Source organism: Solanum verrucosum, unplaced genomic scaffold (assembly GCF_900185275.1).
Source record: "Solanum verrucosum unplaced genomic scaffold, falcon-dt-bn FXZP01000261.1, whole genome shotgun sequence".
NCBI classification, from domain to species: Eukaryota; Viridiplantae; Streptophyta; class Magnoliopsida; order Solanales; family Solanaceae; genus Solanum; species Solanum verrucosum.
The window spans coordinates 16,077,620-16,323,730 of NW_026019969.1; the positions used below are offsets into that span (position 1 = coordinate 16,077,620).

The following is a 246,111-nucleotide window of genomic DNA, read 5'->3' on the forward strand; positions in this document are numbered from 1 at the left end:
GTAGATTTGTAGTATTCCAATTTAGGCAATAATCCACTACAACAACCAATGGACAATTAAAAAAATAAAAATAAAAATAAATAAGGAGTTGCTAGAATGTCAAACTGAAATGATTTTTAAGTCAAAAAATAAAAAGTAGGGGGAGATCTACTTTTGGTTTCTGTCTTATTTTAAGTCATTTTTTACCTTGTCAAACACTTCATAACTCATTTTAAGTTATTTTTTATATTTGTCAAACATTTCAGAAGTCAAAAACTGACTTAAAAGTAAGTTTGATCAACTTTTAAGCCTATCCAAAACAGGCTATGTATGTTCAAGCTAGCTATCAAGGGATAAAAAAGGCTTAGCAGCTCAGGGGAGGAAATAAAAAAGATAAAAATACAAGTGTGGAAAGGTAAATTCTCCATGCCCAATCTTGTGATTGTGTTTGTCATTTTGGGATTCGCCTCGGGGCGAGACAGCCTACACTATGAATGTCGATAAACACGCTAACAAATAAAAGGGATAACAAAATGGATCTGCAGAACATTGTTAATTTTATTTTGGAGGTTTCTATTGCTTTGAGAATTGACTATGAGAAAGAAGAGCACGGAAAAGTATTGAGTTATATGATCTGGTTCTTCTATGAAAATATAATTAGAGTTCCACCTCTTCTTTTCTATTCTTATTTGATGTATATATCTTCTTCTTTTTTATAGAATTATATATTATGAGTATATAATTATTTAATCATCTAATCTAAAAGCTTATAGATTTAATTATATTGTTAATAAAATAGATATTCCGACTATTTTTTTCAAAATATTTACTAAAGGTTTCATTTTAATTTGGCTTATGGTTTAGTTTTCGAAAATAACTTAATTGTTGGGAAAGTTCTCAAGCAGTACTATAAAAAAGAAAAGGAGGGAGAGGCCTAAAGAACATATGACACGTGTCGTAAAGGGTTTGGATATATATGGTAGAAATAAAGATTCAACAATTGTTTGTATTTTGATAGATAAATTACTACTCCATGTTAAATGTTGAAGCTCCGAATTGGAGTTGGATGGACCCGACTATCTTCGCTCTGAATCCATTCAAGAACCGGTATCTTCTTAATTCCTTTTTTCTTTAATTACTTCTTATCATCATCTTCCAACTTGCTTAATTTCTATTCCAGGCGATATTTCCCCCCACCCTAACTGAGGCTGTAGGTGCCTGCCATTATTGAATACGTCAGTTTCTCTTCATTCCCTACGTTCATTTTTACACCCACCCATGACTGCAAATTTACGAATTCTTCTGCATACAATTGCCCGCCCTTATTGTTTGAGAAACTTTACATATACCCATTTGCTTGCTTTCTCATACCGTGTCAATTATGTAACCAATGTGACTGATAAATAAATTGCCAATTCTTTTATTACCCTTTGGATTTTGTCATTCTGGAGCTTGCTCTTTCAGTTTGAACGTATATATATCCCTTCTCATTTTTTCTTGCAGACCCGATGCTTCAAGTCGAATCCGCCAGAACCTTGGAACTGCAACATTTACTTGTTTCCTTTATGGATATGGGATTCTTTTCCCCCATAAGGTTTACTCTCTTTTATTTTTCTCATTTGTTAGTTACCCAGATAATTCCATAGTTGTTCACCACCCCCATTGAAAGCTCACTTTCTTTCTAATGCAATTGCAAGAGTTCTTGTCTTGACAATAGGATGGATAATATATATTTCACTCTTGCTATATCCCGGTGCATAAAGTTCAGGAAAAAACTAAACTGTCTGATTTTCTTTCTTTGTACTGACCTTTTTTCCTTTTCCTTAGTATCCGGTTAACACTTAAAACAAAACAGAATGTGACAGAGAATCTCTATCCCTATTTAGAAACTAATTCTCGGTATCCATGTATTATGGGATACTATCCCTAAAATTTTAGCAATCATGATGGACCAACCAGTACTCTTATATATAATCAAAAGACGTAGTATTCAAATCAAAACAAGAATATTCTATACAATGTTCAAATTAGTGTTCAACAGATATTCAAAACAACTTGAGAGTCAGCACCCGATAGTGTCTTGACCCCCATCCAATTTGGGGCCCACCTGAGTAAGATAAATTGGCACTATTGTTTGGAAATTCTCTATTATGATTTAAGAGGTCTAGACTTGCTTATGTTGCACTTTTGTTGTTCTCTTGAAGAGTATCTATACATACTAAGGTTTCTGGCATCCTTGCTTTGATTAATTTTCTTACAGGAGTGGAGCTGATATGCAGTTTCTTTGTTGCATCTTGGACTGGGGTTGTCAAATACCACGGCCCACGACCTAAGCAGGTACATCTTCTGCCATAATTGAGATCTTACATGTGAACTGTGTCTTCTCTAAACATCTAAAGTTGCCTTGTGCATTTTATCCACAGGTTTTTGTCGCAAATCACACGTCAATGATTGATTTTGTTATCTTAGAGCAGATGACTGCATTTGCAGTGATCATGCAGAAGCATCCTGGATGGGTTGGTAAGTGGTCTAAAGCATTTGGCATTGTTTGCTCGTTCACTTTGTCTCTGTCAAAAGTTGCCAAGCTTTGATATGAAGATGTGTATATTAACCACTAAGAAAAAGGGCCAAATTGCCCCTCAACTATCATAAATGGAGCAATTTTACCCTCCATTTGCAAATAATCCCAAATATATCCCTTCTGTTAATAACATTGGCCATATATACCCTTAAAAACTAACAGACCTCCATGTCATTCTTCGACACATTTTAAATTTATTTAACTGATCTTATGGACGGCAATCTATGAATAAAACCCACCCCACCAAACTCACTGATTTTGGTAGCAAAAGATAGTTCTGGTTATGATAAAGTGGTTATTTCTGTAAACTTAGAATAATGTATGCATCCAGTCTTATTAAATCACCATGCCAATTATAAAAACAAGTTACCCTGCTGATACAGTCTAGGCCAAAGGTTGTCTAATCACTTCTGATTTCTAGCATTCCATTTGCTTATGTTCAAACCTTAAGGAGTATAGGGCGCTATACCATCTCTGTTGAAGTGGGTCGACAGGGGCGACACAAGTATGACTTCTTGTACTGTCCTTCACCTTGTCATTAATGATGGGGTGTCATTCGATTGTTTCAAAGTATTTAAATTATGTGGCTCAACTTCATTTGCATTATCAGTTGCCACCTTGAAGGGTGTCAAGTGCACTTGAGAAGAGAAATGGCACACATACTTAGGAACTTCGGGCTGCAAGCTTGTTTTTGTATAACTGCAAGATTACTGCAAAGCACCATTTTAGAAGGTGTTGGATGTATCTGGTTTAACCACTCAGAAGCCAAGGATCATGAAATTGTAGCACGGAAGTGCGTAATGTCAGAAGAATCATTATAGACATCTCACTCTGCAGTGTTTTTCTTACATATTTTAATTTTCAGGTTGAGGCAACATGTTGAAGGGGCCGACAACAACCCTCTTCTTATATTCCCTGAGGGAACTTGTGTAAATAACCACTACACTGTCATGTTCAAAAAGGTAGGGCCAATGAATTCATTCATTTATACAATTTTCAATTGTTGAGCTTAGCTTGACCCAAATTTTAGGTCTTTCGAATATTCCCCTCTCAACTATGAGGAATTCTTTATTGTGAGTCGTTGGTTAAAGAGGAAACTGAAAAGTACATTTTATGGTATTTCTGATCTTCAATATATTTGAGTATCTTTAGGGTGTGGCGGTATGAAGAAAATGTTTTCTTGGAAAATATTTTCTAGGAAAATAAGTGGGGATCTTACTTATTTTCTAGTGTTACATAAGCAAAAAATCTTATCATAAAGTATTTGTATATAATCTAGACAAATACTATGGAAGGTGGGGGTAGGGGTGGTGAGGATTGAGGCTACGGAGGTGGGGGTGAAGATGAGGTGTGTTGGAGGGTGGGGAGGACACAATCAAAGTAGAATGCCACTAGTGAAACTTGTTTTTCCTACTTCTACTAGAGAAGTCATTTTCCTTATTTTTAAGAAACTTGTTTTTCTAAAGTAAATGTTTTCCAAAATTTTTGACCAGTGAACATAGAAAAATTGGAAAAAAAATTCCTCCATACTGAACACATGCAAAAAGGGTGCTACTACAAGTCGGTTTTTTTATGTGGATTTCCAAGTGTTTAAGTAATGGTTTTGATGCCTCTATCCTTTTTCATGCATGATGAATAGGGAGCATTTGAACTCGGCTGCACTGTTTGTCCTGTTGCAATCAAGTACAACAAAATTTTTGTTGACGCCTTTTGGAATAGTAGAAAGTAAGGATTTCTTCATGTCAAATTGCTTATTTGGTTTATTTGTTGGTATTCATCTCGTTATAGTCTTTCTTCTTTCCAGTTTGAAGTTTGTCTTTCTTCTATTAATTGCAGACAATCCTTCACAATGCACCTTTTGCAGCTCATGACATCTTGGGCTGTAGTCTGTGATGTTTGGTACCTGGAGCCTCAGAACATAAGACCTGGGGAGACTCCAATCGAGTTTGCAGAGAGGTTAAATTTCCATTGTGAAAGCAGTAACTACTGGTTCTAACAGGGCATTTATCTTATCAGATGTGAGATATTAATTTTTGGACAGTACTCGTATTGAAGGTAATCGTTGCCAATTTTCTCTTTTCAGGGTGAGGGACATCATTTCTGTTAGAGCAGGTCTTAAAATGGTTCCTTGGGATGGATATTTGAAATACTCTCATCCTAGCCCCAAGCATCGAGAGAGGAAGTATGTTTCCTATATCCGCCTCCCCACATGCTCACGCACAAAAAAGTATTAGACTTAATACTTTGTGCCGTTTACAATTACTTTGATTTTTTGTAGTAACAGAGCTGATCCTTTACCTGCCTTTTATTGATTTCTTGATTGTTTTGTATTTTTTAATTTAAAATATGTTGCATGTGTATTCTTTTTCTTTCAAGCTAAAATCTAATTTAATGTCTCTCTCTGTCTCATATGATGTCCCCTGAACTTTTATGTTGATGGTGTTACTGACTACTATTGTTTTTGTAGAATGAAGTTGTGTAGTTCTCCTGCCACTATGACATTGTTGTCTTTGTTTGAATTTTCGATAGTAATACTAAAATTGCATCTATGTTTGAAGTGAACAGTTTGTTTGCTTTGTATGTCCAGGCAGCAGAGTTTTGCAGAATCAGTGTTGCGTCGACTGGAGGAGTAGTAGATAATTGGATGTATGTTTTTGTCTCCATTTTCACTTTTGGCTTGAGAGCCGTTCAATTTGGAATAGTTGTCATATTATTCTTCCTTGTCAGCTTGACGTTTTGTGTTTCATCACTTTCTCTAACCATAGTTAAAAGAGTATATAAGTAGAAAGTTGACAGCAATTGTGTGTGAAGCTCATTGCTTAGTCTTTATGGTTTTGGATGTCCACGCAATCTTAAACTTTGTGACTGTTACTTTGTGGTTACTCTTCCATGATGAAGAAGATACTCTGTGTGTGTGTGAAAAAGAGAGATGATTGCTCTCTCCAATGGTGGACAGATGGGTTCAAATTCCATCTTTGGGTAATTTTTTTTTTATGACAAGGAAATCCGCAGTCGCTACCCTTTGGGTGCGCACAGGGTAAAATCTCCGCTCCTATGCAATAGCTCGCAAACCACATAGGAGAAGTAAGCCGGTGCGACGAGCTCGACCCAAAAGCAAACCCCTTGCTTTCGCTGGCAAGGGATTTCGAACTTGAGACCTCCAATATGGAAGTTCCAAGCCCAAACCACTGGACCATCTTTGGGTAATTTTTAGAGGGCAGAATGCTGAATAAACTAAATAATGTTGGCTGTTGTTTTCTTGTGCACGTGGTTTTCCCAGTCATTGTCGTTTGTGAAATTAATTGTTGGCTAGGGAATCCCAGAAGAAATTAAGACAGAGTTACCAACTCAAGTGTTTGTTTGTTTTTCCAAAGTTTAATGATTCTTTTTGGTGGGAATATTTATTTGCCCAAAGTTTGAAATCAAAGGCCTGGAGTAACAATCGCTGCAGCCTTTACGTTAGAAAGGAATTTCTTACAAATTCCAAAGACCTAAAAGAATCATTTTAATTCCCATGATATGAATTACAAGACAACAACAACCTGAACAGAGATTGTCAGCTGGTCAATTTTTTCACACATGTTTGGCCTCTAATTATTATGATAATAATTCCAACCCTTTTTCTCTATTTACATATTTGATGTTGATCTGTTTTAATGTGTGTTTTTCCTTTTTCTCCTCCAAAAGTTGTTGCATATGAAGTTAAAGATAAATATTTGATACCATATAGTACACTTTTTGGCTGAGGGAAAATTTTGAACTTTGGGGACCCTATCTATACTATACTAGGACTATTCATCTTTTAGAATTTCATTTTCACGTGAAGTTGGGATCCGTGTCACTATTGAAGATGTATTTATTATTATTATTATCTTCTTTTTGAGTCACTTACGTTACTTTTATAATATATATGTTCAACGGTTTTGGGCTGTTTGAATTTTGATAATTAATTCCCTCCTCCATTTTAGTTGACTTAGTCTACGGGTGATGCTTATACTAGAGACTAATTGAGATGGAAAATAAATAAATTTCAAATCAAGTATAGAAAATTAAATGATGAACCATTAATTTTGAATATGCAAAGTAAAATGAAATGTACAACAAAAGCGTATTTAATGTTGTGAGACTATTCAACTTTCACTTTTCAAAATGCATCTCTTGAGAGAATAACTTTAAATAATGTAAAGATTAAGATGTGGAATATTTTGAAGATTTTAGTATTAGGAAACTGCCTCTGGATTTTCCACATCAGAACTATCCAACAAGGTTTTAAAGTCAAATGAATGAATTGAATATTACTTATATATCTTCTAAACTGACCCGTAACAAAGAATGTGAATTTCTGCAATTTAAATACATCAACATCTCTGTTGACCCAAAAGTAGAAACAAATATCGTAGAAACAACCTCATACAATCTTAAATATATTTTTATCTTGATTTATGTGTTATTGTTTAAATTTTAATTTTGATCATATATTTACAAATGATTTAAAAATAATTATAATTAAAAAAAGCTTATTTAATAAACTGAGACGAAGGAGGGAGTATTTTGTCTAAAGTGAAGTGTTCCATTTTCGTTAAACTGTTTTCCTTTTTCCGTTTTCTCATATACAAAATTATTTTTTAAAATTATAATTTTTTTTAAAAAACTTATTTTAATAGATGCCAAATAAATTGAGACGTATTTGGAGTATATGGCAAATAAAGGCGGAGACAAGAGAAAGACTAAACTGTTTTCGTTTTTCCGTTTTCTCATATTCAGACCATCTTCTTACTACCCACTAATTAATTCGCCCCACTACTTATAATATCCCCCCTCTCTCTCCCCACTACTCAAATCATGTGTAACGCCATTAGTATTACTATTTTGTAACATCCATTCTCCATTTTTTCCACACACAGAGAGAAAAAAATGGTTTCTTTTTCGAGGCTGACTACTACTACTCTAACTCTTGTTTCCCTCTTATGGCTGCTCACCATTTCATCTCCGGCTGAAGCTTCCTTCAGTTGCACCTCCGCTGGAACTTGTGACGCCATTATTGACTATACCTTACCCAACGCCACTACCTTTAATGCCGTCAAGAAACTCTTCAACGTAAAGAACCTCCGTTCCCTTCTCGGCGTCAACAATCTCCCTGTCAATACCCCTGCTGATAACAAATTACCCGCCAATCAAACCATCAAAATCCCCTTTCCTTGTCTCTGTAGAAACGGTACCGGAATAGCCAACAAACGCCCCATTTACACCGTCGTCTCCGGCGACTTCCTATCCCACATAATTACCGACATCTTCGCTGGTTTATTCACTGTTGAGGAACTTCAGACGGTTAACAATATATCTAACCCCAATTTGATACAACCCGGGGATAAATTGTGGATCCCACTTCCTTGCAGCTGCGACGACGTTGACGGTGAAAAGGTTGTTCATTATGGTCGATTGGTGAGCAGTGGCAACAGCATTGAGGCTATTGCTCAGCAGTACAATGTCTCTCAGGAAACCCTTTTGAGGTTGAATGGTTTAGCAAGTCCTAAAGAACTTTTAGCTGGCGCTGTTCTTGACGTTCCCCTTAAAGGTACTCACTCATTCCTATCCTATTGCCTTTTCATTTCTCAAAAGTGCACTATCCTAAATTTATGAATAGACAATCAATTGGCGATTGCCTAACTGCGAGGACTCAAAACTCTGAATTGACATAGGCAGTGCAGTGGCCACACGTCACCCCCCAGGCTGTAGATGCTCATGGACTCTAAAGTTAAAGAGGCCTGTGGAGCATATATCAATTAAATGTTTTCATCTGTTTAGCCCCTTTAAAACATAAAAGGGAAAAAGGACAAATATACCCTAAACTATCGTAAATGGTATATCCATCATACTTGGTGCCGCTGCCGTCTAAAACTAGAACATATATGCGTGGAACAATCTTATCTGTCCATCCGATATTTAATAAATGTCGGATCGGTGGATAAGATTATGACACGTGTATGTCCGTTAATATAAATGGTATATGTGCTCTAATTTTTGGACGACAGGGGCATCAATGTCCCAAAAGTATGACGGAGGGTATCTGCATATCATTTACGATAGTTCGAGGTATATTTGTACTTTTTCCCAACATAAAAATTATGTGTAGCCCTATTGGACATCCAAGGGTGTGGCTATTAGGTCAATGAAGTGGGACTGATCTAGGCAATCAGGGTTCAAGACAAAATAATGAGCTGATTTTTTCCATCTACCTTGGCCGTAGTGGGAAGTCCCGGTATCTGTTATGTTGGGAGGTAGCCAGGTATTATGTGCGTACGCTGGAGGACACCACTGTTATAAAAGAAAAAAGATGTGTTGCCTTATTGGCTTGTTAAAACGTAAAAGCCTATGTTCATTAGAAATTTCTTTACCTTTTCCCGCAACTTCGTACTTGCTGAATTGATTCTTGTATGCGTAGTTGTTCCTACAATAGTTAAAAGCTTCTGGTAGAAGAAGGTTTTTTAACATGTTATCATGTTTCATTCAATGAACTATGGCTTGATGAGATCAAATCTACAAAAAATCTAGATTACCTTCTAATTGTGATATTTGAGTGGCTGACCTCAATGGCCTTAGGGCATGCTAAACATTGGTGTCCTAAGAATGCATGGATTGGAATTTGGAACACACTTCCCTTATGGAATGGAACACCTTGTAGTTTCTCTTTTCAGATTTTCAAATTAAAATAAAAATGATAAGAGAAGGTTGATTATTAAATCTAGTTGTGCAAATCATCATTAACCATATTTTTGGAATTTTCCCATGATTCAAAAGTGTTTGATTTGCAGCTTGCCAATCAACGGTGAGCAATGCCTCACTGGACTATCCTTTGCTAGTGCCAAATGACACATATGTCTTCACTGCTGCCAATTGTGTAACGTGCAAGTGTGATTCTGCGAGCAACTGGACGTAAGTAGCTGAACCAATGATGTTTGTGTTACAACTGGAGTACTCTTGATCAATATAATCTAACGTTGTTGCATCACATCATAAATCCCTTTTCTACTGCAGGTTGCAATGCCAACCATCCCAGATAAAGTCATCTCTTTGGAAGACATGCCCGTCAATGCAGTGCCAAGGTTTAGATAACTTGTACATTGGGAATGTGACCACGTCTTCAGAGTGTAATTCCACATCTTGTGCTTATGCTGGTTACAGCAACCAGACCATTTTTACCACAAGCACTCAGTTAACTTGCCCTGGTAATTAATTAGTTTACACACTTAAAATTGGTTGATAAGACTAATTATGCACTAAACTAAGACATGTTTTGTTGTTGGTACAGCCTCTGACAATAGCGCTTTCGGAATGAGGCCAGGGACATGGAGATGGAGATGGAATGTCATCCTGGTTGCTGCTATCTCTATGTACTCCATGGTTATAGGAAATCTGTAAAAGGGTGTAGGCTTTTTAGCTTTATTTCAGTTCATCCACGAACATGATCTCTTCTTTTCCCACTTTACACACCGCTACTTGTTTCTAAACTGTTCAATTTGATAAGTATTTCTTTTGCTGAATGCAATGCCGGTTTGATTGTCCAAATTAATGATTCTACTTCAAACAAGAGTAGATTTTCACATTCTTAGTACACCTTTTGCATGGTGGTCTTTCGAAAAGCTATTAAATTTGGTCAATACTCAGGAAATGAAGAAAAAACAATAAATTAATTTCTCTCTAAACGAAATGCTACTCTTTTTACATTTCCGTCTTATGTTATCTTTCATTTTGTTCCATTCCATGTATACACTATCAATTAATTAAACACCCTTTTTATATCCAACCAATTTTATATATATACACTAATAATATATACAAGTGAACAAAAATGACAATTCTGAAATTTCAGAAGAACTTCCAAGTACAAATTATTACTCTAAAAGTGATACGATATTTGATTCATTAGTATTTGCCTATTGGGATAATGATTTTCAATAGATTAATGTCTAATGAATAGAATTTACATATAAGATAATTTTTTTGAATATTCAAAATTTGAAGTACCAAATTCAATATTAACTTGAGAAATCCAAAATTTGAATTTTGAACTTGGTCAAATTAGGCTAACCCTACAAATTGTTATTCTTTGAAAGATAAAAAAGACTTGTGATAAAAATTAGTACTCATATGATGAGTATATTTATTTTTTGAAAAGACATATGATTTAAAATAAACGGATTTTAGAAAGGCGACATGCTACATACCTTTAACTAACAAAAAAAAAGAAAAGAAAGAAAAAGAGAGAAGGTTTGAGTAAGGAAAGGAAGTAGTAATATAATAGGTGAAAAGGGAATGCTATGGCAAAAATTGGTTTAATCGACTCTGTTTCTTCCTTTGTATAATTCTGGTTTGGCCCTTCCCTTCCCTTCTCTACCGGCGGCAGCCTCTTCACTAGGTATCATACTCAATTTCCTTTGTTCAATTACTGAATTCCCCTTTTATTTCTATTCCATCTGCGCTTAACTCTTTCTTCAAATCACCGCCTACCTTTATTAACCATTGCTGCGAGAAAGCGGTTGACAAATACGAGGGTTTCTTTCTCCCTCTATTCCTTTCATTACAGATTTTTAGGTTAACATGATGTTAAAAGACAAAGAACCTTACATTTATCAAAACATACCATCCTAGTCTACAATTCATCCAACAACAAAAAAAAAAAGTTGCCATCTTGCCTAGAGTTTTACACCGTATAGCTTCAACTGTACAATCAGTCCTGTTCTAGGAAATCACTTTATCACTCCTTTGGATGGTTGTTACTTGTTACCCATTATATTGTATTGTATCGTTAGTTTTTATACCATGTTTGTTTTGATTGTTCCATAAATTTTATTGTATCAATATAGTTAATTCATTATTAGGTAACGACGAAAAGGCCTATTATTTTGTGTAACGATCTATTTAGTATGGTGGCGTTGTTACCTTAATATTTTCTTTTTATATATTTTTACTTATTATTTAATAATCTTATTTTATCATTTACCCTACATTTCATAGTTGTTTTACCTCGTACCCTAGTTTTTTTAAGGTTATCATTTAAATTATGGATGTGGACATAGAACGATATAATCTGTCCAAATTTCTATTCATTAAAATAATACAATACAATACAATATAACACACTACAATAGTTACATTATGACTCAATATGTAACAACCATTCAAACAAAGTGTAAACAAAAAAGTAGTACCAATTTTAGGATTAAACAGTTGTGGGAGCGTTTCTTGTTTTTCTGAAATTTTTTCCCTCTTCTTTATGTTTTTTACTCTCTACAGTTGATGTATTCCAATATATTTGTTCTTAAGTTTTTGTATGACTATCAGGTCTTTCTACTTTGATTATGAAGTGAGGGACACCAGCTTATAAAAATGGCAGCTGCACAATTGACCAGTAAGGCGATGTATAATGGGTTTACTGAATTGGAAGTGAAAGAGGAGATTTCCAAAAGCTGCTCGTTAAGATTCTCAAATCGCCGTTGTAGTTCCTTTTCAAGAATCAATCAGAATAGCTTGAAACATGTTTATGGTAGCAACAATTGTTCTTTATCGATTGGAAAAAGCAAAAGATTTTCATATTCACCTGTTCTTTTCCCAAGGAAGCGGAAATCTTTAAGGTTCCGTAATAAGTTCAGTTCAGAGAGTGGTGCGGAAGCTTCTGATTTGCAGGATACCACTGCTGTAAAGGGAATAGATTATCTCTCAAGCTCAAGTGGAGAAGTAGAGTAAGACCCTGATCTTACTTAAGTTTTCTGGATAGTAGCTTTTTCTGATGCTAGGCAGACATGATTAGGGGCCTACTAGCAGTCATTCCCCATCGTTATGTGCATACGTTGTTTTCACTAAATCCCTTGTCAGGGTCACTTCTTCAATCTCTGTGTCTAACTTGGAGTGTTTTTCCTGTGACTATGAAGTGTTATCGAAGTAAGATCTTATTAGAATTGGCAGAACAAAAAAAATAATCTCACTAGATATTTTCCGGAGGTAGATTGTTACACTGGGTATGTTGTTGTTGTTGTAGATTGTCCCTCACCCCCCCAAAAAAAAGTCGATGCTTCCCTTGATGATGGTCACAACCAACAAGTGCACTTTCCCACACCTTATTAAGCTTTCCTGTTTCCATTGTATCTAGCGCGGAGCTTTTACTTCCTTCCTGCATCAGAATATTTACAGTAACATTGTTGTAACAGTGTTATTACCTGTCCACGATCTTGGTACTTCTAGCTTTGGTATCTCAATTAAAGGCCCTCCTAGAATGGGCAAGGACAGTCAGTTGTTGGCTTAATTGTCTGGGCTTGGGAACTTTAGCATCTATGAAAAAATTGAAGTTATAAAGCCTTCACACTTGTTGTCTCTGCATTACACATTTTCAAAGTAATTATTGCAGAGGTTAGGTTCATTGATGAAACTTAGAGATCTTAACTGAGCCTAATATATATTCTACGCTACATACTGATGTTTACATGTTTATTCTTTTTATGGATATTCCGGCTGGCTACAATATGAATTGCGTTTATGTGGTTAAATCTTGACAAAGTGGCATTACTGATTTGTCTTTTTGATGGTTTTCAAGTCAGCTTATGTTGCTGGTCCACATCCCTCCTTTGCTGATCTAGTTTTCTTCTTTTCAAATCCTTTTGTTGGTTTCAGTGAGTTGAATGAGACTGTTCCCATTATAACAAATGTCAAAAGTGAATCAATAGAAGAGGCTCCTACAAGTTCATCTCAATCTGAGGATGTCAGGCGTGAGCTTGTGATGCTGTCTTTGCCAGCAATTGCTGGACAGGCCATTGACCCTTTGGCACAGTTAATGGAGACTGCTTATATTGGGCGCCTGGGTAAGGTGGAACTTTTGCACATTCAGCATTTTTATGCAACTCTTTAATTGAATTTTAGAATCTCCTGAGATCACAGATGAACTGGTACAACAATTTCTATTCGGGGGGGTGGTGCGAAAACTTATGTCAATGACTAGCATCAATTTGTCGTTAAGGAAGAGACTTTAGGATCTTATATTAACGGTGGTGCGAAAACTTGTGTCAATGACTAGCATCAATTTGTTGTCAAGGAAGAGAATTTAGGATCTTATATTAACGACGACCCTTAACGGTTATGCTTGTATCGATTTAGCATATATAACTTAACTAATTTTGTTGTGGCTACCAGATGTACTTTAGTTTCTATACTATTTAAAGTGTGTGCTATCCTTCAGCTCATGAGACTAGAAAAACATAATGTTCCCTATCTGTATTCTTTAAAAGAATTTGATTTTCTTGATCGTGTCCAGTGAAGCTGGAAATGGGTTTTTTGAGTTTTTCCCATTTTCCTTTATGAGGGTACCATGAAGGGGTGGAGGGAGTGTTGGCTTTATATGCCTTCTTCTTTCCTGTTACTGTTTGAAGCTTGGGAGTTATTTCTGCCTTACAGGTTCTGTGGAATTAGCTTCAGCTGGTGTCTCAATATCAATTTTTAACATTATATCAAAGCTTTTTAATATTCCTCTACTTAGTGTTGCTACATCTTTCGTCGCTGAAGATATCGCCAAGAATGCAACCAAAGTTTACATGTCAGGTAAATGGAGTGTTAACTTTTTCTCATTCATTGTTATAATTGCTTAGGTATTCAACTTACCTAGAGTTGGTGTTCCTACTAAAAGTCTTAGGACTCATGCTCCGACTTTTATAACGCTCATTTGTCGATACGTTGTGCAGAGGGGGTAAAAGGCACCAATGGTAGACTTCCCACTGGGGTAGCAGAAAGGCATCAGTTCTCTTCTGTGTCTACCGCATTATTTTTAGCAGTTGGCATCGGCATAATTGAAGCTTTGGCTTTGGCGTTGGGATCTGAACTACTTCTTGGTTTAATGGGCATATCATCCGTACGATGGCATATATATTTTCTCACTTCCCAGTCTTTCATTTGAGTTCCTTCTTTTTGTGCTTGCTTTAATTTGTGTGAAGTATGTATTCAGCACGTGAGTGCACATAATATCCTTGAAGAAGTAAAAGTTTTAAATAAGGGTCACAAGAGACCATTTTTGTCCTGGCTAATTTATAACTCATACAATTTTTATGTTTATTTTTGCCTGACAAAGTTTGTTTGGTTTTACTGACTCCTTTTTAATTCTACTTTTTCCGTTTTTTCCTGGAGTGATGGGCCTGTTAATAGGGAAAACAGAAGTGAATGGAGAGAGACCTTTATGAAATTGGTAGCCACACCACTTTGGTGCGGAGTGAAGTTGCAATCATTACGCTAGGCTGCAACTTCAATATCAACCTGTGTAATTTGATGATGTCTACTAATAATCTGATAGTGTGAAATAATATAGTGAATTCCATCTTAAGGAACATAAAACCTATTTAGTTTGACTAAGTTGTGTCGTCTCAGCTTTTCATTTTGGTAATTCATGTTTGCAACCTGAGTTGTTTGAGTTTTTTTTTGTTGTTTAGCTAATTTTATTTAGTAATTCGTATACTAGATTCTCATATGGTTATTGGGAGGAGAAAAATCTTGATGACTTATAAGACGATGTTTGGTTAGAAAAATAGCAAAGTTATTTGTGGCTTCCTAAAATATTTTATCACAATTTTCTTCTCGTTATGCTGGCCCTTCAAACACACATTGTTGTGTACATGCATAAAGATTTTCTTATGAGTTCTTACTAAAAATATTGTTTTGTTTGTAGACTTCACCTATGAGAGTTCCAGCAAAACAATTTCTTGCTGTGCGTGCTCTTGGTGCTCCTGCATTTGTAGTTTCCTTGGCCCTTCAAGGCATATTCCGTGGATTTAAGGATACAAAGACTCCAGTCTTCTGTTTAGGCAAGTTTTGGATTCTTGGCTATTTAAGTGATAATAGTTCTTGCCCAATATTCTTTCTGCTGATTCCATTTATGCAGTTTTGACATAGAAATTCCAACTTTTGGGTATCCTAAATTTGTGGCAGGCAATGTTCCCTTCAATAACGTTCTAATTAACCTGGAACACCTTTGTCATCTAAGTCATATATATCTTCTCCTCTAAATCACTGTATTCTTAACTTAATTGCTTATTTGCATTTGAGTTTGTTTAGTATGTATGATGAAGGTGGAAAATGGAAATATTTCCTTTATCACCCCCAGTTTTGGACCAAAATTCTTACAGAATAATATTTATATATTACATAAAAATATGTTTGTATGCTTAATGTACTCATAAACTTACAGTCATGTAAACTTTGTTTGATCCCTAAAATAATAATATTGTGATAAAAAAGTTAAATCGGAGGGAATAAAATCTAAAGCTTTTTTGATAATGAAATACTATCTGATCAATGTTTATTGTTAAATAAATAATTGGATAGTGTAAAAGATTCTTGTGCAAGTGTTATACGGGAAAAATGCCCAAAAAGATAAGTTTTTCCTCATCTTCTTAAGGATGTCTGTAAATGCAATTTGCTGTAATTACAAATGCAATTCTTTATCATTCTTAGATATGTTAATGGAGCTAAAGTTGTACCTTTGTAATGATATAGCATATTATTTGTGCAGGCATTGGAAACTTTGCAGCTATATTTTTGTTTCCCTTACTTATGTACTATTTCGGCTTGGGTGTGTCCGGAGCTGCCATATCCACTGTCATTTCACAGTTTGTGCTTCTCTACTGTCTTAAACTTTTATTCTTTTTATCTTTATATGATGAAATACTTATAAGCTTCAATTTTCTAGATACCTAGTGGCCTTTTCTATGATGTGGTATTTAAATCAGAGAGTAATGATATTACCTCCACGATTTGAAGAGCTGCAATTTGGTGGCTATTTAAAATCTGGTGAGTGGTTATTCTTGAGATGTGTATTCCAAGATTCCTTCTATTTGATAAACAAGCTCACCTCTATGCTTGTGCCACAACAATCTCTTGATGTTTGTTGCATTTCATATCTGTATACTTTTCATGATAGTTAAAGGGTTCTTCTAATTTTGTATTTGTGCTGCCGTAGGTGGATTTCTCATTGGAAGAACTCTTTCTGTCCTTTTCACAATGACACTTGCTACATCAATGGCTGCCCGTCAAGGTGCTGTAGCAATGGCGGCTCACCAAATATGCTTACAAGTTTGGCTAGCTGTCTCCCTCCTCACAGATGCACTGGCTGCATCTGCACAAGTAAATTGATATAAATGAAATCCTCTTTATCCCTATGGGTCTAATTCTACTCGTAACTTCTCTTTTTCTCCTGTACCTCCTACATCAGAACCTATCTGTCTTTTTGTGCATGTATATTTATCCCATATGCTTATGTCTATACTTTTTCTTGTTTATGGTGTGTGCTTCATGTTTGAATCGGCAACTACTTCTGGTGCTTCAAAGCTTTCAAATACCATATGTCAGATGATATATTATAGGATTCAACCAGTAATAGTTGATATCTTGCATCTTATCACAATTTTTCAGTTTGAGACAACTTCTCTTTACTTTGTTTCCAGGCGTTGATTGCTAGTTATTTATCAAAAGGCGATTACGTGGTGGCAACTGAAATTACACACTATGTTCTAAAGGTTTGTGCTTCCCTTCTTTTTTGTGCCGTTGAGCTCTGCAAGTTTGTGAGACACTCTACACTAATAATGAATTTGGACCTATAATTTGCAGATAGGGCTAGTTGCAGGTGTGTTTTTGGCGGCTGCATTAGGTGTTTCTTTTGGCTCTTTATCTACTTTATTTACCAAGGACACAGAGGTGCTAGCTGTGGTTAGTACAGGTTTATTGGTATGTCTTTAAACCTTTGGGAGTATTTGGTTAAATTTAATTTGTCAGTGATTTACCTATGAGTAAGATGTTCTTATCTTCGAATGGTTCTCTGAAGAGTTCGGTTAATGCTCAGAAACTAAGTTTTAAATTGTAAAATTGTAAAATTGTAAAATTGCTGCAGTTTGTCAGTGCCAGTCAACCAATAAATGCTCTTGCGTTTATCTTTGATGGCCTCCATTATGGTGTTTCAGACTTCGCTTATGCAGCTCGTTCCATGGTAAGCTTGTAGTGCATTATGATTCAATACTTACCAAGTATAAATATTTATATTCAGAAGTCGTGTTCTTTCTTTGGCATACAGATGTTGGTGGGGGCAATATCATCTGCATTTCTGCTTTGTGCTGCTAGACTTCTTGGTCTTCCTGGTGTTTGGTTGGGATTGACCCTTTTCATGGGCTTACGCATGATGGCTGGGTTTATCAGGTAATGGTACCCGTCATCTTCCTCCTTTTTGCATGCCAATTAGAAATGTGCTTTTGCGGGATTACATTTGTGGTTCCATTTTTTTCCTGGACTAGATTCTTCTGGTGCTATCTGTACTGTTCTTTGTCTGTGTTCTGGGAGGTATTTTCCATTGATTCAGCAATAAACATTGTCGTTATCAATTGGAGGTTTTTAACGAGTTAATGTTAGATATGCATAATGTTTCAGGAATTCTAGATGAGCACTGCTTGTGTTAGTAGTTTGGATAACAGAAATTTTCAAATTTCCAGTTATATTACATGCTTTATCACAGAGCATTTTTACGTTCAGGTTATTGTCAAAGAAAAGTCCTTGGTGGTTTCTGCATTGTGACACAAATGAAGCTAAGGTTAGTAGAATTCTCATTTCGAAGGAACAGCAACAAAATTTTGATGAAACTTCTTTTTCCCCCGCATAACAAATTCCTACATTGTTGTCTCTGCATGACAGTCGCTGTATGTACTGTATTACAGTAGTTGCATAACTAATTAATTAGGACAAACCTGAAAATATAGGGATGTCAGCCAATAGTCTTATCTGATGCAGTTTTGAAATGATGGTCTGCTATCTTAGTACTAAAGAAATGAATATCCTGCTTCTGTCATTCCTGGAAAGATGATGTAATAATTACCCACGCACAATGACCAAATTTTAACCGAGTACTTGGTATATTCAAGTAAAGTAATAAGATGCTTTTAATTAACTGGGACAAACCTATTTTGTCATTTTTAAACTACACAATGCCATTATAATCCATTGACCTATTCTTTCTTTATTTTTCGTTTGCCTTGTCTCCAATATTATTCATCTGAAAATTTTAAGATAGTCCAGTGCTGCTAATCAGCTGATAAATGTTATTTCTGTTTATTAACTTTATCTTATTCTGCGTTCTCTTTCAGGTTATTAGTTGAGTGGATTAGATTTCAGACCTTTGAAACTTATGAAACCTCCTTTCATAATCCTGATTAACTTAGCTTTCTTGGATGTTGTCTTTTTCTCTGAAAGTAGGATTACTGAGTCTCTATCCTCCATGGGTACTTGCTTTCTTAGTTATTGTTTTTCCTTTATTCCCTCCTCTGAAGTTATTTTCTGGGGGGTGGTGGATGTTCGAAGATTCATCATGACTGCAATAATGCCTTGTGGCTTGGTCTGTCCTATGTACATAAGTTGGAACATCTGTATATATATACTTATCGGCATTACTTCCTTACGTACATATGTACCATGTAACTTGTTGCTCTTAGAGGAAAATGTTGGGCATCTTGGCTTAAGAAGTCAGCTTTGCTAGAACGAAAGGAAATAAAAAAGGTTAATTAGAGCATCCCTTGAATTTCTTGAGGTCAATCAATCCCTAATGATCCTGCAAACTTGCTGTACACAAAATACATGTTGAATCGCCTTTCAATGACTATCTATGGGAAAAATAATTGGGATGTGTTCAATGAGTTTTGTAGTGTTTGGTTCTCTGTGTTAACCTACCTGTGGATTTTTATATCCAGCTTATCATATTGAAGCATGCGAGAACAACACTGTTGTATTGTCATTCTACCTTAAGTTTGTTGAAGTGTAGCGCAGATTAAAAGGAACACAGCATGAATGAATGTCAAGCTGGCTTTGGTGGGTGGAATTATTAACCTTTTATTTTCAATGAGAAATGACAAATTACACTTTTTAGACGGTAAAACAACGGTGAGGAAGAAGTAAAAACACAAAAGAGAAAGCCCAGGAATGGGAGGTTGGGTGCTGATCTTATATTGGGCCTGTGTAATCCATTGGTCCGTAAGGTTCAAACCACTCAGCCCAAAGACCCTTTTTCCTTTTAGGATTCCAGCCCATGTCCTTGCAGAGTTGGTCGTTGTGCCAAATATGCAATGCACCGATGCATGATTTCCTGTAGTACTTCTTTGAGTATCTCTTCTTGTATTTATCCCATTCCGCTATGTCTTTCTCCATCATGTTTACGCTAGGCAGCTTGAATTTTCCATCAAGAAGCTCTGCCAGCCATCGGCACCTTATTTCTGAGGTGTAAAGATTTGCTATGCTTTCTGAGAATCCAATAATTGCCATTTGTGGAATTTGGGGATGAATGCATTCCCTGATAATAAGTCAGAAGTATAAATATTTATTATTTTCACAGCAAGGGTTGTTTTATGTATTACTCACCTATAGAGGGGAACTGCAGCAGAATCGTCTGAGCCTGCTATGAGTTGCTGATATTTTGGTGATTCAAAAATGTGTTTGAGCTTATCAATTCCGTTGAAGCCTGTGGCGAGTATAACTAAGTCAGATTTAATGGGTTGGGCCTGACCTTCAAGCACAATGCCTTGTTTAGTAAATCCAAAACTCTTAGCTTTCTTGAGTTTGAGACGTCCTTCCTCAACTCTGTCGTAGAAGCCGTGAGGCACTGTAGAAATTAAACAGGCACTCAATTCGTTTAAGAAACTATGATCTGGCACCATCCCGTGCTTTGAAAGCCCGAGCTTGTGTTTTATATAGCTTTCCACAAACTTTGAGAAGCCCCACCTCTGTAAAATGGATGAATTAATATTTGTAGATGAGTTTTATTATTAATTAATTAGATAATAATAATAATAATAAGAGGAATTACCAGAGGTGAGAGAATTGTAGCTATAAGATATAAAAGAAGGCCTTCACCGGGTTTATGCACTGTAAGTTCTGAGAATCTATTCAAATAGAGTTTTGCCATTGGGAATCCCCAGGGGAAATAATCAGGAACGTTCCAATGTGGTGTCCTGATTATTACGGTGCACGGACGTTCAACCCCTGCAAAATTGATTGTTACGTTGATGGAAGAAAACAAAAGCTGAATTGAATTCATGTCTTACTACCATTTACTGTGGAGGACTCCATGGCAATGTCCAGTCCTGATTTTTGGAATCCAACAACGGCTACATGTTTTCCTTTGACAAAGTCGGTTGCAGTTGTGGAGTCCATCTTTGAATAATCCATTGAATGGATTACTTTGCCTTCAAAAGCTTCAGGACCTTTGTTTTGAGGGAATTCAGGTATGTTTGGGACTTGACTGAACTTTCCCACACAAACTACTACATAATCAACTTGGTATACCTGCTGCATACATTGAGTAATCAGAGGGATGTGTATTAATTATGTTTTGAAATTTATGTTTGATTAGTAGTGGTTACCTTTATGGATAGGGTTGGAGTGTGCTGTACAGTAACGTTCCATTTGCCATTAGACATCCATTCTCGGCTGGTTCCATTGCCACCATCATCTTCATAGCTAAGGCTCAATACTTTGTTATTGAACTGAATGTGTCTCACCAAATCAAAGTGACGTGCGTATGATTCAATGTACTCCAACACCGTGTGTTGATCGGGAAACACTTCAGTTACAGAATCAGGCCATGGAAAATCAGAGAATTGGTAAAGGGGTTTTGGTGTCTGCAGTTTAGTGCTCTCAATAGTCTTACTCCAAACACCTCCAATGCTACTTTCTGACTCGAAAACAATTGGATCAAATCCTTTGGAAATTGCATATTTGCAGGCCAAGAGACCGCTGATTCCACCTCCAATTATTGCTATCACCTCCTTCCTTCTCCCATCACAATTTGCCATTTCTCTCTCACTAATATAAATGTGCCGATTGAATGTTCATTTTTAGGAATACCATTTACACTATTTATAACACTACTGGCCCCATCCCCATCATGATTTCATTAACTTCTTAGCTAATAATTAATCTTATATTGATTTGACACAGTTCTTAAGAAAACTTTTATTAGAAATATAGATACCCAGTAATATGAGACGGAAGTAATATTTATTTATTTTGGCTAACCATGAATAAATAATATATACGACTCCAAAAACTAGTGCTTGGCCAGGTCGATTTAGACAAAACTTGATACTTTACCATATATTTTAGGTAGAATGACATGAGAGATTCTTATACTTGGCTCCGTTTGTCAGTTGGACCCTTATACTCATGACTTTGTCAACTGAACCCTTAAACACATTAAAATGCAATACTTTAAACCCCTTTCTTATTCTATGTGTATGAGTGTAGCACAACCGATTACACATGAAATTTCACGTCATTTTGTAGAATTTCATGTCATTTTTAATGTCACATAAGAAATTAAATGTTAAAAATAAAAAATAAGTTTGCACATTGAAATTTTCTAAAAATAAAAAATAAGTTTGCACATTAAAATTTTCAATATCATGTTCTTCATATTTGTTCATAATTGAGCACTAAATTCATGTCAAATTGGTCTAATTCTTCCTATTTTACATGAAATTTTTTTACGGTTAAAGCTTCCCAACACAAACCCAATAATTTTCCATCATAATTTTGAATTAATTTCATAAATTCACAAAACCCATTTGTTATTCTTCAAGCTTTTTCATGAAGTTTATCACTTTCAGTATACACCATTACTCTTCAAAATTTCGAAATTATCTAAACTTCAACCTTTCACAAACAAGATTTGAAAACCCAGATTTTTAAAAGTGTGTAAATCAACCAAGATTCATAGAGAAGAAATTTGAATCTCAAAATTAAAGAAACTAAAATGATTTAGATAGAGATTTGGTTGGGTGGGGTGAGGGGTAGGGGGCGGGTGTTAAGAAGAAGAAGAAGGGGGTGGGGTGCGGGGGTGGGTGGTTTCAAGGAAGAAGGAGAGGGTGGGGGTGGGGGTGGGGGTGGGGGGCTGAAGGAAGAAGAAAGTTAAATTATTTTTGTAATGATTTTTAATATAAAAAATATATATTCACTTCCTTTAAGGCACGTCAAAAACTAGTGCTTGGCCAGGTCGATTTAGACAAAACTTGATATTTTACTAGCCCTCGATTTCCTCATTGTTTTATTATACTTGATTCGAATTATAAATTAAAAAAAAACAGTAAGAACGTGATTGTGAATGATGTCATTTTCTACATTATTGAACAATTAATTGGTGAAAATCGTACCATCATGGTCCATTTTTAGGTGGCGTTTTTCCATGGTATGATTCGATTGTTATTTTATACCCTCTCAAATTTTGCTTTAAAACTCTTCAAACTTTAAACAATATAATTAAACTTCTCATTAGTTCCATTGACTTTTAACCAATAATTAATTTATAAAATTATTCTCTCGTTTCATATAATTTGATCCATGTTAAGTGACACAATTCTTAAGAAATTTTTTATTAGGGTGTATTTTTACTAAATTAAATACTTAAGAAATTTAAATTTGACTATTACTATTTTATATAGTTATTTAATATAAAAGTAAAAAAGGAAAAATATACAATACAACACTTTTGATTTTTTAAATTAGACAAGTCAAATAAAATATTATTTTTTGATATAGAAGCCAAGTAATATTTGAAGTTAAGAGGCCTAATGTAACTACACTAACTACTTTTGTGTGTCATTAAGGTTTTTCACAGTTAAATCAAAATGTTTATTGATTGTAAGATCCGTATGTTGTATAAAGTAGAAGATTTTTTCAATGCACCACTAGCTTAATTATCCACAAGTGACCTCCATTATTACAGATTTCATTAAATGAAAAGAAGTATTAGGTTTAAAGGGAGAGATAAATTGATTCAGTCTTTTATTTCTGATGAATCTTTTAATTGAGTCTAAGTACAGAAATGTGGATATGAATTGGGTGGATTGAAGAAAATTTGAAGGATTGAAATTTAAATTTATCCCGTAGAAAGATGCTATATAATAATTAATAATAATAGTAATTACAAAAAAAATTGTATTAGTTTTAAGGGTAAAAATGAATTTTAAAAAAATGGATTGAGAGGTTTCTTAATTCAATAGGTGAATAAGAGATATATTTATATTTTTTTGAATAATCAGGAGTATTTTTAATTCTTTTCTATAGTTTTATTAGCCTCGGTTCCCCAGTGTTTTTATTATACTTGGATTCCCAATTACAAACATTGCTAGAACGTGGTTGTGAATGATTTTCGTAACATCATGGTCCATTCCAGCTTGATTCCCCATTGTTTTAGTTATTTTATTTTTTATAATAAAAAATAATACTTCTGAAATCGTCCGATTATCTCGATTTCTCTTCAAATGGTACTGTCCGATTAATTTATGATATTATTTTTGAAAATAAATATAGAAGTTAGAATACCTACCATGTATATTGTGTAGGACTTTGACAAAATTGTTTAAGCATTTTATTGTTTAAAAGGTGATGAATCAAGAAAAAACATGAAAGCAAACGAGAATAAAGATTTATTGATTATTTTATGGTAGTATAAAATAATATAAAAAAAATACCAATAACAATTATAATTTAAATCACACTAGCGAAAAGAAATCAATAATTAAGATGAAAAATTTAAGAATTGAGTCTACTTAATTTAAGTGTCCGATAAAAAAAACTAGAAAAAAAGAGAACGAGGGGAAAAATATCTACTGACTTGTAGCTTGTTACCCTAAGATCGTTGGAATACCTTGTAGCATACTAGTTACTAATTGAGAGTAGAGTAGCTAAAATTAATTTAGTTTTAATCGGAACATATCATATCATATATATATAAAGCTAAATAAAAAAGAAGTGATGTGGCACCTCTCAATTGCCAAGGATCTTATTTATCTTTTTTGTGGTTTTTTTGACATTTTCTCTAATTTTCTTCAATTATTTATTTTGTAAAACCATCTCCTTAATTCATACCTATTCAATTAAATAAATTCAAATCTTAATTAATTTAGTAATATATATAACTCCTAACCTTTCATATTCATAACCTTCAAATTATTAAATATACAAATTTATAACTCCTAAATAATACACTTATAAAAATCTATTTTGAGACATGTATGATGATTATTTTATTTTCATTTCTCGTATTCTTCATCTTTTGTCTCTTTGATTGGTTAATTTTTTTGGCTTTTTTGATCTGATTTTGCAGGAGAGAGATGTATAATGAAGAATGTTAGATATTTTTGCATAGTTTGATTTTACGAGGTAAAAGATTTGACATATCTAATACTTATAATTATCACTTTTTTCTATTGTAATTATACATTTAATATATATTTTTTGGATTCTTGATGATACAATTCATGAATTTTTTGTAGAAAAAATAATTTGTTTGTTTTTCTCTTTGTAGTTTGTTGAGACTTCTTCTTTGCTTATTTTTGTAGTTTCTAAAGACTCTAATTGTTTATACTCTCTTCGTCTCTTTGTAGATTTTGGAGAATTGAATTATGTTATTTGAGAACATGATCTTTCTTTCCTCTTCAAACCATAACTAAATATTCTTTAATATTTTTGCTTGATTAGTTAACTATATTTTTATGTTTTTTTTGTTGTTGTTATTATAAGGATTGTTTATAGTTCTCCAGCCAAATCTCCATGCTTTTGTTTCAAATAAAAGCATCTGCTCTTTCGGCATCTCTTTCGCTTGTCCAGAAACCTCTTCTTTCTCAAAAAGAAAAAGTTGGAACCCGATCTTGACGCCCCTAAACAATAGCAATTGGTTCCTTATAAACCTAGTTAATTGAAAAGGCGTCAGTATATCTCTAAAAAAAAAGTAATATTTCAAATCTCAATATAAAGTATAATAAATACTAAATATTGCACACGAACATGTTATATATATAGAGAGAGAGAGAGTATAAAAAAAATCATACAATTCAACTAAAAAAATTAATTCATTAACCATATGAGTCATTAAAACCAACACAATATTATATATTAATTTATGAAAAAAAATATCATCAAACTAATTAATTTTCTTATATAGCTAAGAATCAAATAAATCGATTCCTCTTACAATTTCATGTGTCACAATTGCATAACAATGATATGGTAAAAATACATAATTTTAACCCTAGATTCTTAATTATATTATTTAGATATAAAAATTATTTATAAGTCAAAAAGTTGTTTCACAATTTTGACAATTCAATTAACAAAAAATCAACTATTTTTTTTATAACATCCGCAACTCACTTTTTTTGACAAATTTAATTTTTTTCTATTCCTTTAGAGTAACTTTTTGATTCTCTGCCCCTTTTTAATTAATTTTTTCCTTAATAAATTTCTCTCCTATAATATAAAATAAGAGAAAAAGTGTGTGTATATATATATATATATATATATATATATTAGGTAATGCAAAATATATTGTTCAAAATAATAGTAATTATCAAAAGTAATGTTTATTAGTAGAAGCATATTTAGAGACTTTTAATTAATTTGAAATTTCTTAAATAAGATAAAGAGAAAAAATGTCATATAATAAAATTAAACCATAAAAAACGGTGGAGGAGTTTACTTAAAAGTTATTTTGTTTACTAAAAAATATGTTTTTTTTTTTACTTTTTTTGTTATTTTTATCTATTTATTTAGTTTTATCATAAACTCAGACCTCTTCATCTTTCATAACCTCTATACTTAATTAGTACTTATTAGTAATATCTATAGCTTCCAACTTTATACCTTCATAACCCCCAATTACTTAATGTTCAAGCTTGTGACATCTTAAAATCACATCAAAATAATAATAAGAGCAAGATCATTAATAAAAGTTAACATAAAAAATAATTCTTGAAAAACATTAAAATGTGTTTGTGCATACACTTAGCGGTTAGAGATAATCAAAATTATTATGAAGTTTCAATAAAATATGAATCATGAAAAATATAAAAAAAATTAATTAAGAGAATTCATTTTTGACATTTTGTATAAATTAGTAAAAAAGTTAACGACAAGCTACCTTGATTCTTTTAAGATACGATGCTCATTGTTACTGTTTTCTTAGTGAAATTAAATAAGCAAAGATGAAAAAACTGAAAAAGAAAATAAGAAAAAAGGGAGAATCGAAAAATAGTGTTGGAATAAATTCAAAAAAACGTAAAATTATAGGAGAGAATTTATTAAGGAAAAAATTAATAGAGATAACTATTCCAAATATACTTATTACTTAACCATTCATCCTCCATTTTAATTATTCTAAATATTTACTTAACTTTTTTCTTACACTTTAATTATATGAAATATTATTTATCGTTAATAATTATAAATATTCCTATTATTTGTAAACAATTTTTTTTTATATATATTTACCTTATTTAAAAAAAAAACCAAGAGTCTAATTATAAGCTTTTATGAGATATTATAACAATTATTTTTTTTAATCTTTATTACATAAAACCTTTTATCATTCTTTTATAATTACTCATTTATTACTTATTTTATTATGTATTTTAACCACAATATATAACAACAATATATATATTTTTTTGCTAATCCAATATCACCAAAAATTATTTTGCAGAACTAAAATCATGTATCACCCATTTCCTTTCCAAAGAATCAACATATAGAGAAAAAACTTTAAATTTTAATATACAATTGAAGTACTCTTTTAAGTTTTCAAACTATAGGTAGCTTATCTATTACAAATAATTTTTCATATTAAAAGCGTGTTTTGATGTGTTACTATTTTAATTCTTTTAACATTTTTTTAAAAAAAAATTAAAAGATTAAAAGTCCCACTTTAAAATTTTTACAAAATATCAAAAGTGACTATATTTAATTTTGAGAACTCATTCAAATGGATAATAAAGTCATAAATTCTTATTATTATATTATAACTAACATAAAAGAATGGGTACTATTCAACCAAAAAAAAAAGTATAGGTATTAGACAATGTTAATTTAAGAATTTATTTATTTATTTGATAAAGTCAATTCATAAATCAAGTTAAAATTACAAATCTAAATGTTAAAATTTGTTATCTAATCTATTTGAATTTGAAAATTAAAAAAAAAATCTTTAAAACTTTTATACACCACACGTGGCACGGCTAGGTTTACTAGTAGTATAACAAAGTTCAATGAAAGGACTTTGAATGTTAATTATAATGCCGCTTGTAGTTGCTAATCCCTCCGAATATTTTTTGCTTAAGCTCAATATATATATATATATATATATATATATATATTTTCTTTGATACACTTCAATATTTTTTGTTATATTTTATAAAATAAAAAAATATAAAATTATTCAGCACTATTATAAATTTATATATATTTTTTTTCTTTGATACACTTCAATAATTTTTGTTATATTTTATAAAATAAAAAAATATAAAATTATTCAGCACTATTCTAAATTTATATATAATTATTAATAATATTATATAAAAATGAGTTCAATTAGAAATGAAATGGACTAAATCGATTTTTTAAAAGCGGATAGGCGCTGACACCATTAATTTCATGTGTGACCAAATGTGGATAAGACTAAGTAGGATGCCACTAACAATATTTAAAGCATATCTCATTGCCTCTTGTGTTCATCACTTTTTAATTTATTTATGAATTGAAGGATCAAAAATACACTCTTTGCAAAATGTTGATAACACTACGGATGGCGGGATGATATCATTAATCCCAATTCCCATTCACTATTAAACCAATAACGTTCACTATTTTAAAAATTAATTTTATTTTTATATACTTACTTCATCTGTTTAATATTATTTGATTCATATTAACTTGACACAATCCTTTAAAAAAATTTTACTAAGAAGCATTTTGCTAAATTAGTTTTAGTTTTATTATTTATACTTTATAACTTTAAATTTGATTATTACTACTTTATTTTATCAATAATAATAAGGATAATATATGAATTTTATATTATTTTGAACTTCTCTTTTTTCAATTTTGAAGTATTTTGCTAAACTAGTTTCATCCTAATAATTTTTCATCCCAATCTTCAATTTCAGCTAGAAAAAAGAAGTTTTGGGGAAGAAAAGACAAAGTTATTCGTCTCAATTGAAAATTGATGAGATGATGATTGTTGCTTTAAAGTTGATTAAAAAAATAGTACACCCACATTTGAAGAATATATGGAAAAATTAGATGGACTTAAATGTGAAGAGTCATTATACAATACATGTGTTGTGGAAAAGTGACAGCTACAAAAAAGTATGAATGACGTTAGAGGTTCACAAGTTAGAGAATTGGATTAAGGTTATTGGAAAAAAATATTGGAATTCTTTAGTTTTTCTAACTAGCTAAAATATATGTTAGGCTGATAATGTGATACCTTATTTATTATTTTTCAACTAGTATTCTATCATACTTATTGAGTTGTTTGATATTATATTGTGCTTATAAAATATTTTTTATTCGTGATTTTTTTTATGTTATGTTGGATGATTATGATGTTTTTTTAATTAAAAAGTAAGTAATATTTTTTGTTGAAATGAAATTTTTATAACATTTTATTAATATAATATTTGATTTCATATGCACATTCAGATATTGAAAGCAGTCTTAATCATTTAGAGTTCAGATTTAAAGATCACATCTTAATATTCAGATGTTTATTCAGATCTAGACACTTAGATCTTTATGCAAATCTTAATATTTAGATGTGTATTCAGATTGAGGCCTCTTAATCTTAACGAAAACAAATGAAGCCTAAATAAACTCTTAGATCTTTATGCAAATCTTAATATTTAGATGTGTATTCAGATTCAGGCCTCTTAATCTTAACGAAAACAAATGAAGCCTAAATAAACTCAACGATGGATCTATATTTGTGTTTAGTAGGTGCAAAGTCACACTCAAGACTTCAACTCAAACTTTCCATTTACGTATTTGTTGAAATTTGAGAAAATGATCCTCAATATATAGGTAATATTTGATTATTACTACTTTATTTTATCAATAATAATAAGGATAATATATGAATTTTATATTATTTTGAACTTCTCTTTTTTCAATTTTGAAGTATTTTGCTAAACTAGTTTCATCCTAATATTTTTTCATCCCAATCTTCAATTTCAGCTAGAAAAAAGAAGTTTTGGGGAAGAAAAGACAAAGTTATTCGTCTCAATTGAAAATTGATGAGATGATGATTACTGCTTTAAAGTTGATCAAAAAAATAGTACACCCACATTTGAAGAATATATGGAAAAATTAGATGGACTTAGATGTGAAGAGTCATTATACAATATATGTGTTGTGGAAAAGTGACAGCTACAAAAAAACATGAATGACGTTAGAGATTCACAAGTTAGAGAATTGGATTAAGGTTATTGGAAAAAAATATTGGAATTCTTTAGTTTTTCTAACTAGCTAAAATATATGTTAGGCGCTGATAATGTGATACCTTATTTATTATTTTTCAACTAGTATTCTATCATACTTATTGAGTTGTTTGATATTATATTGTGCTTATAAAATATTTTTTATTCGTGATTTTTTTTTATGTTATGTTGGATGATTATGATGTTTTTTTAATTAAATAGTAAGTAATATTTTTTGTTGAAATGAAATTTTTATAACATTTTATTAATATAATATTTGATTTCATATGCACATTCAGATATTGAAAGCAATCTTAATCATTTCGAGTTCAGATTTAAAGACCACATCTTAATATTCAGATGTTTATTTAGATCTAGACACTTAGATCTTTATGCAAATCTTAATATTTAGATGTGTATTCAGATTCAGACGTCTTAATCTTTATAATGAAAACAAATGAGGCCTAAATAAACTCAACGATGGATCTATATTTGTGTTTAGTAGGTGCAAAGTCACACTCAAGACTTCAACTCAAACTTTCCATTTACGTATTTGTTGAAAATTTGAGAAAATGATCCTCAATATATAGGTAATATTTTATTTGGTCTTTAATTTATTTTAATTAATTGAAATGGTTCTTAATATATAACAAAGATATTCATTTTGATTTTTAAATATATTTCACTTGATTAAAATGATCCTTAAAATATGATAAAAGGTGTTCATTTTAATCGTTTACTCTAAACCTAAAAAAAATGTTAAAATTTTATTATAAACCTACGTGGCTAACAAATTTTAGCATTATTGTCCTTTTTGTTAGCTCCAAAGAAAGAACTTCATAAAATCTAACACCATATTTTTTAGTTTCTCAACAATTACTATTGTTTCTTTTTTAAAATATTATTCTACTGACGTAATACTCATTTCTATTTTAAGCAAGAGAAAATAATATTTTTTGTTAGAAAAAGTAGAAAAAAAATAGTGTTAAATTTCATGGAGTTTTTTTTGGAGCTAACAAAGAAGACATCAATGGTAAATTTTGTTAGCTACGTGGGGTCACAATTAAATTTAACATTTCTTTTGATAAATCTGATAAGTTTAGGATAAATGACCAAAATGAATATCTTTTGTTATAGACAAGGATCATTTCAATCAAATGAAATATATTAACGATCAAAATGAACATATTTATTATACATTAAGGACCATTTCAATCAAATGAAATAATAACAAAATAAAGTATTATCATACATAGGGTCATTTTGCTTATTTTTTTCTCGAAAATTTAGCCATTGCGTTGAAAAAAGAAGCCAAACATCTTTTCTGTCCCACAAAAAGTAATGATAAGATTTATATTTTTTTTTTCTTCTAATTTTACTTGTGAAAAAATGTATGGAAATATCTTTTCAATTAAAAGTATATTTTACTAAATTAATATAATGTATTAACAATACCTTGAAATTTAAAATTTTATTATAAGAAAAAAATAATTAATTTTTTTTTTAATTTCATAAATTAAAATAACTATTTATAATAGGAGAATAGTTTTGTTGCCAGATAGGGATGAAAAAATATATACGACTCCAAAAGTAGTACGTAGTTGAGGCAGGTCGATCGAGAGAAGTTGATATTAGCCTATATATTTATGAGGCCTCGATTTCCTCACTGTTTCCTTTATTATAGTGATTGAGAATGAATGGGTGGGTGGTAATTGTAACATGATGATAATGGTCCAGCTATCACCAAATCTGGAAAACAACTCTTTTATTACATCACTCCAATATTTAAACATTGCCTTGTGTTCGTTCCACAATTTTTAATTTATGAATTGAAGGGTTGACCCTTTACTTTTTAATAAGGTTGTTTATCCTTTAATTTATGAATTGAAGGGTATCATTCATGCTTTAGAAATTAGAAAAGAAGAGAGAAAAAAAAAAAAAACAATGTCAGAGGGGCCGGCCTTGCAATTGAATAACACGTGTCCTATACCAATTACCATATGAGCAAGTAATTGATCCAGGTAACCAAATACTACATACATTATTACTTATTGTAGAAAGGAAAACTACAAACTTCAAATCACAGGGGTTTGCCTTTGACATTAAAAAAAAATAGGATTTTATATTAGCCCCTGTAATCCATTGGTCCATAAGGTTGGAACCACTCAGCCCAAAACCCCTTTTTTCTCTTTGGGTTCCATCCCATGTCCTTGCAAAGTTGGTCATTGTGCCAAACGTGCAATGCAGCGATGCACGAATTCCTATAGTACTTGTTATATGAATATCTCTTCTTGTACTTATCCCACTCCGCTATGTCTTTTTCCATAACTTTGATGCTAGGTACCTTGAATTTTCCATCAAGAAGCTCTGCCAGCCATCGACACCTTATTTCCGATGTGTATAGATTGGTTATGCTTTCTGAGAATCCAATTATTGCCAATTGTGGAATTCTGGGATGGATGCATTCCCTGATCCATATATAGTTTTTCACATGTACTGAAAAAGAAATTAAAAGAGAATATATATATACTATACTCATAATTAACTCACCTGTATAGGGGAACTGCAGCAGAATCATCTAAGCCTGCAATGAATTCCTGATACTTTTTTGATTCAAAGATGTGTTTGAGCTTATCAATTCCCTTAAACCCAGTAGCTAGTATGACTAAGTCCGATTTAATTGGTTCGATCTGACCCTTGAGCATCATACCTTCTTTAGAGAATCCAACACACTCTGCTCGCTTGACCAGCTTGATACTTCCTTCCTCAACTCTGTCGTAGAAGCCCTCTGGCACTATAGAAAGTGAACATGAACTGAATTCGTTTAAGAAGCTATGATCCGGCACCATTCCATGTTTTGCAAGCCTGTGTTTGCGTCTTACATAAATTTCTACAAATTTTGACAAGGCCCACCTCTGTAGTGAAATTATAATTATTAGTTTGGGATGGTGATAAAGGATAGCATAGTAGTACTAGTTATACTTCATTACCAATGGTGAAAGTGTTGTGGCGAGGAGACTTAGAACAAGGCCTTCACCAGGTTTATGCACCGTTAGTTCAGAGGATCGAGTTAGGTAGAGATATCCCAAATTGAGTCCCCATGGGAAAAAATCGGGAAGGTTCCAATGCGGTGTCCTGATTACTACCGTGCATGGACGTTCAGTCCCTGCTGCAACTTTAATGCATGAGTGCAAACACTAAAGAGGAAGCAGTAGAATTAATTATGGAAGTTACCATTAATGGTAGAGCACTCCATGGCGATGTCCATTCCTGATTTCTGAAATCCAACTATGGCTACATGTTTTCCTTTAACAAAATTGGCTGCTGTTTCGGGGTCCATATTGGAATATTCCATTGAATGGATAACTTGGCCTTCAAAAGCTTCCGCCCCTTTCTTCGGAGGAAATTCAGGTATGTTTGGAACCTGGCTGAACCTTCCCACACAAACTATTACGAAATCAACTTGGTATACCTGCACGCACTAATTTCAATTTCAGTTTTCAACCAACCATGACATATATTCTATTCATACTTGACCAATATTGATAAAAAAAAAAAGTACTCTTTGAAATGGCACTGATCTATGTTACAGGGGAATATTATTTAATTCATTTTTACCCTAACTCGGATCGGAGAGTAAAAAAAAGTCAGGAACGTTCCTGTGTAGATAAGGTTGGAGTGTCCTGCACATTGATGTTCCACTTCCCTTTACTGCAGTTAGTGTTAAATGCCTCGCCCCAAACGACATCTCCACTAAGTTTGCCATCTTCATAGCTGAGGCTCAACACTTTGCTATTGAACTGAATGCAGCGGACCAAATCAAAGTGACGTGCATATGATTCAATGTACTCCAGCACCGTTTGATGGTCAGGGAACATTTCGGTTACAGAATTGGGCCAGGGGAAATCAGAGAACTGGTAAAACGGTTTTGGTGTCTGCAGCTTAGTGCTCCCAATGGTCTTAGTCCAAACACCTCCGATGCTACTCTCTGACTCGAACACAATTGGATCAAATCCTTTGGAAAGGCAGTATTTGCAAGCCAAGAGGCCACTGATTCCAGCTCCAATTATTGCTACCACCTCCTTCTTTCTGTTCTCTCTCTCATTAAAATCTGCCATTGCAACGTACTGCGGTTTTTTATTTATTTATTTAGATGTGAGGATGATGGATCGGAGTGTATATAGAAAGTTGCGAGGGGACATGCAAGTCCTATCACAATCAAGTAAAGCAATTTCATGTAGTTAATTGAAAGATAGAATTTGAATGGTTGGTGTACGATAGTACTCTCGCTCAACTGGACTTTTTGTTAGCTACTGTTGCTTCCAAGGACTATTTGTTAGTTACTGTTGCGCAAGTGGTCCTAAAAGATCTGCCGGATTACTGTTGCGCAAGTGGTCCTAAAAGATCTGCCGGATTACTGTTGCGCAAGTGGTCTTAAAAGATCAGAGAATTTATCCATTACTTATTTTTACTAAATTATATTAGTCTAATTATTTATTTAAGAGTGTCAAAAGAAATTACTTTATTAGAATGCGTAATAATAATAGGTGTATACTAGTGATTGGGGAAATTCCAGGGTTGCAACTTATGTAGAATTCATGCATAGTATTTCATCTAATAAAAATCAATTGGTTATCAAATCACTCATTACAAGGTTAAATGTATGATCATGGTCTCCCAAACTCTAATTGCATATTGTAATTGACAACCTAACTACATTGTTGAGCGGGGATAGACTGAACAAATTACCAAGCATTACGTTTTAACTCTGTCTATTAACCAAGCAAGGTTTCTAGCTATATTAACCCTAATTTCTAGAGAAGATCATGCTCCTTTTGTCTCACGTTCTACTGGACAATGAATTTATTTCAATGGAGGTCAATCATAAAATACTAAAATCAGAGACGGAGCTAGGTGGGGGTTTATGGGTTCAGACGAACCTACTAGCTTTTTCGTAGACTCTATATTTGTATTAGAAAATTAATTTTTTTTATGTATATTAACTTGTGAACCTCAAACAAATTGATTTAGAACCCCAAACTTCTAATTTTGACTCCGCCACTAGTCTAAAATAAGAACATAAGAGTGATTGATCATATGATAACCAAAATTAATCTATCAAAATTAATAATATACAATATTTATTTCTATGGTGGTCAATCACAAAATACTAAAATAAGAATATAAGAGCGATTCATACAATAACTAAAATTAATCTATCAAAATTAATAATATACAATTATCCAGTAGCCACAACCCTAGAACAAGGATTTTTAGCTACTAATAGCATAAGAATATTTTATATTTATTCTAGTGATATTTATTCATATGTCTTATGCATAATAAGAATATTTTTCATAAAATAAAACAAAATGGTGTTAAGGAGAAGGTGTATTGATAGCATTTGGAAGAAAAAGGAAATTAGAAATTAAAGAGAATAAAAGGGTTAAGTAGAGGACCCACCTTTGATAATGTTGAGTTTCTGAAATGTGTTGTTTCCTTGCAATGACGATCGGTTTTGCCTTTTTGTATACAAAGTAAAAGTCTTCATACTTACGAAACACAATTCTAAATTAGGAAACGGATTCTGAGGCGGTCCATTTTTGGCATTTTCACATTTAATACAAATCAGATTAGCTTATAGGAAAAAAGTTTGAAATATATCTAAACTTTGATCGAAATTAATATAACAATTTAAAACTTTGAACAAGACCTATTAATCATCTCCATTATTTAATAGTGAATTTTAAAGATATATATGTGATCCACGTGGACACGTTACTATTTATAATAATGTAATATTTATGATGTTCACGTGGACACATATATTCTTTTAAAATACACTATTAAATAATGCAGAGAGATAAAATGTCTTTTCCAAAATTTACAATTATTACAATAATTTCAGCCACAAATATATTTCAAACATTTTTCCCTTTAAATTATCAATAAAATTGATGTAAGTTTCATTATAAAATGGTTAAGAATGGATAATATGCTAATCAAGCGGTGGAACGTTGCAGTTACCTGTGTGGATAATGTTGTCTCCTACCCAATGCTTATTATTCTTCTCCGGTCTATTCAATTTTCGTTAAAAGCAACCTATGAAATTGTTATAAAAAAGTGAAATTAAATAAAAATGTCCATAGTTAATAGTTTGATCTAAAAATATTTTTACCATCAATAATTTTTATTCAATTTCACAAAGTAATTTTAAATAATATTTATTTAAAGTATTGAATTGAATTATAAAAGTAATTTTTTGTCACGATCCAAAAATGGACGTGATGGCACTCGTCTTATTCTACCAAGACAAGTCAGCCTAACACTCACCCATTACAAAAAAAATGCGGAAATTTCATAATTTACTCAAAAATACCCTCAAAATCTGGTTGTCACATGTATAAGCCTCTAAAGTATTACAATTGATTCAAAAGAAAAACACAAGTCTCAAATGACCTTGTTTCTAGAATAGAACAAGATCATAAATAAGAGTAAGAAGGTCTGTTGAGATCACAAACAACTACCTCACAAATCTCCAAGAAGCCTCGGAAAATAAGATAATGGAAAATACCACAAAATTCAGGCTCGTAACCTACAAAAAAATTGTAGAACCAAGGGGTAAGTACCAAACCACACGGTACCCAGCAAGTAAACTTCTAAACACAAGCTAAAGGGATAGAATACGGGTACTCCTTACACCCTAACCGAACCTCCACAACTACAACCTGCATAAAACTAGCTCAACCTAACAGTTCACAGTTTACATAGCACCTAGCTCAACAACAATCACTTTAACAAATTACATATCCTCAACAACAAACTCAATATTCATCAATCACAACTTCCACAAAAAGGCACTCACAACTATCAGCAACACACAAGATCAAGTTCATCGAATAGAGGTAATCAAATATCAAGTACTTTCCAACCACCAATAAAACACATAATCATCAAGAATGAAGGATGTCATGAGATGCAATGCAATATGACACCATGAAATGATATGCCTCAGAATACCAAGTACTCTCTCAACCGTATATACATGATACTCCTCGAAAATACATCGAGAGTTCATGACCCATAGGGGACTCGCGAGGTCCATATACCGACATGGACGATCTCCACGTGTTTGTGCGGACGATCTCAACGCACTATCATAAATCAAACAAATTCCGCACGGACAATCTCCACGTGCCCAAATTATAATCTTAACATCTCACCATCCCCAGCACGGACGATCTCCACGTGCCCAACTTATACTCAATCTCATGTCAATGCATGTGCACAATATAATTTCAAATAAATGGGATGGTGATCTCAATCAAATATCAATATGAAATGTAATCACCTCAGCTATCACAAGTATACGGGTTCAATAAAGAACACAATCACACATAAATAATTAATTACATTGCCTTTTATTACCCCTTTTTCATCATTAGACTTAATCAATGTTGGACAAGTCAACCCATCACCAAGTCTCATTATTTCCAAACACATATTACAAGGAAATACACGAATTCCATATACTTAACAAGGGTTTAGAAATCCACTTACCTCAAACAGTCAAACAATCACTCTGGGACTTGAGCCTTCCATTTTTGCTGAGCTTCCAAATAAATACAATCTATTCAAGTAAATAATCATAGTAAGGTTTTGAAACTACCAACACTCGTATCACTATATGTCTAACATAGACCCAAAAATCATAGTGCACGAATCTATGATCAAGTTCTTAACTTTTGGTGCCAACTCTTTCAACTTTTTTTCCAAATTTTTAAGCCTAGGATTAAGTTCCCAATCCTTCAAATATCAATCTAATGATATTCATATATATAATATAAAACACACATAATATTTAATTACTTATCTCAATATATCAAAAAGTTATTTTGTAATCTGATAATAAAACAAGAACTACTAACTACGATAATCTAACTGTTTACGAAAATCAATGGCGAGACCATATGAGGCAAAAATCACGAAATTCCTAAAACTTACCAATTCAGAGCAATGATTACATTATGCCATTAGAATAAACACCTCAATCTTATCCATCATTAGCCAATAATAGCCTAACTCTTGTCTCCTCAAATTGTCAAAAGAACGTACTGTCAAATTCTAAATTCCAATTTCTAATTCAATTAAATTATATTTTAATAATTTGCATTCTATATTCTAACAATATGGTTACAATAAATATGAAAGTTTGAGATTTCCTTACCGGCACTGTATTAGCTAAGTCGGTTCCACGCCTCTGACTCCACGCCTCCAGGTGAGTTTCTATTCTGTTCTTCTTTTCTTAATACTTGAGTATTAAAAACTGACAAGCCCTACTACTTATTCTAAGATATATATATATATAGAGGCCAAGATACATAAGCTATTAAATAAATAATGGATTTAGCTCATAAATTTCAAAACCAACTTCACCGACTAATTCTAAATGACTTGAGACAACTATTGAGAGGGGTAAAACGGTAATTTTATGAAAATTTTCAAAAATAACTTTACGGGTCGTTACATTTTTAAAGAAGAAAAATCAAAGGGAATGGCCCATTTAACATCCCTATATGAGAATTTACGTCTCTGTCTCAGATTTTCTTTGAGTAGAATGAAATATCAGTGTCGAATGATATGTGCCGGTCTATAGAGTCGTCAACTGAAATGAGATTTTATTTTTAAAAAAAATAAAAAAAATGCTAATCTAACGTGGAAAAAAAGGACACATGAATCGAATAATGAATTTTAACGTAAATGATTTTATACCTAGCTTAACCTCATAAATTAGTTCAAAAGACTACTTAATAGAAGAAGCTACAAGCAGGCAGAGGACTTCGTCAACATGTCTGCTTGTAGCCGGGGTAGATTGGTAATTTTATTATTTTTTAAAAATGTTTTGTCTTCTATCACATTATATATATTCAAAAATTGATTTTGCTGGACACTTTCACTGTTCACTGTTTCTATATATAATAAGCCGCAAAAGATTTTTATAGTATTTAATTACATTGTAACTATCTTGTTAGCTTTTAGCCAAAAGGAATACTTCTTTTAAATAATAAATATGTCATTGTATGAGTTATTTATTACTCATTCCTTTTGAATTTGTTAATCTTATTTTGATCTAACACATAGTTTACGAAAGTAAATTAGATTTTGAGAAAAAAACATTAAGTGATACTTGAAGTTGTCCCAAATTTTCAAAAAGACATCTTAACTTTGCGTGCGTCCTATTACCCCACAAAACATTCAAAATCACAATTAATACACATTTTTTACACAATATTTCCACTTTGGACAAAAATAATAAGCCAAAATGCAAAGATTTTTATAGTATTTAGTTACATTGTAACTATCTTGTTAGCTTTCAACCAAAATGAGTACTTCTTTTGAAAAATAAATATGTCATTGTATGAGCTATTTATTACTCATTCCTTTTGAATTTGTTAATCTTATTTTGATCTAACACATAGTTTACGAAAGTAAATTAGATTTTGAGAAAAAACATTAAGTGATACTTGAAGTTGTCCCAAATTTTCAAAAAGACATCTTAACTTTGCGTGCGTCCTATTACCCCACAAAACATTCAAAATCACAATAAATACGCATTTTTTACACAATATTTCCACGTTGGACAAAAATATCCTTCAAATGTGCAATTTCTTAAAAACAAAAAGTCGGACCCATTATTGATGTATTGAAGGATGCTTTGGTAATTTCCTATGATGAATTCGTTTTGTTTGTTTCTTTTAAATTTATTTTACCATACTAAATAATTGTATAAAATATTATGAATCACGATAATTAATTACTTAAATATTTAAAAGATATAAAAATATATAAAAGATCTGATTGACTCTTCAAATTTTACCGGTGACACATAAATTGGGACAAAATATATATTATTTGAAAATTTCTTAGAAAGTACTATAAATTACAGTAATTAAGAGCTAGAAATATTTCAAAGACAAAAAAAATTGATTGAATCTCAAAAATTTTTTAGTACTACATAAATTGAGAAAGAAGAAATGACCTCTATTATTTGAAAATGGCGTAAAAGTATTACAAATCATACAATAAGAATTAACAATTTAAAATTTTAAAAGACTTTAATGCTTTATACTTATTCTATTTCCACTTTGGACAAAAATATCCTCCCAATATGCATATTTTTTTAAACAAAAAGTGGGACCCATTATTGATGTATTCAAGGATGCTTTGATAATTTTCCTATGATGAATTCATTTTGTTTGTTGTTTAATTTTTTTTAAATAATTGTATAAAATATTATAAATCACAATAATTATTTACTTAAATATTCAAAAGATATAAAAATATGTAAAAGATCTGATTAACTCTTCAAATTTTATCGGTGACACATAAATTGGACAAATGAAATAATATATATTATTTGAAAATTACTTAGAAAGTACAATAATTTACAGTAATTAACAATAGAATATTTTAAAGACAAAAAAAATTGATTGAATCTCGAAATTTTATTAGTACCACATAAATTGAGAAAGAAGAAATAACTTTTATTATTTCAAAATTGCGTAAAAGATATTACAAATCATACAACAATAATTAGCAATTTAGAATGTTAAAAGACATAAAAATTTTTTTACCATAGTTAACAATAATTAAAAATTTAAACTATTTTAAATTAATATTAAAGTTTGATTAACTCTTTAATTTTGTCTTTGTCACATAAATTGAAACAAAAAATGATACATACTGGGCCCGTGCTAGCACGGGCTCCAATGTCTAGTATATATATATATTCAAAAATTATGTAAAAAATATTATAAATCATAATAATTAATAGCTTAAAATATTTGAAAATATAAAAAAAGTTTTCGTTAACTCTCAAAATTTCATCTATAGGACATAAATCTATCTATATCTATATATAACAGGAGAGGAAAAATCGTCACATGTCAGCGCCACAATTAATCTCAAAATTTCAGTATTTTAAAAGTCAATTTTTTTTTAAAAAAGAAGAAAAATATGAAAAGGAAAATGAAAAAAAGGAATCTCCCACGTTTGCAATTTATAAAAACAAATAATCTACAATTCTTTTAAGAAAAATATGCAAAATTTATGAATTATTAAAATTAATTTAAAATTTAAAAATAAAATAAAACTTGTTAACACTAAAAAAGATACGGCTTTACAAAAAAAATACAATATAAAATAAAATTTTACGTAACTCAATACGGGTAAGGTTTTGAAATTTGATTAATTAATTTAAAATTTAAATTTTAAACTATAAATAACTAATTTTATTCCTAGAAAATAATTAACTGCATAACACAATCATTTAAATAACATAATTCATTCTTTAACTCTTTGCTTTGGCTTCTTATTTAATTATTCTATTTTATTATATAGCCTATCTTACTTTTCTTTATAATATATTGTAAGTTTATCATTCAAATTTGTTGATGTGCTAACATTTGTAAGAACAAAAAATGATAAGAGTACAATTTATCCAAATATTATATTTATCAAATTAAAAGTATAGAGTACATACAATACAATATGAAAGAAGCATTCAAACAAGTAGTGAAGGAAAAGAAGCTATATTATTGTTGAAACAGGTATTAGGCGATGTAATCCATTGGGCCGTAAGGTTGGAACCACTCAGCCCAAAAGCCGTTTTTCCTCTTTGGGTTCCATCCCATGTCCTTGCAGAGTTGGTCATTGTACCAAATGTGCAATGCACCGATGCATGATCTCTTATAGTACTTGTTATAAGAGTATCTCTTCTTGTATTTATCCCATTCTGCTATCTCTTCCTCCATCACCTTAATGTTTGGTAGCTTAAATCTTCCATCAAGAAATTCTGCAAGCCATCGGCACCTTATTTCTGATGTGAATACATTAGCTATGCTTTCTGAGAATCCAATTATTGCCAATTGTGGAATTCGGGGATGAATGCATTCCCTGATAAGTAAATATATATACATACATACATGAGATATATACTCGTGTTAATTAATTTGGTGCAGAAATTATTACTAACCTGTAGAGGGGAACTGAAGAATCATCTGTGCCCGCAATGAATTCCTGATATTTTGGTGATTCAAAAATGTGTTTGAGCTTATCAATTCCCTTGAAGCCTGTGGCTAGTATGACTAAGTCCGATTTTATTAGTTCAGCCTGACCCTCAACCACGATGCCTTGTTTAGTAAATCCAAAACTCTTTGCTTTCTTCACCAGCTTGATACTTCCTTCCTCAACTCTGTCGTAGAAGCCCTCTGGCACTGTAGAAATTAAACAGGTACTCAATTCGTTTAAGAAACTATGCTCTGGCACCATCCCATGTTTTGAAAGCTTGAGCTTGTGTTTTATATGGCTTTCCACAAATTTTGAGAATCCCCACCTCTGTACGTACGTACAAATTGATTAATAGTAGTACCCCCAACAGCCATATTCATTAGAGTAGTCTTTAGTCAGAGGAATTACCAGAGGTGAGAGAATCGTAGCAATGAGATATAAAAGAAGGCCTTCACCGGGTTTATGCACCGTAAGTTCTGAGAATCTATTCAAATAGAGTTTTGCCATTGGGAATCCCCACGGGAAATAATCAGGAACATTCCAATGCGGTGTCCTGATTACTACTGTGCACGGACGTTCAATCCCTGCAAAATTTATTAGTCTAAATTAACAATAAAGAGTTAATGGAAGATCACAAAATGAGTCCTCTTACCATTGACTGTGGAGGACTCCATGGCAATGTCCATTCCTGATTTTTGGAACCCAACAACGGCTACTTGTTTTCCTTTAACAAAGTTGGTTGCAGTTGTGGAGTCCATTTTGGAATAATCGATTGAATGGATTACTTGGCCTTCAAAAGCTTCAGGGCCTTTGTTTGGAGGGAATTCAGGGATGTTGGGAACTTGGCTGAATCTTCCCACGCAAACTACTACAAAATCAACTTGGTATACCTGCGATTTCAATTTTCAACCAACCATGAGTGATTGAGTATGAGAGTTCAACTGGAGGAAGAGAATGAAAAGTACTGAAAGATCTTTGATTAGTGGCCTGGGAAATATTTTTCAAGTCAAGTCACCAAGAAATGGAGTTACCAACACAAGATGAAAAGATAGAGGCAGTACAAAAGAACAAGAGGGAAATTTTATAAGTTGAAAGAGAAGAGAAGCAAGTCAAATAAAAGGAAATTGTATGTGTTTCATTTAAAGCGAAAATTAGGGAGAAAATACGTTGTCTGATGAAAGTTAAGAACATTTTTCGTGCAAATCTACATTAGTTCCTTTTAGATCTAAGATACTAACAACTTGTACTCCCTAAATTTGAGGTCATACAAGTGAACATGGTTACTTACCTGTGTAGAGAGGGTTAGAGTGTCCTGTACATTGACGTTCCACTTCCCTTTACTGCTAAATGCGTCATTCCAATCTTCACTAAGAGAGGGTTCGCCATCTTCATAGCTGAGGCTCAACACTTTGCTATTGAAGTGAATGTGGCGAAGCAAATCAAAGTGACGTGCGTACGATTCAATGTACTCCAGCACCGTTTGATGGTCAGGGAACATTTCAGTTACAGAATCGGGCCAGGGAAAATCAGAGAATTGGTAAAGGGGTTTTGGTGTCTGCAACTTAGTACTCTCAATAGTCTTACTCCAAACACCTCCAATGCTACTCTCCCACTCGAACACAATTGGATCAAATCCTTTGCTGATTGCATATTTGCATGCCAACAGGCCGCTTATCCCACCACCAATTATTGCTATCACCTCCTTTTTTCTGCTCTCTCTCTCATTGAAATTTTCCATTTCGTACAAGCAACAATACACTCTCTACATTTCCACTACTATACTTTACCCTTATTTAGAAATGGGAGTTTGAGAGGGACAAAAACGTAATTTTAAGTTGACTTCATTTATATCACAAAGACATCTATAACACGTGTTAGGCCTTCAATTACCATATGTCGATCATTCCAGAAACTGATAAGCCAACAAGCATGGACGAACATGAGCAATTGGAAAGAAATATTTTCTCTTTCTTGGAGCGTTGTATCCTGCACATTCATACTACTAGATACACGACACGGGCCCAATATAATTATTTTTTCGTTTTAATTTATATGGCACAAATAAAATTTTGAAAATCAATCAAATTTATATATATATTCTTAAAAATATTTTAAGTTGTTAATTATTGTAATTTATAATATTTTACGTTATTTTAAATAATATGTGTTATTTTCTATGTGCCAATTTATGTGGCATACGTAAAATTTTGAGAGCCCAACAAATTTTATATATGTTTTAAAAATATTTAAATTATTAATCATTGTAATTCATAGTACTTTTTACATAATTTTGAGTTTATTTTCTACTCGACTCCTTTTCATTTCATTGATTGGGAAAAAGGCTCCTTTTCCTACTGTCCGTTAAAAATAATATAATTTATTCAAATATTATATTCATTAATACAATATAATATGATATTCCTTATGTTTTTATTTATATGTCACTATTTTTTTATTTTATATGCATTAATAAATTAAGTAAGTTTACTATTCTACCCTTATTTAATATTTTTTGAAGTCAACTTTTCAATCAATTAATATGAACTTTATTTTGATTAGTTAATTTGATCAATGAACATGAATTATTCACTTAGTTTTTCTAGGTTGATCAAATATATATTTTCAAGGCTATTAACTCACAAGAGTAAAATAGGAAGAATATTGTAATTTATACATTATTTTTATAAAATGACAAGTATTATGGACCAACTATTTATAGTAAGAATGACTTATAAAAAGAAACAGAGGGAGTAAATCTTAATTCTCTATTTGTATGATACAAATAGAGCTTAATTCTCTATTTGTATGATACAAGTAGAGAATTACGATATACTCCCTCCGTTTCTATTTATATGTCACTATTTTAGATTTCACGCATATTAAGAAACTAAGTAAGTTTACTATTCTATCATTATTTACTTTTTTTTTAAGTCAAGTATTCAATCAATGAATATAGATTTATTTGTTTTTATTATTTAACTTGACCAATGAACATGAAATATTTACTTAATTTTTCTATGTTAATCAAATATATATTTTCAAGACCAATGACTCACAAGGGTAAAATAGGAGTAATAGTGTTATTTATGTATTGATTTTGTGAAATTACAAATATTAAATATTATTTTTTTTTAGTAAGAATGACATATAAATAAAACGGAGGGAATATATGTATCTAGGTCGATCCCGCATAAAAATGACTTGTCTCAAGAAGATGTCTTTAATTTCACCACGTAACACGTGGTTGATAAGATAAGCATAGCCGCATAGGGGCAGTTCTGACAAGGGAGTACAAATATTTATATTTTAGCTACACTGAAGTTCCTTTTCAGCCAATTGCAATGCTCTATAATAATAATAATAACATAACATATAACAATTGAGTTAAATGATATTGAGTTTTTGGTCATTTGATGTCCATATAAAACAACCTTGCATTTTGTACAAGTAAAAGAAGCATTGAGTATTATTTAAAATGACTTAATTGACCTCATTCAAATTAAATTTACTTCGAGCACACATGATGACCACCTTGTGTGTTGTAGACTCTTATTAATAAGTAGTAAAGTAAAGTAATACTAGATGAGTGAGTTTTAGTCGCAATATCAACATAGTCAATATAATTGATATGAAGGGCATCTTACAGAGTGTCTATATCCATTAGCTACTTTTGTGTGCTTATTAGTATTCATTTTTTCTATCACATCCTATAAAGTAAAGTAATATTAGATGAGTGAGTTTAGATGCAATATCAACATAAAGTCAATATAATTGATATTTTGCAGATTTACAGCAATAATAATAATTAAAAAAAATAATATGCATCCACATTGGCTACTGTACACAATTGAACTCCAAACGTATCACTCTATCCCCATTTAATTACCGGCATCCATTAATTAAGATTTTTTTTTTCAAAGGAGTGTCGATTCTTCTTTAATCAGTTCAGTACCATGACATTTGAACAATTACTATTCCCATTTTAGGTTCAAATTTGGGAGCAAATGAAAATATTACGTTGAATTAGCATGACTAACAAGGAAAACTAGTAGTATTATTTTATTCAAAGCTTTATTTTATTAGTATTGATATTATTTTACAATATCATGACTTGCATATAGTTTAGGCAAACAAAACACAAAATCAAACATAGATGGTTATTCTTGAAAGAGGGATGGGAGAGGCTGGAGTGAGTATTATTTATAGCTAGTAATCCATTGGTCCATAAGGTTGGAACCATTCAGCCCAAAACCCCTTTTTCCTCTTTGGGTTCCATCCCATGTCCTTGCAAAGTTGGTCATTGTGCCAAACGTGCAGTGGAGCGATGCACGATTTCCTATAGTACTTGTTATATGAATATCTCTTCTTGTACTTATCCCACTCCGCTATGTCTTTTTCCATAACTTTGATGCTAGGTACCTTGAATTTTCCATCAAGAAGCTCTGCCAGCCACCGACACCTTATTTCCGATGTGTATAGAGTAGCTATGCTTTCTGAGAAACCAATTATTGCAACTTGTGGAATCCGGGGATGAATGCATTCCCTAATTATTTACACATGACATGATGAATGAGAGAGATGACATGCTGTATATGTATATGTATATGCTTGCAAATGTAATTGTTTTTTCTTACTCACCTATAAAGGGGAACTGTAACTGTAGCAGAATCATCTGAGCCTGCTATGAATTCTTGATATTTTGTTGATTCAAATATGTGTTTGAGCTTATCAATTCCCTTGAACCCAGTAGCTAGTATGACTAACTCCGATTTTATTGTTTTGGCCTGACCCTCGAGCACGATACCTTCTTTAGAAAATCCCAAACACTCTGCTTTCTTGATAAGCTTTATACTTCCCTCCTCAACTCTGTCGTAGAAGCCTTCTGGAACTACAGCAACTGAACATGAACTCAAGAAGCTATGCTCCGGCACCATTCCATATTTTGCAAGCCTGTTCTTGTGTTTTATATAACTTTCTACATATTTTGATAAGGCCCACCTCTGTGAAATGGATTTATGTTAATTTTGTTTTGTGAGAGGAAAACAGAGATGTGTATGGACAGTTAGTTACCAATGGTGAAAGAGTTGTGGCGAGGAGACTTAAAAGAAGGCCTTCACCAGGTTTATGCACCATAAGTTCGGAGAATCGACTTGAGTACAGATATCCCAAATTAAGTCCCCATGAGGAAAAATCAGCTGGAAGGTTCCAATTCGGGGTCCTGATTAGTACCGTGCATGGACGTTCAACCCCTGCAATTATATAGTCCTAAGAATCAATCTGAAGAGATACAATATGATGAAAGATGACAACTAATATGTTCAAAATAATAAAAGTCACACACTTGAACAACTAACAGCTTGAGTGTGCTGCACTACTTACCATTAACGGTAGAGCACTCCATTGCAATGTCCATTCCTGATCTTTGAAATCCAACAACGGCTACTTGTTTTCCTTTGACAAAGTTGGTTGCAGTTTTGGAGTCCATCTTGGAATAGTCCATTGAATGGATTACTTGGCCCTCAAAAGCTTCAGGGCCACTGTTTGGACGAAATTCAGGCATGTTTGCAACCTGGCTGAACCTTCCCACGCAAACTACTACAAAATCAACTTGGTATACCTGCACGCACTTTCAATTTTCAACCAACCACGGGACATTATACTACAAAATCATTATGCTCCTTCCTAGATCTGCGTGCTTAGCTTACGAGCAATCCTTACACACTCTCCGAGAGGAATTTTTTTCAATATTTCTTTGTATACATCTCATTTTCATAAGTTGTTGTCACTGAAGAAAACAATTATTGATATAGGTAATATATTTGAATAATAAGTGAAAAGTAAAAATGAACGGAGGAGACAGATTTGAAGAAATCTTCTACTATCTTTTCTTAAATTTATAGTACTCATTTGGTAATTAAGCGTTCTACTTGCCTGTGTAGAAAGGGTTGGAGTGTCCTGTACGGTGACGTTCCACTTGCCTTCACACAAATTCCATTCTCCAGCTCCATTAATTGATGAACTGCTGTCATCTTCATAGCTTAGGCTCAACACTTTGGAATTGAACTTAATGTGTCGTACCAAATCAAAGTGAGTTGCGTATGATTCAATGTACTCCAGCACCGTTTTATGGTCAGGGCACATTTCGGTTACGGAATCAGGCCAGGGGAAATCAGAGAACTGGTAAACCGGTTTTGGTGTCTGCAGCTTAGTGCTCTCAATGGTCTTAGTCCAAACACCTCCAATGCTACTCTCTGACTCAAACACAATTGGATCAAATCCTTTAGAAATGCAGTATTTGCAGGCCAACAGTCCGCTGATTCCAGCACCAATTATGGCTATCACCTCTTTCTTTCTGTCATTAAAATTTGCCATTTGGTACTGTCTCCTCTTTTTGATTGATAGCTTGAATCGCTCTGCCCTTTATAGCTAATATGTGTATTGGCAAGAATACGTGGCTCACCTCCGGAGATATCTGCATTATTAATCTTTGTATTCCAATTTCCATGGTCCAATTAATTTCAATACCAACTACTTTTAGTAAATATCTGGAGTGGCTACTTAATCAGAACACGCAATCCTCAGAAGTTTTGTTTGGGTAGAATCCACAATCCCGTCTCAAAATTTACATTTGAAAATCGTGTTATATAGATATGGTGCCCGCATTTGAAAATTTTTGCCTATACATTTGACTTTATACTAATTATAAATATTGTTTTTATGTGATAAACAGAAATATCTTTATCAGATCATTTGTTGTAATCAAATTGTACTTGGATCTTATTTTAACATCCCCCAATGGGCAATGGCCAATACCAACTAACCATATAATTACTCAATTGAGCTTCCAAATGCATCATGTAACTGTAAGATATAAGCCTGCCTAACTGCAACTCCCTTAGAATTAGAAAAACAAAATCAAGTCAATATGTTGTGTCATTAGATACAAATAATAAGCATATCTGAGGCCAAACAATATAATGGAGCAAGTTGAGGAGGAATTTTTCCAAGTAATTTCCACCTTCCTAATTTTATTGCTACTTGGAGGCTTTGTTCCGCTAGGGGTGTTCTCGAGTTAGAAATGTGAACTGTAAAACATTTGTCATCGTACTAATTAGGTTATGGAGGAGAATACAAATTTAAACAAGCTAAGGTTCTTTTTAGAAATTAACTTTGTCCTCATTGAGGAAAAGTTTTGTGCATAGTAGTATATATATATATATATCAAAGCACTTTTTGTAACTCTCAGAAGACATTCCTTTTGAACTGGAAAGTACTAGCATGCTATCCTTATTGTTCAAAGGTTCAGTAAAAGAAACCATATTTAGAAAAAGAAATTTCATTCTTGAAAGTGAGATGGGAGGTTTTGGAACTCTTCAACATACATTAGCCGATGTAATCCATTGGTCCATAAGGTTCGAACCACTCAGCCCAAAGACACTTTTTCCTTTTAGGGTTCCATCCCATGTCCTTGCATAGTTGGTCATTGTACCAAATGTGCAATGCTCCGATGCATGATCTCCTGTAGTACTTCCTGTAAGAGTATCTCTTCTTGTATTTATCCCATTCTGCTATGTCTTTCTCCATCACCTTAATGCTTGGTAGCATAAATTTTCCATCAAGAAGCTCTCCCAGCCATCGACACCTTATTTCCGAGGTGTGTAGATTAGATACGCTTTCTGAGAATCCAATTATTGCCAGTTGTGGAATCCGGGGATGAATGCATTCCCTGATAAATATAATTATTTCCATATGATATATATATATATATATGTATAATTTTGGAGCATGCATGCTTCCAAAAGTATGCTTTTACTCACCTATAGAGAGGAACTGCAGCAGAATCATCTGAGCCTGCAATGAATTCCTGATATTTTTTCGATTGAAAAATATGCTTGAGATTATCAAGTCCGTTGAAGCCAGTAGCTAGTATGACTAAGTCGGATTTAATGGGTTCAGTAGCATAACCCTCGAGCACAATACCTTCTTTTGAGAATCCAAAACTCTCTGCTTTCTTGATGAGCTTGATACTTCCTTCCTCTACTCTCTCATAGAAGCCCTCTGGCACTAAAGAAACTGAACAGGAACTCAATTCGTTTAAGAAACTATGCTCGGGCACCATTCCATGTTTTGCAAGCTGGTGTTTGTGTTTTATGTAACTTTCTATATATTTTGAGAAGGCCCACCTCTGTCAAAATAAATAAATATATATATATATGCATGCATATTAGTTTTGTGAGAGGAAGAGAATTCAAATTAATGAGTGAGGAAATTAAAGAAAAATGCTCCTTACTAATGGTGAAAGAATTGTGGCGAGGAGACTTAGAAGAAAGCCTTCACCGGGTTTATGAACCATAAGTTCAGAGAATCGATTTAGGAATAGATATCCCAAATTGAGTCCCCATGGGAAATAATCGGGAAGGTTCCAATGTGGTGTCCTGATTAGTACTGTGCATGGACGTTCAACCCCTGCATTACATAACTTTAATACATTACTAGTGCAAAAAGCAGCAGCACATTACATAACTTTAATACATTACTAGTGCAAAAAGCAGCAGCACATTACATAACTTTAATACATTACTAGTGCAAAAAGCAGCAGCCCAAGAGAAAGAGGTAGAATTAACGTACCATTAACTGTGGAGCACTCCATGGCAATGTCCATTCCTGATTTTTGGAATCCTACAACGGCAACTTGTTTTCCTTTGGCAAAGTTGGTTGCAGTTGAGGAGTCCATCTTTGAATAATCCATCGAATGGATTACTTCACCCTCAAAAGCTTCAGGGCCTTTGTTTTGAGGGAATTCAGGCATGTTTGGGACTTGACTGAACCTTCCCACACAAACTACTACGAAATCAACTTGGTATATCTGCATGCAAAATTAATACCAAGGGGTTCTCAAGCAATTTTTTTTAATCTATGGTTTGGTTTTGTGTTCACCATAAAAATTTGGGGAGAATTTTCTTTTGATCCCGTTGATTAACTATCCTTTAAATAAAAAGACATTGAGAAATGCCAAATGGATAAGTAAGACTATTGTATATTAACCATTTTCTTTTGTTTGATCAGAGAAATGTGGGCAGGAAGAAAGAATATTTAAGCGGGCATTGGTGTACAAAATATCACTTTTTTTTTGGGTCAGATTCAAAATATAAGTTGACAGAGAGGAAGTTGTATGCGATGCGAAAGAAGAGTCAAAATTGGGAGAATTTTTTCTTGCCTTTTGCTAACACTAATAATTTTTTTTTCTTAAACTCAATATTTTTTGGCAGAGATTATTAAATAGGTGAAAGTTGAAATTACATTTTTTTTTCTTCCATAAAACACAAAATTTTGTTTTTTACAAAAGCTTATATTAGAGACACATATTAGATTGAGAGATGTAATTACCTGTATCTGTGGGGATATGGTTCGAGTGTCCTGTACAGTAACGTTCCACTTCCCTTTTCCGCTCCACAAATTCCATTCTCCGTCTCCACTGCCGCCATCTTCAAAGTTGAGGCTCAACACTTTGCTATTGAAGTGAATGTGGGTGAACAAATCAAAGTGACGTGCGTACGATTCAATGTATTCAAGCACCATTTGTTGGTCAGGAAACACTTGGGTTACTGAATCGGGCCATGGAAAATCAGAAAACTGGAATACGGGTTTTGGTGTCTGCAGCTTACAGCTCCCAATTGTATTTGTCCAAACACCCCCAATGCTACTCTCCGACTCGAACACAATTGGATCAAATCCTTTGGAAATGCAGTATTTGCACGCTAAGAGGCCGCTGATTCCACCTCCAATTATTGCTATCACCTCCTTCTTTCTGCCCTCAAAATGTGCCATTGTCTCCTTTGTTCTTTTCTGTAATAATAATGATTGATAGATAGATAGTATACAGCTAGAGAGCTTTAATATATAAATTCTGTCCCCCTCTATTATTTAATTATATGAGATTTCTTTATAATTAATACTAGTGACGAAGAGCCCGTGCGCCAAATATCTATTTTTTTTGTTCTAATATATGTGATACAGATAAAATATAGTGAGTTATTTAAATTTATCTATATTACTGGTCACTTTGTCCTAATTTATGTAATATGGATAAAATTACAAAATTAACCATTTTAAAATGTCTTTCAGATATTTTAAGTTGTTAATTATTATTATTTATAATACTTTTTTGAAAATTTTAAAATGATATATGTTATTTTTTTTGTCCCAATATATGTGACCCTGATAGAATTCTGAGAGTCAACCCATTTTATTATATATCTTTTAAATATTTGAAGTCATTTGTAAATGATTTATCTTTTTAAGTCATTTCTAAATAGATCAGTCCATTTATTTTTTTGTGTTTTTTTAATAAATATTTTAAGTTGTCAATTATCACGATTTATTATATTTTATACATAATTTTTAACGATAGATTAATTTCAAGAATCAATCGAATTTTTTTATATGTATTTATTTTTGAAATATTTTATGTTGTTAATTATCATGATTTATAATATTTTTACGATAGATTAACTTCAAGAATCAGTGGAATTTTTTGTATCTTTTTCAAAACATATTTTATGTTGTCATTTATCATGATTTATGACAAATAAATTAAAATGGACCCAATATATGCTATTTTTGTTGTCTAAATTTATGTGACACAAATGAAATTTGGAGAGTCATCCAAATTTTCATATTTTAAAAAAAATGTTTTAAATTATTAATTATTGTGATTTATAATATTTTTATGTAACTTTCAAATAACCTACATTACTGGTCACTTTGTCCTGATTTATGTGATATGGATAAAATTACAAAATTAACCCTTTTAAAATGTTTTTCAGATATTTTAAGTTGTTAATTATTATTATTATTTATAATACTTTTTTGGTAATTTTAAAATGATATATGTTATTTTTTCTGTCCCGATATATGTGACCATGATAGAATTCTGAGAATCAACCCATTTTATTATATATCTTTTAAATATTTGAAGTCATTTGTAAATGATTTATCTTTTTAAGTCATTTCTAAATAGATCAGTCCATTTATTTTTTTATCTTTTTTTAATAAATATTTTAAGTTGTCCAATTATCACGATTTATTGTATTTTATACATAATTTTTAACGATAGATTAATTTCAAGAATCAATTGAATTTTTTTATATGTATTTATTTTTGAAATATTTTATGTTGTTAATTATCATGATTTATAATATTTTTACGATAGATTAACTTCAAGAATTAGTGGAATTTTTTGTATCTTTTTCAAAACATATTTTATGTTGTCAATTATCATGATTTATGACAAATAAATTAAAATGGATCCAATATATGCTATTTTTGTTGTCTGAATTTATGTGACACAAATGAAATTTGGAGAGTCATCCAAATTTTCATATTTTTTAAAAAATGTTTTAAGTTATTAATTATTGTGATTTATAATATTTTTACGTAACTTTCAAATAACCTACATTACTGATCACTTTGTCCTGATTTATGTGATATGGATAAAATTACAAAATTAACCCTTTTAAAATGTTTTTCAGATATTTTAAGTTGTTAATTATTATTATTTATAATACTTTTTTGGTAATTTTAAAATGATATATGTTATTTTTTCTGTCCTGATATATGTGCCCCTGATAGAATTCTGAGAGTCAACCTATTTTATTATATATCTTTTAAATATTTTAAGTAATTTGTAAATGATTTATTAAGATAATTTTAAGTCATTTGTAAATAGTAGAATGTCCCATCCTAAACTCCCTTTTATTATATAGTAAAAATACATAAGTATTATTCTCCATTATGAACTAAATGTTTGCATTACAATATTTTTCTATATTGTTAACTAGTACTAGTATATTACTGTCTCTGTATTACAATCTCACTTAACGTTATTATTAAATGATTGTAGCAGGTTAACATGGTAGAGTAGGTTCCAATTGTGTATATATATATTGCCACCAAATTTCTAAATTAATACTTCATTACTTAACGTGGTTCATGCCAACTATCTCTCCGTGTCCAAGTTGATTGATTTTTTATTTCGGTAGAATGAAATATCAGTAAAACTCAAAATCATAGAGTCGCATCTGAAGAGATTTGACTTTATACTAACTGCAAATACGGAGATAAAAAAAAATTAACCCATGATATCAGACAGTAAATAATAAAATACGACAGAGGTTGGGACTGCTATCTCTGGGTCGGGATGGGGAAAAGGATGGAGTGGTGTTTTGAGGATAGATATTATTACTGTATTTACGCACCGGTCTCATAAACCAGTGCAAAAGAAGCAGCTACTAATAATGAAAAAATATTATCGCTAATTGAATACTTATGAATGCATATTTTACTATGAAAACAAACTGCCTTCTTTTGTTCACCCAAAACAAACAGAAAGCAGGCATCTATTCTCTAATGGGGCTCAAGTGACTGCATTTTAAGCTGTTCCTCGACAATTGTGGCTCTTCCAGAATACTGATTTTGAAAAGCCAGCAGTGCATGCATATTTAAGTTTTGAAGTCAAACTGTGCCAATCATCCAGCTTTACAAAGAAAAAAATAAAACATATTTTTACTGCAAGTGTGTCTAAGCAAATAAGATAGACAATAACAGGAACGAGAAAAACTACTTAAACTACCACAAAACTGTAGGAATACAAAGAAACCACCTTGGACAGTGAGGGATGGTATGCAAACAGTTCCAAGTACATCAACTAAAGAACAACGGTATAAACCAACTCCACACAAGTTTGAACTTATATATGAATTCTTCTATATTTTAACGATCACTCTGCATCAGGGTCAAATATCACAATGTTAAGAATAGGGTCAACAAACTCTTCTTCGAGAACTCAACATACTATTACGTGCAAGTGTATGATTTGCTCATGTAGCCTGATGAAGTCCACACAGTCAATACTGAACAACAAAGGGTTCCTTAAGGGATTGTACACAAATCGCAACTGCATTAATGGGCTGGTGTTGCGACACTAGTTCCCAATCCCATCTTCTGCCCCAGCAGTGCAAGCTGCTCGATGAACTCACCTCCTGTAAGAATTTCTGTCGTCCCATATATAACATGCTTAACTGGCTGTAGACGATTGGCTAGCTCTTGCAAGCTTCCATACTCCACATAGTTACCACCACCTATCATAAAGACAATAGCTTCTTTAAATGGTCCTTTCAGGTGACTGCTGCTCATCCCGGAGCTTGACTTGGGTGCACGAGGATCAAAAATAATATAAGAATCAATTTCTGGATTGGGTTTCCCCTCCATTAATGCTTCTACTGTTCTTGACAAAGCCAACTGATGATCACTGGATAATAGATTTTTGACACCTGCAGTTACAGCACTGATTGACTGCCCATAGAGCTTTTCAGCCCAATCAACAATGTTGCTCCTACTCGCAGAATTTGCTGATGCTAAAGAGACATTCAATGATTTTATCTTCTTTACATACTGAAATGCTGTGGTATCAACCTCAGACTCCCTAAGTGCTGTTTCAATCATTTCAACATCTGATTGATGTAAGCTTTCAGTCGAGATAAGATACATGATAGCAAACCGCAGCTTATCCACCTTAGTCCCTTTTCCCTTGAGAGCTCCGATGAGCTCACTGCGATCAATGACACCTCTTACCATCATATCATTCTCCTTTTTGGCATACGAATCAAGGGACCTCTCCTTGATCTCCCCTAACAATGCTGTAGCAATATTGGTGTGCTTATCAATGACTTGTTTTCTCTCTGTCAACTCAGGCAGGGAATTTACTGCATTCATCAAATGCTTGGTATTGCCAACCAAGTCTGTCCCATCAAACTCAGCCCCTGAGTTCCCACCAGTTTGTTTATTTACCTCCTCCACATCCTTCTTATACTTGTTCAACTGAGCTTCTATCTCCAAAGCAACCTCTGGAAACTCCAACGACCAATTTGCAACCCAGAATGGATCAGATCTGTCCAACTCAAATGATTTCATCCCACCTTTCTCTCCCTGCACACTCAACCTGTTCAATCTCAAACCAAGCACATCATGAACAAGTGGTCTATACCTAAAATCATGTTGTATAGCTACTGACAACTCAAAGTTTCTATCGAATAAACACAAAATTGGCCTCTGAAATGAGCTAGTGAAATTCCCAGCCTCAGAGAATAAATTGTTTTTAGCTAACAGATGGTCTCTGAAACGCTGATCCAACAGGGATGCCACCATCTCAGCAGGCCCACCACGGGGACACCTGATGATAGGGACAACAGCAAGAGTAGCCAACACACAAAATAAGCCACTGACAATCTTTTCAATGATCTCTTCAATTTCTTTATCCCCAGCAGAGGGATCATTCAGTTGAAGATAACAGTTCTTGTAGGCAAGTGAGAACAAATTATCCTCAAGCGTGACAAACTCCAAGTACTGATCATGCACTTTAGAGATCCTTTCAATCGAGTCAGAATTAATCGTGCCTGGAGCAGAAACAAGTCATGCAGTGGTTAATATTTCGAATATCCACCCAGCACCACCCAGAGAATTGCATTAACTATTAATTGTTTCAAATTTAAATCAATCAATTGTCAGATCTAAGCACCACTTTATGCAGTAGGATAAAAATTTATCTTTTTTTGAAAATGGATTGAAGTAGTAGATCGTTTTAGCCCTTACCCCCTTCGAGGAAAAATTGGACAAGCTAGGGTGAGTAAAACAGTATTCAATATTGCTCATCCCTCTATTTGGGTACATTTCATTCCAGTATCAGCTATCATTTCAACCATAAAGTTTTGACAGACACCAAAAAAAAATTAAAAAAAATGAAAATAGTGATGAAAGGAGAAGGCATATAGTGCACCTGAAGCGAGATCTTCGAGCAAGGGCCTGGGAATAGAAGAGGAGAAGTTCAAATGGAAGGAATCGTAAAGAGACTTGGAGGCATCAGCAACGATACGCTGTACATTAAGATGGGTGGGTTGGACGAAGTAGACAGCAGGAACATCATGGACGGGTTTGCGATCCTTATCGATAAGGAAGTAGAGGGTAACGCCGTGTTTACGGAGGTCCTTGACGTGAATCAAAGGGGATAAAATGTCTTGGCAGAATCGATCGTAAATCAGGATCTTGTATACCTCCTCATTGGCAGTGGCACCGGCGTTCACCGGCTGGTTCAGATTTAACATCCGCGTAATACACTCTGCAATTCAACAAATTATTAGAAGATTCCTTCATAAAGTATAAGTGCAGAGATAGATCTAAAGAGAATTACCAGTTTGCTTTTGACGAAGATTTAGCGCCATTGTTGTCACAATTAATTACTCTTTAGGAGGAAATGGGTGAGGGGTTTGTAGTTTGAAGATCTCATCATAGCTTGTTCCTTGCGCCACACATATTGTACTGCCTAATTTTTCCGGGTCGAAAGAATGATTGACCCGGATCCGCTTACGTTCATTGTGCATAGTTTATTGTACATTGAGAGAAGAGAACGACGTCGTGGGGATGGCTTATTACTATAACATAACTAACTACCACTCAATAGTAGGCAAGGCAAGCCTAGGTTGTGACGAATGGCGGGGGAAGGTGGCGTTACGTTTGTGCAGAACAGATATTGGGTGGTGAGGCATGGCAAAAGCATTCCCAATGAAATGGGTCTCATCGTTTCCTCCATGGTTTCCTTCTTTTCTCTTAATCATCATTTCGTTTTTCATATAAATATGCATTCTACACACTATCATCTATGCTTCTTTTATACTCCGTGTTGCGAGTTGCTTTAATATTATTCCACTGCCTTCACTCAGCATGATTAGGGCATACTTATTAGGGCATTTGTATGTTTCTATCTCACTATACTGGCCTTAGAGAATGAATATACCTTAACTTCACCTTCTCATTGTTCAGAGATTTGAAGCTCAGCTTGATAGATGGAAGCCTCTTTTTCAAAATTGAATTCTTCCTTTACCTATCATAAAAGGAAGCTTAATCTTCTTGATAAGTTACCTGTTTGTTGACTGACTACTCATTCTAGAGAGATATAGTAAGTATGATAAGCTAATACTTCCTATTTCCTATGTTACTTGACCCACTTTTCTTCCAGTTTACTCCACTCACTCTTCTTTTTGTTCTAAAATTACCTTTTATGTTATCTTTGAATATGATGTACTATCTCTTCCCCACTTTGCATACATCTAACTAGAACTCCATATGTAAGTACTTCATAACAAGTCCCATTTAAGAACAAATATAAACATTCTTCTATTTGTTCTACTGTTTAATCTGGTAATGTTAGTATTAACAGATGGTTTACCTAGCAGAGGAAATGCTCTAAAATAGGAATAATAGGATATCATTGAAGTCTGCATTTCTTCTTCTAGGAAAACTAGCTAGCTGTAAGAGAATCTAATCCTTGGGGAGGTTTCAGAGTTGGCTGAAATTATTCTTCCACTTGTTAAATCTAAATTACTGAAAGGAGCTGTGACCTTTACAGGAAAATGGAAAACTTGAACAATATAAGTTGACTCCCGAAGGAATCAAACAAGCAGAATTGGCTGGAGAGTCATTCCTAAAGGTTGGTATTCACATTGAACTCAGCTTTTTGTTTCCCGACATGGTCCTCAGCAGACATTTCATCGTTCAGATATTCCACCTATCTTATGTGTGGAGTTAAATAAACCATAATTGTCGTCGACTATGTCTTTCAGTCTTTCAGAAGTTATCTATTAACATTTGACTATATATGGTATTGTATGTCCTGGAATCCTATGGCAGGTCTCTTTTTTATGGAACCTGCCAATGTAACTTTTTGGGATTTGAATGCCTCTATAGTAAGAAGCTTTGATGCTAGATCCATGTCAATTGTTCTTTTATGAGAACTATCATTTGATTTCTTGGTCTTTAAGTTAGCAATAAAGATAGCTAGCAGGAGATGATGACAGTATTGTGAGAAATACATGAGAAAAATATTATTGAATTGTCTATCTACATTATTACGCAAAGACCCTATTTATAGACACTACAATACAATCATTTACCAAGTAAGATACTATTTACTATTCTTATTCCTATTCCTATTCTAAAGTAGGATTATATATACCTATTCCTATTCTAACACTCCATGTGTTTAGTCTTCTCATGAAATACTGGATTTGATGCATAATGTCAGTCAATCTCAATGTGCTTTGTCTTCTCATAAAATACTGAATTTAATGCATAATGTCGATAAAACACAAAGGGATAAAATTACAGTATTGAACTTCCCAAACAAGATTGTTAAGACTGTTTCAGACCATAGAGTGACTTACGTAATCGATATACCATGCTACTAAACTCTCCCTGTGCAACGAAATTAGGTGGTTGCTCCATTTAGACTTCTTCACAATGCAGCGGTCGTTGAAAAGTGCTCAAAATCTAGTATAAAGTATATGGATGAGTCAATATTAAACAAAAAAGTCAGTGCAAAACTGATCGGAACATACTCATACGCCGGAGTATTAGATTTGATTGCTAAAAGTGGTCACAATCTAAGAAATAACATTATATGAGTAGGGTCGAAATGAGGGCACGACCCAACTGGAAAATAGAAATTATATAGAAAAGGTCGGATTGACGGCACGACCCTATTGAGAAAGAGATCGGAATGATGACACGACCTTACTGAAAAAGAGAAATTATATGGGTAGGGTCGGAATAATGACACGATCCTACTAGAAAATAGAAATTTTATGGATAGGGTTGGAATGATGGCACAACCCTATACAAATAAGAAAGTAGACACTAAAAAGAATGGTGCTATGCAAATCAGAAATGAAAAAGTAGTCACCGAAAAATGGCACGGTGAGATATGAGAAAGTAGTCACTAGAATGATGCACGGTGCTACACAAATATAGTCCAAAAAATGCACAGTACTATGCAAATTAAATGTGAGAAAGTAGTCACCGGAAAGATGCATGGTGCTACGCAAATTAGATATGAGAAATTGATCACCGAAAAGATACACAGTGACTCAACTTTTGCTAACATAATCATTGGTCATTTGGGCGGCATATATGGGTAATAGCCATCTGCCGATAGCGGAAGCTCTTTGATTCTCTTGCAAGATCGTAGAGGCTTTTTGATACAATGTGAGAAAAATATTATTGAATTGTCTATCTACATTATTACGCAAAGACCCTATTTATAGACTCTACAGTACAATCCTTTACCAAGTAAGATACTATTTACTATTCCTATTCCTATTCCAATTCTAAGTAAGATTATATATACCTATTCCTATTCTAACAAGTATAAACTACTAAAAACTCATATCACATTTGAACAGTCATTTCCTTTTCACCTCAGTGTCAATTGTGGATCAAGTTGGAGTAACTATAGTGCTTGAAAGAAAACCTGCACATCACGGAGAAAGTGAACTAGTACACCGAGAGAGTGTTCATTGCTAATGAACTAATGAGTTCTATCTTCAGCGTAATGTGAATCTTAAGCAGAAAAAACAAGGCCTAAGCAAAAATATCTAAGTAGCACAGGGGGAAGAGTGAAGCGCTTTCTGAAAGGACCATGCATGTGCTTCTATTCCCTTGAAATAATATCATGTGGAAGCTCAACTTTTTGTCAAAATAAATACTTTTTTCAGTTGCGAAATCAAATATCCTTGGAGGCTAGTGCCAGTAACAGAGTCTTCTGATGATTAGCACCTTGATGTATATGTTTCTGTCATCTGCCCTTCATTTAGAGAAGGTAAAGAGAGACTACCCTATGGTTCCTGATTCAGAGTAATTACGTATATGTTATTCTCTTTGGGCCAAAAAGAGTTCTATCTCTTCTTTATAAGCTTAAGTTGTTGATGGTGTTTACAGGCAATATATTTTCTGATAACAGGTACTCAAAGAAGATAACATACCACTTGAAAATGTTCGAATTTGCTACTCTCCCTTCTCGAGAACCACTCATACAGCACAAGTGGTTGCATCAGTTCTAGATATTTCTTTTGAAGGACCACAGTGCATGGTAAGCCTATCTACCATCACCTAGGACATATAAGCCATCTTGTATCCTCCTTTTTTGTACTTTATTAGTTTATTTGGTTGCTAGGTTGTATATAAGTGATTTTTAGCTTATCAAAAGAACAAAAAAAACCGTGTTTAAGTTTTATCATAGTACTTTGTTTCCAGACATTCTTAAAATGATCAATTCATGAAGCCCTCTCAGATCACAATTATTGGAACATACATGACATGAATTGAGGTCAAAAGCAGCAAGGATCTATAGAAACAAGTAAAAGCTGAAATCTAGTTTTTCTCTATTGATATAAGTCATTCACTTGAGATATGGTCATTTAAATGAACTGTTTGGGCTATTTCTCTTTTTTCACCCTGTATCATTGCTTCCTTAAATGGAGTATCTCTAAATTTATATGGTTAAGCTGAACTGCTATGCACTTTTTCTTCTGAAGATGAATTTGATTTAGCTGTTATAAACTTTTCATGTTTTATATCATTCTTTGCCTGATGGACTCAAGCCAATCACCAATAAGCTTATAAAGGTTTTTTAGTATTATGTAAGGATTCTTGGGGGCTCCATGTCCTTTTTCTCCCTGTCTTTTCTGTCTTGATGAGATGTTTTGTGTTATGATTTTGGCTTTAAGCCGTGTAGATTCTGTTGATAAGCTCTGAGTTAAGATAGCTTTGTTATAACAGGTTCTAGATGATCTTCGGGAGCGCTTCTTTGGTCCTTCTTATGAACTTAAGTCTCATGATAAAGTAAGTTGTTTGTCTTCTGCATTTCAAAATCAAGTGGATGTAGCACAATCTTAAACACCTTCAACTTGGCTTGTGGCTCTTGAATTGATTAATTATTTCTGATTTCAGTATCCTGATATATGGGCTCTAGATGAGAAGGATCCATTCATGCAGCCTGAAGGTGGAGAAAGTGTTGCAGATGTTGTGTCTAGACTCACGAATGCATTGATTAACATGGAGACACAATTTCGAGGGTATTTATTATGCTTTTTACCTCCAAAATTTATCATGTCAAGTAGGAGTATTTTAGTGTAAAGGAAGTCTCTATGTAAAGTGATAATGGGGTTTACCTATTCACTTTTACATAGTTAAGCTTTTAATTGTATTGTCATTATATCTGATGGCCATATAAATTATTATTGTGATTTGGACACTTCAATTGCAGATGCACAGTATTGGTGGTCAGCCATGGTGACCCTCTGCAAATTTTCCAGACAATTCTGAATGCAGCTAAGGATAACAATGGATCCTGTGAAAATGACTTGGCCTTAAGAATACAGGCAGTCAAAATCCCTTCCGTTCTCTCACAGCACCGAAAGTTTGCTCTACAAACAGGAGAATTGCGTTCAGTAGTTTAATCCACAGCTTGAACTGCGCATTCTGAAACATTCTTTCATCTCATGCTGTTATTCTTCTGTATACAATCTGAATCGCCCCTTACTGGTTTATCTGTCTCTAGGGAGAATAATTTGGTCTTACAAACAATATTAAACAGTAGTGTTCAATTTGTCATCTCCTTTGTCAGGGGAGGTAAGCTGCTGTACTTGAGTACATTCTTAATAATTGGAGAGCTTTAATATGCTTCCGGAATTTTATTTTTTTTCTGATCTCCTTACCAAAGAGTCCTCAGTCAATGTGACGGGAAATTTATATTTTTAGCCTCATACTTCTCTGCTTCCCTATCTATCATGAACTAGGTCTGCTTTCAAGATGTATCTTCCCACCCTCGTGTAAAGGTTAGGGAAGCTAAGATGGAGATGATGCTAACGATCAGGTTATTGTTAAAAGATCCTTGAAGTAGAAGGCATTTTGTGTCCAAAATAACAATGGTTAGGCGTTTAACTTACTTTGTACTTGGTGCTGTTGGAATTTGTCTACTTGAAATGCCATTTTTTGATACCAAAGAATCACTTGATACTAATGTTTGTAGTATTGACTCTATAATTATATTAACAACAAAATGTGATAACAAGAGATGTATCAACAGTAATGTATTAGATTATTACAAGGCCGTCCTTAAAACTATGTAATTTGTTAGTTAATCATATTCATTATGTTTCATTCGCCTTTTAATACTAATGTTTGTCTTATTGATTCTATAATTATAATTATAATAATAAAGGAGAACTGCAAGATTTCTTCATTATTTATCTCATACTATAGTATAACTTACTGAAATTTTCCTCATTTAACGTAATTAAAATTTGATAATTCTAAGTTTTATTTTATCAACCTAGTAATACAAAGTTGAATAAAGCATTAATACAAGCAAATGAGTTCCAAATAATGAATCCTTTGAAAGACTAGATTCAGGTTATAAATGTACATCATTTATCAATATTTTAATGTGACCAACTGAATGTCTAAACAAATACAATAATTTAGTGATACTACATGCACCGTTTCATTCCTGATATAACTTGTACACACAACCAAATGACTCCTTAGTGCTCCCTCCAACCATTCACCGCTAACGCCTCTTTTCAAATCATTGCATTTTACAGAAATCGTACAAAGCATCTTACTCAATGCTATTATAGCAGCAATTGGAAACTGGATAGTGAGACAACGACCTCAGATTCGACAATTGGCAGCTGCGAATAAGAAACAAAAAAGAAAAGAAGTGTCATTAGAAAACGAGGCCTGCTACATTGTATCATTAACATAAAGCAGAAAAACATCTTGCCTAAGAATGGATGACAACCCCTGACGCTGTCGGGAGAGATGCAAACAGATGGCTGTATCTTTAATTGAAAACTTATACTCACCCCATCACGAGAGGTGAATGTTTAATATTTCCTACATTCCCATAGGAATCATTTCCTTTCTATTGTTTCTTCTCTTGGCACACTAACGGCAAAGGAGCATCATACATATCTGTCAAGGACAGGGATGATGAAAAACTCCATTGGCATGTGAGACAATCCTATATTTTGGAAGGCCAACCTATTGAACCACTATGGTCATTTGCATGAATATCACAACCTTCAACTAACTAGTGAACCTTTTTCATGGTTTCAAGCAGATGGTACATTTACAACACACACACACACACACAAAAAAAAAAAAAATGGGAAGACTTCTGGCATAGCCAATCAGTGGGGCTTGTGGGTTCACCACTCAGATTGGATGAGTAAATGCTACCAAAAGCCACCTCTTCAAAAGAACCCTGAACGGGCTAATTGATGGAAGTCACCCATCTCTACTACAGATAACAATTAGTGAAATGCAAAATGAAATGAGGCATCACAAAGATTAGAAGATAGTGAAAGGTAGTGTGTCCTCTAAATACTCACTGCAGTAGATAAATTGGTTAATATCAAGAGTCACTCGCCCTTGCTTGGCTGTGTCAAATGAATCAAAAAGGTTCCTGCAAAGATTGAGAAGATCATTAAAGATTTTTCTAAGAAATTCAACAATGAACTAACATCTGAGAACAATTACATGTGCAGCTCTACTGAATCACATTTTAGTCTCATCAAGAACTACAAATGTATTGAAATGAATGTCTTAACTCAAACGCTAAATTGATGTGTTAACCAAGAATCCTTCTTAGTTGCAAGACAGATGACAGTGACTCAATGTGAAAGCGCCAGATATAAATCATGAGGCCCTCTCAACATATTGATCATGAATATTATAAATGCAAGAAGAGACAACCATTTCATGTAAATCAACATCTACTCACCGTGCAGACTGTACAAAGATACAAAGAGATATGAAGTCATCAAGCCTGAATTTTCCATTCTTATTCCTATCAAAACTCTGCACAATTTACCCAGAAAAGAATAATATCAGTTCAAACCAAGAGGACTAGAAAGAATTTCCACCCTCAGACCAATTGACATAGGTTGTTTCACGTAACATTCCACAGGCACATCTTAGTTACAAGTTTCAATATGTCATCCTGCGAGTAACCCTCCATCTGGAGTTCTGGACAACCAAATGGGTTGTCCCTGTCCCTAATAGAAAGGTGGAGTAATGAAATCATTAAGCTGTGTTCTTTTTTTAATCAGTAAAAGCAGAGAATCAAGCATTTTTTTACCATGAAATTCTATCATCCTGCTCTCATGAACCTCAAAAGAGAAAAACCAGAATAACTATTACAATGAATTTCATGAATTTTTACTATTTCATTTTAACCATCTGCCAGACTGCCACAACCCACCAATTACCCACAACGTAACCAACAGGATTAGCATTGTATATGAGTATGGTTTGCTAGCTATAGCAAGCCATTAATTAACACCTTTATCTTGTCTTTTTTTTTTCTTTGTTAACATGCTTATAGTACCACCAAGTCATTATAAATGCGAAAAGAACCACACAATAAAAAAAGAAGAAGATAAAGATCCTTGAGCTTTAAATAAAATGTGAGAAGCAAACACATTTGCATTTCAATTTCTTATATTCATTACTGCTTTTCTTATATTCCATACTGCTAGTTTCGATTAAAATATTGTTTAAACCAAATACATGTCACTAGGAACTCAATGCCAAATCTTTCACATTTTATTTACAATTTTCTTCTCTTGTATGAATACAGTTTAAACAACTAAAACAAATGAACCAGAAGTAGTTGAATAAATCTAATGTTTTCTTCTTATATATGTCATTTGGCTGTTCGGTACTTTTGTTTACAATTTCTTCTTCTCTTCTATGAAAAACGGTTTAAAACAACTAAAGTGAATAACAAAAAGGAACATCGAATAAGTCTAAAAAAATTTTCTTATATTTGTCATTTGGTTGTCGAATTATGTTGTAAAACTAACAAATTCATTAGACATTGTTTTACCCAATGACAAAAGGTGATGGTTTACAAGAAAAGTGTGCAATGGATAAAAGGAGCATCCGTTTCAGTTTGATGGTGCTTTGAGAAAAAGATGCAACATCTGTAGGCCTCAAAAGGAAGTACAATGCAGAAGTATATTTATGTATCCCACTTCACAAAGAATCTCATAATGAATTTTATAATAATTACAATACCTCGCAGACAGTGTATAGTGCTGGAGAGTCGAGGCGGAATCCAATTTTTATCAAGGCCTGCAAATTATGCAACATATTCATTGATAGATTATTGTCTACTGCAAATAGGCGGCTGTTAAAGGCCATTTGGCAGTCCAAGTGTTCCTTCTTCATTTTCCTAGTCAGAAGGTCTGAAATGTACTATAAGCAAATGCAAGAAAGCAGGAGTTTGAGATTAAGGAGTTTCTTGCCTCGTAAACATCATCTGGGACAAGGAATCCACGACCCCTAATTCAGTGACCAAAATAATACAAGAATTAATTTCCTCAAAACATATTTTCCAACCAATGACATGAGAAGTACTCGAAAAGTACTAAATGATTCGTTTTACCAAGAAAAAGAAATTCACCTCTCCAAGTCTGAGAACACATGTTGCACCTACAAATGATAGATTGATGGTTCATAAAAATCAAACAATTGAAAAATCTTTGAAGGAACGCATCTTATAAACACGTTTAATGAAGTATCTACAGTAAAATAAGAAAAAAATGTCATTGAATTCATGCAGCACTAAAGTTTTCATTCTAGTGCTGCCAAGATGAGGTAGTACAACTATTGTGAAATTCAGTGTATGAGAAGAACACCACAAAGCGACACCTCAAGTCACATGCAAATTGCATATAGAGAAGACCAATTAATGACTTAATGTATTTGAAGAAAAACTAGAACACAAAAATTTAACTAGAGAAGAAAGCTGACCTTCAGCAGAAATTTGTTAAGTTCAACAAACTCTGGGAAACAAAAATAAGATTAACATCAGTATGAGATTCTCAATGGAACAATTAGTAAATATGAACTCAATTGCACCAAAATAAAGTAAAGAAGGGCATGCAGTAGATTGCACTGATGATGTAAACAATGACTATAAAAGTAAGAAAAAGGGAAATCTATGTTAAGGTTAAGTTTAAGATATGCTGATTATGTTTTTTGTTATATATTTTCCTTGTTGAAGTTCCAGTTTGATATGACAGTAATAAATAGGCAAGCTAATGGATTAATTAGAGTGGAAAGATGAACCTCACCTTCAAAACTCATGGTTCCATTCTGATCAAAATCGCACATCCTGGTGGTAATTGACAAAGAATAAAATCAAATAAAAATGATAGGAGTATTTGATAATTTAATATAGAGAGGTTGAAAACCTGATCATTTGCTGGACAACAGTGATAGGAAATTGTAAATTTCCAATTGCAAAAGCACTCTGAGACAGTAGAGAGCATGGGAATAAGGACCAAATCGAGAGAGTAAGTAAGGAAGAAGGATTAATATTAAAGCAAAAAATAAAGACCTTCAGTTGGATTGCAGTGATACTACCGATTTTTTCGGTGTCAACCCGCTCGAACCACTCTCTCAAAATCGCCGAGTTCTCCATCTTCTCTTCTACAATCGGACGGACCCGTCAACACAATGTTCTCTCTCTCCTCATATATTTATTTATTTTATTACTTCTTCCTTGCCAACTTTTCTGAAATGTATTACTGTCCTAACCCCTATATTCCTAATTTCTGAAAAATTTCCAGATTTAGGTTTAAGCCTTGAAAATGAAAATTTTGAATTTGGAGTCATACTTTTTTTGTATATGAACTATATTTTAATTTTGATTTTTAAATAAGTAAAATGACTTAATTTAAGTAATTGATCTGAAATACACCGTTAAATTTGTTCTAAACAAATAATATCTCAAAATAGATAGTTATATAATAACATATTTAAATCTTATAAGAGCTACCACATACTATTACAATATTTTTTTCACTTTATTTAAAAATTTTGAAGTTGAAATTAAATATGGGATTATGTTTAGTTATAATTTTTATAACTACTATTTGATTGTTATTCTAAAAACATGAAATATAGTTGAAACAAGGTCATTTTATAAAAATAAATTTTAGGGGAAATTTTGAAAAAAAAAATTATAGTCAAAGTGCAAAAGAAAAAGAGGGAAATTATAGGTTCTTGAATGTTTTTTCAAATTTCAATATAACTTGGAGTTGTATTTAGAATTTTCATGGCCAAAATTGATTTTCAAATAAAGTAAAAAAATTGAAAAAATGAAAAATTAATATTGATCAAACGGGTCTTAAAGTGTTCTAATTTAACATTTAAATTTATTTTTCTTGGTTTTCATTATGTTTTGATTTTTATTAGTATTATATCTATTTCTTTAGCCTTGATATTTTATATTCTTGTTATTGTTGCTTACTTGTTTATGTTTGATATATTTATCACTTTTTAATCTTGTTCATCCGAGTCGAAGGACTATCAAAAAGAATTAGAGATAATGGTAAAAAGTACATTTGAATTTTTTTAGTTTTTTGAGTTTCATATCTAAACTATTGAAAGTCTAAGTTTTCCACGGAAACTATCACCCAATAGTTAGCGAAACACATCTCGATTAATTTTTTATGATGTGTGTACTATAGTCTCTCTTTTATTTAAACAAATTTCACGTGGAAAAATAATTTCACATGGAAAATCTAAACAAGTTAATATTAAGTTAAAAATTACGTAAAAGGTTAAAACTATCACCATATAAATTAATTTAAGGAAAAAGGACAAATATACCTCCGAACTATTGTAAATGGTATGCAGATACCCTTTGTCATACTTTTGGGACATTGGTGCCCCCGCCGTCTAAACACTAGAGCATATATACCCTTTATACTAACGGACATACACGTGTCGTAATCTTATCCACTGACCCAACATTTTTTAAATATCGGATCGACGGATGAGATTGTGCCACGTGTCCCTATTTAGTCTTCCGTTAGAGTGAAGGGCATATATGCTCTAGTTTTTGGACGGCATGGACACCAATGTCCCAAAAGTATGACGGATGGTATTTGCATACCATTTACGATAGTTCGGGCGTATATTTGTCCTTTTTCCCATTAATTTATCCCAATAATAACATTCACCATCTTCTTCTCCACCTTCTTATTTGTGGTTTCATCTTTGTCACGACGTCGATATCTATAGCTTGGAAGAGGAGAGTATAGGATTTTAAAGAAACCAATTAAAAATATATTTAAAAATAATGTGTCAACTAATAGAGTCATTTTATATGTCAGGTGGATGAAATTTTTATGGACAAACGCGCCTAGAAACATTTCTCAACAAACATTTGGTCTATTCAATGTGTCAACTAATAGAGTCATTTTATATGTCAGGTGGATGAAGTTTTTATGGACAAACGCGCCTAGAAACATTTCTCAACAAATATTTGGTCTATTCAATGTTAAGGTATGGTTTGCAAACTATTAAGCAATAGTTGAGTTAGAAAACTTGCACTCTCAATAGATTAGATACGAAACTCAGTAATATAAAATCTCCTTCTGTCCAACAATAACTGTCCACTATTGACTTGAAACAGGATTAAGAAGTAGCGAATGATAGAGATAATTTTATCAAATCACCGTTACTAAATATAAGCTAAACATTGAAAAATGAATAATATTTAACAATAAAATTATAATAGACACAAAATGGTAGCTGAACAAATATTATTGGACATGTTAAAATAGTACAATGGACAAGTAAAGATGAATGTAGAGACTAGTTGAGATGTATTTTGACGCTAAGGCTTAACTCAAACAATTATCCCATTTGTTACTTTAGAATAACAGATGGGTCCAAACGGGCCACAACCCGAATAGCCCACAAAAGAATCGGGTCGTAACGGGTTACAACAGCCGATAACCAATAACTCCCCTCTTTGCACGCACCAGACAGGCACGATCAACAATCCGAGGGCCATTGCTCCCACTCTCTCTCAATCAAATCAATCTTCTTTCTCCTCATACTGGACCGGTTGTTTGTTACCACAATTCCTCCCTCGTTGAGAAGAATTTGGAAGCATAGACATATTAATGTAAGTTTTCATTGCTTTTCTCATTTAGTCACGCAATTCAATTCTCGAATTGATGTTTTGATACTTATGCATTTGTAGAGCGCATGAGTGCTGTTTTATTTATTCATGGTATAAATCTTCTGCTAAGTTGTATTTTAGATATTCAAAACAATATTCTGCTGGTAGAGGGATTATACCTACTATTGTGGACAAGGGGGATTCCTTGGTTTCATAATTTGGTTTCAGAATCTTAAAAGAAACGTGATTCCTTCAGTTTATTGATATTGTAATTCAAAGATGATTCCATTGTTCAGGAAAGACTACACTAATTCGTCATCCATCCTGACCTAACTCCCACCCCCAGAAAAGAAAAAAGAACACTGGCCAGATTAACCCATTCTAAACTGCCTCATTCGTAATCGCTAAAAGAATACAATGAGAGAAAGAGAGAGAACTACATCTATTAGCTTACAAATGTTAAAACTATAGCTTACAAACTTCCTTAGCTGTATCAGATAACTTGGCTATTTCCTAAATGATTTTTTTGCAAGATAAATCATACTATTGCAATCACAAGTTCCAATTACCTTAGGTGAAATGATATGAAAAAGTAGTTCTTTGCTTATGTTCACTACGGGATAAGAAGTAGAGTACAGTACTACAAAAAACCAGAACCAAAAAGGAAACAAAATAGTGAAGGGAATTTAGCTACATAATTGGAATGCTAGGTTTCTTTCCATTTTAAGAATTATAAAACATGTTATTTTCCAGTTTTAAGGTTTTCATCTTTTCAAACTTTAGCTGAATATGTTTTTGGGATAAATTATCAAAAGAATGTTTAGGGGATCAAATCTTATTTATTTTATCAATAGAATTAACTCACCAAATGCAAAATTGTTTACTTGGATTAATTGTCTTTCTCGTGGATTATACCATAATTTCTTGATCCAGTGGATAATGTAACTTAACTTTTGTGACTATCAATGCAACTCAGTAATTGGCGGTATTTCTTGCTATTGAGATCAGGCAGTAGGGCGTTTAAAAAGATGGAAAAAGGACTTGGCACATTGAGAACTGCATTTACAACATTTTAGATGTATTACTTGCAAAATTACTTCTCTAAACCATGCGGATTAAGTTGACAGATTCAAACCAACTTAGCAGAACTTATATTATTTATATATGTTTTAGCAAAAAAAAATCGTTGGATCCTCTTCCATTTTTGTTTTTGGTTGTTGAAAGCGGCTGAACTAGAATATGTTCTCACGTGAGTTGCTGCTTCTCTTCAGAGCTGCAGATCATTTTCATTATGTATTGGAATGGAACCACTTTGAATGGAACATATTCTTCTCATGTCATGCTCCATCATCTTGATGTTGTGAGCCTATGAGGTGAGAGTAATATTCTCGACTCCGTCCTGGATGGTATACAGTTAGTCCATTTTATTCATATTTCATTATATAGACGTTTGCTTGGACATATATATTCTTGACATGCAAATGTAGGCATATATTGCTGATGTTCTACATTCATCACTCACAGTGTTCCCAAAACACTGAAATTCAAGTTTCTTTGTCATCTATTCAATTGTTTTATGTAAATCATGTTCTAATTTCTTTTTCCCTCCACCACTCCTTGCCGTGAAGTTTAAAGTAAAATCCTTGCTGTGATATTGTGGTGGGTTCTGACTCTGTTGCTACACTAATCCCGAATAGGTCTAGATCACAATAACCTATGACGAATTAACACCATTGAGTATCTTTCTTTAACCTCTCTTTAAAGCTATGTTTCTCGGACTCTTCAAAAATGTCAAGGGGTGCATGTCGGATTCGCCAAAAGTAGTGCATTTTTGGAGAATCTGACACGGGTGCGGCATCGAAAGTAAAGAGTCTGCACAACTTAGCTTAAAATTGTAAAACTAGAATTATCCCCCAAGTTACCGTAATTACTTTCAACAAATGCGGGGATAAATTGGTCTCTCTTCAACACTGCAGCTCTGAATGGTTAGCTTGTTGTCTTCTGTTTTTTAAACTTTTCGACTTTTCCTTAATATATATTCTGGAAAAAATGATTTGATTTATGGCAAGTAAATGGCGAGTAAATGATTTCAGGCCGGGGCTTCTTTATTAAAACCAATGCTGTTAAAAGTGAAAAGCACAAAGAAGCAACACGGTGCATAGGCATGAAGTGAAAAGCAAGAAGTGAAGAACACAATTTTCAGAAAATTACAAAATTCCAAACACATTGGTTTGGAGTGGTTGTTGTTATAGTATAAGAAGGTGTTCGACATCAATGTATTGCAAGGATAAATATTTTGGTGATTGTTGCAAGGATCATTTTGTTACAATCTTTGAAGTATGAATGATCTATATATCTCTCCATTTTGTTGTCCATGATGGAAAGCTGAAAAGGGTTCTTTGACATGAAGAACTTGTCCCAAATAAAAAAAATTAGACCAGAAGAAAAATTCTTTGATAAGACTAGTGTACCTGTTTGTATGAATGTTGAGAAGGTTATGAAAGAGAAAGGAAGAGGAAGAGTATGCTTCTGGAGGCAACAATCCTCCTAAGAGACTATCTTACAGAACCGATGATTCTGAAGTTGCCGAGCACGTCACAGTCTGTGAGGTTTTTAAGAATGGGAAAGTGTCAGTTAGGAACTTTGAATGGAAGATAATGATGGATTCGAGAGTATTATTTCTGTTTGCATGTGCAGATATGTTGAGAAGGTTAAGAGAAAGGAAGAGGGTGAGTATGCTTCTGGAGGCCACAATTCTCCTAAGAGACTATCCTCCAGAACCTATGATTCTGAAGTTGCCGATCACATCGTAGTTTGTTAGATTTCTAAGAATTGGAAAGTGCCAGTTAGGAACTTCAGAGGGAAGAGTATGATGGACATTTGAGAGTGTTATTTTGAGATGGAGCAAATGCGAGTAATAAAGGCATCTCATTGAGTATGCATTTGTGGAATGTTCTCAGAGATCATGCAGATGAAATTGATAAGGTTGTTTCTGAGAACAATTTAATGGTGGAGCTGTAGCATATGCTGGGTTGGTGGAATAATGTTTTTATGTGTAAAGATAAGTTGAATTGGAACTAGTAGATGCTTTTCCATGGGAATGTTCTAGATTAGGAATAAAGCAAACTCTGCTTAAGTTGGTAACTAAATGGCTTAATGGAATAAACACTTTCTGAATGGATTTCTGCATTCATTCCTGTTGCTTATCCTTTAAACAGAAAGAGAGGGGAAGGAGGAGGAATACATATTTTTTGTTACACCTCGAAATTTGTCTAGTTTGAGCCTTTATATCTTGGCTTTAAGAAAAAAATTATAACTTTGTTTGTACTAAAATGTTTGTGGAGTACTTGACTAGATCATAATAGTTATTTGGTTAAATAGTAGCTTTTATCATGATCTGGTTTTTGCTTGTTGCTAGACGTATAAGATTCAACTATCTTTTATGATGAATTTTTAGTTTAAAATGTCACACCATCTAACATTTGACCCTCAAGTTTAGGATCATAGGATGTTAGGAGCATGCATTTACCTATAAACTATCTGATGGAGAATCAAGATCCATAACTTTTCACAAAATTAACTGCAGCTTATGGACACATTGGTAGTTATATATTCCCTTCATTTCACTTCATATGATAGTATTTTACTTGGCACAGAGTTTATTGTTTATGAAAGAAAGGACTTCTGCACAGTAACTAAATATATATTATTAATGTACCAAATGTACCCATAAGGTATTCTGGTTTGCAACATGACATGTCGATTCTATAAGGAAAAGCGAGAAAACTGAAATTAAAGATTTTCCTTGTATAAGGTGTCACTCTTTTTTGGGACAGACTAAAGAGAAAAGAGTGTAGTATAAAATGGAATAGAGGGTATCGGACTTGTGAATTTCTCTTTCTGATTTAACTCTTTTGAACCTTCTCTTCTTAAAAATCAAACTACTAACTTTTGTACTTAAGTAACACAAGATTTGTTCATAATTACTTGAAAAGGCAAGATCTATGTAATCATCTAACATACACCTTCTCTTAGATGGGTCAACAAACTGTAGATTCAAAATCAAGTGACCAGACTAATGCTAAATCTGGTTTACCCAAGCATGATAAACAGCTGTTGGTGCCAGTAGCCATAGTGGGACCTGCACTACAAGATTCACAGAGTGAAAGTATAGTTGCTGCCTCCAAATCTGCTGAAAGCCCACTATTTCCTGAAGCGCATACTATGGCGAATAAAGTTTCTAATATAACTGGCTCCAAAAGACCTACCCCGGAATGCCTAGTGAACCCACTCAACCGATGCTCGACAAACAATTCTGGTAGTGGGCATCTTGTCTATGTTCGTAGAAGACCTGAAGGAGAGTTAAGCAAAACAGCTGCTAATAACAACCAAAGCGGTGTTACTGATTATCCACAACTAAAAAAGCATAGTCAACGTGATGAGAAAACTCAGACTGAAGTCCAGATGAAGGAAGGATATTACATTCCAGAAGTTTCATCAATCTCATGGACTCCTTCAAGGTGCTCCTTGTCCACAAAACCTTCAGTTCCTCCCTCTACAGGAGAGTCCAACAACAATTTAGCTTCAGTTAATGTTAGCAACCATCAAGTCACGTCTACTAGACTATTGTTGGATAATCCCAAGAAGGTTAATTTTAAGCATTGGGAAGAGCGGTATTTCCAATTGCAGAACTTGCTGCACAGACTGGAGCAATCAAAGCAAGAGGATTATGTACAGAGTATGTAGTCTAATTTCTTGATGCCTGCTCACTTAATTGTCTGTCTGTTGTAACTCATCTTCTTACTCATTTTATCAATATAATGTCATTGAGCAGTGCTTCGTTCTCTCTCCTCTGTTGACCTAAGCAATCATGCTGTTGAACTGGAGAAGAGGTCCATACGGCTTGCCTTGGAGGAAGGTACTTTATGATATTTGCTTTTATTGTTGCTTTATTATGGTCCTAGAGATGTGATTTGAATGAAAAAGTAAGTAAACCTGCTGCCTTTATTGTTGTACTCTCAGATTTGCCTTGACACATCTTTTTCCGTTTCAATGATGTGTTGGATTTATTTATTTATTTGGCTGATGATGCAAGATGCATTTTGCTTCAAGAATTAATTTCTGATCTTTTTGGATATTTACTTGGTTAGAAACGACAATGGTGTTTGATATCTCCTAAAGTCTTGTGTGTGCGCGGCTTGGTTCTAATGAAAGGGTTGACCCTAAAGATAGTTATGAGTTGGGTTTATTTTCTGTATTGAGGTTTTTTCGGTAAGCCATTCTCACAATCCCTGGGAATGACCTCTGACTAAGTTTTGGTAAGTTTGAATCCTCAAAAGAGTATGAATTGTACATTGTATGGATTAACATTTTGTTATTTCCTCTCTGATAGAATGGTTCTTCGTTGGGGCATCAGAAAGAGAATTGCTGCTATATTTGATACTGAACCTATTATTAATTGTTGAAAATGATTGGGCTTTTGACTCTGCCTATTTCCTTTCTGCCCTCTTTGTTCCAGTGAAATGGTGAAAAGCTTGTGCCATTTTCTCAGTTCTCTGCTTCATTTAACATTACCTATTTTATAGATTTTTAGCACAATTAGTTCAAAGGACCTTTTCTGGTGCTGGTATTGTTTCTAAATTTCACTTTTTTTTGGTTTTCTCCCGAAATTTCTCAGCGAAAGAGGCGCAGCGAGTAAGAGTCTTGGATATTTTGGGGAAATATCCGAAGAACCCCAGAGCTTCTCTAGCTTGATGTCCTGAACAGCCTCAGAAAGAAGGAAATGTAATTGTATTCTTAAACAGACTTTGTACATGTTGTAGCCTGATATTCACATTGTAGTTAGAGTATCTGTCTGGTCTTAGCTAGTTAATGTGTTGTAGCTATCGTTTGTTAACTCTTAACTTATAGCGCGTTTTATTGAGGAAATGGAAATGGCTTTCCTCAGGTCCATCAGCAACAGTTGAGATTGAATGTTTGTGCCCATAAATCATTTAATCCTCTTCTGTTTCTATCTATACTCAGTCGTAGAACTTATCAAAAAGAATCTGTTACTGAGTTGTGGAACCAGATTTTGGCAGAAATTTTTGCGGGATGACAATTTGTATTCATGCAGATATTGTGAATTAGAGGTGATGTGGTCAACCCAAACCAGTTTTGGATTGAGACGTAGTTGATTTGTTTTAGTTATTGTAAATTGGTATTGATGGAATAACGAGTTATGATTATACCCCTGTCCCATATAGGGTAAAAAGAGAGATTGTTTCCCTGTCCTAGTAGTTGATGTTGGGTTGTGGTCTTGTTTTCCCCCTTTATCATCAGTGAGAGTATATTGTATAGTTCATATTTAATCTTTTTGGGCCGTGTTATTTACAGATATTTGTTAGCTTAGACAGTTGTGATGCTAAAATGTGTATAGTGATGAGAATTGGAGGTAGAAGAAGAGAGAGTGTTATTGGACATTTGTTATTAAAAAAATGGAAGGTCAGCTTATTACATCAATGATGCTTGCTTGTCCCACGATAGTACGGGGCAACTCCGACAGTTTTAGGAGTAATTTGTCAATAAAATCACAAGCACAAAAAAGTCTTTGATATGGACTTGGAATATGGTATAGATGCATAAAAAGAGAATATGCAATATTCACATTCTTTTCTTTTCTCTTATATGTGGGGGAGTGAGATGCAATGAATCTTTCACATCTACCACCTTATCTCCAACTTGTAAATAATACAAAATTAATTATTAGCAAAATATGTGTCATCTTCTCACCCCATCGTCACTTGTACATGGTATGTGTTGTCCACATACCTATCTAGATATATAAAAAAAATTAGAGTTGATTATGTCGTAATAATGGAAATTAAAGAAAGAAGAATCTTGTTTGAATCTTGGGTTTGATCCAATAATCGTGTTGGCCTGGAATCTTCTCTCTTATCTCTTACAGCCTGAAGCCAGAGAATATGATACTATATTATTTCTATCAACATACACATAATTAATTATTTTCTGCTTCAATAATACAACATATAATAATACTCCTACTTAGACAACAGAATACGACTTTTTCTTTTGCTATCTACTAGAAAAAATAAAATAAAAACTTTTTGACTTTTATTATTTTATAGTAGTAGATGTTTCTTGCCTTGCTTGCGTATGTTTCAAATTTTGAATATACCATTAGCTAATTTTATTTGAGTTTACCATTACTTGCATTAGTAGTAACACGTCATGAACACATCCACTACAAGTTTCTGTTACTCATGGAATCGAACCTCCTAGTCCTACCTCAGCTGACACATAATTTTATGAGATATTTGTGTGTTATATCCAATCAAATGTCAAAACTTAATTCACTTTTGAATGTTTTATCATATATTTCTCATAGTTGATGATCGAGAGTGGTGTATGGATCTATGGATTAAGATAAATGGTATATAGGGTATAGAACATGTGCTTATAAAACAATATTGGAGGTGGATATATACATAGATAATTAATCACACAGTCGGCTGCCGTGCTCAACAGATAATTATATATAGTGGTAATATACTAAGTAATTGTCAACCCACAACATAAAGAAAAAGTGAAAAAAGAAAATGAAATTAATGAAGATGGTCACTTTCAAGGCCGCCCATTAACAAAAATTGGTACAACTGTTCCATTTGACAAAGGATGAGCTAGATATATAGATAGGGCTCATTCAAGATATATATATATAGATTAATTATTAGCTACAAGATATTAAGTGGAATTAATAATTAATCATTTTATAAGTACGTGTCTACAATACGATTTGTTATTCCCTTAACTCATGTTTGACCTGACACACTCCTTAAAAAATGATATTTTATTGCAATTCTAAATTTACATAGTTATTTAATATAAAAAAATAAAATAGTATGAAGAGAAAATAATAACTCTCTCTTAATTAATTTGCAAAAATGAAATGGGAGGGAGTATATACTAGGTAGGCACCAAACCAATTCACGTCTCTGGCTATTCTTAGATTACGTCTTCTCATTAAGATATATATGTTGTCAAAATATGTCTCCTTATTTTATTTTGGATATCTTCGTAATATTTACCATGGAATTGATTAACTTTTCTCCTGTTCTTGTGTTGTCGCAATTGCTCATCAATCTCTATAATTGAAATACTCCAACATGCATAACTTAATTTTGCTCCTTTATTCAGTAACAGTAGTTTGCATCAAAATAAGCTTCAATCCCAAATTTAAGTTATGATCGGCTATTTCAAGTCTAGGGTGTATTAGGCACATAGTAAATTATCTTTCAATCTTCTCTAGTATTTATATTCTTTTAGGAAAATAAGTTTCTTAAAAATGACTTCTTTAGTTGAACTATAAGTAATTAGTAACACTTCAATTTCATTGTCTTCCTCTCACTTACCCACCGACGCTTCCAACCCCCAATCCACCCCAAGTCCCCATCCTACCCAACATTGTTTTGTTAAAATACATATAAATATTGTTAAGATAATATATTTTACTTATTTATCAAATATTAAAAAATAAAATAAAAAATCCATTAATATTTTTCATCAGAACATTTTCGTTCCTACTAAACACATCCATAATGTAGCATATCTATCACTCTCTTAAAAAAAATATATTAAATGTATCACACTTGGAAATTAAAGGCTTTGCCTTATTACAACTTGCCAGTAAATTAACAAGATAAACGATAAAGTAATGCTGGCGTAAGCGGCATAGAGATTCTAAGTAGCAAGTAATTTTATACAAATTTATACGAAAAAGGTGAAAGAGGCATATATGAGAGAGGGGGATACCATCCGTACGCAACTTAATATTTTAAAGTTTATAAGAGAAAATACATTATTACCTCATTAAACTTGTACCCTTTTTTTTATGTAGATACTTAAAGTTTACGGGGTCCTATTACCCCGTCCAACCATTTCCAACAATTTTAAATACACTACATGTACAATATTTGCAATCTCATGACCAGTGCGTGTGTTTCACCTCAAATAAAATAATATTCTTTTTATTTTTCTTACTTGTTTAATAGTGGGTCGGGTAAAACCATGACCCACTCACATTTTAACCCTTAAACCTTTTTACAAAATTCATTGTTCATCTTTCCCAATTTCTTTTCCCAGTTCTTTCGATTTACTTCACTTCAAAAGATTATTATTTTTGTCTGAATTTCTTTGTAAATATATATTTATGTAAGTTTTGTGTGTTATTTTTCAGTATTTTTGGTGTTTGATTTCAAAAAAAAAATTCTTCAAAAATTAGTTTAATCCTTTTTAGCTTTGTGGGTATTCTGAAATCAAGACTAGCTTTGAGTTCTATAAGTAAATTTCACATTTTTTAAAAATTTGTTCGAGTAGATTCTTTGATACTTTTGATCTAGGGAAACTATATGAACGAAAATGGGTTCAAATTTCTTTGCTGAAAGGTAAATTAGGTGTTAAATTGATCAAGTATAATGTCGTTGTTAAGTAGATTTTTCTAATAAAAGGCCTTAAGATGGATTGCTAGAACTTGATGATAAAGTATACAATATAAAAAATCGCTTCGCATAGTAAAGAACCAACTTTTGTTGTTGAGAAAAGCTCTCAACAGCCATTAATGGTGGTTTGGGGAAGAAGAAACATGGGCCTCTTTTCACTTTGGTTTAACAATGCAATGGGCCTCTTTTCACTTTGGTTTAACAATGCTATGTGTCAGTTTTCCATTGGTTTGGGGCCGTAATTTTACTATTTCACACACTTTTCTAGTGTGAAATTACAATTGCCGTGAAAATGGATCAAAATGGCATATTTATTGTCGATTTAAATGGTTTCGTGGGGTACGTAATAGGACCTCCACAAACTTAAGGTGTCTTCTTCAAAAAAGGATCTAAGTTTGATGGGGTAATTATGTATTTTCTTTTTTTTATAACTATATATCTTATATATTATATATAGTAAATTTTTAAGCAAATGAATTTACAAATGTTTTAGTGCGGAGGTATATGAGTTTCGCTATATCTGGTTTCAATAAAGGTGGAGGTAGATCGAAGAAGTATTGGAGAGGAGTGATTAGACATGACATGACATAAGTTTAGCTTATCAAGGACATGACCTTAGATAGGAGGTTGTGAATGACATAAATTAGGATAGAAGATTAATAGGTAGCAATGTGTTGTCTTGTTGTCGGTCCATATTAATAGTCGCAGTATTACTTATGTAGTTCTTTATCCTCTATATGTTGCTCTTTGTACCTCGTATTGTTTTGTTGTAGTTTTGTTTGTTACTATATGTTGTTTCTTGTACTTCTATTACTTTTATTTTGGAACTACTTTGAACTATATTTCCTTGAGTCAAAGGTTTATCGAAAATAGTATCTCTACTTCTAAGGTAAAAATAAGATCTACATACAATCTACCTTCCTCACGCCCCACGCTATGAAACTACACTAAATGTGTTGTTGTTCATGAATTCGCTATTAAATATAGGGAAAAAGGTCTGATATACCCCTTAGCTTTATCATTTAGAGCTGATATACCCCTCATTATGAAAGTGACTCATATATGCCCCTATTGCTATACAAATGGCTCACATATACCCTTTTCCTCTAACGGAAGTGAAAAAAATAATTTTAATTTAATATTTTAATTATTATTATTTTATAAAAAATATAATCCCATATGGGTATATTTAATCCTCCTCACACATAATTTTTTTTGACTTTTTTTGTTTCAACGACTAATTTAAAGTTATTATTTTGATGGTCAAATTTATTTATGTTTCACCAATTTTCTTGTAAACTTTATTATAGATGACCCTTTTTTTTTTCAATAAAAAAAACTAGATAACAATATAGTCGAAAAAAATAGTTTTAGATTATAATATAGCCACAAAAAAAATTAGTTTTAAAATTTTCTCTTTACACTAACGAACGAAAGAAAAAAATAAAATAAGAATAAGAAACTCAAAAAATGATAATCAAAGACGTCAAAAAATAATTTATGTATAAAAAAGATTAAAATATACCTTGAAATTCGCTAGAAGGATCATATATACCCCTACATGATTTTTTAAAAATTTAAAAGTCAAAAACATAAATTTAAAACTATTTTGTTCACTTCCATTAAATTAAGGGTATATGTGAGCTCATTTTGTAACGGTAGGGGTATATGTGAGCCGTTTGTATAACGGTAAGGGTATATATGAGCCACTTTCATAACGAGAGGCATATCAGCTCCAAATGACAAAGTTGAGGGGTATATTAGACCCTTTTCCCTTAAATATATATAAATATTATTAAATCAATTTATTAGCATATATAGAAAATCTAAACAAAAGCTATTAAATTTGTATGAACTCATAAATTTGGAGTTTGATAGTAATATTCTAAAGAAGAGTGTGGAGAAGCTAATATTAGATCCACCAACTAGCATCAAACTCTTTTAATCATAACCAATATAGTAATCATCGTGAAACAATAAACTTAAGAGTTGGTGTGGAATGCACGCAAGTTAAAAAAAGATTAGTTAATAGATAATGAGACCTAAAAATATGACATAAGCAAATGAAAAGAGGGAATGAAAGAGACGTATAATGATAATAAACATATTAATTTGGAACAACAACCATGTGCTGTTGTCATTACTCATATGTGGATTAATGTGCTTTAACATCCTTTTCGATGACACATCAACCTTATTTTATGCATCTATTATCTTATTTTAATTCAATCTTTTGCTACTTTCAATGTTGTCTATATTATATAATATGTCCTTGCGCCACCATTATTAGTGTAACTTTCGCATATGTAATAAGTGTGTGTATGTAGTACGAATAATAAATGGTTAAGCATGTGAATTTTCATAGAAATAAAAAAATTAGCTTAACAAAAAGAGATCATCCATTATATTATACTAGTGAAATGACCAGCGCTTCGAGCGGGAATTTAAAATCATGAAATTTATTAAATAATATTTAAAATCTATCCGTCAGTAAAACTAAAACATTATATTATCTTACATACAAGATTACATAATAACAAACATTAATAATGTAAATGAAAATGAAAATTATAACATCTTATCATTTATCCTTAATAACATAAGCATAAATTAATGAATGTAAAATACATACCAGGATTTGTAACATAAACAATGGTGTCAGTGAGCCACTCAACAGGAGCAAAGTACACGAATATTTAATTGTGTAGAAGAAAAGAAGAAGAAGAAGAAAAGGAGGAGGTTCACAATTTTTATTATTTTAAAATGAGAGGAAATCCCTCTATTTATAGACAACAAAGAGTAGTGTGAACAAATATTTATTGTGTCTTATCGGAAATGTTACAATTATTGGAAAAGTTGCAACCCTTGGGAGAGGTCACAACCTTTCATAAAAGTCGCAACTTTTCATAAAAGTCGCAACTCTTCATTAAAGTCGCAACTTTTCATAGAAGTCACAATTTTTCATAAAAATCACAATTTTTCATGATAGGGAAAGGCTAATTTTGAAAATAAATAAATAAAAACGAAATCATGATTTGTGATGGCGCTACATAGGCAGGCCTAGAGTTCTCTTTTATATATTTTTATATATATGATATGAAATTCTTAGCGGGACCCTTTAATTTGACTGTGTCTTCATTTCCAAATAATTTTCTGTAAGAAAACGCAAAATCAGGAAGCTCATGAAATTCTCAACATGGATCTATTATCAGACACGGTATTTATTAGGAAAATGATATATACGAGGTTAAAAACATGCGTCTTGATTCAATTCATAGATTAATTATTATATCAACTGATCTAAGTAAAACAGAAGAAGAAAAAAGTGAAGCAAATCAGAGGAAGCAATGGAGCTTTAGTGCTAGATCTTAGCACAGCATTTGAGTGTAGCTGGTCTCAAATCCGAAGATATATTAGAATGGAAATGCTTGAGAGCTAAGATTTAGTAGGCGTTTGGCCATGCGATACCATATCACGATATGGTATCGTGAGATGGAATCAACGTTTGGACATGCGATTTTACGCTGATTCCATCTCATGATTCCATATCATGAGAGGTGATACCATATTCTCCAAAAACCATTACATGGAATTATATGGTGATTTCATATCATGATTTGAGATATTTTAATACAATAATTGATCCATGAGTTTATATTTTGTTAAAACAGCCCCACATTTATATCTACTAACCATTTGTTTCATATGTAAATAAAATTTATAATCACATCATTACTTTTTAAAATTTATTATTCTCACCAACATATAGTCACTTTAACTCACACCTCACGATTGTGAAACTTTTCAACATTCACTTGAAACAATTAACCGGCATGTTAAAATAGTTGCCGAGGCAATTAGCAAGATGACACCAACATTTAGACAACCAAAAAATATGTCTGGTGTACATTCCAAAATTTGACATAATACTCGATTTTGGCCTTGGTTTAAGGTAAAATTTCAATCACATTAATAAATTCATTTTATGGCCTTAATAAGTGAACATTTATATTTTATGTGTAAGTTATTAATATTTAGTTAGATATTTCCTATCAACTTTGTTTAAAGAGATAATATTTATTTTATGACTTTGCATTGTCTTGGAAGCACTATTTTTATTACTCTTACAAACATTATTTTTATGAAGTGCATTCTATAATGCTTCCAATTTATTTTATGTTCACTAAACTAATATTGATGTATTTTTTATTTGGTAGGATTGTGTTGGTGCGATTGATGGAACATATATAGAAGGGGAGGTTCCTAAAGCGGTGCAACAAGCATATCGTAATCGCAAAGGAAGAACATCACAAAATGTCTTATGTGCTTGTGATTTTGATATGCGATTTACCTTTGTTGCTGCTAGTTGGGAAGGTACTGCACATGATAGTAAAGTACTTGAGAATGCACTTGTTGAACCAACGTCACAATTTCCATTTTCGCCACATGGTAACTTTAAATTACATCCTTAGAATAAATATTATTTATTTACACAAAGCTGTCTCATTTACGTCACATATGCTTTTAGTAATTATATTCTTTATAAAATGTTTTTTGGTAGATAAATATTATGTTGTTGATGCTGGTTTCCGAAACACAAAATGATTTTTAGCTCCATACAAAGGACTACACTATCATTTGCAAGATTACTGAGGAAGTGAAAGAGAGCCTCAAAATGCCAAAGAACTATTTAATTATAGGCATTAATCTCTGCGCAATGTGATTGAACGGACTTTTGGAGCTTGGAAAGATAGATTTAGAATACCGAAACAAGGCATGAACCATTATGATATTGATACACAAGTGAAAATTGTCATAGCTTGTGCAGTGTTACATAATTATTTGCGAGAATACCAAAGTAGTGATGAAATATTTATGGTCTATGAACATGAAGATATAGTTGCGGAGGATATTGACCAACAAATGACTCAAAGTAACAATATTGGTTCGTCTTCTCGGTCACATGATCGAGAAATGCAAGTTCAACGTGAGGAAATTGTCCGTACTATGTGGGAGGATTATATTAAAGACTAGTACACTATAATTTATGTTCAATTTTTTTATTAAATTAAAGTTAGATGAAACAATTACTTAAGTGGAGAACAAATAACTTTGTAATAATTTATTATGCGATTTTATAATTTTTTGTTTATTTGATAAGATTGAATAAACAATTGGGGCTATTTTAATAGTTTTACAACTTATGAGATTTTTATGTTTATGAGAAAATATACAACACAAAAATTTCATATCGCATGTCCAAACAAACCTTCAATTTCATCTCATGATTCCATATCATGATACCATATCGCATGGCCAAACAGGTCCTTAGTAAAAATAAAAAAGTTTGGAGCTCAAAAATATTACTTAGAATCCATCCTTTTACATGTATATTTAGATTACGCAAAGACAACAAATGTAATATATCAATCAATAGAAAATTCGAGCCCCAAAATATTAGGGTTTTACCCTGATTTTCTTACCTTATTTGAAGTTTATTTTTTCCTAAAAGAAAAGACAAAATACTAACATAAATGTTTTTATTTTTTTTTGAAAGAAAAATATAATTTTCTTCCATATTTGGTTTATTCTTTCTTTAGAGGAATAATTTGGAGATCTATAAATTGAAGATTAATATTCTCATAACATACAATGTAGTCATTTAAGAGTCTTGTTTATGGAGAGATTTTCTCTTAAAAATATTTATAATTTTTTAACATTAGTTTTCAATATGTAGGTCGCTTGACCAAACCATCGTCTGATTTGTCAACCGTATGATTTGCAACTGTAAGCTTCCGCATGACGCCCTAATCACTTTCGAACCCAACACAAAATACTATGTATAAATTTAATACTCCTCGTGGAAATACTGCTACCAATGCTTGTTAATATTCCTCTGGCAGAATCTCCTACAAATATATATATCTAGGCTCTAGCTTATGTATCCTTTTAATATGTGTTTGATAGAAATTTGGAATTTCTTTTAGTTTTATTTAGGAGAATACATATATAGTTTATGGGTTTAACCCCTGATCTTGAGGTCAAATTATGTGACATACCTTTCCAACAAGGCCAATCTTTCTAATTCACTACAAGAAAAATTAAGGAATTATCGATGAATAAAATTTCATAGTTAAATAATAAAAATGTCATGCTAATCGTTTAACTGGAATATATGAAAATTCAATTAGCTAAGAGCTATTTGGCAGTGAATTAGCTAAGAATTATGGATAAATTCCGTAGGTAATTTCTAGTATAAAGTGTCTAAGATGCACCATTTATACAATGTGACACAACAAACATATGTTTACACATAAAATCGATATGGTTATGTATGAAAAATTCATGAGAAACCATATTTTGTCTCCCGGCCTCCTCCATATATAATTCGTCGATACAAAAATTGAGTATTTTATTGTTGGTATGCTATGGAAAGCAACAATTTCTGTTAGATGTAAAAGCAGCTTTAACAAGGATTTTGGAAGGTCGGGTGAATTTTCATTTTTAGAAATTCACCATTATTGAGAAAACTTGAAAACGTATGTTGGTCTTGTTGTTTGTTGAACTCATGAATTTGTTGTTGAGTTCTGCTTGGCTACTTGTTTAGATAATAAATGTTGTTGGAAATTTTCTCACCAAAAACCATGATAGTGGCAGCCATGCTAGGAAAGATACAAGCGGCCAGTGGGATGGATTATAATGATAATTTCAATAGTAGTATATAAGTTTATTTTTACAAAAATGGTGATGACACGTATCACAATCCTATTATAGGGTGACATGCACATGTTTTAAAGTATTGGTCAAGCATAAACAAGTGAATCATTTATTAGCAAAAATAATGTATGCATTAGATATTAGTAATATCTTGTTTGATGCATTTTTTCATGCTATGTATAGCTAACACATTCTATTGTATATTGGGGAGTGTATTATTAAAACCATAAATAATTTCTAGGTATTAGTAATACAAAGAGATTTAATGCATGCATTAACATGGTTACAAACTCAATTACCCTTCAAAACTCTTTTTACATCTTTTTTCACCATAATTATAGAGGATATTTTTGTAAATAATTTTTTTGTCACAATGCATTCTATTTTTAATACTGTTTGCAACAAATTTTAAATATATGGAAAATAAATAAACCACACGAATAAAATCTAAAGAAACATAATTTTATTGATAAATATGCGGGTACAATTTTGCTCCTCCCTTGATTCTACTCTCCTAAGATTTATCCATGATTCTAGGGCCGTTAGTGGTGTATTTCTCAAACTAGGATGATTTAAATTTGAGCTCTATATGAATATTCCATGACTTTTGTGGAATATTTGAGATCTTTATTGTTAAAAATACCCAAGAGTTTATGGGATATTTTGAGATGCCTTTTAAGAGAATTTAGACCCTTTATATAGGCATAAATTAGGGTTCTGAACACACCTTCTGGAGTCCCAATTCAAATTGAACACGTCTTGTAGAGTCCGCAAAATTTCAAACCAAACACTGCATGTAGAATAATCTATGTATATTTAATGTAAAAATAACTAACACAAACATTACTAATGTAAACATTATTAATACACTCTATTTAACATTATCAGTACTCTACCAAACGAACCCTAAAAGATACCTTTAAAAGGTTGAATGCGTGTGTAAGAGATTGCCTCTCATCACAAGAATTTGAGCTAAAAGGGTAAATTATGCATTTTAACTATAATTTTCTCGACATTCAAAAGGATAAATATGTCATTTTATTATTTTATAACCTAGCTATTATTCCTTATCTTGATAATCAATCAAACCCTAATGTGTTGGTATTGAAAAAGAAAGAAAGAAAAAAGTGAACGAGGAAGAGGATTTTAAATATGAGAAAATATATTACAATTATTCTTGTTTCGATTTTTGTTTTTTAATAATAATAATAATAATAATATATTTTAAGCATCTTTAATAATTATTTTTTGACAAATAAATTAAATATTACCGCACCAATGCAAGAAAAAGTCAACGACCCTCAAGAAAGGGTTCTTGTCTCTCCTGGCTTGAAAGTTGAAACAAATTAAAATAGTATTAGATTAAAATTTTCATTTAGAAGATATTATTCTCACAGTAAATTTTATGATTTTTGCTTAATTTATTAATATGAAGCTCACTTTCTTATTATCGTCATAATTTATAATTATTACTCCTTTCGTCCCATTTTATGTGGCAACATTTGATCGGGCATGGAGTTTAAGAAATAAATGAAGACTTTGAAATATTTACTAAATTACCCTTTAAAAAGTAAATTCACTTTTCTCTCTCCTCATAAATGTATTGGAATATTATTTTAAGATTAAGTGGGACCATCAAGGATAAAAGAAGAATTGTACCTTTAAATACTTATCATATAAGGAAATGTGACATTCTTTTTGGGACTGACCAAAAAGGAAATGGTGCCACATAAAATGGGACGGAGGGAGTACTAACTTTTTGCGTGTATTATTTCAATCAATCCCAATAATATAGAGTAGTAATTCAAGGGCGGCTCTACGCTTTGTAAAATAATTTGGGGACCTCAAATTTTTATCAAGAATAAATTATATGTGTTAAATTTTTATAGAAAAAAATGATTATTTATGATAAAAAGTATAATATTTTTAAAAATATATTATTTCACCCACTTTAACATATTTTGTATTTTGTTAAAAATAAGAATTAATAGTGAAAAATGTTGAACAAAGTGAATTATAAATTATTTTTATTTGTTTTTTAATTTTAGTTTCAAGCATTACAACAAGCATATTAAAATGGGGGTATATCTAGTCATCAACTTCTTGAGATTCTATGTTTCTACTCTTAACTTTATTCAATATTTGTCAACTTATTACTTATAGAATTATGTTAACAATTCATATAATAATTGCCTCATTGAAATGATGTTTTTCAATGTTGAGCTGATAAAATTTTACCTAATATTAATAACTGAAAAAACAATATTAAATACTAATAATTCTCATCTAAATAGTGTAAGAAAAATAAAAATTAAATAAATATATATACAAACTTTATTTATATTTTAGATCTCAAATTGAAATTTAATTTTAGACATCCAATTACGTTGAGCCGTATATTTGAGGTTCATAATGATTGGTTAGGTCGCAAAGACCAAATATGAATAAATTGAGATGAGATGAGCGAAATAGTAGTAATAGTTGTTGCTTCCTCATTAGCGGCAGGTTGTGGGGCCCTCTTTGTATAACGTCAGCACCCATTTATACTTTATACTCCCATTCCATTATTATTAAATATTAATTAATGACAACCTAAAAAAGATCAACCACATATATTATTATTATTATGTTAAAAAAAGAGCACTAGCTGCGATGACGAAAGCATTCCGAATCCACAAACGAGACTACCACCCAAACATCTCTCTAATTTTATTGTTTGTAGGAGATTATAAAATTAATATTTAATTTAAAATATTAAAAAGAAAAAAAGAAATAAACAAGTTAAGATTAAAATAGAGAGGAAAAGTTTGAAATAAGAAAAGAATAGTGGGGACCATTGGAAGCAGGAAAATTGTAAGGGCAATTCCAAATAAAGTTGGTGCGATGCGGCGAACTGGGCGGGTGCCCTTTTACTGATTAGAGAGTCATGTGGGAAATATGACTCTTTTTCCAATTAAAATTATATGAGTAGTATCGTATCGTCAGCATTCTGGATTCAGATTTTAAGGTTGACCCATCTTACTTTTTTCATATCGAGGATGATAATAGTTGTATGTTGAAGGACGATAAATATTTTGATTAGTAGAGCAGCTTGATGTTGTGGTTGAATGAGAAAAAAAAAAAAACAGAGAGTATATATGTTGAAATTAGGTAGCTGTGGGGGTGAGTTTGATTGGTATAGTGGAAATTGGAGGTTTAAAAGAGGCAATTGACGGGATGCCGCATATATATACGTGAGAGATCGATGTGATACTTTTTCTGTTTTCAAAACCTGAGCTTCTTCTTCATTTAATATGAATGAATATCAGAAATTACCTACAAGTTTAAGAGGAGTAAGGTCTGATTGTTTCCTATATATACCCTTGATGTACATTCCCCGTTATATATATATATATATATATATATATATATATATATATATATATATAGCTGGCTTTAATATAAGACGTGATCGAGATGCACCACCAAACTCAATCTTCCATATATATCACCAAATCAAACCCCAATACTTACATTTCATTTAAACATTTTAACTAAAGCCATGTTCCAATTGAATACTTCAACTCTTAATAAGCTGTTCTATTTACATACCTTCGCTTCTAATTTCATAACATCTGTTTTTATTCATTTATTATGTAATTAAATTAATCACATAAAATATGTCAACTCAATCTTGATTTTCATCAGAATCCGTTTGGTCAATAGAATGATATTCTGAAGAATCTTTTTCCAGAAAATGAAGACTCGTTCCCATTCTTTCCTATTTAATTTATACATTTTTCACTGCTATTTTTTTTGTCCTTTTACGGCGAATAGTTTCATTCAATAAACATAAACACATGCTTATAAATCCGTCATTTTTATCGAGAAATGTTTCTCACATCACCGTTTTACCAAACACACATATTGCTTATATATTATCAAAAGTTTAATTTATATTTCGTTGGTGTAAACAATATTAGACCATCCAATGAATATTTATAATTAGGATGTCTTAAAATGTGAAATTAAAAATAAATACTTAGTGGACATTTGGGCATAGATTCCAATTTATTTATTTTTACTTAATTTGAAATTTATGAATTTAAAGTTCAAGTAGTTAAAAATGAAATTATGCTTAGTTATACGAGTATTTGAAATAATGTTCACATTTAAATCATACTTAAGTACAACTTTAATAGTGAAAAAGTAAGTTAAAATACATGTTATAAATTGTATTTGAAAATTTCATAAACAAACACTAATTATCAAAGATTTTTATGGGTGAGGTATATATATATATATATATATGTTAAAAAAATAGTGATAATTTGGGGAGAGAAAAATAAAAATAAAAATAAAAATAAAAATAAAAATAGGAGATGACGTTTAATAGTTTAGGTAAAGGAGGGAAGAATAGAAAATAGATACTAGTAATTGTTGTTTGAGAATCTTTAAATAGAATCAAGAGGGCAGGTAAGCAGAGCATTAGAATATGGATGGTGGGGACCAATCCATAGAGCAGCAAGTGTGCATCTTATTCTATTCTCTCTTCTAATAAAAGTTGGCTTCCGTCAGCAACAAATTTGTACTTTTTTTTATATATACAGGGCTGCTCAACCCCACCCTTTTATTCATGGCTTTCTCCATTCCAACTCTTTCCTTTTCTTTTCATTCTTTCTTTCTTTCTTTCTTGTTGAGGATATGATGACTTTGTTTTTTTTTGTAGACATTAGAGTTTTGGATTTGGACCGTTCCTCAATTTAATTTAATTCTTTTGGGATGGAAAATTATTAATGTATGTGTGGCTAGTTTTTGTGGTCTGCAATGCATTTGTGATTGCAGTTGCGAAACAAAAACTTTAACTGATGATGTTTGTGGAACCTGGGCTGATTGGGTTTTGGAAGACCAAGGAATGGAAGTTCCTCTTCTTGTTTTTCATATTTAGGCTGCTTTTGTGTTCGTGAGTGATATATCATTTCTTTTATATATATATATATATATATTCCACAGCTCTCAGCTTCTTCTTTATGGTGGGATGGGAGATTGATTGATTTATCATCATTAATATGGAAGATGCTGCCTTTACGCTCCATGACAACAACAATACTACTAGTGATTTTACTGAATTCCTCTCCGACGGATTCTGGCTAGAGACAACAACAACTACTGCTACTGATCAAGCTGGATCCAATTATTTCTCTCCTCACCCCCTTTTATTAGATACTACCACTACTGATCAAATGGATCAACCTACAACCCAATTGCCTCCTCCTAGGAGGTTATGGATTGGACCAAACACTCTCACTAACCCAAATCCTACTATACCAGTAAACACCAGATTGGTCCAGGCCATTGAATACCTCAAGAATTCCCCAACCCATAAAGATGTCCTCATTCAGATATGGGTCCCTGTCAACAGAGGAGGTAAACATGTACTTATTACTAATAATCAACCATACTTTCTCAACCCAAACTCCCACAGTCTATTAGAGTACAGAAATGTCTCTGAAAATTACGAATTTGCTGCTGAGAAAGATTCAAAGGAGTTGGTTGGCTTGCCTGGACGTGTCTTCTTGAAGAAGCTGCCCGAATGGACTCCTGATGTTCGTTTTTTCAAACGGGAGGAGTATCCACGAGTTAGTTATGCTCATCAGCATAATGTTAGGGGCTCCATTGCTGTTCCTGTTTTTGAAAGTGGCAGTGGAACTTGCTTGGGTGTTGTTGAGATTGTAACAACTATTCAAAAAACTCCGGAGCTTGATGATGTCTGCAAAGCTCTTGAGGTATTTCTTAATTGTATCCACTCGCGTCTTAAACTTAATTTCCTTTCTCTCAATACTTAGATTAGCATTATAAATTCATGGGTTAGTCGGTACGTGAGTTTTTTTTTTGGGGGAGGGGGATACTTCAACATGCTAAATGTTCAATTTCCTGAATGTCTGCAATCATCTTCCAACTGTTTCTCATTTCTCCCTTGAACAAATTAAATGGTCATATGGTTCTAGTTCCCACAAATTTTACCTGGACTTTGAGGATTATTTTCTTGAACTATCATTGAGGTTTCATCTGACACTTGTGCTTGTAAAGGAACTTATCATTAAATACTTCTTCACTACTTTGTCCCGTAATCGTCCATTCTACTGATTAAGAGGAGAAAATTAATCTTCTTTTTGAGTTCCAAATGGAATTGGTGATTTTACTCGTCTTTGGTTGAACTATTATTCCTTAAGTTACCAACAAAAAAGACTCTAGCATCTCCTACTAATTTTGGGCACCTGTGATTCTCTGCTATGAGAATGAAGTGATCTAAAGAAGCTTTTTGGTCCTTGTAGGCTGTTAATCTAAGAAGTTCTGGTATCTCATCAAATCCTTCCAAAATCAAGGTAGATCAATAAATTAATCTTTCACTTTCTCATTAGGAGCTCCATATTCAGCTTCTGATATTGTAGTTATGATTCTATATCAGGATTGCAATGAGTCTTACCTAGCTGCATTGGCCGAGATTCAATATATTTTGACATGTGTGTGTGATACACACAAGTTGCCATTGGCTCAGACTTGGGCCCCATGCATACAACAAGGTAAAGGTGGGTGCCTGCAATCTGATGAGAACTTTGCTTCCTGTGTTTCGACAGTCGACTCAGCTTGCTATGTGCGCGATCAACATGTGGTGCCTTTTCATTTAGCATGTTCTGAGCATCACTTGCTTAAAGGTGAAGGAGTTGCAGGTGGAGCATTCAATACAAACCAGCCATGTTTTGCTATGGATATTACGGCCTTTAGTAAGGCAGATTATCCATTGTCACACCACGCCAGGATGTTTGGATTATGTTCTGCTGTAGCAATACGCCTTCGAAGTATATGTACAGGGTCGGCTGACTTTGTCTTGGAGTTTTTCTTGCCACTTGATTGCAAGAATACTGAAGATCAAAAAATAATGCTAAGTTCACTGTCTTCTGTGATACAACAAAGTTGCCGAAGCTTACGTGTTGTCACGGATCAAGAATTACAGGAGGAAAAAGAACTCATGCAACGTGAAAAGGTCAGCCTTTCCATTGGTGGATACCATGAAGAAGAATCAAGAAAACCAGTCTCTTCATCTTACAGGGATCAAGACGCTTCTTCCTGGCTTTTGGAAATGTTGGATGCCCAAAGAAAGGGTAAAGGAGCTGCTGCTGTTTCAGAAAATCACAATGATGAGCAAGAAGAAAACTTTAAGGTCACAGCAACCCCTTGGTATTACACTCAGAGGGAATCCATTCATGCATCTACATTCTCAGAGCCAAACCAAAATTTTGAACCCAAAGGAGGGTCTGGGGGTTCCTTTGATTTTTCTTCTGGTACAAGATCTCATTCCTCAGGTGCCAAGAGAGCAGGTGAAAGAAGACGGTCAAAAACCGAGAAGAGTATCAGTTTACAGGTACTCAGGCAGTACTTTGCTGGAAGCCTCAAAGATGCTGCCAAAAGTATTGGAGGTAGGATATGTTGCCTAAAACTAGGGGTGGCAAAATGGGTAAATAATATGGATATCCTCTCATATTACCCATTTTAAATGAGTTGGGTATCCAACTCATTTAAAAATGGGTAAAAACTGAGTAATACCCACATTACCCATTTAAAAGTGAGTAGTTAAATGGATAAAATGGGTAAAAGCAAACAAAAAAAAAGTGATAAAGGTATGAAATTAAAAATTAAAATTTTTAATGGGGTGTGGAGGGGGGGGAGGGTCTGGTACAGGGGTGTGGGGGGAGGGGAGGTGGTATGGGGTGGCGTGGTAATTTTTTCAAAAAAAAATTTAAAATTTTAATGAAAAAATTTAAAATTTTGTTAATTTTATTTTGGGATGGGGTGTTGAGGGGGGGGAGTGGTAGGGGGTAGGGGGCTGGTAGGGGGTGGGGTGGTAATTTTTTTAAAAAAAAATTAATGAAAAATTTTAAAATTTTGTTAATTTTTTTTGGGATGAAGTGGGGGGGGGGGGTGGTAGGGGCTGGTAGGGGTGGGGTGGAATTTTTTTTTTTTTTTTACATTTTTTTGGGATAGGGGGGCTGGTAGGGGGTGGAGTGAAGTAATAAAAAAAATTAATTTTATTTTAATTTTTAAAGCTTTTAACAAGATTTCTATTATAATATGGGTAAATATGGTTATTCATATTATCCATTGGGTAACTCGTTTTTACTCATTTAAAATGTGAGTCGAGTCAAGTAACTTACCCATTTTTATTTAACTCGTTTTTTGATCGACTCATATTTGGCTTGACTCGCTCGTTTGCCACTCCTACCTAAAACTATATAAGTCCATTCATTTTGTCTACAATGACTACTGTGAATTTGGAACTTTAGAAATATGCAATATCAGCCTTTCATGGCATGATGGACCGTTGGGTAACTATTAAAATGATGCATTGGAAATGCATGGACATTTTCAGTTCTCAGGAAAACTCCTGGAACTGCTCTTTTAGCTAAAATGACTCCATGCTCTAGAGTTTCAACTATTCTTTTAGACCAATTTTTGTATGATCATTCTTGATTAATCTCTTCTATTTTCTAGTTTGGAATCTTTCGGACATGCTCATACGATCCTTCCAGTTTTTCATCTTTTGCAGAGTTATTATCTTGAAATTTTAGATTATTTCTATATTTGTCTTTCTTACATTGTGGTGCACTGGTGGGAGAGGTCTCGGGTTCGAGCCCTGGGTATGGAGAAAATTGCCACCCCCGAATGGGCCCTGCAGTGCGCTGTCCAGATTTAGTCGGAGCTCCAATGTGGGCTCCGGACACCGGGTGGGAAACCAAAAAAATTTGAAGTCTCTTCTTTGTTTATACAGTCCTCTACTTTACCTTGAGGTCTCAAATTTGGTGTCTCGAGCACTATCATCTGATCTCATCATTGATTACTTATCAATTTCTTGAAACTTGCAGTTTGCCCTACAACTTTGAAAAGAATATGCAGGCAACATGGAATTACCAGGTGGCCTTCTCGTAAGATCAAGAAAGTTGGCCACTCGTTACAGAAACTTCAACTTGTGATCGATTCAGTCCATGGTGCTGAAGGTGCAATTAAACTCAGTTCTTTCTACACCAACTTCCCTGAACTTAGCTCTCCAAATAATCCCAGGACCAGCAACTTCTCTGCTTCTAAAAACAATGATCATCTGCAGCAAGTAAATACTCAACCTGATGGCAGCCCTGTGACCACCACATCCAAGTCAACTTCTTCGTCTGGCAGTCATAACTCTAGCTCAAGTTTATTCTGTTCCACTGGTTCAAAGAATTTATTTCCTTGTACAAATGTCTTTTCCACAACGGAGGAAAATCCTGGAGGAATGCTAAAGAGAGCACATACAGAAACAGAATTGCATGATATGGGTCAAGAAGAAACCAAGCTTCTGGTCAGATCACAGAGTCAAAAGATCCAAAGCAATCACAATTCTGTGGAACCTCTGTGTCCTTTGCCAACGAGTAGCAATCAGGTTTTACGGGATTCAGGTACATTTAAAGTAAAAGCCATTTTTGGGAAGGATAAAATCCGTTTCAGCCTGCAATCACACTGGGGTTTTGGAGATGTTAAGCACGAGGTGATGAGGCGTTTCAATGTAGAAGATGTTGGTAAAATCGACCTAAAGTATTTGGATGATGATGACGAATGGGTGCTTCTGACATGTGATGCTGATCTTGAGGAATGTGTTGATATACATAAATTCTCTAAAAGGAGAACAATTAAAGTTTCCCTCCACCATACTTACCGTACCAATCTTGGAAGTTCATTTGGTAGCAGCGGTCCAGCCTAAGTGTTTCCAGATTTGGGGTATATGGAGTATTATTGGCAGTTGCATGCATGTAAGTAGAAAGAAGGGCTTATTTCACTTTCTTTCTTAGTGTTAATAGTTGATGCGGGAAGATGGCAGATCCATGGTCAATCCGCCACCCTAGCTACATGCAGTTATTTGACATTCTTGCTGATTGCACACTGCATACCCATTGTATCGTCTTTTTTTTTTTTTTTTTTAAAATCAATCAATGGGAATGTAATATAGAACATACAATTAAGAACCAGGTGAGATGGACGTTCAGTCATGCTGATTGGGGCACTTTGGCATGGTTCGAGGTGGAATAGTCTTCCATTTCACATTCAATGGGCTGCAGACGTTTTGGATGATGTTTTTCAGTGTCTAATTATCTACTTTTTCTAAGTTCCAACCTTGTGTATTTAGTAGCTCCAGGAGACTAGACAAACTGATTTAATAGATAGATAGGTATTCAGTTTGTGTATCTTTCTGATTTAACGAAGAAGGAAATTCTGAGGGATGAGTTTTTTTAATAGTAATTTGGCAAAACATCCCAATTTTTTCATTTTTAACGTGATGGCTCGGTTTAGTTGAATTTTGATAAGATAATTTACTACGTTAAAATGAATAGCTTCTACTTACACCTAAGACATGAGGTAACATCTAATGACGGTGATAAATATTGCAACCGCAACTATACTAGTATTGTCTTGGTAACACAATTGGGGCCAGGCTAGCTACCAATTCCCGAATCTCAGTCGCCCCTGTCCACCTTTTTTTTCCAAGTATATATATTTCAAAAGAAAGATTGCTCTTTAGCCATCTACTTAAAAACAAAAATGAATCCCCTATCCGCAGGTAATGTCCATTTTCATGCTCGAGTGCAGTTGCTGAATAGCAAACTGCAATTCATCAGACAAACAATGGTGGTTTTCTCCCGCAAGAAACCTGCAAGCCTTACCATTTACATACACTAAGCTATAGCCAGCTGTAACTTTGACCCCTCCTTCCTTAGCCAGCATTCTCATTTTAGTGGCATCAACCCATGAACGACCTGATGCATACATGTTTGATGCAAGCAGATAGCCAGCTGAGCTTGACGGCTCAAGTTCAACTACTTGAGGGAGGGCAATGGCACCAAACTCATAGCTTTCATAGTTCCTACAAGCACTCAAGAGTGCCCCCCATGCACTTGCACCAGGCTTTAGTCCAACACCTAGCTTTCCTATCAAATTCATTGCACTATCAACCTTTCCAGCCCGAGCTAACAAATCTACAAGGCAAGAGTAATGTTCTATGCCAGGTTCAACCTCATGATCCCAAATCAACTCCTCAAAAAGAGAGAGCCCTTCTTCTACCAATCCCCCATGACTACAAGCCGATAAAAGAGATAATGCAGTAACTTGGTTTGGCCTCAGACCACAAACTTTCATCTCAGCAAGTAGGGATAGAGCTTCATTTGGGAGGCCAATCATACCATATGCTGCAATAATGGCACTCCAGGTCACAACATTCTTGTATGGAATCCGGTCAAACACTTTTCTTGAGGATCCAATAGAACCACATTTTGAGTACATATCTAAGATCGCAGTTCCCACTACCACATTAGATGCCAACCCTCCTCGAATAGCAATGCCATGAGCCCACCTTGATCTTTTCATATCTGCAGAAAGAGCGCAAGCTTCAAGAAGATTTAACATGGTAACGGCATTGGGCCGTTCAGAGGTGTGGCTCATCTCTCGGAAAACAGCAATTGCTTCGTCAGGCATTCCACAGTGGGTGAAGCCAGCAATCATGGTGCTCCAAGTTACTGCATCTCGTGTTGTCATATTATTAAATTGACTCCATGCATAAGTTATGAGATTGCAACTTGCATATGCATCGATCAAAGAGTTTGTAACCAACTCATTCAACTCAAAACCTTGTCGAAGTATTCTGGAATGTATCAACTTGCACTGGCAAGGGTCAAGGAAGAACTTACATAACTGCAGCAGATTGACCAGAGTCACCTCATCAGATTTAATTCCAGCCTTGCGCATCGAATCAAATAAAGTAAGGGCCTCAGAATGCATCTCATTCTGCACAAGTCCAGACAACAAAGAGTTCCAGGACACGACATTCTTCTCAGGAATTCCCCGGAAAACTCTCAATGAAGAATCAATGTCATTGCATTTAGAATACAAGTCGATCAGAGAGTTGTATACGAACAAATCATAACCCAGACCTCTAGAGATAACTAATCCGTGAATTGACTCTCCCATTCTAATGGCCTTCAATTTGGTGCAGGCTTTGAGTACACTTACCACAGATTGTCCGTCTGGTGGTTTCCCAAAGTCAATCATCCGTTGAAAAAACTCCAGGGAAAGCACTGTTTCGTTCTCACTTTGGGCATAGGCAGCAATCATGGCACTCCAAGAAATAACGTCTCTTTCAGTCATTTCATCAAAAAGGTTGTGCGCAAGGTGCATTCCGAATTGAGCATAGAAACTGAGGAGCGAGTTGTGGATGGAAGTAATACTTGAATACCCAGCACGAAGGGTAGAAGCATGGATCGTCCGGCCAGCCTCAAAAGCTGTAAGATTGCGACAAGCCTGAATGACAAGTACAAAAGTGGAGATGTTGGGTTCAAAACCTGCAGCCCAAGCCTGAGTGAAGAAGCATAATCCTTGGGGAGAAGCAGCTCGCTCTAATAAGTGGCCATGAATGATTACATTCCAGGAAACTGAATCTTTGTTGCCCATGCAGTTAAAAACAACAAGCGCAGAACCCAAGTCCCCAGATTTAGCATAGAAGTCCATCATAGAATTACCGACGGAAGTGAAAGCTAAGAATCCCTGCTTAACCAGAGAGGCGTGGATAGAGTTGCCGCCGTGGCCGTGTGTAGCGGAGAGATTTAAACATGCTTTGAAAAGGATAGGGAAAACGGAATGGTCCGGCAACTCAACCCCGGTCTTGTTCAATTCACGGTAGTGGAGAAGAACGTCTTGAGATTTGCCATGACATAGTAATTCTCTTAACTTACTACACCAGTTAGAGTTCCAACGGACACGCATTTAGTTTAGTTTAGACAGAGATGGGCTAATCTCTTTCACCTTCAATGCAATATTATTATTATCACAACTCACTACACTACTCTACTCTACTCTTGTTATCTTTTATATATATACTAGATGATTTTTGCCCGTGCTCCCAACATTTTTAATTCTGATGTTATTTCAGTTGTGCTTGATCTACCAGAAATGTGTCTGAAATCCAAAGTAGCAATAAATACTTTTCATTAACCTAATTTTAGAAACATAACACCCCATCATTTAGTAACAGATCATATTCCTAGGCTTACATACATAATAATAATAATAATAAAAAATAAAAAAATAAAAACAATCCACACAATAAGAAACTATTAAGGTGCATTGTCGTTTCTCTTAAGTTTCAACGATCAATTCAATATTAAGTTGGTCAGATTCAGAATCTACGATCAATTCAATATTGAGTTGGTCAGATTTAGAATCTATTGATAAAGAACTCAATATGGAAATTTACAATGTGTTTACAAGTGTTTCCTTTTCGTTTTGTAAAGAAAAAATTAGCATTTTATCATCAAACACCCTACTCAAAAATCAGAACATGGCAATAGGTGTCGAATTTAGTTAATTCATTCAAAGTACAAAAGATAAGGGTGCCTAACTACAGCTCGTGAACAAAAAATGTATAGGAGACTCGCATCCATTTTAAAATCATGAAAGAAGCGATCTGATTTAAGAGTTGTTATCCTCTAAGATGTTCATAAAACATTCCCTTTAAGAGTCGTCATCAAGAAACTTGTGCTAGCTCCTTCCAAATTGTTGCACTATAAGTTGTTATCAGTAATACGAAAGCTTGAGACAAGTAACTCGGAGGTTGTTGGGACCATTGCTATAAGTTACACTTTCATCTAAATTCATCTCGCACAATACTTTCCATATCAGTAGCCAATGTTTGCTATTCCACAAACCAAATTTTTTGAGGAGGAGTTTTGAAGTACCTTCAAAGATCCAAAAAATAATAATTCAATCAACTAAAAATATAAAATAAACAGAGTGCAAAAATAGATATTAGAGAGTTATAAAGTAAAAAGAGACATTTGTTTTCTCTATTGCACATACATTTTGCAGAAGAAAATTCAATGAATAGATCCTCGTACTATAGTTGATGACAAATTGACAGCATTTTTTTCTTGAAAAAAAACAATCAGTAAAAGAATTTGATGTTTACAATGACCTTTTCAAACCATACAAGCCTACAAGGTGTGGGACATAAGAAAAGCTGAAGAATAGGATGGCAATTTTTTTACCTGGATGTAGCTTGAAGATACACTCCTCTTTACATGGAGCATCTCGTGGAAGATATCCTTGTTACCATGCTACACCTCTAACTCATGCCACTTGTTCTAGAAATCAGGGTTAGATCTAGGGTATGTGAATTGAGATGAGTGCTTGTATAGTGCACGGGCTTGATCAATATCTTCTAGGCACTTCTCAAGTTCAGCATACTTTAAGCACATAACTTTTGTGTCCTTGTCTGGAAGCCCAGACTCAATTACATGTTAATATATCTTATGTGTTCTTGGAACACTAAATATCTCAGCATAGAGCAGAGTGATAGTTGCAAATGCCACACCAAATGAAAAAAATAAGTACATCAGATTGTATTGATACCAACATATATATTCAATTTCAAAAAGTAATAACTCGAGTTGTAGAAATATAATATTAGTTAGCAATAGAATTTACTGCCGACATATTAAATCCTCTTATCTATATAGTTGCTTATATGTGAATCTTGCAGTAATGTTTTGGGTCATGTTGCTTGAAATCTCTCAAAATATTGCCACTCTCATGTTGGATTCTCCAAAATGTATTATTTTTGAAGTATCCACGATAATTTTTAAAAGTCTCAGTAATATAGATTTCAAGATATCTCAATTTCAGTCAATCAATTACAACTTCAAGTTTTAGAAATAGCATATCCAACACAACATGATAAAACTATACAAATGCAACTACATCCATCTATATAACTTCAACTGCAGGAAATTCACCATGAAACTACTTCTTTTACCTACTTATCATGTGAATGCCTCAGAAAATTCGTTGACTTATTTAATTTTTTCATTATGCAGTCATATCTCTTGGACCAACTTCTACTATCTTTACGCTTGGATAGATCTAGGAAGCTACACAAAATTAGCATAAAGTTGAGCAATTTAATGAAGTACATTAAGTCCATCATCCACAAGTTAGATCATTATTTTTTTTAACTACAAGTAGAAAAAGCAGCATATCTATATCACCAATATCGATAAATACCAACAAATAACAGAAGAATGTGTTTCTAACATTCTTAATACGTTCATGGATGCTAGTAGAAGATAGTTGGTCCATTCTTAATACGTTCATGGATGCTAGTAGAAGATAGTTGGCCCCTCATGGAATTAGTTGCGGTGTGCACAAGATGACTGGAACACCATAGTAATCAAAAGAAAATACCCTAACGTCAGCTCCAAGCCTCCCACCACACTTCTATTCCAAAAATTACAAGTTCTGCTGGTGCATCTAAAATATACAGAGATAACGATAGAAGTTATCCTGAAAATAGCAATGGTTTCTTTACATGGATACTGAGTGGAAGACATCATATTCTACAAAAAAAAATGTCTTTTAATTTGTTTTGTTGACACTCTATAGCAATTTTTTAATAAAACAAAATTAACAGTGTAACAGTAACTACAAAGAAATAAATTTCTACTTTTCTCATCAGATAATATTTTTGAAGATAAAGAATCTTTAAAAAACATTCATAGTTGAAGCTTGTTTCCAAAATGGAACAAATAATGTGAAGTGATTAATAAGTCTAGACCAACATCTTCATAAAAAACAAATAATTATCACAACAATCAAAATATAGTTTTGATCACTTAACATGTCATGTTTAATACTGAGGAAAAACAATTCATATCAAGAAGGATGCAAAAAAATTACACCACTTTTAGATAGACATGTTAGTATCTTTAGATCGAGTAAATCATGATCTAATTAAGTTTCTCATATCAACAAATATTTCTTTATTAAACTTCTTCTAAGGTTACATTTTAAGCATACACCAAATTTTATTTTTTTTCTCTATACAAATAAAGAAGGTACTCATACTATAATTATGGTGATAAAATGATATAATAGCGAAAAAGGGGACATCGAAGAGTAGTACTTACTTTTGCAATTGTCTCTTTTCACAACAAACCAAAAAAAAAAAAAAGCAGAACAAAGCATAAGCAACTTATCTGCGGTCAATTTTGTATAACCCAGAAGAAAAGAAAACTTACTATTTTTAAGCAAATATCATTGTGAGACCACAAAACTACTAAAGCATGTTGAGAGGCATATGAAATGTAAAATCAGTTAATAAGATCCTTGAGATGTAGGCAACATATCATCTGGAAAAAAAAATTCTAAAACAATAGGGAGAGAATTTAGAAAGACAACCCTATTTTCTTGTTATACATGACATGCTTTCAAAGTACCCTTTTTAAGGCAACCCTTTGTTCAAACTTGCACAAAGGGTAGTGATTTTAACTATTAAGAGAAAGTTTTAATGATCTCAAAGTAACTGAAAAATACAACACTTTAACTTGGTGATAATAATTTAAGATAAAATTTGTCAATATGCAGCTAACAACGGTGATAACTGCTCAAGTCTCCATTGATTGAGGAGGTACTCTTTTGAGAAACTTCAAGTCTGAAATTTTTTGTTGATAAAGTCGAGTGGGATCAAAAATGCAAAAAAAAATAAAATCAAACAAAGGTGAATCGAAAATTGAAAAAATGGAAGGAAACAGATAAAACTTCAACCAAATATTAAAAGGAAACCATACCTGGCTATTGGTGACTCACTGATTTGAAGAAGATGAAGAGAAGAGTTGCTTATGCAAGCTGCGTCGCTGTGACTTTTTTGCTTTTTTTTTTGGGGAGTTTGAAATAGAGAGAACCGGATTCTTCTAGACTAACAACACAATTACTATTTTGCCCTTATATGAACCTAATATTACAAAACTATCCTTGGTCGTCATTGTTCTTCACTCTTCAATATAATAGAAATATATATATACACTCCCTCCGTCCCATTTTATGTGGCACTTTTCGAATTTCGAGATTCAAACAAGTCTATCTTTGACCATAAATTGTTCATAGATCCTTTAAGCATTTTGAATTATCAATTATTGTGACTTATAGTTCTTTTTACGTAGTTTACAAATATATAAATTTCATTTCAAAAAATTGAAGATTCGATGCGCAAGTGCCACATAAATTGGGACAGAGGGAGTGTGTGTGTGTATATATATATATATTGTATTTTATATTGTTTAATAGGCATGGGTGGACCAGCTGTTATGGTTCAATCATAATTTTAATCCAAACTTTGAGGTCTGTTTAGCTTTCCACACAGGAATGTCTATCAAGTGAAGGTAAGCACAAAGGATCTACAAGTTATTTCTGATGGTCAATATGAAACAGCCAAAACAGTCTAAAATGGACAAACAACCATATGCATCATCCTTCTCAAGTTATAGCCACTAATTTGTTAGATGTCGAAAAACAAGTACACCCATACAACATCATTAGGGTACTCTGTTGCTTGCCTATGCTCTCCCAAAATTTCTTGATACCAGAAACTTCAAGATTGACTATAGTAAGATTTTTTCCCCCTTTTCCGATAGCGCAAGGGGTAAGAGAAACTGATTATAAGCAAAACTAACTTGCAAAAACATGAATTTACTATTCCCTGATGTTACAAAGTTGAAGGTATGAATTATTGAACATTACATATCTAGACCAATAAGCTTTGTACTTGGCAATTGCAAGATCCAACCATGGTTTGTAATTTCCATTGTAGTGAACAACTGCCCCATTTTGTATTTCTGATTTGTTCAAGGCGGGATCATAGCCAAGACCCAAGACATGCCAGCTCCGATCCAAAGGATGAGTCAAGTTATAGAAAGTTATTAACCCTGGAGGTAAGGTGCCAAGTTTCCAAAGTGTTCTATCCTCATTCTGCAACGGAAAACATAGTCAGCTGAAAGACCACACAAGGATGAAGATTTTCTTAAAATAGCAAATGACTTTTCTCCTCTAACAGAAGTACTCCTGAACATCAAATGCATTACTACTCTTTGCAAGAGCGAAGCTTGCTATGGAAGACTGACTTTTTAAGGCTAGCCCTTTCCAGTTCAGGAGCAATTTTTGGAAGAAAATCAACTGAATTTCCTCACTTCTCAAATCAAGAGGTCAAGGGAGTAGATAGATGCATTCTAGACATGGTAGATCATAGAAAGAGTTGCAAAAAGCCTGTTAAGTAGGCAATCATTCATTTTTCTAGAAGATTGCGATAAAGCTCAACGGAAAATGAGCAATCATGCATAGGGTATGCAACTTTTCCTTTTATGGGGTGAGGAGGCACTGAGAATAACAAGAGCTGCAACCTAATACAACTATACAATACGATGTTTCTCCAAAACTAGAAATAGGGGTCGCAATTGATATAGCTCTTATCATCAATGTACCATTTCATCACCTCTACTCAAAACCTAAACAAGTCATTGTAATGTCCACGGACATCATTGATGTCATACAGCCTTCTTGTCTTCCATTTTATATTATTATCCGCCTTCTAATTTCCCATTATTCTATTATCTGGGATCCACCCATCATTTTGAAGACTAAACAATGCCCAAATTTGAAAAAAGTCAAATTCTATCTCCACTTATGAACCCATTTACTCAAACGTAATTAAACTTCAACTAGTACCTTAAAAATCATGCCTGAGACACCAATACCAGGAGGTAGGAAGTACATTTCCTGGCAAATTTTGGCACTTCAGTTTGATTCCATAACATCTATCTACACTCAAGCAAACGATGGTACTTACAGCAATAACTCAAGGTTTCAGTCCCATCAGTCTTCTAAAAATACTTCCATTTAATTCTTTGTTTTTCATGATCATGGATCGTTTGGTACACGGGAAGGGATAATCAAGGATATCCCATGGGATTATTTTATCCCACCTTCTATATGGGATATTAATCACACCATTTTAGTACAAATAATGGGATTAAATTATCCCGGGATTAGCTAATACTTCAAACCAAATATGGAATAAAGTAAATCCCAAATTTTAGCCTGGGTTTATTATCATTACCCCACATACCAAACAACCCCTAAGCACATTTATTTTCAATAGTAGTTCCATAGTTCAGATTTTTTATCTGCAGCCTTTTCACCTTATTTGACCATCCAAAGCAGCAACATCTTTATTTATATAAAATATAGTTTAGTGCACTGTCTTAATTTTCAGTAAAATCATATAAACTTAATTAATCAAAACTAAAATGGACATCAAGGCAATGTCTTTCCTGCCTTATAGCCACCCCCGTAGCAGGACCTCTTAAACTCGTGAAAACCTATATGAAATTGGGGGAGATGTGTTTGATGGCCCATTGCAAATGTTCTTTTTTATAGCTATATGGCCCTTTTATAACATAAGAGATCGGTAAATAAAATGCATAATATCTTTGTAGGGTCATTATCTTCTATACAACTGTAATTGGCCATAGGAGATCATTTCCTCGTAAAATTGTGCTGAGTTCATGTCATGGAAAACAAATGAATAAGAAGTTGTGAAAGATTCATGATGATAATATAAAAGAATTCAGATAATTATGATTAGAAGCACCAACTTAAGAATATGTAATATTAACTTACCCTTTCTTGCCAATAATGATATATTCCTGTAATGTTGCGCCTCCTCCACTCCTTCAAATCAAAGACATTCATGCCAAAAGCCCATCCACAGGCATTTGGATCAAAGTTTTCAGATATCTTCGGGTTAGAAAAGTTAAGATATTTATCAAATCTATGGAAGCTTTCTTTGCATGTCTCCACGGCACCATTGACCATCCCTTGTAGGTTGACAGACCAAAGAGGTGTCAGATCCTTCTGAACTACAATATCATCATCCAGAAATAAGATTTTCTCCAGCTTTGGATATACTTTAGGAAGGTAAAACCTAAGATGATTCAGCATTGACAAATACTTTGGGTTCCTATATTTAAGATTGTCGGTGCCAGATGTAAGGGAGTTCGACTGATGTGCCTTGAAATAATACTCTATCATTCTAGCAGATTCAAGCTGACGTAGTACAGGGCAGTAAGTAGAATTTAGCCATGTAAAGTCATCGACATTCTCAACGTGAATTGTTGCAGCAGAAGGAGGATTGACAAGGAACCACATTTTCATAGCTGGGAAGTTCAATTTATCTGTCACTATATGGAAAACGTGCTTTTCAGGCTCCTTCGCATGCAGTATAGTAGAGTTTACAACAACAGATGTGGCAAGTACATTATCAGAAAATATTGCATAATGGAACAGAGAAGGATCTTCAAGCTTTTCCTTGTTCGGAAATTCTCTCTCTTCATATCGACGTATAAAGAAGTCTGTCGTGAGAAGCAAAGGAAGACAATGCAAAGGCCTGGGAACAGTTTTAGCAGCCAGCTGTATCAAGAATGCACTCCTTTTCTTCAGCATATTTAGACCATTTTCGGCCGACTGAAGCATGACTCTTAGTTTCCTTGCTAGTGTCATGCAATCGTATAGTTGATCCTTTGCAGCAGCTAAAACATGGCCCATATCCTTTGCTCGGTCAAGTGCACTGTAGATAAACCCAATATTAGAGACAAAACCTAACATCTAAACTTCAATAACAAAAACTGGAAAGCACCAACCTTGGTTGAAGTTCAGAATCAGAAGTGGCTTCTCCAATTGCAAGCTGGCTTTCTCTAGAATGATTTATCAAAGAATCATACAGAGAATCTTCATTCTTAGCTTTTGCAATGGTAGCATACGCTCTTGCCATGATGATTTGGTCACGCATAAGTTTAAGGGTAGAGTCAGCATTAGGGTTTTCATATTCTTTCCTCCATATATTGTATTTACCCTTGCTAGTTGTGTCAAGCTCTTTAGCTCGCTCAACAGCAGCGTCTTGAATTTGGTTTTCAATTTCCTTATCTTGTTCGATCAGCTCTGCAGTCCGCCGTTCCCTTCTTTCGTTTCTTAGCCTCTGAAGAACCAGGAAGTATCTATGAATTCAAATGACTGAAAAAGCACATGCATGACAACTGTGGAGATATAAGATTAGCCACCTGGCGCTTCAGTTTGATTGGATGCAGCTCAGATGCTGATTTATGCTCCACAACAACTCCATACTGATTTTTGTTTCCATTAGAGTGATCAATAGTGCCCTCAAGTTTATCCGGTTTCTGAGACTTCCCTTCCACTTCCTGTGAACAAGCAGTAAACAGAAGTTGCAGTCTACATCAACAAATTCAAAACTACTATATCCTCATCATTTCAAAGTGTTTTGTCCATTTAATATCACCAAGTAGAGGAATTGTGGAAGTTTGAGAACTGGTCGGTAAACACAGACCTTGGAACTCTTCTTGTGATCACCATCCTCATCACTAGGATACCTCCATATCCATGAAGTTGACAAGTCCTTGGAGTTTATGCTCCTAGTTCTAACAGCACCATTAGCATCAGTATATGTTACAAGGATGCCAATATTCTGCATTAAGGGCAGAAGATCATCATAATATGGTATATATAGATTAAAAGTAAATAAATCTAAAGCAGAAAAGAATTTTCTAGTCATTATATACTGTTTCTATGAAATCAAAACCAGTTGATTACTTTCTCATCAGGACGAGCAGCACTAATTCGACCATGTTCCTGCAAAGAAATTTCAGAGTTAATGTCATATAAGGCAAATGGGATGCAAAAATAAAAGACAGTGTTTCATAGAGGCAAAAATCTTATGAGATATAGATAATGGCTTTCAAATCAACTAAATAAACTCTCATTATTCAACATTCAAGTAATCATACTGAGAGCCAAGTGCACAATTTTCTGGTCCCTTTTCCTAGCATTATATCAACATTTCTACAAATGCAATGTTAGGAAATTTAAGCTGTGTCAAAAGAGAAAGAAAAAGACAACTCCAATTAAAAGCTAGGTTAACAAAAAAACACTTTCCTAATTTACGTTTAAGAAATAAAAGATCATCCAAGTATATCATCAGATAGTGATGTTTGAATTCTTTCTCTGAGAAAGGGATAATTACTGCACAGCTAATAAAGTACTGGTTGTAACACAACCAGATTTTCAATATAACAAAAACAAGATAGGTGATGCAGATCTCCAGGATCAGCATAGCTTGAACTGGCACCAAAAAAGTTGCCTAAACAATTACCAGATTTCAGAGGATGAACTTAATATAGGAACTCTAGTTTTGTGCTATAAGAGCAGATGGTGTAACAATATTCTGCAGTTTTATTGGGACATTTTCATGGATTTGAGGCGGATAAAGATGTTCAATATATAGGAATATCACATGGTAGAAGCATGACTGACACATAGAAACAAAGAGAAGTATTATTAACCTTTCTATTAATGCATTGCGGACAATCATATGAGGGGAAAAGACCTTTCAGCTCTCCCCGACTGAAAATAGGAGGAAGAGAAGTCAGGTAACATTGATTAGTTGCAGCAGCAAAATTTACAAAGTATAGAGAAGGAGTGATCTTACAGTGATGATACATTTGACAATTCTACTGGGGAAGGTGCAACCTGAATAAAAATGAGAACAAAGAGCTAAGTGAAGCTCCAATAATATAATTTTGAATAAAAAACAAGACAACAACAATATCGGTAAACCTCTTTCAAAATTACGAGATCCAGGGCGACACTAACACGATTAATGAATAGAGATTCAGGAAGAAAGAGAAGGCCAATTAGATGCGCAACGATATTACTCAGAGAGAAAGATTTACCAGGAAGAAGAAGAAGAAGATTAGCAAGGTAGGGGATATGAACGATCCTTTAAAACGAGCCTCCATGGCCAACCAAAATTAGAAAGAAGAGACCTCTGACAGTGGGATCAATTATATTAGTATTGCGCCATTTTTCTGCATTCAACCTCAACTCAGCTTGGGCCTTGGCAGATGAACAACTTTCTCTTCTTTTTTTGTCAATTTTTTAAGAGAGGGACAAATTTCTGCATTTTAGCATAAGAGGGAACCAATTTTTACATTTTACCATAATATTCCACTTTCGGCAACAATATTCTATTCTCGTCCTTCACGTAATTCAACTCTCCTATTGCTCAGTAAGAGTACTAATACAAATTAGTTTAAAATTAGTTAGTTTGAAGCAGAATGTAGCTCAAACATGGTCTCAGATATGGTCAAAATCAAATGGCAACCCTAATTACTATTTTTAAAGGGAAAAGCGCTTGATATACCTTCAACTTTGTCATTTGGAGCTGATATGTCCTCGTTATGAAAGTGGCTCATATATATCCTTACCATTATACGGCTCACATATACCCCTACCTTACAAAATGAGCTCACATATACCCTTCATTTAACGAAAGTGAAAAAATTAGTTTTAAATTTATATTTTTGACTTTTAATTTTCTTAAAAATTATTTAGGGGTATATATGATTCTTCTAACAAAGTTCAAGGTATATTTTAATATTTTTCATACATAAATTATTTTTTGACTTCTTTTATTATAATTTTGAGTTTTTTATTCTTGTTTTATTTTTTTCTTTCATTCCTTGGTGTAAAGAAAAAAATTTAAAACTATTTTTTTGTGGCTATATTATAATTTAAAGCTTTTTTTTTTGTCTATATTGTAATTTAATTTTTGTATTTGAAGAAAAAAATGTGATCATCTATAATAAGTTTTACAAGAATATTAGTGAAACATAAATAAATTTGACCATCAAAATATAAGTCTAAATTAGTCAATGAAACAAAAAAAAAGTCAAAAAAATATATATGTTTGAGGAGGATTAAATATACTCATATGGGATTACATTTTAAAAAATAATAATAATAAAAAACTAAACTAATTTTTTTTTTCATTTCCATTAAAGGGAAAGGGTATATGTGAGTCATTTGTATATAAATAGGAAGTATATATGAGCCACTTTCATAACGAGAGGTATATCAGTTCTAAATGACAAAGTTGAGGGGTATATCAGACCATTTTTCCTTTTTAAAATAATAATAGTATTTTTTAAAAATTTGTTGAGATGCAAAATTGCATATAATTTTTTTATAATTGATTTCTTTATTCATTAGATTTGACAAGCTTCTTTTAATATTTTTTTTCTTTCATGCGAAAAGTTTACTTTTTCTAACAAGAGTATTCAATATATTTTTTTAAAAAAAAAAAAAATCATAATCTATTATTGCTAAAAAAATAAAAAATAATAATAATAAATCCCCTCAAATTTAAGTGTAAGAGCCTTGCAGTTTTTTCTAACCTTGTAGTTGTAGAGAGCCGGCATTGAATACACTAATCACGTTATTGCTAAAATAATGCTACTTAAAAAAATCTTTGTGTATCCTTTAGTTGGTTAAGGTTAATTTATTTGTAGTGCTTTTCATGTTATTGCTAAAATAGTGCTACTTATTAATTCTCTCTTATATTCTTTAGTAGGTTAAGGTAGACTTATCAGTTATTTGTAGCGTTTTTCATGTTATTACTACTTGTTATTTTCAAATTGTAATAAATTATTTGTAGGTTAACATCTTTATTGTAATGACCGAAGAATATGAAATCTAGATTTGTTTTGGTATACATAAATAATTTGAATTTAGTCAAACATCAAACATGAGTAATGTATTGAAGTGCTGATATTGTACATATGAATTAAACATTTAGAAAGTTCTTTGACAAATAATAATATGAACTGTCCATCTAAGTTATCTCAAATGCATACACTCGGATAATTTTGTATAGCATAACGCCACAAAAAGAATATGCAAGTCCTGATTACTTCACTACAACACCCCCTTTAGGATTCTGTTGGATGCCTAAATTCTTCCACAATATTTTATCTAAAAGTTAATTGTATGTTAAAATAAATAAATTACTTTTTGCGAAAGAGGTAGCTTGGAATGCCACCTAAATTGAGAAAAATAAAAAAAGAACATATCAAAGAGAAACCAGAAATGGATCCATGAAGCAGAGATTAGAATAGAGATGGTGATTCTAGGAATACATATATCTCAAAATTAGAGATACATCAACTCTGTGTGCAGTGCAGGTGTTGATTATCTGCTTCCAGTTTCTAACTTCTCATCACCAGGCACACTATCATGCATACTCAACCATATCCATAACACAGGGGACTGGAAGTCTTGAATCTCCTTCAATGTACAAAATAATGAACTCTTTACATATATCACTGAAACAAGCACAACCCAATGCCATACAGAGCCTTGACACTTCATCTCACAAGCTCAGACGTCAGGCAACCAAAAAAAAAAAAAAAAGACAACATTTGTATTTGGACAACTAAGTTAACATAGCTATATAGTAGTATCATATTCATGATGCTCTTCTTGGGAGTGGATAGGCTCGATTTACATCGTTCCTTGGATGAAGTGGAGAACGATGGTGCAAAGGTGGCTGACCGTATCTATAAGCAGTCTGATGTCTGGATGTTATTCTAGGCTCCTTGGGTCTTTCATTGGCTGCCTCAATCTGTTCTAGTTTCTCCACTACTTCTTTCATTCCTGGTCTGGTTTTAGGTTCAGGTCCAAGACATGACAGTGCCAGTTGTGCTATTTGAACTGCAGCTCTGGATGGATATCTTCCTTCCAGCCGCGAATCCATCTTGTCCTTCAACTTCCTTCTATCAGATAAATGTGGCTTAATCCATTCAACCAGATTATGCTGATTGCTTGGGCGGTTTGTGTCTAGTGTCCGTAGACCTGTTAGCATTTCCACTAACACAACACCAAAACCATAGACATCGCTTTTCACATACAAGTGTCCTGCCAAAAAATGACGATACAAGTATGAACATACATTTACTCGGATTTGACTGTATATATGTTTGAACATGTAAGCACAAGATGTGATTCCAGAGAAGTATAACTACCAAGTATAGAAGCCTAACGGACACTAAGTTTACCTGTTTGAACATACTCAGGAGCAGCATAACCATACGTTCCCATCACCCGTGTTGTCACATGTGATTGACTAGCCGAAGGACCGAGTTTGGCCAAGCCAAAATCTGATATCTTTGCATTGTAAGACTGAAATCAAAAGGAATTAAAGAATGTCATGTAACAGTTATATCAGCTAGTAAGGTTTTGTCACTCTGAGATCAAGAGCTCAAAACTTAAGGCAAAACATTAAGTCAACCACAAAGGTGCTCAGGGTTTGTGGTGAATGAAATAATCAATGGGATCAATTTGTGATCTCTATATTACTTGTGATAAGAACCTACACGACAATGTTCCAGGGGAAAAGAAAAAGAAACATACGCCATCAAGTAATATATTTGAGGCCTTGAAGTCTCTGTAAATGACTTGCTTCTCTGATGCATGTAGGAATGCCAAGCCTCGGGCTGCACCGATCACTATTTGAAGCCTTATATTCCATGGAAGTGGCTGAACAGCAGAGCCCCCTGAGCAAACCGAAGAGAACAAATATGTTTAGGTGGAGAATAAAATAGGCACATTCCTAACTGATTTATTCTAGAAAATCCTATATATCATTGAGAGTATATAGCTCATCTCTTACTTCCAAAAAGATGGTTCTCCAAGCTGCCCTTTTGCATAAACTCATAGACAAGCAATAGTTCTTTATCTTCCCAGCAGTATCCCAAGAGTTTGACCAGGTTAGGATGTGAAAGTGTTCCAAGAAAATTAACCTCACACTGCATAAACAAATGAAATGAAATACACAAAGAGCCTTGGGAAAAAAAAATGAGCATCTATACCAGCAATAAAACTAATTTTAACTTGTAATAGTTCCTAGTCTAGTCAATGACGAACAAAAACTGAGTGAAATTTAGTAGAAAGCAATAGCTTGTGCTCAAAAGTTGTTGATAGTAATCAATCAACTAAAGTTAGCAGAAGACCCACGTTCCAATATATATGGATAAAAAAGCTGTCTGGGCAAATGAGAAAGTAGAAAGGTGTTTTAGAAACACATCCTCTGCATAACAAAAGCAAGACTCTGACAATCCATCCAACTCAAACTTAATCTATTTGTGGAGAAGGAGAATATATTTGAAGGAAATTTACCTGCCACTCTTCAAGTCCTTGTAAACTTTCAGAATTCAATTTCTTAACAGCAATGACAGTGCCAGTGCCACTAGCAGTCCTGGATGAAGCCCTGTCATCAAGCCAACCCTTGTAAACTTTGCCAAAACCGCCTTCTCCCAGGACGGTATCACTTCTAAAATTTCTTGTAGCGGTCTTGAGTTCGGTAAAAGAAAATGTCCTTAAATTAGGATGCGGTAATATCTGTCCCCCATTTCGATACACCTCATCAACTCCTCCGCCGCTGGCTGCTGAGAATTGGCTATTCCCGGAGACGTTGCTTACAGTTGAGGATGTCGTGTTGCTCGTCGTCTGTGATATGCCTACAAGATATAATAATTTCGATGCAGAAGCACAAGTTAAGAAAGTTATTCGGAATCCGAATAAATAAATAAATCAAGTTGGTACCTGAGCTGAAATGGGCAGTGGTAGATGGGCTCTGATTATTAGAACTGAAACAAACTCCCATATCTCTGATCTCTCATACGTTTTTCTCCAGCACAAAGAAAGAAAGAAAGAAAGAAAGAAAGAAAGATGGGTTGGGAAGAGATTGAGATCTCTTCTATTCTATTCTATTCTATTTGCAGCTTCTGCCTCCTCATCAATCGATCACCCAACCTTGTTTGACTTGACTCAAATTTCATTTTTACTTTTCTATTCAATCAACACTCCTAGTCGTAGTTGGTTGTTGTAAATTTTCAACTATGACTTAGTCTTTTCCGCCTCATTCATATCTTACCATTCCATCCCTACTACTTTCCCTTTTATTTATAACAAAAAACAAACATATTCTACTTACTAATTGGTTTAACTATCTAAACTCTTCTTGTAATTCTTTCCCATAATTCTCATATAGTATTAAATAAAATTTCCTTGGCGTTAAAATTCTATTATTATTTTAATATGACAAAAATAGCATAGTAATTTTACAGTTAAAGTTGGTAATATGATAAAGATAGTTGTGTAACCTCGTAGATTTAATATTTGGGAAAGTGTATAGTCCGTCACACAAAGCAAAATCTGTGAGATTGGAGTCCAATTATTCTCTACATAATTTTAGCCTACCCTGAAATTGAATGTCTACCTTTCTTTATTAATCATCTTTCACAAAAGAAAAAAATATAGGAATAATGTTTTATGTTTATGTTGTCTGAAAGGAGAACATTATGCCATATTTAATTGCATAAGTTCAATGTGACCAATTTTCCTACACCTTCAACCCTGACGCGGATTTGGCCTATTTTGATGCCAAGTCAAACATATACATTATTTAAATTTGGACAAAAAGAATTCTTTAAAGTTAATTTCCACTATGTATATTCTGAGAAAATTTTATCAATGTCATTTTTTATTCCCTTCCAACTATAATTTTTATGTCTTACAAAATAATATTCATAACAAAAACCTTTTTCTTTAAGTAGATTTTTTAGTTGACAACTTGATATTATTTTAAATTTTTATTTTTAATGTTATGTAAGATAAAACCTAAGCTAACTTTAGATACACAAAAAAAATAAAACTTAGTCATTTAGTTTTAAGTATATCAACCAAAGATGCTATCTCGATCCAAATTTTAAAGTACTGCAAAGAGGTAATTTGTATTTATGTGTGTTATATGAATTAGTTTAAGTTCTCTTGTCAATTAATTATTCCAGAAAAAAAAACATAATTTCATTTGCAATATTGTTTATCCAAGCATCTAATAGTTGAATCATTTGATTAGTAGGAATATAAAAGTCCATCCTCAAAATTAACAATAATCTATATTTTCTATACTCAAATTAATTAATCATCCTCATTAGATAATAAGACTTCATTAATTCAATATGATTGAAGACTTAGATTGATATAAAACTAAATGGCTAGATTCATTAATATTTTTATGTCCAAAATTAGTCTACATGAGATGAAAAAAAAAAGTTAGTATGTCATGAGATGCTAATTTAAATTTAAAAGATAATAAAAGATTCCTTATAGAAAATGTCATAAATGAAAGGAGTATAATTTGGCACCTCATTTGTATTTATATATTAAAAAATATAAGAAGCAAATGTGTAATAGAGAAATGGCAAGTCGAGTCAAAGGACGAGGGCGGAGATCGTCAAAAATCAAAATAGAGAAGCTAGCTAGCCAACTCCCATCAATAGACAATAAAATACTATTAAATGCGATAGATGTCTCACTTGTTTTCAAGGAAATTTAGTCAAAGTCTACCATGCCCGGTCTCTTCCTTTTATACCATTTTAATTATTTAACTTTACGTCTATAATGCTAATTTGACTTGGGCCTCATTTTGTTATGTGCATTTACACTGTTAACAACTTTAGGACCTTCAAATTCCAACCTTTCATAGCGTATAATCAAAATTTTAACTTAAATTATTGCATCACATAAATTGAGACAAAGAATATATATTGGTGTTAAATTTTTTTAAAAAAAATTTTATATTGATTGAAACTTGAAGTTGTATTTGAAATAAAAATTAGTATTTAAAGTTTTGTAAATGAGAATATGAAAAAGAAAAGAAGTCGTAGTTTTTTCAAAAGTTAAAATTACAAATATAGTATTCAAGTATGAAATTGAAATAGGAAGAGGAAAGAAAGGCGACCGTTGAATTTTTATTTTCTTACGGAAAGATGGAAGACGAAACACTTGTTTGGTGTGAAAAGTTTTCTGGTGATACAAAAGAACGTCAGGTAAACTCAATCTTTTTTTTTCCTTTTATGTGTGTGAAATAATAATAATTAAATAAAAAAAAGGTAGATGTGTATTTTGAGCATGCATGCATGTTAATTTACCCAATGTGAATTAATATACATATTTTGCTCATGGGTAAGCTTAGACTTGTATATCATCATCATCATGCATACGCTTTCTAGCAAATTCAACAATCAAAACTATCTACTTTTCCTTTACTAACCATCTCTATTTCTCTAAAATAGTTTTTTCAATATATAATATATGATCAAATTAATTATTTTTATTCCATTCATTTCTCCAAAATTCAAATTCACTTTTGATTTTTCATTTCAGAAATTTATTTGTTCTACATATACATCAGATTAAAAGATTCATTTTTTGAGGGGGAAAAACAAAACAAAGAGAGAGATTGATAATCTAAAAAGTAAAATAGAGATAACACATAAAAATTAATTAAAATAGGAAGTAGAAAATCATGTCTATTAATTAATAAAAAAAAATTAAGTAATTGGTTTTTTTGGTCGAACAAGGATACATATATTAAGTAATTGTTTTATATATACTAGTACTAGTCTACAAGGGTGGTTCAATGCCTTTAAAGATGAGGCTAGAGCCGTCAAAAAGGGCTAAGCTCATGGGTCTGGTCTGATCCAACCCGTTATTGGGATAGGGTTGAGATAGTATTTTAGAAGCCCGTTTAAAATTGGGGTCGAACCGGGGTCGGCCCATGGGCCAAATTATTTAATTTTAATTAAAATAAATATTAAAAAAATAAGAATAAAAAACTAGAAAACTTAAGTAAGTGTTTGTGGAGATTTTCTAAGGAGTTTACCTCATGAATTTCTTTATTATTTAGTTTTGAATATAAGACTTGGATAGTAGACACTATTTAGATTATATGTGATAGAATGTTTTATGGCTTTAACAATTAATTAGTTTCTTGATTTCATTTAACAAATTACTTTAAGTAATTATGTATTGCTAACTAAAGTTTTAGTCAGAAGTGTTCTTTAGTTTACTAGTTTGTTTTTCAGTTATTATTTACTTAAGAAATTATAATTTTTTACTTTAAATATTTATTGCTAGATTTTATATAAAATTATTGAAACAATGTTACTGTTTGTGACATTGATTTGACATATAAAAAAAAAGGGCCGGCCCGCCCCAGCCCTTGACCCTTCTGGGGTTGGGCCGGGTTGACCATTTTACAGCCCTCTGAAATGAAGGGCCGGCCCGCCCCAGCCCATCAAATTCTTTGGCCCACGAGGTTTGGGCGGGGTAGGGCTGGGCTGACCCGTTTTAACAGTTCTAGATGAGGCATATGCCTTAGGCCCCCAAAATCGAAGGGCCTAATTTTTTAGTAATAATAAAATTATCTTAAACTTTTTTTAACCAAAAAAAATAAGAATGTTTTAATTTGTTTCGAAACATTAAAGAATGTTTCTTTTTTATGGATCAGTTTTTAAATTTAACTTCCACATGATATGTTTAAGATCACAAGATTAAAAAATATTTTAGTATATATATATCTTTAATTTAAGATCATAAAAAATAAGACTTTTTTATTAAAAAGAAAAGAAATAACTTGAATCTCAGATATAAAAAATAATTAAAATTTAGGCCTCCAATTTTTTTTTTACTTTAGGCCACTAATTAACTTGAGCCGCCACTGCTAGTCTAGTGTAAATGATTTTCACAAAATTTCAGTGTTATACAACAATGATCCATCTGTCCTACTCCAACGTGAAACATAACATAACTCGACAGACGGACAACACTATAAAAGTAGTCTCTATAATATAATACCATCGACTTCACACAAATATATTAACTCCTAACTATGCTTGGTTGGTTTTATTTGAGCACGAGCCCAGTTTTTGTGCATTCTGATGTCAATAAAATAATAGTAGTATTAGACTGGTAAATTTATGATCAATTGTACAATCACAAATATTACTTCCTTGCTAGAGGGATGTAATTGATGTGTGCTAGCAAAATCACTCTTGACTGCAACAAAGGAACAACAAGAAAGAAACAATATTATGTTAGATAAAGCATAGTAAACATTCCTCAACGAATAAATACAATAGTTTGATTGGGAAACAATACTATGATCATAACTTCTTTTCTTGGGCAAATGTAAGCACACAATTCCATTGTGGGACTGCTGGCAATGCAAGAATCAAAATGTAATAGTGTGTTTCCATCTATGATTAAGAACACTATTATTTTCTTAAATCTTGACCAAAACTTAATATATTAAAAATTAAATCTGATTTAAATTTATACTATTTTTGTTATTGTACGATACTCAGACATGTCACTCGTTTCTAACCATTTTTTTCAACTACTCTGCACAAAGGTAATCTGGAAGGACTCCTTCCTTTCTTGGATTTTAATGGAAATGAGTGAATCTATAGGCTAGAGGAAGACTTATGATGAAAGGTAGTTGTATATGTGATGACATTTTCATCAAGTAAATTCATTTAAAATCTCTGAAATCTCATCAATCTCATCCCGAACAAATTTGCAGTAACCGAGATCATTAATCATTTAAAATGTCTGAGATCTCATCCCGAACGAATTTTGCAATGTCAAAACACTCTATAAATTAATAAATATTAATTTATCAATTAAATAATTAATCTACAAAATAATAAGATTTTATATTCCCTATGAATTTAGGGAGTGAGGTTTTAATGTGTATATATTATGAGTTTGATGACCCACCTTAGTAGATGGTTAATGATAAAATGAACTAATTTGGAAATACATACATAATAATTTCTTAACTCTGTAGCATCTCATAATTATTACTCAATAATTTGGAGAAAAGAGAGTTTTGAGCTCAATTTGCTGTCCCAGCGAGTGTAGGGTTGACCGGACGATTTTCCATCAAGTTATGTTGCATGGTTTTGTCTACGACTCTACGTGCAAATATAATCTAATATATATATAGAGAGAGAGAGAGAGAGTCTTGTTGCATCTCCAAAGTCTAAATTATGTACCAACAACTTCAATTTTGCCATGAATGGCTTATTACTTATTGCATATTCATTCATAATAAATTGGCAATCGATGGAACTTCATATCTACATACATGAACATGATAAAAAAAAAACGATACTGATTTATTTAAAATGGATAAGAGAGAGGATATAGTCCTAATAATTAATTTAGGAAAGGTAAACATATATATACATATAGACGTATATGATGCATGCAGGTACGTAATAGCTAGGGAGTAATTAGTAATTAAGTTTAAGCGGCACAGGTGGGACAGGCGCAGCCAGGACCGCACTTGCAGTTGGCCTTTCCAGTAGCGGCTTCACTCTTTGGACATGTGCAAGGATTGCACCCACAGTGCTCTCCACATGAGCATCTCTTGTGCTCCATGCTTGCATCCGACGATGCGCACCTGCATAAATCATATATATACTTACTAATTAATTAATTATATTGATTGCACTCTCAAATTTTAGCATCAACCATACGTACCTGCACGAGATTCCACCGGGGCATGGAGAAGGACAACCACACATTTCATTGCATGTACCACAACTTCCTCTTACATCAGCCATACCTGCAATGGATCCGTTGTCAAAATTAATTAAACGGAAACAATAAAACTGCAACAAATTAAGGGCAACATCCCACCTACACAATATTAGTTAGCTGATGAGATAAAGAGAGCAGAGCGTCTTTCTCTTATATATTGAGTGAAGCAGCTCCACCTGCACGACACCTGCCTATTACGTGTCAACCTGCCCGCCCACTTCTCTTTCTCTTTTGCCACCTTCAACTAATACCTACTTACTATAAAAATATAACACTTTTGAGTACCTAGCTTCTTATAACTCATCATCAAAATAAACTAGTGCTCCCTCTTTCATAACCTACTTAATTTGATGAACTTTTTATTATTAAAATAAACCATTATTAAAATCTATTTATCAAAAATAATATATATTTTTAAATTTTTACATAGTATAAATGTATTTTTCAATAATGTTTTGGGTTATATTTATTTAAATAAAATCAATAACAAAAAAATGACGGAGTAAACAGACATAAAATGTTACTATCAGTAACGTTTTATAATTTGTTACTCTGAGACACGTTTTATAGCTAAAACATTACTCACAGTAACGTTTCTCTGGAATAGCTGAAAACAATGGATATATATATTTTGTTCATCTATTTACTTAAAATACATATGATTTTCTCGTTTCTTCTCTTTCATACATAAATAATACTCCCTCCGTTTTAAAAAAAGTAGTTTAGTTTGACTTGACACGGGATTTCAGAAAATAAAGAAGACTTTTAAATCTTGTGGTTCTAAATTAAAATTATGTCAAATGTACTAAATTGTCCTTTAATCTTGTGGTCTTAAACATGTCACGTTAAAAAACTGAAATTAAAATATTACCAAAAAAAGAAAAAAGATCATCTTCTTTAAACGAATTAAAAAAAAATCATTCTTTTTTTAACAGAGGAAAAAAGTACTTCTTACCACAAAAGGAAAACGAGAGTAAATTTGAATTATTTCTTACGAAGTTTTTGTTGTATCGATTTCAATGCACAAACATTTATTCAATAGAGTTATGTTTCTAGGCACTTGTTATGATTGATTTTAGGCACTTGTTATGCCTTGATTTTACATTTCGATTAGGCTGATCTTATTAATTGAGGCTTATTAAAATAGAATGTTGACTGTGTTGTGAATAATTTTTGTTGAGAAGAACAAAAATTGCCATTGGTAAAAAGCCCTCTTCACTTTCTTTTTTCCTATTGTTGAAAAAAGCGTTGTGAAAAGTGAAAGAAAAAAGAAAGCTTATATATTTCAAGTAAACGTATACGCGATATATATATATATATATCCATTTTAGTAGTGAAAAGTTGCATAAAGTTGAATGAGGTAGGTGTAATATTGAATTTCAATTTTCAGCCATTCCAGAGAACATTATTAAGAGTGACCTTTTAGCTGTAAAACGTGTTTCACAACGTTATTGAGACTGACCTTTTAGCTGTAAAACATGCTTCACAGTAACGAATTATAGAACTTTACTGACAGTAACGTTTTATGTCTATTTACTCCGTCAAATTTTTGTCTTTTTTCCATTAAATTTTTTGAATAAAATATAACCTAAAACATTACTAAGAAATACGTTTATACTAATTTTGTAAAATTTCAAAAAAAAAAGTATTATTTTGGTGAATTGATTTTAATAATGACTTATTTTAGTCAAAAATTCGTTAAAAAATAATTCTAAAGCCAAAGTTATTTGTAATTATAGAAAAGTAATACCTTTTTTTTTAAGAAAAAAAAACATATTATCACATAGATTAAGACAATGGGAGTATAAATTTGATAAGGTACTGCGAAATAAAGTGAATACACTTCTTATAATAAAAAGTTGTGTGAGTTCTCTGTTAATTTATTTCAGGGAAAATAAAGTTGATTGAGCCCAGTCTCATCTCTTTTGAGTCCAGTCCACAAATAATTTGTTCTTACTGTCACGCCTGCTATAAAACACGATTATCTATATTGAATCATTTCGAGCATGTTTCACCCACTCTTCAATCATAATGTAGAAAGGGTGCCTCGGACATATATAAATCACGTTTGAGTACTTATAATGTGATTTTAAGGTTAAATCTCAAAACTAAAACGTCAGTGCTCACATTTCTTCAAAGTTGCTCATAATCGTAACGTTCCTTCTTAGAAACAAAAAACATTGTGTTTATAGGGCTACATTTCCTCTTTATGTTTGTAAAACTTGAATAATAGGCTGTGGTGATTGATTCATCCATTCCAACAGTAGGCAGTGAGTTCCTTCCATTAATTAACATTAAAATGTTGCATGTAGCTACTGGTAGTCATGCTTTTCGTGTCAGCTCTTTCAAATGTATCCTACCAAATAAGTCTAAAGTGTTGCTCAGGCTCCTGTTGAATTGAGTAGAAAGAAAAATACACATCAGTGAGTGACAGACTTAATCACTATTTTCACAATAATATATCATCCATTTATGTGACTTATTATTTTACAACAAGAGCTACTATGCCCTATTCCAACCAGGTGTGCCTCAAAACATTTGAGGCTATTTGTTACATAAGTGGTTTTTACTAAGGTTTGCAAATACATTCTTACATTATTCTCATTTGAGGGAATTTGAAAGTTCCAGAGCAGAGCTTTTCTGATATCCAAAATATTGAGTTCAAAAAATCCACCAAGACATGTATGCTTTAATCCACAAAAAGAAGTTTGGTTAAACAAAATGGGAGTTAAGGAGATACCAGGAACTTGAATCCATTTAATTTTATCAAATAGATGTTTTCAAAATGATGTTAATATTTTCTTTTGCAGTAGCTAACTATAAACTCAAATGGACTGGAGGGAGTAAAGCGGAACCCTGTTGTAGCCTACTATGCCTTAACTCAGCATATGAAAAGGTGAGATATCTGCTAAGGTGCCTTCAAGTTATGATACATACAACTCATGTAAAGTGATGCATGTTGCTTATATGCTAAACTGTTCCTATACTCCACCTTACAGTGGACGAAACATCTGTTCACTCTAAGGTGGAGCCTATGTAGAGAGGGTCAGACACACAAGTACAGACATGGAAAAGGATTGTGCGGGTCATGAGAGCAAAGAAAAAAAGAAGAAAAGAATGCATGTGTTTACCTTGTAAACGGAACTGGTCATAGGAAGTGAATGCATTAGGTCATCGGTTTGTTTACATAACAGTTATGCAAGTCTGTTTTTCTCTTTTTTATTTTCATGAGCCTTCTAAAATGAGTATTTTCCTTAATGATGTTGAATAAAAAAAATTCTATGCAAAAACTACTAAAGTGGTGCATATACAATACTCAATAGTTTTGCTTATTAAGGCATAAACTTACCAATCATATCTTCGCTAAGTATCTTCAACTCCAAGTTGTCGAAGAGAATCAGGGGCAACAAGGAACACACGTCTAGATGTTTGAAACCGGAAAACTACTATCCCTTTATATGCTGCCCGTGGTACACCATCCTGATGAAATGAACAGTTAATGCAAGTTTTACAGAAAGCATAAGAGCCATGAGTCCATGACAGAGGACAAATCCATCACAGGCTCACAGCTAGAGTGAGTAGATCTGTCCATGGTCCGGGGTAAGAACCGACATGGGGCCAGTCAATAATCCATATTAAATACAGATTACCCTAACCCGTGTTTCACTTGCATGTTGCATCCCATCATGGCCTAATTTCAATTCCATGAGCACCCTTTCCCCAGAGTAGGACTGACCACCACCAACAACAACAACATACCTAGGGGTCTGGGGAGGGTAGAGTGTACACAAACCTTACCACTACCACTCCGAGGTAGAGAGGCTGTTTTCAAAAGACCTTCAGCTCATGCAAATCAAAGCAGTAACAAAACGGAAAAAAATGGTTGGGGAGAGAAACATGACAACTAATAGCAGAGTAGGACTGACCATGAGCAACAACTGGGCCTTACAAGAATTGATCTTTAAAATTTATAAACATAACATTAAATATAATCTAACTTTATTTATCAAAAAGCAAGTTAGTTTGCATTTCTTTAAGAATTAAGTAATCAAATTGACCAAGTAACCAAAGCCACAAATAAAACAAGTAAATGGCTATAAATTCATCTACTTTTTTGATAAATCACCTCCTATTTCATTTCTGCTAATTCTATACATGTAGGTATTTATTCCAGTACAAATATATTACAATATAATTTCAATATAAAAAAATATGAATATTAATAATAAATATATGAGGCCAGAACGGCCAGTCCACAGGCAATTAATACTATTCAAGTCTTGCCCATTGGCAAGCTCAGTTTTTGTTCAAGCCCAGACGCACAAAGTTGACTGGGCCCCAAGCCCATAGATGCCTACAAGTGAAAGGGGAGAAGGAAAGCATGCATTTCAATTTCACCTCCCTTTGCACCTCAATCCTAGAAGGGGATGAGTTGTGGAATTGGATTCTGATTGCTCACTCTAACCCTAAGGCACCTGCCTTTTTCTTTTGTGTTGCAAAACTATACCAGCAAACAGCAACTGTTCACATTCATGCTATATCCAAATAAATTATTAAAAAATCATGACAGTGAAAGAGTAAATCTCCAAGAGCTAAAAGTATAAAATCAGGCATGAATTTTGCACTCCTCAACAGTCTATTTCAAAGTTAAGTAAAATAGATGCCCAATATGCAATGCACAGTCAATAGTCATACCCAACATATGCAATAACTGCATCAAAAGAACCCACTCAAACAAATATGATCAAATCTCAGGTCATAATCAATTTTATATGAAATAGAAAGGGTCATATATGCATTACCTTCCATTCTTCAAAAATGCCAAACTGCCGAGCGATATCTTCAAAGTCTAGTTGGTCTCTGTACTGAATACGCACATCACCATCTATGTTAAATGCTTTCAAAACAGCATCAGCTCCGTGGATGGGCTTAGCCTTTTTAACCAAGTCGCCAAAGTGTTTCACATAGTTGTCCTGAGAACATGAAACTACAAGTTACATACGTTCCTAAGTTCTTTAATCTTCAGCACATAATAATCCTCAAGTCATTACCTCCAAAAGGTAACTTAGGTCCATTGACTTCCAATCAACCTTCAAACAAAATTCCAGGTAGAATACATGTCGTACAAATGGAAAGAATTGAGTAGACAAGAAAAAATGGGTGATGGCAACAAATACACAAGGGAGTTAGTAACATGCCTGGACATCATTTAGTTTAATTGGCTCAAGATACTGCTTAAAAAACTGCCCCAAACTAGAACCCTGTAAATAATAAAAGATTGTTGACAAAGTTCAAGGAAAAGTTTTTTCGATGAAGTAAGGATTAAAATTAAAAGCATCAAAAAGATGCACAAAAGCACTGTACAGGTGCAATTACAAGAGTAGATTACAAAAGTCCTATGCTATAGACAGATAACAAAATCCAACAAAGACTCAAAAGAGCTAATAGGGGAAAAAAATGCTCCAACTACTTAAAGATATTAAACATTTAGGTTTCAGTAGAGCTGTCAATATAGGCTGGCTCACCCCATCCGGGCTAAGCCTGTAAAATTTGACAGGTCAGGCCGGGCTAGCCCATTTTTTGTGTGGGTCAGAAAATGGTTGGCCCAGCCCACAAGTATGTGGGCTACGAGCTTTGACAGGTCAGCCCTCTTTTCTTAAAAGTATATTTTTTTTTTATAATTTCTTAAATTAAATTATAATTTAAAAATATTATCATAAATATCGACAAGACAATATTACATGGTGTTAGTGTTACTAGTTGTTAATCAAGTACACAAATAAATTTATCTTTATAATATTTATTAAGTTTGATTCAAGTAAAAGCATAAATAGCTAAATAAAATAGTAACCTAATTGTTTTCCAATGATCATAATAAAACACAAAAACTATGACAATATTCCATAGGCTATGACCTATTTAGTGATTCCCTAGAAATTTTAGGGAATTTAATGTAGTACATATTTTATAAACATAATTTGTATTTAAATTGTAATATTTCAAACTTTAAACAGATTTTGAGTTTTAGACTCTTGTTATTTTTAATAATCTATTTTATTTTTATTTTTTAATTAATTTTTATTTGGCCCACGGGCCGGCCCTATCCATATTTCCCAAGCCCCACAAATTGGCAGGCTTATTCAGGCTGGGCTAAAAAGCCCTTTTCTTAAACGGGCTCCAAAAATCGTAGCCCAGCCCTATCAAATCACAGGTTAAGCCAGGCCCGCCCAACAGGCCTAGCCCATATTGACGGCTCTACCTTTCAGGGAGTAGTTTGGAGTTGCTAAACCATCAAAACACCTTCTGTTCCTCTGTCCTAAATGTCCAAAAAAATGCACCCAGTAATCAGTCTCCTGATTTTCCTGATACCAATTTTTCATTAACTCCAGCTGCTGCAGGCATCTTTGATGATTTCTGGTAACACCCAGCTGAGTCCAAAAATAGAAAAGAAAAAAAACATCCTCCAGATGCCTGAAGCAACTGCACAATGGAGGAAAAGGTGTTTATTTGTTTCAATGTGCTGATGGCACAAATAGCATTTGTGAACTATGTCAAAGGACCTTCTGCACAAGTTATCTTGAGTGAGGCAGGCTTCATTTAGAGTAGTCCAACTGTTGCAGATGACTTTAGGGGGCAGTTTTGACTGATGTTGTGTAGGTCATCTGTCTTGAGTCTTGACAGTATAAACTCCCAATGGACTTGTTCCCTAGATGAACATGTCTGAAAGTTGCTCACTGACCATACAGTTTCCCAATCTGCCTAGGAAGCCAAGCATTTCACCCATTTCCCAGTCATTCACATTCCCCCTGAAGATTGGATTTCAAGAATTGGCTTTTATATTCTGAGAGACGGTGGCGTCAGGTCTTCTAACAATTTGATAAATGTTAGGGAAGTCAGATAGCAAGGTTGAAGAGCCTAACCATCTATCTTTCCACAAATTAACTTTTGCCCCATTCCTAACTTGAAATCTGTTGTTCTGGCTGAACTTGCCCCAAAGGTTGATAATGTTCTTCCAAAATCCAAGGACCTATCCTATGCGGAGCCTTGGAGACCTTTGTGCACCAGTTACTGTGTATCCCATGTTTGGCATTCACCACTCTTTTCCAGGTTAGCTGATTCTCCTCTTCATACCTCCATAGCCATTTCAAGAGTAAACACCTGTTATGAAGCGTAAGGTTCCTGATGCCCAAGCCTCCCACTGATTTAGGTAGAGTTACTTTCTCCCATTTTACCAGATGAAACTTATGAGCAGTGATGTTACCTTCCCACAGGAAGCTCCTTCTAATTCTGTCCAGCTTCCTTTGAATCCTTGAGGGGATAGGGAATAGTGACATTTATGTCTATAGGAATCAATCAAGGGTGTTATTGATGAGAGTGAGCCTACCACCCGACCCTTCGGAGTGGCCCAGTGGTTTGGGCTTGGGACTTCCATGCTAGAGGTCTCAAGTTCAAAACCCCTTGCCAGCGAAAGTAAGGCAAACAAGTAAGGGGTTTGCCTTCTGGTCGAGCTCGTTGCACCAGGCTTGCTTAGTGCGGGTTACCTCTCCTGTGTGGTAGCTATTGCATAGGAGCAGGGTAAAACACACAAGGGTAGCGGTTGCGGGTTTCCCTTGTCATAAAAAAATATGAGAGTGAGCCTACCACCCATTGATAAATACTGCATTTGCCATGTGGCTAACTTATTTTCAAATTTCTCCACCATTCCATTCCAAATTTTGACAGATCTGTGTTTAGCAACTAAAGGTAATACGAGACGGGTAATCCTTTTCATTTTTTCGTCTTCCAATTCTATCCTCCTTTTCATATATGAAAATTTAAGAAAATATATCAAACCCAGTTAATGCACCGTCGTAATTCCCATTAAGCTTCAACTCGTGCACCTGGCTACATGAGTAAGAAGTAATATTTTTAGCTTTGTATAGGCTAGAGAATTCTCCTGGGTTTCAATTGATGTGATAAAGGGCCATCAACTTCCATTTTTCCATACTTATTAATGTATTCCAGCCAACAAATCCAGATTTTGCACTTCATTGACAAGGTAGATAATGCTCTTTAACATGTTGATGTGGAGGCCAGAAAGAGCTTCAAAAATTTGAAGTGCCAAATTCAAATGTAACACTTTTGCTCCACAGAAGATCAAAGTGCCAAATTCAAATATATCGGTTTGGATTCCTAAGGCAACTGAATAGAATTTTAGCTACGAGAGGAGTGATTTTGATGGTGTAGAATCTTAGGAGATGAAAGGTTGTCTGCTTGAGCTAGCGTTTCCGTTGTAAGGAGGTGGGCGAGGACTTGGACCATATTTTATTACATTGCAAATTAGCTACGAAGTTATGGGAGGATATCTTAGATGGTTTGGAGTTTCTTGGGTAATGCCAATATCTGTAAAGGAGTTTGATGTTCAGCTGGAAGAGTGGAGCTAGGAGAAGAATGCACAAGGCTTGGAATGTTACCCTCTTGCTTTAATGTGTGGGTCATTTGGAAAGAGAGAAATAGAAGAGCCTTTGAAGGGGTGGAGATGAGGTTTGCTCAACTGAGAAGTAGTCGCCGATCATTTATTTTCTTTTGATGCACCCATGTAGTTCCGGTTTGTATAGAGGATTGGGAGCCTTTTGGAGAAAACCATATTTTGTACGTTTCTCCTTTTTTTGGTATCGCACTTGTATATGGCCAAGTTGGCCTTGTTATTATTAATGAAAACTTTTATTGGATAAAAAAAAATCCAACTCGTCTACATATAGCAGGTCTGCAGGTGAGACTTGAGAGATAGTCAATGTATTCCCTGTAGTGGTGCCAATTTCAAAACCTTGAATCCATTGCAACTCCCTGGCTTTATCTAAATCTTGCTCAAGCCTTCCAAACAAGTTGGGGCTTGCTATAGGAATACCCACTTCTTTGTTAAGATGGTGGAAATTGATTTTCCATAGTTATCACTTATCAGTATCTGTTTCAGAAGGTAAAACAGCTCTAGAAGGAATGAGAAACATTTTTTCTCTTGAGAGGTATCTAAATGAGTAAAAACAGCAATATCACTCCATTGAGGACAAAGATTCAAGTTCAACTACATTTAATGAGCCAAAGCCATCTAGCACTGATTTAAAGGAGGATTTTTATACACATACATGCTCACCAAAATTGTATGTTCTGCAAACTTCTGGGCGAATAAATTGTCGACCTCTGTGATTTTCTTTGAGCCTTAGCCAGTCATCCCAGTAAGTAAAAGTAAGGTCAAAGAAAAATTTTGAAGGTTCCAAAGGCAGTTAATTTATGCAAGAAATAAGCACATCAATTGGAAAGGATATGCCTTTGGCCACTTTGGAGATAGTTCGGACCAAGTTGATTTTGAAAGCATCCATCCAAGACCAGGAAAAAAGTCTGAGCGGTAAAGAGCATCTGCAGTGTAAGATACAAAGCATTTCAGTGAGATTAGAAAAGTGAACCGCTGTTTACTTTGCTAAAAAACCACCTAAATAATATCAATATATTCCACAACATCGAGCAGAACAATGGGATTAACCTCCATGGACGATACACTTTTGATCAGCTCAACAATGACATGAATGGGTAAAAAGATTGTTCTTTCTTTCGTCTTTGACAGTCCAAAATATTCAATTGAAGCTAGCACTCCTAGAAAGGACTATGGAGTCACGAAAAGAGAAACATAGATTTCTCTTATGACAATCTTAGACATAATCATTTGGGGTACATCTAAAAAGGGGGAATACACAGTCAAGGAAAGGTATGATCTAATGTGTTGACAGGGGAAATTCTGGAGGATTGGCCTTGGAAGCATGATTGGAGGACCAGGCTACCACTCAAAGTTACATGTCTAGCCTGGACAGCTCTTAATAATGCTTGCTTGACATACCCTTTGGGGTGGCCCAGTGGTTTGGGCTTGGGACTTCCATGTTGGAGGTCTCAAGTTCGAAACCCCTTGCCAGCGAAAGCAAGGGGTTTGCCTTTTGGGTCGAGCTCGTCGCACCGGGCTTGCCTAGTGCGGGTTACCTCTCCTATGTGGTCTGCGAGCTATTGCATAGGAGCGAGGGTTTTACCCTGTGCGCACCCAAAGGTTAGCGGCTGCAGGTTTCCCTTGTCATCAAAAAAAAAAAAAAAAAAAATGCTTGCTTGACACTAGATAATCTTAGCAGAAAGAAAATTACTCTAGTAAATAAATGTTACTTATGCAAACAGCATCTTGAGAGTGTTAGCCATCTGTTTTTGCACTGCCCCATCACAACTGATATTTGGAACTTTTTCTTCTCTCAGTATGGCCTTTCCTGGAGTATACCCAGATTAATAAAGGAGTCCTACATCAGCTGGAGCCTGGATCTCTTGAAGAGTTGACAAAGTCATCAAGAAAAACTGGAGGATGATCCCAGCAGTCATTTTTGGTTATATGGAATGAAAGGACTCGCAGATGCTTTGATGGAATATCAACTCCTACCTACTCTCTGAAGACTAAATGATTAGTTAATTTGTTCGGTTGGAATTCTCTACCACCTGTTAACAGTGTCAACATGTTTTTGGATTTTGTTAGCTCCTTAGCTATAGCTTAGGCTGCTTGTACTAGTGCTGAAATGCTTTTTGCCCTTCTGTACTGGAGCTAACTGGTCACACCTTTTGTAATTTGGCATCTTCCTGATGCACTATCAATAATAATCTCTTTAACTTTGTCAAACACTCCAACGAACCAATATTTCAACTTTTCCCTTTTTCATTGGTACCCAGAATCCAGAACAAAAGAGAAGTTAAAATTCATTCTATTCTCACACTATCAATCTTATCCAATATCCTTAAGTGAGCGGAGAATCTTTAGACAACCACAATAAATAGGTGACAGCTTTGTAGACAAAGAAAAAGTTCGCAGCCCAGTGCTTCATACTGACACTTATATTAGCATGAGTAAAATGATTCAAGCTCAAGTTGATGATTAAAAGGATATGGGTGATCTAGGAGAAAGACGATGCCAGAGGAATTCAGGAACCAGTCACAGAAAGAGAGGCATGTGGCAGACAAATCCAGGAACCACTCATGGAAAAGGAATAAAGAAAAAACTGCAGAAATACACCAAAAATAAAGTACGCAACATCAAATCCCTGCTGCTGTTTTAGGCATTTCCAAGGAATCAGAAACAAAATGGAAGTATAACCATTCAACAGAACAGAAACAAGAAACCATCTGCTCTAAGCAGTGTGTTTATGTTTCTTGATTGAATTAACCAATAAACATTTCAAGTGAAACAGGAAAAGAGTTCAAAAGAAAACTCATAACCACCATTCCCAAAGGAGGAAGAAGGATATAACTTACAAGGATCTTGGACGAACTGCCTTTGTCCATTGTCATTCCAAGAAGAAATAGCCAGAATCGACCTGGGATGTTCACCACAAGGATGTGAAAAATGTTATACTTGGGACATTGAGAATAGGCATTTTGCAACCTGTCATCCCCATGTTTTAGGCCAAGTCCCATTTTTGTTGGTTCACTATCCCACTTAGCGTATTTGGCCACCAGTTTATGTAAGGAGAAGTTTTTAGTCCTTTTGCTAAGAATGTTATATAATCAAAATAAAAATTTATCCCCCTCGCTACCATCAGATTTTCTCCTACCACGTGCCTGGGAGAGAGAGATCATGGATGGCTGTTGAATCTGATCCAATTGTGTTGGTTCTTTAAAGAAAATGATCCAAAAGGTTGAATGGGGGGAGTTGGCCAAAAATAGATTTTCCTGATACGAGGATGAAGTGAACAATTCTTTGAAAGTAAGAATGGAAATTCTGGATCCTTGAGAATGCCTTACTTGTCTCTGTCAAGAAGAGTAGCTCCAGCCTCAAAATAGTCAAAAAAATCAGCAGCAATTTCCATATCATCTGCATGTCAGAGGCACAGATATTGTGAGAAGAAAAAAGTGCAGAGAATATGCAACATAGTGATTAAGATAGATCAGCAGTACCTTCTAGTATGATAACACGGCTAAAATTATGCTTGTGAAACAGCTGATCCAATGCCCACTTGTAATGACCTAAGGAAAGAGTGGTCCATTGGCTAATGCAAGACTAATACTAGTTGAAATAACATGACCAAAGGAAAAAGATGGAGAAAAAGCAAAAAAACATCCTTACGTGCAATCTTGTAGTATGCAACCAGTTCCCCTGGTCTTTCAGTATGCACAGGTTCAAAATCCAAGTGCTGTTGATAAAAAATCAAAAAGGTCTTTTATTAAGAACAGTCAATAAAAATCTGCCAAGAGGAGTTTGATATAAAGATCAAACAGAAGCAATTGTTGCAACTACACTTAACAATGTCAGGCCAGAACTGTTATCAGCTAATCAGCAAAAGATTAAAGATACAGACTTAAGTAACCACAGCTACCTAAAGCTAACCAATAAAATAAAGCAGCTAGATTCATCTCCCAAGCAAGGCAAAGCTTTTATCAGAACAAAATTTAGCCAATTGATATGTTATAAAACTATGAACCTTATAGAGCAGTAGATGAATTCATATACAAAACAGAAGTATGGCTACTCAAACAAAGAGAGAGAAGAAAATCTTATATATATATATATATATATATACACACACACACACATATATCTTGAAAACATAATTCAAACTACACATGCCTCTTCCACTTGTGTAGTCTTACAGGGGGGGAAAGGGCAAATTGTGTCACAAAGAATGAATGAAGTATTAAAAGAGTTAAAATGATAAGGAAAACATTTACATGTCAAATATAGATTATGTATCTTTTCCCTTTCCATTTTTACTAGATAAAAACTCCTGATGGGTAATTTTTCTACTAACTTGTTTCACCTGTACACGATCTTGTTATTGGAATGACGATGATTGAGCATTGGAACAATGAGTTCATATTCTTAAGTCTGTACTTTTTCTCCAAGTAAGGACCGGCCTGATTTAAAATTTACAGATAGATATACCCCAAAATAAATCCCATTTTCCCTTTCTCAAGTGGTAGGAAAAGTACCTGCATATATGTCAGCTGATCATAGCTCAAAGCAAGCTTTCTAACATCAGGATTTGATCCATCCTTCCAAAGGGAAGTAGAACGAAAAGTAGGTTCAGCAAGACAAAGAAGACAAGCATGCAATAGAAGGCTATGAGGGAAAATGAATGGGTACCTGGGATATGAAAAGAGGATATTTTGATGCAACAGATGTTTGGTATCTGATGACAACAATGGAAATACCGGGCTTATCAGCTGAGGCATCTAGTATGAAATAAGAAGCAGATAAAATTGTTTTGATAGAAAGCATACTTTAAGATGGATTTAATAGTCTTCTCCAGGTAGTCAGCACGATTGCAAGCCATAACAACTACAGCTGCCACTGGCATCTAGTAAATATAGTAATTAGTTGATGAACAAACATTTGACAGAATTGAGGTCCACAGATGGTGGTAGCAAATGTATGACTGAAAATGTGAGAATGTATCTAAACCTGCACATCTCCGATTAACTTTTTTATGCCCTTACCTGTAACAGATAATTAACAACATCAAATATATAAATAAGTTCAAATACTTGTAGGCATGAGTATATATTTATTTATTTATTGATAGGATAAGATTACTTGTAGGCATGACTAAACTAGAATTAGAATTTAGAGCTCACAACATTAATAACTCAACGACATGAACGACACATAGACATTAACAGATCTTTATTTATCACGTACAATGAATATAATTTTTTGCAGGCATACATTTCATATTACTGCGACTAAAAGCAGTGGCTTTTTGACAAAAAGCTGAAAGAAGAAAGAGGAGTTTATCAACTTACTTTCAAGATCCTGAACAAGAGCCCTTAATTGCCGGCACTCCTGATCCTGACGCTTCATTTGTTCTGAAAATGTAGCAAGATGAAGATAAGGAAAGTACAACTACCCGTTACCCTTCATATAAAAAAGTTAAAAAGAATTTTTTTTTTGGATAGGTACAGAACTTATTATTTGAGATCTACATTATCGCAGAAAGAACAAGGAAAAATGCATTGAAAGAGAAACATGAAGAAACTGAACAGGTATAATGCAAGCCAAGTTGCATCAAGCCCATTTTACGAGCCAAGCTTGATATCTCCAAGCATTACAAGGACTATTCATGAAGATAGATGTGCTTGAGCTTACTTTGATGTCATCCCAGGGATTTCATGTCATGAAGATAGCCTTGGAGGACAAAATAGGAGGGAACGATGACTCAACATACGGACTGTATCTCAACCATAAGTCAAGAACAGCCAGATGCGGCAGGTACAGAAGCGACATATGGGCCGCAGAATCACTTACGGCCCGTACCTTGGACTGTATATCAGAACTGGACACTGCCCAGATTCAGGCCTGACTGAGAATCAACCTACGGAGCAACATGCAGAACCGCAAGTTGCTACATATGACTGCATGTCACGATTGGCAGTGCAATTTGGCTATTTTTGCAATTTCCAAGGGATGTCACTTTAGCTGTTTTTGTAATAATTAGCCTAAACTATAAATAGCTGAGATTATCTCAATAGACTTTGATTTTGATGAATATTGGTTTTCTTCTCTTTGAGAGATTTGAGAGCTTGGTGAAGCTTTTGTTGAACCTTTGTTTGAGAGGTGAGTTGCAAGGTGAATTCAACTCCCTTCAGGTTCATCTTAAAGATTAGGTGGTTTTTTTGGATTCATCAATTGAAGGTTTTGGTTATCTTAGAACCTTAATTGTCAATTAATTCCATACTTGTGCTCTATCTATTTATCTTTTACTTTCTTGTTCTTAGGTTAGGGTTTCTTTTGGTTTCCGCATTGCATCAAGGTCCTATCCTCACTACTCATCCAGGAAGATATCTTGCAACATACAACACAAAAACAATATTTTTTTAAAAAGAAAACAGATCTACACCATTTTTTCACCACACTCGTATACAATAGGACGAGAACTTACGTAAGATTTTCAAGATAGACAATTTCCAATAGCTCCAATTGCCGAATGGAGGATTAAAAATGAAGGAAATAAATCCATTTCTAACATAGTTGGAAAGAGGACAAAAAAGAAAGAAAAGATTACACCGGAGAACACAGTGCACCTTCAAGAGCCACTACTCTTCCTTGCTGCTGGCTAATCTTGTCAATAAGCAATCTGGTCTGACTTGTACAATGATTTTCTGCTTCAATCTGTGTCATTCACATGATTTGTACACATTATTAGCAATTAAAAGTTATTTTCTTCTTTCTTTAGCTACATCATTGACGTAGGATGCAGTCGTGTGCTGCTAAGAAAATGCAAAAGAAGATTAAGTAATCCCCTGTTGAGAAGAAAAGAGAGGATTTTCGGAATGACATTTGAACTGTTGAAGGAACCTTCAAGTGGAGCATATGAAGCTTTTCGAAACGCTTGATCAAAACATGAAGCTTTTAGAAACGTTATGCTCATAATACGTGACATGAATTATAAATACATAAAAGATAGAACACAGGAAATATGTCTATGGTATTTAGATTCCATTTAGGAAGGATGACAAGATGAACCTAGATACTTACTGCAGCAGCAAGGCGGTCTACATATTCTGACTGTGTCGCGAAAAGCCGCATCTGAGAAATGTGGAAAAAACAACCACTTAAAACATACCTACTTCACCATTAAGCAAACAGTAATCCAGGAAGGTAATTTCTTCTCATAACACCTATATCAACAGAACCAAGTAACCTCATATGCCAAAGTAAAGATAAAAAAGCTAATCGTGCAAAGAAAGGATTGCTTGGGGTAGTGGACAAGTTATAGCTTTACCTAAGCAATATAAACTTTTCTCCTTATAATTGCGGTATCTAGGCTACCTTGTGTGAACTTCAACCAATCCACCGGGTACTTACTACCGCCTAGCAGCGCCAAATATCGAGTAACTCCGTCCACTAAGCTTAGGCAGATGCAAGGAATTTCTGTAATTTTTCCTCTGTTGGGATTCCAACCTTGGTTCCCAATTTCGCCACAGCTATTTCTCAGTCGCTAGGCCAGCCCCTTGTGACTAAAATTCATATGTTCCTATTTTCTTTTGTTGAAAACATCATAAAGAGATAAAAGAGATGCTAAAACCAAACCAATACAGTATGGTAACGTAAGTTATATGCATAAGTTGGCGCAGTATCGTCAGAATCTATTGGGGGGGATTTTAAATTTGATCGCCTAGAAGCTATAAGAATTTTCAATTGCATAGCTTCCAAAGATTTTTGGACATGTGAATCTCAATTCTTTGAGAAGCACTGGCTCTATCTTCGCCAAGGGGAGTTGCAAGACAAATCCTAAAAGAGAAACCAGTGGCCTAGCTGAGTTTGTTGAAGAAAGGTTCAACTGAATCTCTTTAGCGGAAATATTACATTGTACAAATAGGGTAAAAGCAGCTAGTTTTGTACATATAAATTGTTGCATCCCCTTGATGGGTAAGCTATTCACTGGTTGTGCAAGTTTGCAATTCTTTTATGCCAAACCCCTCATTAGAGGATTAATATAGTTGACCCCAAGGAGCTCGAGATTGAAAGTAATAGTCATTGGTGAAATTGTTCTATAGCTTCATATGAGATTCTACTTGAACTGAAAATTAGTTGCACTAAAATACCAAATTGTGTTAAATTACAGAAAAAATTGCTGAGATGAAATGAAATGAATAATAGTTATATTCGTATAGATCTGAGAGGAAGCCAGAAGATAACCTGTATGTAGATGAAGGCGAGAGCAGCCACGACGAGAAGGTACCGTAAATCAAAGCAAAACTTGTTCCCTCTCATCTCTGCCAAATGCGAAATTGAATTCAAGGGTTTCTCAGTTCCGAGTGTTGCCTCTCATAGGATCAAGTCAATAATGGTCTCTTCCAATTTCATCACAGACTCTAATTTGTTTATAACACACTCCACTTGGGAAAAATTTTATTACAGTAATGTACCAAAAAAAAACGGGTAGACACAAAACGTGTGTGCATTAACTTTTTGACACACGGCCTGCTTGTAGCTTGGTAATTTTATTGTTCTATCACTTTATATTTATTCAAAAATTATGTAAAAAATATTATAAATTATATTGCTTTACTTTACTACTTAGTACGAGCGCAGGACTTCGTCAACATGTCTGCTGGTAGCCAAGAGTAGTTTGATAATTTTATTGTTTTTTTTTAAATAATTGTCTTCCATCACTTTATATTTATTCAAAAATTGATTTTGTTGGACACTTTTATCGTTCACAGAATAAGAAAAAAAAAATTATATATATATATTCAAAAATTATGTAAAAAATATTATAAATGATAATAATTAATAGCTTAAAATATTTGAAAATATAAAAAAAAGTTTTCGTTAACTCACAAAATTTCATTTATAGGACATAAATCTATCTATATATAATAGGAGAGAAAAACGTCACATGTCAGCGCCACAATTAATCTCTAAATTTCAGTATTTTAAAAGTCAATTTAAAAAATAAAAAAATAAAAAAATAATATATATATATATATATATATATGAATTATTTTTGTTAAAATCTTAAAATAATTATTTATTTAAGTTAAAGATTACAAAATTTAGGAGAGAATCAAGATCTGAAACACTACAAAAATAATAATTCTTTTCAACATCAACAAGTTAAAAGGAAATGTAAGATCAATTTGAACACCTAAATATATTATTTAGATTTTTAATAGAATCAACAAGATCCTTTTTTTTATTTAGACGAAGAAATAACATCTATCGAAGAAGAAAAATTTAAAAAAATTATTTGATATAAATGAGCACTAAGTATAAAATATGGACCCATAATCACTTTTTATTATAATTTATAATTAATTAGTGGAATTTATTGTTACTAATGGGATTCACATTTATTATAAAAATTATTTTACTTTTTTGTTATTTTATTACAGGTTTAAAGTAGACAAATGGTCAATTTATTTATGTGTCAAAAAGTTAATAAAACTGTACAAATCTTTTGTTGGTTGTGTCTCTACTCTCTAACATGATAAAATTTTCTAGTATATACTACTCTAAGTAAGATAAAAATAAAATACGTAACAAATTAATACAACCGTTTATATTAGTAGAGAAAGTAAAATTATTATTTTCTTCTTATCATCTACGTCTAATGTTAAAATAACTTTTTAAAAATGTTAAACTAACTTGCTTTTTCAATAATGTTATGATTGGATGACAATGAATATTATGTGTTACTATATATTTAAACTTTAAATATTTTGATTATTAAAATGAGATAAATATTTATTAATATTCAATGTTTATATCTTGTTGATGATATAAGATGTGTTTTTTGTATAATATTTTGTCACCTAATTGTGGTTAATTGAGGTGTGTTTTCATCTTATTTATTACTCCCTTCGTTTTTTAGTTTCCTTTTTAGTTTGTTTTAAAAAGAATGACCTCCTTTTTTTTTTGCAACACTTTAACTTCAACTTTTCACGTATTATGTTTAAGGTCACAAGATTAAATGATATTTTGGTACATTTGACATAACTTTAATTTAGAACGACAAGATTAAAAAGTCTTATTTCTTTTCTTAAACTCCGTTCCAAGTCAAACTGATAATTATTTTTTAAACGAAGAAAATACTATTTTAATTATGATAAAGTACATTGATAATATTGAGGATAATAATCATGTAACTACCACCTCAGTATGTGCTGCCTTATCATTGTCTTTAATTAACTTTTATTTATTTACCCTGTAGCTAAGTGAATATTTATATGGATTCCTAATTCCTTCCTATAATAATATAATAATTTCTATTATATAGAAGAGCCATGAGAAGGACGATCGATGGCATTTTAGTAATTTTAACATTATTTAAGGGAAAAATAATAATTGTATAATTAATGGTCAAAATGAAAATCTAGAAGAATCCATACATGTCTTAACTTTTGTTATGGGCCCATAAGGATATTATTGTAATTTTGTTAATAAATGCTAAGCTTGTTCTGACATATTTTAGAAAGAAAATTTTGAACTAATTAAAACAAAATGTGTTTGAATAGTTAATATTTTGTTCCTAGATAAACATATTTTTAATATATGTTACATAATATGACCACTAAATCCGTATCTTGATTATTAAAATAGTCTTTAAAATGACGTATCAGTATTTTTTAATTAATTTGAAGAAAATATCAAATTTCGTGACTAAAAGAATGAAAAATGTTTGACTATCAAGAAATCAATAATTTGATAATGTATTCATCGAATGATTAAAAAATATAAAATTTTCATTTCTATATTTTCTTAATATCAAATATGATAAACTATTTAACAGAGAAATTTGACAAGGAAAACAATTAACATTCAAATTCTAATGAATATTAAAATTCAAACTAAAGAAAAATGAGTTGTTAAAAAATAAAGAAGAACAACAAAAGAAAATGTTAGAAAAAGACTTTGTTGAGAAATGTATATATTTCTATTATATAGAAGAGCAATGAGAAGGACGGCCAATGGCATTTTAGCAATTTTAACATCATTTAAGGGAAAAATAATAATTGTATAATTAATGGTCAAAATGAAAATCTAGAAGAATCCATACATGTTTTAACTTTTGTTATGAGCCCATAAGGATATTATTGTAATTTTGTTAAAATGAAGAGTTTTATTATTTAACTTCTTACAAACAATAATAAATGCTAAGCTTGTTTTGACATATTTTAGAAAGAAAATTTTGAACTAATTAAAATAAAATTTGTTTGAATAGTTAATATTTTGTTCCTAGAAATACTTTAAAGGATTATTGCATAAACATATTTTTAATATTATGTTACATAATATGACCACTAAATTCGTTTCTTGATTATTAAAATAGTCTTTAAAATGATGTATCAGTATTTTTTAATTAATTTGAAGATAATATCAAATTTCGTGACTAAAAGAATGAACAATGTTTGACTATCAAGAAATCAATAATTTGATAATGTATTCATCGAAAGATTAAAAAATATAAAATTTTCATTTCTATATTTTCTTAATATCAAATATGATAAACTATTTAACAGAGAAAATTTGACAAGGAAAACATTTAACATTCAAATTCTAATGAATAATAAAATTCAAACTAAAGAAAAATGAGTAGTTAAAAAATAAAGAAGAACAACATAAGAAAAATGTCAATAGAAAAGACTTTGTTGAGAAATATAGAGGAAGAAATTTTTCTTTTTAAAAAATAAATTAGGAAAAAACAACCTGAAAAAAAGTATATTGGTTATTTTGTGGGGGTAAGATTTAGAATTTTCTTTACGGCATGATATTAAAAGTGTAGTATCAAAAAAATTAATTAATGTAATTTAGAATATAACATTACGATGATTGTTATTGTATATAGAAATAAAGTTTCTTTCATGATTGTTTTTATTGTTGTGGAGTTCAATTATTTTTTTTAATAAATACTTTTAATATTTAGAATATAGCATTACGATAATTGTTATTGTATATAGAAATAAAGTTGCTTTCTTGATTGTTTTTATTGTTGTGAAGTTATAAATCAATTTTTTAAGTATTTCCATTTATCGAAGACAATAATAAAATGTATCACAAAATTCATCGACAAATTCAATTACAAACACAATATACTTAAGTTGAAGCAATAGAGATTTGAAAGACTTTAAATCGATCTTTATGAATTGATTGATCAATGATTAGTATTTTATCAGATGCAAAGCTTATGGTGCAAACATTACAAAACAAAGATAATAACATTGTGGAAAATAGATACCACTTGCGAATATATATGAAGATCGATGAACTTTTTCAAAGATATCAACATTTTATGTATTCCTCGAACACGAAATGTTTTAACTCATAATCTAACGCAATTCTCTATTTCCTTGTTGCATAGAATTTTTTAGAATTCAACTTTCTCAATTTAGGTTGTAAACGACACATTTATGTTGTATGACAATTTGAAATAGATTATAAAGTAATATATTGAAGTTGCTTACTAAAGAAAAAAATAATATAAAGTACAAAAATCTCATATCTTTGGAGGCTAATTACATCATATCCGGAAAGTTTTCTCAATTACAAAAATCTCAAATTTTTCATTGCTCTCGAATACATTCCCTGATTGTCCAATACATTGCAAATGACATGTTACTTCGGGGGAGGAATGTATTCGAGAGGGGATAGATGTATGAAGGGCTGGGCGTTTGGTCGGTTCGGTTCGGTTTGTAAATTTCGGTTCAGTTTTTTGGTTTTTGGTTTGGCAAAAATGTGAAACCAAACCAAACTGAAATAAATTCAATTCGGTTCGATTTTTAACATTTGAGTACGACTTATTTCGGTTCGATTTTTGGTTTAACCAAATTTAATTACCAGTGGCCTGTGGGCAGTGCCATCTGGATAATTTTAGTAAATTGAAATAATAGGGCTTCAGAAATGGTCATATTCTTTTGCATATTTCCAGAAGAGGTATTGAAACAAGTGCATATCCCCATAAATGGTCATATTTTTTTGCATATCCCCAGAACTGGACACTCCTCTTTATAACTGGGGATACTAACAATATATACAAACAAATAAACCATTCACCACTAATCTATATGTATCTATCTTCAAGATCAGCTAAACATTTCAAACTCAACAAACTGGAGATTATCAGATCTGTTAAGACACCCAATATGGCCAACATCCATTGCTGGCTATAACGAATTAAATATATGCTGTTACATACTTACATTTACAAGGTATGACAATTACAACTTACAAGCATACCCCTCAATACTTACTACTCATATCGTACTTGAAATTGAATATAACATATATAAGGATTTCTAGATGAAATTAATACTTAAGACGCGATGAGCAGTGGCCATTGGCCAGTGAGCACCGACCTTTGACTTTCGAGTCGCGAGCATTAAGCAGTTGCGGGCTGCGAGGCGTGAGCACTCAGCGAGGAGCTAGGAGCAGCGACTGGCCTGAGACTTAAGAGACGACGGACGACGAGCAGAGAAATGAGAGTTGAGAGACGAGCTGCGGCGTAAGTCGTAACTGAGACGAGATGACTAACGAGAGTTGAGAGATGAGAGTTATGACTTACGGTGGTCTGTGTTAGGGAAATCAATTTAGGGATTTCTGATTGGAATATGGGCCGACTGGGCATGGGCTGACATTTAATTAAGGGGTACATATAATTTCGGTTTTTTCAGTTAACTGAATTTTTTTTAGCTAAAAATCGAAAACCGAAAAACTTAAATATTGGAAACTAAAATCAAAATCAATCGAAATAACTGAAAAACCGAAACCAAAATTTTAAAAAAATTGGTTTGGTCGATTTTTTCAGTTTAAACCATATTATGTCCCGTCCTCATATATCCGAGAGGAAATATGAATGTATCCGAGAGAGAATTATAATATCTTAAATTGTGAATTTATGTAATTTTTTCAAAAAAATATGTGAAATTATATTGAGCCTAAAGAAGAGTGCACAACAACCTGGTGCTCGTCGTCATGTGTGCTTTGAAGATTAATTTTGTCTTTTCGTGTCTCCTATTCTTGCTTCTTTTCGTGTCTCCTCAAGCGGTGTTCTAAAACATTCATGTCTATAATTTGGAGGGTTTCATAGCTTTAACGGCGATTTCTATTCTTGATTTTCTTCTTCCAATTTGGGATTTACTCTTTCCAATCACTCCTTAGGGTCGAGCTTGGTGAAGATTTTGTTCGAGCCTATTTCAGTCGACCTATCTGATATATGCTGTGTGAGTTCTCTTTTTTCATCTCTATTTCAATGGAATTTTCGTTTCTTCTTGATTTTTGGATGCATATTTTTTACTTTATCAAAAGGAAATCACAACAAAGATTTGGCATGGAAAGGATCGTGCTGAGCTTAAACTGATTATACACATACACATGCACTGACTTTTTGCTTCAATTGTTAATTTGCTTGAAATTTTATGCATTTCCCCCAATAATGGATGGTAGAATTAAACCTTCAATCTGTTCTGAACATAATATTTTGTGCCCATGTAAAACCTTCTCTGGACCATGTCGGTACATTATTCAATAAAACCTTTTCCTCATCAATAGTGAGCAAGTACAAACTTTTTGAGCTTGGATTTGTTCCAATTGTGGGTCTTCTCGCAGCTTTGATTTTGATTTCTTAATTGTGCTTTCTTTATAATTCGTTTGTGCCCGAGAACTATTTTATGGTTTCCTAAGCTTGCCCATTTTGGCTGTTGTTTTCTGTTGGGTTACAATTTTTCATCAGCATATTCAGCCTCTGTCCTAAGAATATATTCTCTACGATTTGTGCTTTACCTTATATCCGTGTCTCTGTCTTTTGCATGTTTAGCCATTTTGCCTTCAATAAATTTGTGTACAGCATTAAATTCACGCAATTTTACTTATCTTTCAAGTATTTTTAACTTTTTCCCTCTTCCTCTATATGTTGTATGGCATAATACACTTTAAAAACAATAGATAGAATGAGAATTTAAGCAACAACAACAGGCAGCCTATCATAGCCAACAACTCAGAGCTCTGGTGGAGGAAGCAGTAGTGGACTTCACATGCTACAAAGCAAAAAAAACTCATAATGCTAGCTCTGGTGGTGGTGGTTTACCTGACTTTGGCAGAGGATTAGGTAGTAGAAACAAGCTGCAAATGGGAAGTTCTATGTCTGATCAAGAACAGGGCGGAAACACAAGTGGTCATGGTGGTGATGCAGGTGACAATCTTTACTTGAAATCTTTTGAATATGGTAATTAAGTTTAATGTACAGATTTATTTTCTTATCAGTGAATGATTTTGAACTAAACAAAATCGCACTTAAGGATTTTGTTATCTAATGTATTGTGAAAAAACACAAATCTCTTATGCTTTTGAACTTTTGAACTTAGTATCTCAAATGTTTGAAACTTTCTCCTTCTAAATATCATGTAAATTTGGTAGGCCATCTTGGTTTTCATTTGGTGCAGAGCCACTTCTTCAAAACAAGCTGCTGTTATCACACAAGAACCTCCGGCACTTCCTCAAAAAAGGTTCTCATTATTATTATTAATACTAAACGTGACTTAAGCTCATGGTTTTTAACTTTTCGTAATACCATCTTACAACTCGTATTTTTACGTTTATTAGATTTCAAGTTTTAAGTTCTTACTTCTGCTTCTCGTGCTCCAGACATGTATCACCCAATAAAATAGTCGAACATTGTATCACTGCTATCCTCATTAGTTTTTAGTCTTGATATATCTCAATTCGACTTGCTTTTATGACTCTCAGTACTTTGAGGAGTTGTATAACTATTATACGACTGAAAAGGTTCTCTCACTTTTTCAAGGAGAATTTCATTTGCAGCAATATTGTGATCATGTGGGATCCATTGTTTATTTCTTCATTTCAAACTTGATTTCAATAATTAGTGGTGTGGTAAATCGGTAATTATAGTTTGTTCAATTTCAAGTTTAGAATAGAGAATCATGACTTTTTAATCTTATTCAATAAGCGAGAGTTACAGGCAGCATTCCATCAACATGTGTGTTTCACCTACTTGCTAACTCTCTCGATCCATTGTTTATTTATTTATTTCAAACTTGATTTCAATAGTGATGTGGTAATTCAGTAGCTCTCTCCTCGATTAATTTTGACATAATTGACCTTGTAGCCATGCTTTGTATTGGTTTATACGGTGTCTAATTCATCATGATGAGCTGCATTGGTCATGTTGCTATGATTTTGCTGAATCTTGACGGTGATTTGCTTTCCGTTATCCCTTTTTTCCTCCATTGTCTATGTTATTATGACTAAGACCACTATCATTACAATATTACTGGTACTAATGATAAATCTTTTTCATAGGATTAAATTAACAAAATGCTATCCTTGTAATTTGATTGTGGGTTTTTGTTGTTCCTTGTAAGTTTATTTCTTGGAGAAAAGTAGAGGACTGGTTACTTTACATTTGTTTTTCTTCAATAGGCTTGACATATTTGTGATCCATAAATCGAGAGGGTATTCCAAGCCCTTTGACAGCCGATTGAGACCAGTGTTAAGGACTCTGAACTCTGATCGCTGGTTTGACACTGTAGCAGTTTCAGCTGAGGTAATGTGCTTGCCGTCTTTCCTTTTGCTTCCATAACAGGTATTAGTAGAAGCCTAATCCAAAAATACTTTTAAAATCTTGGAGTTTCTAGGAGTAAATCCAGATGCGATGATCGTAGAAATGACATTTGGGATGCTACAGATGCGGGTTCTGATGTCTGGCTGTGGAGAAGCAACGTTATCTCCTTCAAAGAGGTATTTCCACCACAACTTGCTTAGTTGCTTTATTTGGTTAACTTTCTGAACAGAAGGTGAAAAACAAAGACGGCATTTAAAGGCAGCAGAATCTTAGTGCGCCAAGCCGCCCTTTCACTGCATTATTATTATCTCTATGGTTCTTGCTTTTTCTTTGCTATTTTTTTAATGATACTTATAAGTTAAATTCATGGGCAAATGGTGGCTTTATAATGAATCCAAGCCATAACCCTGGTGGTCACAACGCGTCTCACATGGGAACCACCATATTCTCAAATTTGCATTTTGGTAAAGTTTTACACTGTGTCTGTTAGTGTGTTAATTATTGAAATGAATGGTTGTCATTTTCTTTGATGTACTAAAATTAAAAAAAAAGAAGTAAATTTCCAGGTTGGGTTCTTTATTTTTGAGTATTTTTTTTTTGTTTTTGCTTGTGAGGTTTGCTCTATATGGTTGGTTAATGAAATAAAGATTCAAATTTGGAAAATGTGATTCTAAATAGAAATTTCTTTTACAGTAAGTGCTGATTTAGTGTAAGTTGGAGTGTAATTGTTAGATATAATGTAAAGCATAGTTCTTGTTTTTCCCTATTGTCTCCATCTGGTGTTAACTCTGCAGTTTTTCAACAATGTAATAGTTGTTTTTCAAATGCTAGCTGAACTAATATTTGTTGCAGAAGTGAATTCAAAGGATGTAGTAACACAAAGGGCTATCATCTGAATAGAGAGAAAGAGACGCAGAGGAAGATGGAAGTGAACGCACAATAAAATTCTTTCACTCTTGCTTCTTTTTCCAGCTGCTTCACACACATTTTCTTTGTATTCCATCTTTGCTCTTTTACATTCATTTCATGTATCTATAACCACTATGTCACATTTTCTTTGTATTCCATCTTTGCTCCTTTGCATTCATTTCATGTATCTATAACCAATACATCAGCTATTATTGTTGGGCCGTGGTGGCACGGGCACCACCTGCCTAGTGTATAAGAGAAGGCAGTAGTTGTGATCATACAATAGGAGTGCCATTAAATGGAGTTTAATACCGTTTGCATGATACTTGGAATAATTTTTCACCAACAATTTTATCTCGGAAGAAAAATCCTCGTCCTTGATTTGGTTTGACTTGACTACTTTTATGGTCCACGTAAAGGAAAAGGAAATAAGACCATACATACTCTTCATTCGACCAATCAATGAAAGCAATTTTTTAAGGGAAGAAATGTTTTCTTCTTCCAGTTCCACATAACATCAATATTAAATATGGAGTACTTTTGAATTCAGCTGGTACAAAATCATTGATTATGCTTTTTGCTGGGAGCAGCAAGGCAACACATCATCTTTTTTATCTTTATGTTGTATGTTGTTATGCGGGGGTGGGGGAAATTAAAGTGGAGTGGTTGTCCAACCGAGTAATCTTAGGTAGTTATTACTATTAATTATTAAGGGGAAGTTCCTCTATACTCAAGTATTCTCATTCTCCTCATCCATCCATCCATCTCCCACCGTCCATTCCACCTCCCTACATAATCTACTATACTATATATGAGTGCTTTTTAATGCTGGGTTGGCCATTTTGGCTTTTCTTTGCTATTACTTGAGGATTAAACTTCACTTTCTTCTCAGCTGGGCTGGCTACCCTTTACAATCATGCATGATATGATATATCACAAGTTCATTTTCAACTACTCACCACTTGGTTCCCAGCCTCTCCCTTCATTCAATATTCTCCGGCCTTGTGCATCATCATGAATTTAAAGTGGTTTCTGTTTGTATTCCTCTGCTTTATTGGACAATCTTCAGAAGAAGCTGATGAGGTGAAAATCGGAGCCATCTTTTCGTTTGGCACCACAAACGGCAAAGTTGCCAAAATCGCCATGGAAGCTGCTGTTCAAGACGTTAATTCTGATCCCTCACTTCTCGGTGGAAGAAAACTTGCTCTCACCCTGCATGATTCAAACTACAGCGGATTCCTAGGGATCATTGGAGGTATCTTTTCATAATATTCTAATTCTTCTTTTATTATCATACTATATATCATACAATCAATCACAGTACTCTTCTTTATTTATTTATCTATCAGCATTACAATTCATGGAGACCGATACTGTAGCTGTAATTGGCCCTCAAAGTTCTGTGATTGCCCATGTACTCTCTCACCTTGTCAACCAACTCCATGTCCCCCTCCTATCTTTCACGGCATTGGACCCAACACTATCACCTCTACAGTACCCCTACTTCATTCAGACAGCTCCCAACGATCTTTTTCTAATGACTGCTGTAGCAGATATGATTAGTTATTTTCAATACAGAGAAGTCGTTGCTATTTTCTCAGACGATGATCAAGGTAAAAATAGTATTACCGCTCTAGGTGATAAACTTGCTGAGAGGCGCTGTAAGATATCATACAAGGCAATACTTCCCCCTGAACCTATATCTAGTCGTGACCTGATCGTGGACCAGTTGGTTAAGGTCACATCAATGGAATCTCGAGTTATTGTTCTACATACATTATCCATAACAGGTCTCAAGGTCTTTGAGATTGCCCATGACCTTGGCATGATGACTAGTGAATATGTTTGGATAGCTACTTCTTGGCTTTCCAGTACCCTCGATTCAACTTCAGTTTCACCAAAGGTGGCTACCTCTATGCAAGGTGCTCTCACCCTTCGCTCCCACACACCTGATTCCCCAAAGAAGAGGGCTTTTTTATCAAGGTGGAACAAGTTGAGCAATGGCTCCATAGCTTTGAATGTTTATGGTCTATATGCCTACGATACTGTTTGGATGATTGCCCATGCAGTCAAAGAGATTTTCGATAATGGAGGCAAAATCACCTACTCGAATGATTCCAATTTGAACAGTTTTGCTGGAAAGACAATGAATCTTGCTGCTCTCAGCATATTTGATGGTGGTAACCAACTGCTTAGTAACATATTAAAGACCAATATGACTGGGGTAAGTGGTCCCATTGCATTTAACCCAGATAGATCCATGCCCCGTCCCTCATTTGATGTTCTCAATGTAGCTGGCAAAGGATTGATGAGGCAAATAGGATACTGGTGTAACTACTCTGGGCTATCCGTTGTGCCTCCGGAATCTCTTTATGCCAAACCAGCAAACAGGTCAAGTTCCACTCAACGATTGGATCAGGTTATATGGCCAGGGCAAACTACAAAAAGACCACGTGGATGGATATTTCCCGACAATGGTAGGCCATTAAGGATTGGAGTCCCAAGGAGAGTGAGCTACAAAGCTTTTGTTTCAGAAGAAGAAGGAAGTGGAGTGGTCCATGGATACAGCATAGATGTCTTCCTTGCAGCCTTAAAGTGTCTTCCATACCCTGTGCCACATAAATTCATCATGTTTGGTGACGGACACAAAAATCCAAGCTACAGTCAGTTAGTAAACATGATCACAGTTGATGTGAGTTCCAATACAAGTATATTCACGCTATGCATTTTTAACAATCAATGTAACATTGTTTTTCTTATTCCATGATAGGTATTTGATGCTGCAGTGGGTGACATTACAATTGTAACGAACCGCACAAAGATTTTGGATTTTAGTCAACCATACGCAGATTCAGGGTTAGTGGTGGTGGTACATGTGAAGAAGACAAGATCGATTGCTTGGGCTTTCCTGCGGCCATTTACTCCCCTTATGTGGGGAGTCATAGCTGCTTTTTGCCTTGTTGTGGGAACCGTAGTGTGGATACTAGAGCACAAATTTAATGATGAATTTCGTGGCCCGCCCAAGAAGCAGATGGTCACAATTTTATGGTGAGTTGATGCCTTCCTGTTAGGTACTTATTGGGAAGTTAATACTACTGTTTTAAGTACTAGGATCCTATCCAAAAAGCTACGGAGAGCAGTGTTTTGATTTGATTTCTTGCGTTTCCTTTATGTTCCAGCCTCATAATATGCATATTTCTCTTTGGGATTTTGAACTCATCTCCTTGTATGTCATGTTTCGTTTGCAGGTTTAGTTTCTCAACTATTTTTGGAGCCCCAAGTGAGTATCTAGTTTCTCTTTTTCCAAAAGTCAAGATAATTTTGTAGTGTTAACTTTTGGCATAATGGATCAGTCGTAAAAAACTTTCAGGAGAAAACACAGTGAGCACATTGGGTCGAATTGTACTGCTTATATGGCTATTCGTAATCTTGATAATTACGTCGAGCTATACTGCAAGCCTGACATCGTTTCTAACGGTTCAACAGCTTTCCTCATCTATACAAGGAATTGAATCATTGGTAACAAGCAATGATGCAATTGGGTACCAGGTAGGCTCTTTTGCTGAGAACTACTTATTTGAAGAAGTTAACATTGCAAAGTCTAGGCTCGTTCCTCTTGGATCACCAGAAGAATATGCTGATGCCCTTGAACAAGGAAGAGTTGCTGCTGTGGTTGATGAACGTCCATATGTGGATCTGTTTTTATCAACTTACTGCGGGTTCCAAAAAGTTGGCCTAGAGTTCACCAAAAGTGGATGGGGATTTGTAAGAATTTCCTTACTCATAGATTTTACTAAAACACTTTTTATTTAGTTAAGTAATATTACATGGACATGAGTGGAAAAATGAATGAAATGATTTATCCAAAAAGCTAGTCATGTAACATAAGCTGACACCTTGATCCAATTAATTAATAGGCATTTCCGAGAGACTCCCCCTTAGCCATTGACATGTCAACGGCAATCTTGCAATTGTCTGAGAATGGAGAGCTAGAGAAGATCCGCAAGAAGTGGTTAAACAGAAAAGTCTGTGGGGGGCAGAGCTCTGCAGCAGATTCAGAGCAGCTTCCATTAAAGAGCTTTTGGGGTTTATTCCTCATTTCTGGAGTTACCTGCTGTTTTGCTCTGCTTGTATATTTCTGCTTGATGTTGCACCAGTTCAAACAACATTTTCCTGAATTAACACATGGTTCTACTAGTAGAACTATAATATCACATTCGGTAAGGCTTAAAAAGTTCTTGTCTTATGCGGATGAGAAGGCAGAGATATCTGCAAATAGGTTGAAAAGAAAGCGGATGGAAATGGAAAACCCTTAATTCCATTACCTTTCTCATTTCGAATTTTTGTACATTCAAATTATTATTTTTATCATGTAACAACAGATAGTGTAGAGAACATCTAATGTTTGAAGAATTATCCAATCAGTTTGTAGCTTAATACAATTAAGAGGTTAAGTTTTGGGCTACTGATGTACAACTCCATAAGAGTACGGATGAATGATGTTACCTAGAGAGAGAATGCAATATCGTGTATGGACCAAATTGTTACACCCTTAGGGTTGCCAAAGGGTTAGTTAGTAGAGCTCGTTTTCGTCTACTCTCAATTATATGACCCTTAACATTGAATGTTTTCCAAATTTGTAAAGGAAACTGAGGAAAAAAGCTATATTTACCATACCTGGCACTTAGCAAGCTCATTAGCCATACTTTTCGGAGTTATGACTGGACTTGTTCACCGGGATGATAGGGACTGACACCAATCAACATTTCAGGTCTAGTTACCTTGAGTTGGTGCACAAATTTTAACAGATGGTAAAAAAATCTTCTTGTTTAAAATGTTTGCTATCCATAAATAATTGGTTTGATCAAAGATTAATGGACCAGTATATATAGAGAGAGAAAGATTGAAGGTATAAGAAATGAGTAAAGAAAGTAGAAGGAGATTGAGTACCTTCCAAATGTTAGCACCTTATCTTGTGGGAGAGAAATTTAAGAGTATTGAATTTTTAACTTTGATGTTGGCAGTCTGGCATCAACAAAATAGTTGTTGCAATGGCCGTATTATGTCAGTCTCCCCTGAATTTGAAGCTCATCACCTCTTCCTCCTCCTCCTCACGGAATCGCACTGCCAATCCCTCCTTCAGATTAAATCTCTCCGCTCACTCCCGCAGTGAGCCCTCACCCGTTTTCACCTCTGTCAAGTCCTTTGCTCCAGCCACCGTTGCCAATCTCGGCCCTGGTTTCGACTTCCTTGGCTGCGCTGTCGACGGCATCGGCGACTTCGTCACTCTCCGCCTTGACCCCAACGTCCACCCTGGCGAGGTCACTATTTCTGACATATCCGGCGCCGGAAAGAAGCTCAGAAGAAACCCTCGCTGGAATTGCGCTGGCATCGCCGCCATCTCTGTCATGAAGATGCTCAACATTCGATCGGTGGGCCTTACTCTCTCCCTTCACAAGGGCTTGCCCTTGGGCAGTGGTCTCGGGTCCAGCGCCGCTAGTGCAGCTGCTGCTGCCGTGGCTGTCAACGAGCTTTTTGGCCGCCCACTGACCCTGACTGACCTCGTGCTTGCTGGGTTAGATTCGGAATCCAAGGTCTCCGGTTACCATGCAGACAATGTGGCACCTGCTATTATGGGGGGTTTCGTATTGATCCGGAGTTACCATCCTCTTGAATTAATTCAGTTGAACTTTCCTCATGAAAAGGACCTCTTCTTTGTGCTGGCGAATCCAGAATTTGAGGCCCCAACAAAGAAAATGAGGGAGGCACTGCCGCAAGAGATAACCATGTCCCATCACATTTGGAACTGTAGTCAGGCAGGTGCATTGGTGGCGTCCGTGCTGCTGGGAGACGTGTCTGGTTTTGGTAAGGCATTGTCCTCCGATAATATAGTGGAGCCAAGGAGAACACCACTAATTCCAGGAATGGAGGGAGTGAAGAAGGCAGCAATGGAAGCAGGGGCTTTTGGCTGCACCATTAGCGGAGCTGGGCCCACAGCAGTAGCGGTGACTGACAATGAGGAGACAGGGAGAGAGATTGGGCAAAGAATGGTAGAGGCTTTTCTGGAACATGGCAAGCTGAAGGCCTTGGCAATGGTAAAGAAGCTCGACCGTATTGGTGCCAGGCTTGTCAGTAGCCAACCCATATGATTTCTGCACTAATTGTCAAGCTGTTTGTTCCCATATGCTTAGGGATTGTGATCGTCAGAGACTGATCATTTCGCTGCTTGAACTGCCAAATAATGGAACAACTCCATGTTGTATTTGTGCCGCTTTCGGCAAATTGTGACATTAGCAGGAAAAAGGGGCATTGCGTGATGCCTCAAGTGCTGTTTGGTTGTCATGCAAGCAAGAAGAGTGAATGCTATCAACTCATCTAAAAGTAGAATCTGCATTATCTTAGTAAAATTATATACTAGCATTCATTTTGCTTTAAGGCATCTTTCCTATCCATGCAACATCTGCTAACTTTGAAGAATCTTATTGAACTTCCATTTGCCTCAACTCTGATTTTGTTCATATTTGAGCTACACTGCACTAGATAGAACAGCTGCAAACCTTCCGCACTAGTAATAGTATTCCTTCTTTTTTTCTTTCCTCAACATACCTCACAAAAGAGGTGACGAATGCATTTGGACATGAATTGGTTACTACTTTTTTTTAAATTAAAGAATAGTTTTAAGACAAGTTGAAAAAGAGTAGAGTATGAACATGATAACATAGTTGAATTTTACTGGTTAAACTTGAAAAACTCAGTAAGAAATTGTTCTTCAAACTTTAAATCTCATAGTTCCAAGTTTGACGTTGAAATAATGAGCAATTTGATAAACAAATACTTATTTGAAATAACAATCTCCCGATATGTGGTGCAAGGAACTGAGGACATCCAATGCAAAACTGTCAGGCCAACCGATCAAGGAGATAACAGTGATTAATGGACCTTTGCGATTCATAAGTTTTTTCGCTTAATCACCATAAGTAATACTTAAAACAAAGCTAACACCTTTGCAGCATTTCAGCAGAGCTTTACACAAGCATGAACACTAATCAACTGACCAATACTCAAACCAAACATGGATAACTGGACATAGAAATGTGGAAACTACAGTTGCAATCGACAGGATACGGGTCTTATAACTCATTTAAAAAATATTTTTACTGTTTCTACACAACTCATAAAACTGAATAGCAAACACCACTTTATCAGAGAATGGAACCTTAAAACAAAAGCAACTTCAAGGCAACATGTTGTCAAACGGTCAACATTAGTTGTTACCAGCAGCAGCAGCCTGCTTTGCACCAAGAGCAAAGAACTCCGAGATCACTTCAAGAGGCATCCCCTTGGTTTCAGGCACTTTCAAGAAAACAAATATCCATGATATAACGCAGACGATAGCATATATGCCAAATACACCAGCAAGACCAATAGAAGACAGCATGACAGGTAGTGTGTAGATAACAATAATATCCCCAATCCAGAACACTAGGGCACATATGGCAATGCATATTCCTCGGATCCGAGTTGGAAATATCTCTGAACAGAGTATGTTGGGAATGGGCCCGAACCCCATAACAAATGAGCAGAAGTACAAAACAACACAGACTGTGGATATAGCAGCCTTTGCAACAGTCCCCATAGTCACTAAACTTCCAATGACCAAAACAATGAGGGCTATTATTAAGATTGGAATTGTGCCTAGCAGCAGACTCCTGCAATACAACAATACACAGAAAGGCAAGGGTAGTAATCAGATTTGCAGGACTGGAACATAAGGACAATAGAGCATCCACTCACTTCTTATTCAGCCTTAAGCACAAGTAACCATTCAATGCTAAAATCTACTATACATACGAGGGAAAAAAAGGATGCTAAGGTCTATTCAGTGACAAGCACTGTGGAGGAGAAGTTTATACATTTGCCAAAGCAAAACGTACAAACAAAGATGTATGAGAGAGCTCGTCTTAAAATGTGCCGGAACGCTTCCGAGAGGCAATGAAACTTGCTTGTACTCTAGTACTCTAACTTGAAGCAGGTCAGACAGCAAAATTGAAGGGATTTGAATCCTTCTCCCCTCATGAGAGGACTATAATTTAGTGCATTGGAAGGTTCTTTTTCCTTATATGCTCAGACCCTGGTTTGAATGGGAAGCCTCCCACTAAATCCTGCTACCATTATATTTTTCCAGTGCTAACAATGGCAAAGCACACCCAGCCTTCCATCTATTAAAGCAGAATTTTTGCTATATCTCCATCACTCCATCTCGATCTAGCAAACAGTCTAATGCAGTGGAGATGCATTGAATCCAAATTCTAGGCACGTTTATTGACGCACGGCTTAGACCTTTAAAGAGAGAAGGGGGTGAAGAGAAACACCTCACAATTGGAGATGAGAAATCAAACCAAAATACTATGAGCCATTTGGACAAGGCACTAAAGAGTTAGGAGGAGAAGTGAGTGAATTGGGAGGTTAGTTAAAGAAGCATCGTATGAAAAACATCATATTCACTTTTTCCATAGTAGTTACTCAAAAGGAAGTTACCTCCTGCCAGAGATATCCATAAGCCTCATGGCAACGGCTATAGAAGGGAGCATTAAGAAATTTGTGATTGCACTTATCAGCAGAGATGCAGAAGAAGAACTGATGCCTAAGTTTGACAAGAGAACTCCCACACCTGCTTGCTCAAGTATTTGCGGAGTGTAGTACATAACTCCATTAATTCCTGAGAACTGCATGAATAACAACTCCACGTAAGAATGCTTCAAAGAAAAGCAGACACTATTTTGATATAGCATAGATCACCATATTTTGTCCTATTAACCAAGCTAACAGTAGCATTCTTTTCAAGGATGCCAAACCAAGATGTGAAAAAGAAAAATCAGGAAGATATTAGAAGTAGGAATATCTTTAAATTAGTGTCTTTTCAGTATATATTTGGAGGTTAAATTATGGCACAAAAGAAATATCTAAGTCCGAGGCCATAAAGGACATTGGTCTAGCAGTACAAGCAGCGTTTGCAAATATTCATATATCAGCAACCAGCATGAAATATAAGGACACTCCCTATTATCGGCAAATGAATATACCATGTCTACTCGAAATTTCTACGTCACTTTTTACACACAAATAGTGTTATTTCAGTATTTAATTGGAGGTTAAATTAAGTTATAATCTTGACCACCAGGTATAAAGGAAATATTTAAATCTGAGGCTATAAAGGGCAATGGTCTAGCACTGCTAGCAGCACATGTAAGTATTTCATATATCAACAACCAGCATGAAGCATAGGGATACTCCCTCTCTTCAGATAATGAATATATCATGCCTGCCTGAAATTTCTCCATCAATTCTTCTACAAATATCAAAAAAGGAAAAGATAAATAGGCATGTCTTATTCAATTATAATGTAACCAACGAATCACTGCTATTATATTTCGGTCATGCTACCTTACAAAAACTGACACCATTGAACATCACTTTGCATTGACTGAATTCTAACCAATATTCATCTCTGTGAACACTGACCATACATCGCCCTATTTTTATTTTTATTTTTATTTTGATGACACATCGCCCTATTAGTTATCCAGTTATTTTATTTTTTTGGTTCCCACGATCTATAAGAAATGCTCAAGATATATCATGACTGATCACAACTTATCCATGTCATCCCTTGAATAAGATTCAATTCAAGATGGAGAGTCTAATCTCTTATGATTCTGCAGAGAAATTTTCCCAAATTCCTAATCTATCAACAGAAATTTAGGTCGAAGATGGGAAGACAGATCCAAATAACAAGGTTGGGAAAGAATCTATGTACTACATGTGAGAAATATATGGGAAAAATAATATTGAATTGTGTATCTAAATAATTACATTGAGACCCTATTTATAGATACTACATTGGAATCCTTTTCCAACTAGGATTCCTATTCTTATTCCTATTCTATTCCTATTCCTATTCTAAGTAGGAAATACTTATTTCTATTCTAACACTCCCCCTCAAGCTGGTGCATACAAATCATATGTACCTAGCTTGTTACAGATGTAATTAATACGAGGACATGTGAGGGACTTGGTGAAGATATCTGCAAGCTGATCATTTGACTTCACAAATTTCGTAACAATATCTCCCGAGAGTATCTTTTCTCTGACAAAGTGACAGTCAATCTCAATGTGCTTAGTCCTTTCATGAAACACTGGATTTGATGCGATATGAAGAGCCGTTTGATTATCACACACAAGTTCCATCTGATCAATTTTGCCAAATTTTAGTTCTCCCAGCAACTGTTTGATCCAAACTAGCTCACAAGTTGCTGTCGCCATTGCTCGATATTCTGATTCTGCACTAGATCGAGCAACCACATTCTGTTTCTTACTCTTCCACGACACCAAATTACCTCCTACTAAAACGCAATATCCGGATGTCGAACGTCTGTCAGAGGGTGATCCTGCCCAATCAGCGTCTGTATATCCAATGATATGCTCATGGCCTTGATCCTCAAAGAGTAGTCCTTTACCGGGAGCTGACTTTATATATCGCAGAATACAAACAACTGCTTCCCAATGACTATCACACGGGGAAGTCATAAACTGACTTACAACACTTACAGGAAAAGAGATGTCAGGTCTAGTCACTGTGAGATAATTCAACTTTCCAACAAGCCGTCTATACCTTTCAGGATTACTAAGTGGCTCCCCCTGTCCTGGAAGGAGCTTAACATTCGGATCCATAGGAGTGTCAATAGGTCTACATCCCATCATTCCTGTCTCCTCAAGAATGTCTAAGGCATACTTGCGTTGAGAAATAACAATACCTGATCTCGACTGAGCAACCTCAATACCTAGAAAATACTTCAATCTGCCAAGGTCTTTAGTCTGGAAGTGCTTAAAGAGATGTTGCTTCAAATTGGTGATACCATCTTGATCATTACCAGTGATAACAATATCATCAACGTAAACAACCAAATAGATATATAGACTTGGTGCAGAATGACGATAAAACACAGAGTGATCAGCTCCACTACGAGTCATGCCAAACTCCTGAATTACTGTGCTGAACTTCCCAAACCAAGCTCGAGGAGACTGTTTTAGACCATAGAGTGACCTACGCAATCGACATACAAGGCTACTAGACTCCCCCTGAGCAACAAAACCAGGTGGTTGCTCCATATAGACTTCTTCCTCAAGATCACCATGCAGAAAAGCATTCTTAATGTCCAACTGATGAAGAGGCCAATGACGAATGGCAGCCATAGATAGAAAAAGACGAACAGATGCTATTTTAGCCACAGAAGCGAAAGTGTCACTATAATCTAGCCCAAATATCTGAGTATACCCTTTGGCAACAAGGCGAGCCTTAAGTCGATCAACCTGACCGTCTGGACCAATTTTGATTGCATAAACCCAACGACAACCAACAATAGATTTACCTGCAGGAAGGGAGACAAGCTCCCAAGTACCACTCTTATGTAAAGCAGACATTTCATCAACCATAGCCTGCCTCCATCCAGAATGAGAAAGTGCTTCACCTGTAGTCTTAGGAATGGAAATAGAGGACAAAGACGACACAAATGCATAATGGGGTGATGATAGATGATGATAACTTAAGAAGGTATAATGTGGGTTAGTATTTCGAGTGGATCGTATACCTTTTTGAAGGGCAAGCGGTTGGCTAGGAGGAGGCAAGTCCGCAGTAGGAGCAGGGTCCGGCGCATGACATGAATCATCTGGGACTAGGGTTGGACGTGGACGGCGATGATAAGTTAGTAGTGGTGGCACTACAACTGGAGATGTAGAAGTAATCGTAGATTCCTCAAAGGTTGGCACAGGTAAAACCTGAGGTATGGGTAAGACCATAGATACATCAGGATGATCAGAAGATGTATAGTAAGGTTGAGACTCAAAAAACGTAACATCAGCGGACATAAGGTATCGATGAAGATCATGTGAATAACAACGATACCCTTTTTGAACTCGAGAGTAACCAAGAAAGACACATTTAAGGGCACGAGGAGCTAATTTATCTTTCCCTGGGGCTAAATTATGAACAAAACATGTGCTCCCAAAGACACGAGGGGGGATAGGATAGAGATGTGACTGAGGAAATAGTATGGAATGTGGAACCTGATTCTGAATAGAAGAAGACGGCATTCTATTTATTAAATAACAAGATGAAAGGACTGCATCACCCCAAAAACGCAGTGGAACATGGGATTCAATGAGGAGAGTGCGAGCAGTCTCAATGAGATGCCTATTCTTTCTTTCTGCTACACCATTTTGCTGAGGAGTGTATGGACAAGATGTTTGGTGAATAATTCCTTGATGAGACATAAACTCCTGAAACTGGGATGATAAGTATTCTAAGGCATTATCACTACGAAAAGTACGAATAGAAACACCAAACTGATTTTGTATTTCAGCAAAGAAACTTTTGAATATAGAAAATAACTCAGAACGATCTTTCATTAAGAAAACCCAAGTGCATCTCGAATAATCATCAATGAAACTAACAAAATAACGAAATCCTAAGGTGGAACTGACTCTACTAGGACCCCAAATATCAGAATGAACTAATGAAAAAATAGACTCTGAACGACCCTCAGTACTACGTGAAAATGTAGCACGAGTGTGTTTCCCAAGTTGACACGACTCACAATCTAATGTGGATAAACTAGACAAACTAGGCACCATCTTTTGCAGTTTGGATAGACTTGGATGTCCCAAACGTTTGTGAATTAGATCTGGGGAATCTGTAATGGAGCATGTTGTTAAGGAATTTGAAGAGGTAAGATAGTAAAGGCCTTGTGATTCATGTCCTGTTCCAATCATCTGTCCCGTACTGCGGTCCTGCGTGAGAAAAAAATCATCAAAAAAGGTTATGCTACAATGTAGGGCTTTCGTCAAACAACTAACCGATGCTAGATTAAAAGGAGAACCAGGGACATAAAGAACAAAGTCTAGGGTGACAGAGGATACGGGTTTGGCTTTTCCAACCCCTTTTGGTTTTGTTTGGATCCCATTGGCTAAAGTAATAACTGGAAGAGATTGTGAATAAACAATATCTGACAATAGTGATTTATTACCAGAGATATGATCAGAAGCCCCTGAGTCTATGACCCATGATCCAAGAGTGCTAGACTGTGACACACAAGTAAATGAATTACCCACAACAGAAACATCAGGTTGTGCAACCGAAACTACTTGTGGAGACGTTTGTTTATTTGCACGATACCGAAGGAACTCTTTATATTCCTTTAGAACAATAGGATCATAACTGGGTGGTGAACCATGCAAAATATAACATATGTCACGAGTATGTCCAGGTTTATGACAATGACTACACTTGGATCGAGGTTTTCCAAAACGTTGTTTACTTGCACGATTTCGAAGAAGCTCATTATATTCCTTTAGAACAATAGGATCATAACTGGGTGGTGGACCATGCAAAATATAACATACGTCACGAGTGTGCCCAGGTTTATGACAATGACTACACTTGGATCGAAATTTTCCAAAATGTTCTCTCCTTCGTCGATTCTCCATAGACTGGTATGTATGCTGGAAACTGACAGAAACTGCTATAGTGGTCTGAAAATATTGGAAGCTGCCGGAATCTGCCCACAGTGGCCTGAAAATTCTGATTTTACAGGGAACTTGCCGAAAACTGCCCTGCAGTGGTCTGCTTTCGCCGGAAACTGCCTGAAAATCACCGGAACCCTAATTCCGGTGATCGAATCTAGAGAAAACTGAATGGGTTCTGGTCGGAAATACTGGGCGACCCCAACAGAAGAAAACAGCTCGAAAAAAGATGACCGGAGCAGTGTTCACGCGCCGGCGCGTGAACAGATCTCGCCGGAAAACTTCCACCTCCGAACGGCGCGTGGGGGCGCGTGGGGGGTTGTTTTCCGGTGGAAATTCTTGGGGTTTGGTCGCCTGAGCTTCCCGAGCCTCGTGATGGTGTTGTCTTTCGCACAACACCTTCAGAATTAAAGATGACACAAATCAGTCCCAACCGTCGTCGCCGGAATTTGACACGGTGACTTGAAGTTTCTCACCAATGCTCTGATACCATGTGAGAAATATATGGGAAAAATAATATTGAATTGTGTATCTAAATAATTACATTGAGACCCTATTTATAGATACTACATTGGAATCCTTTTCCAACTAGGATTCCTATTCTTATTCCTATTCTATTCCTATTCCTATTCTAAGTAGGAAATACTTATTTCTATTCTAACACTACACTTCTTGAAGAAAAAAATATGCTTCCCAGTTGACTCTTAGCTGCATAAGATCTCTGGAATCACTGTTAAGACAGCAATTGCGCCAAATGGATACTCAAAAGATTCTAAAACATAGCAAGAAAGCTACAGATTTCAAATCCATATTTAAGGAGGGAACGTGACCAACCTGCAAAAGAGAAAGACTGTCACGGAAATGTAAGGAAGAAAGACAGCAGTTACATTCTTTTCTAGTAATATTAGCGATTACCTGCTGAAGTATTTGAATCCCCACACCAACAATCAATGCATGCTGGACTCCTGGTTCAAACAAATCTCTCCAACTAGGCCCTTTTCCAGATGCTTCAGATGGATGAATCATAGCTGGTCCAATAGGATGTTGATCCATCAAATCTTTTGAATATAAAGCAGGTTGACTAACCAAAGCAGCAGCACGGACAAATTCACCACCAGCAGGCATATCACCCCCAGCAAGAGAAACTAAAGATCCCCTTCGAATTCCCTGAGCTCCACTCTCATGCAAATAGATTCTTTTAAAACCTCCCTCCTTCTTTTCATTATCACTTTCTCTCTCTGTCCATTTCCAAGCAAGCTGCCATCCACCACCAATGCCAGCACTGCCAATTGGTTCACCATCATTACCCTGCATCATGCTAAAAATACTTCCATGGGATGGAGGCAGAACCATGTCCTTTTCCAAGCTTGTTGTCTGACGTGATATAAGTGGGCTCTGCAAATTGTCATCAGATTCTTCAGCTGCAGCCTCAGATGCATAATCGTCGCCCTCAATGGCAAGGTTTTCTTCATTCCAGTCTTCATTTTTTGTTTGATTTCCAGCAACACTAAACATGCTGCCCAGATGTGGAAAGAGCATGCTTCCCTTGCTTCCTGCATCCGGAAGCTTCTCATAAACGCTGCCAAACAGAGCGACAACAGGGTCCATGAGGGGCATATGTGCAAATGTGCTTCCTTGGCGAGATGCAATACCAAGTACACTTTGCCCAGTGACAGGCCGAGCAACCAAAGAGTGTCCCTGTTCAGGCCTAAATAACCTAATTTGATCTTTTTGAGCACTTGGTTCCTGGTCCTCCACAAGTTCATCTGCTGGGCCAACAATGTATTCCTCCACTGATGTTTCTCCACCAACTCCAAGACCCTCAACTAGCAAAGTCATTTCCCCTGTAAATAGAAGTTGCGCCATTATTGATACATGGCAGAAGGTAACCTTGCCATTTTCTTAGGAAACCGAAGATCACTGATAAACTAACCGACCAGCACTAAAGCCAAATGCAGAAACATGAAAAGTTTACATATACTTTTAAGTGCAAAAGCCAAAATGTCCTATGCATCTTACATGAAAAATTCCATGACTTTTTCCACCTTTACAGAACCAAATAAGTACAATCACCAAATTTACTGTTCCAATTATATGCGTAGGTGAATACTGAACTAAATGACGTAGAATAGTTCACGCGCTTGCCCCATGTAAAAGATAAGCAAGCCTGCTAAAGGCATAACTAAGAAAATAGAAGTATACCCACTATAACAACTTAAGTTTTTAGATGAGGTGGTCATGCAATTCAACAATTATTACTATTAATAAAATCAATTTAGGAAGTACGGAAAGACCTTGACAACATCTATGTCCGAGAAAATCCGAACTCCCCAATTTGAGTGCCTTATCAATCTATACTGTATAATGTATCAAAATCCAACATTATCAATCTTGCTATTTCATAAGTTTAAAATTCTGCATCTTTTAATTTGTCAAGAAAGAACTATTCAAGAAGTAGGAGAACATTTGGGGAGCACACCTATAAAAAGATGCCGTATCTCATACTCCTCTTGTGCCAACTCATGTAACACTTTTAACTGGGATTTAAAAACCTGTTTACTACATTAGTATTAAATAAAATATTTAGTAGTTACAAAACTTATGTTAAATAAAATCATTGAGAGACATTTTAAATCAATACTTTAAACCTTTTTGCTGCAGCATCTTTTAAAAAACAACAATAAAAGAATATATCATGCTAAAGTACTCTTGAGAAAAGTTCAAAATCTGATGCTTCAAAGGTGTAAATCTTTCTCTAGATTTGATGATCAGGATAAGTTCTAAATTTGAAGATTGATAAATCATCCACTTCTCAAATGACTTAAATACCGATTACGTTCATTATAGAGCTAATTCAAAAAAACAGACGAAGAAACAGCAAAGTAGTATTATGAATTTTATAGAAATTAACAATCAAGTTAATTTTTTCATTGACTAAGAAAAAAAATTCAAAGATATTTATTCAATGACTAAGATCACCTCCTATTATTTGTGTCTTTAATTTGAAATTTCCGTTACAAACTAGCCATCCTATAATAACAAGAAAATTTTGTTATTCCGAAACATCCATATGCACTTGTTTTTAGTTTTTATTTTCTTTTTGAGGCAGTATTGTTTACCTGATATATCCAATTCCGAACTCACTTTCTACACATTTTTGTATATGATGAACTAGCCGTATTACTCGATCTTCAATGGCTAGGTTTATAAGGGGAAAAAATCAATTTAGTGAACCTGTCAAGATGCGAACTAATTGTGGGACAATTTGACTCTAGGAAATACGCCAAATTGCTTATGAAAAGCCATCAAAATGCTAGATCATACTCATATCTTTGGGGGGGGGGGGGGGGGGGTGCATTAGTTCTAGGTTGCAATATCTTTTGCAAATTTTATGATACAAATAAAGTCACATACAAATTCCATGAGCTCACCAGAGACATCTTCCTGTCCACGGAGCCTCTGCAAGACCCGCTTTGCATCTAGCATTCGCCCTTTACTCACAAGCCATCTGGGGGACTCGGGCAAGTAAAATATTGTCAATATAAAATACAAAATGGAGGGGATAGAAAGCACACCAAGCATCAGTCTCCAAGTAGGAGAGCTCATCAACGACATGCCAAAAACCATGCAATATGAAAAGAACATGCCAACACAGCCAGTGAACTGAGGTAGAGTGTTCAATAAACCCCTTATCTCTGGTGGTGCTGTTTCAGATATATATATAGGGACAAGAGTAACTGCCAAACCAACTCCAAACCCATTCAAAAGTCTTGCCAAAAGTAGAACATAGATATTTGGAGACCAAAGCATCACAAGGCCACTAACAAAATAAAGAATCGAAGAAGTTATGAGCAAGGGACGACGGCCAAGCCAGTCAGCTATTGCACCAGAGCAAGTTGTAATCAAAACAGCACCAACAAGTGACATGGCAACAATAAGTCCTTCCATGGTAGGTTGTGTTTCTAGATTAAATTCCTTTTTAATGTATAGAATGGACCCTGTATTTTGAAACAAAAATTAGTAGAGAATTATAACCAATTCAAAGATATCAATAAGTAACATATCAGGGAAGAAAAAAAAAGAATGGATAATCTTGTTGAAATTTGAAAAAAATTATGAGAGACACCGGCTGCACAAGGTACCGGATGGCATAGAAAAACAACAATAATTTTAAGAGGAAATATGGACTAACATCATGATTACTAGCAGTGTTAAGTAGAATTTCACAAGTAAAAAATAAGTATTGAAGAGCTAGGCCATATGGGAAAAGATTACCAGCTATAGTGGCATTGTCCCATCCTTGCAAAAAGCTGCCAATTGCAGCAGCAACCGCTACAAGCACAGCTCCACTCATTTCCTTTAAATACCAAACAAAACAAAACAACACTGCTGGTTATTCTTATTGATGATTATAGATACCTTTCAATAGAAAGAGTAAAAGATTTCACCAACTTTGTTATAGTTAGAACTTAGAGCGATTCAGCAACTTTTTAAAACTGGAATATGTAGAATTAAAAAGAGGGGGCGTAAGCATCAATGAAAAACACAGACCAAGCATGAAGCTTTTACCTGAAAAACGTTTAAATGAGTCGAGAGGAGGAAAAGGGGATTCAAGAAAGCGGAATCACTCGACAAGTTTGAGAGAAGAATCAGAAACCATAGGAAGCTGTCGATCGTCGGATTTAAAATCAAGCTAGCTGCACCTGAATTTCAGAAAACAAAACAGGGTTTTGGTTTTGGGAATTAGGAAAGGAATGAAAAAGTAAAGCAAGTGAAGTAGAAAAAATTATACTGTACTAATTTAATTCAGAGCCCTTTTTTAGTGCGACACTTGCCAACACGCTGTCCTGATGATTTTGAAAGGGCAAATTAAAGTAGGTATTATCGAGTAGTAGTAGTGAAAAAAAATACAAAAATAGATTAGGAGGGTTTAACCATTGATTAATTGATTGATGTCCCTTCTGCATCTAATCTGTCTTCGGTGAATCTCCAGCTACTTCTGCATCATCCTATATATACTAAAAGAATAAGAAAAAGTAACTACTTTAACTAATACGTAACATAATAGTAATAAGAATCCAACATAAGTGATTACAACGCTCGGAACTGTGTTCGCTGGCGAGTGAAATGACGACGGACATATTTTTCTTGTTTTTTGGGGGGAAATTAAGCATATCGACCTTCTGGGTTTCAAAATCACACTGCATTTATTATCCCTGGCCCATCTACCATTTTCCCACCAAAAAACCATCTACACATTTCGAATTTCAACATTCAAATAAATCTATCTTTAATCGTAAATTTTTCATATATTTTTTAAAGGGAAAAAGCTTAAATATGCCATTGAACTTTCAGAAAAGACTCATTTATGTCATCCGTTAAAAGTTTGGCTTATTTATGTCATTACCGTTTAAGAAAAGGCTCATCATTATTTTTTAACAATGGTTTTGCAAAACCATTTTTTACACGTGACCAATTATAATTCGGCCACGTCATTAATTATTTTTTTATAAAAAAAATTGAAATTCTGAACAAAAATTGAATTATAATTCGGCCACGTCATTAATTTTTTTTATAAAAAAATTGAAATTCTGAACAAAAATTGAATTAAAAAAATAATAATGGTGTGGCCGAATTATAATTCAATTTTTATTCAGAATTTTGAAAAAAATTTATAAAAAAAATAATGACGTGGCCGAATTATAATTGGCCACGTGTAAAAATGGTTTTGCAAAACCACTGTTAAAAAATAATGGCATGAATGAGCCTTTTCTTAAACGGTAATAGCATAGATGAACCAAACTTTTAACGGATGGCATAAATAAGCCTTTTTCTGAAAGTTCGATGGCATATTTGAGCCTTTTCCCTTTTTAAAATATTTTGAATTATCAATTATTGTGACTTATAGTACTTTTTATGTAGTTTACAAATATATAAATTTCATTTTGAAAAATTTGAAGATTCCATGAGTAAATTCCCGGTCAAACTTAAATTATTTAACTCTCAAAAGTGAAATGTGTCACATAAATTGGGACAGTGAGAGTACATTTTTTCCCCGTACAAATGTAATAGGCAACAAATATAAATTTTCTCTCTTTAGTTTTCTTAGGATAAAAACAGTTAGGTTATTAAAAGAGTATATTAGTAGTGTTTGTATTAATTATACATAGTATTTGGTTTTGTGTATTAAAAAAAGGAAAAATTACAGAAATTTCACCTTTTAGTTTACTTATTACCATTATCCCTTATAAGTTTTACAAATTTCCAAAATTCCTCATTTTCGCGCATCAGATCAATGTATCAGCGCTTATATTATTGTATCTCGTGCATCAGATTAGTGTATCATGTATAAAATATACATCAGATTAGTGTATCATGTATAAAATGTAATGTATCTTACATAACGATTAATGTATCTCGTGCATCAGATTAATGTATCAGCGCTTACATTATTGTATCCGTTTGAGGGATTTCTATAATTATAAACTTCTAAGGAATAGATTGTAATTTTGCCTTAAAAGTATGTGATTCTGTAATTTGCCCTTAAAAATAACCTATATTGTGTAAAAATAATTATTTTAAAAAAAATACCCTTCACAATTAGAGTAAAGTGTCAAAAATACATCTAAATTATCTCTTTTTTTAAGTTAAAGTTATATTCTAAATTATTATTTTTTTGGAGATAGTGATACATTAATTTTTAACTTTTACCCAATATCAATAATTTATTTAATTTTTGTCTATATGAAATGTGATGTGATAATGTATTATGTATGTATGAAATTAAGAAAAGAAAAGTGGTAGTGAAATTAGGTGTCTATTTAGTTGAGGTGTGCGGTCACTCCGCCCATAAATGACCTTGGATTTGATGGCAATAGTCTCCCATCCCATGTATACATCGTAGAGCGGCTGGTTGACATGAGAAACGTGGACATTTTTGGAGCAACAGAAATTTCTTGGCCTCCAAACTTCCAAGTTTTATTTGAGCACCACCACCACTATATATATAGCGTGTTTCTGCTAATCAATTAGGTGCTGAAAATGGAAGGTGAAAGGCTGTTCGAGGTCGAGGAGTTCTCGGTTGGGTATTACGGTCTCTGTACAGCTGGAGGAATGCTCAGCGCTGGCATTACTCATCTCGCCATTACTCCTCTCGATGTCTTGAAGGTTAACATGCAGGTAATTACACATCCAATTTATTTTTCTCTGACTTAATTATTCAATTCACCGCATTCAAAAACCCCAAAGTCCTCTTTTCCTGTCTCCTTTCTACAACTACTTATCCCTTTAGCCTTGAATCATCTTCCTTAAGACATAATTAGTGCTTAACATTTGCTTTCCGTCTCGATGTCAATATATGGATTGTGCATGTATTGTTAGTTTAAATACTATATTTGTTTTGACAGTTACTTTAATTTTATTGTATTGTATTCTTAAATCCATCGTTACATAATGACGAGAAGTCCCAGAACAATTTGGTGTGATGTCTAATTTTGTGATAATAGTACGATACAACATGAAACCATATGTAACAACCATCCCAACAAAGTGTAAAGATACTTTGAACCTCACTTACAATAAATGGCTGTATGTTGACTTTGTTGTTTGATTGAGATCACCAAAGTGCTATGACAGTGACATAAGATTTAGATGCACGTGCGACTGTTTTCTAGTAATTGTATACTGTGGATCTTTCTTATCTATAGAGGTCGAATAGCAAACTACACATTTTCCAACACCACAATCTTCTTTAGTTTTGTGGATTGTTTTCAATAGGTTCATCTTCTGACACTCAATAGATCAAAACATAAAAGAAAACTTACTCCAATTAATACTGGTAAAGAGAAAGGAATAAAACTTATGAAGCTAGGATTAAAGAGAACTTGTTTCATGGATTGTCTAATTATGTACTTTGCAAACCTTCACTAATAAATTGCTCCTATATGTTAAGAAACAAACTCCAACTCTAAGATTCTTTCTGATGGCGTTCTTCTGGTATGTCTAATGTTTAGTTGTTTATTTTGTTTTCTTTGCCTGATCTGGTAATTGGAAACTCCAGGAGCTGGATACGTGCCTGTAGTTATTCTGTTCAAATGATCACATGTCTTGATTTCAAGCCATTGAACCTCGTGACTTCTTTACAACAGTCTTGCACTAGAACACACAACTTTCTTTCTTGTAACATATCTGTAAACTCCATGTGTCACTGTGCCTCATGACAAACAAACTAAAATTAAAGGGTGCCAAAAGAGGAAGTAACTTGCCTAATCTAGTATGTTTTGATAATACCTTTATTTGCTTTAGGTGGACCCTCTCAAATACCGAGGCATTTCATCAGGGCTTATAACACTATGGAGAGAGCAAGGCCATTCTGCTCTCTGGAGAGGTTGGTCAGGGAAACTATTCGGATATGGAGTTCAAGGAGGATTTAAATTTGGTCTTTATGAATACTTTAAAAGGTCCTATTCTGAATTGTTAGTTGATCAACGTAGGAGTGTTATATTCTTCCTCAGCGGTGCTTCAGCTCAAGTATTTGCTGATGTGGCCCTCTGTCCCTTTGAAGCTGTCAAAGTTCAGGTCCAAACTCAGCCTCATTTTGCCAGGGGATTAACTGATGGATTTCGCAAATTGTATGTGAATGAAGGCCTTTCAGGGTAATGTCCAAGAAGTATGCATTGTTTGTTTTATTGCTATCCACCTTGCACATTGATGCTGAAGTTTGTTTTTGCTTCATTGTAGCTTTTACAAGGGACTCTTTCCACTTTGGGGGCGTAATCTTCCATGTAAAATCTTTACTTAATTTAGTCTTTTCTATCATCCCTCCCACCACCCCTCATTTTCCTTCATGTTGTCATTCAGAAGTGTTGTGGGGCTTTCCTGGTAAAGTTTACTCATATCAGTGTCCTTGGGTAGGATAGAGTGGAGTAATAAGTGTGCATTTTGTGTATCCTGTAGATTTCTTGCCCTTAAACTTATCTATTATTTACCATTGAAAAGTGGCATTTGGCATCATGTGGCTGCTGCATAGGATCTTCTTGTTGCTTCAGTTCTTCATTTACTGTCTGGCTTTCTTTATCATCGGCTACTATACAAGTTTGCACGTAGTACAAAATATAGTGGCCTGGCCTTGCTCACAATTTCTAGAATGTGATTATTAATCAAATTTGGCTTTGAAGTCTTGCTGCATATAGATGCACTATACAATATGATAATCACATTACCAGTTGTGGTTTGCCAATGTCTGGGTTTCTGCTTTTAGAGATTGTAATTATGACTTTCTATGTGCTTCCCCTTCTGTTGGCAGTTTCCATGATCATGTTTTCGACATTTGAGCACTCAGTAGATCTGATGTACCGGAAGGTCATACAGAGAAGGAAGGAAGATTGCTCAAGAGCCGAGCAACTCGGTGTGACATGCTTATCAGGCTATGCTGCTGGATCTGTTGGTACTGTAATATCTAATCCCGCTGATAATATTGTCTCATTTCTTTACAACAGAAAGGCTGAGACAGTTAGACAGGTAAAACTTCTGTCAAATAGTACGTATGATATTCAAGTGTAGTTGAAAAAATCTAATTAGTTGGAAAAAATGACATGATGTTTTCAGGCTATTAAAGAGATTGGACTTGTTAATTTGTTTACGAGAAGTCTTCCTGTTCGAATCACAATTGTGGGCCCTGTTGTGACTCTGCAATGGTTTCTCTATGACACAATTAAAGTGTTAACTGGACTGTAAGTTTACTACTATTCTCTTTCTATAGTTCTCGTATAGTTCTTTCCAAATGCTCGTTTATTTTTGTGCCTTCACTTGTGAGCTTATTTGTCCATTGAACTTAGCTATTTGAATATTGTTGGTGTAATATACCACAAATATAAATTATAGTTGAAAATAAAATGACAAAATTGAATAAACAAATATTTAGGCTGAGACGTGGATATCTCGCTCTCTTTAAGGAGATTCAAGCCAATTGCGGCATAATCTACACCAATCCAGCAATATGTCTCTTGACTTGTCTCCTCCAGGATACAACAACCCAACAACGTCGTACAACTCAAGCAACTTCAGACTTCCTTCAACATATAAATACTCTCTTTTATACATAATTAATATAGTTAAAGACTTAGAATATTTTTTGTGTCTCAACCCTCTCTTTCACTACTATCCACTACAATATTTTTCACACTTAAACATTTTTCTTACTACACTTCACAAAGGAAGAAGCGTCACTATTTATAGGTGAAAAAATCTTCCATATTAATCAATATGTAGAGTGAGGGGTAGTAATGTGGGTAGATGAATGTGATAGATGTTACATAAGTTACAAGAAACTAATGGTCATATGAGTTACAAGAAACTAATGATCATAAGAGTTACAAGAACTAATGGTCATATAAGTTACAAGAATCAATAGTCATCTTCTACCACAATTTATACCCATTAACATATGCACTTAATATTTTATTTTAATAATAAAATGCATATACACCACCAAATACTACTGGCGGAACTGGGGAAGGATGTGTTTCCTTTATTATTGTCATTATTGCTCTTACAACCGGCTTTGTGCTTTTGGACTTGAAAAATTCATAAAGAAACTATGATAAGAAGATTGGTTTTAGCTCCAAATGTTAATGGTGAATATGCTCATCAAGATGCTTACAATTTTGCAAAACCTGAAATCAAGTGACTCGCTTAACTTTAGGTATAAGAGTTCCTTGATGTGACAATTAATAGTCTTGTGCAGATAAATTTCATGAATAAATAAAGGAAAGTAAGGACTCCAACGTAAAATTGTTGAGGTTCTATGTAGAATTGAAGTAGTGGATGCTTGCTGCTTATTAAAGATGTTTGATTCTGTGTTCTGCTAAAAAATTGTATTGCGTGTAACCTGCAGGCCAACAAGTGGGGGCTTACCCGACATGAGAAGGATCCTAACTTACTCAGACAATAAATAACGGCTCCCTCAGAAAGAGTCATGTGAAGTGTGGTGGCCTCAATCACCTTCCTTGGCTTGTTCAGTTGTCTCCTTGTCAGCAGTTATCTGATTTCCATCTGGTTGCGACTTGTAAATACGACTTAGAAGAGAAAATAGAAAAGGATGACTTTGCAATTGCCACGCACAGCTTCGGGTCTCAGATTTCATTTGTGACCCTGTTTGGATCATTGTTATTCATTGTTTCATAATGTATTGTATTATATTGTACTATATTGTATTGTAATGTATGATAGATATAATGTTTGGCTAGATGGTTTTGTTTGTTGTTATTTAATGACATTTTTTATTGTTTGGTTTGACCATATCGTACTATTGTAATTTATAAATTTATTAAAATGACCTTAATTATTCTAGGGTAGAGGTTTGATAAGGATTAAATAATATAGGATAAATGGTAAAATAGTATTATGAAATACTAAGAAAGATATAATTAGCAAAATAAATTAAGTAACAACGGGAACACGTCAAAACGGTTGTTCCATAAAATGGGGGTTTTCATTTTTACGTAATAACAAAATTTAACAATACAATATATATTTTAAGTAACCATCAAAACAAACATCGCGTATATATATAACAATGATCCAAGGGTAAAAGGGAAATTACACTCTACTCGTTTATTTGGATTCAGAAAAAGAAAAGAAAGATTTTAACTAGTTGGACGTGTCACTAAGGATAGTCCTCCTTATTACTCCAAGTAATAGCTGTTGTCTAAATGGGACACGGATAGTCGTTGGTGACCGCATGTAAATATCTTTTTGACTTGTGATAATCTATTTATTTTTGTCATATTTGGTAAGCGTGGCTGGCTACTGGCTACTGGACTGGGGCCAATTGCCAAAGCCAGTGGACCAATAATTTGTGTTACTAAGACAGCAAGAGTGGTTAGCAATGACTAATAACATAGAGTTAAATAGTCCCCAATTGCCCTTTTCATTCACTTTTTCCTGGTTAAATAAATTTTTTCGTATTTTATCCCCCAAATCATCATTCAATACATAATATTAAAAATGGAAAAGGGTTAAAACTAATTTTTAATTATTTGAAATAGGTCAAATATACCCTTCAATAATATTTTGGCTCAAAATTAGTCTTCCCGTCTTATTATTGGATCACTTTTACCCTTTCTTTTAACGGAATAAGATGTGACATCCAATGTGTAAATTATAATGCCACATAAACGTCCACCTAAGCACATCCACCCCACCCATTAAAAGACCCAAGAGACTGAACACCGACGTCAACCGTTTTTTTTCTCATCGGGATAAAGGAATCCCTTTGTCTCCGGCGAAGGAGACTAAACACTGCGTTATAACTAATCATCTCATCGGGATAACGGATCTTCCTTGTTGCCGGAGACGATAACTGAACAGTGGTGGTAAAAGACTAAAATTATTGATTCTTTCATCCGGATAACGGATGTCCATTGTCACCGGAGTTGAAGAAGGCACAAAGCTGTCAAAATCAAGTAAATAGTCGGTGTCATCTAACGACATTGACACAAATAACAATAATAACATAACAATCCACTGATTTCTATAAACCTCTGTACAATTAAACGCTGCCAACCGTTAGAACGAGTTGATGATTTTTACGCCCATTGTCTTGTTCGGAGCAATAATTTGAAAAATCATAGCACCCTTGGCATTTTCAACAAGATCCCTACAGCGGTACCATTGAGGAACAACATAGTGACGACAATTGTAATAGAAATTGTCAGGTTGCAAGAACAAAGCTATATCAGAAGACACAAAAATGGGGGAAAAAAAAGAAAAGAAGTCAAACTTAACAACTCCTGCCGTTTGATGGTTAACGCAGTAGCAGCTGTTGACACCCAATTTTGATCCTCCACAATTTAATTAATTTTCAAGCTTTTTCAATTTCAAATAATTTGAAATAATTGTTTTCGAAAAAAAAAAACTTTCAAAATCATTTTCAAGACATTTTGCAATTTTTCATATAGATTATATGTTTTTATATTTATAATATATATATTTATATATTTTTCATTTTTAATTGAATATTTGAGAAAATCAGTTTACCAAAAAATAGTGTTTTAGTTGAGTATGTTTTATTTCTCTAAATAAAATATAATAATAACTAATTCATGAGTTAATTGTATAGTCGATCTTTCATTTCAAAGTAATTATTTTATCTTGTTAAATTAAGAAGCTCGATTAACTAATTTTAATTTACATCAAACCGCATTCTTCGAATTCAATTTCTCGATAAAATACATTTATTTGGATCCAATTTTAAGCCCAATTTCTCAATAAACCAGCCCACACTCTTAATTATTTCTCTATTGTCCTAAATTTCTATTCCACGCGCTCCTTTTTCCTATTCTTTCTACTTTCCAGAACTCACGCTCTCTCCCTCACACGTTCCTCTACTCCTTCACAAGAAGAACGACGCGAACCCAACAATTCCAACGAGTCCTAGCCGTGGTTTATCCAATTTTTGGCGAGGAACATCAATTTCATATAGCTGTCCCGTTCGTCCTTTCTTATCCAGCGAGGAGTACGAATTCAAACGGTGACTCGTCCTTCTTATTTCTTGTCAATTCTTTTTCTCTCGATTTTACCCTCTCTAGTACCATTCGAGGTTTCCAAGCACTTTCTAAAAGAATTTCGAATTCACAGTAGTCCCACATCAAAAATCTTTCCAAATTTCGTTAGATTTTAGGTCCTATAAATAGGCCTTCTCTTCACGGTTCAAGGGGAGTTTTTTGGGAGGCGAGAAAAGGAACACCCAACTAAGTGTTTTAGGAGTTCTTATTTTTCGTCACTGAAATTTTGTTGATTTGCGGCTATTTTGAGTCGGAGTGGTGTTGGAATTCGTCACGTTCAAACTTGTTGTCTGGTTCGCTTCCCAAAACCAGGTGATCTTCCCTCCCTTTTTTTATTCAGTTATGTTATTTCTTCTTTAGTTTATTGGTAGTGATGGTTTTTTTTGGCAGAGGCTATAAATTTGTATTTGTCTTGCTGTGTTATAATAACATGCTTATGTTCATTTTTTTGTTCTGTTTCTTGTTTCTTTAATTCTCTCATCATGTTTAAATTTTGTTAGCTTCCCTGAGATAGTTTTTCTGTAGCTATTAATATGCATATGAGTTCAATAACTTTTTATTTTATCTTGGACTACTTCGTATAGGTCCTTCATGTTGATTTTGGATGATCTTTTAGTTTTAGTTTTGTTGTTCCATGGGTAGAGTAAGTTTCTTTTCATGTGCGTGCTTCTAGTTGTTGTTCCTGATTAAGTTGGAATAGCTATGTAAAATAGGGCCGCAACTATTCCGTAGTCAAATCTTCATGTCCATTTGATTTGTTGTCTGTTATCTCTCTATTTTAGCTGAGTTCTTGAACCTGGAGTGTATGCTCTTTAGTTTGTTTACTGTTTTATCTTCACATGCCCTTTTTAATGCATGCTGTACAACTGATGGTTTCCTTCCTTCTCGTTGCCCTCTTTAAATACATATGATTAAGAATATAAGTCGTTTACTCCTCTACATCAAAATGTTTGGTCTTAAAATGCTATGTTGAACTTGGTGGTTCTTAAATTGCTCATCAATTGTATTGTCTCTGTTTTGCCAAAACTGATTATTTTTATTATGTCTGTCTTGTCGGAAATTGAATATTGATAGAAATATGGATTGATTTTCTTTCAAGTTTTCTTCAGTTGTATTCCTTTAAAATTTTGGCTGTTGACAACCATTAATTTCTATTCCTTGAAGTTAATCATTGTTGCTAATATCTTATAGTTAAAGTTGAGTTGTGATTAATGGAAACAATTATGTGATCAAGCTAGTCCTATCTTTCTGTAGCTCCATATGTATTGTTTTGACTTCCTGAACTAAACTCCTAATATTGGATTGAATTATATCACTTGCTTGTCATTAAGTCATATTGGTTTTCGCTTAATTGTTTTGCTAATCTTTGTTTCCACCATTTTTCTGTGCATGAACCTTCTTGTTCGAGTCTAATGGAACTCCCTTCCTTGCATTCGTTTCTCTTTGAGTCAACCTCCTTTAAGGGGATTGAAAGGAAGCTAATATTATTGGATTAAACATCCAAGAAGACAGCACCAGCAGTAGCCTAAAGGGCTAAAAGAGTAGCATTTTCTTGGACTTGAAAGTTAGAAAATGGCACCAGCTGAAGCAGAGTTGCAACCGCCTCAAAAAGCTGAAAAACGAGGAGCAAAATTGGGTTAAAACCCATAATTAATGAGGCAAAGTTGCAGCAGCCTTAAAGTGCTGAATTTAGCATTTTCTTCGACTTAAAAGGTCGGAAAATAGCGCCAGCAGCAGCAGAACTAGGAGCAGATTAAGGGTCAGGAAGCCCAAATTTTATTCTCTCATTTATATTTAACTCTTTTTATATGGTGTGTTTGCTACGATCTTACTAACTCTTGTTTGTTTTGCCTTTGAACTAGATAAATCCTCACCAGAGTTATCAATGTTATTTCTTAAATCATATCTCTTGTTTCTTATCACATGTCAAATCGTTTTAAGTTAGACAACTTAAGTTTATTAGAATAACTTAAGAACCTTTCATGTTCTTTCATAGTTATTGAAAAGCTTTAGTCCATGTTTATGAGTTTGAATTAATTGTATAGTTCAAAAACTTGACTATGGATAAAATTTTAAGTTTGAATTATTCTTGAGATTTTGCAAGTTTCAAAAGATTTTTATCTAAGTTTTAAACAGGAATTTTTATAAGTAATTCTTTTTATTTTATAAAATTAGCCAAAACTTTTAAAATTCGTCGGTCAACCGCATGTGCAGATTCTCTAAGATGCTTAAACCCTTCCTTAGAGGATTATTTGAACCCTTACCCGATTTTGATTTTATTTAAAATATTTCCTTTCAAAAACTCCTTTTTTAAATGATTTTCTTAATTTTTCCTAAAAAATTAAGTGGCGACTCCTAAATTAATCATTTTTCCAAAAGGTTAATAAAATAAAGTTGCGAAAAGGTTTCGAAACCTTTAGTTTTCAAAATTGGATCGTAACAGCAACAACAGTGAATCGTCTTCGATGGTCCAATACACTGTCGATTCCATAGACAGTGAGATGATTGTCCACATAAATGTCAAGTTGCCTGATTTTTAACAAACTCAATTGAATTCTCTGTCAAAGAAATCAATACTTGTCCAATATAACTTTTGAAGAAGAAGAGACAATTGTTATTGAAGAGTGTGGCAACGAAGGAGAAGAGCGAAAGGGCGAGGCGGGGATGGGCGAATCTTGACGGACAAAATGAAGTTCGGTGGGGGCCAATATAGTGCCAGAGAAATTATTCTTTGTGGAGTCGATGGTGGAAGTGAAGGGGCAAGGTTGGATCATTTAGTGGGTGGGGTGGGTGTGCTTAGGTGGACGTCTATGTGGCATTATAATTTACACATTGAATGTCACATCTTATTCTGTTAATGCCACATTTTATTCCGTTAAATGAAAGGATAGGAGTGATCCAATAGTAAGACGGGAAGGATAGTATTGAGACAAAATATAGTTGAAGGGTATATTTGCTCTATTTCTAATAGTTGAAGAATAGTTTTGACCATTTTCAGTATAAAAAATAATAGTGTAATAAACTAACCATATCAATCATTATTTTCTTAATGATGTCAAGTTTAAATATAACAAGTAAAAATGAATGGATGAAATAGAATAAAGTAAAAATTTACTCTTTTGTCAATGTTTACGCTAATTAGATGTAAATATATATATTTTGTCTTAATTACTCACTTTGTTTCAGTTTATATGACTTACTTTCCTTTTAAATCTGTCCTAAAAAGAATGACACGTTTCTATATTAAATAACAATTTATAGTCACACAAATATCTATCACTTGCTTATTTTTTTATCACAAGTTTCAAATGCTTTTTTTTTAAACTCTGTGCCGAGTCAAATCAACTCATATAAAATGGGACGGACACAAATATCTATCACTCACTTATTTTTTATCACCAGTTTCAAACGTCTTCCTTTATATTTTAAACTCTATGCCGAATCAATTAACTCATATAAAATGGGATAGAGAGAGTATAATCTAAGCATAATAAATTAGAACTCGTATGATTTGATGAAGGGACAATTTGAGAGACCTCCTCTGACGTTTCATTCAATAACATTCACGTCCCTCGAGATTTGCGATATTACGCATACCTTCCTTATTTTGATTTTTTTTTGTAGCAATTCTTTCTAATCTATTTTTCATTAATGCAATAAAATACAATTTGACAAATTTGCCCTTTTCTAATACTCTAATAAATTCCTTTAGTTAATTGATTTTATCAAAATATCATATTTGATAAATTCTTTTTTTTTTTAAATCCTTGGCTCAAAAAATTCTTCTCTTCAAACAGGTCCCAAGTTCTCTTCCTCTTCGGTCTTTTTCTTTGCACGGGTAATTGATCATCCTTATTTTCTCCTCTGTATACATTGCAACACATAAAGTTCCTCACGGTTTAATTAGTTTTGGAGCAAAAGTATTGCAATTTTTTTATCCTAGAGGGTATGCTTACGGTTGTGTATCGATTAGTTCAATTTGAAGTATTTGTTTGATTTATCAGTTATCAGTTTGTATATATGTTAAACCGTTATAGAACCATAAATATATTATCTTACCAATTATTGATCATTATCAATTTAGTTATCGGTTTAATCGTTAAGATTTGACATAAACAAATAATCGTTGAAAATTACTTAAAAACAAGATGACAAACCAAATGAACCATGCACATGATTTGAAAAATTGCATCTTTGATCTAAAGGCAAAAGTATTCATTACCCCCCTGAACTTGAAGCTTTTTATACGGTGTACACATAAACTAAATTCCGTTTTAATTACCCCCAAACTTGTTTATTCCTCCGTCGCATACACCTTTTTTGTCCACCTGGCGTAGAAATTGACAACACACTCTACTAGGCACGTGAGGAAGTGATTTTTTGCCACATCACAAAGCTACAACGGTAAAAAAACGTAAAATCTCCATTTTCTTTAATATTTGGCATAATTTAAACGAAAAATAGGGCAAAATGTAAATGAAAAGTAAAGGAAACAAAGATTAACACTTATTTGGTAAGAATTTCCGACAAATTTGAAATTCAAGGAGTTCCGCGAAATCAGCCCTTATTCAAAAATAACTTTTAAAAGATGAATTTTAATATTTAGCATATTTTAAACGAAAAATAGGGCAAAATGTAAATGAAAAGTAAAGGAAACAAAGATTAACACTTACTTGGTAAGAATTTCAGACAAATTTGAAATTTAATTGACCAACTTCACGTCTAGAAAAACCCAAATCTAGAAGGAGTTCTGCGAAATCAGCCCTTATTCAAAAATAACTTTTAAACAATGAATTTTAAATTTAAGAAATTTATTTTTTGCAATATTAATTTATCTAGGTGGCTATTATTTATCCAGGTGGAAATCCACATCACCACTTTTGCCAGCTGTCGCGCGCGCATGTAGTCACAATAGGAGCAGGTGGACGAAAAAGGTGTACGCGACGGAGGAATAAACAAGTTCGGGGGTAATAAAAACGGAATTTAGTTTAGGTTACACCGTATAAAAAGTTTCAATTTCAGGGGGGTAATGAGTACTTTTGCCTGATCTAAAACAAACATTGTCACATTGTAGAATGACTGAGAGTTTGAGACAACCATAAATAAAAAAATGAAACTAAACTCTAAGTCAAGAACTTTATATACCAAATGATATAAATGTAATTATTTAATTTACTATTAGGTTATCGGTTAACCCGTTAAGAAAAAACCTCAAACCGTTAAGAATGAATAACCGGATAATAAAAAATCAAAACCCAACCGTTAGAGAAACCGTTAAACCAATAATCCATTACCGATAAATCAATAACTTTTTGTTGATTCGAATTATCAATTTCAGTTAGATTTTGAAAGATACACGTCCATGGAATAATTGGCCTCACGGAGCAGGAAGAAGAAGAAAGCGTAGGACCCATGTTTGTAGGGAAAAATACTTTCCAACAAAGAAATTACGGGATTTTAACATTGTTTTTTTTTTGGTTAAATATGAGAGTTTAAATGAAAAATGTAATATTAAAAAAAGGTAGATTTGTCAAGTGTATTTAATTTACATTAATAAAAAATAGATAAAAAGGATTTGTTACAAAAAAATTAAAAAAAAAAAGGTATACGTAATATCGTAAACCACGAAGAAGGTTAAAGTAATTGAGCGAAAGGTGAAGGGTGGTCTCTGAAATCATTTATATATATATATACATAAAAGAGAACCTTAGGCCCGCCTATGTGACGCCACCACAACAAGAATTCTCTTTTAATTTATTTATTTACAAAATCAGTCTTCCTCTTTCATGAAAAGTTGTGAAATTTATGAAAAGTTGTGACTTTTATGAAGAGTTGCGACTTTTATGAAAATTTGTGATTTATATGAAAGGTTGTGACCTTTACGAAGAGTTGCAACTTTTCCAAATAGTTGTAACCTTTCCGATAATGCACAATAAACATTTGTTCACACTATCTTTTGTTTTCTATAAATAGAGGAAATTCCTCTCATTTTAAAACAACAAAAATTCTAAATCTCTTCTTATTCTTCTTCACAATTAAATATTTGTGTACTTTGCTCCTATTGAGTGGTTCACTGACACCATTGCTTATGTTACATTATTATGGTATGAATTTTTATAGTCATTATTTTATGCTTATGTTATTAATGATAAATGATAAGATATAATAATTTTCATTTTCCTTTACATTATTAGTGTTTGTTACTACGTAATCTTGTATGTAAGATAATATAGTGTTTTAGTTTTAATGACTAATAGATTTTAAGTATATTTTATAAATTTCATAATATTAAATTTTCGCGTGAAGCGCGAATAATTTTAATAGTTATCCCTTAAATATAAAAGAAGAAAGGGCGGACAAAATTTGAGAATGAAAATTCCAAAACGAGCAAAGTCATTCCTCCTCGGCATTGTCGTTTTCCACCATTTATGAGTGTGCTAGCTTTTAAAAAGAGAAAAATGTAAACTTGTTTTCAGCAATAGTAAAATAAAAAGAGGCAAACGTAGTAGATTTTGATAAAATAAAATAATAAAAAAAATTGCAAGTAGGATAGGAGAGTAGATCGCTGTTGGAGTTGACCTGTGTGTATTGTATCTTCTTCTTCTTCCCATCGAATTCATGTCTTCGTCGCTAGTCTAGTTTAGATCTATCTATCAATACCAATATTCTTCAAGAAAACAACTACTAGTATTGGATGAGGAAAGTGTTGTTATCGAAGCTGAGCTGAGTGCTGGGGATTTTGATTGTTTGATGGGCAACGCATGCCGTGGATCTTTCGGAGGCAAAACTTTTCAGGGCTACCCTCAGCCTCAAGATCATTCAGAATCCAATTCCAATCCCAAACATAATTCCGATTCCCCCAACCCAAAAAAGGAACAACAACCCCTCGTCACCATGAATCGTACAAGCACTAACCAGTCCTATTACGTCCTCGGTCATAAGACCCCTAACATTCGCGATCTATACACCCTCGGCCGCAAACTAGGACAAGGTCAGTTCGGCACCACTTATTTATGCACCGAATTGTCTTCCGGTATCGACTACGCCTGTAAATCTATTGCCAAGAGAAAACTCATCTCTAAGGAGGATGTAGAAGATGTCAGGAGGGAAATTCAGATAATGCACCATTTGGCTGGTCACAAAAACATCGTTTCCATCAAGGGTGCTTATGAGGATCCTTTGTATGTTCATATTGTCATGGAACTTTGTGGTGGCGGTGAATTGTTTGACCGCATCATTCAAAGAGGACACTACACCGAGAGAAAGGCTGCCGATTTGACTAAAATTATTGTGGGTGTTGTTGAGGCATGCCATTCACTTGGAGTTATGCATAGAGATCTCAAACCTGAGAATTTCTTGTTGGTTAACAAGGATGATGATTTCTCACTCAAGGCCATTGACTTTGGACTCTCAGTATTCTTTAAGCCAGGTCAATCTCCTACTTTCTTCTCTTTCACTTTCTATTTTTTTACTCATAGCCCATAGCCAGGTTAAATTATTCTAGCTTTGAGTGCAGCTATTCTTTTAATTGTGTGCGTGGACGGACATATAAAGGCTCTGTGTAGTTGTTCATGTCCATGCTGGTAGGCTACTACTAATGAAGTATGATCTTGGAGATGCTTTTATGCACCAACTCTCAATCTAGATGAATAGTTAGCTACTTTTAACGTTGATTTGGCGGCAGTTCCCTTAAATTGGTATGTTGGTTTGATGGATTTTGTTGCTTGCTTCTCCAGGCCAAATTTTCACAGATGTTGTTGGGAGTCCATACTACGTTGCTCCTGAGGTGCTTTTGAAGCATTATGGTCCAGAAGCAGATGTTTGGACAGCAGGGGTCATACTCTATATCCTGCTAAGTGGAGTTCCACCATTCTGGGCTGGTATGTTTATAATCCTATACAGTATAGCTGTAACTTTTCTGATTTTTGTCTTTTTAACTTACCATCTAAATTCTTCAGAAACACAGCAGGGGATATTTGATGCAGTTCTGAAAGGGCACATTGATTTTGACTCAGATCCTTGGCCTTTAATATCGGAGAGTGCAAAAGATCTCATCCGGAAGATGTTATGCATGCGACCCTCAGAGCGGTTAACTGCTCATGAAGTATTATGTAAGTTTATTTACCTTGTAAGTTATAGTAACCTTACATTTTTACTGGTTACTGAATGGATCATTATTTTCTCCCATGAGATAAATATGGTTTTGCTTGTTTGATAGTTGTTATATCAAGAGATACTGTGTTGTAACAGTGTTGTTGTTCTGTCAGAGTTATAAGAACCCTCTTAACTTTCTTCTGGACTGTGCTTCTGGTGGCAGATTGACTACTAATTTTCTAATTTATGTAAAAAACTGTTAGTTTAACAGTAGAGAGGAGTTTCTCATACCTGAACTATAACTTGTTAGGTTATCTATGAGCCCTTTGGAAATATCAGGTTTATTTTCTGTACTTCTGATTTAAATAATAAATTTGGCTTGACTACAAGCCGTAATAGATCAATTTGCACTGCATAAAGTGGACCAAGTCATTGTATTTCTCAAATTTCAATTGTATTGTTTATCTATGCCGGCTTGTATGGTGTCTTTCATGTAACCAGCTGCTGATCTGGTGTTATGGTTTCCTCTAAAATTCTGCAGGTCATCCTTGGATTTGTGAAAATGGTGTTGCTCCTGATAGAGCACTTGATCCTGCAGTACTTTCTCGCCTCAAACACTTTTCTGCAATGAACAAATTAAAAAAGATGGCTCTGCGGGTATGCATATATATATATATCTAGGCATAACTTTTTTGCCCAAGTCTGTTAATTATGGTTCTTCAGTGTCCATAAACCTCATTATTGAAGTTACACAAGAAAATGCTGATTATGTCCTTTGGGCTAAGTTGTGTGGACTCTTCACTTTCGATGCCGCACCCGTGTCGGATTCTCCAAAAATACACTACTTTTGGAGAAGCCGACACGCACCCATGGACATTTTTGAAGAGTCCAAGCAACATAGCTTCTGGGAGGTGTGTAACCAAATAATGCAATTATTGATGTTTTCATACTTAATATGCTTTTAGGTGATTGCTGAAAGCTTGTCAGAGGAGGAGATTGCCGGTCTTAAGGAGATGTTTAAGGCCATGGATACTGATAACAGTGGTGCAATTACATTCGATGAACTAAAAGCTGGTTTGAGAAAATATGGCTCTACTCTGAAGGATATAGAGATACGGGAACTTATGGATGCGGTAAGAAAACCTAGACTTCAAACTAATTGTATTTTTTTTTTTATTAATTGTATTTATTTTGTGCATCTGGTGATGTAACTGTACGCAAAGGTCGGTAGGAGCAGAAAAATGTAAAATGACATAAGATCACGAACTAATGGTCAAATCTCAAGGTTACTCGATGTGCAAATACTAGAGTCAGATTGGGATTTGGCACTTTACTTTGTTTAATTAATTATGTACATTCATGAAGGAAAAACTCAATGTAGTTGCCAAAGCTTCACTGGAAAGGTGCCCAACATTTTTTGTTGTTGTTGTTGTTGTTGTGTATGTGTATGATAAGTTTCTGGTAACTGAGGAGGTTGTGCAGGCATACCAAGTAGTTGGCACCACATATATGCTTCATCAGAAACAACTTTCTGTTAATGGTTCTAGTTGTATCTTTAATTAGGCCCGTGATTATCTTTGTATTTCTCCCTAAACATGTTTGTCTATGAGGTTCATGCGGAAGTGCTTATCTAACTCTTTAAGGCCATCGATGTAATATTACTGCTTTCAGGCTGATGTGGACAATAGTGGAACTATTGACTATGGAGAATTCATAGCAGCAACTATTCACCTTAACAAATTGGACCGCGAGGAACATCTCATGGCAGCATTTCAGTATTTTGACAAGGATGGAAGTGGTTATATTACTGTAGATGAGGTCCAGCAGGCGTGTGCAGATCATAACATTACAGATGTATTCTTTGAGGATATTATCAGAGAAGTTGATCAGGATAACGTAAGTCAATTATATTGAGGATAAAGTTGAAGTATTCTTGGAACTTATCAATAAAAAAGTGGACACACATTAGGAGATTAAATTTCTTCATGTTTTGCAGTTCTACTGTAATCTCTCTACTACTCATAATTTTTGTGCAACAAAAACGAAAATTAAAAAAAATATAGCACTTTAAGATTTCATATGAAGCTTTTCCTTAAGATAAAATGTTATTGACAATGTAGTGTATGTATCGAAAATACGGATATTACCGAATGATCATATGTGAGCTTAATAAAATAGTTCAATCCCGTGCGAAGCACGGGTAATTTACCTAGTTTATTTATAGTTGCTCAGATGCAATGATATGCTTTGAAAATTATTTTTGAAGAATTTCTTGTAGTTCTGTTCACTTCATAATCCAAGTAGTTTTGTGTATTCAAAGGCATGATGAGAAGACAAAGCTGACATAGTTGTCCAAAAGAAAAAAAAAGAAGACAAAGAAATTGTAGCATAATAAATATGAATGGGTACCGTTACAGACATTTCTGTCTTTCTTCAAATCAAACAAATCTTTGCTGTATTTTGATTAGTTTTCTGGAGCCTCAGTATTGGATTAGTGCCTCGGCTGCAGCCGTGATACAGGCAAATTGTTATGCTTTAGGAAATCTGTATTTTAAATGGATGGAATGATTCTTTTGGCATCTCTACATCTCTTGTTACTTCATTTGACTAACTATTTAGTGATCTTCTGGTGGATTCCCTTTTCAGGATGGACGCATTGATTATGGAGAATTTGTTGCTATGATGCAAAAAGGAAATCCATGCATAGGAAGACGAACGATGCGAAATAGTCTGAATTTCAGCATGAGAGATGCGCCCGGAGCTCATTAGCTTTTTGAATGGACACATGATGTAGGTATTTCCCTTTTTTTTTTCCGTAACCGTTTCTTTGGCAATGAATTTGAAGAAATCTTTCCTTGTTCTATCCTTGAGAAATTGAATTGGGTTGGAGTATATTTGTTTCACATTCAGAGTTTTTTTTTTCTCTCGAGGATAAGAATTTTTTTTAAATAACAACACGAGTGTATGCTGTAAAACTGTACAGGTGCCGCAAAAAAATTACATTCAGCAAAAGTATATCCCATCTTATCCTGTTGGGACTCTAGCATGTCACAGATAGATTCAGCTTCCTCCACAATGCTCCATTTTACACCATTAACAAAAATAAATTTCAGATACAGAGTTCTCTTGCATTCCCATCTTTTTTATACTGCTAGTTTCTTTCCTTTTGGTAAAAGTTTGATGTATCAAATTTGACGATTGTCCTACATGGCCATGTGAGGAACGTTCCTAAGGGAGCACTAAGGCTGTCAAATGTGTGGGTGTGTGTGTGGGGGTGGTGGAGGACTGAAATTGAAGAGGTTAAAATGGGCTGAGCTAAAAGTTATGTTGGATCATAACCCACCCAAATTTACTTTGGGCTAACATGGGCTAGAATCTGGTTTGGGTTATGACCCATCCAGTTTGACCCGCTTAATCTAAACAATATTAAACACTTGCTATAATTTATGACAAATGGCATTCAACCCATAAAATCAGCCCAGATTTGTACTAAATTTTCATTTAGGTGCAGCTCCTTGTAGAGTAAATTGATATAGACTTTATAGTATGGGGCCAACTTCATAATATTTGCAATTTATTTAATAGTATTTATGAGAAATATTGAAAAAGAATATTATTGAATTGTTGTGTCTACATTATTACATTGAGACTCTATTTATAGACATTACATTAGACTCCTTTTCCAACTAGGACACTACAATACCATCCTTTCCTAAGTAGGGTTCTATATACTATTTCTATTCCTATTCCTATTCTAAGTAGAATGGTATATATTATTCTTGTTCCTATTTTTATTCTAGGCACAATACATAAACATGACCCTTAACATGGCTTCAACGGACAACTATGCCCTCCAACTTTGAGTATATACAAGTAGACACTTAAACTTGTATAAAATTGAATAAGTAGACACATGTGTCCTACACGGCATAATACACGTAGGACGCCACGTAGGACACAAAATTTTCATGTAGGGTGCTTTGTAGGACGGATGTGTCTATTTGTTCAATTTTATACAAGTTTAATTGCCTACTTGTGCACATCCAAAGTTAAAGGTCATAGTTGCCAGCTAACGCCAAGTTAAGGATCATGTTTATGTATTATGCCTTTATTCTAACACTCCCCCTCAAGCTGGTGCATACAAGTCATATGTACCTACTTGTTACAAATGTAATTAATATGAGGACCGATGAGGGACATGATGAAGATATCTGCAAGTTGATCACTTGACTCACTTATTTTGTAACAATATCTCCCGACTTCCCAAACCAAGCTTGAGAAGAACGTTTCATACTATAGAGTGACTTGCACAATCAACATATAAGGTTGCTAGACTCCCCCTGAGCAACAAAACCAAGTGGTTGCTCCATATATACTTATTCATCGAGAGCCCAGCCCAAATATCTGAGTATATCCTTTTGGATAAAGTGTATCTAAAACAAAGAGAATATTGCTTGAAAACTTGGATTTTTCGGAAACTCTCGGATATGTTGGATTTTGCACAACATTGACAAAGTTGAAACTATGTAAATCAGATCTGAGGAGTCACCGAAAAGATGCACGGTGCTACGTAAATTAGATATGAGAAAGTAGTCACCAAAAAGATGCACGATGCTACGCAAATTAGATATGAGAAAGTAGTCACCGAAAAGATGGCATAGTGCTACATAAATTAAATATGAAAAAGTAGTCATCGACAAGATGGCACGGTGCTACACAAATTAAATATGAAAAAGTAGTCACCGAAAAGATGGCATGGTGCTACACAAAAGTAAATAGTCACTGGAATGATGACACGATGCTACAAAAATCAAATATGAGAGTAGTCACCGGAAGGATGACATAGTGCTACATATATTAAACATGAAAAAATAGTTACCGGAAAAATGACACGGTGCTACACAAATCAAATATAAAAAAAATAGTCACCGGAAAGATGACACAGTGCTACACAAATCAAATTTAAGAAAGTAGTCACCGAAATGATGGCACGGTGCTACACAAATCAGATGAGAAAGTAGTTGCCGGAAAGATGACACGCTGCTACACAAATATTGACTGATACGGGGTTGACAGAACAACCCTAGAAAGTCGTCAGAAGTTGACGCACAAATCCTTTCTGACTAAGTTTTCTTCCCCTGAATATGGTTTTCATGCATATATCACTGGCCCTACTTTGGTTAACATTACCAATGGCAAGACGGACGACATATATGAGTCATAGCCGCCAGCCAGCGGCGGAATCTTTCTTTTGATTTTCTATCAAGATCGTAGGAGTTTTGATACCATTTGAGAAATATTGAAAAAGAATATTGTTGAATTGGTCTCTACATTATTACATTGAGACTCTATTAAAAGACACTACATTAGACTCAAATTTCAACTAGGACACTACCATACAATCCTTTTCTAAGTAATATTCTATATACTATTTTTATTCCTATTACTATTCTAAGTATGATGGTATATATTATTCTTATTCTTGTTCATATTCCTATTCTAACAGTAATAATTTGGCATATGGAATGTAGGCAATTATTTTTTAATATGACATGGCATGCAAAATAATGTGTTTTTTTAGAATCAAATAACAATAATCAAGTGACTTTATTATTCCAAAAAAAGAGACCTTGATAGATCATTTCCATATTAGGTGATTAAAAAAATAAATAAATAAAATAAGGATTTGGTAACAAAAAACAAGAAGGTGAAATGAAATTAAAAAAAAAGAGTAAGAAGTAACTTAAGATATTTCAGTTTGCCAAAAATAAGCATATTAGGATAGTATATGAGAAAAAAAACAGTTTTATTCGAATTGAGTTTCGAATTGGTTAACAAACTCAGTTCTCATTCCAATTTCATATCAAGTGAAAAGGTCAATATAAACTAAAGAGATAACGATTGTCCCATCTTTACACACATGTAGTCAGGTTAGAAAGGGGGTTGAATTGGCATAGAAACTGGGCTAAGTTGGGTATTATGTTAAAATGGGTTGTAATTATACAGGTTAAGACGCAACACATTATTAAATTATCTTGAGCTCAACCCATAAATTTTGGGCTCCTAATATCTTAGCTTCATTTGACACCTCCAAGCAAGGAGTGCCACGTACGAGCAGAGCAAAAAACAAGGGGAATTCTTCTCTTCTTTTGGGGAGAAATCATTTGATTGCGTATTGAATACATTGAGCACATTCCAACAAATTCAAATTTTAGAAGTTTCATAATATGGTGACTATATTTTAGCTTGCCGTCAATTACCCCAACCTTCTTCCTTTATCCAGATGTGGGACGAACACGGTGAAGCTCACATAGACCGAGTTAGGTAAAATATTTATATGTGGAGTAAAATATTACCCCTGTTCCATTTTGTGTGACATATTGAAAAATATCTGTGGTTAAATTGACTAATTTTCTAAGTGAATTTGAACATTGAATCTTCATTTTAAAAAAAATTAAAGTTTTACATCTTTAAAAACTATATAAAAAGTATTGTAAGTCACAATAGTTTACAATTCAAAATATTAAAGAAGTATTTAAAAAAACATGGTCAAAGAAAAACTTATTTTACACTTCAGATAGTTATAGGGTTACATAAAGTGGAGCAAAATACTCTTGTAAGTACTCTTTCATCCTTAACCAGAGGTCTTGAGTTTGAGTCCCCCTAGAACAGAGTTCCTTTTGTTAGGGAGCGGGTGGGAACCAAAAAAAAAAAGTGGAACAAAGGGAGTACTAAAGTATACTTATGGAAGTTAATTAATAATCTGAAGATAAGGGTTAAAAACATACCTAAACTATCCCATATTTTTTTAGTTTCATGCTTGAACTATTGAGAATGCGTTTTATACCTAAACTATCACTTATTAGTTTTAGAAACACACATCTTTCTTTTATTACACTCTCATCATAGTGTGTAATACACTCCTTTTTTTATTTAAAAAATTGTTATATTACACTCTACATGGACAAAACATTCCACCTTCACAAAAATTAAATAATTAGTATTAGTTAAAGTTAACTATTAAAGCATTGCTATCCCCCCCCCCCCCCCCCAAAAAAAAAAAAAATTATAAAATAAAATTTAAAATATTTTTCTTACCCAACTCCACCCCTTCCTCTCACCGTACTCCCCCATCCCAAATTTTTAGTTTTTTTTTTTTAAAAAAAAAAATTCCCTTCGAATAATAATTTAGATATTATTTTAATTTAATTTTTTTAAAAAAATTCTACCCTGCTCCACATAACTCCCATCTTCCATTTTTTTTTCTCGTTTTGTATTAGATATGTATTTTCTTTTCTAAAAAAGTACTTTTTTACTTGCCGCAAGACTTTTTATAAAATAAAACTTTTATTTTTGTTATATTTGGTATGCAAGTAGAAAAGAATGTTTTCCTAAAAATATATGTACACATCTAATAGAAAATGAGAAAAATGTAAAAAATAAATTAGGAGCGGAGGGTTAGATGGGGTGGGGTAGAATTTTATTTTACTTTTTTTTTAAAAATAATATCAAAATTATTTTTAGGGAGTGGGGGAGGGGGTGACGTCTAAATTATAAAAAATAATAGGACGTGGGGTTGTTGGGGGGGGGGAGGGATGAGATGGAGTGGGGTGAGAAATATTTTAAATTTAATTATTTTAAAAATAAAAATATTTTTTAAATTTAATTATTTTAAAAAATATTTTTTTAAAAATATAATTATTTAAAAAAAAATGGTAATACTTTAATCTTTAGTTTTTAGCTAATATTAATAGTTTATTTAATTTTTGTTAAGGTGGAATATTTTATCCATGTGGAATACCATGAGGCAAGGTTTTTTCAAATAAAAGAGAGTGTATTACACACACCACTGAGGTGTGTTTCTCAAACTAATAAGTGATAGTTTAGGTATGAAACTCAAAAAAAGGGAATAGTTTAGCTGCGTTTTTGACACTTATCTCTGATCTGAAAGATGTTTTTAGTTGTACAAGTGTGAAAAAACACTCCAGGATGTTCCCAAGTGACACAAATAGAGAGTGGGGTCGAAATGGGAAATATACCATCAGTTGTCAATGAAGTTGAAATAAAATCATGAGAGAGTTCCAATTCTAGTAGAAGCAAAAAGAAATTAGCCGATTTCTTCCAATTTGTCTAAGTTTCAGCTGACAAGATTACTACCTGGTACCTTTGGGAGGAAGATACATGCACCTATTGGAATAGTCAAGATACATGCAAGTTGGGTTGAAGGCACCTTATTAGTCTTAGAAGTGTCAAATCAGAATATTTAGTATGATGTATCATCTGAGAACTTCCTGGGGTGTTTTTGAACACTTGTAGAACTAATTCTGTTTTCTAACCATTAGTTAGCTCTATCAAAAGAATATCAAGTTGAAGCTAGTTAAGGTGTAGGTAGAATATCTATCAACCAACTTATCTCCATGTAGTTCTATTCAGTTCCATTTGATCCAATATTGTATAATTTACCTTAAAACTAGGAGTCCGATGTGTTCCACACTTTCAGGAATATAAAAGTCTAGCACTGAACCTATTATCAGCTAACAAGTAACAACTCTCTATTTCAAATAGTTGGCATTGCCTACATGGATCATCTATTTATGTTAGGTTATGTTCTTAGTTAAGTTCTACCAGAGATATTGCACGTCCTTTAGGACAACTCATCTCCTTGTGATTTTAGGTGTACTTTGCCTATTTGAAATGATGCTAGGTTGTATTACTTTTATTTCGAAGAGATTTTCGTTGTATATGTATCCACCAAAAGAATAATACAAAGAAAAAAAAATGAGAGAGAAAGAAACAGATCTGCTTCCAAGTCGTGACATAATTTTTTATGAAAGTCCTGACATAATTTTATCGAAAAGAAAAAGAATATTGAGAGGCCCAGGTGGCACTGAGTTTACTCGCCATTCTTCTCTTCTTTAGACAAGCCTGATAAGGAAAGCTGATTCTTAACAATGTGTTGGGCATCAAAGGTTTTCTTATGTTCTCCTTCAAAATGCAACTTTACCACATTATCATAGGTAAGGTACTTATTCATAGTACAATTATTTGGCATATATTGTAGTTACACACGTGCTTGTGTACTTGTTTGCGTTCTATATCTTCTTTTTTGTCTAGCGATTCTACTGAAATGTTGCTATGACTTTCTAGGCTAGGTTAAATATCACAGAACATGGTGCATCTTTTATTTGGAGCATGAAATTGTGTTTCACTCTTGGTCATGTTATGTGTAAAAGGTATTCTGACATTCATATCAGTTAGTTTGCAGGTTTTTACAGAAAATAGAGCAGAGGCAATGAAACTGCCATAACAACGCCGTTCTAAAAGTGGCATGCCATGCTCTCAAGTATAAGTAGAAGAGCTTGTAGACTGCTATCTTGTTGCTATGTGCCTCAACAAAATGTGAAATCTGTCGTGTGTGAAATCGTTTCAGCTACCTAGTGTTCTTTAGTTGAGGCTTCATACTTGCTTCAATTAGAAGGTGGTTCACCTTGAGATGTATCCTTGTCAATTACATAATTATGTATTTTATCCATGGGTTTTTCTCTATTGGGAGATTGTTTTTAAGGAAAAGCACACGATTTGTTGTAACAATTTACGCAAGCTATATTTAAAGAACATGGTCAGTCATTTATGATGGCGCGCTTAATTAATCTCAACATATTCTGACTTTCTCCTTTTCAGCTTAAGTTGATACCGAGCCGGATGGCTTCTGTTATGTCAGTAGCAAAGTTGAGCGTATACAAACGAGCATGTTTTAGATACCCAAATTACTTTCAAGGGTGAAAACATGATTGAAGGACATTTCTTCCTATAGCTCAAAATTTTGAGATTTGGAAGCAATAATATTATCTGTTAAACTTCTTGACATAAGTGACCTTTGAATTCAGTTTTTGGGAATTAGATTTTGAAGAAAAGTTGCATGTTCCAATTACTTTTTGAGAAAATAATGCTTCCTAGTTTATGTTTTTTGTCTGGATTTTACTTTTAGTAAGAAAAACTTGGTTTGATATTTGAAAAAATAAATGCTTTGAGAGAGAGAGATAGCTTATTTTCTTGCTAGTGCAGTAGTAATGATAACTAATAAGAGGAGAGAGATATGAGGGAGAAGGGGAGTATAGAAAGTAAGAATTTCAATTAGGCCTCCAAAAAATTGCAATACATATATGATATGATGTTTGCCTAGACGAAAAGGATAGAGAAATAAATACTCGTTGAAAGACAAAAACGCATATTCGGCCACCGACTGCAGCAAAATAGCTGTCGGTGAGCGAGTTCCAGTTGGTCACCCCATGTGCCGACATCTTCAATTTTGTTATGGTCATAACTCATAACTCATACATACAACACGTTTAAACCATAATAATTAGGCCATATACAAAATTTATAGCAGTAGTATTTATGCATAAATCAAATGGAGAAAAGTACACTCGAGAATGGTGAAAAGAATTACACAAATAATACAACGTAATGAAGATAAAAATAATTCACTTTATACATTTACGTACGTACTCGCTGCTGCAAACTAATGTGGACTCGGATCTATTATTATTATTTATAAAAAATAAAGTAAAAACCACTCGAATCAATCAATGAATTAACCAACATTACAAAAGGAGCTAGCTTAGCACATACTGTAGTAGAGTGAGTAATCCATCAGTTGTTCCTGATTAAGTTGTCATCGAAGTTGTTGGAGTAGTTGTACCGGAAGGTTTGAGGTAGACCCACATTGTTGCCGGATCCGATGAACCTCCGTAGCTCCGACCTTACTTTGTAAAATACGTGCCTCCAGCTGCCCTTGCTGTTGCATCCCAATACGGCTTTCTCTTCTTCATTCATTTCCAGATCGTTGGCAAAGGCGGGCTTCTTGGACATGATCCAGCCCAATCCCCAATCCCACCATTTCCTAATGGAATTGCCAGTGTATTCTCCCATAGAGGACAAGGATTTGGATCGGCGAAATGCCCATGAGGAGGAGGAGGAGGAGGAGTAGAATGAGAGGATGGGTTGTTGTTGACAAGTAGACCTCATCATGCGCATGTTCATCCTTAGAGAGAGAGAAGACAGCCTTTTGCGTACGCCAAGTCCTTCTCCTCTTTCTTCTTCTGTAGGCTGCGACATGGGCAGAGCTTCTTTGCTATGAAAACTTTGAAGAAGAGAGCTCATATTCTCTGTGCAAGTGTAGGTGAAGGAAATCAATTCGTCGGTGAAGAGAAGAACTAAAAACTCAATTCGTCGGTGAAGAGAAGAACTAAAAATTTTGGGCATATAGTATAGGTAATAGGTAATAATAAACAAGGTGAGTGGTCATCACTCATTCACCGTCACCCGCACATTCCTACGTTTCGATCGACAGCCTGTTATATTCTCCTATTGTTTGTGAGACTCTTTTACCCCTCGCTGGCCCCAGGCTGTAAGGGAATAATTGTATATTCACCAAAGCTAGCTATGGGTTGGACCATGAGTATTATTAACGTTATTGTTTCCTCCGTCGAAAAGGATGAAACATTATTCCAAGTCATTTGCCATTCTCGACTCTCACCTTTCACTGCGGTTTAACACTGATCTTTGACACTAATTGTGTTCCATTTCAACTTCCAACACAGAGATTGTCTTACACCCAAAGTCACAGAGTCACTTGACTGCTACATATACCGGATGATCACATTATGGTACATGAATAGAATAACTAAGCTATTTTCCTTTATTAATATCTCTCCTGCTGTTATCGTCTCAAATTGACAGTCTAACAAATTGAAAAATCACCTCACCCAGTTGCCAATAACACCATACTATCTTGTAGCTTACCAGTTACCACTAAGCGCTAGAGCAACTATTAGGTCAAGTTGGCATGCCCTTCACCACATGTTTGCAATAGCAATAGATAATAGGAAACTAACAATCTTAAACCAGCTTCTGCAGTATTCTTACTGGTGATGTCCACTAAAATTTCTTCAATAATTTTAGTTTGTGCCTTGATCTTGCAAGTGATATCAACCAAATAGTTTTACAACATTTTTTTTGTTGTTGAATGTGCCTATTGTGGGATATAAGTAGTCAATAACTACATCTATTCCAAGACCTCGTTATATTTGAACACGCAATCATAAAGCCTTCCTCCAAGAAACTCAACAACCTCTGGGTGCTTCACCTGAAAACACAAGAAAAAAAGGACCGAGAAGCATGAATATTATAATCATCAGGTTAGATATCCCCACCCTCCAACCGGATTTAGTGATAAGGCCCCTCAGAAAGGGAGTTCATCCCTTCTTTGTTCCCTGTAGAAGCCAGAAGGTGAAGACGGCCACGGTTGGGTGGATGGGTTTGGCATGCACATCTATTAATAAGGCATTACCATTCCAATCTTCAGGGAATCACATCTGAATTGAGCATAAAGGTTTGTCTCTATACCACGGCCCTGGCAAAAGAAATCAATGTGGTAGCAAAACAAGAGATTTTATGAAAATTACAATTACTTAAATATGCACTTGAAGAATTTTGCACGTACAAAGTTGAACAGAAATGTTATTCGTTTTTGATATTGTCAAATGCCTATATGAAAGCAGCCCAGAAGAAAGGTAATTTACAAGTTCCAAGGTACCTGAGGAAGAACTACCACCTCAGTCTTAATCCATGTGAAACGATCTGGTTGTTAAGTCAAATCAGTTGCTAGTCAGGTAATAATTATCTTTTTGAAACCTGAAAATACAGGAAAACTATTTGCTACATACACAATACTGCTCCAATCAGAAACTCCAAATTAGGAAGGTAATGAGGGTATGTCAAGTGGAAACCCTTTTGCACTTGCCTAGAGCAAGGATACTTTCACCTGAAAACATATGCATTCACTGAAACACGAGACAGACTGTTGATTTCAGACCGCAGAAACATTAAAAAGTAAAAGAGTGACTGGGTTTTTTGAGAAAAGGTAACTTGTATTATTAACAAAGGAATACTCAGGACGTATTCAAGTAATACTTACAATCGGAGATACAAAAGTGTTGTTGTTTTCCTACAAACTCATTAAGAATTCTAAGATACTAGGGATATCCTCATCTTCATGAGGATATTCATGTTTACACCAAAAATAGAAAAGAGCTAAACAACTCAGCTTCATCTTCTCCATAGAGCAGCTCTTGTTCTCAAAACATCTCTGATTCCTTTCCAGCCAAATAGTCCACCAAATGCAAGCTGGGACAATCTTCCATCTCTCCCTGTGCCCCGACTGATTTCCTTCCCGATTCCAACATGCCAAAGCTTCCTTTATGTTTCCTGACATAGACCAACTGATGCCCCTTATATTGATGAAAATCTGCCAAAGTTTCATTGTGTCCTTACAGTGTAAAAAGAGATTATTTATTGTCTCTGCCTCGCATTCACAAAAAAAAAACATCTAGAGCACAAATGGAGGCCCTTCTTCATATGGTTATCCTGCGTGAGAACAACCCGTTTTGCTAATAGCCAAGTAAAACAAGCCACCTGAAGGGCACTTTAATTTTCCAGATCATTTTTCATGGCCAGTAGCTTGGTTGAGTGTGTGTCCTCTGGGAGTTTCTGTAAGCTCCTCCAACTGAGAATCTCCCATGTTTATCTGGAGCCCATAATAGTTTGTTTTCACTGTTATTGAGTTCCTTGCATCATTCCAGGATATTCAAAAATTCAACCATGCTATTCACCTCCCAATCATTTAAAGGTCTCCTGAACCTTAAGTTCCAACCCTGAGCATCTCTCATTTCTTTGACAGTGGCCACTTTTTGTAGACTTAAGCTGAATAGGTCAAGGAAACTAGCTTTGAGTGAAGCCTGTCCCACCCAAACTTCCTCCCAAAGCAGAGTTTTTCCACCATCTCCTATCTTAATTATGCACTTGTTTATAAGTTTTGGACATAGATTCCTAATTGTCCTCCACACTCCAGTGCCATATGGTTGTGTTGCTATGTTGTTGATCCACCTTGTATTCATTCCATATCTGGCATTAATGGTATCTTTCCACAGCGGTTGTTCTTGTGATGAAAATCTCCACAGCCATTTCATTAGCAACTTGTGGTTTTGTAATTTCAGATTCCTTGTTCCTAGTTCCCCTTTTTTTTGTTGACAAACTTCATCCCACTTGACCAAGTGAACCTTGTGCTTATTAGGATTACAGTTGCCTTGCCAAAGAAAATTTCTTCTAATGCCATCTAATCTCTCTTACACTTGCTGGCATAGGGTACACAGACATCATGTAGGTAGGCAAAGCATCAAGAACACTGTTGATGAGTGTAACTCTGCCACCCAGGGATAAATACTGACTTTTCCAGTTGGCAAGCTTCTTCTCGCATTTCTCTAGTACATTATTCTATATGCCTTTTGATTTGCTCTTATCTCCCAGAGGCATTCCCAAATATATTGTGGGCAGCTCCCATATCTTTCATCCCAAAATATTTGCCTGCCTGTCAATCCTAGGTACCTCATTCACTGGATTGATGAAACTTTTTCCCCAATTGATGTGTAGACTTGAGGTTGCTTCAAACAATTTCAGTATTATTCTTAAAACCTTCAGTTGGCTGATGTCTGCATCACAAAATATTAGAGTGTCATCTGCATATTGGAGATGTGAGATGGCGAAACTGTCTATCCTCCATGTGTTTGTTTGGGCTGTTCTTAGCATATCATTGAGACCCTCCATTGCCCAGATAAAGAGAAAAGGAGATAATGGATCCCCTTGTCTCAGGCCTCTCTCAGATGAGAAGAAACTTGTAGGAGAGTCATTAATCAAAACTGAAAATTTCACTATAGTGGTGCAAGATTTGATCCTGTTTATCCATCTTTCCCCCAAAACCCATGTTTTCCAAAGTCTTCCATAGGAAACCCCAATTTAAGTGGTCATAGGCTTTCTCTATATCCAGCTTACAAAGAATGTTTGGGACCTTGCTAATTTGCCTCACATCTACACATTCGTTGGCAATCACAATAGCATCCATGATCTTCCTACCCTTGATAAATTCCATCAGATGTGTATCTACTAGTTTTGATACGAATTTTTTCAGCCTCTCAGTGAACACTTTTGAGATGATCTTATATATGCTACCTATTAAGCTATGAAGGTGGCATTGACTTTCAAAAATGTACTGAACTGCTGCCACTACTTTGCTTACTATTTCCCAACAATTGGTGAAAAATGTCATGGTGAATCCATCCGGTCCAGGTGCCTTGTCCTGCGCACATGCCATCACACATTCTTTGATCTCAGCCTCACTAAATTGACATTGTATCATTAAATTGTCTTCTTCACTGATAACCGCACCTCATCTATGGTCAGGGGAGGATCTATGAAGGCTCGTGGGGCCCACAAGCTCTGACGGAAACACACACACACACTCTCTCTCTCTCTCTGTATATATATATATATATATATAACATATAAATAACTAACGTGCCACCCAGTGGAACAAAGTACTATGTGGTGCCAGTGGCATAGGATCAAACATTGTCCGCGGAGGTCGCAGGATCGAATCATGCTGGTTGCTTTCTTTTCGTCAACACATCCACTCAATCCCTTTGATTCCTAACTCAAGACCACGCAACATCTGTCCGTATCGTTATCCGTATTTCCAAAAATCAGAAAATGAAAAATAAGTTTCTGAATCACTCCAGAAGGGTTTTATAAGGTCAAGTACGAGTCTGTTTGCTAGCCCTATCCTTCTCGTCAAGAAAAAGGACAATACATGGTGTATGTGCATTGATTATAGAGGTCTCAACCAACTATTCCAGATAAGTACCCAATTCCAAATATTGATGAGCTTCTTGACGAACTGCATGAAGCAACTATTTTTTTGAAGATTGATTTTCATTCTGGTTACCACCAGATACGTGTCGATCCTGCCGACATTCATGAAATTGCTTTTCGTACTCACTCTGGTCATTATGAGTTCACTGTTGTGCCCTTTGGTCTCACTAATGCTCCTTCGACTTTCCAATGTGCTATGAATGATTTGTTCCGATCACACCTACGTAAATTTATTCTTGTATTCTTTGATGACATCTTGGTATACAGTCAGACCATTGAGCAACATATCAATCACTTGGAACTTGCTCTCCAACTTCTGAGAGATAACTATTTCTATGCCAAAACTTCTAAATGCTCATTTGGGCAAATCCACATTTCTTTTTTGGGTCATGTGATTTCAAAAAAAAAAGGGTTGGTGTTGATCGGGATAAAGTTCAAGTTGTCTTGGAGTGGCCAGTACCAATTAATGTGAAGGAGTTACGTGGATTTCTTTGGTTAACAGGTTATTATCGCAGATTAGTGAAGGGTTATGGAATGATGGCTCGACCACTCATGAACTTACCAAGAAAAATGTTTTTCAATGGTCGAACTCAGCTGAGAATACTTCTAAAGCAAGCCCTAACAATTGTTCCAGTACTACAACTTTCAGATTTCACTCAACCATTTGTGGTGCTTCAAAAGGAATAGGGGCTATTCTTCTTCAGGATGACCATCCTATTGCTTATTTTAGTAAGGGGCTTTCTTTTTCCAGTCGTTTGAAGTCAACTTATGACCGCGAATTGCTTGCTCTTGTTTTAGCTTTGCAGAAATGGAAACACTACCTCCTGGGCCATCATTTTTATGTCCAAACAGATCATTGCAGCCTCAAGTATCTTCTTTCCCGGCATATTACTACTAATGAGCAGCAAAGATTATTAATGAAATTGCTTCCCTTCGACTTCACAATTGTTTACAAAGCTGGAAAAGACAATTTGGAAGTTGATTCTCTTTCAAGGAGGCCATTAAATGCTGAATTTCTGGCTCTTGCTATTCCTGTGCCAATGGATTTTTCCAATTGGCAAAATGCTCTCCAAGCAGATACATATACTCATGAGAATTGAGATTATCCAAGCCATTCACCATGATCCTTCCTTACAACCAGATTTTCATCTTGTGGAGAAACTTTATTTCAAGGAAAGGTTGGTCGTTCTGGATCAATCTTCTATTCGACAAAAGCTTTTCTCAGAGTCTCACGACACACCTTCTGCCAAGCATGGAGGATATTTGAAAACCTTGAAGCGCCTTTCCTCCAACTTTTCCTGGCCAAGGATGTAGCATGATGTTAAGATCTTTGTTCAGAACTGTTTGGTTTGTCAACAAGCCAAATTACCAAGCTCTAGCACCTGTTGGACTTCTACAACCCTTACCTATACCTGATAGAATTTGGGAAGATGTCTCACTTGACTTCATTGTAGGACTTCCTAAATCGGGTGGTTCTGATACAATTTTGGTTGTCGTAGATCGTCTCAGGAAGTATTCTCATTTCATCCCACTTTCTCACCCATATACTGCTAAGATTGTTGCTAAGGTTTTCTACAAAGAAATTGTGCGTATTCACGGCATTCCTCGATCAATCCTATCTTATTGGGATGTTATCTTTCTCAGTGCTTTTTGGCAGGAGCTTTTTCGACTTAGCCAGACAAGGCTAAGAATGGGTACATCTTACCATCCACAATCTGATGGACAAGCAGAGGTGGTTAACAGATGCTTGGAATCGTATTTACGATGCTTTGTTATGGAGCAGCCTCGTACATGGAGTCAGTTTCTACCATGGGCAGAGTTTTCTTTTAACACGGGGTTCCACTCATCCACAGAAACTACCCCATTCAAGGTTGTTTATGGTAGGGACCCTCCATCCATTTCTCCTTTTGTTCATGGAGAAACACGCATTGCTGAACTTGAAGAACAAGTTTTGAATCGTGATGCCATGCTGAAAATTCTCAAGGATAACCTTTTAAAGGCTCAAACTCGAATGAAACAACAAGCTAATTCTCATCGTCGAGATGTTACCTTTCAAGTTGGAGATTCTGTCTTTCTACGTGTTTAGCCTTACCGTCAACGTTCTTTGGCTCATCGCAGGTGCAAAAAATTGTCACCTCGATTTTTTGGACCATATAAAATTGTACGATGTGTTGGACCATATAAAATTGCACGATGTAGCTTATGAACTGGAGCTTCCTGCTTCCTCCAAAGTACATCCGATTTTTCAAGTATCTTTGCTCCGTCCAGCTCATGGTCAACAAGTTGTTATACAACCAGCCCCTCCTCCTCTTGCACAATATCTCCTGCCAAGATTCTTGCACATCGATGGGTCAAAGAAGCTGGTTCTTTTTTGGAACTGCTCGTTCACTGGGTTGACCGTCCGCTTGAAGAAGCTAGTTGGGAAAACTATGATCTCATTGCAGATCAGTTTCCTACTTTTCAGGGAGGATGCACTGATACGAATGCTCCTTTAAGGACTTACTCTAGAAGAAATGTGGAGATAATCTTAGTTTATCTGTCTTAAGCTTCTTTGTTTTAAATAGTATAAAATAATAAGCAGTAATTATCTATAGTAGTTATAAGTAGAAGTTATTACCAGCAGCAGTAATCTACAGCAGTAACTGTTTCTATCTCTATCTATTAGGAGTTATCTTTATGTTTATTATAAATACTAGTTTTTTTGACAGTGTATTTTAGGAGAATTCTGCAGAAGAAATAAATTATTATTTCCTTTGAATCTGGAGATTTGTCCAATCCATAATGCAGTGTTTAAGATTCTTGCACTTCATTTAAATAGTAAAGTTTCATTTTCATCTCGTTTCAGTTTAGTTTCTATCAGATTCCCACCAACATAAGCATCATCGCCAGTCCTATGCCTAAAACTTTTTTTGAGTATTGGTAACAAAGTCCTATGCCTAAATCTTACTGCATGCCCTCAATAAATAGCCACTTGCAACCAATATTTTCTTCCATTTGAACTGATTTTAATAATCCTGCTAGTTGCTTTAATTGGTGCAATTGTTGTAGCTCGTCCATAAAAAAAATTCTATTAAAACATGGAACCTAGTGCAACAGCAAGCACCAGTTTAACTTGGGAGGTGGTGATTTAGTAGGGGTATTATCTCAATTCCAATAAAAATGCAATCGCGTAAAGTATGACTTGGTGATCAGAACATATGTGGATAGAACTTATGACGTATATTACTGATGGTATTAAGATATGAAACAAAAGCTGTGGTTACAGTAACAAAGCATTGACAGCAAAAGACTCACCATGCCTTCCAGAATGACAAGGTCAGCATCGCTTGCCAAGTCGGCAAGCTCTTGTGATATTCCCGTAAGATCAATAACCTGTCGTCACAGTGAAGTAAGACTGTCAATTAAGGTGGAGCATCCAGATATATTCATAAGTTCTGGAGATAGTACCATTTTTTGGCAAATGAGTAACTCTACTTTTATTTTGTTAACTTATGATGCATTGAATATTCGAGAACATATAATTTTGGGGATTTAACTAATTGTTATAAATGCTGGCATCAGACTTCAATTTACTTAATAAGAATTTGTGAAAGGGATAGCTGCTCAAATAATAGCTTGAGCGAAGATTAACAAGCTAGAAAGTAGAAATTTTGTGAGGCCAATGCTCGACTCTCGTCAAAAACCTCAATTTAGAGGGGCTATCTAAAGTTTAGAAGTCACAGGATTCCACCCTTTCTAAAAATTTTGAAGTGGAGGTAATGGGTGGGGGGACTGGGGACAGTGCATCATGCAAATGAAGTAGATAAGTGACTGTCCCTTACTGGTAAATCGTTTCCAGAATTCGCAACTAAAAGGTTGGATGTGTCCACACCTACAAGCTTCCCCTGCTCATCTTTTAACTGTTAATAAGCAAAAATACATGTTCATTAAACCTAAAGTAGGTAAAATTGAAAGCATCAAAATTTGAATAACATTTCTACCACCTTAGATATTATCTCTACCAACTCAGGGTAAGTAACATCGTTAATAGAAGGCAAGTCATTAGCTGCCAAAATAACCTGCAAAGACAAAAAAAAATTGCCAATGTCATTACAAGGAGAGCTTAATTGAGTTGTGAGCACTCAAATACAGCCAATGTCTAATCCAATCTGACGCACCTTCATATAATTATCAAGTCTATGAATATGAAAACTGCTAACTTATGATGAAGCTTTATTCATACTTAAAATCTGGTTTATTGAATTTTTAACTATATGGCTATAGCCTCAGAGTTTGTGTCCAGTAACTTCTTAACCTCATTGGATTGAGGGAATAGAAATAAGACAATAATAATAGCCTCAAGGCACCAAATTTCTTTTTTCTTTATAAACATTTGGAATACGAAACACCTATGAGATTATTATAGATAATTGGATACTCTATTACTCTTCGTAGGTAATTGCATTTTTGTGTAGATTCTCTACTTTATGATAAACCACTTGTACGAGGCACTCCCTAAATTTATCAATACAAATTATTACCTTATGAAGAAGAAAAAAAGTACCACAAGTACAATTCAGGCATAAGAGTATCACAGAACACCTATTCACCTAATGTTGTACTGAAAAATAAACCACATCCATTTGACTGAATGCAGCTAAGAAAAGAGCATTAGAAGGGATAAATTAACTCTCTTAGATACAGAAAACAGCATGTTAAAATATTTAGTGTTGTTAACTATAATTAATATCTACAGAACTGAGCATATTAAAGATGCCTGTAAAATGGCAACTTTACTACTATAAAAAAAATGCCTATAAAATGGCATTTTAAATTTGCAATGTAGTCAAAATAGATTATGTAATCTATCTTTTCTTTTTCAGTTTAGTGAACAGTGAACTCTAGAAAATTTCCATTTTATGTGCAAGAGAGAAACAAGACTCCCAAGTAACCTGTGTCCCATGACGAAGTAATTCTCTCGTAAATGGCAGAATGCCCAGAATAATATCTGCACCAGAATTATCCACAAAGATTACAGCCTGTATAGGAGTAAGCAAGTCAGTGAACCAGCATACATCAAACGCATGGGCGGAGCCAGGAATTTCACAAAGGGTGTCCAGAAATAGCACAATAAAAGATCTTTTCAAAAAGTAGAACTAGTGAGATTCAAACACACAAGCACTTCCTCTTTCCAAGGAGGTGAAACCACTGGGCTATAACAGTTTGTTATGTTAAGAGTGTCTAAATTATGTTATTTAATCATTTTTTGTATCATTTTACTTGTATATACGATATTTTTTTCCGACGAATTGGACACCTTGACCACCATGTGGCTACGCCACTGAATTCAAACGCATCGGATATTTGTCATAACCAAGTAAAACATAAAGCCCAGTGGAGAAGATAAGTTTCACATATGGTTAACTACTAGCCTTTTTCCATGATTTTCTGCTCCATTTTGTTATGAAAGAATATTTGTCATAAACAAATAAAAACATAAAGCCCAGTGGAAAAGATAACTTTCACATATGTTTAACTACTAACCTTTTTCCATGATTCTCTGGTCCATTTTGTTATGAAAGTATCCAAGTCATCAATAACCCAAGGTCGAGGAACGAGGTTTTGGCAACTAGCTAAAAAAGAAATGCCATCCCTTGAAAATAGCTCCGCAAGCTTCAAAAAAATATTCATTAAGAACAATTGATTCAACCTTGAAAATGGTCATTTTCTAAATGCTAGTTGTGATTTAAGCAAGATTAAGGGTATCAATCTATCAACTTGGAAAGATTTTTAGCATGTGGAAGAGTCTGAATAGATTCTATTAACTCCGGAAGTAAAACTCTTCAGAGACTTGGATTAAGTATGCATTTGTGTGCATCAACTTCTACTTTTTCAAGGAGTGCATTTTGAAATCAGTTTGAATTATCAGTTTGCGATGGTTTCTTTGGTCCTGTGATTAATTGTTTGATTGTGTAGCTAACAATTAAGTTCTATCTACTATCTAATAAACATACTTGGGAGTTGGGAAAGGTGTTGTCTTAGAGAAAGGATAACAAGAGTGAGATCTAATTCCCTAAAGGTAGGACAAGGATTTGCGACTAGGATAGGAATATACCTAGTTGCCGCATTCAATTAATCCTAAACATTATGCATTCTTGAGAGATCAATTCTATAGGAATAAAGACGATGATCTATTTTTTTGATGACAAGGGAAACCCGCAGCCGCTACCCTTTGGGTGCGCACAGGGTAAAACCTCCGCTCCTATGCAATAGCTCGCAAACCACATAGGAGAGGTAACCCGCACTAGGCAAGCCTGGTGCAACGAGCTCGACCCAGAAGGCAAACCCTTGCTTTCGCTGGCAAGGGGTTTCGAACTTGAGACCTCCAACATCGAAGTCCCAAGCTCAAACCATTGGGCCACCCCGAAGGGTATAAAGATGATGATCTATTTTGAATAGGTGAGTAGTAATTCGGGAGAATCTACGAGTATTAATGATCCGGTAATTAGCAATCATCAATAATTCAGATTAGGAGGAAGTATTTTGATACCTCAATAGGATTGGTGACCCAACCACAACCCTGGAATGCTCATCTCTCTATGTAAATTCTAAAGTGTGAAATCACGTCATAGATTACTTGTTAGCATAAATAATCTAGTTTTAATTTTTGTAGTAGTTTATAATCAAATCAACTTTGGGAAAAAATACTTGTTTAATTAATTAGTAATAGTGAAGTCTAATTGAGTCAATATATTACTAGGCAACCATGTGCGCCTGCGTATGCCTTTGGGAGCAACACAAGTGGTCACCATAATACTCAAAATATTTAGAAAGGTCCCAAAATTGGTTAATGGAAATTGTATTTAGTTTTTTTATCAAGAATAGCATTATATTTAGTTTACATCACTCGGTTCACTGTCATTGCATATGATACAAATATACAACATGGCCAAACTCGTGATGAAGATGAATTGACTCTTTGTGATAGTGGTGAATAAATCAGTGATCACTTGCTCTTGCCACATTCCTATTGAGGTTAAATTACTTTAAAGAGCTTAAAAATGTCTTCTTTCAAGATGAACCCAATGACAAAGCACATGTTATAATAAACACAAATTTAGTTCTTAAATTACGCGCTTTTGAGAAGCTCTTGCCCAATAATTTTTAGTTCTTTTTTTATCCAGACCCTCCCTCGAACACCATGCACAGCAGAAACTCAGTGCACCGAGCTCCCCGCACCACCACCCACGACCATGGTATATGAGTACTCTTGCCATATAATCAAAGGCACAAATCTTATATGCATACATTTCTTTGTTGAGGGAGGAGTCATCGAATAAAGGGCATGGCATACCTCGGCAAGTCATGGCAAGTCAGAGGTACAATTTAATGTGAAGTACATATATATTTCTTTATATATGAGTCATCTATGAAACATTACCTACCTGTGCCGAGCCAAGATCAAATAGGTTTCCTGCAAAAATCCCTTTGACCAAGTTCTCCATACGCTTAGCTTCATCCTCAATAGCATCATTTAGATGTATTACATCCTCAAATAAGGATATAGCCTTTGCATTTTCTTCGTCCTAGTTGATTTACATAAGCCCAACAACAAAAAACAGTCAAATCTTCTACATTTTGGTTCACGTGGGATAACAGGTTAAAAAACAACAAAATGATTTTCAAATGAGCAATGAGTTTATTAATTTGACCTAAAAGCTGATCAGCAAAAATTCTCACAGGAAAATTGGGATTGCTTATTTGAACAATAAGGGATGCTCACACCAACAACAGAGACCAAAGTGTGTGTTTGCATAGTCATGCATGAAGTACTGGTTTATGGACAGAGATACTTTCCTTAAAAAAAATATCTAAATAATGTTTGGTTATAAATTGGAACAATTTTTTGGTTAGTTTTTGAAGATGCGTTTGTGTGTTTGGAAAACTGATTTGACCTCTTTTTCAGTGAATTTTTCTATTCCCACTCACAAAAACTCCAAACTCTTTTTCAAGTGAAATACATGTTCAAACAAAACTTCAACTTCCAGATACCACTTTTCAACTTCAAAATGTCTTTTTTTTTTAAGTTTCAAACGTAGATGATACATGTTTTTTTATGATTGCGATAGATTTCATCTTTATTAAAGTTCTTTATATCTTTGTTGTTCATTGAGAACTTCCAATTCTAAGAAATGATGAATAAGTCAACCTGAGCACTCACCTTAACTTTTTTAAATATATCTCTGAATCCCAATTCCCTAAGCACTCGCTCCCGAAGGCGACAAAGAAGCTAAAAAGTGTACATAGAAGGAAACAGGTTAGCAAGAATAGAGAAAGGACACATAAATGATGGATCCATTTTATATAAAAATGGTTAAGACTTACAATGCCATCAGGCGGCCCTCCGTGACTTTTAGGATCTTTCTTCAAATCCTCGAGTATTTCAGTGTACCTATGAGCATCTTACTATAAATCTCCTTAAATACACAAACAGCATATTCCATAAGGAAGGTTATGCTTTAGTTTGATGAAAAAAGAGACGGAGACATGGATGGGTGAGGGTAGTAAAGAGAAAACAGGAACAAAAATGTTACCTGTGAGCAAACTTTTCGGCTCGAGAAAGAGCATCTGGAACAGTGTCATCGCTCTCGGCCCTCTTCCTGAAGTTAATTTAAAATATTTCCACAAACCAACCAAAAAAAAAAAAAAGTGAAGGAGAGAAGTAAAGAATTGACGAAGCACCTAAAAGAAGGGATGGAATTCATGAAGACGTGGATCCAGGAAAGCTCAGTGGGCGTTGGTTTAGTGGGATTGTTGGAAGGAAACCTGTAAGGGATGGTACATGCCCGGTAATTGCAAGTCATCAGCAACGGAAAAGGCACCAATTCCCCGGAGCTCTCCATTCTCTGCCGCTACCAAATAACCTTCTTTTTTTTTTTTTTTTTTTTTGGTTCAAAGCTACCAAATAACTTACTTTAACATCTCCAACCAACTCTAATAGAGAATGGATTCTGCAGCCCCTCTTTAATTAACTTTCTAGTTCTCGTCATACTCCCAATTTCACTTTTAGATTTTTTATTTTTATTTTTTTTAATTAACACATTATTTTTAATATAAGGTCATTAATTAAATCTCTAATATTTATAATTCTTTTTAAATTTAATATAATATAAAATATTATTTGATATATATTACTTTCATCCCGAATTAATAATATTTCAATTTTTTTTAATTTTCACCATTTTGATATAATTTGATATTATTATTAATTTTCACTATAAAGAATGCACAAAAGTAAAATGATAAAATGGAAATTTTAATTTAAAAATATAATACATAACATAATAATTCAAATACAAGATAACAATACAATACATAACATAATAATTTTATTACAACAATAATTTAGTAATTCGGTAGGTCGTTCCAAATCTAACACTATTCGGAAAAAAATTAGTGTTTGATTTGGAGAATTGTTGTGGTTGTGATTGCAGTTGTGCTTGTTGATTTATGTAATTGTATTTCATTAATGATTTCACTTTTATTTGAACTATCCGTTAAATTGTATACTATGGTCTGTTTGGAAAAAGCCACCTGGAAATTGTAATTGGTGTAATTACCAGACTCATAATTATACAGTCTAGTAATTTCACTAGCATGTTTGATTGCCTCAGTGTAATTACACATGTTCTGTTTGGATGCACAATTGCAATCAGAAAATTATATTAAATTTTAAAAATAAAAATTAATTATTTAAAATTTATACTAGACAAATAAGAAACTTTATAAATGATAATAAATTAAATATTTAATATATATATATATATATATATATATATATATATATATTATTTTTTGAATATATATTAATTAATAAACACATGTTCTTAACTAATATTATGAAAAAATAATTGATTTATATTTTTTAAAATTAATATATTTCAATTGAATTGATCATAAAAACTAAACGTATGAAGTTTCTACGAACATCTGAAATGCATGTTTGATAAAAAGATTAATATATAAATAAAATGTCATAAATTATTAAAATGTTTGACAAAAAGATAATCTATCAAGTCTAATTTAAAAATGACTTGCAATGTAAATTCAGTATTACTAAAACAAATGAAACTGAAAATATAGCAGAAGTTATAAATTCAAAACAAAAAATTTAACATAATACTCTTATCGCAAATTTCAACATAGCATACATAAATATGATTTTTATTTTTATTTTTTAATACATAAGTCTATAACGTTACTTAACAATAAAAGGGTTAAAAATACCCTTAAACTATTCGAAATAACTCATATTTACCCTTAAACTATATTTCGGCTCAAAACTACCCTTCCCATCAAACTATTGGGTCAAAAGTGTTCTTATTAACGGAAGTTGTTAAATGTCATGTGGATGTCACATTGCACGTCAATAGGGTTCCACTGCCACATTGACTAAAAGGAAAAAGGTCAAAATTACCCTTAAACTATTCGAAATAGCTTATATTTACCCTTAAACTATATTTCGGCTCAAAACTATCCTTTCCATCAAACTATTGGGTCAAAAGTGTCTTCTTATTAACAGAAGTTGTTAAATGCCATGTGGATGCCACATTGCACGCCAATAGGATTCCACTGCCACATAGACTAAATCCTTAAATCTTAATTACTTTTTTTCCCCTCATTTCATTATTTTCCAAAAACGATTTCACCTCTGCTCCCTCATTTCGCGGCTAGGGTGTCACAGTTTTCTTCGTCGCTGGGTTTCAAAGTGGATATTCGTGGTTGTAGATTAGTAAATATTTTTTCTTATTTTATTATGTTTACAACCACGAATATCCACTTTGAAAACTCAGCCCCGAAGAAAGCTATGAAACTCTAGCCGCGAAATAAGGGGAAAGTTGTGAAATCCTAACTATCATGCTTTGAAATCGTAAACATAATAAAATATTTTACTAACCCACAACCACAAATATCCACTTTGAAAACCAGCCCCGCAGAAAAGCTATGAAACCCTAGCCGCGAAATGAGGGGAAGGGAAGTCATTTTCCTTCAATTCGATGAAAATGAGTTGATTTGAAAAATATTTTGCAAAACATTTAAGCCAACCAAACATGGAAAAAATTGACTCATAGTCCATTATATTTTTAGCCTAAATATATCCCTCTCATTATAATATTTGCACAAATTTACGCTAAATTTTGACGGTGGAAAAGATGACGAGCTCAAAATTAAATGAGCCCTGCATTTGATTTTCAGTCCATATATATATATATTTCACGTTATATTTTCAACATGATCATGGGTGTGTTTGGTTGGGTTAAATGTTTTCCAAATCAACTCATTTTCCTCAAATTTAAGGAAAATGACTTCCCTTCAAAACTTAAGGAAAACATTTTCCAAAACTCTCTTCCAACTTCAAATTACAATTACTTTTTTGTTGAAAAAATTAATTTATTTTGTCCCTACCCTCAAACCAACCCCCCAACTACCCCCCCCCCCCCAAAAAAATGAGTTTGTTTTTAAAAAATATTTTCAACTTCAAAATTTTATTTTTTCACCCATACACTTGATCCCCCCCAACCCACCCCTACATGCCACCCCAGCCCTAGAAAAAAAAAATTAAATTTGTTTTTAAAAAATATTTTCATCTTCAAAATTTCAATTTTTCACCTCTACCCTCTCACCCCCTACCCCCCACCCCCCAAAAAAATTTAAGTTTGTTTTTAAAAAATATTTTCAATTTCAAAAATTATTTTCTACTCAAGTAAAAATAAAAGATATTTCTCAAAAAAAAAAAATTCATTCATAAATCAAACACTAAAAATCTTTTCCGAAAAATATTTTCTACTCATCAACCAAACATGAGAAAATAAGTCAAAAATCAACTTGTTTTCCAGTAAAACATTTTCCTTCATACCAAACACACCCTATATCCCTCTCATTATACTTTTAGCACAAACATGACGAGCCCAGATTCAAATGAATTTTAAATAGACAATTCCCTTAAGAATCCACCCTTTAACCCATTTTACATCCCACAAAATGATGAGTTTAACAACACTTCTGGTTGATTGCAACTTAAGACTTCAATAGCTGCATCTCTCGATGTATATTAAAAAATATAGCACTTAGCACTAATGACATTTGCACGGAATATATATTGGAAGAAAATAAAATAAGCTTGATATTTAGTCGTTTTGATAAATGCACTGTTCTTCTATATCCTCTCAGTTTCTATTCATTAATTCATTTCCAACCCAGGCTAAGCTTTGACATTGCGTTTGCCTACCCAATGTTTTTCTCGTCATTGCTTGCATTTTAATGGCATTGTTCTTCAATGATTATGAAATATCCATGTTGTTTATTCGTACAGCAGAAAGATGTTGGAGAGATTTCCAACTGCTCTGCGGCCTTCACTTATACAATACTACAAGACAAGACGACCTCGAGGTTGCTTCAAATACAACTTGCTCACAATTCCTCTCTCGAAGCATCATCTCTTTGATACTGAATATAAGATGCATATGTTTTGATTATTGACTCATAAACATCAATACCTTTCAAATACTCATCCTTGTTCAAGAACTGCAGCAAAAGAGAATGCATATTAACCATAGGCCAAAGTCAGGATTTCCACCACATAAAACAAAACTATTTAAACAAGTGAACACAATTTACAAGTCGGATCAAATTTACATCATTTCTACAGTCAAGCAAGAATTTAGCCTCCTCTAAGTGTTTGCTTATATTCACCAAACAACTGATCTGGTAAACAGTAACCATAGCTATAGCATTACACTCTGCTTCCTTTCTTTTGGAGTTCTCTTCTTTTGATTTTCTCATATTAAGAGTATATTTAATAGGTTCAGAAGACTGTGTGTGTATGCACATACAAAACTAACATGTGCCACCAAATAAGCAATATTAAGTAATGCTCACCTCGTTGTGGTCGTGCAGAAGAATGGGAGTGTTTGCCATCGGAGAAAATCCTATTGCTGGCAGGCCTCGCTCCCGAAAATAGCGTGCATCTGTTGATGCAGGAAATATTTCTGGTTTTCCAAGTCTGGCATTAGCTTTGATGATAGCTTCTTCAAACAGTGCCCACCAAATATTGGAACTGTCAACAGCTGTAACAACTGGCCTTCCAAACTTGTCGTTCACACTCACCTTTTGCTTGAACTGTCCAAGAGCAAGGGCATTGTACAGTCTCTTAAATTAGTAGCATATTGCACTTCAAAATATTGTTCAAATAGACTGCTGATACGAAGTCAAACAATAACCAGCGGGAATTCTATCAACTAGTACAACTAAAGATGACTTGGGAGCTATTACTATCCACCTACAGAATTCAAAGTATTAGGTAAAAAAAACCAAATAGAAAAGAAGATACTTACAGAGATCTTAATAAATCTACAAACTGATCTATATCCTCAAAACCTACTTCTTTACACCAAAAGTAGAAAGATATTATACAATTCCATTTAACTTTCTAGATGGAATTGGATTAGCTTCATAACACCTCCTGTTTCTCTCTCCAAACTGTCCACCAGATGCATTAAATATGTGAAAGGTTCTGAGTCTAGGATGATAAAGTTTGTAGATTGTATCAAGAATCTTGGATTAAAGTTGACTGGAAAAGTGCATCAAGATATGCCTACTAGATGGAACTACACTTTTCTTATGCTTGAGAGTGCTATTCCATATCGTTGGGCTTTTTTTGACTTCAAGTTAATTGATGCAGATTTTAAATGTTGTCCTTCATAAATGGATTGGCACAAGGCAAAAACAATAGCCAAATTCCTAAAGCCTTTTGATGAAATCACTACTCTATTTTCAGGAAATCAATATCCAACGGCCAACTTGTTTTTTCATTGTGGAAAATTCACTTGTTGATAATGGAAAAGAAAAATAGTCAACACTCTGATATTAAAGAAATGGCAGAGGAAGTGGAAAAGAAATTTACAAAGTATTGGGAAGAGTATACTCAAGTTTTGTCTTTGGCAGTTGTTCTTGACACTCGATATAAGTTAAAGTTCGTGAAATTTTGCTTTTCAAAACTTGACTCTTTGACTTGCAAATGATAAGGTGAAGGTTGTTGAAGATAATTTGCATCGACTGTTTGAGGAGTACATGAAATCTTCAGCATCTAATAGTGCATTGGTGGGAAGTACTCTTGATGAATCTGATGCTGAGATGAGAAATGAAATGGATGAATTTGATTTGTTTGCAAGTCGGCCAGAATCTAATTCGGAAAAAACACAATTACAATTATATTTGGAAGAGCCTGTACTTGTCTGCAAGGGGAATGCTAATCTAGCTGTACTCAAATTTTGGAAAGAAAACATGAATAGATATCCTGAGCTATCACTGATGGCAAAGGCTGTTTTAAGTATACCTATTAGTACTGTTGCGTCTGAATCAACGTTCAGCATTGGAGGACAAGTAATTGGAAGATACCAAAGTTCAATCTTACCGGAAAATGCAGAAGCTAAGTTATGTGCTCAAGATTGGCTTTATGGACATTAAGGTATAATTTACTCATGTGGATATGTATTATGCCTTTTTTTTCTTTACTCTTTCTATGTAGTTATCAATTCTTTTTTCTCTATTTGTAGTGGCTGATGATTTTGACGAAGATGATATTGCAACTGATGTGGAGAGGTTGTTGCTAGGTTCTGAATACTGATCATTGTTATTGCAATAGTAAGTATATCCTCCTAGATTTGATTTACTGTCTAGAGTAGGGGTGGCAATTTCGGCCCATATTAATAAAATGAGTCCATTTAACCCATATTTAATAACTTTGATCACTCATATTTTAATTGGATAAATATGGGCTTCAAGCTAATTTAAGAGCGGTCAAAATATGGGTATCCATATAGACCCATAATAGATCACTTACTTTTTACTTCCACTCAAAATTCTTAATTGTGCTAAAAAATAAAAAATTAATATTAATTTTTAATTTTCAAAAAAATTAGAGGACGGGGTGGGGCTGAGATTGGGGGTGGAAGGAATTTATTTATTTTTTAAAAGAAAGACATGATTTTTCTTTTTAGAAAAACATACAAAATTTTGGGGGTGGATGGGTGGAGGCAGAGGTGGGGTAGGGTGGTGGTGGCGGGAGATATTTTTAATTTTTGGAAAACAAAAAAATTAGGGGTAGGTTGGTGGAAGGTGGGAAGGAGGGGGGGGGCGGGTAAATTTTATTTTATTTTTTAAAAACATAATTTTTTTCTTTTTGGAAAACAAAAAAATTAGGGGTAGGTTGGTGGAAGGTTGGGATGTGTGTGTGTGGGGAGGGGGGCGGAGGGGGTAAAAAAAAATTTCTTTGAAAAACATAAAAAGAAACTCAATTTTTTATGGAAAAACATAAAAAAAGTGGGGATGGATGGGTGCAGATGAAAGCGGGGTGAGGTGGAGGGGGGAAAAAGTAGGGTGGGGGTTAGAAAAAATAAAATAAAATTAGGGGTGGGTGAATTGGAGGTAGGGGTGGAGTGAGTAGAATAAAAAATTACTTTAGAAACTTAAAACATATAAATTCATTTTTTAATTCTTCCATCTATGTGGATGAAATATGGGTAAACTCATATCCAATCCATCCATTAATTATCCAAACCATATTTACCCATATCCAATCCATCCATTAATTATCCAAACCATATTTACCCATATAGCATATGGGCGGATTGGATAATTACCCATGTTTGTTCAAACCATTTTAAACTCATCCACGTCCAACCATTTGCCACCCCTAGTTTAGAGTAGGCTATGAACAATGTAGATTCTAGGAAATGCACCTTTGCACTTAATTAAAAGATTGGCATATTTTTATAAATATGACAAACAATGCAAAAGCTGTCAATTGTTACGTTGCATTCCTTGTGTTTCTCTTTTTTATTGGGAGGGTGGTGTTCAGAGGGGATGCAACTGAAATTTTGACTGCTAGAGTTCCAGGTTTCTAGTTGTATAAGGGTCTGCTTCTATGTAGTCACTGGCTCACTGCTCACAACCTGTTTGCACAGCAAGTGTGCAACTCCAATTCATGCAGTTCATCCACAAATGCAGCAGCACACCGTAACTCTAGTTTAGTACCTAATGCAGGTGATCAAAGTAGCTCTTTCAACTCAAAGTTTTCTCCAACTAACTTGAGCTTCGCTACACTCAACAAAAAACTGATACCACCTACAGTGCATCCATTCTTGATGTCTCATAATTAGGCCATGTGTTGAGTTAAATCGATCACTTACTGAAAGAAGATTATGATCAAGTTGTACCCGAAAGCAGATATATTTAGGCTAAAATACTTTATTTGATTTTGTGTTGGGAGAGCTTGTTTTTGCTATGTAGTGTTGTTGTGGGATTGAATTTCTTATTATCATAAACAACTTTCAAAGCTTTAGCAGTAATATTAGTTTCTTTTTGTCTGTGTGTAGTCTATGCTTCTCATATAATATGTTTATATTGTTTGTAATGACTTTGTTTTGTATTCAAGCTGACTCTTTGTTCATTTTGGTAACTCCATCTTTGTATTTAATTTTAATCATCCTTTTCCTTTAAACTAAAGGAGGAAGTTGGGTGAATTTGTAGGGGAAGATTGTTGCTTTCTTCGGAAGTGAATTAATCTGTTGAAAATTAAAGGAGGAAGTTGGGTCAAGTTGGGTTATGACCCGTTACTTGACCTGTTTGAACCCAAGTAAATTTGGGTTGGGTTGAGTCTTGACCTGTTTGTTTTTTGACCCGTCTAATTTTAACCCAACCCGCCCAATTGCCATCCCTAGACCCTAGTAGTAAGATATTTCCCATCCATTTTACAATTTTTAGAAGAGGCAGTGATGGTATGGTCCTTTCCTATATTGCGCGGACTCTTCATTTTTGCGGCCGAACCCGTCTCGACTCGACACTGATGCGGGCGAGGGTGCGTGTCGGATTTGGTCAATCCGATCCGGATACTTTGACCAAAGCCAAGAAAAAAAAATGGGGAAGAGATCAATTTCATGGTCGGCGAAAGTTGACGACGACGAAGAAGTTGTCACGTCTAGCTGCTCCATGGAAAAGAATAATGAAGAGGCAAAGCTTACAAGAATAAAGAGAGAGCAGACATATCTTTTTTCTTGTACAGAGGAGGCGAAGGGGCTCCATGGGAAATGTTAAAGAATGACAAAAGTTCCACATCGGTGGTTAATGAGATGGGTGGACTCCTTATAAGGCTTGGACAATCCTCCTCCCTTTGAGCTAGCTTTTGGGGTGTGAGTTAGGCCTAAGACCTAATTTAACATGGTATCAGAGCCTCTACGAACTTGGTAGAGAATTAAAGATCTTCCGCTGCCGACGGGTGGCACCCATATATGCTACCCGTCTGGCCAATGATTATGTTAGCAAAAATTGGGTCACCGTGTATCTATTTGGTGACTATTTTCTCACATCTAATTTGTGTAGCACCGTGTCATCATTCCGGTGACTACTTTCTTATATCTAATTTGTGTAGCACCGTGTCATCATTCCGGTGACTACTTTTTTCATATTTAATTTTTGTAGCACCGTGCCATCATTCTGGTGTCTACTTTTTTGTGTAGCATTGTGTCATCATTCCAGTGACTACTTTTTCATATATAATTTGTGTAGCACCGTGACATCCTTCAGGTGACTACCTTTTTTTAGCATATCTGATTTGCGTAGCACCGTGCATCTCTTCGGACTACTTTTCATATTTAATTTGTGTAGTACCGTGGATTTTTCCGAACTATTTTTTCATATCTGAGTTGCATAGCATCATGTGTCTTTTCAGTGACTTCTCAGATTTGATTTGCATAGTTCCATTCGTCTTTCCGGTGACTCCTCAAATCTGATTTGCGTAGGGTTGTGCCATCATTCCAACCCTACCCATATTATTTCTCTTTTTCAATAGGGTCGTTCCATCAATTCGAACTATCCTATATTATTTCTATTTTCTAGTTGGGTTGTGACATCATTCTAACCCTACCCATATAATTTTATTTCTTAGATTGTGACTACTTTTAGCCATCAAATCTAATACTCCGGCATATGAGCATGTTCTGGCCAGTTTTTTCGGTGACTTGTTTAATATCGACTGTTTATTGATTCCAACATGAACCATGTACTTTATACTAGATTTTGAGCACTTACAATGTTCGCTGCATTGCAAAGAAGTCTATATGGAGCAACCACCTAATGTTGTTGGTCAGGGGGAGTTTAGTAACCTTGTATGTTGATTACGTAAGTCACTCTATGGTCTGAAACAGTCTTTGTTGGTTTGGGAAGTTCCAACACTGTAATTTTATCACTCAGTGTTTTATCGGCATTATGCATCAAATTCAGTATTTCATGAGAAGATCAAACACATTGAAATTTATTGTCACTTTTGTGAAGTCGAGTGATCAACTTGCAGATATCTCACCAAGCCCCTCATCGGTCCTCGTGTTAATTACATTTGTAACAAGCTAGGTACATGAATTGTATGCACTAGCTTGAGGGGGAGTGTTAGAATATGAATAGGTTTATACAATCCTATTAGAATAGGAATAGGTTTATACAATCTTATAAGAATATGAATAAGTTTATACAATCCTATTAGAATAGGAATAGGAATAGAAATAGGAATAGGAATAGTAAATAGTATCCTACTTGATAAAGGATTGTATTCTAATGTCTATAAATAGGATCTCAATGTAATAATGTAGACACAACAACACAATTCAATAATATCTTCCCCATATATTTCTCACATGGTATCAGAGCAGGGGCCGTCTCACCCGATGTTGGGACCCCCAAATTCAAAATTGCCCACGCACCAGATGCTAAGCACTGGGCGTGAGGTGGGGTGTTAAAGAATAACAAAAGTTCCACATCGGTGGTTAATGAGATGGGTGGACTCCTTATAAGGTTTGGGCAATCCTCCTCCCTTTGAGCTAGTTTTTAGGGTGTGAGTTAGGCCTAAAACCTAATTTAACAGGAAAGAATAAATAATTCAAAGTTTTTTTTCTTGAAAAAGCAAAGAGAAAGCTTTTTTTCTTGGAAAGGAAAAAAGCAGGCCTGGGTTTCTTGGGAGAAGAAAGGGCAGTACACATAACTTTAATGAATTGTACTACTATCTAATTTAAGTTAGACTCTCTCTCTCTCTCTATATATATATATATAAATAAATGATTATTTTTTTTATAATAAATAAAAGGAATTATTACTTTTTAAAAACTAATTAGTAACAAGTAATACTTTTAAATTTGTATATCTATTATTGATATGCTTTTAAGTATAGCATTTTACAAGATATTTAATATTATTATTATTATCATTATAACTATATTTTATAATATTGAATAATTTTAGCCGAATCCCCGCACCCGTATCTATACTCGGATTCGCACCCCCGAATCTTAAAATTTAAATTTTGCCGAATCCGACTCTCGGATTCGCATCCGTCTCGGATACCCGCACCCGAGTCCGAGCAACTTAGGTCCTTTCACATTAGCAAGCTTCAGAGTTTCAGACAAAATGTCGCTCAAATGATAACACGTGTTTAAACTCAAGACAACAAAACAACAAAAGCTATGTCATGTTACTCACAGACTCTCCCTAAAAGCTAGGCTATTCAAAAGTCCCAGCAGGATACTGCATTTCCCAGACACTCAGATAACTAATTACACCCACCCTGCTTTGTTTCGTTCATTCCACTTATGGAGGGTCTATTTGCCCAACTTCTCTAGTAAGGTTGAGCTCATTAATTTGTCTTCTGAAAAAAAAATTGAAGCAGCAAATTTTCTTATCTTTTTTTTTTTTTTGTAAAACATAGTGCAACTATTCTTATTCACCTCTCCAAGAGCAAACAGGAAAATCAAATCAGGTGATTTATACTTTCTACTAACCTTTTATGGAAACCTGTTGTCTAAAATAATATTGTAAACTTCTAGGAGATAATATTAAAGGAACCAACCAGTCTCCGACCTCAAGATGAGTTAATATATGACCAAATTTCCATTTACAATTTTTAGTCTAATTTTTTTTAGTTCCTTCAGAAAAAGATTAAAACTGCTGCCATAAAGAGGCGCATAATCTTGACCTATTTGACAGCCTCCTGCATCGAAGAAGTTGGGGAAATGTAATCTCAAATAGTATTTTTTTTGAGAATGAGGAAAGTGGTCTCATTTATGAATTTCCTCAGTATGCACATCAATCATATGTTGCACATCCAGAAATATTTAGAGCATTGTCGTGCTCATTCAAAAACTCTGTCTATGCTTGCAAGGATATCCTTTAAAATGAGACATCCACATGTAACTAGCATTTCACATCATACAGTTCAAGTGTAGCAGGCCTTGAAGTAGAAATGTGTTCTGTAACACCTCGGATTTAAGAAGACAGAAAATGCAGCCTTTTCAGAAATTGGTGCCATTTCGACGGAAGCCATCCACGGCTCGTGGAATGACCCACGGACCGTAGGTGGTGTCCGTGGGTTGGCCAATCAGTTTTCTAAAATGTCAAGTTTCAGTACTTTTTCAACGGTTCACTAGGACAGTCCGTCGTTCAATGCACGAACCCTAGATAGGTTCCGTAGACGAGTCCCAGACTTAGAAGGATTTTGAGGTCGAAAATGGAGAACCACAGTTGGGACCCACGGTCCGGGGGTGGGTCCCGTTGTTGGAGGACCAAAGTTGGTAGTCTCTGATACAAACGATGCCCCAACAGGACAGTCCGTGGTTCGACCGATGGACCGTCAGTCAGGTCGTCGTCTGGGTCAGCAGTTATTAGTTTCAGGGGCTTTTGGGTCTTTTCCTAATTAGTCTAGCCTAACACTATGTCGTTTTACACTTAACCAAAACCCCTATATAAGTGCTTTAACTCCAAATTTCCCAATTGAAAATCATTCTCTCAAATCTACAAAAGAAGAGCAAGTCTTCCTCTCAAAATATTTCTCTCTCAAAAGCTTGAAGAAGAAGGGGATCAACCTAGGGTTTCAAGTCAAGTCTCCAATTCCTCCGTTGAAGTTAAGCAATTGGCATTGAGGTATGATAGTTTTCATCCATAGATTCCTTCCATTCATGGAGTTCCCAAATTCTCCTATTTTCAAAGTTAGAATTCCCTAATTGAGTTAGGGTTTTCTTCTATGTCACGGGTTCTCTTAATTATGAATTTAATTGATTGATTTATGATCTCTTATGCATGAATTGAGTTAATCTCATGTTTTTATGATGATCCCCCATGAACCTATGTAATCCCCATGTTTTCCAAGTTATGATCATATAATGTGGGTTTTGGATTATGAAAGAGGAGTTATGAAATCAAGAATGTTCTCATGAAATTGATGTAAATGTTTTAAGGATGCCTTGAGAGTGAAGTATCAATGTTGTTGCTATTGTTGTGTTGTTGAAAGGATTTCTCATATACACATGTAAGCATGAATTGTGAAAGGTTTTCTCACATGATAAGGGTTTTTAGGTTGAAAAGGCTTTCTCACCTAAAATGAACCAGTGTTAAGGAGCTATTCTAATGTGGAGGCAAGAGGCGATTACCCATGCTCTCTAAGTAAAAGACAAAAAGGCGATTACCCATGTCACATGATGTGAGGACAAGAGGTGATTACCCATGATCCATTGAGAGCGAAGATGAATATGATTATGAATAAGAACTATTCCATGGAAATTAAGCTTAGTACCGAGTGGACAAGTGGCGATTACCCATGTCCCATAAACTGTGTGCCAACATAGGATTGTCTAGATAGACATTAGTTAGTGGATCCACGTAAGCTAGAAATTCATGGTCCTTACTTTGGCAAGTAGGACAACTCTTTTCGGTGTGGGAAACACCGGATTCCATGATGATAGCTCTCATGGTCTTATATGTCGGTTAAGGCTACTTCCCACAAGCAAGTTATGATGAACTAAGGTTACTTCATTAAGCAAGTTATGATGAACTAAGGTTACTTCAAGGAAGTATTTCATATATGTTTAAGATGATGATTATGTGCATTGACCATGTTTTATGACTCATGTTTTCTAACCCTTATTTCATGTTTTAGCTTGGTCATTGTATCTTATGAAGGTATCTCTCTTTAAGCATGTTTTCATATGTTTTATGCATGGCTATCATTCTTGATACATATTTTTGTACTAACGCATACTCTTGCCTACATTTTCCCCAAATGTAGGGTCCGATAGTTAGGGTTCTCAGTTTCGTGGCTAGAGGTTGATTTGAGAGATTCCGAGCTTTGGTGAGTCCTCATGCTTCGAGGACGGATTTTCGTTGTTTTCAGCTTACTTTCTTACTTTCAGTTTTGGACATGATGTATGGGCTAGGCCCAATTTCATTCTTATGTACTAGATGACTAATGAGACAAGTGTTTAGACTTCCGCTTTACTTTTATAAAACATTTGAAACTTGAAATGTTGTGCTTTATCTCTTTTGTTCTATTTCTTATGTTATGAATGCTAAGTGGCTTGTATGGGGCCTCTCGGGGTCCTATACGCCATGTTACGCCTAGGGGTACCTTGGGTCGTGACATGTTCATACACATATTAAGGTAGAAAGATACAGCATATGAATGAATACACTGAAGGACACACGAAGCGGTAGTCATCAGAAAGGTAATCAAGGAAAGTTGATGGAAACATAACAGTTAAAAATGACATGAACATAGTGACAAATCCCACAATGGATCATTCAGGTTTGGTCAAGCAAAGACTATTACAACTACTACTACGACGTCTCAATCCCAAACTAGTTGGGATCAAAGAAGCAAATACTGAGATATCAAAGTTAGATAATCATTACTTATGTCTTTAGTCAGACAAGAACTTCTCCGGGGAATGAAACCAACTAAATTTTGTTCAAAGAAGTTGGACCTGCTTCTTCTATTAGTCACTTTGGAATACTTCCCTTACCTGATACAAAACAAGGCTGATTAAAGGACCTAGAAAAGTGAAAGGAATAAGAACTTCTCTGGGGCATGATTTGTTCAAATCAATTGGACCTGCCAAACCCTACATTATTCACTTAAGGATACTTCCCTTACCTGACACAAAACAAGGCTGATTAAAGGGCCAAAAAGGGGAAAGGATGAGAACAAGCTGGGAATGAAGAAACTCTCGCAGTCCTAGAGTAGACTTTTCTACTTTCATAACCTAACTGTAACAGCTTGGAAGACAGACTCAATCAAAGATTCAGTAAACTGCCGGTCAATAGGCTACTACGCAAACACTTCATGCCAAATTGGAAGAGGAAAAGGAAGGTGTGAGACAATTTTCTTTGGCGTATACACCCCTTCTCCTCACCCAACAAAAAGAGAACAGTTAAATGTAATTATTGTTCTAGGCCATTTTCTCTTTAGAAAAGGACTGAGGTATAGCAAACAGGATTACAGGTTCTTTATCTCTAAAAGAAGAAACGATGGATTATTATTATTTCTAGTACCTCAAAAGTCATGTTACGCGAAGCAGGTGCCCATTCATCAGCTATTCGCCTCTCCAAGGATGCCTGATCTGCAGTTGGTGGTACTCTGATGTCAAATCCTGCTTGGGCTTCAGATGGCTGCAGGTTCATGACAAAACCCTGCCACAGAAATAAAGAAGTCCATATTATAAACTAATCTCAGTTCTGATTCTAAGTGTAGGGAAATGGGCCATTGTTTTACAAGAAAGGGTTGTTCGGTAAAACACCCTATATCTGCTACGCATCACTTCAAAACATTTGTTTTCACTTGACTACATTAATATTTCTGTTACTTAATAAAAAACATTTAAGCTCTTCTTTTTTTATCAGGTACATTTTAAGCTCTTTCTTATACTTTATTTATATGAAACATTTAAACTCTAATCTCAGTAAATGGTAAACACCATCAAATAGAACCACAACCCAGCACATGATGACATTGGATGAATAAGCTCAATCAAAGAATCCTAGAATTCCTCAGAAGAAAAATGGTCACAATATTCACGGAGCAGTGCAGTAATGGTCAGAGTCAAATAGCTAGACTGACTTACAGAGGGTGAAGGGGTGCCAGCTTTCAAGAAGACCATATTAACAGAAATGACTTCGCCTTCAGCTTTCTGTCCTGCCTTAACTAGATCAAACTGCGCTGCCCTGAATCTCCTTATAATTTCGATGCTTTTAAGTAAATTCTCCATGGCAGTATTATCGTAGAGCTTAGCCCCATGTCCAGGAGCACCTACAGCCTTAACGACCAGCCACCAGGGGGACCTCTCTCCATAGAATGCACGATAATTGTCCGTGGGAGAGGCCAAGCCCTCGTCAAGAACAATCCCAACATTCATCTTGGCAAAGACATCTGAATCGACAAACTTTCCGGCACCATCATTTCCACCGATCTCCTCGTCGGGGAGGAAGGAGAGGTAGAGAGTGCGCAGGGGGCGGAAGCCAGAAGCTTTGAGTTTGCGAATGGCCTCGAGGTACTGCAAGCCGACGCATTTCATATCCTGAGAACCTCGGGCGAAGATGTTGCCGGTAGTGGAATCTAAGTGGGCAGAGAAAGGTGGATGAGTCCACTTGTGATGCTCGGAAGGGACAACATCGGTATGTGAGTTGAGGAGGATGGAAGGGAGGGTAGGGTCGTTGCCTGGCCATTTGAGGAGAATCAGAGGTTTGCCCTTGACGAACTCTAGGGTCTGGGACTCGAGGGATAGTAACTTGGCCTGTGATATTATAAATTCGGCAGCTTCATAGTAGTTGGGGTGAGGTTGGGCTGTATTGATCTGAAGGTACTGCTGGAATCTTGATAGGATTGTAGACGGATCTTCCGCGGCCGTCGTAGCTGTGACTATGAGTATGAGTGTGATCAAAAACACACACAAATCTTGATAATAGCCGTGCTTGCCGCTGCAAAAACTCATCACTGCTTTTACTCCAGATGAGTTAAAATCAATACTGAGGTTATCAATTTTCTCTAACACCTTGTTTGTTTGGATGGTTGTTCGATCAAGCTAACACAATGTTCAAATTCGACACCACAGACTAAGAGCATGTTTGGATGGGCTTTTAAGCCGGTCAAATTGGCTTAAAAGCCAGTTTTTGACTTATTAGAGTGTTTGACAATTATCAAAGTGACTTATTTTAAGTCAAAAATGACTTATTTTAAGCCAAAAGCTAAAAGCTAGGGGAGGGGAGCTTCTTTTTTTTAACTTAAAAGTCCTTTTATGTTGACCAAGTATATTACCTTTTTGCCCTTAATTCTTTATACAATTTCCAAATTGTCCATATTGAATTATTATTATTATTATTATTTTATTATTATTATTTTATTTTATTATTATATTTTTTTTATTTTTTTATTATTATTATTTTATTATTATCATTATTATTATTATTATTATTATTTTATTATTATTATTTTTATTATATTATTATTATTATTCCTCTTATAAATAATTTGTGGTGGTAAAATATGTGATATTTTATTATTATTATTATTATTTTATTATTATCATTATTATTATTATTATTTTATTATAATTATAATTATTATTTTATTATTATCATTATTATTATTTTATTATTATTATTTTATTATTATATTATAATTATTATTATATTATAATTATTATTATATTATTATTATTATTATTATTATTATTATTATTATTATTATTCCTCTTATAAATAATTTGTGGTGGTAAAGAAATATGTGATATTTTATTATTATTATTATTATTATTATTTTATTATTATCATTATTATTATTATTATTTTATTATAATTATAATTATTATTTTATTATTATCATTATTATTATTTTATTATTATATTATAATTATTATTATATTATTATTATTATTATTATTATTATTATTATTATTATTATTATTCCTCTTATAAATAATTTGTGGTGGTAAAGAAATATGTGAATGATAGGAAAATATTATTACTTATGGATGTAAAATATAAATTAATTTTGTTTTAATTTTTTTTAAAGTATAAAAACCTTAAATTAATCAACTTTTCATCATGTTAACAACTTAAAGGGTATTTCAGACATTTTGATTAAAAAAGTGTTTACCAGCACTTATTTGCCACACATCAACAACTTTTTTTTCAACTGCAACACTTTTATCCAAACACATAACTACTTATTTTAAAAATAAGTTCCAGCACTTTGAAAAGTTACTTTTTAAAAGTTACTTTTTTTAAGTCAATCCAAACGGGCTCTAATAATATTTTGAGTTATCTAAATGGCCTCAATTTAAATATCCTATTTATTAAAGAAAATATCAAATTTATTTGAAAGGGTATAAGTGTAACTGTGTAACCTTTCAGATCAATTAATATTAACTCATATTTTCTGCGTTTGTTAATCACGAGTGAACTTGACCGTATATCAATAATTTATTAAATTAAATATATAATATACATAAAAGGGGTGTGCGTATATATACACCTATAATTGATTTCATAAGAATTTTTTTTGGTTAGTGATCAGTATAATTCCAACAAAATCATATGTTACTACTTTGAAATAATAGAAATTATAAATTTAAGACGGTTAGATATTCATATAAAATAATTAAAAATTATAAAGAATACATAAAATAAAATAAAATAATGCAACATCATCGTAACCACTGAAAAATAGAAGAAGAAACAATACGAAATCAATGCACATTTCTATGAGTTTCTGTCCACATCCATTCAAATAAATCGATCACCATTTAATACCTTTTATCTTATTTTTCAAGTCAAATTAAAGCATGAATATAATAAATATAAAAGATATAATAACTTAAAAGATTAATTTAATTATTTCTATAAAGTCTTATAATATCTATATTTATAGGACTAAAATGTCAAATAATATCATGAGTATGAGTATTGTTAAATTATTTTAGAGGTCATGATGATAAAAAGTTGTGGGAGTATTAAAATTAATGGGAAAAGGGCCTTAAATATCCTTAAACTATCGGATATGGTACAAAAACATCATTCGTTCACCTTTCGGTTCTAAAATGTCTTTGACGTCAACCTATTGGCCATGAATACACCCTTATGTTTGACATCTACATTTGACAATATAATTAAATTTTTCATTTCTTACGTAGCACAATTTCATTGGCGTATTTTACAATTAAATTAAACCAATTAAAAATTTCAACCAAAACCCAAATCCATCTAATAACCCGATACCCGGCCACCTACAACCCCATTAAACTAAGGAAAAAAAATGATTTTCATTTTATTTCTTAATATTATGGTTCATTTCTTCATCTTGAATTGTGCATTTCATTTGGCCAATCAATTATCTGTCCACAATGACAGATTTAAATTCAAGATCATCGTCACCATCTATATTGAGCGCTACTTCATATCAAAGATATCATCGACGGTCTTTTGACTCGATTCCAACACGATATAAATTATCAAGATCTCTTCATATTTCATCATTTCAGGTACATGAATCTTTGCCAAGGTTTTATGAAGTGTTATGTTATTGTGCTCCTTTTAAAGCACTTGCCTTGTTATCATGACCATCTTGATCATTTGCTCCTCTCCTTCCTTAAGAAGTTTTTCATTTGGAATCGATTGGTCTATCACACTTTGGGAGTACATAGACTATGTCCTTCAAGGACTTCTCATTTGAGCATTTACAACTGAATTATAATCTCTTGAACTTCAAATTCACATTTTTTACGGGGATCTAGATTCATCTCATAATTTTGAGTTGTCAATCATCTCTCCCCTAATGTTAGAAAATCTAACATTCACCCGCAACCTCCATTGGGGATCCATCTTTATGCATTGTGGAGCAATTTAATCAGATATCACACATTCATACTTCAGAAAGAAATTATTTGGTTCTTGACCCTCAACCAATTATGATGGGGAAACCATGTTGGCTTGATGCATACATGTGTGCTACATGTTAAATTAATTCATCTCATACCAAATTTTATTTGAGAGTTTTGTTCTCATACCCATGGTTTAACAATAATTGGAGGCATACAATTTCTGTTAAACCAACCAACATTATCAATATAATTTCATAGTTTGAAACTGTGCTCTTAATTTAACAATTCGAGCAAACAACCTTACAAAAACCAATTTGTAAGTTAACAACAAAGCACATGTGACCATTCCATAGATGGAGTTAATATCTCAAAAGATTAGTAAATTTTGAGAATTTATCTAGCAAAGTCATTGAACTTTGTTTTATATCAATAAAATCATTCAACTTACACTTTTGTATCAAAAAAATCACTAAACTTAAACTTTTGTATCAAAAAAATCACTCAACTTAAACTTTTGTATCAATAAAATCATGTAACTAAATTTATCATTGAATTTCCTTTTTTTTTATATCACAAAATAGTGTTATTTTTATGCCAAGTATACATTAATGGAATTTAATTATTATGCATTTAATTAAGCAACAAATAAAGGTCTCCTGGGTTGGATATATATCACGGGTATAATGTTGATTTAGTGCGTTAATCCTATTAAATTAAGCGAATTCATTAATAATTATGGCTGTCACGTCTCATTTGCAGTGAAAGTTTTGTAATTAAATTACTTCATTAATAAATGTATACATAGCATAAAAAATAACTACGAAAAGGAAAAAAAATTCTGTGTAAAGCGCTGACTAATTTGTTTATCAAACTTCTCAATATTCATTGCTAGGTTAGGTTTAAGACTTTAAATTATAACCAACAAATAAGGGCTCCTAGGTGGGATATATCACGGGTAAAATATTGGTTTAGTGTGTTAATCCTATTAAATTAATAATTAAGGTTGTCACGTCACAATTCCAAAAGTTTTATTATTAAACTGAATATATATATATATGGCAGAAAAATAATTTATTTATTATATCAAAACAATTTTAATGATAAATTTAGTTAAATGATTTTATTGATACAAAGGTTAAAGTTGAGTGATTTTATTGATACAAAACAAAGTTTAATTACTTTATTAGATAAATTCTCAAAGTTGAGTGACCTTTTAAGATATTAACCCCCCATAGATACATCGATCATATAGTTGCAAACGGTCCACATGGCAGGTGAATGGACCCATATTCACCTATTTATATGTTCCAAAAATCTTAGGAAATACAATTCCAACCTTAATTGGTATAATGATAAAATTATCATTTTATCATGAGAACAAACTACACAAGAAAATTCTTGAAGAATCGTTTATTTCTTCGTCATATAAGCCACGTGAATTCTCAATTACTTTTGCATCACATTTGACCGGAATGGTCAACCGATCATGCCAACTGATCTTTATTTTTCTCAAACCTCATGTACATGTGAGTTGTGGCATATATCATTTTCTCGAACCTCCCATAGAGGTGAGTGGTGGTATATATCCAACCCATAATGATTTATCACATCTTGACCCATTCTCTTTTGAAATGGTCGAGCATTCACGATGTTTATCACACATCACATTCTCTTCAAGAAATGGACTAATCATTTATATGGGCTTTATAAATTTGCAGTATAAGCACATTGTCATGCCTTTGAAATTCGTCATTTTTGCATGACCTACCTCAACATTACTTTGAAAGGCCAAGTGTACCACCACTTTATCTTCATTTTCTTTTGATGGGGGATTCTAATATTATTAGGTCGCATAATGACCACTAGTCCAATGACCTTTCATACCATTATGATGATAAGAACTACCTTCACATTTTGAAGGCCTATTTGGAGAACCCACAATGTTCTTCCTTCATAATTACCACAATGATGACTATTATAATTTTGTCCATCAACGCCATTATTCATACATTCAATCACTAGTCATCTTTCAGACTTATGATTCACTACTACCACATTCATATGATAGAACAAAGCAATTAGGCGGATTTCAAATTTATCATGTTCTACTGCCACATTCGCTTTAGGGATTAGAGCAAATTCAATGGGAATAATTTCATGACTTTTCATCAAACCCTTAATCATCATTATGGAGCATTGAGACTCAAACTCAATGTCTTACCCATATAAAAAGTGTTAGGCCATAATTCTATGGAATTCGAACCCAATCATTATCATTATGGTGCAACAAAACTCAAATTGAATTCTTACCCTCTCTTTGCGATAGAACATGAATCTTCCGTCTTACCCTCAAATATTTTTCATTATGATGTATCCGGACTTTAATCTGATGTCATGTCCTTTTGATGCAATGGGACTTGAATCCACCGTCTTATCCTTAACCAACGTGTAATAGATCGAAGTACAACACGACTCACCCTATGAGTCTTTCAAAATAATCAAAGTAAAATTTATAAAAATAATCACTTCTGTTAATTAATGCCTTTGACAATATAAGTAAGAGAAAATGGTCAAATGCCCCCTTAAGCTATGATCGGATTTTCAACTACACGTTTATTCTTCACGAAAGTCCTATCACCCCCCTAAATTGTTTAAAATTGAAATTTTTACCCCCTTAAAATGTCACAACCACATTTATATTGGCAGGTGATATGCACACGTTTGACAACTGTAAATTTTATTTAAAACTTTTTATTATTATTTTTTCTCTTTTTTAATTTATTATTCTAAAAACTATGTTGAAGGTCAAAAGGTTGAAATTTGTAGATTTGTGTCTTGGATCTTCATATATTGAAACTTTTTTTATTATAGTGTTGATTGCTAATTGTTTGAAGCTGAAAACACTGGGTTAATTGAGTTTATATATAGTTGCGATTTTTGGATCCGAAGAATGTCGGAACTCCATAAAAATCGACGAGCATTCATATGAATTTTGTGAATCTATATTCTTAAATTAGGAGAAACTGAGTTCGTCGATGGTTCGAAGAATATCGTATAGCTGAAAATCAAAGCTAAAGGTTGAAACTTTGAAGCACAACTTGAAACCACCATTAAAGTTAGTCTATAAGCTTGAGTTCTAATTTTGACTTACCATAGACGAGCTCCGTTTTGAATGGGTGATAAATCAAAAGAATTGAAATTTTGATTTAAGCTTATATCTAAAATTTGAGGCAATTTGGAGAAGATTTAGGGTGGTTTTGCATCAAATTTTTGTAGCAATCATACAAAGAAGATGAAGAACATGAACTGCATTTTTTCAGATTTGCAAGAAAATTACAAGTTGCTAAATCAGTTGAGAAGTATTATTTGAAGCTGAAATAACATTTATCCATTGAATTGATTATCTGAAACTTAAAGAAAATTTTTTAAATCGCCATTGAAACTAGCTTCGAACCGGAGAGAAATCAAATTCCACAAATTGCAAGCGCATAAAAAAAAATTCGTGGGTCTTTTAGGTACTGAATATAGGATCAAGAATTTTCCTTGTATTGAAAGTTTAATCGAAGAAAATCCATTGAATGCCACTATATTAAGCTTAAATTTGTTTTGATTTGAAAATTTTTGGGTCCGTAGTTCCTGATTGTGGAGAAAAGGGATGGAATTATTATCTACGATTTGTGGTGTATTGATTAATATAATAATTACGGTGATTTCAAAATAGTGAGAAGTGGTGTAATTTGATGGCAATCATTGATACTCTACTAAGTTGCTTTGGAGAAGAAACCAAATTAGAAGTAGAACCAAATAAGAAAAAAAATAAAATGCATATATTTATGTAAAAATATTAAAAGTAAAATTTTAATACTTATTTTTTTATCTTCACTCGAGTGTAATACACTCACTTTGCCATGTAGGCATTTAGGATGATAATAATTCTAGTTTTAAACAGTTTAGGAGGTGATAGGACTCCCGTGAAGAATAAGTGTGTTTGAGAATCCGGTCATAGCTTGAGGGGGCATTTGACCATTTTCTCTATAAGTAACTGTAATAAGGAAAAATATAAAATTTATCCTCAAGATTAGCATAATCAAAATAATATTCAAACTCATGCTACTAAAACTTTATACCTACTTCCATTTAAAGAACTTTTTCAATCAGTAGTAGTATATGTCTTTGATTCCTGGTCAATGTTAGTGACCGAACATTATTATATTCTAATTCATAAAAAGATTCTAGAAAATACATACCTAATTTTATGCTTATAATACCTTCATTCCACTAGTTACCATTTTCCTTCTTTATTCTCATAATGATATCAACCAGAACATGAGCTAAAGAAAAACTAAAACCCAATCTTAATTGTCTAGAGTCTCGTGTTGATAACGTGTTATAAAATATAAGCAAATATGCTACAAATAATATAGACCAAAGATATGAAGAGTCAAATGTCTTCAAGTCTCATGTGTATCTTACAATGGTGAATGAACAACCTTATTTATAGTTGGGAAATCACTCCAAAAGCCACCATATTAAGTATCATAATAAATAGATACTCCCTCCATTTCAAATTAATTGAATTGTTGAGGTGTTTCACACCCTTTAAGAAAAGAAGATTAAGACATAAATTAGACATAATTTTTCATTTTTATCCTTATTAATTATTGTCAAATTTATGATTAAATAACTAAGCATTAATTAATAACTAATTCCAATACTAATTAATGAAGGGTAAAATTGAAAAAATATTCTAAAAGCAGTCTTAAAAATTGAACAATTAAGTTAATTTGAAAAATGAAAAATGCTCAATAATTCAATTAATTTGAAATGGAGGGAGTACATTCTTATCCAAAAAGATTCACAGAACCTAGAAAATACACATAGATGATAAGTATAAGTTTATGGAAAAACTCAATAAATAATCCACTTAGTTTAATGAATTTATAACAGTTATTTCATTTTAATTTGCTAAATATAAGAAAATGAGAAATTTGATTGAATTTGTTAAAAGTATTTCTTTTTTATCCCTCAAAATTATTTAGTTATTGCTCTATTTAACACAATTTTGATAATAAGGTGCAAAATCAATGATTGAAAAAGATTTATAAAAAAAATAAAAAACCATCAGAAATCTTAAAATTATCTGGCTGTCAAAACACATCATATATTTGCAAGCTAAACTAATGTACGAGAAGTACAGATTCATGGAAATAGTCAAACAAATAAATGCTCCTCAAACTTCTAAGGCTAAAATAGTACTCCATTCATCCCTCTTTACTAGTCAAATATTTTAAATTTAATTTCTCTTTTTATTTGTTATTTTGACAAATTAAAAAATGACAGATTATTTTTTTCATTGTAGCTTTAATTTATTAATATTGAATTAATGCGTTTAAAAAATGTAGTGAGTAAATAATTTTAAAATCCTATCAATTAGTAGGGATAAAATGATAACTTCACTATACCAATTATTGTTTCATTAATAGATGTATCAAATTAAAACTTAACAAGTAAAAAAGGATAGAGGGGTCCCATTTTTAATTATATGAAAAAGTATCTTGATTTAGATTCTTCTAATGAATGTGATTTTAATAAATATATTAATCAGGAGTTGAAAAGTATCATGAATGAAGAAGGCAACAATCAATTTTATTGTGGTGGAGGACCCATGACAACGCATTTTCAAAATTTTGCAAGATGGTTAGAAATGTACTAGCTACTCAACCATCATTAATAGTTTCAGAATCTATTTTTACCGCGATGAAATTTTAAATTGAAGACAACAAACATTTATTAGTACATGAGAACTTTGAGATATTGATGTTGTTCATTGAATCAATGATGTGCGAAGAAATTATACGTTATCAAAATTAACTATTCATTAAGAAGATGAATTAGATTTAATAATTGAATGTATTGATGATAATGATATGAAATCACTAAGCAAACAAACATCATTGCCAATTTCAAAGAATATCTTTGAGCAAACAATACGAGACTTACCATTTTTTAATATGAAAAAACAAATATTAATATTCTAATCAAAGGCGCAATTCAAACATAACTATTTCTAAAAGTGGTTGTATTATACATTAGATGCTATTTTAATATTTGTAATGTAAATTATGTACTGCTATATTTTATTTAAATAAATTTAAGGACTTTTATTAATTATTGTCTTATATTTAATACAAATCTTTTTTATTACTATAAAATCTAGCTTAAAAAAACACTTCAACAAACTTATATTTTCCACAACTTTAATAAATAATTTTTTACTTAGTTAACTTACTTCATAATTCAATTTGAATTTTAAGTCGAACTTGACAAAAGGATCAACATTTTTAAAAATAAGTTATTTAATAATATAATTTATAATTTTGAACTTATATATAAAAAAAATTTAAAATTAAAAACATGTTATTTTTAATCCCATCATATCCTCTTATTATACATGCACGTCTCCGTCAACGTGTTTGCTTCAGCGTGTTTCAAAAAAAATTATATTTTTTATTTTTTTGTTCTACTTTAATTTAATTTGTGTATAATTTTTTGACGTACCTACTTCAGCGTGTTTCGAAAAAATAATTTTCTTTATTTCTTTTGTTCTACTTTAATCTATTTAGTTTATAATTTTTTTGAAATTATGGAATTCGTTTTTCAAGATCAGAGACATTCCTACTTCAGCATGTTTCGGAAAAAAATAATTATTTCTTTTGTTCTACTTAATTTAATTAGTGTATAATTTTTCGAAATTATGAAATCCATTTTAGCTATGATTCTTAATTTTAACTGCTTCAACGTGTTTCGAAAAAAAAATTGAAAAAATTATTTCTTTTGTTTTACTTTAGTTTAATTAGTGCATAATTTTTTAAAAAAAATTATGGAATCCATTTTTGCTATGACTTTTAGTTTTAAATTCATATTCTTTAGTTATAGCTTTATTATTTTGAATTTCAGTAATATTTGTTTATATTTTGTAACTACTTTGAGTAAAAAATCAACAACTCATGATGAAAAATATTTTAATTTTGGACATCTTAATAGATCTCTTCCCATTAAATTTGCGCAAACAAAAAGTAATTAACAACTCAAGTATTTAAAAATCATATTAAAATTTAATTAATCTCCTAAATTATATTTATATCACATAAATTAAAATTAAAAAAATAGTAAGATATAGGGTCGTGCTAACACGAACAGCTGTGTCTAGTTTTTATAGTGGGACGAGATAAAATCATCAATTCGTTCCAGCTGTTTCAATTCAATTTATCTTGTCATAGCACAATACCCACCTCCTCATCCCGATTAACTTTATTATGTTCCATTTATCATGTTTCACTCTATCTTATTGACAAGCTTGATAAACAAGTAATTAGTAAAAAAACGTTATAATTTATTCTTGCCACAACAAATTTAGATTAGAGTTCTAAAATATTATACCATGCCATGTGATGGTGGGAACAAAAGCTGGTATCATTACTAATTCCAAGACGTTTCAAAGTGTTGTATAATAAAGATGTAGAGATGTTAATAGGAGTAGAGAAAGATACAAAGCGCTTTTGTATTGTTAAATGTTTTTTTCTACTTATTTTTATCTTATGTTATTGAAGACATTGAAATTTATGGGACTCTACAAGACGTGTTTAATTTGAATTCGAAGATGTGTCCAATTTCAATTAGATTTCTTGGACTATTCAACCCTAAACCCTAGTTCATGTCTATATAAAGGGTACTAAATTCCCTTAAAAGGCATCTCAATATATTCCACAAAAGTCATGAAATATTTATAGAGGTCAAATCTAAATCATCATAATTCGAGAAATACGCCACTAACGGCGCGGAGAATCAAGGGAGAAACAGAATTGTACCTGCCGCAATCTTGATGAATAAAATCATGTTTCTTCATATTTGTGTTTGTAATTTAATTTCTGTCACTTCTAATTTTGTTGCAAACAAATTGGACGCCCAGTGGGACCAAATTTGCCCTTATCTCTTCTCTCATAAATGAAATCTAAAAATTTGAAACTGCAAAGGTGGAAGAATGAGTACTTCAAGTCTCGTCTTTGAGTTTCATCGAGTCTACTCTGATTAGCCTTCTAGGGGGCATTTGTAGACATTGAAATTTTGTGGGACTCTACAAGATGTTTTCAATTTGAATTGGGACTCTCAAAGGTGTGTTCAGTTTCAATTAGATTTCTTGGACTACTCAACCATAAACCCTAGTTCATGCCTATATAAAAGGTACTAAATTTCCTTAAAAGGCATCTCAATATATTCCACAAATCAAATCTAAATCATCCTAGTTTGAGAAATACGTACTAACCACCCTCGAATCATGGATAAATCTTATGAGAGGAGAATCAGGTGAGAAACAGAATTGTACCCGCAATCTTGATTAATACAATCATGTTTCTTCATGTTTTATTTGTGATTGTAATTTATTTTCTGTCACTTTAAAATTTGTTGCAAACAGTTATGTTATAAAAAGAGGGCGACATATATGGATATTTAGTTGCCATGTATATATTTGGGCATCAAGTATATTATATGGATGACTAGGTTACAACACATAGTATGTTGTGTGTATATCCATCTTACACATAGTACATATGTGTGTACATGTAGGGGTGTACATACGTCGGTTTGGTTTGATTTTTCATTAAAAAAATAAATCTAAACCAATTATGTCGGTTTATTAAATCTAAAAACCAAATCAAACCACATAAAGTTGATTTTTTTGGTTTCGCCTTTAGTTGGTTCTTTCGGGGTTTTTTTTATTTTCGATTTTTACAACTATACGGTATTTGAAAAAGAGATCAAATATTTTTTCACTTACATGTGTGATAAGCTAAACTTAAAAAAATGTTAAATGAATAAAAAAATTCAAAAAAAAAAGACGATAAAATTCACATGAGTACAATTTTTTTTTTGAAATATCAACGTTCATTATATTAAATTAATAAGATTAAAGGCTAGAGGCAAACAAAATACAAAACAAAATATTTACAAAGTAAATTGTTAACTTCCAATTTGAAAAACTATAACAATATAATTGTAACTTCGGATCCTAATACAAAATAAAATATTTACAAAATTTTACAAGCCCAAATTTGAAATAAAATATATAAACATTGAAAACTATAAACTAACTAAAAATATATCAACAAAGTAGATTATAAATAATATTTTTTTATCTATAAATAAAATAAAATTTTATATATAAAGTATGTTGGTTTGGTTTGACTTTTTTTCTTTTAATACCAAACCAAATCAAGAGTGGTCGTTTTTTTTTTCCAACCGCCAAACCAAACCACAAATCTTTTTTTTTCGGTTTGATTTGGTTCGTCGGTTCGGTTTGACTTTACGGTTTGGCTTGTACACCCCTATGTACATGTATATAGGGGTGTCAAAAGAATATGAAAAATCGACCGAACCAATCGAATAGAACCGAACCGATTTATGTTATTTTTCAATAGAATAGTGGACTTTTATTTAAGTATATAACCGTCACGAACAATTGAGATGGTCCTTTTAATTTATGAAAAATACTGAAAAGTTTCCAAACCAAATTAAATTTAATATTTAATAATATGTTATAACATTTTTCAAATATAAATATAACTTAGGTCCTAAGCCTCTGGTGACTGAACGACTTTGGGTCTTTGCTCTTTAATAAATTAGGTTTAAATTAAAAGATACTATAATAAATACTCTATCAAACAATAGACAAAACATATGCAAGCACTCCTATTAAATGTCTAAGATAAAACAATATGACAACAAAGTTTTACATTCTTGACTTCTTATGGAAGAATTAAAGTACTTCTTCAAGAACATATTTGCGAAATAAATATTTTAATAATAGAATATTTTGAGGTGATATTTAAAAGTAAAAAAATTAAAAAATTAACTGAATCGTACCGATACCAAAGAGAAACCAATATGATTGAGATGGTTTTAAAAAAATCTAAAATTTTGGTTATACATTATAAAAAATCTGAAAAAGTAGGATGGTATAATTTTTTGAAAATAACCGACCGAACCGTCCCATTTACACCCCTACGTGGATATTACAACACAAAATATTTTATATGTATATTTATGTTACAACACAAATATACTTATACTAGATACATGAGCCCGTACCAGTACGGGCCCAATATATGTTACTTTATATGTTTCAACTTATGTTGTACATATGAAATCTCAAATTATGTGGTACAAATGAAATTTGGAGAGTTGGTCATATATTCTATATATTTTCTCAATTTATGTGATGCATATGAAATCTCAATTTATATGGTACATATGAAATTTAGAGAGTCGGCCAAATATTCTATATTTTTTTTTAAAAAAAAGTTGTTAATAATTGTGTTGCAATACTTTTTAAGTTATTTTCAAATCATCTATATTACTTTATTTATCCCAATATATGTGGCACAAATAAATTTTGAAGTCAATTATATAATTTTTTAATGTTTTAAGTTGTTAATTATTATGATTTATAGTACCTTCTATATAATTTTTAAATAATATATGATAGAATATTAAGAGTTGAATATCTATTTAGTAATAAACAATGTTGAAATGCCTTTAATTTTAATAGAACTATAAAAAAAACAAAAAAAAACTACAAATACTGAACATTACGGGATCGTACAAAGATGCATAATGCATGGATTACTAATGTATGTATTAGTAAATGCATGGATTAGTTTTTATCAAGTGTTTGGTTCATTGTTTCCCATTTAATCTTATGTTTGGTTTAAAATTCTAGAAAAAGTTTCTTTCCTATAATACCCTTGAGTTATTATGAGATTTTATATTTCATTTAATTTGTCAAGTTAAATACAAAAATATATTAAAAAAATTATTATTAATTTTGAGATGTGATATGCCACCATAGAGATCCTTCATAGCGCAATATGTTTCTATTTTTTGTTGGTCAAATATACCTCAAACTTAACATAGATTTAAGGCTACTTAAATTGTTCAAATACACGAAGCTTATTTTATTAAAAAAATAGTTCAAGTGATCAATCGACGAACCACATTTAAAAAAACCCCGAAAAAATCAACCCAATATAACAAATCAAACATGGAGAATTTTTTTGTGAAATCATCAAATTACATGGAACGAATTTGGAGAATTTAAAGAATATTTATAAATATTCTCATATAAATAAAAAAGAGCATTAAATTACAAAAAAAAAAAAAAAAGGAAAAAAGATTTGGGGATAGTTTAGTCATTTAGAGGTCTTGTCCAATGATTGTTAAACCTTGAATTAGTTATCCCTCCCTTTTCTAGGGATAAAATAAGATATTGTATGAGGTATAACTAATCCATAGATTATGTTAAATAAAATAACCAACCAATATTTTTGTTGGATTAAATTTTAATCCATAGACTATTTTGATTAATACCTCCTACCAAACGGGTCCTATGATGAGACTTGTGGTTCCCGCATAAGTCCTTACATCAGTAACTTTTTTGCCTTTTTAGGCTTTGAAAAGGGCACAATGAGTTTATTGTAAAAAGATGCAAAAGAAAAGGTAAATGAGAGTTTGAAAAATTACTGCAACCAAATATATTATCAATACAAAATGACTTAATTGGAATTAAAGAAAATATTCTTGAATCGCACAATTTCCAAAGCTAATGTACAAACAATACAAGCATAGTAAAAAGTAGAATGATATGATAATTGAGAAAATGACCTCTCAATCTATTATCGAATTTTAAACTATACACCTATTTTTTTTGCAGGAGTCCTAATATCTCCCTGAACTACTTTAAAATAGAATAAATAAAACCTCTTAAGTGTTGAGTTGGCATAGAAAGTGTATGTCGCTCTCTTTAAAATGAAATAAACAACCCCTTAAGTGCTGAGTTGACATAAAAAGTGTATGTCACTCTCTTTGAAAGAGTGAGTTACATATTTTTTTTTAATTTCCATTTTTTTCTTTCTAATTTTCTTTTTTCCTTCTCTTTCTTTCTTCTTATTATCTATACAACTATATTTTTTCACCATCATCATTGTTGAAGCTTTTTCAATAGATGTTTTATCAACAACTAATGCATTTTATAAATAAATAATTTTTCATTAGACTTATTTAGCACATATCTAACAAATTAAAGTTTATTTTTAAAAAATATATATTCATTAATTAATTTTTTTTAAAGTCATGGACTCAAAAGTAACAAAATCAAAGTGAAGTAATTGTATATTTAAAAAATATCTTCAAACTTATTAAAAAAGACTAAAACAAAACAATTTCTTCTACATTTTTAAAAAATGATCCTACATGTTCTCCTAAAACACATGAAGAATCAAAATCACAAATTCAAATTATAAATTAATCATGAAAATTTTAGAGGGGAAAGAATAAAGAATGGGGAAGAGAAAAGGTGACTTGAATTTTCGTTTTTATAAATTGTTAGAGATATAGAAATTTATTGAGGTAAAAAATGATGTTTATTATAGTTAGGGTTGAAAAAATGATTGGGGAAGAAAGGAAGATGAAGGAGGAGTACTTTTTTTTTTATTTTTTATTAAATGGTGAGATACACGTGTCAAGTGCGTGTATTTCATCACAAGACACATGCCTGATAATGACATTTCAGGGAGGGAATAATTCCACTTTAAAATAGCTCAGGGGGTAATATGATCCCTGTGAAATATAAGTGTGTAGTTGAAAATCAGATAATAGATTGGGGGGTCATTTGACCATTTTCTATGTGATAATTATTAAATTGTCCTTAAATGAAATGTTAAAGGTTAGAAGCACACATGTCGTTCAATGGGTGGGTGCTTCTAGCCAGTTATATATATATATATTCTATATATAATAAGGTACAATGCAAAGATTTTTCTAGTATTTAGTTGCATTGTAACTATCTTGTTAGCTTTCAATCAAAATGAGTACTTCTTTTAAATAATAAATATGTCATTGTATGAGCTATTTATTACTTATTCATTTGGAATTTGTTAATCTGATTTTGATCTGACACATAGTTTACGAAAGTAAATTAGATTTTGAGAAAAAATATTAAGTGGTACTTGAAGTTGTCCCAGATTTTCAAAAAGACACCTTAACTTTGTGTGCGTCCTATTACCCCACAAAACATTCAAACTCACAATAAATACACATTTTTTACACAATATTTCCACTTTGGACAAAAATATCCTTTGAATGTGCAATTTCTTAAAAACAAAAAGTGGGACCCATTATTGATGTATTGAAGGATGCTTTGGTAATTTCCTATGATGAATTCATTTTGTTTGTTTCTTTTAAATTTATTTTACTATATTAAATAATTGTATAAAATATTATAAATCACGATAATTAATTACTTAATTATTTAAAAGATATAAAAATATATAAAAGATCTGATTGGCTCTTCAAATTTTACCGGTGACACATAAATTAGGACAAATGAAATAATATATATTATTTGAAAATTTCTTAGAAAGTACTATAAATTACAGTAATTAACAGCTAGAAATATTTCAAAGACAAAAAAAATTGATTGAATCTCAAATTTTTTTTAGTACTACATAAATTGAGAAAGAAGAAATGACCTCTATTATTTGAAAATGACGTAAAAGTATTACAAATTATACAATAAGAATTAACAATTTAAAATTTTAAATGACTTTAAAGCTTTTATACATATTCTATTTCCACTTTGGACAAAAATATCCTCCCAAAATGCATATTTTTTTAAATAAAAAGTGGGACCATTATTGATGTATTGAAGAATGCTTTGGTAATTTTCCTATGATGAATTCGTTTTGTTTGTTGTTTCATTTTTAAAAAATAATTGTATAAAATATTATAAATCACAATAATTATTTACTTAAATATTCAAAAGATATAAAAATATGTAAAAGATCTGATTAACTCTTCAAATTTTATCGGTGACACATAAATTGGACAAATTAAATAATATATATTATTTAAAAATTACTTAGAAAGTACAATAATTTACAGTAATTAACAATAGAATATTTTGAAGACAAAAAAAGAAGAAGATTGAATCTCAAAATTTTATTAGTACCACATAAATTGAGAAAGAAGAAATAACCTTTATTATTTGAAAATTGCGTAAAAGATATTACAAATCATACAACAATAATTAGCAATTTAGAATGTTAAAAGACATAAATTTGTTTTTACCATAGTTAACAATAATTAAAAATTTAAACCATTTTAAATAATATTAAAGTTTGATTATTAACTCTTTAATTTTGTCTTTGTCACATAAATTGAAACAAAAAATGATACATATTGGGCCCGTGCTAGCACGGGCTCCGATGTCTAGTATATATATATATATATATTAGAAATGAATATCCATTTTACAACACAAAGAAAAGACTCTAAAATCTATCTATATATAATAGGAGAAGAAAAAACGAGACATATCAGCGCCACAAAATTTTAAAATTTTAAAATTTTAAATAATAAATAATTAAATATTATATAACTAATTAAATATTATAAATTCAAAATTTCAAATAAAAATAGACACATGCCAATACACAAATAATGGAAACTGTCAACATTTTTTAAAACACATTTTATATTTTTTAAATCCAATTTATAAATAAGTAAAAAAATAATTTATTTTTCAAAAAAAAGTTGAAAATTTACTTACATTATAAATATTTAAGATAATGCTAAAAAAGTTGATTTTTTAAAATAAATAAATTTAATTTAAAAAATAATTTTAAATCAATTCTAAAAATTAGGGAATAACTGTATTTATTATTAAAATTTAAAAAGATTAAAAAAAAAACAAATTTTACACTTGCAGAATTACAATTTCAAAAACAAATTTATCTTTATTTTAAAAAGAACATTTATCCAATTAAATAGGGAGTTTTAAAACTCCTTTGCAATGTTGCTAAAAATTAGGATTAAATAACTATTAACCAAGTCATTTCAAAATTTTAATTTCAAGCAGTCGACTAAATAAATAAGTTACGGTCACTTTAAAATTTCATTAACTTAAAACTTCTCCCATGCAATTGTTGAAAGGAATTTACTCTCCGGTAAACAAAGAACTCCTAAACTTCATTTTGTCAAGGTAAGTTGTCATATATCTTTAGATTATATTTTTGTTCATCAAAACTAAATAGTAACTAACCTTATTTGTTTGTGGTTTTACTTTTGTAAAATGAATTGTATATAGGTAAGTGCATATTACAACGGAATAATGATATGCGAGTGAAAAATAAAGAATTACGTGTGAAGAATGTCATAATTAAAACCTTGATGAATGTTATTGTACATTGTGAGAACGAGATGGTCTACGACACTCATATATTTTTTTCTTTTTTTCTTTCCTCTAAAGACAATAAAAAATATTTTTCTGTTTCTTTGTATCTATATTTCTAAGAGTAATATTTCTTTTGTTTTTTTGCATGTGTTTTTTTAAAATAATTGCTTACAGAGAATTTTGTTGCTTATTTTAAAAAATACTAATGGAAAAGGGCCTAAAATACCCTTGAAGTATTGAAAATGGTACACAACTATCTCTCATCCACCTATTGACTCCAAAATGCCCTCCCCATTCACCTATTGGCTCACAAATACCCCCGTCATCCACCTTTGGGTCCAATTTTAGCCACTTCATTAATGAAGCACCATTTAAAATAATTAAATAATTCTTTTAATTATGTGGACTCAACCATTGGTTGCAATTTAATTATTTAATATAATTTTAAACCCACCCATTACCCACCCATTTTTAACTAAACTCGCCCCAATACTTATTAAACCCGCCCGACCAATACAAATTGAACCCAACTAATTAAAATAACCCTTGAAATTCCTGTGTACATCTTGAACAAAGACCAAGGGAAAAAGGCAAGTAACAACTTGAAATTCCTGTGTACATCATTTTTGCTTCGCTATCCTGTTTACCTTAGTTTTGGTACTTCTATTTTGGAGTGATTGGTCGTTTTTTACTTCAGAAGATAAGTGATATTATTGTTGGGACTTAATTTCTTTGAAATACCCTTTTTTTAGTTTGTATAGGCAAGTAATTCTACCATTTTTTCAGTACTGGAACTTCATTCATTGAACATATCAATAAGCTTTGCATGTCTTCTTCTCATATTCCTATTTTAATTAGTTGGGTTCTTTTTGTATTGGGTCGGACGGGTTTAATAAGTATTGGGGCGGGTTTAGTTTAAAATGGGTGGATTTAAAATTATATTAAATAATTAAATTGCAACCAATGGTTCAGCACCACGTAAGAAAAAGGATTATTTAATTATTTTAAATGGTAGTCCGTTAATGAAATGGCAATAATTGGACCCAAAGGTGGATGGGGAGGGTATTTGTGAGCCAATAGGTGGATGGGGAGGGTATTTTGGAGCCAATAGGTGGATGAGGGGTAGTTGTGTACCATTTTCAATACTTCGAGGATATTCTAGGCCCTTTTCTGTTAAAAAAATAAACCTATAATCTATAAAGTGCACAAAGAGTTTTTATTGCTTTTTAAAAAAAATTTAAAAGGGATTTATAATCTAAATTATTATAAAGATAAGAAAAAACATGTTAGTAAACCTCATCCAATAGATTTTTTTTTTTAAAGTAATTGTTTGCCTTTTTTTTTTTTAATTCTGCTAAAATATAGGAACTACAAATTTATGTTTAGCAGCATTAACAAAAAAAAAGCCAAACAATTACTTTAAAAAAAATATTTGAAAAGTATTTCATATTTGATCAAGAAAAAATAATTATATAATTAATAGTATCCTAGAAAATACACATGCCAATACACAAATAATGCAAGCTGTCAACAATTTTTAAAACATATATTTTTTTTTAAATCCAAGTTATAAATAAGTAAAAAAAAATATAATTTTTTTTTAAAATTTGAAAATTTACTGTCATGATAAATATTTAAGATAATGCAAAAAAGATTGATTTTTTTAAATAAATAAAATAATTTTAAAAAATAATTTTAAATCAATTCTAAAAATTAATAAATAATTGTATTTATTATTTGTTGACACCCAATTTTGACCCTTCATGATAGAAATTAACTTTCGAGTTTCTTTAATTTCAAACGATTTGAAGTAATTAATTTATAAAAAATCAAAATATTTTTTCAAACTTTTAAAAGTTATTTTAGCTATTTTATAGCATTTTAAGTAGTAAATAGATTTTATTAATTGCGTATATAATTAAGAATTTTTCATAAACATTTGAAAATCATCTCAAAAAGATTTTAATTTTAGTAAGTATTTTATTAAATTAGTTTAGTTTAAATTATGGCTATAATTTTGAATCATTAGTTTACAATTAAGTTTAATTATTTTATTTCGTTGATATTAAGAAACTCGTAAATTAATTATATTGATTAGTCTCATCTAAGTTTTTAGCCAAATTCACTAATTAACTCAATTTGACTAAGTCCTTAATTCAATGGCTAATTTCGCAATTCATTTAGCCACTTTTCATACAAATCTGTGAACCCTCTTTTCAGCCCAATATCTTTCCAATTGACCCAGCCCAAAGCTCAAGTCCAATAGCAATATACAGCAATACAAACAAATTACCAAAGACCCATACAATTCAGCAGCCCATTCAAAAAAAAAAACCGACAGCAACAGCGATACCAACGACGCATTCACGGTAACAACAACAGAGAAGCGCGTCTTCACAGAAAATACATAGCAGCGACGACATCAAGCAAACGGAGACAGACGGAAAGTAGAAATTCCAACGGCTCCAAGCAGAGGATGCGTCGTCTTCTTCACCCTGTACGATGGTACTGTTTCAGCAACGAAAAACATCTGCAACTGCCGCGTTTTCATCCCTGCCGCGCGGGATTGAAGCCACGTCGAGCTGTGAGTACAATGAATCGATCCTAGGCGTCCACCTCGTCCTCCTCCCGTTCGAATTTGTTGAAATTGGGTATCAAACGGGCATCTTCTGGTAAGGGTGACCGATTTTTCAAAATTTGAATGCCAATTTTCCCTTGCTCTTATCCGAAACTGCCCTCATCTTTTCCCCCCAAAAAATCCTAAAATCCCTTATATAAGCCTCCTTCTTATTCATTGTTAGGGGGGCATTTTTCTAACGGATAGACAGAGAGCAACAATAGTAGGAAATAACTATAAAAATACCTACAAAATACAAAGAAGACAATTAGTTTCGAGTTCGAATTTCACTCTGTTATCTCGTTTGTCATCCTCTCGGTCCATCCGAATCCGTTGGTGGTGGTGTAAGTCTCTGCCAAATCGTCGTCCAGTTCGCTGCTCGGAAATAGGTAAATTCTTTTTTATCCCAGCTCTTCTTTGTTCTCTATTTATGTGTCCTTAGCTTCGCTTTAGTTTTCACATGTTAGACTTTGGTTTGGCATTTTAGTAGCTAATAATGCTTTCCTTGTTCTTACTGTTAATATTTTGTTAGCTCCTTTGGTGTTCTGTTTGTGTTGCTCATATGAGATTAGTTCTAAAGGTTATTGTTTACTTTGGTTTTAGTCCTTGCATTTGTTCTTGTAAACAATAAGCATCTGGATTCGTGTTTACACATTTTATTCATAGAAGTGTCAAATATATTAGTTCAGGTTCTCTGTTAAGAGTTGTTTTGAAAGTTATATTTTTTCTAGTGTTTCCTTTGGTCTGATGGTTCTGTCTATTGCTCATGTTCTTCATAGTTGGTATTTGTTCAAGTTTTAATTTGATAGTAACCTATTTTGGTATATTTTCAAGTCCATAACAGTAATTGTTGTTTCAAAATGAATTCTAAGTCTATGAATCTTTCTTAGTTTCACTTCAAAATATGCCTTTGTTTTGTTTAGATCTAATCTTATTCTCGGTGGTTGTGTCCTAACTTGTTTTTCTTTCCTTAATGCTCGCTGTCTCTCTTGTTCGTTTGAGTTTCAACTCCTCTTTCTATCTACTTTGATTTTAATGTTGAACATGTTCTTCGGGGCTAACAATTTAAGACTCGGAATGATCTAGTGTTGTTTGGTAATATTTTGGTCTATCTAGTCTTGTATCTTGCAGTAATTCGCATCTTATGATTGAAATCGCGAAATGTTGTTTTCATTAGATTCAAATCTACCTTGGTTACTTCTTCTTATTCTTTCTTTCTTTGTATGTTAAATCGAAGAGATTCAATGATCAATACTGTCTTATTTTTTATTATCACTTCTAAGACGAAGTCAAGCCTTGTAGTAATTTTCCAGAAAAAGAAAAAAGGGCTACTGTTCATATTTTGAGAACTAAAGTAGTTTATACTGACTCATAGCTATTTTCCTGTGTGTTGGATAAATCAGCCTGAATATGAGTTTGTTCGTTTATTTTCTCTCTTTCTCGTGTATTAGTTTATACCTGCCAATGTGTTTCTAAACCTTGATTAAGAGAAAGATTAGCTTTCTATGTGTTCACATCCATGTGTGATAGTGTCACTATTTTATTTTAGGGTGAACCCATCGGCAGCCCCTTTTGTTTATTTTGAACACTTTAAGTAGGAGTTCGTTGTGTCATTTTGACACTTTTCGCTGACATGGCATAATGAGTGTATAACACTCACTACCAGCGCGTCAGAGCTTTATTTAGCCTTTTTTTTATTTCTTTTTTGTCTTGTCCTATTTTCAACTACCATTTTCATAAATTTAAACTCCTTCCATGGTGAAAAGTGTTGACATAAATTTTAGAGTTAAATATATATCTCACCGATTTAAATTTAATAGTCAAATTAGTTTATTATTTGTTTTTAAATCAGGACTCGTTTAAATTATGTGGTTCAAAATCATGATTGAAATTAATACAAACAATTTTGTTGTTGGTAGTTTCACCCTTAGATTCCTGTTAGATCTAATTCTCTCAAAAATTCCTTTTTATCTCTTTCTTAGATTCCATTCTGTATTTTATGCTCTAATTAGTCTCTAACTCTCCATGGGAAATGGCACCTGCACTTAAGTTTCCAATGATGATATTGAAGATAAATTTCTTCATTTTGTTTGGTCCTAATTTCCTCAATTTTCTATTTTTACTCCACTACAGATATAGAATAGGAATTATTTTTCACTCAAATCATTCAAATTCCATCGAATACTTATTTTATAGGGAAGAGGATTTAATATATTTTGAATCTTTAAAGAATAGAGAAAGCTCGGATATGGCGGAGAAGACGAATAGGGTAGGGGTGGATTTGATTTTCGTGGAGAAGACGATTGGTGTTGGCGGGCAGGGGGAGGGGGATAGGGGTCAGGGGTGGTTTGGTATTTTGCAAAACACTTCTTTTTAGAAGTGATTTAAGTTTTCCTTTTGTAATTATTTGGGGAAAATGCCACGTGTCATCAATTCACTTGTTATCTTTTTGGTTAGACCAAAATTCATTGTTTAAGAATTATTTTGGGGGAAAATGACAAATGTCCTTATTTTATTGGACACTTTACAGGTCACTTGCGAGTGTAACGCATACACATTATATATTTTTGCTTATTGAAAAAATAGTGTCAAAATGACATAACGAAACCCTATATGAGGTGTCTAAAGTGAATATCCTTCAATTGAGGTGTCTAAGTGAAAGATTGTGCCAAGTTTAGGGGGCCAGCGATGGGTTTGGCCTTTATTTTATTTTATGCCATTTCGTATTAGATTTTGTCCATTGCTAAAAAATGTTGCATGATTTCCTTTCCTCCAAAATGTTAAATTTCAATTTCTGTGCTCCTCCTCTTTTTATTTTATTTCTTACGTTGGTTTAATCACTACGAGCTCTTGAAGCATTTTCCTTAAATATTTTTGTATGTTGATTAGAACATTAATCTCTTTTCTTTCTTTCCTTGCACATGTGACATTCATTTGAGTCCAATGGACTCCCCCTTCTTGCATACTCCTCTCTTTTGAGTCAATCTCGTCCGAGATGTGAAAGGGAAGCTAATATTAATGAGTTAAAATCCAAACCACTTGCAGCAGCTCAATAGCTGAGTTACAACACTCCCAAAAGCTGAAAATTGGCAAATTTCGACTTAAAAGAGTCCAATTTAACCGAAGCAGTAGCAGCAGTCCCCAAAGGGACTAAAATTGAGTATTATTAGACTTTAACAAGTCCAATTTACATAGTAACGCCAGCAGCCGCTAAGCAAGAAGCAGAAATTGGGTTAAAAACCCAAAATTGATGAAGCAACAGATCGGCAATATAGTCCCAAAAAGGACTTGATATGGGCTGAAAATCCAGCCGATTTATTTATGGAAAAATCACCCCATATACACATTTAAGAGTCAATATTACAAGTTTTAAATCTACTTTTAAAAAATTCTTGCTTATAACAGTTTAATTACGGGTTATAACATATCACTAATTATTTATAAATTAATTAAATTTTACTTTATTAAATAAGTAATTTTTTATAATTTTATATTATTATTAAATTATTTAAATAAAGAATACCCCATAATTATCTCTTACACAATTATAGGGATTTTACATTGATTACACTTCTTTATTTAATGTTATACTCATAACCTCCCATTAGTCAATTCCACCACCCTTCCCCCACACATATCCAACTATACACGCTATCACCCCACTTTCACCTTCTTCTCTCCCATTTTTCTCACCAGCCAACTACACCAACATTCAATCTTTCGTCCAATTTTTTTTCCAACAACATTATGTCTAAGAAACCCATTGAAAAGCTTCAAAAGAGTCCCAGATTGGGTGAAGGAACATCTAATGATGATGTTCATGTTTCAAATTTTAATATATTAACTCAAACCCCCCCCCCCCCCTTCCCCCGCCTAAAATTGTTGAAAATCCGGCGAATATTCAAAATCCGACGACGGATGGTTCATCTAAGTTGAAGGAGCGACAAAGAGAGAAAAAATGAAGAAAAAAAAAGGTCACCCCTGCAAATCAAAAGGGGAAGAAGAAGAAGGGGAAAATTGTTGAAACCTTTTCTGATTCCAATTTTGATTTTGTTACTGAAATCAAAAAGAAAAAAAAGAAAAAAAAAACAAATGTAGAAGTTGGAGCATCTTCAAAACCATCAACAAGAAGAACAACAAAAAGTTATTTTTTTTTAAACTTTTGGACTATTTTTTTGTGTTTAAATATTTGATGATATATAATATCATATGTTTTCTTCCAGGCAGA

At 33.7% G+C, this 246,111-nt stretch overlaps 23 protein-coding genes across 32 annotated transcripts in view; 10 read left to right on the forward strand and 13 right to left on the reverse strand.

The window, feature by feature from the left end:
• Nucleotides 1-62,516, forward strand: part of LOC125815159 (metal-independent phosphoserine phosphatase) — a 156,454-nt gene extending 93,938 nt beyond the window's left edge. The window contains exons 2-7 of the mRNA XM_049494570.1: nucleotides 57,492-57,581; nucleotides 58,397-58,477; nucleotides 60,785-60,913; nucleotides 61,603-61,665; nucleotides 61,774-61,898; nucleotides 62,090-62,516. Of these exons, the coding sequence (XP_049350527.1) occupies nucleotides 57,492-57,581; nucleotides 58,397-58,477; nucleotides 60,785-60,913; nucleotides 61,603-61,665; nucleotides 61,774-61,898; nucleotides 62,090-62,282 (681 nt within the window). The 3' untranslated portion in view covers nucleotides 62,283-62,516. The remainder of the gene's footprint in view (nucleotides 1-57,491; nucleotides 57,582-58,396; nucleotides 58,478-60,784; nucleotides 60,914-61,602; nucleotides 61,666-61,773; nucleotides 61,899-62,089) is intronic.
• On the forward strand, nucleotides 3,370-5,208 carry LOC125815162 (glycerol-3-phosphate acyltransferase 9-like). The gene is made up of 5 exons (XM_049494573.1): nucleotides 3,370-3,522; nucleotides 4,200-4,285; nucleotides 4,397-4,516; nucleotides 4,644-4,742; nucleotides 5,148-5,208. Exons 1-5 carry the CDS (start codon nucleotides 3,511-3,513, stop codon nucleotides 5,191-5,193), a joined length of 363 nt encoding a protein of 120 aa, XP_049350530.1. The 5' UTR covers nucleotides 3,370-3,510; the 3' UTR covers nucleotides 5,194-5,208.
• LOC125815157 (lysM domain-containing GPI-anchored protein 2) lies at nucleotides 7,407-10,264 on the forward strand. The gene is made up of 4 exons (XM_049494567.1): nucleotides 7,407-8,135; nucleotides 9,373-9,493; nucleotides 9,596-9,786; nucleotides 9,870-10,264. Exons 1-4 carry the CDS (start codon nucleotides 7,475-7,477, stop codon nucleotides 9,977-9,979), a joined length of 1,083 nt encoding a protein of 360 aa, XP_049350524.1. The 5' UTR covers nucleotides 7,407-7,474; the 3' UTR covers nucleotides 9,980-10,264.
• LOC125815165 (protein DETOXIFICATION 45, chloroplastic) lies at nucleotides 10,900-19,007 on the forward strand. Its single transcript, XM_049494575.1, has 15 exons — nucleotides 10,900-10,976; nucleotides 11,903-12,300; nucleotides 13,226-13,413; nucleotides 14,003-14,146; nucleotides 14,287-14,453; nucleotides 15,261-15,396; nucleotides 16,104-16,200; nucleotides 16,281-16,381; nucleotides 16,551-16,714; nucleotides 17,035-17,106; nucleotides 17,198-17,314; nucleotides 17,478-17,573; nucleotides 17,658-17,779; nucleotides 18,110-18,167; nucleotides 18,718-19,007. The coding sequence occupies exons 2-15, from the start codon at nucleotides 11,948-11,950 to the stop codon at nucleotides 18,727-18,729; spliced, it is 1,827 nt and encodes a 608-aa protein (XP_049350532.1). The 5' UTR covers nucleotides 10,900-10,976; nucleotides 11,903-11,947; the 3' UTR covers nucleotides 18,730-19,007.
• On the reverse strand, nucleotides 19,478-21,491 carry LOC125815148 (probable flavin-containing monooxygenase 1). Its single transcript, XM_049494556.1, has 5 exons — nucleotides 20,983-21,491; nucleotides 20,668-20,905; nucleotides 20,427-20,602; nucleotides 19,982-20,343; nucleotides 19,478-19,913 (listed from the first exon to the last, which is right to left on the reverse strand). The coding sequence occupies exons 1-5, from the start codon at nucleotides 21,412-21,414 to the stop codon at nucleotides 19,568-19,570; spliced, it is 1,554 nt and encodes a 517-aa protein (XP_049350513.1). The 5' UTR covers nucleotides 21,415-21,491; the 3' UTR covers nucleotides 19,478-19,567.
• Nucleotides 49,315-51,880, reverse strand: LOC125815147 (probable flavin-containing monooxygenase 1). Its single transcript, XM_049494554.1, has 5 exons — nucleotides 51,325-51,880; nucleotides 50,566-50,803; nucleotides 50,228-50,403; nucleotides 49,755-50,122; nucleotides 49,315-49,663 (listed from the first exon to the last, which is right to left on the reverse strand). Exons 1-5 carry the CDS (start codon nucleotides 51,763-51,765, stop codon nucleotides 49,321-49,323), a joined length of 1,566 nt encoding a protein of 521 aa, XP_049350511.1. The 5' UTR covers nucleotides 51,766-51,880; the 3' UTR covers nucleotides 49,315-49,320.
• LOC125815140 (SEC1 family transport protein SLY1-like) lies at nucleotides 54,582-57,271 on the reverse strand. The gene is made up of 3 exons (XM_049494543.1): nucleotides 57,182-57,271; nucleotides 56,771-57,109; nucleotides 54,582-56,390 (listed from the first exon to the last, which is right to left on the reverse strand). The coding sequence occupies exons 1-3, from the start codon at nucleotides 57,210-57,212 to the stop codon at nucleotides 54,898-54,900; spliced, it is 1,863 nt and encodes a 620-aa protein (XP_049350500.1). The 5' UTR covers nucleotides 57,213-57,271; the 3' UTR covers nucleotides 54,582-54,897.
• Nucleotides 62,517-63,326: 810 nt separating the features above from the next.
• LOC125815160 (uncharacterized) lies at nucleotides 63,327-67,326 on the reverse strand. Its single transcript, XM_049494571.1, has 10 exons — nucleotides 67,238-67,326; nucleotides 67,092-67,150; nucleotides 66,972-67,012; nucleotides 66,649-66,680; nucleotides 66,299-66,327; nucleotides 66,141-66,177; nucleotides 65,911-65,967; nucleotides 64,613-64,689; nucleotides 64,221-64,294; nucleotides 63,327-63,518 (listed from the first exon to the last, which is right to left on the reverse strand). The coding sequence occupies exons 1-10, from the start codon at nucleotides 67,319-67,321 to the stop codon at nucleotides 63,499-63,501; spliced, it is 510 nt and encodes a 169-aa protein (XP_049350528.1). The 5' UTR covers nucleotides 67,322-67,326; the 3' UTR covers nucleotides 63,327-63,498.
• Nucleotides 67,327-69,714: 2,388 nt separating this feature from the next.
• LOC125815158 (uncharacterized) lies at nucleotides 69,715-75,790 on the forward strand. 2 transcript variants are annotated; one of them, XM_049494568.1, is made up of 5 exons: nucleotides 69,715-69,820; nucleotides 71,089-71,190; nucleotides 73,853-74,555; nucleotides 74,652-74,735; nucleotides 75,495-75,790. In XM_049494568.1, exons 3-5 carry the CDS (start codon nucleotides 73,853-73,855, stop codon nucleotides 75,569-75,571), a joined length of 864 nt encoding a protein of 287 aa, XP_049350525.1. In that variant the 5' UTR covers nucleotides 69,715-69,820; nucleotides 71,089-71,190; the 3' UTR covers nucleotides 75,572-75,790. The 2 variants fall into 2 exon arrangements, with proteins under 2 accessions (XP_049350525.1, XP_049350526.1); XM_049494569.1 differs by lacking the exon at nucleotides 71,089-71,190 and having other exon boundaries at nucleotides 69,725-69,820.
• Nucleotides 75,791-91,079: 15,289 nt separating this feature from the next.
• Nucleotides 91,080-95,800, forward strand: LOC125815134 (protein NLP2-like). The gene is made up of 4 exons (XM_049494531.1): nucleotides 91,080-91,796; nucleotides 92,346-92,397; nucleotides 92,475-93,488; nucleotides 94,932-95,800. The coding sequence occupies exons 1-4, from the start codon at nucleotides 91,080-91,082 to the stop codon at nucleotides 95,798-95,800; spliced, it is 2,652 nt and encodes an 883-aa protein (XP_049350488.1).
• Nucleotides 95,801-96,645: 845 nt separating this feature from the next.
• On the reverse strand, nucleotides 96,646-98,853 carry LOC125815118 (pentatricopeptide repeat-containing protein At2g17210). The gene has a single exon (XM_049494499.1). It carries the CDS (start codon nucleotides 98,848-98,850, stop codon nucleotides 96,646-96,648), a length of 2,205 nt encoding a protein of 734 aa, XP_049350456.1. The 5' UTR covers nucleotides 98,851-98,853.
• A 4,736-nt stretch (nucleotides 98,854-103,589) lies between these two features.
• On the reverse strand, nucleotides 103,590-108,871 carry LOC125815138 (probable galacturonosyltransferase 3). Its single transcript, XM_049494540.1, has 9 exons — nucleotides 108,714-108,871; nucleotides 108,470-108,510; nucleotides 108,324-108,384; nucleotides 107,575-107,613; nucleotides 107,312-107,449; nucleotides 107,028-107,165; nucleotides 106,611-106,945; nucleotides 105,592-106,537; nucleotides 103,590-103,884 (listed from the first exon to the last, which is right to left on the reverse strand). The coding sequence occupies exons 1-9, from the start codon at nucleotides 108,777-108,779 to the stop codon at nucleotides 103,609-103,611; spliced, it is 2,040 nt and encodes a 679-aa protein (XP_049350497.1). The 5' UTR covers nucleotides 108,780-108,871; the 3' UTR covers nucleotides 103,590-103,608.
• Nucleotides 108,872-111,113: 2,242 nt separating this feature from the next.
• LOC125815152 (probable serine/threonine-protein kinase PIX13) lies at nucleotides 111,114-113,576 on the reverse strand. The gene is made up of 6 exons (XM_049494561.1): nucleotides 113,422-113,576; nucleotides 112,996-113,336; nucleotides 112,490-112,625; nucleotides 112,231-112,373; nucleotides 111,876-111,999; nucleotides 111,114-111,735 (listed from the first exon to the last, which is right to left on the reverse strand). The coding sequence occupies exons 1-6, from the start codon at nucleotides 113,480-113,482 to the stop codon at nucleotides 111,287-111,289; spliced, it is 1,254 nt and encodes a 417-aa protein (XP_049350518.1). The 5' UTR covers nucleotides 113,483-113,576; the 3' UTR covers nucleotides 111,114-111,286.
• Nucleotides 113,577-118,733: 5,157 nt separating this feature from the next.
• On the reverse strand, nucleotides 118,734-119,294 carry LOC125815163 (metallothionein-like protein 4B). Its single transcript, XM_049494574.1, has 2 exons — nucleotides 119,212-119,294; nucleotides 118,734-119,131 (listed from the first exon to the last, which is right to left on the reverse strand). The coding sequence occupies exons 1-2, from the start codon at nucleotides 119,292-119,294 to the stop codon at nucleotides 118,975-118,977; spliced, it is 240 nt and encodes a 79-aa protein (XP_049350531.1). The 3' UTR covers nucleotides 118,734-118,974.
• Nucleotides 119,295-121,305: 2,011 nt separating this feature from the next.
• Nucleotides 121,306-136,151, reverse strand: LOC125815150 (alpha-1,3-mannosyl-glycoprotein 2-beta-N-acetylglucosaminyltransferase). Of its 2 annotated transcripts, none has more exons than XM_049494559.1 (19): nucleotides 135,962-136,151; nucleotides 134,798-134,848; nucleotides 134,325-134,431; nucleotides 133,066-133,128; nucleotides 132,725-132,759; nucleotides 132,544-132,620; nucleotides 132,407-132,452; nucleotides 132,253-132,315; nucleotides 131,390-131,456; nucleotides 131,221-131,289; nucleotides 131,068-131,137; nucleotides 130,579-130,640; nucleotides 128,574-128,664; nucleotides 128,394-128,487; nucleotides 124,470-124,532; nucleotides 124,323-124,361; nucleotides 124,074-124,244; nucleotides 122,621-122,751; nucleotides 121,306-121,660 (listed from the first exon to the last, which is right to left on the reverse strand). In XM_049494559.1, exons 4-18 carry the CDS (start codon nucleotides 133,121-133,123, stop codon nucleotides 122,635-122,637), a joined length of 1,122 nt encoding a protein of 373 aa, XP_049350516.1. In that variant the 5' UTR covers nucleotides 133,124-133,128; nucleotides 134,325-134,431; nucleotides 134,798-134,848; nucleotides 135,962-136,151; the 3' UTR covers nucleotides 121,306-121,660; nucleotides 122,621-122,634. The 2 variants fall into 2 exon arrangements, with proteins under 2 accessions (XP_049350516.1, XP_049350515.1); XM_049494558.1 differs by having other exon boundaries at nucleotides 134,344-134,431; nucleotides 135,962-136,145.
• Nucleotides 136,152-140,665: 4,514 nt separating this feature from the next.
• LOC125815120 (glutamate receptor 3.2-like) lies at nucleotides 140,666-149,569 on the forward strand. Its single transcript, XM_049494500.1, has 13 exons — nucleotides 140,666-140,698; nucleotides 142,736-142,985; nucleotides 143,205-143,265; nucleotides 144,203-144,326; nucleotides 144,468-144,520; nucleotides 145,197-145,272; nucleotides 146,146-146,218; nucleotides 146,323-146,508; nucleotides 146,603-147,945; nucleotides 148,024-148,301; nucleotides 148,502-148,533; nucleotides 148,624-149,018; nucleotides 149,171-149,569. The coding sequence occupies exons 1-13, from the start codon at nucleotides 140,666-140,668 to the stop codon at nucleotides 149,567-149,569; spliced, it is 3,303 nt and encodes a 1,100-aa protein (XP_049350457.1).
• A 730-nt stretch (nucleotides 149,570-150,299) lies between these two features.
• On the forward strand, nucleotides 150,300-151,402 carry LOC125815156 (homoserine kinase-like). The gene has a single exon (XM_049494565.1). It carries the CDS (start codon nucleotides 150,305-150,307, stop codon nucleotides 151,400-151,402), a length of 1,098 nt encoding a protein of 365 aa, XP_049350522.1. The 5' UTR covers nucleotides 150,300-150,304.
• A 962-nt stretch (nucleotides 151,403-152,364) lies between these two features.
• LOC125815136 (monosaccharide-sensing protein 2-like) lies at nucleotides 152,365-163,466 on the reverse strand. Of its 2 annotated transcripts, none has more exons than XM_049494538.1 (6): nucleotides 163,401-163,466; nucleotides 163,107-163,188; nucleotides 162,263-162,829; nucleotides 159,747-160,675; nucleotides 153,792-153,979; nucleotides 152,365-152,962 (listed from the first exon to the last, which is right to left on the reverse strand). In XM_049494538.1, the coding sequence occupies exons 2-6, from the start codon at nucleotides 163,183-163,185 to the stop codon at nucleotides 152,518-152,520; spliced, it is 2,208 nt and encodes a 735-aa protein (XP_049350495.1). In that variant the 5' UTR covers nucleotides 163,186-163,188; nucleotides 163,401-163,466; the 3' UTR covers nucleotides 152,365-152,517. The 2 variants fall into 2 exon arrangements, with proteins under 2 accessions (XP_049350495.1, XP_049350496.1); XM_049494539.1 differs by lacking the exon at nucleotides 163,401-163,466 and adding an exon at nucleotides 163,280-163,292.
• Nucleotides 163,467-165,872: 2,406 nt separating this feature from the next.
• On the forward strand, nucleotides 165,873-169,871 carry LOC125815121 (mitochondrial phosphate carrier protein 1, mitochondrial-like). The gene is made up of 6 exons (XM_049494501.1): nucleotides 165,873-166,010; nucleotides 167,136-167,485; nucleotides 167,571-167,614; nucleotides 168,136-168,350; nucleotides 168,438-168,562; nucleotides 169,726-169,871. Exons 1-6 carry the CDS (start codon nucleotides 165,873-165,875, stop codon nucleotides 169,784-169,786), a joined length of 933 nt encoding a protein of 310 aa, XP_049350458.1. The 3' UTR covers nucleotides 169,787-169,871.
• A 9,063-nt stretch (nucleotides 169,872-178,934) lies between these two features.
• LOC125815145 (calcium-dependent protein kinase 5) lies at nucleotides 178,935-190,182 on the forward strand. Of its 6 annotated transcripts, none has more exons than XM_049494550.1 (8): nucleotides 178,935-179,825; nucleotides 180,133-180,276; nucleotides 180,355-180,507; nucleotides 181,032-181,147; nucleotides 181,456-181,623; nucleotides 182,162-182,386; nucleotides 183,137-183,284; nucleotides 189,745-190,182. In XM_049494550.1, exons 1-7 carry the CDS (start codon nucleotides 179,147-179,149, stop codon nucleotides 183,257-183,259), a joined length of 1,608 nt encoding a protein of 535 aa, XP_049350507.1. In that variant the 5' UTR covers nucleotides 178,935-179,146; the 3' UTR covers nucleotides 183,260-183,284; nucleotides 189,745-190,182. The 6 variants fall into 6 exon arrangements, with proteins under 6 accessions (XP_049350507.1, XP_049350508.1, XP_049350505.1 ...); XM_049494551.1 differs by having other exon boundaries at nucleotides 189,749-190,182; XM_049494548.1 differs by having other exon boundaries at nucleotides 189,756-190,182.
• A 920-nt stretch (nucleotides 190,183-191,102) lies between these two features.
• Nucleotides 191,103-191,702, reverse strand: LOC125815161 (uncharacterized). Its single transcript, XM_049494572.1, has one exon. It carries the CDS (start codon nucleotides 191,651-191,653, stop codon nucleotides 191,144-191,146), a length of 510 nt encoding a protein of 169 aa, XP_049350529.1. The 5' UTR covers nucleotides 191,654-191,702; the 3' UTR covers nucleotides 191,103-191,143.
• Nucleotides 191,703-192,436: 734 nt separating this feature from the next.
• On the reverse strand, nucleotides 192,437-205,171 carry LOC125815155 (damage-control phosphatase At2g17340-like). 2 transcript variants are annotated; one of them, XM_049494563.1, is made up of 12 exons: nucleotides 204,977-205,171; nucleotides 204,829-204,894; nucleotides 204,620-204,686; nucleotides 204,456-204,524; nucleotides 203,680-203,820; nucleotides 201,779-201,907; nucleotides 201,187-201,273; nucleotides 200,239-200,313; nucleotides 200,077-200,154; nucleotides 199,550-199,627; nucleotides 192,843-192,905; nucleotides 192,437-192,638 (listed from the first exon to the last, which is right to left on the reverse strand). In XM_049494563.1, exons 1-12 carry the CDS (start codon nucleotides 205,135-205,137, stop codon nucleotides 192,558-192,560), a joined length of 1,095 nt encoding a protein of 364 aa, XP_049350520.1. In that variant the 5' UTR covers nucleotides 205,138-205,171; the 3' UTR covers nucleotides 192,437-192,557. The 2 variants fall into 2 exon arrangements, with proteins under 2 accessions (XP_049350520.1, XP_049350521.1); XM_049494564.1 differs by having other exon boundaries at nucleotides 205,061-205,157.
• A 3,379-nt stretch (nucleotides 205,172-208,550) lies between these two features.
• On the reverse strand, nucleotides 208,551-221,180 carry LOC125815149 (uncharacterized). The gene is made up of 4 exons (XM_049494557.1): nucleotides 220,228-221,180; nucleotides 219,659-219,796; nucleotides 209,174-209,413; nucleotides 208,551-208,819 (listed from the first exon to the last, which is right to left on the reverse strand). The coding sequence occupies exons 1-4, from the start codon at nucleotides 221,092-221,094 to the stop codon at nucleotides 208,706-208,708; spliced, it is 1,359 nt and encodes a 452-aa protein (XP_049350514.1). The 5' UTR covers nucleotides 221,095-221,180; the 3' UTR covers nucleotides 208,551-208,705.
• Between the last annotated feature and the right edge of the window lie 24,931 nt (nucleotides 221,181-246,111).

Excerpts from the sequence above, each read along its gene's own strand:
- LOC125815162 (XM_049494573.1), top strand. Across the intron at positions 4,517-4,643 it reads CCAATCGAGTTTGCAGAGAG|GGTGAGGGACATCATTTCTG; the intron begins GTTAAATTTCCA and ends TTCTCTTTTCAG. Across the intron at positions 4,743-5,147 it reads CCCAAGCATCGAGAGAGGAA|GCAGCAGAGTTTTGCAGAAT; the intron begins GTATGTTTCCTA and ends TTGTATGTCCAG.
- LOC125815157 (XM_049494567.1), top strand. The coding sequence starts at position 7,475 with ATGGTTTCTTTTTCGAGGCTGACTACTACTACTCTAACTCTTGTTTCC. Across the intron at positions 8,136-9,372 it reads TCTTGACGTTCCCCTTAAAG|CTTGCCAATCAACGGTGAGC; the intron begins GTACTCACTCAT and ends TTTGATTTGCAG. Across the intron at positions 9,494-9,595 it reads GATTCTGCGAGCAACTGGAC|GTTGCAATGCCAACCATCCC; the intron begins GTAAGTAGCTGA and ends TTTCTACTGCAG.
- LOC125815165 (XM_049494575.1), top strand. The coding sequence starts at position 11,948 with ATGGCAGCTGCACAATTGACCAGTAAGGCGATGTATAATGGGTTTACT. Across the intron at positions 13,414-14,002 it reads TGCTTATATTGGGCGCCTGG|GTTCTGTGGAATTAGCTTCA; the intron begins GTAAGGTGGAAC and ends TCTGCCTTACAG. Across the intron at positions 14,147-14,286 it reads AACCAAAGTTTACATGTCAG|AGGGGGTAAAAGGCACCAAT; the intron begins GTAAATGGAGTG and ends TACGTTGTGCAG.
- LOC125815148 (XM_049494556.1), bottom strand. The coding sequence starts at position 21,414 with ATGGCAAATTGTGATGGGAGAAGGAAGGAGGTGATAGCAATAATTGGA. Across the intron at positions 20,603-20,667 it reads GGAGTCCTCCACAGTAAATG|GGGTTGAACGTCCGTGCACC; the intron begins GTAGTAAGACAT and ends TCAATTTTGCAG. Across the intron at positions 20,344-20,426 it reads CTACAATTCTCTCACCTCTG|AGGTGGGGCTTCTCAAAGTT; the intron begins GTAATTCCTCTT and ends TCCATTTTACAG.
- LOC125815147 (XM_049494554.1), bottom strand. The coding sequence starts at position 51,765 with ATGGCACATTTTGAGGGCAGAAAGAAGGAGGTGATAGCAATAATTGGA. Across the intron at positions 50,404-50,565 it reads GGAGTGCTCCACAGTTAATG|GGGTTGAACGTCCATGCACA; the intron begins GTACGTTAATTC and ends TATGTAATGCAG. Across the intron at positions 50,123-50,227 it reads CCACAATTCTTTCACCATTA|AGGTGGGCCTTCTCAAAATA; the intron begins GTAAGGAGCATT and ends TTATTTTGACAG.
- LOC125815140 (XM_049494543.1), bottom strand. The coding sequence starts at position 57,212 with ATGGCGCTAAATCTTCGTCAAAAGCAAACTG. Across the intron at positions 57,110-57,181 it reads TCTTCGTCAAAAGCAAACTG|AGTGTATTACGCGGATGTTA; the intron begins GTAATTCTCTTT and ends GTTGAATTGCAG. Across the intron at positions 56,391-56,770 it reads GCTCGAAGATCTCGCTTCAG|GCACGATTAATTCTGACTCG; the intron begins GTGCACTATATG and ends TTTCTGCTCCAG.
- LOC125815160 (XM_049494571.1), bottom strand. The coding sequence starts at position 67,321 with ATGGAGAACTCGGCGATTTTGAGAGAGTGGTTCGAGCGGGTTGACACC. Across the intron at positions 66,178-66,298 it reads GTGTTCTCAGACTTGGAGAG|GGGTCGTGGATTCCTTGTCC; the intron begins GTGAATTTCTTT and ends TCACTGAATTAG. Across the intron at positions 64,295-64,612 it reads ATCTTTGTACAGTCTGCACG|GAACCTTTTTGATTCATTTG; the intron begins GTGAGTAGATGT and ends CAATCTTTGCAG.
- LOC125815158 (XM_049494568.1), top strand. The coding sequence starts at position 73,853 with ATGGGTCAACAAACTGTAGATTCAAAATCAAGTGACCAGACTAATGCT. Across the intron at positions 74,556-74,651 it reads GCAAGAGGATTATGTACAGA|TGCTTCGTTCTCTCTCCTCT; the intron begins GTATGTAGTCTA and ends GTCATTGAGCAG. Across the intron at positions 74,736-75,494 it reads ACGGCTTGCCTTGGAGGAAG|CGAAAGAGGCGCAGCGAGTA; the intron begins GTACTTTATGAT and ends GAAATTTCTCAG.
- LOC125815134 (XM_049494531.1), top strand. The coding sequence starts at position 91,080 with ATGGAAGATGCTGCCTTTACGCTCCATGACAACAACAATACTACTAGT. Across the intron at positions 92,398-92,474 it reads AAATCCTTCCAAAATCAAGG|ATCAGGATTGCAATGAGTCT; the intron begins TAGATCAATAAA and ends TTATGATTCTAT. Across the intron at positions 93,489-94,931 it reads TGCTGCCAAAAGTATTGGAG|TTTGCCCTACAACTTTGAAA; the intron begins GTAGGATATGTT and ends TGAAACTTGCAG.
- LOC125815118 (XM_049494499.1), bottom strand. The coding sequence starts at position 98,850 with ATGCGTGTCCGTTGGAACTCTAACTGGTGTAGTAAGTTAAGAGAATTA.
- LOC125815138 (XM_049494540.1), bottom strand. The coding sequence starts at position 108,779 with ATGGAGGCTCGTTTTAAAGGATCGTTCATATCCCCTACCTTGCTAATC. Across the intron at positions 107,614-108,323 it reads CGCAATGCATTAATAGAAAG|GAACATGGTCGAATTAGTGC; the intron begins GTTAATAATACT and ends ATTTCTTTGCAG. Across the intron at positions 106,946-107,027 it reads CAATCAAACTGAAGCGCCAG|AGGCTAAGAAACGAAAGAAG; the intron begins GTGGCTAATCTT and ends CTGGTTCTTCAG.
- LOC125815152 (XM_049494561.1), bottom strand. The coding sequence starts at position 113,482 with ATGGGAGTTTGTTTCAGTTCTAATAATCAGAGCCCATCTACCACTGCC. Across the intron at positions 112,374-112,489 it reads GGAGAACCATCTTTTTGGAA|GGGGCTCTGCTGTTCAGCCA; the intron begins GTAAGAGATGAG and ends CGGTTTGCTCAG. Across the intron at positions 112,000-112,230 it reads CAAATATATTACTTGATGGC|TCTTACAATGCAAAGATATC; the intron begins GTATGTTTCTTT and ends TTTTGATTTCAG.
- LOC125815163 (XM_049494574.1), bottom strand. The coding sequence starts at position 119,294 with ATGGCTGATGTAAGAGGAAGTTGTGGTACATGCAATGAAATGTGTGGT. Across the intron at positions 119,132-119,211 it reads CCCGGTGGAATCTCGTGCAG|GTGCGCATCGTCGGATGCAA; the intron begins GTACGTATGGTT and ends TGATTTATGCAG.
- LOC125815150 (XM_049494558.1), bottom strand. The coding sequence starts at position 136,036 with ATGAGAGGGAACAAGTTTTGCTTTGATTTACGGTACCTTCTCGTCGTG. Across the intron at positions 131,457-132,252 it reads ATCAGCTGACATATATGCAG|CACTTGGATTTTGAACCTGT; the intron begins GTACTTTTCCTA and ends TTTTATCAACAG. Across the intron at positions 124,362-124,469 it reads TTAAACTAAATGATGTCCAG|GTTGATTGGAAGTCAATGGA; the intron begins GCATGTTACTAA and ends TTTTGTTTGAAG.
- LOC125815120 (XM_049494500.1), top strand. The coding sequence starts at position 140,666 with ATGGTCATATTCTTTTGCATATTTCCAGAAGAG. Across the intron at positions 145,273-146,145 it reads AGACGCAGAGGAAGATGGAA|CTGGGCTGGCTACCCTTTAC; the intron begins GTGAACGCACAA and ends CTTTCTTCTCAG. Across the intron at positions 149,019-149,170 it reads CCAAAAGTGGATGGGGATTT|GCATTTCCGAGAGACTCCCC; the intron begins GTAAGAATTTCC and ends ATTAATTAATAG.
- LOC125815156 (XM_049494565.1), top strand. The coding sequence starts at position 150,305 with ATGGCCGTATTATGTCAGTCTCCCCTGAATTTGAAGCTCATCACCTCT.
- LOC125815136 (XM_049494538.1), bottom strand. The coding sequence starts at position 163,185 with ATGAGTGGAGCTGTGCTTGTAGCGGTTGCTGCTGCAATTGGCAGCTTT. Across the intron at positions 160,676-162,262 it reads TGGACAGGAAGATGTCTCTG|GGGAAATGACTTTGCTAGTT; the intron begins GTGAGCTCATGG and ends TTCTATTTACAG. Across the intron at positions 152,963-153,791 it reads ATGGATATCTCTGGCAGGAG|GAGTCTGCTGCTAGGCACAA; the intron begins GTAACTTCCTTT and ends GTTGTATTGCAG.
- LOC125815121 (XM_049494501.1), top strand. The coding sequence starts at position 165,873 with ATGGAAGGTGAAAGGCTGTTCGAGGTCGAGGAGTTCTCGGTTGGGTAT. Across the intron at positions 167,615-168,135 it reads TTGGGGGCGTAATCTTCCAT|TTTCCATGATCATGTTTTCG; the intron begins GTAAAATCTTTA and ends TTCTGTTGGCAG. Across the intron at positions 168,563-169,725 it reads ATTAAAGTGTTAACTGGACT|GCCAACAAGTGGGGGCTTAC; the intron begins GTAAGTTTACTA and ends TGTAACCTGCAG.
- LOC125815145 (XM_049494550.1), top strand. The coding sequence starts at position 179,147 with ATGGGCAACGCATGCCGTGGATCTTTCGGAGGCAAAACTTTTCAGGGC. Across the intron at positions 179,826-180,132 it reads CTCAGTATTCTTTAAGCCAG|GCCAAATTTTCACAGATGTT; the intron begins GTCAATCTCCTA and ends TTGCTTCTCCAG. Across the intron at positions 180,508-181,031 it reads AACTGCTCATGAAGTATTAT|GTCATCCTTGGATTTGTGAA; the intron begins GTAAGTTTATTT and ends AAAATTCTGCAG.
- LOC125815161 (XM_049494572.1), bottom strand. The coding sequence starts at position 191,653 with ATGAGCTCTCTTCTTCAAAGTTTTCATAGCAAAGAAGCTCTGCCCATG.
- LOC125815155 (XM_049494563.1), bottom strand. The coding sequence starts at position 205,137 with ATGGAGAGCTCCGGGGAATTGGTGCCTTTTCCGTTGCTGATGACTTGC. Across the intron at positions 204,895-204,976 it reads AATTCCATCCCTTCTTTTAG|GAAGAGGGCCGAGAGCGATG; the intron begins GTGCTTCGTCAA and ends AATTAACTTCAG. Across the intron at positions 192,906-199,549 it reads TTGTCATTCTGGAAGGCATG|GGCCGTGGTATAGAGACAAA; the intron begins GTGAGTCTTTTG and ends TTCTTTTGCCAG.
- LOC125815149 (XM_049494557.1), bottom strand. The coding sequence starts at position 221,094 with ATGAGTTTTTGCAGCGGCAAGCACGGCTATTATCAAGATTTGTGTGTG. Across the intron at positions 209,414-219,658 it reads CGCGTAACATGACTTTTGAG|TTCAAGCAAAAGGTGAGTGT; the intron begins GTACTAGAAATA and ends GCTCTTGGACAG. Across the intron at positions 208,820-209,173 it reads TTCTGCACGACCACAACGAG|TTCTTGAACAAGGATGAGTA; the intron begins GTGAGCATTACT and ends CTTTTGCTGCAG.